Source organism: Colossoma macropomum, unplaced genomic scaffold (genome assembly GCF_904425465.1).
Source record: "Colossoma macropomum unplaced genomic scaffold, Colossoma_macropomum, whole genome shotgun sequence".
Taxonomy (NCBI): domain Eukaryota; kingdom Metazoa; phylum Chordata; class Actinopteri; order Characiformes; family Serrasalmidae; genus Colossoma; species Colossoma macropomum.
The window spans coordinates 11,364,120-11,600,081 of NW_023494810.1; the positions used below are offsets into that span (position 1 = coordinate 11,364,120).

Consider the following 235,962-nt stretch of genomic DNA (forward strand, 5'->3'; position numbering starts at 1 on the left):
AAACAACAGCTTGAAAAAAGCAAATAGTGTTATGTATGATGGGACGTCGGCTGATATAAAGTACTGGAAATGTGCTAATGTGTTTAACATGTCCATTTAAGCCACACAGTGTGAGCCTCTGGTTAAAAAAAGGCTAAAAAATGAAAAATAAAAATTCATGATCAGTACATTTCTTCCAAAAATAGTGATATTTTTATCACTGATATCAAGAAATTTCCATATAGTTCCCAGTGTTCATGTAGCGAAGGGCACACTCCAGTAGAAATGTGCTTTAATTTTTGAATTAATGCGTTATTTTTTGAAGTCATTATCAAGCCTATAAGACTCTTGAATTGCTGGGGTGGCAAAAAAACATCACAAATGTGCAGATTTGGGAACTGCCACTTGTTAACACTGCTGTGTCATCAGAATGGTTCTGTTCTTTCCTGGCATTGTTTAACCTAGATTTCCAGTGTAGCGCAATGTTTTTACATGATGAAAGCAAGAAACTGATAAAATATGACCAGCTGAAAAAAACAGAAGTTCATTTTAAGTTCACATTTCAGCAGTGATTGGCTGTCCTTTGCACAATGAACCAAAATGTATAGTTAAATTTCTTGCAATGTCAATATTAACAACCATTTTTATGTTTCACCCTTTTTATATAAAATGAGTATATTTATATGTAATGCAGTACTATGCAAAATTGTTAGACCCCCTTCATTTGTTTAATTTCCAGTTAAAACGGCCAGTTTTACAAAGAATCTTCTGGGATAATTTTCCACACCTCCACAGTTCAGTCTTAGAAGTTGGTTGGTCATTTTCTGAAGTAATCAAACACATTCAGTGATGTTGAGGTCTGGACTCTGGGGTGGTCAGTCCATTGTTCAGCTTCTTTGTTTGATGTGTCTGTCTCCTTTTCTCAGTGAGGTTCTTCTTGACAGCTACACATCCTTTCAGACCCATAGCGCTGAGTCGTCTTCTCACAGTGGAAGGATGGACAGAAACACCTGTGGATGTTTTCAGATCTGAAGCAGCTTGATTTTCTCCTCTCTCTCAAAGATGAAAGCTTTACACGCTGTTTGTCTCATGGGGACAGTTTTGGTGTCTACCAGGTCTTACACAGTTGTTAGGTGTCCCATTTCCTCTGGAGCTTTTAATTGTTTTTTTTTTAAACCTGTTTTTTCATTTATTTTCCTTTGACCTTCTCCTTCCTTATCTTCCTTATCTTATGTGTGAAAATATAAGATCTCTTCAGAAACATCTCCTGAAAAATGATAACCTTTATCTTAATGATGAAATAATCAAGGGTAGTCTGTACACAAAATACTAAACTGAGGTACAGCTGAACATCACTGTGTTCTGACCTTCCAACAGAGCACACTCTGTTTTCCCTGAAATAACAGGAAATGATGAGGTCAAACTAACAATGCCCAATGCTGGTCCCTCAAACATAACACAACATGCCACCAGTTTCCTATTACTCTAATATTCCTATTTTTCACATTTATACACTACATTCCAAGTTCAGAACAGCAGAAATGAAATGAAAATAAAACAAAATGAAATAAAACTGCAGCAGAGCAGAACTGGCACACAGAGAGCATGCTAACTGGTGTCAGTTGGCATTTTTCAACATTGAGGTTTGTCCTGGTGAACTTAAAAAGTAGGTTCTAATACTGCTGACTGTTCGTTGTGGGTTCCGAAAATTGCCCAAACAAAAAGGAGGTCAAGAAGTTTGTCTAAACTTGTCTGTAACACACTGTGTATCGCTGTTGTCGGATCAAAACCTCATATGTCCAAAGTGTAAAGAGCCTTAGGCATTTTCAAATGATGTCAAAAACTGAAAAACGACAAGTGGAGAGATGAGGTTTTTTCCCACAGCAGTGAAATGTTTCAGAATGCACATCTTGTTTTGTTCACCGTTAATTAAACATGACAGTAAAATTTAGAGTCAGAAATCTGGGTTTAACAGATCGAAAGATGTAAGCGTCTGAAAACTGTCAACTTTAATCTACAAAATGTTACGCTGCTCTTTAAAATCACATGCACATTTAGATTTAGCAACCATACAGCTGTATGCTAAAGTTTGTGCACCCCAGGTGATGGGGTGCACAATGACATGTTTGGTTGATTTTCTAAGTGAAAATAAGTGAACACATCGTCTACAGAGAATATGCTTAAATATGGCTTTTCCTGCAAATTTTAGTGCATAATTTCTATTTATTTGCTGTTTGCTGATTTTAACACAGTGGGAAAAACACAATATAAAATATAAAATGTGCCATAACTTCTGCACAGGCCACATTTTATGTTGTATTTTTTCTCCAATATGTTAAATTCAGCAAATAAACAGTACATTAAAATGTGCATAAGTGTGTTCTCTGTAGAGGATGTAGTGACCTTATTTTCACATGTAATTTAACCAGGTGCGCCCAAACTTATTGCATACAGCTGTACATCGATTATCACTTTTTTGGTGTTTTATTTTTGTTTGGAAGATGCAAACATACAAGCCAACAGTTTGATGTTCTCTAATTATATGTTTCCACTACTGTCAAAAAGTTTTGAATCTCTTAATAATACTTATTTAATTCAATAATAACTTTTACAGTGGAGACTGAAACACTGTTAGCTTGAAACCATAATTTATTGTCAGAGATTTATGAACATTAATCTTTGATTTATGGTCAGCATTCTGAGTGTTAATGTTATTAAAACTTCATTCTCAATTTTCTACAGGTTTCGCAGTTATTTTAGAATCATCTATCAGTTCTAGCTTTTCTTCTTTTTTATAATTTCCTTTAAATTAGTTTAAAAATTCATTTTTTTTAAAACTCCCAGGTCAAATTGTTGATTTTCTAAGTGAAAATAAGTTAAAACATCCTCTACAGCGACTTTAAAACATCCTCTACAGCCCTTTTTTCTGCAAATTCTTGTGCACAATTTGTATTTATTTGTTGAGTTTAACATATTGGGAAAAAAAAAACAAAACACAAAAAAGTGCCTTAATTTTTGCAAAAGTCACTTTTTTTATTTTTTTCAAGTTTTTTATTTTTCCCTAATATGTAAAATTCAGCAAATAAACATGATATACATATGTTTAATACATAATCATGTATTAAAATGTGCAGAACGTGTTCATTGTAGAGGATGTGTTCACTTATTTACAGCTTGTCATAAAGTGTATTTTATATATCAGTCCTCAACAAGTAGGTACTGTGTCACTGAAAACAGAGATCCCAAACTTTTGACTGGAAGTGTAGGAAAACAAACACTGTTTTGACCACTGTGTTATAGATTACTCTGAACTGATCAGCTGTAATACAAAATAAGAGACTCTGAGATCCAATAAAGGTCGTTTTTGCATTAACCATGTTTATTCATAAAAATTCGAAAGTGCATGTTCAGTTCTTAATTTCCACGGTGAAATAATCTCGAAGTGTTGAGCCGACGTACATCGAGCCGCAACATTCTGTAAACGTTTGTAGGGTGGTTTTCCATTTGTGTTCATGTGCAACCTTGAGATCTAAAACTCAAAATAGGTTCTAAAAGGCCAAAACACTTGAAAACATATGTGTCAGGCTCCAGTCCTCCCAGGGAAAAACACTGCAGACTTCAGCACATTGCCTCATTAAACACACCTGATTCAGCTCATCAGCTCATTAGCAAGGCAATGAACTGAATTCAGAGCGTTAGATGAGGGTAAACGCTCCACAGCACTTTGGCCCAGAAGTTCCCCAGTTTGACACGCCTGCTTTAAAACATAAAAAGAAAAATAAAATCAGCTAGGAAAACCTTTTGTCCAAAAATGGATACATTTCCTTAATTACGATTAAAATACAATAATACTGTTCGAAAATGTAAAATAACACACAGAGTTCACACAGGTCTCATCAGTCATTTACATGTTGGAGATTGTGCACAGCAGCAGATAAATAAGACGAAAGCAGCGAGGAAAGACAAGCGTAGTTCGAAGCCTGATATAAAAGAAAATATTACACTCATGTGGACTCTATTCACAGTTCCCAGGATGCATTGTGTCGAGACAAATAGAAAAAAAAAAAATAGGATGTGACTTTATGTATATCGTCCTTGCGGTAACAAAACTGAAGTGGCAACTTTACAGGAGAAGGAAAAACGTTCTTAGCTGTGATGTACGTTAATGTAACGAGGTTTTATTCCAGGTCAGTTCTGTCAGTCCATTCAGAAGAGAACTGATGTGACAGCAACAGTATGTATTTGTGCATGTAAAAGGGGAGGAGAATTTCCCTGTTCTCTGTCTTTGTACTGCATGGTGGGAAAAAAAACAAATCTCCACGCTTCAACCAGTGAGCTCCACTGGAAGCTCCCGACTGCAGAGTGCCTCCCACTGGCGAGCCAGAAGTGAAATCAGCCTCTCTCTGCTCTCAGCACTGGGCACGAAGATGCACCACTGGACCTCACTTTCAGCCCCACTGTTTCCCTGCATCCTCTCGCCCCTCTCCTGCTCATCTGCAAAGTGGTCCATGGTGAGATGGCACAACAGATCTGGACCTGGAACGTCATCAAAGACCAGAGTGAGTGCCTGAGGGTAAGTCTGGTAGCCCATGAGCACTCGGTCCAGATCGCGTATCCGGCGGGCGTCCGTGAGGCAGTACTTGTCTCTCTGTGGCGGCTCCTTCGCAAACTCGGGCAGTGGGTAGCTGATATAGTCCTCGTCCAGCAGAAAGACGTCCGTGCTGGTGAGGATGAGGGTCTTCGGCTGCAGCTGATGCTGCTTCTCGGCCGAGTGACCCGAAATGCTCCGCACTTGGAACACCAGCACGTAGAAGAGGATGTTGAAGGAGTGGGAGGATCCCTGAGAACCCTTTCTCTCCGCCACGATGAAGGTGAGGTCACCGATCTCCTCCTCGCTCGGGTATACAAACTTCACCTTACTTGAGTGGACCAGTTCATAATTCTCCATTTTACCTGTTTCGGATGAAAGCAACACAGCATTAAAGTCTCACCTTATCTTAGTGATTCAATTTGAGTCTTTGTGTTTGTCCTCTTTAGCCACATAAACTTTGCTCCCAGAGTAGTTGGTAAGCATATGAGGAAGCATGTGGAACTGGAGCTTTCACTGTCAAGAATTTCTGTATTTTTAGAATATACTGTTTTCAAGCCAGTAAGATACTTGAAATGTGTTTTACAGTTTTCATACAGCATCACATGCTGAATGCATGGAAACCATTTACAGTACAGGCAGATTTTACTGTACTAAACAACTTATTTTATAGCTACGGCAATATTATTGCAACAATACTGTAATAATACATCAAAAAATATACCACATCATCAATGTCCCTGTAAAACTAGGCACCAAAAGTACTTTTGACGATCTGATCTTTTTCAGTCCCTGATTCTCAGGTTTTCAGTGTCAGCACTTAAGAAAAGAAAAAGAAAGTTGTATCTAAAAAGTTGATATTAGTTTTTCTGTGGTCCGCTATGCTTTGTAGTTATAAAAAAGGGGGCATTGGGGTGAAAAAGGTCAAGAACCCCTGGTCTACACGGTAAATAATTTTATTTTTCAGTTTTACATTATTTAAATGTTTAAAGAGATAGGGGAGCTACACTAATATCTGTAAACCAGTAAATACAAAAAGTGTATACTTGTGGTAAAGCTAGTAAACAGTAGCCTAGCTAGCTAATGCAAGCTACCTATCTAATAGCATGCCAGCTTGCCAAGTACAACCTGCACCACCATGAAAAAAAGCATGAGATATTCAAGTTCAAGTTTCTGAACATTTTATGTTTTTGTCGTATGTCATCACACTGCAAAATTTAATGTAGAAGTTTTAACTTTGAAAGTATCCATTTTCCATTACCTGATTACCATTGCACAGTAATGCTAATCCCAACTAGCTATGAGATTCAGTCTCTATGGGATTTGCAGTGTCACGTTAGTGCCAAGCTAACATTGGTGTACATTCACTTTTATACCATTTAGATTGCGCTTAAACAAAGACTTCTGGAGCTTGTAAGACATGCATGTAACATAGTTTTACCTTGTATACAGCAGCTTTTGGTGAATCCTTTCCTAAATACTTTAATCTAAAGCCTAACTGAGTATTAACAGATGAGCCTAACAGCCTGTTAACTTTTGAGAGAACAGCTGTTTGTATTTTTGAGAAACTAAAGTGAAGTAATTCGAATTTTTAGCTTTAGTTAAGATCTTTAAAATGTGGTTTATATTCATTTTAAAAAACCTTTTTACTGCTGTTCTCTAATGTGTGTGATACATAATATTCAGAAAAGAGGATATTGTTGATTACTGTAATGTACTGTCAATATGTAGTCTTGCTAAAATAGTTCTGTAGTGCATTTAAAAATAGTGTCATTACTGTAAACAAACATTACAGTATGCACAGTGTCAAAATTAATTATTGTAACTACCTAGCAACTCTGTTGCCAGTAAGTTACTGTAAATTTACAGTCATTTTTTAAAGTGTGTTAGCTACCATGTTTCCTATCACTGTGACAAAGAAGCTCCATTCACATTGCTATGGAAACACCTATTTTCGATTTAGTCAGTTTAATGATAAAAGGCACTTTGATAAAAGTTGTGTACATTCCTCTACATTAATTTGATTGCTCAAAATGGCAGCTGGTGACAAATTACTGCTAGGATTGTGGTCTTTAAGTATCAAAATAAATGCTATGACAGCATTTATATCGGTCACTTTTAGCCTCCGAGTTATAGGATTATACAGTTTATCTATACATATCCAGGATAGGTGACGTAGGTAGCAATGGAGGGCACAAACCTCTTTAGGCTGCCCGTGTTGGCCTTTCTTCTTTTAGACTGTTTAGACTGGTTAGGTGGCTTGTTTGCATATTGTAGCCTTCTGTGACATCAGTGTCACAAAGATCAGTGATTTTTGATGAAAGATAATGATTAACAAGCAATATATTGTGCAGCCTTTCAAGAAGCTGATGGTTTATTATACCTGTGCTCTTCTTCCCAAACTGAGTGTAAAAGTCTTGCTCGGAGGGCTCCGGCGAGGGCACTTTCTCCAGTAAAGACAGCACCGTCATCAGCTGCTGGAGAAAGTGATGTGTGCTGTAGCTGTCTCTCGTCAGGCAGGTGATGATGTGCTCAGCAGACGGCCCTTTGAACAGGAACAAAGAAAGCGCTGTCAGATTTCTGCCTTGTACACTCCTGTGCAGAAAAAATGGACCAAGCCCAAAATATGATGATTGTTACTGATGGTTTTGGGTTAGTCAGTGTCAAGATTTAAACCCTACAGAGAATATTTGGTCTGACGTTAAACACAAACAGGCTTGAACTGATTAAAGCCACCAATGCTCAGTGGAAAAATACTGGCTTTTTTTCCTGTCTAAAAGTTTACCCACAAGACTTCAACAGGGAAAAAGCATCCCATACCAAGTTGGTTAACAATTTGTTGTTAAGACCATTAAAAGCTTAATGTTTTGCAATTTGGGGTTGGCAAATTTCTCCTGCACAGGAATGCAGCTCCTAGCCATAGACTCTATTAACTGGTCTGTAGGGATGCAACAATTCTGAATTTTTATGGCTGATTTGGATCTCTTGACAGCTAAACTGTCTTTTTTTAACCATTGTTTAGCTGATGCACAAAACACATCATCACATTTCTAGCACTTTCTGTTAGCCAGAGTCACAATATAAGTAACATTATTTGCTCTTTAATGAGCCAGTGACATTTCAAATTCAGAATCAAAAAACTTTTTTTTTTTCAAATAACATGAAACAAATCTAAAAACATGAATCAAATAAAGTGCTACACTAAAAGCATGAGTCATGTGATATTATGAGCGCTCTTACCTGCCTTACATTATTTACCTTATTGAATTGCAACACAGATCTACCAAAATAAAAATAATATATTGATTGATTGCCACTTAGAGCAAAGATCTGCTGATTCCCATCTTGGCCAATTCCTATTGGCCTGTACAGTCATATGCAAAAGTCTGAACAGCCAAATTACTTGTTTTGTTGATTTTCTACGTGAAAACTAAGTACACACATCCTCTACAGTGAACACTTTAATGATTTTTCTGCAATTTTTACTGCACAATTTCTTTTTATTTACTCAGTACTGAAAAAAAACACCATAAAATATAACATGTGCCATAACTTTTGCACAGGCCACTTTTTATTCCTCCCCAAATATATGTTAAACTCAGCAAATTGTGCATTAAACTGTGCAGAAGTGTGTTCTCTGTAGAGGATGCGTTCATTTATCTTCTCTTAGAAAATCAACAAAACATGTCATTTGACCTGGGGTGCCAAAACTTCCATACAACTGTCTATTTTAGCAGTGACACAAGTGGATATTGTAATGTTTAAATGACTCTGATTACTACTGCAGTGAAATGTTGAGATTTTATTCATTTTACTATAATTGTAACCCAACAGACATAAATCTTGTATTTCTCTGTAATGCTAATGCAGGCCGATGTGTTCTACATTTCATAAATGTTATACTCTAAACGTATCAGCATTGGCAGACATATACATGAAAAGTACTAGACATCAGCCCTGGCACAGTATTTCACTTTAAAATTAGTTATGAAAGGTCTCACTGGGGAAATCAGTGTGGTCCCAGCTGTGTCGGTGTCTGAGATGTCATAAAAACTCAAACCACTAATGGAAAATACTCCAGGCAAAAACACTTTCTTTAAATTACACTGAGTGAGATGTTCAGTATAAAAGCATACTCAATGCAAAAGAATCAAATGACATGTAACATAAGTTGAATGACTGTATTTCAATGTGCTGTTTTAATTTAGTAATGACGTTTGCACTTGATATACTAAATATTCTTATTTCATTTACTCAGAGATTTGCTTATTAGTAGCTTTATTCAAATGAAAATGCAAACTGGGAATGAAACTAAAATGTACTTCTTATACAGCATTGATATGTTTCATGCAATTATGCAATAATGCGGTCAGAAAGATAAAGGAAATAAGTTGGAAATTAATTTGCAAAGAGGTTTCTGAATTCTTTGATAATGGTGAAACACCACGTGAGGCAGATGGCAATACTGAAACGTAAAAAAGAGAAACAGCGCCTCCTCTCTTTGCCATGACATATTCTCACCTTCTCATTAGGACTGATGCAGCTCTTCAGCATCAACTATGCTGACGCAGCAAGTACGTCAATTTGACAGTTAATCAACTGCCTTTAAGAGCCTGTACAGTCGTATACAAAAGTAAACACCGCTGGTCAAATAAAGTTTTGTTGATTTCCTAAGTGAAAATAAGTTAAGACGTCCTCTATAAAAAACACATTTAAATTCAGAATTTGCAGTTTCTGCAAATTTTAGCGTAAAATTTTAAATTGTATTTAACGTATCAGAAAAAATACATAACTTCTGCACGGGTCACATTTTATGGTTAATTTTTTAACCATATATTAATTTCAGCAAAAAAACAGCGTGCAGATGATGTGTTAATCACTGTTAATTGCTTAATGTGTAAATCGCTTCTTGCTAAAATAATAAAATCACCATGTTTAACCTATAGGCTGCTGTAGTTCATTATTTTTTATGAGGCTATTAGGCCGGGCTATATTAAAACTGTATTTTTTGTATTTATAAACTACAACTTCAAAAATCATTTAAGCCTGCATTCATGTTTTGTAGGAGGAAGATATTATACTTGTGGAAGGCTTCAGCATTGCTTTATCTGATTAGCAATTGGTGTCATCAAGATCCAACTTTTTAAATGAATTGTTGGAATTGAAGTCAAATTATTTGTTAGATAAAATCAAACGTAAGTGAACTCTGTACTGTTCTATAGCTCTTCTGAACATGATCATTTAGATCAGCTGATGCACTGATAAAATAATCTACTAACGAATCATTATCAGCCGCCCTGCTTCTGATATTCATGCTTTGGGAAACAGATTTTCATTTTTCACTTTAAATAAATCCACTCAGTATGGACGAGCTTGGCAAATGCCATTAATTTTATTGTGTATATGAGCAGGAATTTAAATTCAAATATAGGAAAAAGTTTTACAAACTACATTTACATTTGAATTTTGAATCTGATAGGCTTCCAGTGTCCTGTAATGTATTACAATAAACTGAGACACAATTCTCCTTATTCTGAACTGCTTCATTACTACACATCCTCTACTCACCGACCACTCTGAAGTACTGGTCAAACAGCCCCACGTTCACGCTCTGCAGCTCATTCAGTTTCATTGCAAAGCAGAATGAGATGAGGAAATCTGTGTCCTTGTGCTCTGATGGGTGCCAGTTCCACATCACTGCAGTAAGAAATGTTTTAGTTGTAATTTCTTTTATAGAGAGTCACAGTTTACAATCTGTTTATGGATTAGGACTGGAAGTTATGGATTACAGAAATGAACAGATATAATAATTGGTATTAAGAGTTCACATAAAGATGTAAACAAAAAGTATAAAAAAAGATTAATATAAATTAATTTGCCAAAATGAAAAAATAAAAATATCACTAAATTTTCACTACATCTGTTGTAGTGTTGTACATGCCACATGCCTCTTACAGTGGTACTAATTTAAAGACTAGAAAAAATACCTTCTGATGATGTACACTGAACATGTGAGGGAATATATTATTGCAGTAGCTTAAATACAGTGACTCCCTTCAAATTATCCATAGAGTGAAGAGAATGGATTACTTAGGCCCAATCCCATTTCTACCCCTAACCCCTTTGAAAGGTGGTTGGAATCTGTGGTTGAAATCTGTGGTTGAAATCTTCCTCTATGAAATGGGACCCTCAAATAAAAAATTACTTCATTAACAGGCTACTAGCGCTGCTCTGTAGGCGACCCTGCCAGTCTGCAGTGATAGCAGAGGAGGGTAAAGTTCAGCAACCTCACTGCTGGGCTTTAGTTACATTTAGGGCATCATATGCCTTCAAAGAGGGGGAACACAATAATTATTCATTATCACCCACCCCTAATTCTTCAGTAATATGAAGATGAAGTGAGCTATTTGCCAGCTTCCGGTTCAAATTTTTTGTTCCACCTTAAATGGAGCAGGAGTTACATTCTAGTGCTTCAGGCGTCAGAACCGCTGCATCATTTAAGGTGGAACAGGAAATTTAGCTAGTTAGCAACCAAGACATCAGCTTACTACTCGCAACTTTTTTATGCTGGTTATGAAGAAAAGGACCATAATACATTGAAACGACATTAAACTAAGATAATACAGTGGTTATCGTAATTTTTTTAACAGAGAAAATACTCATTTGTGGGTTTCTTTGGTCACTTGCGCAGCCATCTTGCCGTTTTTTTTTTTCCTCATAACACTCTGTTTGGAGTGACCCTCTGAAAAACCTCTGTTTGGAGGACCATGTAGCCCTAACACTTCACCCTACCCCTCTATCTCAACAAAAACTGGTACACCCTACCCCTAGGCGTGACCACGCAAAGCAGATGGATAAAGGCTAAGCGGTAGGGGTAAGGGGAGAAATGAGGTCGGGCCTTAATTAACAGTCAGGAATAATCAGATGAGGAGGTAATCAAGAAAAACGCAGTTAGTAAGTAAAAACTTGTGGTGTCGACTTTGTTTTCTTTATGATTTTGTTCAAAAACTGAAGTAAGAGGAACACTAATGTTAGCTTGACTGTATGTATTAACTTATAGATGAGTGGCTAGGCTAGAAGTCATGATTGGTTGACACTACAAAAATTTCCATCGGTTGTATGATGTATCCGTAATGCATGCTGGGTATTGTGGTGAGTCAACACTCATAACCTTAAAAATGAAAATGTATGATGAGGCTGAGGTACAAAATACTGCATAACACATCAAATAACATATTAAACTCTAGCTTTAAGAAGGCCCCTTTAATGCTGTTTACTTTTATGCTCCTAAAACACATGTGACAAAGAGATCACTCACTAGCTTGATCACTGAGGGAGGATGCAGCATCGTCCAGGATGAAGTACACAGCTTTGGTAGACAACATAATGCAGGCAGTCATCTCCAATTCAGGGGATTTATAGAAGAGCACAGATGTCCATAGCATATGTTTTAACTCTTCGTTCTCCACCTGGATATAAGAGCATGAGCATGCTGAGACTTACTTAAACCTCTGATCTAAATGATATTTTATACTAGAAATGGCAATAGGGAAAAATAAACTTTTCATAATGAACCTGGTGGAATGTGTTAATGCCTTCATATTGGAAAAGTCATGTGCAGTAGGTGTGAGTTCATGCACTTTTTTTCACACCATTACAGCACTGTACACAAACCATGTCCAGTTTTACTCCAAATCCATCAGCAGGAAACCCTCTAATAACAAAATACTAGGTGTATGAAGCAGTTTGCTGACGATTAGAAATCAGTTCAACTTAAAGTCTCACATTTCATCATAATCCTCATAGAACAAATAAAAAAAATATGACCAATTTTAGTTTTCTATTTATTTGCTAAGTTTGGCACATAAACAGTAACTGTGTATTTAAAGAAGTGTGTTCTCTGCAAGTTAAGCACCTTTATTGTCGATATACACTTGCACAGTACAATGAAATTAGTTTCTTTGGATATTTCAGGTTAGAAAGCTGGGGTCAGAGTGCAGGGTCAGCACACAGGGTTAAACACCTTGTTCAAGGACCCAAAGTGGCAACTTAGCAGACGCAGGTATTGAACCCACAACCCTGCTATCTATTGTCCAGAGCCCCAGTTTTTGGCCAAAAATAAGTGCATACTTTGTATATGCTTTATATACAGGGTGATTCAAAAAGATTCATCCGATTTCAAAATGATTTGTTACACTTGTAAATCATTACAGAACAATGCAGTAAACTGTAAATGGTTTAAATGAGCATAAAGTTTATTATATAGTTTTACAAGTGCTTAATATGAACCTCCTTCAGCTGTACGGACAACTTCAACACCATAGTCAAATTCATCCCATACTTGATTAAGCATGTCAGGTGTCTCTGTGCTCACGGCTCTTTCAATGAGATTTCAGAGATCATCCAGTGTTGTGGAACCAACAACGAATGCTCTGAGCTGTTGGAGGTTCACTGCCGACGTAAATCACATTGCACAGTTATGACGGATTCACTCTTATTGAAGTGGAGAACACAAAACGCTTTCTGCTCAGGAGTCACCATCTCCTCGCAGACTGAAGAGAGTCATCTTCCAGTAACAGTCAGAAACTCTATGACCCCCTCTTTCAGTTGGTATGTGATTGGTTCCTAGGCGCCTCATAGTTGTAAAAATATGGCGCTTTGAAATCGGATTAATCTTTCTGAATCACCCTGAACTTTAAATACTGTTACGGTAAATGGCAATGATTGCACTAATATCACAGTAATTTTACTACTCCTCTCCCCCAAACGCAAGCTAGTACTACTAAGCGATTAAATTCATACCACCAGAAAAAGAACTACCAAAGCTAACTCCAAGGAACAAAATTCACTTACCTCAGCAATGTTGTCATGGAAGAAGGTGACGAGGTCCTCACCCCGCAGTGAGGAAAGGTAACGCAAGGAGGAAGAGAGAGAGAGGTGGCTGGGACACTGGTTTTCATCTGAAAGCTGCTGGATGAGCGCCTCACCAGGGTACAGCAGAGACAGTGTTAAATGGGGCTTCTCCAGATCCTGAGAAACACTTAGAAGAGAATAAAAAGATTTAAAACCCCATTGTTATAATTAGACTCTTGAAAATGCAGAAAAGAGGCATTTTCTAAAAATTGTTATTACATAACTTTCACTCGAGACCCAAATCTTACATAAAAGTTGCCCGACAGAGTTCTGTCCAGCAGATGGTACTACTGAGCAAATGCTGTTCACAGTAAACGGGCATTATTTTTAAAGCTCTGCTAAAACCCCATCATCAAGCCACTGAATGTGCCAGCTAAGGAAGGGTGATAATGAAAAAATATATACTTTAACATTTTCATGATAGACAATGTTTCACAACATTTAGCTTTTGTGGGGTTTGTGAACAAGTTGAAACAGACAAAAAGCAACAACAGAACAGTAGCACCACATTCAAAATATATATATGACAAATGGAGTACAATTTTTCATTTAAATTTTCAAGAAATATATTACTTGAGAAGAACCAAGTCAGAAAAACATCAAATGGATAAAAATGAATGAATAAAATAAGATTATTTACATTCAATAAGCTAACTGTAATTATGCCGTTTGTGCAGTGACTACAGACTGGTTGTTACTGTTTACAGGCTCTCTATAACTGAACAAAGTCTGTCTTTGTAACGATCCCTGCAGTTGTTCTGTGTTCTAGAGGTACTGACAATACATAATATATACTCAGAAAAGCATATTGTGGCACAATTTATCATAAAAATGGTCATATGATCATACTGCCCACTCATTTAATGGAGTCAGAAAAGTACATTTCCTAAAGAAAATGCAGAGTGATTGCCTGTGTTAAGCGGTTCCCAGGTGGTTGCTAGACTTTTGCCAAAAGGTTACTATGGCAACCCCACCCCTAGTGCAGGCACTTGTTTTTCTCCTTGACTCGGTTTACAGCAAACAAAATGAGAAGCATTCACGAAGGGTGTAGGCAAGACAGACATTCCTCTACCTCTTTTTCTGCATTCTTTGGGTTGTTTTGCTGGGTGTCGCAGAGCTCACTCTTAAGTGACATTTACTGGTCTGCAGAAGAGCGATGGTCTTGATGTCCCTGAGGCTGGCACGAAACTGGCTGAACTGCCTCAAGAACAAGAACTTGTCATGAGGCAGAGCGAAAACAACAGCTAGGTAGTCATGCCCTGCCATCAGCTCTAGGACATGACTGTTACAAAAGCGATGGGCAATGGTGTTGCTTCCGTCAGTGCAACCTTGTTTGGGGTTGAGCAAGGTAGAAGCCAAAGGAATACGGGTCAACTTAGCACAAGAGCACAAGCGATTTCCTTCAGTCAAGTCTTTTGATGTCAGGGCCATGAAGTCTATCTTCAGTATGCAGAGATGTCGCATTGTGAGAAACAGAACTAAAGGAATGGAGCTGTGACCTTCATGGAGTGTAGACAAAATATCTGATGGTATGGAACTCTGCCGTGGCTTGTTTGTGTCCTCCTGACTGGGGGTGAACAAAGAGGCGTGGTCCAGGATGTGAGCTAGCAGTCCACTTTTCACTCCACTGTCATTCTCCTCGATTTCCCAGGAATTTAGGAACTGCTGAATGAATTGCTGGATGGAGGATTCATTCAAAAGGTCATCAGGAGCTCTACTCACAAGCAAGTCCACATGGGTATGAATCTCTTTCAAATTTTGGCCATCTGAGAAGAAGAACCATTGTTTGTCGCTGGACCTCACCTTTAAAGAGAGGCAGGTGTCTGGAATTTCAAACTGAAACGCTTCGACGTCTGCATACGGCACCATCAACCCTATCTCAAGGCTCTCCATTAGCGCCTGCACGCTACTTGGCAGATCTTTGGACCGCGCCTGGAAAATGACCAGCAAGCTGTCTGTCGCTGCCAAGCAAGAAGTCCTCTGATTCAGACGTACATCTTGGGCTACGGTGATGCAGTGACACCACATGACCAATCTGACATTTGCTCTTTCCACATCCTCTGATTCCTTGTCCTGAACTGTGGAAGAGGAGGAGCAGCCCATGATCTCCTCGCTGTTATCTAGGCCCATCTCAAAGTACCCGCCACCTGAATCAGGGCTGCCCTGATGTGTCACCTCCAGAGAGGTAGTCCTGCATTGCCTTGAGGCCGTCCTCTCTCTGTCCGCTTGGCAAATCAAAGCAGAGAGCTGGGCTTTGAAATCCAAGTTAGTGTTGGTGTAGGACAAATAACAGAAGGGAAGCACTGGTGTGGAGAGCTTGCTGGTCCAGGGTTCCTGGTTGTCTTTGCAGTACAAGCAGCTGAAGAATAGAAAATGAAAAGTGAATACAATGTAAAAAGCTGTAAATGAAGATAGAAAAGTGAGCCTAATTAACATAATTAGAGTATCTATGATTATGCAAATTTTTATCCAAGTATGGTGGACAAAACAAAGAAGGTTTTGAGTTCACACCTCCTGCAGTTTCCCACCAATTCAACAAGAAACTGTAAAACTGGGTGATATGGCAAAAGCATAATAATAAAATATATTTACTATTCACCATACATACCACAACACTTGTTTTTTTTCTAAGATTTGATAAGCTGGAAGAAACTAAATGCACCAGTAGTGCCATATTTTAAATATGCTGTCGAAAACTGTAGTATAAAATTCTTGTTTCACATGTTTCAGGGCACTAAATCCAATTAAACAGGACTAATTATCGTCAGTACCTCAAAAATATGCAGTTTTTGAAGTACTGATATCTACAGTATGCTCAGAAAAGTATACTGTGGCATAATTTATCATAATAAAGATAATATATCAGAATATTGCTCAGCCCTATGTACAATTAGGTACAATATAAACTGCAAACCTACAATTTAATGTATTAATCAATAAAATATATTGCGAATATATATTGTGAATTTGCCACAAAGCAGTGGTCAATCATGTCAAACATTTCCAGAGGTCACATAGAGTGAAATATCAAAAATAACAGTGTAACAATTATGCTGCATTTGACTGGAGCCTGTAACTCACAATTTGCTACCTCAGACGAGGAAAAATAAAAAAAAGCTCAGAGTTCTGTGATGCTGTCAAATCAACATGGCTATTCTCACTGTCAACAGTAGTGATACGCTGCTTCTCTCATTTTCAAAGAGAACTGATTTAGATCAATCCACATACAGACACAGTACTTGGTTAAATCTGCAGTGATGATAAAGTTCACTGTTTTGAAGTTAACTGTTCACTGAGCTGTCCATGTTTTGTCCCCCACTTTATAGTTCAGAGGTCGAAAATAACGGTAAACATAATTCTGAACTCTGAATTCCCACTTCAGAGTTAAGCCAAACACAGCAGTAATGTCATTTTAATTCAACATAAGAAACCTAGTGTGCTGGGCCATTAGTCAGATGTGTGAATTCCACCTTTTCATATTAATACTAGTGCTAACTGTAATGTGATTTGATCACTGTGAAAAAGAAAAGAACTGCAGAAGAACCAACCTGGCGCTTTCATACTTCATCGGCTCACAAGGGATCTCTGGAGATGAACAGGTTTCAATTTCAGTTTTAACCTGCAATATACCAAACATGGACAGATTTAGCCATGATTATATGGAAAAACTGATCAGCTCCTTTATGAGCTCAGTCTTGAATTAAGTCCTTGAATTCAAAATCACTGAAAGGAGTTTAAATTGAGTAAATTCACTTGCATTGAGTTTGAAATCATTTACGTGAGTAAATATCAAGCACTGAGAAGTATCAATCAAAAGTTAGGCAAATGTTAGTTGTGGTGGTTTGTGATTTATAGCTTGCATTTTTTGCTTTAGATCTCAGTTGGAAAATGCATGTGTATGAAAATAGCAGATAAATTAATAGTGGTGATTCACTATATTACTTTTAGGGTCCCTCCACAATCTGTAGAGGATGAAGTGACTCACAATGTAGAATCTGTCATTTAGAATGCATGAATAATTTTACTTCCAAATCCATTGTAACTGCTGACTAAAAACACATTGTGTTATTCTCAAATTATTTTTATAAATCAGATGCAGCTAAAAATAAAAAATTCTTACATTTTTTTTGTCACAGATTTACCACAGCTTTGGTAAAACCCTTTCTGAGAGATCTTATCTGAGTAAAAAACCTAACTGATGATTTTGCTGCTTTAAATGAGAATTTGAGTAAATTTTTCTAATAACTACATAAATTGCAAAATGAATTGAAACAACGTTTTATAATATCACCAAATCAATTTACTAAGGAGTTGAAATTCATACCAACATACATAATTCATAAACAAAGGCAAATTATTTTATGTTGTACTTTGACAGTTATCCTTTAAATCTCAGTAATTCTCTATTTTTCTTCAGAGCACTGGTCAAAGAGTTTTACTCTGAAAATGAGCTTTAAATCTGATAACCCTCCAAGATATTAGGCTGCATTAATTATTTTAGAGCAAAACAAGCCAGATTCAAACAGGATTCAATTTTCTTTGGGTTCTGGGGTAATTTCCTCTTTTACAGGTGATACTCTGATTGTATTTCCATCCAGTTTGGCCAGGTCAGCGTTTTCCCCTCCTCCCCTGAGAAAAATACCCACAGTTTTTCACTGAACTCAGCTGTGTGCTGAACATTTTAGTCCTGCCTGGACACACGACTCTCAATTTTCCAGGCAGATGTCGCCTCGCATTTAGGAAAGAAGGGTTTTCGAGCTGCTGCTCGTCATATTTTATCCATCTTAAACTGCGTGTATCTGCATTTAACACTTTCCAACCCATGAAATGATAAATGGTTTGGAGGATTCTCTAAACCATTTACTGGATCTGGTGGAAGAACTTCATGTCCTTTCTCTCTAAACTGGGAGAACATTAGCAGGAGAAAGAAAATTAAAGTAAATTTAGAAAAGCAAGCTCCTCAAGACTGATTAAAGGGCTGATTATAATGGCAGCTACAGGTAGAAAGCATTACTTATATTCACATATGCGTATCATCACCTTTAGTTTCCTCTGAACTTATGACCACGTGCTACAATCCAAATAAAATACAATCCACTAGAAACTTGCTCTTTAGATCAGGGATGTGCATTCTGAGTAGTTTTAATATTACAGTATGTGTAAGAGTTTGGATCCGGTTATCTACTTAAAAGGACAAAAACAATGCCAAAAAGAGAAAACACAGATTTCCCTTGAAATTACTGCAGATCAGTCTTACCCTTTTAACTAACCACACCTTTTTAGTGGTGCTGCACAAATATGTATTATCACGCAGAGGAATACATTTCAAAACATGTTTTTTAATGTTCACAATTAACTGAAAGAAATATTCTAGACCTAACATCAGCCCAGCCTAGCCTTCTCAGTCACGTCCTGAACAACATCCCCAGTTCAACACTCTGGAGTATAACATACTCACTCGCAAACATTTCACATTCTACAGTTCTGTTAAAACACTCAGTGTTTCACTGAATTGTTAGCCTGTATATTTTTTCTGTCCTCCCATGATGAAAGACAACAAATGCCCGAAGAGTGATTTTATCTCTAGCTTGGATGCGAGAGTTTTAAACACTGAGAAGACGAGTGAAAATGTTCTTACTAACGTCCCCTGATAAACAAATCCAATCCAAATAAAGTTTTAGTTTGAGGTGTGAATTAGGACTGTAGAGCCGAACTACATGGCTCCAGTTTGCTGCACGACGTTCTATACAGATTACCTTCTGCTAAGTCCCAATCCCATGTCACCCCTCGCCCCTACCACTTAGCCCTCAGAACTCCGTTTTGTGTGTTCACGCCTACGGGAAGGGTGTCCCGATTATTGTTGAGATAGACGATAGGGCGAAGCGATAGGGCTACTCATCCCTTTTTTCAGAAAAAAAGCAAAGGCAAGATGGCTGCACAAGTGAACAAACAAACCCACAAATGTGAGAATTTTCTCAGTTAAAAAAATTACGACAACCATTGTATTGTCTTAGTTTAATGTCTTTTCAATGTATTATGGTCCTTTTCTTTATAACAAGCATAAAAAATCATTAGTAGTATGCTGATGTCTCTCTAGCTAGCTAAAATTCCCGTTTCTCCTTAAATAATCCAGCAGTTCTGATGCCTGAAGCGTCAGAATGTAACAGCTGCTCCATTTAAGGTGGAACAGGAAATTTCAAGGGTATGATGCCCTAAATGTAACCAAAGCCCAGCTTTGAGGTTGCTGAACTTTACCCTCCTCTGCTATCACTGCAGACTGGCAGGGTCGCCTACAGAGTGCCGCTAGTAACCTGCTAATGAAGTAATGTTCTTTTTTATTTGAGGGTCCCATTTCGTAGGAAAGACTTCAACTGCTACCCCTTGTAACTACGATCCGGTGGGGTGAAGCCTGGCACTCAAAAACAAGAAGTAGGGGTAAAAATAAGAAATGGGATTGGGCCTTTGTGTTTGGCTCTGTATTTAATTTGTAACTGCCACAAAATCTTAACCTGCACCGTATTCAAGCACTTCCATTCCCTTTGAGCATTTGAGCACAGTTAATGAAAACCTGCATCCCTACAATCAGACGGAAAAACAAAGCAAGATGTGTTTGATTGGCTGTGCATGACTGGAGGGTATAAATATTGCCACTATCCAGCAGGGGCTGGAAGAACTGTTTGCTTGAGCTAGACTTAAATTACATACAAATGTCACTGTAAGACAAACTATGATTTGAAGAGTTTTGGACAAAGGCGGAGGTTAGCAAAGGGTGAAAATAGACAAATAATCGCATTTTATATAATGTAAAAAAAGTGACAGATCTTATAACGTTCTTACCTGAGGTGTTACCTCACATGATGTATTATATTTATTACAGCATCGCTGGGTAAGTGTAGAATCCACATGAGTCAATATCTCTTTGGTAACAAAGGCTTCATCTTTACAGGCTATTTCTGAAAAAAGCACAAAAGAGACATTGTGAAGCAACAGAGCCAAACAGCAGAGACAGAAATGAAATAAATAGAGCAGTAAACACATTAAATGCTAGTATTATAAAAATGCTAATATGTATACATCAATATTAGGAGGCAACAGTAGGCAAAAACATCTTTTCAGACAAATATGATGCCAAAGTAAAGAAGGTAATCTTGCTTTAATTTGGCATTGCTGGTCATATATTTCAGTATTTTAGAATTACAGTTTATCATTACATGTCAAATCACCTGAGTACAGGTTTTGACACTACCCATCACACGTCTTGGAGTCACTCCAAAAAATGTACAAAGCAAGGTCAAACGCGGCATTTCTTGTGAAAATATTACTTGGTAAAGAAAAATGTGATATAACAGCAGAAGTCATTTTGTGTTCAGAAGTACCTTTTAACTCAGTGTTTTTCCAGTCTTTTGTTCTAGCAAGTCCAGAGTAACAACAAAATCTCAAATTTCTTCAGAACTATCAGAAGGTTCGTGGTAAACACAGATGGTTGTATGTTCCTATCAAAAGAACGTCATCTTCATGTTTTCAGTTTACCATAACAGTTGTGATACCAAGCAGAACTGTGTGTACAAGTTGCCAAGTTGTCAAAGAAAACCTCTGAATACAAAATGATAAACTTTAGCTGCTACAAATATACAAAAATACTTTTTTCTTTGTGTTCATTTAAAACATGTTAAAAAAGAGCCTTTGACATCATATTCTATCCTCTAGTGTAATGGCTCTAACATCTGTGAAGGACTGTGTGAAGCTCCAGCCAAACACAATACAAAAATTCATTTTCAATGTTCAATGTTCCACTGATTGTTCACATTTCTGCATAATTCAATAGTTGAGATGTAAGCAAACTCACTCAGAGTGGTTGGATACGAAATGGCTCATTGTACAGGAACTCACTGACTCATTTCTTTACAGTGGTGGTGATGGGAACCAGGGGTCACAATGTCTACAACACAAATACAGCCATTTTGTTTACTATCCAAAACCACAAGTGAACCTACATGAGTTTTTACATGTAATGTTGATGATAATAATACATTTTTTGGGGACTAGTTTGCCTTACAACAGCCTGCATGTACCTTTCCACCATGAATAAAAATAAATACATGATAGGTTTTAGGTCAAAACTTTGTCTCAGACCTATTGTAAAATAATGTCTCAGGCCTCAGGCAGCATATTCATGACTGTTTTATGTAACAGCTTTTTAGATGCATGGAAATCTTCAGAAGTCTGGTTCCTATTAACACCACTGTGTGTAATCTATGGACAGTTGCTCCAGAACAGGACATTTCACATCAAATCACTGTGAATGACTGTTTACATTTTAACAATTTAATAAGAGATTTTCTGATTAAATCAGTGGAATTCACCTTTAAGCTACAATACTGAGCAATCTGGAAAAAATAGGTATTTATAAAACAGGACTTTATAGCGATTGAAGCTTCAAGCAACGACACTGTGCATAAGCAGCATAAGTCATCCTATAACAACCCTCCTGTCATCAGTAATGGCAATAATGCACTGATAATTAGCATTGTTTTGGTTGCAGCATTGCCAGGGTGGGTAGCTCCAGAAAAAAAATGTGACATATCGTGTATCGTGCGCATGTTTTATTTGCCATATTAAATGACATAATTATATTTGCCATATTAAATGATATAATTATGTAATTTAATAGGAAGATATTTCAAGTTTTAATTATTAGTATATCATTAATGGTCAGAAAGTCTGAAATAGGTTTAACCCTTGTGTGGTGTTGATGTGTTTGTGACTCAGTGGTCTGGTGGACCCACCACATTATTGTTTTTTTTAAATCAGTACAGCCATAATAATTTATGTAAAAATATCAGATGTTTAAAATATCACAAGTGGCCAGCGTAGAGTTCTACTTTAGCAGCTGTAGCCAGGCGGCAGCCTGTCCATGTTTTCCACCCTCACACACACACACACACACACACACACACTAACAGCAGGCCATGAGGAGAACTAAGTGAAGGGACACAGCACCTCCACTCTTTTATTATAAATGTGTGAGGAGTGAACAGTGTGAAGGCACTGAAAATGTGTTATTTTATATGTTCTTTACAAAAAATGAATTTGGCATTTGGAATTTACAAATTTGGCAAATACTGAAAATGGATCCCACAGACCCCAACACCACACAAGGGTTAATGTAACTAAAAATAGCAATGTGCCATGACAGTTTGCCACAATCAGTTCAAACCAACAAGTGCTTCAAAGGGCCCATATCATGGAATCATTGGAATCATTTTCCAATTAAACCAACTTTAATAAAAGAGTGATGTGGTATGTACCGTTCACTCTCCTGTCCACAAAAACAGCCCATTTTCATTTCGCTGTTTTTGTGATGTCATACATCTGCCTATTAGGCCTACAGCAGTTTAGCCCTGTCCATTCACAGTGAACTTACAAAGAGTGCTTCAGTCTGGACTGTTTTCTGAATGTGGCACAATATAGGGCAACCAAACAGATCTTTTGCGTTTACATGTCAGTCTTAAAGACAAAGTTTAATCACAACGAATAAACACTGGTTAGAAAATGAATTTGGACTGTTTTTGGTACATAAAACCACACAAATGTCACAAGCTGACCAATAAATAAACAAACTACAAAAAAGTAGGACATATATGGGTAGGATATTTAAGGTTTCTGTGGTTGTAATCTCAGAATGTTATGACGCACTAGTGATGGGGCTTTACTATGAAACACAGGCCTCCAAGACAGTTAAGTCCCTTCATGCACCTGACAGAACCCTATCTGTGAGCACCTCCACCCAGCAGCCTGATACATACATGATTACCTTGGCTGGAGCTGGCAGAGTGCGACAGAGGGGGAGAGGAAGATGGCGGCGCAGCGAGAGAGCAAGAAGATGAGGAGGACTTTGACCCACCCTCAGCATGTTTGGGGACATCACTGATCTGACAAGGACAACAGCAAGCATTGCTTTTAGGCACAAATAAACTACACCTGAAAAATATATTGTTTGTTAATAATTGCTTAAATATCATTATCGATAACTTAAATACAGGTGATCCAGATGAGCTTCTGCAGGTGTTTGGACACATAAAAACATGTAAATATAAATATAATATTTATCTTTTCATAAAATTAATGCAGGCTGATGTTTAATCATATCAAAAAGTACTCAATGTATTTTTATTATGCTGAAAGGCAATGCAATCACAATACGTAGCGATACAATCGCAATAGGGTGCTTGATCCAAAATGTGCAGCCCTACAATAAACCCACCTTATTTGACAGTAACAGCTCTAGGAGTGAAATGATGCAAAGTAATAAAGCTCTAAATCTATCTAAATCATGGAATATAAAGGCTTAAATGCAAGATAAAACTGAACTGGCGTTTAAGAATTTACCTGTATTTCATAAACTGATTTCACCTGCTTAAGCTTAAAACACTTAGATGTACTTTTCCTATATTTATTAAAATGACTCAACATACACACTTTATGATGCTGAATCACATCATATTGACACAAATTGCAGAGTACTATTTGGATGGGATTACTGTTCCATGGGGAGGTGGGGTAACGTCATTTTCAGAACATTTGTAATGCACAGAATAAGAAATCTCAGTATAAATAACAGAGATAGGAGGGAATACACGATTTGTGCACTGGTGTCACTCAGAAAATAATACCATTTATACATTCAGCTGCTTACAAATATCTAAACATTCAATTTAATCTTAATTTACTTGATTGTCTACCTAGCTGTCTTGAGTGAATGCAGGGTTTCATTAGCATTGTAATTAGCTCAGGAATTTACAGCAAACAACATCACTGCATAAAATCAAACTTTTGTCTGTCATTTTATGTGTTTCAATATATTAATGTTCACAGTTATACAATTCACATAGGACAGTACAAATCGTCTTGATTTGGGCCACAGAGAATACAAATGCTTCTTTTCTTTTTAAGAAAAAACGGAAAAACCTTTTCTCCACGGGACATGCATAAGATTTACTGATGTAGCGATACAGATGGGATTAATATAACCTGAGGTTGTTTCCACAGCTTGTTTTGTAGCACAAGAACAATAAAACCTACGGTTATTTCTATGGTTTGGTTTGACACATGGGATTAATATAACCTGGGTTTATTTCTACGATTTGTTTAATAGCATGAAATTGACATAACCTTGGATTATTTATATTGTTTAATAAACACAGGATTAATATAATCTGGGATTATTTCTACAGTTTGTTTAATAGCATAGGATTAATGTAACCTGGGGTTATTAGATCAGCTTGTTAAGCACAGGATTAATGATTTGTTTTATAGTTATAGTTTTACATGTAAAAGCTGTCAGAATCTTCATCTTCACTGACGCTGAGCAGAGTCTGAACAATAACTGACATGATGGTTTCAAACAAGACTAAAATCAAGATTTTATCCCTCCTTCTAAAATCTAACCCCATTTCGATAGGGCTCCTGACAGTCGTGATGTCCTCTAGATATTTTACATCTGTATAGGCCGACACAATAAACTCGCTGAAAAAGGTTTTTTGGCTGTAAATGTCTTACAACCTTGATAACACACAGAATGAAGTTCATGATCACATCCAGCTTACTTAAATGGATTTTTCATTGTATATAATGACAAACTCTAATATCTTTAAATGTTTTGATCTTAAATACTATTAAATACTGCATCTTGATCTGAAAATACTGAGATACAATGTTCCCTATGTCATACAGCCCTTTAGCCTGACTGTATGGAGAAGTTGCCTTTGTGGTTGTGAATAATCATTAGAGATCCGGAAGAGGAACAAAAGCCTTGACTTTCGGGACCTAAAGAGAGCAAGGCCAACCAACACATTTCTCTCTGTTTAATAGAACAAACATAAATAAATACATTTTCTGTTATAGCCCAGAGGAAAAAAAAGATATTATACCACACCATACAGTGGCAGGAATATCTCTCACCTTTTTTTCATTGTTTGCCATTCTGTCTTTCACTTCTTTGGCTTTCTGAATGGCTTTCAGCACTTCCACAGTGTCTAGCTCTTTCTCAGTGGTTACAGTGCCATCTAAACAAACCTTCACACAAAAAGATATTCAACTAACTAGTCAGTAAAATGTCTGAAACAGGGAATACTGAATTAAAAACTACTCTGATGTTATTATATGTTTTTCTACACACTTAATAAAGATGAATCTTCAAGGGTTCCTCAGTGAAGAAAATGGTTCTATATAGAACCACAAACACTCAAAGGATCCTTTGCATGATTAAAGGGTACAAGCTTTACTCCATAACAATAGAAGAACCCTTTTGGGTGCTATATATAACCATTTTTGAAAAAGTTCTATGTAGAACCATCTACAGCACATTCTCCATCAATCTGAAGAATCATTTTATGCTGCAAAGAACGCTTTGTATGATGAAAGCGATCTTAGCATTATGAAAGAATTCTGCAGATTGATGGAGAATGTGCTGTAGATGGTTCTATAAAGAACCTTATTGAAAAGGGTCCTATAAAGCACCAAAAAGGGTTCTTCTTTTGTAACAAGCTTGACATCACAACAATAAAAAAAACATTTTCAGTGCTATACAGAACCCTTTTGAAATAGGTTCTATAGAGCCATATTCAGCACATTCTCCATCTATCTGAAGAACCCTTTCGTGATCCGACGAACACTTTAACCATGTGAAGGGTTCTTTAAGTGTTCATGATTCTATATAGAACCCTTAAAGAAATATCTTTTTTGAGTGTAGGCAAGCTGTATGTGTACAGTCGTACTGTGTATAGTCGTATGCAAAAGGTTGAAAATCCCTAGACAAATGACGTTTAACGAAAACGTTATTATTTATCATTATTTATTTGAGTTGAATACGTTGGAATAAACATAAGATGCAATAACTTTTGCAGAAACCATATTTTACTTTTTAGTTTTTTCCCCAAATATGTTAAATTCAGCAGAACAGTAACTGTGTATCACAATGAGCAGAAGTGTGTTACGTATTTTCACTTAGAAAATCAACAAAAGGTAATTTGATCAGAAGCGACTGAAAGGCTGATTTTTGCTTTTTGTAATAAAATTATACGACAGAACTGTACATAAGCTTTGCTCAAGTGTTTAACACATAACAGATTTCAAGAACCAACCTAGTTTCAGGAAGGAAATGAGACTTGAACTACAAAAAAAGCCCAACAACAACAAACACTAATAAAAAAGTGAGTAAGATTTACCTCCGAGGCCCTGTCCCAGAACTGCGCCAGGACTTTAGTTCTGTAGTCTGGAATGATGCACATAGGATTGTTGGCGAGGGAGAGTTTTTCCAAACAGGGGAGTGTTCCAATGTGCTTTATTTCATCCAGCTGGAAAAAAAACAACATAAATATTAAAGACACTGCTTTCAACGGCTTAATACTAACCAGGGCCCATATTCACAAAGCTTCTTAAAGTGGAAGCGTTGGTTTAGGATCAGATTAATGTCTTATTTGTACAGATCTTGCTGATAGGAACAGATCCTAGGTTTAGCTCTCCTAATCTGAAGTTTCGTGAATGCAGGTCCAGATCAGTCAAATCCAAGCCTTTTGTGGAAAGCAATGAACTTCAACTTAAAGAAAGTAAAAGCAGTACCTGTGCTAATCTGTTACTGCTCAAGTCCAGGTTCACAAGAGAGTAAAGTTTACTGAGACCAGAGAGGGTTTCCAGCTGATTGCCGGCCAAATTCAGAGTCTTGATGTTTCCCAGCTTTGTGTGAACGCCCTCTAGAACCGTTAGCTTGTTGAAGGACAAATCCAAGTGAACCAGATTGTACAGATGCTAAAAATGCATTGAAAAAAAACATCAGTTAGACAGTGGCAAATCTGGCTCAAATACAGGAACAGAAAAGAAGTTTTTTGTCACATATTCAAACGCTGAAACGGGTGTTTACATCTACAGGCATTGTTAAACAACCTACCTGGAGATTCTCCACCAAAGACAGCTCATTGTGACTAAGATCTAGGAATTCAACTTCAGGAATCAGTTTCTAAAAATACAAAGACAAAATGTTTAGAGGCGAGGTACTTACTCAGAATTATAGATAGCCACAACATAAAGAGGAATTCCAAAAATTACAGCACAACTTGACCAATGTGGTTTGAAATGACATGGTTCATCACAAAGAAATGTACTGATTCAGGTTTACAGAGGTGGTGATAGGAGCCAGGGGTTGTGATGTCTACAACACAAATATAGCCACTTTATTTACTCTTCTAAATAGAAGTGGGCAATATCACAACATGCTATCGTTCCAAAGTTAAATTTTGTTATTGTGATAAACAACATGCTTTTGTGAGCATATTGTGGAGATCAACTGCACGTTTCATTAAAAAGAGACCATAATTAGTCCTGTTTAACTGAACTTAAAACGTTTGTGTGTATATATATATATATTCTGAAAAGTTTCTCTACAACAGCACATTTCACACCAAACTACTCTGAATGACAGCATCTCGACCATTTAATTCTGCAGGAATTTTGAAAAATCATTGGAGTTTCCATTTTAACAATAAAAGCCCAATAGGAACACTGAAAACATAGCTAAACACAATGTTAAACCTACCACAGACTCATCGATGCTGCTGATGTAATTGCGGCTCATGTCGAGAGTGGTCAACATCTTCCATGTTGGAATGATGGCAGTCACTGGGCAGTCAATGTCCACACCTTCTGGTTCCCACTGGGCAAACTCAGCAGATTCTGGAACTAAAATTTCCTACTCAACAAAAAGACAGTAAGATAATATTATTTTGCAGTTCGACATTAGTAAAAAAAACAATATCTTTCTGTTACGAGTAACAAAATCATTGCCATTTTAGTAGGTATTGTACCTTCATGGATGCCGTCGAGAGGTGAATGCTGAGAGTAGCCAGGGTGGGCTTCAATGAGGGGAGTCCCTTTATCTGTGCTGAACTGCAGTCGGTGATCTGAGTAAAAATAAAGAGATTCAGCAACAGCATCATGACCCACTTCACTTGACACAAAAGAAAAACAACGTACACTTTTGACCAAAGTCTTACCTCAATTTGGAGTAGTGACTTAAAGAAAGAGAGGTCAAATGGCAGACTGTGTTCCTCAATATTGCTAGTGCCCACAACGCCTTTCGTTCCAGGGATCTGTGAATAAACAACCCCCCAAAATGTTAGCAAATGCTGCATGGCTTGGCATGATAAACAATGCAAGGAGCCTAAATGGAGCATTCAGATATAAAACTACCAAATCTCTTTCGAATTTTATCTTTATTTCTTAAGGCAGGGAAATTGCTGTCTGTGGTAACTGACCCTAAGATACAGATACAGCACACATGAAATTAAATAAAAAAAATATATTTCAGTCACGCTATGTAGCACTCTCTAGCACAGTATTGTATCCGTCAGTATTATTGTTTTGACAGAATTCACGATTTAATATCATTCTCATGGTTTCATCCATCAGCGTTCATCACAGCACCCATCATGCATGACAAAAATATATCATAAAAACACTGGAAATCCCTACTGTGCTCAAACTGGAGGTCTATAAGACAGGCTGGAGAGCTGAACTGCTGATATCTACTACTGGTGTAATATACACATTCTCTGGTTTGAAATGATTTCCAATTGTAAGGTCAAGATTCAATTCAAACTATGATATTTTTATGAAGTCTGTAAGACCAGAGTTCACTGAGATACGATGTGAATAAGTAATCCCCCTTTTTTTCTGACAAGGTTTTTTTTTCATTTATTTATTTTTTACCCTCAGGCATCTTCTCAGGTTTTAATGTGTACAGTTATTTGTTTTTGTTTTAAGAATTTTAAGAAGAGGGGGAAAAATTGACTTTGTAAGAAGGAGAGATATAATGTATAATATATTTGAAAGAATATATATATTGGAAATTAACATGTGTATGGAATTGTATGTTGTTATTGCATGGTTTTGAATGTCTCCCCTTGAAAAAATGCAAAAAGAATTATGATACTTTCTATACAAAAGTCTAGACTGGACAGAACTCTGATTATATCTGATTATTTAATAACTGCCTTGCCAGCACATGAACCTCAGAAAATCACAGCCCCTAGGATTAATAAGCAAGAGTTCCTCCCACTTTATTCTAAAATGAAACACAGAGACATTTTGGTCATTGACAGAGCTCAGACCTAAACATCACAGACTATGTTTGGGATTACTTGGATTGTGAAAAGCAGAAAAAGCAACCAACTTCTAAGACTGAACTTGAGGTGTGGAGAAATATTCCTGCTGAATATGTAATGAAAGCAAAGTGTGGATGCACTCAATGCTGAAAAAATGACTTTATTATATTTAATTGGTGAAGCTTCTGTGAATTGTCCTGCTATTTTTCCTGATGCTGAGAAATAAATAACTTAATGGCCATTTTTACTGGAATTTAAATGAATCCATGCTAATCCATGCTCTTTGTTGCAATGTAATAATAAGCCATGATCTTGATTGTAGTAATGCACCAATCAATAAAGTTATAATCAATAAAATATTCATCTACCTTTCAATAACATTAGCCATATGGTTTCCTTTTAAGTTAGTCCAAAGACACTATCTAATGAGCCAGCTAGGAAAAATTTTTCAAACAGCCTACCCTCTAGTATCTGTCCTTCAACATTCAAACTACATTATCAGAAAGTGGTTCTGATAACAATCAATACAAGACATCTTGCTCTAGACACTACTGCATCACCAATGTAAGAGGCAAGCAGGCATGTTTTCAAAAAATGTATAGATGGCTGCAAGTTTCTGGAACATCCCTGTAAGATCAACAATAATCTCATGAATAGTAAAACAAAACTGAAACCTTGAGATATTTGAGCCGGCAGGCGAAGTCCAGTATGTGTCCCAGATCTGCCTTGGCATCTCCATTGGCGCAGGTTGGCTTGGCAAGCTTGAGCTGCTGGGTAATCGCATAGAGCTGCAGCGGCCTTAAGAGAAACACTTCACCAGCAACTAACAACTGCTCACCTGCAAGATGAATAAATGTTAGTGTGCGGCCAAATTTACATCGAATACAGCTAAAAAAATGTAATAATTGTTATATTCTTCTGAAAATGCAGTTTATGACCAAAAAATGGAAAATATAGATGTATCAGCAAAGAACAACCTTGACCTTGCAGGAGAACTGCACTGACATCTCAAAATTTCTGTATAACCGAGTCGTTAAGATGTCAACAAATTCAGATCATTCAGAGTAGTCTGATATGAAAGGCTTCACGGTAGAGAAATGTACTGACTCAGATTTCGTTACAGTGGTGGTGATAAGAACCAGGGGTTGTGATATCTACAGTGTAAAGCCCAATCCCATTTCACCCCTCGCCCCAACCACTCAGCCCTTAGCCCTCTATTTTGCACATTCACGCCTAGGGGTAGGGTGTTCTGATTGTTGTTGAGATGGAGGAGTAATATGAAGTGTTAGGGCTACATGACCCTCCAAACAGAGGTTTTTCAGAGGAACACTCCAAACAGTGTTATGAGAAAAAAAGAAGAACCAAGATGGCTGCACAAGCGACCAAAGAAACCCACAAATGTAGCTAAATATTTTCTCTGTTAAAAAAATCACAATAACCATTGTATTATCTTAGTTTAATGTAATTTAAATGTATTATGATCCCTTTCTTCATAACAAGCATATTGTTATATTCAAATGTTTTTATTGATTTTTCAATATTTATGCACAAACACTTCCAGACAACTTCTAGACAAATTCTCCTGGCCCCTAAACCCCCCAGCAGCAATCCTTGCATACACATATTCTAAGACCTAGCGAAAGTCAAGAAAGAAAGGGGAGAAAAACAAAAGAGGGGAAAATAAGAAGGGGGAAAAATTAATAATAATAATATATTACAGGATCTTTATGATATGCTTAATGAGTGAGAATGCTCAGTCTCAAAATGTGTCAAAAATGGTTGCCAGCATTTATAAAACCTCCTGGTTGAACCTCTGGTAATATGCTTCAAGTGTTCAAGTTTAAGAGGTGCTATAACCTCTTTGATCCAGTTTTTATGGGGTGGTGACTCGGCCCTCTTCCACATACGGAGGATCATACGCCTAGCCAGTAACGTGGAAAAGGCTATGACTTCTGACTGTTCTGAAGTTGCTTGGATATCTTCTGGAACTACCCCAAACAAAGCCGTAAGGGCATTAGGTTCGAAATGTGTGTTCCAAATATGTGAAAAAGTATTAAAGATACCTAGCCATTCTGCCCAGCAATTCTGGGCTTGTCCAAAACATATGGCTTAAGGTGCCTGGGTCCCGCTTACACCTAAGTTGGGTCTCTATTTGGATTTATTCTTGTCAATTTATTTCTGGATAGATGTAATCTATGTAGCAATTTAAACTGTAGTAGTCCATGTCTTATGCATATTGATGATGAATGTACTAACTTCACAGCCAATTGCCAAGCTTCCTCTGGAATCTCCTCTCCCAATTCTTCTTCCCACTGCACCTTCATACCAGTCAAACTGGGGGAAGCAACTCTTTGGATAGTTTCATATAGTACAGATACCACCCCTCTGCCTAAAGGGTTTATGTTTAAGCATTCATCTACCCAGTTTCTCTCAAGAGTTGTCAAAGATGGTGAAACATATTTTTTGATGAAACTGCGCACCTCAAGATATCTGAAGAAATTAGACTGTGGGATACCGAGGTCTGATTTAAGCTGTTCAAATGAAACAAATATGTTGTTTTTAAACAGGTCTTTTACGCATCCCACACCTCTCCTGGCCCATATTTGAAATGCAGAGTCAATAAGCGATGGAGGAAACAGGGCATTTGCCATGATACGAGCAGAGGGAGAGAGCCTGTCTGTTATTGAAATGCACCCTAAACTGAGATCTTCAGCGATCCAGCGACCCTGCATGTACCCCCCCCCCATGAACGTAACAAAACCTAGTCAAAACTATGCGAACACAGTGTCTCACACATCATGCAATGCATTTCTAACAATTTTCTGTTCATATCATTCTGTGAGGTAGATTTTAGAGTCATTAAACTCTTTGCACGTCTGGCTTCAATCACCACCAATGTGAACTTAAGTTTCTCTAGGATGGAGCATTTCACATCAAACCACATCTTAATGATATAATTAACAGGATATTTTGAAAAACTGGTGGAATTTCACTTTAAAAAAATAAATGTTATGCAACAATAACAATGTAATAGTAATGTAATAACTTACTAATGAGATGAAATTAGGATAAAGGACATACCTCTATGGAACAGATCTTCTGCCAATGTAGCAGCAATGCCATTGATTTCCTGGCAACAAGGACACATTACTGCATATTATTTCTGGTTATTATTATTATTTAATTTTCACAGACCTAAAAAATGGCATATTTGTGTGCTTTGCTTATCTCGCTGATTTAATACACAATTAGTCTTTCATGCTTTCAAGCCCTGAAACATTTCATGTGGAAAGCACGTTGCTTCCGCTCATGTTCTGATCTCAATCTCACCCCTTTCTCCATAGAAACAGCATACAAATGCAAAGTTAAGTGCCTCTAAAAAAGGTGTTAAGCCTCAAACACTTCACATGCTGTTGCGTCAGACTCTAAATTAAAAATTTCATTAATCATTGACAAAACAGACAGAGGCTGTTTTAAGCTTGACTGCAGATTCATCATTCGGCATTCTTATCAGTGATAACTAACTATCATTTTAGCTTTTGGTTTAACGGTTGGTTTGGTCTATGTGGCCGTTCAAACATGAAACATTTACTCATTCTGGCAGACCAGTTGCACAATGTGAAAAACACTTCCTCTCTATGAAAAGCCTTCACAGCAGCATTCACATGCTTTTTCAACTAAAGCCACTGGAAACCTATCAATAGAACCACTGTCTATGAGGAAAAACTGCTAATGGTCTGATGACAAGCTGCATGGACACCATTCAAAAACCACTTTTTAATGTAGGGCTGTACTTAAGGGTTGGCGATATGACAATACTCAATGTGGTAAAATGACTTAACAACATGCTTTTCTGAGTATATTATGGAAATCGTCAGCACTTACAAATCAGCTTTCTTACAAAGAGAGCATAACTAGTCCTGTTTAAGGGAAAAGTTCATTGAAAAATCTGATTACACCAATTTTCCACTTAACCCTGATGTAGTCGATCAGCCTAAACACATTTTGGGTCTGAATTTTGCTTCTTTAGTTTAGAACTGGAACTACGAGGCTAACGTGGCTAACAAACACTAGAACTCAGTAGTCAGCTATACAGCCTAAATCATTTCTGTAAAATACATCACCAAAATGTCTCACTCAAACTACTTTTAGGTCATCATTAATGTCGTGTAGCACTACTGGATCTTTTTGTTCATTCTGCCGTATCAAACCTCAGATTAAACGAAATGTGATGCATACTGTGCATCATTAAAATGTCTCGAAGTATCGTGATACTGATACTATATTGTTACCATATGGTTCTTCAAGGGTTCTTTAGTAAAGAAAATGCTTGTATATAGAATCATGAACACTCAAAGAAGCACTTGCATGCTTAAATGCTTCTTTGCATCATGAAAGCGTTCTTCAGATTGGTGGAGAATGTGCTGTAAATGGTTCTACATAGAACCTTTTAGAAGCCAGTTCTATATAGTACCAAAAAGGTTCTGCTATTGTGACGATACAAGCTTGTAACAACAGCAGAACCCTTATGGTGACTTATAGAACCCTTTTGAAAAAGGTTCTATATAGAACCATCTACAGCATCTGAAGAACCCTTTCAAAAGGCAAAGAACCCTTTAATCATGCAGAGAGTTCTTTGAGTGTTCATGGCTCTATATGGAATCATTTTCTGTACTAAAAACCCTTGAAGTGTGTATGTTGACTTTTAGCAGCAGATCTCAGAAACAGAGGCTTCACCACATGATCATTCTGGAATACTAAAGTTATGTTCACACTACCAGGCTGAGGTGGCACTAATCCGATTTTTTTGCCTTTATGTGACACAGATTTGAATTTTTCAAAGCTGTGTGAACACATAAATCTAATCTTTTCAGATCTGAGCCACATAGGCTTTGTTTACACAGCAGGTAAAAGTGGCCCAAATCCAATCTTTTTCTTCATATGTGAAACAGATGTGTGTTCTGTGTGGCAGTGTGAACAGCAAAAAAACACACGGAATCTGACATTTTCAGTTCCGATTTGAGACACATATGTGGTACTGAAATCCGATACGTATCCAATATGCAGCAATGTGACTCAGTCTGAACAGCCAGGTCGGAATTTATGCGACTTTTATGTCAATCCAACTTGACATTCATCATCATTTCGCGCTGCTGAGACCTCATAAACATTTCGGCTTGTGTTTCTGTACAAAAATGACACAACTGCTCCTTGTTCAAAGAGATTTTTAACAGAAATGGCCGAATGAGGCAGTATGAGAACGAGGCTGCAGCGTAAAGGAAAAGTAAAGAATCTGAGGACGAAGAAGTGACTGTGGCCAAATAGCACGCCCTTTTTACAGTGAGTTCGAACATATTCTGGTTGATAAGCCAAGCTGTCAGCCATCGGAACTTTATGATCGCTCCTGCAATGCTGGCGAAGATAAAACTAAACCTTCGGGAGCGACTGCCGTTCGTTGGCAGTTACCTCTGGATGAACCACATGAAGCATTGTTCTTTTGCACATGTGGGTCAGTTTAGGCGCGTGATCTGTTCAGACTAATGTCACATACAGGTCACAGTGCAAAGATAATGTGAACAGCCAAAAAAATCAGATTTGGTGAGAAAATCAGATTTGGGCCACTTTTACCTGCTGTGTGAACGTAGCCATACATGTGTGCTTCTAGACTGGATACATATCTGACCAGATTCGTTGCCATGAGATCTTGAGAATGGTCAGACCAGAATTCAAGCATTCTGTTTTTTTTCTATTGTTAAAATTCATTTAATTAATAGTGACTACCTTGACTAAAATAAGCAAGATGGTCCCATGACTGAAGCATTTAAGCCTAAAGTAAGGTATCTAAAATGTAAACCAACAAACGAAAACAAACTCTGTGCACATATTTAGCAATCTATCTTTGCCTCGCACTCTGTTACTAAGTTACAGAGTGAAGCTTGTGGCATCTGCAGCTGTAGAAATGCTGAGTAAGAAGAAATGCTGGCAACCCACAGAGGCTGTCAGTGTTTACGAGTCAGGAGTGTTAAAACGGCTAAAGCTGTCAGTGACACTGTTAAACTCTGCAGTAGACTGCATTGCTTTTCATTGCTTGAAAACAGATGCTCAGCACTTTAAATTTTCTGTACAATGTTAAACACAAAAACTCTTCAGAGAACATTAAGTTCTCTGTTTTTATAAAGTTTTATAATGTAGTCTTGGGTGAAAATGACTTAAGAGAGGAAACATTCACATTTTTCATCATAAAATACCTAAAATGACTCAGGACTTAAAGACATATTTCACTTTTAAAGATAATCTTAAGAATGATAAATGAAAATAGTTCTCTAAAACTAATCTAATATCTGGTTTAAGGGCTCATATCTTACAATTCTCTGCATTTTTTGCAATTTATTTCCTTTCCTGGGGCCCCCTATAAAGTCTGTGTGGTTTTATGTACCAAAAACATTCACAATTCATTTCACATGGACATATTCAAACATCTTTTTTATCCCTTATAATTAAACCGGCTGTACCTTTAAGACACCTAAGAGTTATATATGTAAATGACTTCTGCTCTGAATGGCTGTCCTGTATTGTGCCTCCTTCAAAAAGTAGTTCAGGCTGAAACACTCTTTATAACTTCAGTGTGAGTGGGCCGAGCTAAACAGCTGTAGGCTTAATAGGTGGATATGCAAATATCCTGGCTTTCATGACATCAGTGAAACATTCAATTCAATACAGGCTCTTTTTGCAGCTTAATGTCCTTGGGCCTTTTAAAGAATATTACTCAAATTGCTTCCTCCACAAGCTGATCAATATCTACGCAAAGTCCACACTGAGGTGAACATGAGATAACATCAGTCTACACAAGCACAAATGGAGAGACTTACATAGAAATGGAAATGCAGAAATATGGACAAGACTTTAGGCGCAGCCACTGGGAATCTGCTGAGCAAAGTCTGAAGATACACTTCCAGCTCCTTCTGTCTCTTCTCTACGAGGCTTTTAGAGTTTTTACCAATAATCTTTTTAGGTGGCAACAGGTGTTTGTCGATCTTCTTCTCAGAAGTAAGCTGAAAGACATATTACAGAAGTCGTACAGTGTCTGTAAAGCATCATGAATCAGGAAGTGAACCTTTCTGCTTCCGGAGGGATCAAATGTACAAAAAGATTAAATGTAAATCAACTCACCTTTTCGTGCAAGTCGTGGAAGTCACTGTAGCGATGCTTAATAGTCCATCTGTGGTCTCCAACCTTCACCTCAATTATGTAAACCTAAACAGGATGAACATGTGGTACAAACTTTAACAATTCTAAAAAGTCCTGTAACAAATGGAAATTCTGATGCGCTCATTTAGAATTATTTACAAGTCTTATTGATTCAAGTCATTCAAAGTGGTTTGGTGTGAAATGCTCTGTTCTAGAGACACTTACCAAATCAGAATTGTTCAGAGTGGTGGTGATAGGAACCAGAAATCTACAGCATTTAATGCTTTTAAAAACTACATCACAAGAAACTAGTACATCAAGTGGTTACACATACACTGCCTGATGCCTGAGACATAGTTTTGTGATAAAGTTTTGGCCTAAAATATATTTTAATCAATGTATTTTTTAACCATGCATGGTGGAAGCATACATGAAGGGCAAATGAAATGAAATCTGAGTCTGTCAGTTTCTCTACAACGAACAATTTCACATCAAACCATCCCTAATGACTCTATTTACATCTCAAGGACTGAATTCTTCAGAAATTTTGAAAAATCGGTGGAATTCCCCTTTAAATGCACTTCTGTCAGATTGTGCTAGCTCGCTTTTAACGTTAAAATAGGAGTTAGCTTAGCTTCTTAGCCGGCTAACTGACCTGCTCTCTGTGTAATCTACATTTTCAATACAAAATAGCTAACACTAATAAATATTCATACTTTTATTGTCCTCACTGTCTTTAGAGTCAGTAAGCTGTCGAACTGTCACACTAACGGTAACGGTTAGCTGGCTAACACGGCCATGTATTTCTCAATGTACTGGCGAGCTTAACGTTAGCTGCTCTCAAATAACAACTTACAGTGTAGTTTTCCACAAGCTCCGATCCAACAATGCAGACATTCCTTTCAACGGGTTGGTCGTGAAACGCTGTACAATCCATTTCACTAAAATAACTAAATCTAAACCATTACGAAACCTGGAGGGTGATTTGAGCGTCTAACGGGCATCTCTCCGTTGACGTTTGCAGCGAAAACGCTCAGCAACCTCCATCTTTGTTGTGAATCCGACAGCCGTTGTTTTTTCCCCACCCGTTTTCCGACCAGTCCCGCCTCCTGCGCGCTAGGATTGGCCAGTAGGAAGCTGGAATCTGCGCTCGGATTGGCTTATATTTCATACTTACGAACAGAATGAGAGCTACTAGCCAATAGAAGACCAGGAAGGCGGCATTTGTCGAAATACAGGTGGGGAAAAAATACATTACGTTTTCCTTCTTATGTAGTTCAATGTCTGACAGTCTAAAGTGGTGAATTACTGTGTATACTGCCGCCTGCTGTAGTGGTGTGCACGTCTGCTCATCCACTAAAGCACAAATTTTGGGATTTCCGTAACTATGTGCATTTCTGCCTAACACTTTTAAAAAATGGTTCTATATAGAACCATGAACACTCAAAGAACCATTATCAATCAGCTTAAGTGGTTCTTTGCATGGTGAAATTGTTCTTTAGATTGATGGAGAATGTGTGGTATGTGGTTCTCTATAGCACCAAAAAGGATTCTACTATTGTTAGGATGTCAAGAACCCTTTTTGGTGCTATATACAACCATTTTCAGAAAGGTTCTATATAGAACCATATAACACACATTCTTCAAGAACAATGTCACCATGAAAAGAACCATTTAAGCATGCTAATGGTTCTTTGAATGTTCATGGTTCTATATAGAGACATTTTCTTTACTAAAGAACCCTTGAAGAGCCATCTCTTTTAAGAGCGTATATTGTTTGTCATTGTGTGTAATGTTCTGTAGAGCAGCAATGCATCTCTCAGCATCATAGGTTTGACAGAATTCACAATTTCGTATCCCTTTCTGATTTCTTCACTCACTACAACACCCAGCATACTTTATGCAAATATGTCACACAGCAGTTGTCACAAATCCTCCTCCTAGATATCTATCTTCACCTCCAGCCCACCTGTAATACACTATTACAGCTAATTAAGGCTATTTAAGACCCCTGAACACAACAATGAGATGGATCAGGTGGGGTTGATCAGGGCTGGAGCTAAAGTCTGCAGAAAGGTAGATCTCCAGAACTACTTCAATTAAAAATCCAGACTGCTAGCATAGCCACAGATATAGATCCTGATAAATACAAACATGATGTTTGCCTTTTTATTGGTTATATTAGCTGGTTTCTGTGTGCATTTGCCAGACCTCTCCACCCTCCCCAAAGCAGTTGTAGCTCCTTCCACCTTCGAAATACATCATCAGAAGGCATGTTCTGGCCTTAAAACCAGAAAATCGTGCTCTACAGACTGTTGTGACGACACTGAATGAGGCCAGAAGGCATGTTTGCACCAGATAAAGCAGTGATAAAATTTTTCATTTGGGCCAAAGTGTCCCTTTAATGCATTTTTAAAATGACACAGTGGAGCAACCTTGCACGTCAGCATTTAAAGGAAATTCCACTGATTGTTTTGAAATTTGTGTATAATCAATTAATCAATCAACCTTTATTTTGGAGTACATTGAGGAAGACACTCATTTATGTAGTCGAGCCAATACAGAGATAAAGGATTGAGAAGTTGAATAGAACATAACAAATGCTAAAATGTAATAATAATCATAGTTGTAAATAAATAAAAAATGAAATCAATAAACTATTAAAATGACAACAATACAGTAACTTAATAAATAAGATAAAATAAGGATAAATAAAAAATTAAAGTAATGAAATAAAGAAATAAAAGATGTAAAACAGTAGCTAATATTAGAATAAACCAGAACAGAATAATAAAAATGAAACAATAGCTAATCATGTATGAAAAATCATATTAAAAGATAACTAACATCAGGTAAAACAGTTGCAGGCTGATTGGAGGTGGTTAAAGACTAAAAGTTTAAAATGTTCATATGACACCAGCGAGCAAAGCTTTAGTGGTTCCTGTTATAATTCCAACTCTCTGGTGCTCTTCAGCCAAAAGCTGATTTTCCCAGTTCAGCAAAAGCTCTTGGCACCTGAAGGGTTGTCTATTCACTGGAACTAGTCTGGTAAGATCCTGTGATGTACAGTGACATATGGCCAGTAAGTGCTTCATACATAAAAAGAAGCCAATATGTCTCCCGACACACAGACAGAGATGATCAGCCAACTATGACTAAATGGTTAAGATGTAAATAAAGTCATTTAGAGTGATTTGATTTGAAATGCTTCGTTCTATAGAAACTTGCAGTGAGAACTGTTCACAGTGGTGATGATGGGAACCAGACATCCACCTCTAAAAGCTCCCTCACAGAAAGTTATTACATTACATGGTTATATATACGAATATGCTGCCTGAGCTCTGAGACATTGTGTTACTAAAGTTTTGAGGTAAAGATTTGGCCTGAAATATATATTTTTTACATTTTTTTAATTCATGGTGCAGGGGTACATGTAGGGCACTGTGAGGCAAAATAGTCCCCAAAGAAAAGTTATTTTTCCAGATTTATCACTATTTTTCATCATCAATATCACATATAAAAAAATCAGAAGATGTGTAGGTTCACTGGTGGTTTTGGATAGTAAGTAAAATGGCTGTGTTGTAGACATGGTGACCCCTGGTTCCCATCACCACCACTGTAAAGAAAATGTCTGTCAGTGAACCATTTCACACCAAACCACTCTCAATGACTGTTTACATCTCTATGACTGAATTACACAGAAATTTTGAAAAATGGGTGGAATTCTCCTTTAACCAAAGCAAAGCTGTACATATAGGACAAAGTCTAAAGCCAGCACAGAAATGCAGATGAGCTATTAAATCCAGCCAAACTGTGCATGCAGTGTGTAATTTTACTACAGGAGGGGGCGCAATGTGCATCTGATTTGTGGCAGCATGTAGTCTATAATTTTCCCTAAAATGTTGTTTCTCTCTGTGTGTATGTATGTTAACAAGCCCTGCAACTGTACTGGCTCAAAATATAACCCACCGGTGGAGGATGTGTGTAACGTTTGTGGTGATGAAGGACAAAAAAAACTAACATTATATTGAGGACAGAAATTTTTGATATTTTGTTTTATTACAAAGACTGCAATAAGGATACTTGCTATTTAATTAATTTAATTAATTAATTTTGTTCATTTCTCATGGTAAATATTGTATCATAAATGGAAATTACGAATAGAATCCCAAATAACTACGTCACCTCAATTCAATACATGCATTTTAATAAAACATCTAAACTGATGAACATATTGACAAAATTGTCATATTTTTTGAAGATGTACTTATCTCATGCAAAATGTATTTGGGGATGTTACAGGGGAACTTAACCATTTTTTCAAAATTTCTGCATATTACAGTGATTGAGATATAAACAATACATTCAGAGTGATTTGGTGTGAAATGGTTGATTGTAAAGACTCAGATTTCTTTACAGTGGTGGTGATAGGAACCAGGGGTCACCAGGTCTACAACACACATATAGCCATTTTATTTGCTATCCAAAACCACCAGTGAACCTTCTAAGTTTTTAATGTTGATGATGGTAAAATAGTGGAAAATCTGAGACAAAAGTTTTCTTTGGGGACTATTTTGCCTTATAACACCATTCGTGTGTCCATCCACCGTGAATGCATGAAAATAAATCGATTAAAATACGTTTTTATTATAAAACTGCCGTGAAACAGTGTCTCATACATCAGGCAGTGTATTCATAACCATTTCCTGTACTAACTTTCTGTGAGGGAGCTTTTAGAGGTGGACGTCTGGTTCCTATCACCACCACTGTGAACAATTCTGACTCTGTAAGTTTCTCTAGAACAGAGCATTTCACACCAAACCACTCTGATTTCGTTGACTTTAACCGTTTAATTATGCAGAAATTCTGCAAAATCGGTTCCCCTTTAACGCGCATTTACAGACATGATAGGAAGCATGAAAAAGTGGACTGTAGTGACAACAAAAAATAAATATATCTTTTATTAGATTATATTATTTGACAAGGCAAAGAAAAAATGAGCAAAAAAGGCAGAACCTGCAGAGGGCGATGGAATTTAACGATCAGGAAAGATAGGAATACATAACTGGTGTGTTTTGTGTGTGTGCGTGAACTGCACGTCTGTAACGCAGCATATTAGGCTAATAACAGTTTTGTTTAAGACAGCGTTATAACCCAGCTGTCACCAACCCAGGTTTAACATCACTGCTATGAAAGTTGGAATTAAGCGCAATCGGTTAACTGCATGTAAACAAACAGCCAGATCTCTGTGAAACAGGCTCCGTGCGTGCTTGCGAAATACTGCGCAGCTTATTTACAGAGTCGCTGTGCATTCACAAAACGAACCTAAAGTTCCTCCGTGCATTGAGCTGCTTTGTTATGTTCCGTCCCACCGCACGTACACGGCGTGAATCACGTTTGGCCAAACCCATTGTGCTGTCCGAATGTGGTGGCTGATCTGGGGTCTGCTAGGCTTTTTCTCCTCTAACAGCAGCTGCGCGATTTGGAGCGGCAGTTGCTGCTTCTAGAACGGCCGTTACAACAACAAGCAGGAAGAAACCATCCGCTTGAATTCGTGGGGGTGCTAACTTTCTTTGTCAGCCCCTGTGAGCGAAGAATACGCTTCGCTTGTTTGATTATTTGATCAAAGTGTATCTACTTTTTGTTCTTTTGTTGTATTGTCATCCGTATTTACCTATTTTGGTTTAGTTTTTTGTGCAAGCCCGTCTCGAGTAACCCAACACTCCTAAACTCGAGCACTTCCAACGAGCCCAACGGCTGTATAAAAGGCAATGCAGTCCGTTAGAGGGAGGAGTTGACAACTGTCACTAAGAGGAAAGTTCTCTCGTTTTGGGGAGGGCAAAGTAGTTTGTTTGTGCACAAACAAAACGTGGAACAAACTACAAGCACCATCCCCACATTCCGAAACCTCATAACTACGAACTAGACGAGGAAAGAGACCGAAGGGACCGCAAAAAGGGGGGCGTGACCGCAAAGCTGCCTACAGTGGAGGCACCGCGTCAGGCGCGTCAGGCTATGTGCTGTCTAAAGCCAGCCACAAAGAAAAAATCGGAGAAGATTGTAAAAAGGTAGACTGTTTCTGGGGCTGGTCGTGAAGAACGACGAGAAGCGAGAACCTTAAGTCACTACACCTCCCTGGGAAGCAGCAAGCGGGCTCGTTCTTTTGTTTCTCAGACGCTGAGGAGCAGATTATGTGAGAGAGAGGGGCTTTAATGCTGTGGGAAGAGAGAATGTGTGGGAAGGGCATGATGGGCCAGTGGGGGACCTGCAGCAGCAGCAGATTCTCCATCAAAGACGAGCTGAAGGAGGAGTCGAGAAAGAGTGGAGAGCCAGCGCAGCTGGCACAAGTGTGCCAAGAGACACGGGCATCATCGCTGGAGGCGAGGCCACCAGCCTCATCCTGGCTGGTTCCAGCGAAGACATCATCAGCCCAGACCTCGCCTCGGCGCCGTGTCCCTGCGGCCGGCCAACGTCAAAGGCAACCGTGCGCCTGGCATGAGAGCCCCGAGGAACACCAACCAGTTCCTCATGCACGAGAAGTACCAGCTGATGCACATGCGATCGGACTCGGTGGGCACGGACAGTGGCTCGGACTGCGAGCTGGACTTTGCGGACATGGACGCCTACCTCGGCGTGCTGGAGAACGCTAGGGGCGCCCTTCTGGACAGCCCCGACCCGCCCTCGCCCCCTACAGCCCGCCTCGGCGCACGGCAGCAGCTGGGCGAGTGTCGAGCGTTCACCTTCTTCAGCTTCGCAGAGCTGGGGCAGCAGCAGGAAGAGAGCATGCAGTACTTTCCATCCGAGGACGATGTCATGCAAAGCGAGGACTTCATGAGGAAAGACTTTAACGCGTTCTGTGACGCGGTGGCACCTTGTATATAGACCTGCCACAGGTAAAAAAAAACAAACAAAAAATGCCATTTGTATGTACATCCGGACCGACAAGTATTTATTACACTGTTGTAAGCCATTTTTGCTGTTGTCATGCCATTTCACGAGCTGTCTGTATGTTTTTTTTGTTTTGTTTTTGTAAGTGGTGGAAGGTTCGATTCAGTCTTGCGAACCGATTCTTTACAACTGTGCTTTTTAAACACCCGAACGTTCAATTAAACTATTCATTGATTCATTGAAGTCAAGTCTGCTTTATTGTTCTCTCTTACATATACAGTGACTGATTACAGTGAGGGAGTCTGATTACTTTTATTCACTGGTGGATGTCAGACAAACTAAAAAGTTGGTTTCACCGTGCAGTTTTGTCAGAGGTTAAAACGTGAATGATCATCATTAGGATGTCATTGGAAGTCCTCAGGCTGTAACCCGGGACGTAAACAATTAGATAGATGCACTAAATGAAGTTCGATTTAATTGGCGACCAGATTTGTCCAAAAGAGCCGATTCGCTCACGAGTCGGACATCACTCTTGCCATTGTTTTGTTATGAAAGCGAGGCACTGAAGTAGGAGTGACACTAAGGAGCCAATCAGATTCGAGATCGCTCCCCGCAGCCTGGCTCTGGTTCTCTTGGGCTAAATCTCAAACGGCTCACTGATCCCTACGAAGTGCACTTAAAATGAGGGCTCATGCACCCAAATATGTCTAAAAAGAACCATTTGGGACTAAGCCACTTATATAGTTCGATACTTGGACATATAGTGCACTAACTGGGTTGAGAAGAAAAACAAATTTTGTTTAAAGCACGGAGTGCACTATATAGGGAATAGGGAGCCATTTGAGATGCAGCCTTACTGTCCAGCGACGCCATGTAAACGTTTCAGAGAAATAAAACGTTGTTTTATTAAGTTTTTTCTTTTGTATATGAAATGGGGTTGAGAAGAAGGCATGCTTATTCATTTCTGAGTATGGTTTTATTGCTAAAGCTGTCAGTGAGGGTTCAGTATTTTACCGTTTAGCCGTCTGACTTAGCCGTCTGAATCCTGACTAACATGCTAGAAATGTAAACACAGCAAATTATTCAAGGCTTTACTTCACAAAATGAGAAAGTAAAGGGGAATTCCACTGTTTTTTTTTCACAATTCTGCATAACTCAGTTGCTGAGGTGCAAACAATAGTCATTCAAAGTGGTTTGATGTGAAATGGTTCATTGTAGAGAAACTTACAGACCCAGATTTCTTTACAGTGGTGGTCATAGGAACCAGGGGTCACAGTGTCTACAACACAAACATAACCGTTTTTATTTACTGTCTAAAATCACCAGTGAACCTACATGTGTCTTCTGAAGTTTTCTATGTAATGCTGATTATGGTGGAAGCATGGCAAAGTTGAAAAAACATGTATTTTTTAAAACTTTGCCTAATACATGTGTCCCTCTGCCATGGATGGATTTCCAAAAATACTTTTTAGGTCAAAACCTTTTGTCAGAACTATTGTACATCAATGTCTTAGACATTAGACAGCATATTCTTAACCATTTCAAGTAATAACTTTCTCTGACTTTATACAGAAAGTTTGAAATATTGGTAAAAATCCCCTTTGAAGTCTTATATTTGTTAAGCATACGTCTATAATACATCCACATAATGAACAATGGACTACTTCACCAGTTTAAACTACTGAAATCTCTGTATAGGTCAGCAGGGTAATCAAAGCACAGGCTGAAATGTGATGCCTGTGTAACCAGCTAAATACTGCAGGCCGCCTCCACACCCACTCCTGCCTGTGCTGTTGCCAGATGGATTAGTCTTGGGCTACAGAGACATGTCACAACAGCAGAGCTTATTTTCATGAAAAGTGAAGGTGTGGGTTCTCTTACAAAGCCTCTCTACAAGAAGAGACTGCTGTAGTTGGAGAAAGCACTCCATATGAGCTCTTTCTGAGTGACTGAGCTGCATACATAATGGCCTTTTCAATGCAAAAGCACACAAAGAAAGACTGTGATGTGGAATAAAGAAGCTGAGAGATATCATTAATAGTCCGATGTCGTGGTAGACATGACAGGAAAATGTAAAGATCTTTTAAAGAGCAATTCCATTTTTTTTTCAAAATGTCTGCTTGATTAAACTGGTGAGAGGTAAAGACATTCAGAGTGCTTTGATGTGAAATAGTTTACTGTAAAAACTTACCAAGATTTCTTTACAGTGGTGATGATAGGAACCAGAGGTCACAATGTCTACAACTTGAATATAGCCATTTTATTTACTGTATAAAGTGACCAGTAAACCTACATGTCTTCTGAGTTTTTTATATGTAATGTTGATAGTGGTATATCTGACCAAAAAGTTTTCTTTGGGAACTATTTTGCCTTAAAACACCTTGCATGCAGGGGACATTTAGAGGTGGACGTCTGGTTCCTATCACCACCACTGTGAACAATTCTGACTCAGCAAGTTTCTTTAGAACAAAGCATTTCACACCAAACCACTCTGAATGACTTTGTTTTGTAACTTTTAATTTTTGCAGAAATTAAAAAAAAAATGAAAGTTTTGTAACATTTCTGTCATTTTATATGTGAAAAACGGTCACACTTCATTTTTACATGACCACTTTCTAACCTATCCTTATCCCTTTGAATTTAACAGGTTATTTTTGTTACTGTGCCTTGTATGTGTAAATGAGCTTTATTCTGATTCGCTGTCCTGTGTTGTACCTCATTCAGAAAGCACTCAGAGCTGAAACACTACCTATAACTTAAGTGTGAACGGGCAGGGCTAAATGGCTGTAGACTGAATAGGTGGATATGTAAATGAGTTGAGAACATTTCACACTAAACCACTCTGAATGACTTTCTTCTGTCTCAAAAAATCTATGTGAATTTCCTTAATGAATACTGATTACTCCTTTCTACACAGCCAGCTAACTTTAGTTAATAGTGTGTTTTTTTAGCAGCTCATCAACATTTAACATCTGTCAGCATAGGAAGTGAAAACTGTTGGGTGCTGTTCTTCTCTTTTTGATCCTCTCTTTCTAAACTAAAATGCTAAAGTGAGAGAACTGTGATGTAAATATGAACAGCTAAAGTGGAACTGGAGTAAATACAAATATACTCGCATACAAGTAAAAGCATTATCATAACAGAACAAACCCTGCTGTTAAATCAATCTCAGATCAGCTTTGGTTGGTAGCTGGTTTCAGATGGCCTGAACTGGTTTTTGATGGACCCTAGCTAGATTCCTGCTGTCTAAGATAGCAAGGTGGCAATACACCTTATGCTGTTTGGCTAGTTAAAGGGGAAATCCACCAATTTTAAAAAATTTCTGTCTTTCAGAGTGGTTTGGTGTGAAATGCTCTGTTCTAGAGAAACTTCTAAAGTCAGAATTTTGGTGATAGGAACCAGATGTCATCAAACATTAAAGAACATCATGACATGCCTGATGACTGCCGGGTGTCTGAGTGTCTGAGACATTGTTTTATGATAGTTTTAATACACAGTTTTCACCTGTTTTTTTAATCCATACATGGCGGAGGGGCACCTGCAGGGTGTTATGAGGCAAAATAGTCCCCAAAGAAAACTTTTTTTTCCTTGGTATAGCTGGCATATGCATTTTTTTTTCAAAAGGGAATTCATCAGAGGTTTAATGAAATACATGTAATTGGGAGAATTAAAGTAGCTCCTATCAATCCATCAGATTGCTAACAATGATGTACAACAGTTCCATGTGTTTACTGTTTGTGTGAAGCTGTAATCCTCTATTAGCAAAGAGTGAGGTTTTGTGGCATAGCTTCAAACAAATTTCAGCGATAGTTGCTCAAGATAAAACGTTTCAGGGTTTGTATCTTCCTTCCACCTCATCCACATGACATATCACACCATTAATAGCAAGGTCGCATCTGTACTGGCAAATATAGGACTATTATGACAGCGTATCAGGAATAGCGCAGTGATGCGGCCATGCTGAGTGTTAGTTATGCTGTAACATTATTATTAGCTTTGAGACAGTAGATGTAGTGTAATGGTACAGCACTATCTTCATTTAACCTGCTCATATGTTTCGGTATTTTCCAGAAAAGGGAGCTGTTATTTCATGTGAGCTCAAAAATATTGACATAACACACTGCAGACGTTTCTGTGGAACGGAAAAGAATCTGAAGCATATTTTCATCATTTGAAAGGGAAGGCAAAAAAGAGGAAGTTAGAGTAGCAAACACACAGTTCAGGATAGATCTGTGCTGATCTTGGATTGCAAAAAAAGATCTTATTGTCTCTAAAGAACCTTTCAGTTTAAAGAACCGTTTTTGTAAATGAGATGTGTAAGCGCAAAGAACCATTCTAAAGTTTTAAAAAACCTCCAGATAATGTACAGGTTCTAGGAAGAACAATAAATTAGTAAAGGATCTTTACGTCATGTGAGGGTTCTGTAAACGTTTAAAGGGCCCATACCATGGAAAACCAAATTTCCCTCAGTTTTTTAAATAAATAAGTTTGAAGTTGTAAGTGAAAAAAAAGTAAAAGTAAAAACTGTTAAAGTTTCAAAACGGAGTGCTCACTGCCCGCTCCATAGTCCATATATGGAAAATATGCTGCATTTTATAGTCATTGTTTCTGTGATGTCACAAGAACCAACTCATTTACATATATCCACCTATTTAGCCTATAGCTCTTTAGCCCTGCACACTCAACACTGACGTTATAAGGAGTGTTTCAGCACTGAGTACTTTTTGAATCAAGCACAATACAGGACAGCCAATCATAATAAAGCTCAATTACATATGAGTCTTAAACACAGTACAAAAAATTACAAAAAAATTTAATTGTAATAGAAAAAGAGGCTAGAAAGTGACAATGTAAAAGTGAATTGCATTTTTCATATATGAAACAACACATGTTAAGTTTCAGATTTTTAAAAATATCAGCATGATTACGTAATTTAGCCACTCGGGTTGGTTTGATGTTCAATATGAAGAGTTTATTGCGTCTAAATGCTCCCTCACAGAAAGCCATTAAAATTGTTTATGAGTGCTCTGCCTGATGAGACATTGTTTTATGGTAGTTTAAGAAGTTTTGGCCTAAAACATATTTCTTTAATTCATGGTGGAGAACTACATGCAAGGCATTACAAGGCAAATTTCCATAATGGAAACATTTTTTTCATGTTTATCACTATTACGTACACTATGTGTCCAAAAGTTTGTGGACACCCCTTCTTATTAGTGAATTCAGCTGCATTAAGGTGCACTCACTGCCAACACAGGAGTTCAAATGCACACACAGCTTGTGTAATCTCCATAGAAAAGCTTCTACAATAGAATAGGATGCTCTGGAGCAGCCACACATTAGCCTAAGGTTAACATGTCCAATGCTAAACGTAGACTAGAGGGGTATGAAGCCCCCCAGCCAATCCACCTCATCCCAACAAATACCTTTTTAAAACTCTTTTGGAAGAAACACTGGATGAGCAGTTGTCTGGACACTTTTGGCCACATAGTGTAAAAAGCTCAAAAGACACATGTAGGTTCACTGGTGGTTTTGGTTAGTAAATAAAAAGGCTATATTTGTCTTGTAGACATGGTGACCCCAGGCTCCTATCACCACCACCACTGTAAATCTGAGCTGTCAAATTTCTCTAAAACGGAGCATTTCACACCAGACCACTCTGAACAACTTTGTTCAATCGCAACCAGTGAATTATGCAGCAATTTTGAAAACTTGGTGGAATTCCCCTTTCAATGGTCCTTCACACTCACACATTTTATTTTCAAACATGGTTCTTTAGGGAACTAAAGTGGTTCTTCTTTAAAGAAACCTTTGTGGCACCTTCTTTTTACGAGTGTATGTTACACTGTCTGCCTTTCGGTCAAGGTCCTCTTATCTCTGTTCGGAAAATGAGCTCTAAAAAGACGTTAATCTAAGGTAAACACACCGTCTACGTCGGCCCAGCAGTGAGAAAAAGCCTTTTTGATAACTATTTGGATTAAATTAGATCAAATGCACATTTTATAGACTCTAAACATTTATTGTGTGGTTTATATGTGCAGGAGGAAGTGAAGAGTCCGTGTGAATATCAGCACATCATGAGAGTTTATTTAAAAGGAAAGTTTGCACACTTTCTATGCAAACTGAGTGAGTTCGTCACCTTTAAGAGCTTTGCTGTCTCTCAAGACTACAGTTGACACAGAAAGAGGGCGGGCTGGAGCGAGCTGGTGGGGGATGGGCTTTGCTCAGAGGTCTTAGCACACTGCAAAGTTTTTGGCAGAAAGCACATCGTCCTGCTCTGACACTCCTGCAGTGACATGTCATGTAGCTTCATGGCTTGTGTCACGTTAACATGGGTTGCTTCATACGCTGCAGTGACTGTTAATGAGTGTAAATCCCTGACTGCACAATTCTTCATGAAACAATTCAGTGAGTCATGAAAGCTCACATTTATATTGTGCTTAAAAGGAAATTCCTCCGATCCGCCAAAAAGTCTGCATAATTTAATGGTTCAGACATAAACAGAGTCATTCAGAGTGGTTTGGTGTGAAATGTTCTGTTCTAGGGAAACTTCACGAGTTAGAATTGTTCACAGTGGTTGTGATAGGAACCAGACGTCTGAAGAGTTTGATGTCTCTTAAAGCTCTCTCACAAAAGAGACAAAAAAGGTTGTGAATACTCGAGACATTGTTTTATGATAGTTTTGAGAAGATTTTGGCCTTTTTAAAAATCTGTTGATGGTGGAGACGTACCTGAAGGGTGTCATATGGCAAAATCCCCAAAGAAAACAATTCTTTTTTCAGATTTATTACTATTTTACCATTGTCAACATTGCATATAAAAACACAGACAACACATGTAGGTTCACTGGTCCTTTCGAATCGCAAGCAAAATGGCTACAGCTGTGTGCAAAAGTTTTAGCACCCCTGGTCAAATGACATGTATTTGATAATGTTCTAAGTGAAAATAAGTGAACACATCCTCTACAGTGAACACACTTATGCACATTTTAATGCACAATTACTGTTTATTTGCTGAATTTACCACATATAGGGGAAATAATACAACATAAAATGTGGCCTGTGCGAAAGCTGTGACTTCTTCTATATTTTATGTTTTATTTTTTCCTCCAATATGTTATAAAGCCACTAAAGAAATAGAAATTGTGCACTCAAATTAGCAGAAAAATGCCATTGTTAAGTGTGTTCTCTGTAGAGAATGCATTCACTTACTTTCACTTAGCAATTTGACCACGTGTGTTCAAACGTTCACGTGCGACAGTATAAATACTGCGTCAGCTGACGTTTTTGAACAGAGCAGATGGATGAAATGCAGGATTGAAGCAAAACCAACCGATGGACGAATATAACAGATAAGGTTCGGGATTAGCTCAGGGCCTAGCAGCTAGCTGTGGAGAATGTGGGCCTCTTCCCCTCCCCCTCGTTGGCCGCTTAAAGAAGCTCCAAGCAGGATTATTTGCCGCGATAATGATGTAAAGGGAACACTCAATCCCAACTGACTCTCTCTCCCTCTCTCTAACCCCCCCTCTCTCGCTCTTAATCGCTCTCAATAGGGTTTCCATGCTTTCCATTCTCTCTCCCTCCAGCTAGCTCTCCTGTGGACATGCTAACAATGCGATTCCTCCTACAGTGAACAAAACAGCCAATCATGAGCTTAGAATCTTCCTCTTTTGTGATGCTGACTCTTTCTTTGCTGGTCTTAGTCAGGCCAGGTTATGTGATGTCTTTCACAGAGCTGATGTGATTCTTAAGAAGAATTCTGATTTTGGCTTTTACCCTGATGTATTAACTCATGTTATGTAGTAGCCATATTATGAAAGTGGTAGTTCTGTTTCAGAAGTCTGATTGGCTGAGCTGCTCTGAAATATTTAGTATGCACACGTATGACCACATTCAACAACTGAATTCTGCATTAATACATATTAAACATTATTACACACTTCTATAACTTAAAAAAAGCCCAGCCAGTTTGCATTGAGGTTCCTGTAGTTACTCAATGATAAGCCTTAGTATGTAATAAGACTGTGATTTTAAGGGGTTCAGTCAGCTGATAGATACCTTGCACTGAGTAATGGTAAAAGAGGGAGCTCTCTTGGACTCCCACTTATGTATGGCTGTGGCATCACCAGGGGCTGAACTCGCACTTTCATTATTATAGGGCTAGTGACTAGTGACGTAACTACTGGGGGACAGAGTGGGCAATTGCATGTGATCAGGCCCACTAAAATCCTTATTACATGTTGAAAGTAATTTTCTTAAGGTGGCCCATTAACCTTTTCATTAACTTCTTTGGAGCCCATAAGATCCTAGTTATGTCAGTGGGGCCAGTGCTTAGACAGTTGAGACATTCATGGTCATTGTTTTATGAGGGCAATAACCCACTTGATGCTGTACGTCACCATGATTTTACCACAGTTACAGTGGTTTAAGTACAATAACTGAAACGCACAGCCTCAAGTTGTTTATTGCTTTATTTGCCAATTCAGAAATGATGCAATCACAGAGAACCAGTGTCCAGATATATAACCAGTGTGTCTGTAATATCAGCATAATGCTACACTCTTAAAAAAAAGATGGTTCTTCAAGGGTTATTTAGTAAGGAAGATGGTTCTATATATAACAATGAAAACTCAAAGAACCCTCTACATGATTAAAGGGTTCTTTGCATCATAAAATAGTTCTTAAGATTGGTGGAGAATGTGCTGTAGATGGTTCTACACAGAACTTTTTTGAAAAGGGTTCTTTTATTGTTACAAGCTTGACGTCATAACAGTAGTAGAACCCTTTTGGGTGCTATATAGAACCTTTTTCAGAAGTGTTCTGAATTAGAACCATCTACAGCACATTTTCAAGAACCTTCAATGATGCAAAGAATCCTTTAATCATGAAAAGAGTTCTCTGATAGTTCTCATAGTTCTATACAGAACCATTTTGTTTACTAAAGAACCCTTGAAGAGCCACCCTTAAAGGTTTGGAGTTAATATTTATGATTTTGCTAGACTTTTGATTTACATACTTATTTAAATATAACTACTAAATATAATTGCATAAATAGTTGTTAGTTATGTAATCGATCACAATTACGTTTGATTTACATTCTATATTGACAGGTTTGAGTCTGCAGTTCTGATATTTTTCATTTCTTTTAATGTAAAAAAAATGACAAAAATGACAAAAATGTAAAAGAGGCAAAACAAGACTGTATAAACAATTCCATCTAATTCAGATCATAATAAAAGTTCTCCTCTTCTACTCACAAACACACAAAAAGTTTTGAATCTGCACTCTCTCTAAGTCTTTGAGCTCTGAATGAAAAAATAACATATAAAATGACACCATGTTTTTGTTGTCTAATGCACTAATAGTAACTTCCAAGGGTTAATTTCACTGATTTTGGATGAACGTCAATTTTTAGGACACGACACACTTGAGTAAACAAAGGAAGGAGATAAGCATGGAAGTTATTGTTTGGTCACCGGTATTTTCTACAAAGTGCTTCTGTTGATCATTGTTGTTTCTAATGATCTGTTGGATCTGTGAACTGTACATGCAGTTGTTTTTGTAGGCAGAAGTGAATTAGATGTTTAACTACGCTGTTTAAAAAAATGGTTCTTCAAGGGATCCTTAGTAAAGCAAATGGTTCTACATAGAACCATGAACACTCAAATAATTAATTAAAAGGTTGAATGATGAAAGGGTTCTGTGCATCATGAAAGCATTCTTCAGATTGATGGAGAGAGTGTGTTATATGGATGTAAATAGATTTTTTTGAAAAGGGTCCCATAAAGCACCAAAAAGTGTTCTTCTATTATTACAGGCTTGACATTGTGAGAATAGAACAAAGCTTTTCGGTGCTATATAGAACCCTTTTCAAAAAGGTTCTACAAAGAACTATCTACAACACATTCTCCGTCAATCTAAGGAACCCTTAAATGCACAAATGAACCTTTAATCATGCAAAAGGTTCATGGCTCTATATTTTGCTTTACTAAAGAATTCAAATGAATCTTATTTGCCTCTCAGGCAATAATTTGATTCAATCAGCAGAAGGTGTTAAGTCTCATAGTGAGGATCCTTAATGCTTCTATGAACAAGTCTTAAAGTAGAAAACAAGTCATTCCTGTTTGAACTGAGTCAGTTAGGCCGCACAAAGCAAAGTAAAACAAAACAGCACTACAAAATTTGTTGACTTTTTACTCTGTAGCACGACTAGCTTTAACATGTCCTTGCTTTAATGCTGTTATCTTAGCCTCAGAGCACTAATGGTTTGTTGTTATTACAGTCAGACACTGGATTTCAGTTATTCGGTCAGTGCAGACAAAATACAACCCCATTTCCAAAAAAGTTGGGACTGTGTAAAAAATGTAAATAAAAACAAAATGCAATAATGGGCAAATCATTTAAACCCTTTATTTCAATGACCTTACTTCAAAGACAACATATCAAGTGTTAAAATGTTATTGTTTTTTGAAAAATATATGCCCATTTTGAATTTGATGCCAGCAACACATTCCAAAAAAAGTTGGGACAGGGGCAACAAAAGGCTGGTAAAGTTGTGTAATACTTCAAAAAACACCTGGTTGATTGGCAACAGGTCAGTAACATGATTGGGTATAAAATGAGCATCTCAGAGTCTTTCAGAACTAAAGATGAAATGAGAGATCAAATAATGCAACAATCAAATACAATCAAATAGTGCAACAATTCAAGAATAACGTCTCAACATAAAATAGCAAAGAAATTTTGCTTTTCATCATCTACGGTACATAATATCATTAAAAGATTCAGAGAATCTGGAAGAATCTCTGTACGCAAGGGACAGGCAAAAAACAATATTTGCTGGCCATGACCTTTGGTCCTCAGGTGGCACTGCATTAAAAACAGACATGATTCTTTAGTGGAAATCACTACATGAGCTCAGAAACACTTCTGAAAACCACTGTCTGTGAAATCAGTTTGTTGCTGCATCCACAAATGCTAATTAAAACTCTTAACCGCAAAGAAGAAACCATATATAAACAGGATCCAGAAACGCTGCCACCTTCTCTGGGCCCGAGCACATTTAAAATGGACTTAGGGGAAGTGGAAAAGTGTCCTGTGGTCCGACAAATCAACATTTGAAATTCTTTACATAAATCATGGACACTGTGTCCTCTGGGCTAAAGACCATTCAGCTTGTTATCAGTGCACAGTTCAAAAGCCAGTCTTCATGATGGTATAGGGATGCATTAGTGCACATGGCATGGGTGACTGGCACATTTGTGAAGGTACCATTAATGCTGAATGATATATACATGTTTTGGCAGCATATGGTGCCATCCATACAACATATTTTTCAGGGAAGGCCTTGATTATTTCAGCAAGACAATATCAAACCACGTTCTGCATGTATTACAACAGCATTGCTCCATATTAAAAGAGTCTGGGCGCTAAAATGACCTGTCTGCAGTCCAGACCTGTCACCACTGAAAACATTTGGCACATTATGAAATGAAAAATATGGCAAAGGAGATCCTAAACTGTTGAGCAGCTGAAATCCTATGGTAGGCAAAAATGGGAAAACATATCACTTTTAAAACTACAGGAGTGTCTCCTCAGTTACCAAACACTTACAGAGTGTTGTTAAAAGAAGAGGTGATGAAATACAGTGGTAAACATGCCCCTGTCTCAACTTTTTTGGAATGTGTTGTTGACATTAATTTCAAAATAGGCATATATCTTTAAAAATACAATAAAATTTCAATTACATCAACATATTTATTTCTATTTTTATAACCTATTTTACTTAAAGCAAAGAAAATTCAGTTTTCCATATCATGGGCCCTTTAATACCCTTGATTTCAGAAGAAAAGCTGGATGAACAGGTGTCTACAAACTTTTGGTCATGTAATGTACCAATGCTAGACATTTCACTGTCTTGGATAAAAAGCTTCACAGACATACTGTCAATCTTTTACGTCTGTACTGTGCCACCAACACATAACTACTGTTTATCTTATTGTTTAAAACATTGTTTATTCCTTTACTGGGCTATGACTGTGATTTTGGCAGGAAAACTACTTGTTACACCAGTTTTCATGTCTCCCTTGTGCCTACGGTCAAAAGGCACATGACAAATCTAAACCATGACCACACTTAGTTCAACTGGTTACACCCATCCAGTGCAACACCCCCTTTAGCTAACTGTTAAAGCATTCAGGCTGAAGAGAGACTCGGCCTGCAGCCAACAGTCTGACGTGCATGTCCAAAAGTTTGTAGACACCTGCTCATCCAGTGTTTCTTCTGAAATGAAGAGTATTAATAGTGAGTTTGTCCCCCTTTGCTGCAGTAACAGCCTCTACTCTTTTGGGAAGACTTTACTTTGGATGTTGAAACATTGCTGTGAGGATTTGATTGAGCATTAGTGAGGTTAGGTACTGTTGTTGGATGGTCAGTTCTGGACACTCCAACTCATCACAAAGGTATTGGATGGAGCTCCATCACTCTAGCAGTTCCACTGCTCTACAGCTCAGTGCTGGGGGGGCTTTATACCCCTTTTAGCCCACGCTTGGCATTGAGCATGGTGACCTTAAGCTTATTTGTGGCTGCTCCAGAGTGCCCTATACTATTAGTCACTTCCGTTGTGTAATTAAGATTGCACAAGCTGTCGAACATGTGTCAGCAATTGCTACACCTTAATAAGCGCATTTCATGGAACAACATTTTCACCATGTTTTTTAAATAAAAGAGTTTAATAGTAGTATGTTAACAAAGTTCAAACTGTACTGTTCACTCCCAGTCCGTACAGTGCACCAGGAATGGGCATTTTAATAAAATTTGGCATTTAAAATTGGTAAGCAGTATTTAAAAAACAATCAAACAATACTCCCCCTATTTTTCCACTGTATTGTATTAAGCCCAGACGGCAAATCTATAGCGCATAACGTGTGGTTTGAAATTTTCAACCAAAAAAAAGCATCATTCTAAAGGCCACCGCATACCAGATGCATCGTCTGCTCAGTGTCGTGTAGCATCACGTAGCAGATACAGATGTGTCTCAGTGAGAGCGCTGATAAAGGTCAAGTTCTTTTAACACTCTATCAATGAAACCTTCAGCATAATTTATCATGCTTGGCCTCAGTTTACTACCTCGTCACAAACTCGCTGTTTACACTTTACTGATCTTCTACCTGGTGTCAGAGACCCTTTGGCAGCGTGACGCAGAGCTATATGATAAAAGCCAGCATGTGTTAGTCTTTAGCAGGCTACAGTAGTGTAAAGTCTGAATAGGAAAGTCTGTTCACTTGGCAACCATCTTTGCACCACGCCAGACAATTTCCAGCTGTACAAGACCAGGCTTCTCTCCCTTTGAATGAGGTGAGACCGAAATACTCAAAACTGAAGGTCAAATTAATGTTTCAAACACATATTTGAAATCAACTGTAAGATCTGACAAAAACCTCATGAATAGTTTGTAACATCTGACTCAATTAAGCATTTTTCAGGCTGTTCTGGCTACTGCGCTTGCGTAGATCTCCACAGTGAGGGGGGGCGTTTCTCGCTAGCACCACAATATCGACCCTTCTCTGCAGCGTAACCAGCAAAGCTAATCAGCTCTTCTTAAATGAAGGGCAGAACTTTCTCTGCATACAAATTCTATGTTGGCTGTTATGAACTTTCTCATGCATATTTTAACCAGCGACGGCCTCCTCCTTTATAACATCTCTGAGTAATCTTTCCTGCTTTGGACTAAACAGATAAGAAGCTCGGTCCAAAACATAAGATACAGGCTCTGCACTGCCGTCTGGTAGCGCCTTGAGTTCAGACGTCTCACGATTCTTCAATATGAAAATGTATGTGGTTAGAGGTTTTGCATATCACAAAAAAAGAATTTACTATATCATTTACTGCAGTCCATATATGTAAACTAAGCTGCGCGATCTGAATGAATGGTTTAGCTTACAGCAGTTTAGCTCCGCCCATTCACACTACAGTTGTAAGGAGGGTTTGGGCCTGGTCTGCTTTTTGAATGGTGGTCAGAACAGAGCTCGTTTACATACATCAGTCTCGAATGCACAGTAACAAAAACAGCCTGTTTAATTTCAAGGGATACAGAGAGGTTGGAAAATGGTCATGAAAAGAAAAAAATAGGATATGGGCCCTTTGAAGTTGCTGAATTGGCTAATCTACGGGGTGTCTGTATACATTTGGACATTGCGTAGTAAATGTTCTCAAAGAAAGACTGGATGTTGGGAGTGGATCAGATGAGCCGCTTAGCCAAAGCAAACGCATTTAGAGCAGAAGGACAAAGTTTATGCACACTTCCTCACAGCGGGACAGCCAAACACAAGCACACATCAACGTGAAGGCCCGAGGCCACGCCCACGGGACTCGGGGCGACCAATCAGGGAGGAAAACGCCTTCTCAATGTCTGGCGCTGGAGGTGCTTGTGTTTGTATTACCCTATCATGCTGACACCCCTGTTATCTGAGCCTTTAACTCGAATATGAACTCGCTTATGGTCACTGATCCAAACAAGCGTTAAGGATTCAGGATTGGGCGGGGAGGGGCTTGAAGAGGGGGAGTGCAGGACCTTCACGTGTGGAAAAGTACAGCGGTCTAATTTTTTTAAGGGTAGAGTAACACAGGAGGAGCATTGTAAGCCCAACTGAAGTCTTGCGCAACACCTGATAACTACAACAGCAGATGTCAACGCGTTATAGCTTCTGTTACAGACAGCTGGTTTGCTTTGATTCACAAGGATTCATAAAATCTCAAATGTGGCTTCCAGTTCGTCACCTTCTTTTTCGAATGTCCCGTTCCACCTTAAATGGTGCAGCAGTTACAGTTACTGCTGCACCATTTAAGGTGAAAAAAGGTGGCGAATAAGAACATAGTTCAGCTTTATTGAAGTCTGTGTGTTTTGCTTCATTCTTTTGAATCGGCTCTTTTTTAAAGAATCGTTTATCGTTTGCCATTCTTTTGAATCGATTCTTTTTTTTAAAGAATCGGATTCGTAGCTTCTGAATCAAACTTCATTTCATGCTTAAATGTTTCTTTGCATGGTAAAATGGTTCTTCAGAATGACAGAGAGTGTGTTCCCTGCTGAAAAATGAGCAAAGACCTGCATGCATTTTATGCTGGTCTGAGCTGGTTTGTGCCGGTATGGTGCTGGTTTAGCTGGTCACTCCAGCATGATCCTGCTGATTGACCAGCATACCAACGTTAAAACATATGCTGGTTTTGGTGGTGATCAGCTTATCAACTTCTATTGCTGCTGACCAGCATTTACCAGCATCCAAAACACAACATATGCTGGTTTTGCTGGTCTATGCTGGTTTGTCTTGCAGGGTAGTATAAAGTTCTACCTATAACCTCTTTGAAAATGGTAAACACTGAGGCTAAAAGAAGGCCTCAGGTGCCAGAATGTAACCACTGCACCAGTTAAGCTGGAACTGGAAATTCGAGAACCATACTCTAAGATTTGCTATAATAGTCATAGAGAACTGGACAATTCTATAATTTACTACAAGATACTGCACAGTTAGAATGGATAGCTGTTATACAGCGCTATATAAATCTTTTTCTGATTCTGACTCTATTAGTGAGCAGAAAAATTACTTGCTGAATCGAATCATTGTATACAGAGATGAGAATGGCTAAACACTTACAAAAGGTGATTATTCAAGGCTCTTTTAGTGAAGACAATGGTTCTATATAGAACCATGAACACGCAAAGAACCATTTGCATGATTAAAGGGTTCTTTTCATGATGAAACGTTCTGTATACAGTTGAACATAGAACATTTTTGAAAATGGCTTTATATATCACCAAAAAGGTCTCTGCTATTGCTATGTTGTCAAGCTTGTAACAATAGTACAACCCTTTTTACTACACATAGAACCATTTTCAAAAAGGTCCCTGCTAAAAAAAAAAAACGGTTTCTGTTGGTTCCTGGTGGTTTTGTAATGTGTTTTGGGTTTTCTAATGGGTTGATATCATAATGTTAAAGATACTAATGGTTTGACAGGTGACCAATGGCTGATTCTAAATGCATTTGATGGTTTTCTAATGGTGTTCTATAGACTACCCTGCAAAAAAACAGCTTAGACCAGCTTAAAGCAGCATGATGCTGAACTATTTTACTAAAGAACCTTTACTAAAGAACCCTTGAAGAACCATCCTTTTAAGAGTGGGCGCCTATAACCTCCTGCTACCACCATTAGCAATGCTTTTTTTGAGTAGTTTTGGACGCAGCTAATGACTCGACTCGTGAATCAGCGAATCGTTGAATCAGACGTTCGATTGACTGAAGCGGGCAGCTCGAAAGAATCGGTTCGTTAAACTGAATCGAGCGATGACTACTTTGTGTGTCTGTATGTCAGTGGGGGATGGGGGTTTGTTATTCTGCTAGGCTGCATGCCTGCCCATGACAGTCACGTGGCTCTCCCTCTCCAGCCCCGTCCCTGCTAACAGGTAATCACTGTGTATATTCTAGCTGGGAAAGGAATTTACGAAGTGCTGGTGAATCTTTTAAACCAACTCTCAGCTCGCAGGTCCTCCCCTCCCAAAACACATTCCAGCGGTTCGTAAAATCAACGGCCTCAATAGAAGGGCTATCGTTTCTTTTGTGGGGAGCAGAGAAAGTGGAGAAATAAAGGAAAGAGTGGGCTGTGCTACGAAAAAGTCCCCAACTAATAAAAGCGAAAAGGGACTCATGAAAAGAGGAACACGATGGCGATGCCTTCACTCGCGTTGTTAGAAATAGAAGCGCAGCACAAAATTAAACGGCACATATAAAAGAATCTTTGTAAATGAGATGTGTGAGCATGAAAACCATGTGAAAGGTTAAAGAACCTCCGGATAATGTACAGGTTTTAGGAAGAACCTAAAACTGGTAAAGAATCTTTACGTCATGTGAGGGTTCTTTATACCTTTAAAGGGCCCATACCATGGAAAACCAAGTTTTCCTCACTTTTTTGAAATAAACGAGTTTAAAGGAGTATGTAAACACTGTTAAAGTTTCCAAACAGAGCGCTCACTGCCTACTCCATCGTCCATATAAGAAAAAAGTGCTGCATTTTAAAGTCCTTGTTTTTGTGATGTCACAAAAAAACAACTAATTTATATAAATCCACCTCTTCAGCCTCCAGCAGTTTAGCCCGCCCATTCATGCTGAAGTCATAAGGAGTGTTTCAGCCTGGACTGCTCTTCCAATGAGGCACAGAGGTCATTTACACATATCAGTTTTAAAGGCACAGTAACCAAAAACAGCCTATTCATTCTAAGGCATAAAATGGTCAAATGTAGGATGGGCTCTTTAAGTGATACAAGTACAAGCCAGACAGAGGAGTCATTCCACCAGATCAATGCCAAATGGACATGCTAGACATGCTAGACTATCCAAAAGTATCTATACACCCTTTCTAGTTAGTTTAAGAGCCCATATAATAAAAAAAAATCCTTTTGGTTTTTGAAATCATCATAGAGGTAACCATCACCCCTAGACCAAAAAAGCCCATTTTGAATGTTTTGTTTTTTGTGATGTCACAAAAAACAGCACATTTACAGATATCCATCTATTCAGCCTACAACTGTTTAGCCCCGCCCACTCACTCTCAAGTTAGGAGTGACTGCTTTTTAAGTGAAATATAGAACCAGGCAGCCAATCAGACCAGAGTTCATTCACTTATATCTGTCACAGTCACAAAAATAGCCTGTTTAGTTCTAAAACTGGGCTTACACCACACGATCACAAGTGGTTGATGGAGCGGATGAGCTGGTCGTGTGAAAGGAGGAAGAGTCAGTCTTTAGCTCCTCCAATCGAGCTTGATATTGATATTGATATTTTAAACATGCTTGATTTTTACGACCCGTGTTCACGAGTCCTGCACTGTGAGATGAACTGTGATGTAATTAAATGAGAGATTCAGAATGAGTGAACAAGATCTGGGATTTGAGTGCTTTTTGTAGCTGAAATCTGTGTGCTGTACCCTCTTGTTTCCTTTTAGGCTAGTACAGGGGTGCACAACTGTGGTCCTGCAAACACTAAATAGCTGCAAAGCTGAAGTCAGCTTCTCGCTCACCAGCTTCTTGTTGGAATTTTTCTGTTCCACCTTAAACGGTGCAGCAGTTACATTCTAGTGCCTCAGACATCATTTAAGGTGGAACGGAAAATTTCCAAAAAGAAGCTGGTGAGCGAGAAGCTGACTTCAGCCTCGTAAGAAGTCAAACATTGAGAGACATTTTACAAGAAACTATTCTACTTTTGCAGAAATGTTTCCTGCTGGAGATGTGGGAAGAGCGGCTATAGTTGAGCTAAAGCTTAAATCAAAGTCTGTGTTTTCATTTATATTATATTGTTATATTATAGTGTTATAGCCTACACTAGTACATCAGCCCATACTGAGACATATTTACAGCCAAGATGGTAAAATGGACATACAATATTGTGGCTCCCAAGGTGGACAAAAACTTCTTAACATTTGGGTTACCGCTTTCTGTTTTCAAATTAATCTGTTAGTATTTTAAAAGTCGTCGAGTGTAGGCCCAGGTTAAGGGATTAAGAGAGGTAGTAAAATGATTTTTTGGTATATAAACCTACACAAAAAGTAATAAAAAGGCAAAATAAAGTGTAGCATATGGGCCCTTTAATTCACTACTTTAAGGGAATTCCCTTGATTTTTTTCAATATTACTGCATGATCAAATCTCTCAGCTCTAGAAAAACCTATAAAGTCAGAACTGTTCACAGTGGTGGTGATAGGAAGCAGATGTCTGAAGAGCTGAATGCCTCTTAAAGTTCCATCACAGAGAGTTTGTACATGAATTGGTTCACGATGATGAGCTCTTAATTAGTATATTCAAGCTTGAAAAACACTCATTAGCAAGTATTTGTTTTTTATCCATGGCACTGAATGTTGTGGACTCAAATGGCACTCTTTTCATGGACTGCCTCAGAAAGTTAATGGATGAGGAAAAAGTTTCAGAAACACTAAAAAAACACATTTGAGAATATTTGCATTTAGAAGGTCTGAATGACTGTTGTATCTGGTGCACACTGCTTGTAATTCACTGAGGAACACGATACGAGTCACTCGCTGCTATTTTCACTCTGCTAACACAAAATGGCAGCTGAGCCTTTAGTGGAGCGTTATGTCACTGCAGAGGGACTTCAGTCTCCTCCTCCTCCTCTTCCACAGGCTCAGACACGGCTGTGACGTCAGTGAAATAGGAAACCTCAGCGTCCTGTTTATACTGAGAGGGTGGGGGGGGGAGGAAGGGGGCTGGTTAGAACACTGTGTATATGCTTTAACACGTTATGCTCACATACCCTGCACTGAATGCTGAAGTTAAACAGTGCTGTGACCCCATAAAAGGCACTGAAGGATAGACAGTGTTTCAGAATCCAGTTCAATAGAGGGGCAGATATTTAACATATAGAGGGGCAGATAACAACATATAAACTAATTAAAATGAATGGTGGTATGTTAGAGTTGGTTTAGTTTGACTCTAGACACTCCTGTTGTATGAGCCTTGGAATGCAGTAGTAAAGAAAATGGTTCTATCTAGAACCATGGACACTCAAATAACCCTTTGCATGATTTAAGGGTTCTTTGCAACATAAAAGGTTCATCAGATTGATGGAGAATGTGTTGTATATGGTTCTATATAATAGAACCTTTCTGAAAATGGTTCTATATGGTACCCAAAAGGGTTATTCTATTGTTACATTGTATCAATAAAAGACCCCTTTGGAGTACCATATAGAACCATATACAACACATTCTCCATCAGTCTGAAGAACGCCTTCATGATGCAAAGAACCGTTTAGTCATGCAAAGGGTTCTTTGAGTGTTCATGCTACACACACACACACACACACACACACACGTACACACACAAACACACACACACACACACGAAATAATCCAAATGAGCCTTTAAGTGCAAGTTATTGTTATTTTTAGTATCAGTAAAAATAGAATACACAAATACATGAACATTTTATGTGAATTTTATGTGTCCACAATTTGCCTATATTCCAGTTTTTTGCTTTTAGTTCGTCTATGAAATCTGCAGGGATATTTTTCCACACCTCCAAAGTTCACTCTTAGAAGTTTTGCATTTTCTGCTTTTTACCAAATAATCCCAAACACATTCAGTGATGTTGAGGTCTGGACTCTAGCATGCACTCTTGGCAAGTGAAAATATCTTTAATCTAATCAATATATCTAATATTTCTCATTTTGATATGGTTGTAGGAATATATTAAGATTAAAATTGCTTCTAGTCTTCTATGAAGTGAATCTATCTGACTATATTAATTCAATTTTGCTTATTTTAAGAAACAGCTTTGAAACAAGCAAATTATATTCCTACAAACATCTCACAAAGAAATATCAGATATATTGACTAGACTTAAGATAATTTCAAGGATAATTCCAGTGTGGTTAGTCTGTTGTTCTGAAAACACCAGCAGTTTGATTGATTTGCACTTTTTCTTCTTTTGTCTCCTTTACTCAGTGAGGCTTCTTAACAGCAACACATCCTTTCAGACTTGAGCATTGAGTTGTCAGTGAACGGAAGGACAGAGCTCCAGTTTTTTTATTTATTTATAAGTTGTACTATATAAGGACAGCATTATAACTTCCTCATAAAAGTGACAATAGGGAGTTCTGCAGTACTGGTTAGCAGATATAACTAAAAAATGACATAACACTGATCAGGGAACCATCCAACTGCTACTGATAAGTCTTATTTGAACTAACATTTGAACTTTGACAAAGTCAACAAAGCTAGCTGAAGAAAGGCCCTTGAACAGGTGAATGGAAATTGACATTGTTTGCTGATAAAAAAGTGCTGGCACCCTGATAGCAAACAATAAATGGTGTTACATATTCACACACAGAGTCAGACAGCTTGTGGTAAGTAGGGCAAGGCCTGGGCTTCTCTCAGTCCAGTCTAAGAGCTCAGTTACACAAATAGTTTTTCACTGGCACAGTGCTGGCACAGCATTTCCAACTGTCCAGCTCCTCGCACGTACGGTGACACATGAAGAATCTGCACTAGGCCTGAGCTAAGCTTACCCAGCTTGGAGACATGAATGACAACTGAATGGATACTATTAAAGTCACTGCATTTGTGCTGACCTTGAAGCAAAAATGTAATTTACAGTTCCCCTCACCCATTACCCCTACAGGTCAATCGGCCAAGACATCTTTGGTGTTCGAAATGTCCTTTAGTTCTGAACTGGAGCTACAAGGCTAATGGCGCTAACCAGTAATGGAAGCTAACAGCTACAGCGTCAACATGCCAAAATCATCACAAATGTACCTCATACAGCATGGAGTTGGAGTCTTATCTCAAATAGACTTACTTATGTGACATTGTATGACATGCTATTATCTAAAGTTGCAGGCTTCAAGATGGCTGCTACTGTTTTTATCTATAGCTGCTGTTACTTGTTGGCTACATTAGCTTTGTGGCTCCAGTGCAAAACTAAAACAGCAACATCAAACTTGTCTTTTCCACATGGAAATCTGGTATATGGGCATATATGAACATAAAGGGTCAGGCATATATTTCAAAATATATGTATATGTTGTGTACCCTGCTGAAAAAAAGTCTAAGCTGGTCTATGCTGGTTTAGCTGGTTACCCCAGCACGGTCCTGTTAGTTGACCAGCATACCAGCATCCAAAACACAACATATCGCTGCTGTCGTAACAAAACCTAGTATCTCCATTTTGTTTTTCAATTTTTGGCATAATTTGAAAATGCCCTTTACATTGTGTCTGAATTTCATGATGAACAGAGCAAAAGAAACAGCCCAAAATGATTTGGAAACAAGTCTTGTTCCATTGACTTGCATTAAAAGTGAAGTATGTTTTTCCCTTCTCCTGTAAAGTTACCATTTTGGAGATACGAGGTTTTGATATGACAACAGCGATATGTTGGTTTTGCTGTTAACCAGCGCTGCTAGCTGGTTTTTTCCTAGTACGGTACATATATTTAAGTATCTAATACTGAACATATATACATAATAAATGGATCATACATATATGTCTGATATATAGTTTCAATTATTACTATGTCTGTTTGCTTCTACATATTAAGTTATTTAAATGTGTCAGGAAACAATATTTACATTTATATCATGTTTCAATGCTTTTATTGCATAGCATATAATGTGTATGTATTTAGTTTAGTTATGAAGTTGGTATACAAATGTTCACATCATTAGGAAGTGGAAGAAATAATGAAGATGCATAAACCTTATATAACATGTAGCTAGCATATATGAGTAATTTATGCCTTCCATATGAGTTTTCTATCATGTATTGTTAAATTTATGTTTCAAACATGTATGTTTGTATATGTCGATGTGTGGCTGAAATATATGCCCCATATCTGAAAATGGCCAAAGTTGGCATATATGTCACACATATGTCCATATATGACAAATATAAGTTGGATATAGGGGAAATCCATATATATGCTAATGTATGTAACATATTTTAAACTCCTATATATATGAGAATTCTGTATGGGTTGGCTGATCAGCTTAAGGTGAAAACTGTGGAAAGAAATTAGATTTTTTTTTGGCCAAACCATCACTTTAAAGTAGAAAGACTCGAACACAAAACCTTGTCAGCAGTACTGTGCTTAATTAATAGGCCTCTACAGGGCTGTTTTGTTTTTTTGGGAGTCAGAGGTGAACACTGCTGAGAAAAAAAGAAAGTTTAATGGAGGAAACCAAGGGGATATTGACCGTACTGGCTGTGTACAAATGCTGCAGTAACTCTGACATCTAGTGGTGAACATTTTGTTTATTTACACAGGAAAGACTGATAGTGATTCATAAATATGAACATTCTGAGCACATTCTGATATTAAAGTACCGTTCTGATATTACGTCAGAATCAATGGCAAAGTCCCTTAATGTAGGAAATTAAGGCTCATTCTAATCGGCACGTGGTTCAGTTTTTCATCGTTGACTTTTGCCGTCTTTTTGCGTCCTTGTGCTTCTTCCGGTACTCCTGTTAAAATAAACAAGAGAAAGGGAGTTTATTTATAGTGCACTACTTCTGTGCAACGTACACTCTTAAAATTTATAGTTCTTTTAGGGTTCTTTAATAAAGAAAATGGTTCTATATAGAACCATGAGCGCACAAAGAACCCTTTGCATAATCTTGCATAAAAGACTTCACATTGACTGAGAATGTGTTGGATATTGTTCTATATAGAACCTTTTTGAAAAGGGCTCTATATAGCACCAAAAAGTTCTTCTATTGTTATGTTATGATGTCAAGTCTTTTTGGGTGCTATATAGAACCATCTACAGCACATTATCAATTAATCTGAAGCACCATTTAATTTAAAAGGGTTTTGATCATGCAAAAGGATCTTTGAGTGTTTATGGCTCTACGTAAAATCATTTACTTTACTAAAGAACCCTTAAAGAACCATTGTTTTTAAGAGTGTAGTTTTACACTCTGTTGAATATTTTTATGAATTATTAAGACCACACAAGAATTTGATTATGTTTCTTTGGTTTATGACTCAGTACATCATGAAATCTTTAGGTTAGAATATGTATTATTTATTTATTTATTTATTTATATAATAGGGTTTAGAAATATGTTGAAAAATATATTGAATACTCATATGCTACAATAAGAACTATTTACACGCTAGTGCAATATAGAGAATAAAAACAATACACTAAGCTTTTTTTGGATTTTTACGTTTAAAAAGATCACTTGAGAATCTTGTTTTAGCCAAAAATACACTCACACTTTATTGAATATTATTATAAACAATTGGAGAGTTCCATCTGTATCCATTTGTAACAATTTGGATACAGGTTTTTGAAAAGAACTCATGTATGACTGCTGTATAATGAAACACGTTTTTATTTTGCTAATAAAAGTTATGTTAATCGTAGTAGAGCACTGAGATTTCATTTTTGTGTAAAGCAAAGTCTCAACAATGTATATCGAAAATTTCTCTGAAGTGCTTTATAATGTGTTTTGCAACAAAAGTCAATTTTAAAATTGTAACGAGTAAAATTAATGCAGAGGAATCGCCACTTTCAGCATTTTTACTTATTAACTATACTTATTATCCCACCTCTCTGAGTTGTGCCCTCTTCTCCTCCCATGCTTCTCTCTGGTCCTCAAGTTTCTGACTTCTCCAGAACATTCTAGGTCCCTCTGGGATGAGAAATTGATTTAATTGATTGTATTATAGCCAAACTTGAAAAGAAGAACAAATGAAATGCATAATACAATAAAGAAATAAACCCATATCTTACCCTTTAACCTTATGTCGTCTTCAAAGAAAAAGAAAAACGTTGTTGTGGGGGCCGGCTCTCTGTAATAAAAAAATAAAAAAATAAAAATACAGTACACTCTAAAAAAGATGCTTCTTTAAGGTTCTCTAGTAAAGACAATGGTTCTATATAGAACCATGAACACTCAAAGAAGCAACTGCATGACTAAATGGTTCTTTTATGGTGAAAAGAGTCTTCAGATTGATGGAGAATGTGCTGTGCTGTGATGGTTCTATGTAGGACCTTTTTGAAAACAGTTCTTATATAGCACCAAAAAGGGTTTTTCTATTGTTACGATGTCAAGTTTGCAACAATAGAAGAACACTTTTTGGTGCTATGTAGAACTCATAGACATATCTGAGGAACCCTTTTATGATGCAAAGAACTCTTTAAACAAAGATTTCTTTGAGTGTTCATAGTTCTATATACAACCATTTTTTTTTACTAAACAACCCTTTAAGAGTGTAGGTAACTGATGAATTTAACGGATTCATTAACTGTATCAAGCATAGAAAGCAGATATAAAGCAATGATTTGGTCAAAAATCTAAATCCATATTTGTCTAAATGTAATGGATCTATGTTTGGTGTCTGAAGTTTGCTTCTTTACACTGGAGCTATGAGGTTAATGCAACTCAGCAATAAAAGCTTGTAGCCACCAGGTTAGCATTGTGCTAACTGCATGCCTAAATAACCACACAATTTACACACGTTGAGTTGTTCAGTATCTGAAACAGTACTTGCTTATGTGGTTTCTGACACTCTATGACAGCATTATCTATTCTGAACCTCTGTACTTTTGTCTATTGTCACAGATAACATTGTGTCACACAGTATCAGAAACCACACATTTGATTATTTAGGCATGCAATTCACACAACGTTCACTCAGTGGCTATAAGCAGCTACATTAACCTTGTAGCTCCAGTGTAAAACTCAAAAAGAAAACTGCAGACACTAAACCTGCTTGAACCGTCGCTTTAAAATCAGCTTTTAAACTGAAAAAAGGAACTTCCAAATCAAGTATAAAACCAGCTGCTGATTCACAGACAAATGATTAAAACTGCTGGTAACAGATCAGAAGGTGCTGATCCACACTTAAGCTTACTCAGTGGTGACGGTGGTGGAGGCTGACTGGTCTTTATGTTCCTCATCCTCCTCTACATCATCCTCATCTGAACTGCTGTCCTGGAAACGAGGATCCACTTGCCAAGACACTTTGGGCCCTTTCAGGGTCTCAATTTTGTATTCATCTGAACAAGCAAAATGGAACATGTTTGAATGCCAGCTTATTGGGTTGTCACTGGAGATGGCACTGATCTGACACCTAGTGTTGGTATCACTCTGAATACCAGCAGAAAATGCTTGATGAAATATCAGTGAAAAATCAGTAAATTTAGTCTGAAATATCACAGACCTGCTTGTAGTGCAACATAAAGTACTGTGTAAATACAAGAGGAGCAGCATGTAGCTTAACATTAACACACGTGTCTTATCATTATACTACTATAATATCACCATACTACATTACCTTACAATATTATCATTATCTAATTCTGCTCAGTTGTTTTTTTGTACAAGTGCTTAACTGTATTAAAAAAGCCTTATATAGGTTGTGTTTTATTCCTCTAGTGTACTACAGTATTTGAGCATGTTTTAGATAGCTGTCCTCTATGTTAAAATTACCTCTTTTTGATGCATAGTACTTTTAATGAGAAAAAATATTGAATTATCATCATTTAAGGTTTCAGATATCGAAAAAGTGATATTGTGCCATCTCTGGTAGTAAAGATGGTATCAGCTATTTCAATGGTGAAGCAAAGGACATGTTTGAAAACATGAAAAAAATGATGTATTTAGCAGGGGCGTCACTAGAAAGTTACTGATGGGGGGGCTAAACAGTTATGAAGGGGGCGTGGGGGCATGCTCCTCCAGGAGAAATGGAAAAAAATTGTCCCAAAATAGCAATATGCAAAAAATCCATTGAAAAAAAGTTTGTTTGCTTAAACTGGCACACATTACATCTGTCTCTTCTTAAGGACCTAATATGACAGTATATGACGTAAACCTAAAGGTAGCTAACCAACAAGCTAGTAAGCTTGATAGTTACACTATATGGCTATGCGGACACCTGAACATCACGCCTATATGGGCTTGTTGGATGGCCCTTCTCTGAGTTTGCGTGGTCGACTGCTTCGTGGCTAAGCTGTTGATCCACCTAGATGCTCCCATTTAACATTCATAGCACTTACAGTTGTCTGGGGTAGATCTAGCAGGACAGAAATGGTGGCATCGTATGACGTTGCCACGTTTAAAGTCTGAGCTCAGGATGACCCATTCTACTGCTAGTGTTTGTCTATGGAGATTGCACGGCTATGTGCTTGATTTTAGCAATGGGTGAGGCTGGAACACCTGAACACAATAATTAGGAGGGTCCACATACTTTTGGCCATACATTGTAGCTGTATTGACCATAATTTGCCACAAGTTCATATTATAGCTAGACATCTTCAGTTTGTAATCACTTACTATTTAACTCTTACTACTCTACTCTTAACACTTACTATTCGTCTTAGTTAGCTTTTAGCCGACATCCTGCAGTCACAATTTCAGTGGTAGCTGACTGAAAGCAGTGCTGGATTACAGCAGCATCAGCCTACCCGTAGGTCATAGTGCCCTAGTTTCAAATTTGGAGATGTGGTGGCCTGGCTAAAAAAATAAAAATAAATAAGGAAAAACTACTGATGATTAACTAGTAATATTCATTCATTTGGGGTTGTTAAAGCCTTTGTGAAACTGGCCTAGTGTCACCCCTGCTATTCAGCTAGATGGACAGAACCCTCTGATAACAATTATTTACCTGTCTTTGTGGTGGTATCTGCTGTATCATCTCCAAAGAAAGAGAATTTGAAAGCACTTGATGCGTCTTTTTCAGTTTCTACACTAGATGAGAGAGACCACATGTGCACGTCTTGCCCTGTTGCTTCATCTTCATTCTCATCTTCCTCTTTGTCCCATGAAAGTTCCTCCTTCTTTTCATTCTGGCTGTGTGTTGATGTCCCAAAAACCTCTTTCAGGTCCACAGCCACATCATAATAGATCTCCTTAGAAACCTCTGGAAGTTTCTCTGCCTCTTCACGTTTCTTTCGCCTCGCGGCTTTGCTGCGTAGAGATGAACGGGTGGAGAGATTAGAAGACCTTTCATGCCAGGTAAGGTAAAAAATCCCAAAAATCAATAATGATAAACACACCTTTCGTTCTTTGGTGCTTCCGTCTTGGCTTCAAAAGCAGAATGCGCATCACTGGTGGGATCGTAATGCAAAGCTGACATGTCCCTGAAGTTTAAGAGACATTTAAGATTAAAGAATATATTCATTAAAGGAAAAGAAACAGCAAATATAGAATTCATATGAAAGACATTTCATCTAAACCAGTGGTCACCAACCCTGGTTCTGGAGATCTGTTTTCCAGCAGAGTGTAGTTCCAACCACAATCTGCCACACCTGCTCCAGCTTATTAACTTCTTCAGAAGTCTTTGATTGACTGGATCAGATACATTAGTGTCAGGTAAAGAGGAGGCAGTGTTTTAGAGGCAGATTGGAACTAAACTCTGCAGGAAAATAGAGGAAATGTAAACCTGGATCCAGTCAGCCACCATGAAATAACTAGTAAACATGCGCTCTTAAAAAGATGGTTTGTTAAGGGTTTATTAGTAAACGCTTGAACCACGAACACTCAAAAGAACCCTTTTCATGATTAAAGGGTTCGTTGCATGGTGAAACGGTTCTTCAGATTGATGGAGAATGTGCGTGTGTAGTTCTATATAGAACCTTTTTGAAAAGGGTTTTTCTATTGTAACAAGGTTGATATCGTAACAATGGAAGAGTTCTTTTAAAAAAGGTTCTATATAAAACCTTCTACAGCACATTCTTCATCAATCTGAAGAGCTCTCCCGAGATGCGAACAACACTTTAATGATGCAAAGGGTTCTTTGAGTGTTTATGATTCTATATAGAACCATTTTCTTTACTAAAGAAACTTTGTTTACATCTCAATCACTGAATTATGCGGTAAATTGATTTCTCCTTTAATAAAGTTAGAGTTAATGAGCTCCATTAATGAGTGCTGCTGCTCTGCGTCTTTTACACCTGATGGCAACACTTTACTTGAATTCTGCTGCATAACATTGACATTACCATGCCATAAACATCTTATGGGAAACGTCACGTTCTCTCATGATTTTTGTTCAGCAATACAACAGTGTCATGTCACTGTTACTGGTGACTGTCCTGATGGTTGTTTGATGTTGTGACAGCTAAGTAGAGTACACAGCAAAAGTTAGCATGTCAAATTAGCTGGCATGACAGCAAACATTATGATATCTGCTTTGACATGTTTATGTCATGGTTACGTCAATGTTATGCAACAGAGTTCAACTGAAGTTACCAACCCAGGATTGTTTTGGACTATTTAGTTTTCTTCTCCTTATACAGTAAATGCTACTCTGGTAGCAGATTTCCCAGAAAGGAAACTTACTATGTATAATTTTTATGCATTTTTAACTGTCTGATGTATTTTACATTTAAGGGGCTCCTAGATTCAGACATAATCATGCAACTTGTACCTGAAGGTCTTGGCTTTAGCTGACTTTGTAGTTGTGTCACTGGGCTCAATGCTGACATTAACAACACTTTGTAGAATAGCCAAGTTCTTCTTTTTCTCCTCGATAAGCTCCTGCTCTGCTGGCACTTGGGATCCTGCATCTGAAACAAACATTTATACACCATGTGAAACTAGAAAAGAAAAAAAATTAATTACAAGTAATTATACTCAAAGATTACTCCTCTTTACTTTCAGCAATCATAGGATTTCAACTGCACAATGGTTTTCTCCACACTCAACCTCCCCCAAAATTGAGCTTAAATGCAGCATCTTAGCCACAACAACAATGCGGGTGCTCAAACACTGTCATTCATACTGAATCACTGTAGGAAAGAATTTGGGGGAAAAAAGTCCCAAGAGATACTAAACAATTCTTCATCACAATCTCTGCACTTCAAAAGTGCTTCTGAATTCACTACTCAATGAGAAATCAATGTATGTTTACTATGGAACAACATTATACAAGTTATACACATTGAAACCACCCAAAAAAACAAACAAACAAAAAAAAGACCGCCAAATATATCTGCGAAGAATGCAAAAAAAGTGAGGATAAAAACTCCCATGCAAATTTTCTTTGTAAAAGTTTGTCCTGCTACATCCAAGACTAAATCCATATGTCTCTAATAGTTTGTGTCAGGATTGAGGCTGTGTCAAAAGACATTATTCAATAAAGTCAACTATAACTGGAAATGTACTTATATAATATATTATAGGTCCAAAGGTTTAAAGTCACCAGCGTTTCTTCTGAAACGAAGGGTATTACTGGGGAGTTTGTCTCTCTTTGCTGCAGTAACAGCCTCTACACTCTTAAAAAAGATGAAAATGGTTCTATACAGATATGGTTCTATACATAAAAAATAAAGAAAATAGTTCTATTTAGACCAGGGGTCAGCAACATGCATCTCTTTTACTGTACTGTTGTGGCTCCACAGCAGAATTAGCTTTTTAGGTAAAAATAAAATAATCCTCCTTTGCAGTAAAACATCAGATCATTCAAACACAGTTTAACAATAAATGGTCTTAAATGCTGGAGTTAATGTAGAACTGCTAATTCACCCTTTACCATGAAGGTTGGTGCGCAGACTGCTGGTCACCACAGCAATACAAACAACAATCTCACCTAGCTAGTATCTAATGAAAAGGCAAAGAGAAAGATTTAAGATGGACATAGATAATTTGGAGATTAATGGACTTATTTGCGTTTATAATCACTCCAGCTGGTTTCCTAATACGTTTAATCTGCAACAAGAAACTGTCAAACACTAAAAAGTCACGAAGCTGAAGTCAGTTTCTCATTCGCCAGCTTCTCGTTCAAATTTTCCCGTTCCACCATAAATGGAGCAGCAGTTACATTCTGGCGTCTCAGGCACCATTTATGGTGGAACGGGACAATTTGAACAAGAAGCTGGTGAACGAGAAGCTGACTTCAGTCTCATAAAGTTGAACATTGAGAGACATTTTCCACTTTTCCTGCTGGAGATGCGAGAAAAGCGACTATAGCTGAGCTAAACCTTGAAGCTGAGCAAAGCAAGTCTGTGTTTTCGCTTATATTGTATTTTTAGTCTACACTAGTACATCAGCACATACTGAGACATATTTACAGCCAAGGGGGTAAAATGGACATCAAATGTTGTGTCTCTCAAAGTGGTTTGATTTTTGTTGAAAGGACAAAATGGCTTTTCTTAATGTTAAATGGTTCTTTGCATCATTAAATGGTTCTTCAGACTGATGGAGAATATGGTGTAGATGGTGCTATATACAGTCTTTTTGAAAATGGTTCTATATAGCACCAAAAAGCGTTCTTCTATTGATACAAGCTTAACAGTCACAATAGCAGAAGCCATTTTGGTGCTATATATTTTCAAAAGATTCTATATACAGAACATTTTCCATCAAGCTGAAGAACCATTTCACGATGCAAAGAACCATTTAATCATGCAAAGCGTTCTTTGAATGTTAATGGTTCTTTATAGCACCATTTTCTTTACTAAAGAACACTTGAAAAACCATCTTTTTTTAAGAGTGCACTCTTCTGGGAAGGCTTTACACTGGATGTTGGAACATTGCTGTGAGGATCTGATTGTGGATAAGTGAAATCAGGTACTGATGTTGGGTGATCAGTTCTGGACACTCCAGCTCATCCCAAAGATATTGGATGGAGCTCCATTACTCCAGAGAACACAGTTCCACTGCTCCACAGCCCAGTGCTGGGGGGCTTTAAACCCCTCCAGCTGAGGCTTGGCATTGATCTTGGTGACCTCAGGCTCACGTGTGGTTGCAGCAGAGCTCCATTCTATTGGTCAGTGCTTTTCTATGGAGATTTTCAAGTTGCGTGTGCAAATGAACGCCTGCGACAGCAATAGGTGCAGCTAAAAGTAGCTAAATTCACTAATTGGAAGGGCTCTCTGGACATTTTGGACATATAGTGTATGTATGGAGGAATATATTGGGTGTGGTCATCTGTAAAATGAAAGGTATGTAAATAAGACCTTTCACTGTAATATTACTGTATTACTGGCACCATAAGGAAAGGAGACAGTCAAAACAGGGTTAGCTGACCTTCTTCCTCTTCTTCCTCATCGTTTTCAAGAAACTTTGCATCCATCTGAAATCTCGGATCTGTTCCAAATCTGGATTGCAATTCCATGAGCTGAAAAAGTAATACTCACATAAAGAAGAGTATAGCACAGGAAATGCCACGGTTTATATTACTTTTAATCTGGTGTCAAAGATATGGTTGTATGCAAAAGTTGGAACACCCTTGGTCAGATTTTATGTTTTCAATATTTTCTAATTAAAAAAAGATGAATAAATCCTCTACAGAGGACACACTTAACTATGTCATTTTTAAGCAACTTTAGTGCACAATTTAAATTTTTTTGCTGAATCGAACATATTGGGAAAAGTTAAAAATAAAATAATACCATGTGCATTAATTTTCACACAGGCCACATAATATACATATATATATGTATACAACATATAACCATTTATAATATGTATAGAGTTTTCCCAATATGTTCAATTCAGCAAAAAAACGGTAACCGTGCATTAAAATATGCAGAAGTGTGTTGTCTGTTAATTTACGCTATATGGCCAAAGTATGTGGACACCTGACCATCACACCTATATGAGCTTGTTGAACATCCCATTTCAAAACCATGGCCATTAATATTTGATGATGTTAGACAAGAAGGCCTGGCTGACAATCGTCATTTCAATTAATCCCAGAGGTGTTCAGTGGGGTTGAGGTCAGGGCTCTGTGCAGGCCACTAGAGTTCTTCCACACTAAACTCATCAAACCATGTCTTCACGGAGCTCAACTTGTGCACAGGTGCAGTTATACTGGAACAGGAAAGGTTCTTTCCCAAACTGCTGCCACAAAGTTAGAAGCATATAATTGTCTAAAATGTCTATGTGTGCTGCAGCATTAACATCACCTTTCACTGGAACTAAGGGGCCCAAACCCTGAAAAACAGCCCCTGCTCATTATCCCTCCTCCACCGAACTTCACAGTTGGCACTATGCATTCCAGACATGGTCAAACTCAGATTCACCCATCAGGCTGCCAGATAGTGAAGCGTGATTCATCACTCCACACGTTTCCAAAGTCCAGTGGCGGCATGTTTTACACCCATCCAGCCGTTGCCTGGCACTGTGCGTAGTAATCTTTGGCTTGTTTGCAGCTGCCATGGAAACCTATTTCATGAAGCTCCTGGTGCACAGTTCTTGTGCTAATGTTGTTTCCAGAGGCACTGTGGAACTCTGTAGTGAGTGATGCATGAGTTTGTGTGGTCTACCACTTTGTGACTGAGATGCTAATGCTTCTAGTTGCTTCTATTTCACAATGAAAGCACTTACAGTTGACTGGGGCAGATCTAGCGGGGCAGAAATCTCACAAACTGACTTATGGCAAAGGTAGCATCCTGTAACAGGATAACATTTAAAAATCACCAAGCTCTTCAGTAAGACCCATTTTATAATGCTTGTTTATGGAGATTGCGTAAATATGTTCTTCAGTTTATACACCTCTGAGCGATGGGTGTGGCTGAAACACCCGAAGTCAATAATTAGTGTCCACATACTTTTGACCATATAGTATAGGTTCATTTAGAAAACAAACAACAAAAACGTAACGTAGCAACTGTCCTGTCATGTGAGCAAGAACAGAAACCATTAAAATGTATATTCATATTTACCTTCTGTCCAGCTTTGCCCTCAAACTGTGGTTTTATCTGGAAACGGTTTTCCTCATCATCTTCATCCTCACTGCTATCAAACAGTTTACTACCACCTGCCTTCTTGCATTCCTACAGAACAGGAATAGGAATGATTGGCACGAGAAGAGTAACAGCTAAGAGGAATTCCACAGAAAAAAATGTAAGGAAGTACTGTTACTGTTTCTGTTCTTCTACCTTTTCTTTGAGGTGTTGTGTTTCCACAGCTCCTGATCCGTCTTCTTCATCAGAATCTGTGGCCTCCTCAAAGAGGGTCTTCTTCTGGGGTGCAGGGGTTTCATCATCTTCATCATCGGAATCAAACACAATATGCTTTCCTTTGTTTGCATTTGGGACATCCTTAAAGAAAAATAATAAATAATACGCTTATCAATATACATCAGAAGCTTGTAATCAGTTGTCATTATTTCTATTTTTTTTAATTGTGCAATTTATTTCAATAATTGACACAAAATAGATTTATTATTGTTCCTAAAACTAAAAGGTATTTTTAAATGCTCCATACAACAGTAAAAAGAGGAAGTAAATGATAACACCTTGTATTTTTTTTCATTTGTTGTACTAAATGTATTCATTACTATATATTAAAGTAGCACTGTGTACAAGTTTTTGGTTAAAAGTGAAAGAAATATCGCTAACACTTTACTGTAGGGTGCTGTTCATAAAGCTTCATGACACTTACATAAGCTTGTCATTACAACTGACATAACCATACATAACTGTTTATAAATGCTTATTACAACAGGCGTCATCTGTCATAAAGTCTAGTTTAGCTGACTGATCAAAATTGACACATGAAACCTTTATAGCGAATGACGATTACTGGAACAAGCATTTATAAACAGTTATGTAGGGTTATGTCAGTTGTCATGAGAACCTTATGTAGGTGTCATGTTGCCTTATGAACAGCACCCTACAGTAAAGTGAAAATAATAATTTAATTGTCATTAAGTCAGAGGCATGGGGTCGGGGGGTTTTCCAATCTTGTCATACGTCTTTACGAATTAATGTCACACACTGCCTCGATCACTAGGTCTCAAATGCAAAATCAACATCATAATAGTCCTGTAGACTAGAGTTCTGTTTGAGTTCTCTGAGTTAAACGCTCTCGCAAAAGTCAGATTTATCCGCCTGTGGGAGTCTGAAACACAATCCACATTACAAAATGTTCTTCAGCCCTTTACATGCAATTACACATTTCCACCAGAGAGGTCTCCAAATCCCCAAATTCTGCATAGTGCTCAAATTGTCAAATCGTCATAGTTGCTTTAATCGTTGTCATGTTTACTGCTGTCACAAATATTACAAAATCGTCTAATATAACTTTAACAACTTTGTTGTTGTAAAGTATCAGAATCATTTTGTACATTTACCTGCAATGATTTTATAATAATTAACAAGTGATTTCAAACTGTCGAACATTGCTGTCATGACAAAACCTTGCATCTCAGCAATGCTAACTTATATTATTAGAGATAAATAAAAGCTATGAGTGCAATGATTTTTACCTAATGAATGTCACGCCCACCCCGGTGCAAATCCATCAAAATCTTACTTCAGCACATGTAACTGCCTTTTATACATAAAAAAGCCAACAGTCTCATTACTCACCAATTTAGAAAGAGCTCCTTGAATCAGCTTTTTCTGTTGCTCCGCCTCTTTCTTCCTCTGCTCTAAAGCAGCAAGACGCTTCTGATTGTCCTGCTGCTGCTTGACTGTATCTGAAACAGACTGCTGAAGCGGTTTGGGATGTGATGCTGCATTGCTGTTAGTCCGTATAGAACTTGCCACACTTGAATGCTTCTGGACTGCTTCTGTGTTGTTGCCTTTCTCCTCCTCTTCATCACTCGACTCTGATTCCTCAGTGGATGTGGAGCTATTTGATGAATCAGTGGCAGAGGCAGGCGTGGCACGTTCATTAGCTAATTTAGCCTGTGCGTTTGAGGCTTCTGTGATGTCTTTTTGGGGGGGAACCTGTGGTCATTGTCTGGTTTTTGGGTACAGAATGTGTTCTGGAATTCACTTTAACGGTTTCTGGTCTGTCATCTTCACTACTTTCCATCTCATCACTAGATGAAGAACATTCAGATGAGGAACTAGTATGAGGAAGTGGTGCACTGTTCACTTTTGGCTGTGGGTCCACAGATGCTGACAGATGTGAGGATTCTGACAGTTGATCTTCCAAGCTACTTTTCTTTGGCACCGTAAGTTGGTCTTCCTTGGGTCTTTTGGGCTCCTCTCTAGATTCGTGGTCTGTCTTCTCTGCTGGTCTTTTGAGACATGAGCCTGAGGGCGAGGAACCGAAAAGGTCCTTAGTTCCAACAAAAGCAGGAAGAGATGATTTTAATGCTGGCTCCTCGTTCTCCATGTCAGGTTCGAAGAGAGAAGCTAAGATATCCTCTGGGTTGTTGCCACTCTTTTTTGATGGCGCTCTTGGGGGACTTGTTTTGGGAAGCTCGCTTGGCCCAGCGTGCGGCTCACTTACCGCACCATCGCTTTCCTCATCATCTGAAAGTTCTTCTGCATTTTTGACCAGATTCTCCAAATCTGCTAGCGACAGATCCAGCCTGTAACAGTTACCCATCATAGCTTCGTAATCCGAATCTACGCTTTCGCTTGATGATTCGTCACTACTGTCAGACTCTGCTTGAGGCTTTGGAGCATCTCTAGCTTTCTTCTTCACCTTCTTAACATCACCTTTACTGGTTTTGTCAACAGAATTCTCACCAAGGTCCTCAACGTCTGGCTCCTCAGCCTTGCCTGGCATTTTCTTCTGAGTCAGAATTTCATCCGTGTCAGCCGAGTCATACTCCTCATCACTCTTTGAAGATTTTGATGCCAGTAGAGCTCTCACGCCATTTTCTCCACCCCAGAACATGTTAGATTTCACAACAAAATCATCTCCAACCACCTCCAAGTTATCATCCTCCTCCTCTACGGATGCTGCTTTTTGGATTTGTGAACGTTCATGAGCAACCAGCATCCTTATTTCATCCTCTGAGTCTGCATCGCTGTCTAAAACATGCACAGGCTTTACAGGAGGGTTCTGCTTTACTTGTCTTGCTGAAAGATCTCCTCCTCTGCTCTGTGCTGAAGTCCTTTTCTCACTAGCGGTCAGTACTGTAGTTCCATGTGGAGCAGCGCTAACAGACAAATCTGTTCTGGTCTTCTTAAGACATTTTTTCTGAGGTGGGAACTCTCCTCTTCTCTTCTTGCTGATTTCGTCATATCCGCCATCCAACTCCCACGTCAGCTTGGACACTGGAGTGATGTCTTCCACAGCGTCCAGTTTCTTGATGTTGTGGCAGTGCTTGGATGGGTCATATTTGAAGACTTGAACATGGGTTAAGTCAAATATTAAGCTTATGTTAAATATCAAATTACTAAACTGATCAAATGCCTGGGCATGCATCGCATCATTATATATATATATATATATATATATATATATATATATATGTGTGTATAAATATATGTGTGTGTGTATAAATATATATATATTTTTTTTTACACATACATACATATATATATATACACACACACACACACGTTACATATTATATATGTGTATATATATATATATATATATATATATAAATATATATATATATATATATTTTTTTTTTCCCCACACATATATATATATATATATATATCTCCTTATATCCTTTTAAAACACATTTTAATGTAAGTAATCTGTAAGTTGTCTTCATGTAATCATTAATCATCATCAGCAAGCTCAATCGAGTAAATATAGGAAAGGATATCTTGTTTTTTCCTTGACATTTAAGTTGAAGGACAGGAAGGACTCTTCCAAATTTGCTCACAACCCAATTCTAGAGAAAAGATAAAGACAGGACATCACTAACCGCAAAAATATTTAAAAAATATATTCTACTGTCAAACTAATCATAGGAAGGTGTGAAGAACCTTATGTCCAGGTATTTCAGTTCCTGGAACAGCTGCTTTCATGTGGAAGTTCTCAACACCAGCTGCCTTGAAAGACTCCACTATTTTCTTTTGGGGGTCTGTCCTCGGCGTTTGAGCCTTCTCAGCTGCTTTCTGACGCTCTTCAGCAAGCCTGGGAGAGATGTGATAATAGCCAATAAAGGTGGGTGATATGGCAAAAACATAACATCATGATACCTGAAGACATTTCCACGATACACACTTGCACTTATTCACATAAGCTATGTAGGGTTGAAAAGTACGCGCTTGCAAATTTCACTAAACAGCCATGCTATTCATCAATTTCATCTTTCACAAGTATTTAAAAAATGCATGATTTGCATGTAACTAATCAAAATTTTCAATAACATCAATAACATGAGTAATAACTGTAAAAACAAAAAATAATGTTAATACTAATAACTGTCTTGCACTAATTCTTGTAATAGTGGATGCACTCCTTTATTATGTGCACAGATATAAACAGAAGCTGTGAGTAAACGTTCAATACATTTAAGACTTGCTTTAACTGTACGCCTGCCTAAAATACTAAACACAGCTTACCTAGTACAGTAGAAGATCATACACAGCACATTACAACTCAAGCGACCAGTGTTTTATGCAAATAGTTTCATTACACATTTACATAAAAACTATCTGAAATAAAGGCTACAGTTTGTTCATTTCTAATTTTATTCTTTTTCAATAGTTGTAATTTTAACACAAAAAAGGGTCTCACTTTATTTGGATAGCCCACTATAGTCTCCTATAGATTATCTACAGATGTTCAAATTGTTAACAAACTATCTGTTGCAACTCAGCTGATTCTAAACGGTGGGATCAGGGTTATGATTCAGACCAGGGTGAGGGTTTGGTTTAGGTTTTGGGTTGAGGTTAAGGTTAGGAATAGTGCCAGATTTAGTGTTAAAGAAAGTTATGGTCAATTTACAGTGGACTATCCAAATAAGTGTTACCCAAAAAAGATATGCAAGCTCTGACCAGTAGGGGGAGCAGTACACCCCAAACTTCTCCTAGGAGAACAACCATTGGCTCATGAGCTGCTGAATACTTTTGTTTTATTAGCTCACATCTGAATGGATTGGGGAGCGCATCATGTTAATTATATGTATATCAGCACCAATGCCACTTTTTCACTCTGATAGCAATAATGATACTGATTTTTTATTTTTCACAATTTTCTCCTTAATTTAGACATTTCCAATTCTACCCACTAGTTAAGACCCCCCCCCACAATTACACAATACCACCAGCGCTATTAGGGCGAAAACTAGTGAAGACTTCCTCCGAGACCTGTGAAGTGCCACTGCATCTTTTTGAACTGCCGCTAACACAACGTCATTGGACAACGAGTTTGGAGGAAAGCGCCAACTGGCAGTTCTGTTACATCAGATGTCTGCACTGGCTAACATTGCGCTGAGTGATGGGGGAGACGGGGTGGGCCATCCTACGCACCCAGACAGAGTGAGGCCAGTTGTGCTCTCTTGGACTTCACGGATGGCTGTAGCATCACCAGGGATCAAACTTGCGACCTCCTGATCACGGGGCCAACGCTTAGATGGTTGCACCACTCAAGAAACCCAGTGAAGTTGTTCTCAAACCAGTCCTCAGGGCCCCCATTTCTGATCTATCGCTATGCTTTGCGAGGTAGTTTGGAGCAAAAATATGGACCATCTGGGGGGTCTTGAGGACTCGTTTCAGAACCACTAATAAGGAAGAGATTGACAAAATAACATAATAAAATAATGGTGTACTGGCTGAAATCCAATTCGCTACTCATTACTATACTATTCATTTGTCTTTTTTAGTGATGCGTGCAGCTGGTCAAATACTTAAGAATTAAAAATTACCAAAAACATTATGATTACAGAAATTACCGGTGTAAAAAGCTTTCCTTTGCCAGTTCAATTTGTATTGTGCCACCTTTCCATTTGGATTTGTTCAAGACAGTCAAACCTACACAAAAGAAAGAAAGAAACAAAGAAAGAAAGAAAAGGTCACAACTTCTGCACTACATTAGCTTTTCAATTTAAGATGGTATCAATTACACTTGCATACATACATTTTTTGTAGTCAGAATCTGAAATGCTGATATTGATATAACCAAAAGTCTTCAGTGGAGACCCTGTAAAAAAAGACCAAGAGGTTCATTGATGCTTATTTGGAAAGTGTACCTCTTTATGTGTTGAACAAATAAAGCTCATTAATCTCTATTAAATCTCTTACCATGTTCATCCTTCCGTGTTATTATCTCCGCATCAGAAACCTCGCCAAACTTTCCAAATCGATCTCTGAGGTCTTTTTCAGATACAGTGTGGCTCAGGCCACCAATATACAGACGCTTCATTCTTCAAACGTACATCTGCTGTGGACAGTAAAGACAAAAGCTACTTATTCCAAAAGGCAATAAATCAATAAAAGTGCAGGGCTGCACAATATGTTTTAATTGCTAAAGCAACATTGGCCTTTCCTATACACATATAATTTAAGGATGCGATATGCAAATGAGCCGTTTAACCAATCAATAACATTTTCTTATTGTGTTCTGGAATATTTTGACCAACCTTAGACTTAGTCACATCAAATCTTCAGCAATCTCAATACATTGCAAGGCAAATGGCACTCACAATACACAGCAATGTGATTATTACGGCTATTTTTTTCATACTAAATATTACAAACACTCTCATGAAACACTCTCATGTAAGGGGAATTCTACCAACTTTTTAAACTCTCTGTATAATTAAATACCAGAGTCATTCTGAGTGGTTTGATATGAAATGCTGAGTTATAGAGAAACTTAAAGAGCATGTATTGTATTGAAGAGTTCAATGCCACTAAAAGACCCCTCACAGTTATTATATGAAATGGTTATTAATCGCTGTGAGGAAAAATAGTCCTCCAAGAAAACATCATTTTTAAAGATCTATTATTTATTTACATTATTTTTTTATTTGACATGGACAATACAGATAAACATTGCCTAGAACGTAACACATGTAGTGAATATGGGGCATCTAGCTTAAGCTAATTTACAGCCCCTGCTACTATTATACCATTATCAATATTCCATATAAAACTCAGAAGTCACGTGTCGGTTCACTGGTGGTTTTGGATAGTAAATAAAATGGCTAAATTTGTGTTGTAGTGATGGTGCCCCCTGCAACAAACCACCTGCATTACTTTGTTTACGTCACAATGATTGAATATTGCAGACAACTGGATCTAATTTGATATGATCATGTAATGAATATCAGCGTTTTGATTGCCTATTTCATGAAACTTGTTTAATGAAGCTGAGTTGCTTGCAGCTGAGTATCAAGTAAGTTGTAGGATGCTTTGCAATTATCCAACTCAAGTGAAATTTATGTTCATGTTGCTTGAAAGCAATTAAAGTTGCATGTAAGTTTCGCTGTGACACAGTACAGGGCAGCCAATGAAACAGGTCATTTGTTTATATCAGTCCTAAAGACACGGTCACGAAAACAGTCTGTTAAATTTAAAGGGGAATTCCACCAGCTTCTTGAAAATTTCTGCATAATTCAGCCCCTGAGATGAAAACGGAGTTATTTGTGCTGGTATGATGTGAAATGGTTCATTGCAGAGAAATTTACAGACACTGATTTCTTTACAGTGGTGGTGATGGGAACCAGGGGTCGCCATGTCTACAACACAAATATAGCCATTTTATTTACAACCCAAAACCACCAGTGAACCTACACGTCTTCTGGGTTTTTATCCGTAATGATGATGATGATGATGATGGCAGTCATAGACTGTGAAAAGTGAAGCCTTCTTTGGGGACTATTTTGCCTTACAATGTCCTGCATGTACCCCTCCACCACGAATGGATTAAAATAAATTGATTAAAATACACTTCAAGCCAAAGTTTTATTACAAAACTGTCAAAGGACAATGTGTCAGGCATCAGGCAGCGTATTCATAGACATTTAATGTAAAGCTTTCTGTGAGGGAGCTTTTAGAGGTGGACGTCTGGTTCCTATCAGCAACATTGTGGACATAGCATTTCACACCAAACCACTCTGAATGACTTTGTTTACATACGAACCATTTAAATATGCAGAATTTTTGAAAAATAGACAGAATTCCTCTTTAAGAGATAAAGGGAGGTTGAGAAGTGGTAGTGTAAAATTAATATACGTTTTTTTTGGTAGATAAAACTTTGGTAGATAAACGTTAAGTGGACCTCAGGAGAACAAATAAAATACACGGAAAATGTACAATATGACATTTTAATGAATTTTACCGTAACACAACTACTAAAAAGTGTGTCTTACAGCAGTAATCGGGAAAGGTAGACGTATCGAGCAAATCCCAGTTAAGACAACGACACGCTTTACAAATAGCCACACGTATGATACGAGCTGGACAGTTAAACAGCCAGAACACAGAAGAAAAAGAGAGAAATTGAGTAAAATGTGTCTTACATTTATGAGCAACTTCTCACATGGAACCCACTGTACGGTGTTGCACGAAAACGATTCCTCGGTAGCAGCAAAACTCTCTTTAGTTCCTACATTTAATGTTCCTCGTTCAATAAAACATTTGCAAGAGTACCGCGTTACCGTTTGGGCGTCGTAATATTCTTTCTGAACTAAACACTCTTTTGCTGTATTTATAAGCATATAGAGGCTCAGAAAGAAATAAAAGCTCAGTATTCTTACTTTTATTTACAAACGAGACTCACCCGGAGCCGGTTTAAGGGGAGACTGACCGCAACCTTTCTCTCCCGTTACAAGTAAACATGACTGCACAACGGTAGAGGGCGACCGCGAGCGAGTCCTAAATGAATGGGGTGAATGGAGCTAAACGGCTAAAAACGAAAGGTAAAACAGTTTCTAACCACTTATGAAAGACCTTCCTTTTGTTTTTAGAAAGTAAAAGAATGGATTTCATTAAAAAATCAAAGAAACTATATCTGTATTTTCTACAGCAAACAGATTTTAGCAATAGAGCATTACTGTTACTGAGTGCTGATTGGTTGACATTACTGCTACTGAGTGGTGATTGGTTGGTCAGGTGACCAGTTCAGTGTAGTTGTTCACTCTCACTAACGTCATGAACGTAACCTACATGAGGTGGCATTTAAAATCCTATAGCTGGAGTTCAGAAGCGCTTAAAAATATAAAATATAATTAAAAATATAACAGAATTAAAATGTTTTAGGATTTCTGTGTTCAGGAAGTGAACGCATTTTCTACATAAAACAGGCTGAAGGATTTACAAACTGTGATTTTGCTGAAATGCTCCATAATAACCCATTCATTTTAGACTAGCTCAGGAGCGCCCTCTAGCGTTTGACAAACCCAGAACACATTACTGAGTGGCGAGTCTCCTCTCTACACGCTCTCTGGCTCCGCTTGGATTTGGCGCGGAATTTGTCACAAACAAACCGACAGGATTTGGAGTCGAGGTGGCGATATTAGTAAGTTGTCAGTGAACAGTTAAGAAAAATGAGCGAGTTTTCATGAGAAAACAGACAGTAGGTTAACTGTTAAGCGACCACATAGTTTAAATATTAGACGCTGTTTATCATATTTTAGTGAATCTTGCAGCTTTTTGCTCTGCCTGTGCCAAAGCTTCTCCGCACCCAGTTAGTTAACCTAGCTAACCTGGTCAGCTAGTCGAGGCTTAACTCAAACAGAGAACAGTTTCGGTTAAAACTGGGTTAATCTTTATTTTTGTCTACTTCGTCCAGTCTAAGTTAGTCAAGTAGTAAGTCGAGTTTATTGGACTGGATAATCTTGGATACGTGTCTCCATAGTTGGGAGTTAGCTAGGTTAGGTTACTACTTGAAGGGGAACTCCATCGATTTTTCAAAATTTGTGCATAATTAAACGATTAAGATGTAAAGTCATTCAGAGTGGTTTGGTGTGAAATGCTGCGTTCTAAAGGAACAACTTACCCTGTCAAGTTTGTTTACAGTGGTGATGATAGGAACCAGACGTCCACCTCTGAAAGCTCCCTCACAGAAACATATGAAATTGTCATGAATACACAGCCTGATATCTGAGATACTGTGTTATGTAGTGCTGAGGTAATGATTTGACATAAAACATCATTTCTGAAGCCATTCATGGCGGAGAGATACATGCAGGGTGTTGTGAGGCAAAATAGCCCCCTGACAAAAAGTTATTTTTTCAGATTTTCCACCATTTTACCATCATTAACATTACATATAAAGACTCAGAGGATACGTGTGGGTTTACTGGTGGTTTTGGATAGTAAATAGAATGTCTATATTTGTGTTGTAGACATGGAGACCCCTGGTTCCCATCACCACCACTGTAAAGATGTTAGCAGTATTCTCTACAATTTATAATTTCTCATCAAACCACTCAGTTACTTTGTTTCCATCTTAATCATTGAAACATGAATAATTCACACATTGATATGTAAAGTCATATAGTGTGGGTTGATGTGAAAAGGTACGTTGCAAAAAACGTAACTGGCTGTTTTTCTGTGCAGTAGTGTGAATGTTTGTCAACCCTGGAGTCCCACCGCCCTGTACTGTCTAGTGTTTTCCTGGCTCCCGACTAGAGATGAAATGAAATCAAAATTTCATATCACGATATCATGACCAAAATTATCACGACTATCAGTATTATTGCGATATTGTTCAAATGTGTTGAAAAGTAAAATAAATAAAAAAATAAATACTGATACACAAACTGAAACTCGTTTCACCAACTTTTATATTAACACAAATAGAATTGGCAGCAATATGCACTTTTTATTTGCATAAACATTAAAAAATAAGGTCAGTACAATTTTAGTATTATTTTTGAATTACTTACAATACTTGTAATACTCTGTAAACAAAAGAATAGCAAATGTATTATTATTACTGTTGTTATTATTATTACTGTTATTATTATTATCACTGTTATTATTATTATTATTATTATTATTATTATTATAATAATTACAACTAGGGATTTCCCTGCATAGAGAATTAAATCTGGATCAACTCTGAGGTGGGTCTTAATGGAAAATGACTACTTCTAAGAAGTGCTGCACTCGGGGGTTTCTGTCCGAACTGCAACTGCAGCATTATTGTGCCGTTGTGGCGCTGAACCCCTAATCAACACAGTGCACCAGGAAAAACAGCCAAAATCACAGAGGAATTGCGTGACCGCGCTGTGAGCTGCAGACAGTGTAGAACTCACACAGTGTGTCTTCAGCTGTGGGGATTTCCTTCTTCGTTCTTATAAAACCCAAAATATGACCAAACGTCAGACTTGGTCTTCTTAGAAGGCTGAAATATCTCCGAATCTCAGAGTTTTCACACCGCGGTAATCGACCGCGGTTTTAACGATACTTTAAAGTTCAAAGTTCAAACGGTACTACTAACCGTCATTAATTTTACCGCAGTTTACCGTGAAACCGGTAACCGCTTCATCTCTACTCCCAACACACCTGATACAACTAATCAGCTCATTAACAGCCCTTCATTGAGTTAAAGTGGTTGTGTTAAAGCAGGAAAACCACTAAAATGTGCAGGGCAGTGGGCGTCCAGGACCCGGGCTGAGGAAAAACTGGTCTACAACACAAAAAAAGCCTCTTTAAAAAAAAGCCTTCTGTCCGAAATGAGTGTTGAACCTACATATGTCTTCAGAGCTTTTATATATAATGTTGATAGTGATAAAATTCACAGAACTATCATGAAATAAGGGCTTGATTTCTTGGGGATTAATCTTAGTCCTAGATTACATTTTTCTATCAATGGAGAATCTCCATTTAGCATGTTCACTTGTCTAAGACTAGGCTAAATCCCTGTAACCTACCTGGTGTCTTAGGCAACAGGTGAAGATATTCATAATCATTTCGATGTGATAACTTTGTGCCTTTAGAGCTTTTAAAGACTTCAGATGTCTGGTTCCTATCACCACCACTGTAAATTATTCTACCTTGATAATCTTCTCTAGAACCAAGTGTTTTACATCAAACCACTCAGAATGACTTTGTTTACATCTGAATCAGTTAATTATGCAGATATTGTGAGAAATTGCTGGACTTTCCCTAGAAAATAGAAAATTCAGTGCACATGTACGACTTAAAACTAGGAATGCAGCGATATGGATGTTCCAGGTCGATGCCAACATCTGATATTTTTCACAAACATATATGTCAATGACAAAACACACTTTTATGAAATGTAGCAATTGGGCTTGATCCACCTGGATTTGAATAACAGAACAAACAAATAACGTAAAATAAATAAAATATTTTAGCATAGTGGCTCATTGTCACCTCAATGTTGTGCTCTTCTAAAATAATAATACTAATGCATAATTTACTATTGTTTTGAATTAGACAAATGTAAGTATCGGTTTGAGGCTAATAATTGTTTTAAAACAAACATTCAAATCTGCCAATAATGATATGATTCCTGTATCATCATGCATCCCTGCACTCAAAGCAAAAAGCTCTATATGGTACTAAAAAGAACCCTTTTGGTGCTGTACAGAACTGTTTTTAAACGCTTCGTAGGCATAAGCTGTTGTTTTTTTCTAACTTAAAGCTTTCAGCGTTAACCCTATATCTGTGCTTTCTCCTGTAGGACATGGAAACCATGGAGCAAAAATTAGAAGAGGAATTGAAACTACTGCAGCGAGAGATCGAGGCGTGTGAAGCTGAGCAGGATTCCTGTGTGCGAGCTATTTCCCTTCAACATGGAGAAGCCCTGCAAAGTGTTCTGTAAGTAGTGAAAGAAGACCTGAAAACACATTTGAATAGACACAGTAAAGGTTAAAGGGCCCATATCCTTCATTTTTGTGTTTTTGATCTCAGGTCCACTTATAACGTTTATGTGGTTTTATAGATAGATACAGATTGATAGATCACTCTATTAATCACGGAGGGAATGTTGTTAATTACAGTGGCACAAAGTACAGTAAAGAGCAAAACAAGAGCAGAAGTATTGCCATGCGCTATTATACGGATGCATAAATAGAAGAAGTAAAGATATATTAATTTTTTTTTAAATTTAAGTATAAAATGTAATGTGCAGTGCGAGAATAAGTAAAATCGCATAAATATTATGCAGGTGACAGTGCAGTGGTGCATGTCACATCCAGTTGGTGAACTGAGTGACTAAACACTAAACGATAACATGTTAATAGTTGTGCAATACGCCTGGGTGTATAAACAAGTGGCAGTGCAATATGCAACATGTATGGATGTGTAAACAAAGTGTCACTGTATATTAAAGAGTAGAGACACACAATCTCCAGTTGGCGCTTAGTGAGTCTGTCCTGTCAGTAGTTCGGTATACAGTAATGTCCCGGCACAGTGACGAAGTCTACAGTGTGATTGCTGTCGGTACAAACGATCTCCTGTACCGTTCCTCACTACAGTGGAGCTGAATGAGTCTGTTGCTGAAGGTACTCCGCTGTCTGACCTGTAGGTCATGGAGGGGGTGTGATAGGTTGTCCAGGATAGCAGTGAGTTTATTAAGTGACTTGGTTCTTATCATCATCATCTCCATCATCATCCATGACCGTTTAAATCATCTCTTTAATTCCTCAAGAATATAAAAAAGCTGTTGTTGTTATTGTGCATTCATGATTGACATATGTAAATGTTCTGATTGGCTGTCCTGTCTGGGCTGAGTGGGTGGGGCTAAACTGCTGTAGGCTGAATAGGCAGATGTGTGTAATTTTTGTTTTTTTGTGACATCACAACAACAACGAATTCAAAGTAGGCTGTTTTGCAGCTCTTGGCGCTCTTCGAGCAGCCGTGCGGCCCAGAACTATTTCAAATCTGTGATCTCGCTGTTTGTATTCATTTTCACCTCCGCGTGAGCCGTACGTGAGTACCAGTTCTGAATTTGGTTGGCTTTTCGAGGTATTGAGTGTGTCGAACAGCAACATGTGGGTGGACTTAATAATGGTGTAAACCACTGACTGGTCAAACCCAACTGTTACAGCATCGTCACACGGTTGAGTGGAACCAGAAGACTGTTATTAAAAACATTAGTGAGTCAGAATTGCTGTCTGTCACTCGCAAAAACCAAATTTATTAAAAGATAAATCAGAATTTGAAGCTCTTCCATTGTTGCCACTGTTGTGTTTCTTGTAGACGCTGAATTCTTGTGAAAAATCATGTGACTGCACAGGTTAAGGAGAACCGTGCCTACTTTTATGGTTCTGTTGTGGGATTGAAAATGGACACTGCTACTTGACCAGGGTGTGGAATGTTCTGGGTTTGGATTTGTAACCATACTGTCCGAATTGCCTACTGGAAAAATGCCTTCTGTTACTATATATGGACTAAACAGGCTGGAGAGTGAACCGCACGTTTTGAAACTTTACATTAAACTCTTTTCTAAAATTGAGAAAAATTTGATTTTCTGTGATGGGGCCCTGAGATGCATATATGCAGAGCATGTATAGCCTAAATTTACCTTTCAGTATAAACATTGTGTTTTGGTGGCTTTTCTTTCTTTTCCAGACAGACTCTGTACAACAAGAAGGAGAAGGGAGATGGGACACTCAAGAAAGATGTTTCGAAGCTCATAGCAGAAATTACTGATACTGAGAAGGACCTTGGAAGACAGACAAAGATCAGTGGAATAACCCTCACAGAGTGCTGCGTGAAGACACTGGAGAAAAGTAAGATCTTATATATATATATATATAGATCAGAGAATGCTGGGGGGGGGCTTTATACCCCTCTAGCCCATGTTTAGTATTAGGCACGGTGACCTCACGCTCCTGTATGGCTGCTCCAGAGCTCCATGCTGTTGGTCAGTGTTTTCTTATGTGGATTATACAAGCTGTATGCACACTTAAACACGTGTCAGCAGGTGAGGCACCTTAAAGTAGCTGAATGCACTCATTAGACCGGTTTCCTGGATACTTTTAGACATGTAGAGTATGTGATGAGGGGTCTGTCCTAAATTGACCTTCGTTTAGTTTTTGTAGGAAACCTAAAAGTGACATTTGTCTGCAAATAGTGGTGTACAATTTTTATTTTTCGGAGTTTGACATATTCGTGGGCAAAAAAATATGCCATAACTTTTGCACAGGCCACATTTTATGTTTTTTTTTCTAGCAGCGTGTATTTGTTAGGAAGGGCAGCGAAAAATAATTTTTTAAATTAGAAAACATTTTACTAATTACTTTTAGATCTTCATCTACATTTCTAAAGCTAATGATTTTTTAAGTTTATTATTGATGTATTCTTTCAGAATGTATTGATTCATAGGTTCAACGTATATTGTTTCCCTGTGATTTTCTTTATCCTTCAGATGAGAGGAAAACCATTCAACAATACAGACTGACTGGTCACTGCTGCTTTCTTTCATTCCAAGTTGAATTTGCTCTGGTTGACATTCAGGTAAAAAAAAATCTTAATGTTTACAACTGACACACCTTGTTTACTCACCTCTAAATGTCATTTTGATATTCAAACATGAAGGCATGAAAATCAAGCATTATGCAACATTTTTGCAGATTCTGTTTTAAAATATTTCAGTATACGAGACTGATCATAAAGTATCAAAGCAGTGTTTAAGAAAATTGACTTTCTTCTCATATGCCTACATTAACTGATGAGATAATGTACCAGTTTCTTTTGATAAAAACACTGGAAATGGAAGTTATTTGCAAAAGTTGTTCAGAGTAGTTTGATGGGGGGGGGGGCACAAATATAGCCATTTTATTAGCACCAAAAAGGGTTCTGATGTTATAATACTTGCTTGTAACACATTCTGCATCAGTCTGAAGAACCATTTCAAGATGCAAAGAACCCTTTAATCATGCAGAGGGTTCTTTGAGTGTTCATGCTGCTATATAGAACCATTTTCATTAGTAAAGAACCCTTGAAGAACCATCTTTTTAAAGTGTATGTAATGTTGATGAAGATAAAATAGTGGTAGGTTTAGGGTCTTCTTTGGGTTCTGTTTTTCATATGCAAAAGTTTAGGCACCCCTGGTCAAATTACATGTTTTTTTGTTTTTCTAAGTGAAAATAAGTTAATGCATCCTCTACAGAGAGCACACTTCAGTTTTCAGCACATTTTAATGTCACATTTCGTTTTATTTTTTCGAATATGTTATATCCAGCAAATAAACAGTAACTGTACGTTAAAATGTGAAGTGTGTTCTCTGGCGAGGATGGATACCTAATAGTTTCACTTAGAAAAGCAACAAAACATGATTCAAGCAGAGGTGCCCAAACTTTTGCATACATGTGTATCTGCATGAACCTCTACACCATGAATATATTTTAAAAATATGTCGTAGGCCAAAATCTTCTAACTGTCATAAAAAAGAATCAGGCGGTGTATTCATACCCATTTCATATAATATCTTTCTGTGAGGGAGCTCTTAGAGGTGGACGTCTGGTTCCTATCACCACCACTGTGAACAATTCTGGCTAAGTTTCTCTAGAACAGAGCATTTCACACCAAACCACTCTGAATGACTTTCTTTACATCTTGGCCATTAAATTATGCAGAAATTGTGAGAAATTGATTTTTTTTTTTAAATTGAAATGAGCGTGACTTAAAACTAGAATTGCAGCAATATGGAAATTCTAGGCCGATGCCAACATCTAATATTGTATCATCATGTCACGTCTAGAACTTAGTCAGCAAGTGACTGTGAGTGTTACTCACTGTGAACCAGTGGTGGCAGCACAATATCAACCTCAGCCCCAATTCAAATATCTGTACTCAGCACTAGAGGGCACTGAGGCACCACTGTCTAAAGTTAAGTGCTGTCACTTTGGCATCAGCCTTTAAAGCTGCACAGTTTACTCCCATGCTACCAGAAGATGGTTTTAACAGGTCATCTTTGTTCTCTCTGATTTCATAGCAAACGGTCTGGAAATTAAATATACTTGCTCCGCATTAAGTGTCTTCATTAAGCTGTCTAAACAATCTTTCTACTTATGTCAGGGCTAAGAACACGTTTTGTATGGCGCTCTGGAGAAGTGTCTGCTGAAGGAGAAATATAGAAATGTAAATACACTTAGCTGTCTCGTAAAGGTTTATAGTTCTTAATGATGATGATCCTTCATCTTATTACACTCATCGCCTGCTTTTAATCCCATCAGTTCTTCTGAGTGTGACTTTCTTTGTGCAGCCTTTCAGCATTGATGGCTGACTGCTTGCTTTGGTATGCACCACCCAGATCGACTAAGAAATGCAGAGAAAATTTAACAATGGTTAGGCAAACATCCTCGGCATGCTTTGATGAAATTCTAATAAAGCATTCACTCTGCAGTGTAATTCATTCTGTAGTGTGGTTGGGGAAAACCACACACAATAGAGAGTTTAGGCAAAAATAAAGAAAATCGTAATGCATGTTAGAGATGAACAAAGGTATCAGAATCATATCAATATCAGCAGATAATTGTTTAAAAATGTATCTGCATCAGAGCTATTTCACTGATAATCCATACTGAAATATATATCACTGCTGTCAGAACAAAACCTTGTAGCTCCAAAATGGTAACTTTACAGGAGAAGGAAAAACATACTGTGTAATATATATATATATATATATATATATATATATATATATATGTGTGTGTGTATGTATATATATGTATGTGTGTGTGTGTGTGTGTGTGTGTTTGCCCCCTTCCTGATTTCTTATTCTTTTGCATGTTTGTGACACTTGAATGTTTCAGATCACCAAACAAATTTAAATATTAGACAAAGATCCAAACCTACAGGGCCCGTGTGTGAAAAAGTGATTGCCCCCTAAACCTAAAAACTGGTTGGGTCACCCTTAGCGGCAACAACTTCAATCAAGCGTTTGTGATAACTGGCAGTGAGTCTTTTACAGCGCTGTGGAGGAATTTTGGCCACTCATCTTTGCAGAATTGTTGTAATTCAGCCACATTGGAGGGTTTCCGAGCATGAACCGCCTTTTTAAGGTCATGCCACAGCATTTCAATTGGATTCAGGTCGGGACTTTGACTAGGCCGCTCCAAAGTCTTAATTTTGTTTTTCTTAAGCCATTCAGAGGTGGACTTGCTGGTGTGTTTTGGATCATTGTCCTGCTGCAGAACCCAAGTGCGCTTCAGCTTGAGGTCACAAACAGATGGCCGGACATTCTCCTTCAGGATTTTTTGGTAGACAGCAGAATTCATAGTTCCATTTACCACAGCAAGTCTTCCAGGTCCTGAAGCAGCAAAACAGCCCCAGACCATCACACTACCACCACCATATTTTACTGCTGGTATGATGTTCCTTTTCTGAAATGCTGTGTTACTTCTACGCCAGATGTAATGGGACATACACCTTCCAAAAAGTTCAACTTTTGTCTCGTCAGTCCACAGAGTATTCTCCCAAAAGTCTTGGGGATCATCAAGATGTTTTCTGGCAAAACTGAGATGAGCCTTTATGTTCTTTTTGCTTAGCAGTGGTTTTCGACTCTGCCATGCAGGCCATTCATTGCCCAGTCTCTTTCTTATGGTGGAGTCATGAACACTGACCTTAACTGTGGCAAGTGAGGCCTGCAGTTCTTTGGATGTTGTTGTGGGGTCTTTTGTGACCTCTTGGATGAGTCGTCGCTGCGCTCTTGGGGTAATTTGGTCGGCCGGCCACTCCTGGGAAGGTTCACCACTGTTCCATGTTTTCATCATTTGTGGATAATGGCTCTCACTGTGGTTCGCTGGAGTCCCAAAGCTTTAGAAATAACTTTATAACTTTTTCCAGACTGATAGATCTCAATTACTTTGTTTCTCATTTGTTCCTGAATTTCTCTGGATCGCAGCAATGATGTCTAGCTTTTGAGGATCTTGATCTGGATTTGGTCTACTTCACTTTGTCAGGCAGGTCCTATTTAAGTGATTTCTTGATTGAGAACAGGTGTGGCAGTAATCAGGCCGGGGTGTGGCTAAGGAAATTGAACTCAGCTTTCCAAAGATGTGATAAACCACAGTGAATTTATGTTTTAATGTATATGTATGTATGTATAATATGTAGTATAATATGTAGTATGCTCAATTTGCCACTGTAAAAGACATACAAAAAGGAATACAACGCCCAAATATGCTTGTTTGGGAGAGGAAGAAAAGGTCCTTTGGCTCATTAGTCTTCTCACTAAACAATCATGGTCTCAATGTTAGACTTTTTCCAAGGCTGAAATCAGCTTCTCATTCACCAGCTTCTTGTTCCGTTTTTTCCAGTTCCACCTTAAATGGTGTCTGAGATGCCAGAATTCAACTGCTGCACCATTTAAGGTGGAATGAGAAGCTGACCTCAGCCTTGCGCCAGTATGTGCTAAAGTGCTAGTATAGACTAAAGAATCTGATATAAACTTTTCCAAAAGTAAAATAGTTTCTTGTGAAATGTCTCTTAACGTTTGCCTTTTTTGAGGCTGAAGTCAGCTTCTCATTCGCCAGCTTCTTTTTCGAATTTTTTCGTTCCACTTTAAATGGTGTCTGAGGCAACAGATTGTAACCGCTGCACCATTTAAGGTGGAACATGAAAATTCAAAGAGGCTGGCGAATGAGAATCTGACTTCAGCCTCTCGACTTTTTAGTGTTTGACCGTTTCTTGTTGCAGATTCAGTGTATCAGGAAACCAGCTGGAGTGATTATAAATGTAAATAAGTCTGTTGTCTCCAAATTATCGACGATCGTCCTAAATCTTTACCTTTGCCTTTTCATTAGCTACTAGCTAGGTGAAATGGTTGTCTGTGTTGCTATGGTGACCAACAGTCTGCGTGCCCACCTTCAGGGTCAAAGGTTGGTAATTTATCAGATATAGGCTACATTTACTCCAAGCAGAGCTTTATTTTACTGTAAAGGAGGATTATTTTATTTTTACCTAAAATTCTAATTCTGCTGTGGAGCCGCAACAGGGCAGTAAAAGAGACGCATGTTGCCGACCCCTGGTCTAGTGGCTACTTACAGAAAACATCATAAGTATTTATCATAAGTTGCATGCTTAAGGGATACATTTAAAGCTATAAAATTACATTTAAACTTTGCAGATTTTATTTAATTTAGATTCAGATTTTAACTTTAATTTAGGGTCTAAAACTCAATTTACAGTTATAGATTTTTTTCACTTCCCTCCTAAATATTTCAGTGAAGAGATTATATACAGCTCGCTTCAGTTAAAGGGGAAACTTTATGCCGGAATTCACTTAAGATGTTTTATGGATTTTTCTTCAGGCTTTAACGCAGTGTGCCAGAACGCCTGCTTACGAGCTCTGTGCAAGTAGGTTAAATTTCTCAACCTAAAGCATAATACAGCTGTGACTAATGTAGGATATAATTACAATTACAGTTCTTTTGATGTGAAAATTGCACTCTTTCAGCTCTTCTTCTGAACCTATACAAATAAATGATACATTTAATACTAAACTATGAGATTCATAGATAGTTTATGAAATGTTTATGTATGAGCATCTGCATTAAGATATCTACTTGGAAAGTATTGGATATCTGCACCAGCCCATATTGCTGTGGGTATTTATTTTATTAAAGCAATAGAGTCAAAACCACAAGATTCCCAAAATAAATAAGAAAATGTATTTTTATAGTAATTGTGCTGATGAGTATATCGCTGTTTGTTTTAAAGCAAAGCCTACCTTACATAAAAAGTGCTCAGATGAGTTACGAGGTCTTGGAGAGCGATGGTAGAGTCCGAGACACAGCAGCTTTAACCCTAAATATTTAAGTCTGACTTGGACCACAGTTGAGTTGACACATCAAATATAAACACTTTGCTAGTTTGACAAACGTTCCATGTCAACACCTTTATATTTCATTACTTTTCTTTGTTTTTGTTCTCATCTTGATGAGTTTCTGCTACAAACACATTGAAAAGAATGAATAAATGATTGAATCAAATTACACGCGCACAGCACGGGAGGTAATTAAGGAGTGATTTATGTGGTTAGTGCTCGGTATCAAAAATCAGTGTTTTTATGGTACAAAGTTGCTTCAGTACTACGGAGTATTGAAAAGTGAGTACCCTTGCCATTCAGTATCAAATTTCAGTACCCAAGTGGCCAATTGTGTCCATGAGCCAATAGACATGCATGTTTCAATCTGGACTGCTGGTTGGATCTCTGATTTGCATTGTATAAGCTTATTATTAACCCGCTTGATTAACCTGCAATCCGCTGTGATCAGTAAACACACCCACTTCAATCACCTCACTTTTTTAAGCCACACCTACTTTTGGTTTATAATTAAAAAGAAAGTATCCAAAAAAGTATGATTCAGGAACTGGTAATGAAATGAAGGTATTGGTATCGTTTGCTAAAATTTTGTAATGATACCCAGCCCTAGCAGTAATTATATTGGATGCGAGCTGGGAGTTAGGAGCAGTGCCTCACATTAGATCAGTGGAGTTCTTGCCTGAGTGAATAATCCAAGTCATGTCAGACAGCCTGTAATTTTACAATAGGTAAAAACAGATTTGCTTCAGGAGTCACCTGGAACTCGGCAAACCTAAAAAGTGGAGTTGTATTAGTCAGTCATTAAACCTTACTCTAGAGCCCATGTGTCAAACACAAGGCCCGCGGGCCAAGTCAGGCCTGTAACACAGTCCCATTCGGCCTGCAAAATGTTTCAATTTTCTATTCTTATTAGCCCGTTTCACCCTAAGATGTGCTACAGTCCCCAGCATGCACTGCAACATAGTGTAAAATCTGAACCCCTTCCTCCAGCAATGATCTATGGGCGGTTGCACAAAAAGAAAAGACCCCTGGTGTCTAGTTTAAGCAAACAGACAATTTAAAAAATGCTTAAAACAATTTATTTTTATTTAGAATTAGTTTTGAATAAGTATTCAGTGCCTATTTTGCTGTTGCAGTTTTGGCATATTTTGAATAAACAGTGGCCAATTCGGGTCATGACAAAATGTTAAGTAAAAAATGAACTGCTGGCCCACAGATTTGCTGAGATTTTTTTATTTAATCTAGAGCAAGATATTACCTCCAGTCCTGGAGGGCTGGTGATTTCCCCACTCTGACAAACCTAATAAACCTAGTAAATAATTGATGAGCTAAATTAAGTGTGTTTGAGTAGGACAGTAGCCACACTATGCAGGACACTGGCTCATTAGGAGGGTTCCACAAAGCAGAATATCTCAGTTTAGCTAGATAACTTAAGCCCAAAGTCAAGCCTGTCCAGTAGTAAAGGGGCTGAGGGACGTTCCCGTCGGACAGTCCTCATCATTGGCCTAAGTTATCTGGCTAATTGAGAAATCCAGCTTTGTGGAATACCCCCAGGACTAGAGTTCTAGTGTTCAGCTCTAGAGTACTAGACACTCCATACTGTTCTACTTAGTATTTCTAATGAACTCCATGTTTCTAATTGCAGGATAGTGACTGCTCCCTTCAGAAGATCACTGACCTCAACATCATACTGGATGGTGCTGAGTTTAAAGACTTGTGTGCGTTTGTGTCAAGGTGGGTTAAATCTCTTCACCACTTGCTCACTTCCAGTAAACTCTTTATTCATATTAGCTTAATATGTCACAGAATTAGATTCAACTGCACAAATGGGTAATGATAAGGTTGATTTTTGGGTATGATAATGCAGATACAGGTTAAATTGTTTGATGGCTAGTTCTGTGTTTTTGGCAAGAGATTGGAAGTGCTATTTGGAATTATGTTTGTTTCCATGGGTAAATCTTTATTTTGGGAAATTAATACCTGTGTAAAATATTATTGGTAGCAAGTAAAAAGACCATAACAAGAAAATTGAAAGCAGCAGGAGCCCCACAAAAAAAACAATGGATTGAAATTGTCCATGAAATTTACTCAGCGGAAAGATTTACATTATGTTACAACTGAGGATGAAATACTTTACAAAATATTGCGAGAAATAAAATACCCCATTAGGGCAACTAAAAGGATATGTAAAAGGTAATATGTTTGTATGTTTATATTTTCCTGTGTAACCCTTGATGTCTGCAAAATGGTCCTGTTAGCAATTGGACACAAGATTAGTTCCTGGACAGCCTTTGTTCTTTAGTTATGTTTGTTCGTGCTTGTATTAATCTGTCTTTTCTCCTGGATGTTATCCAGTGGTAATTGTAAAATGAGGGGAAAAAATGTTTGATGGCTGATTCTGATCAATGGAGTCAGCATAATTTTGTTGGAGAAAGTTTTATCTTTAGTTTCTTATTTGTAATGTGACCTGGACTGCACGTTAACTGATGACTTGTCCTTCTAGAGCTGTATTGTACAACTGCTGGTTATGCATGTTTTTTTTTTCTTTTGTTGTGCACGAAGGGTTGAACTGCTATGCTGGAATGTAGGAGTTAGCAAACTAACTTTGGGTTTAACTTGAGTTTAACTGTACAAAGTACAGTTTAACTGTTTCTTAAAGCTGATTAGATTAATGATTAGAACACTACAACATGCAAGGCAGTGATACTCCAGGACCAGGATTGAGAACCACTGAAATAGCAGGTCAATGACTAAACAGCATGCCGCACTTTCCACACATACACCCTTGGGATCCTTGAGAGGGCATGAAGCTGACTATTTTAACCCTGGGAAAGCTTATTGCATACTAAGGCTTATTATTCAGTGACTACAGGGACTTCAGTGCAAACTGGTTGAGCTGTTCTTAGGTTATAGAAGTGTGTAATAAACTTTGCCACTGGGCCCATGGCCATGTAAGGGGTTAATAGGGAATCAGTGCATATCTTCCATGTTCAGGACATAGTCTATGAAATCACTTGCAGTAAATTGCTGCTAATAACTGAGTTTTAACAGAACTTGAATGGAGGCGCTTGTGGCTTTTTCTGATGTGTGATAAAGGAGACCTGGTAAGCGAGACTGCATTTTTCTTTCACAGTTCACATATGCATTACTTGTCACTGTTTCCACCATCAGAGAAGCCATGAAAAATGAACTCTCTGTTGTTTTGGTGTATCCACGATTTTCCTTTGGCGCTATTAGAACCCCAGTAGCCAGAACAAGCCAAAAAAATTTGAGCCAAACGCTACAAACTATTATTCATGAGGTTTTCGTCACATTTTACTGGTGATTCCAAATGTTTTTGAAACTGTAATTTGACCTTCAGGTTTGAGTATTTTGGTCTCTCCCCTTTCAAGGAGCCTGGGTCAAAACGTCCTATCTCTTTGTCTTAAGTTAAGATCCAACAGGTCAAGATAAGATTTTTCACACATTTGTATTACAGAAGCAAATCTTATCTTGATTTGGTGAATCTTATCTTACAACATCTTATCTCAAGTTTGGAGATCTTAACCTGTTCGACAATCAACTGTCATGTCTGTTCTCCAGCAGACCAGACACACATTCAGCTCTATCGCCTCATTATTCACCAGCATCACCGTAACATTTTATCATCAGCATTAACACACAAAGGTAATAAGACGATGGAGATCGTGTCTGCAGCGTCTGAGATTTTTAAAATGCTGTTATAAAAAAAGTCAAAGCACCGTTTTCAGTGTCGATAAATGTGGAGTCATTATGTTAGTTACAGTGAACTGTGCTGCATAAAACGATAAACGGCCGGTTAAAACAGAAGTTAAGACAGCTCTGGGGTTCATCTTAAAGTTAGATTTAGTCTAGTTAGGATGTTTCTTTTATACTGTTTTCTTATGTGGAGTTAATGGATGAGATTGTGAGCTTAAGAACTGTTGTTCTGTAATAGCTTCTGTCCTAAATTCAGTCCTAACTGAAGTTGTCATGGTGACTAAGAAGATAAGAAAAGATTCCAGACTTAAGAAGTTTCTGGAATACGACCCCTGGTCTTGTATGACTGGAAATAAGTATCTGACGGCGTTGCAAAGATGGCCACCAATTGAACAGACTTCCCTATAAAGATTTTTGGTTACAAGCTTCCAGTGTCTGCAGTTAATGTAGAGCTGCTGTGAAATGCAAAGATTCACCATTGGCTTAATGCTAATGTAACAGGCAAATCCCCATTACCAGGCTAGCAGAATTCAGCGTTATATTAGCATGTGAACAAAAGCTACATTCAAAGCGAATTGCAAGGTTTCTGTATTGAACATAGCTGTATAATCACATGCTTTGCTGGGACATTCTCATGATTTTGTGATCATTTGTGGTCTCTGTACAGTGCTCTGCAGCAGGCATTGTGGAGCTCGCTGCAGCTGTGCAAAGCCACACCCCCTACTGCGCCTCCTCTACTGTGGCAGCCAATGAGAGCAGAGGTCATTAATATACAAAATCAACACTCAGAAAATGAGCTGTTCTTCCCAGAAGAGTAAATGAGCTGATAAAACACATACAAAGACTGAATTAATGTTATTTGTTTTATACTCTTCACAAGTGTCTTTCAGAGAGCACAGAAGACCATATTAAGTTGGAAGAACATAAAATGTGTTTGGCCTGGGTCATTTCACGACTTGTATTTTCACAGAGCCTACTGCACTGTTCCACTCGCTCAGACCTTGAGACGATTGTTTGTTATAAATGGTTCTGCAGTTTAAGAAAAGTGTTTCTCTCATGTCTGCTTTGTAGTGGATTTTACTGGCTGCTGCTTGGAGACGGCACTTGAAGAATTACTTGAAAACCAGATGTTAAACAGCGCACAGTCTTGTGGAATCAGTTCTTTTTATTTGAAGTTAGTTTTAGTACTAACTTTGTCTTTTCTAAAATGGGAAGGAAAATGATACATTAAAGGAGAACAACATGTCTGCATGATTAAATGGTAAAGATGTAAACAGAGTCATTCGGAGTGGTTTGGTGTGAAATGCTTTGTTCTAGAGAAACTTACTGAGTCAGAATTGTTCACAGTGGTGGTGATAGGAACCAGACATCTGAAGAGTTTAAACAGCAGTCTGAAGAGCCTCTCAAAGCTCCCTCACAGAAAATTATTCTGTGAAATTGTTATGAATATGGTGCTGGATGTCTGAAACATTGTTTTATGATAGTTTTGAGGTACAATTTTGGCCTAAACCAAATTTCTTGTGATATGGAGAGTTGGGGTGGGAATCTGTAGGCACCTCACGATTTGATTTGATGTGATTATAAAGACACTGATTTTGATTTCTAGAATTTTTTTCTTGTTTTTGTCATTGACAACCTGTTTTCTGTCCTATATTTAACTTTTATGCATTTTTAACTGATTTAATTGAGAATCACATGAAATGTTGAGCAACTCAACCTGTTTTGAAAATTATTTGTTTTATACTCTTCATAGTTGTCTTTCAGAGAGCACAGGAGCCTATATTTAATTGGAAAAAAAAATAAAAAATATGTCACCGTTAAAGGCAAATTGGTCTGGGTCAGTTCACTAGAGTATGCTTTTTTAAATAATTATTAAAATCTTTCATGAAAATCACATTAAATACTGAGTAACTCAACAGTTTTTGAAAACTACATCACCTCTCATTCTTTAAAGCTACACTACGTAATGTTGTACTTCAGGGGCCGTATTACAGATGGGTCAAGATAAGATTCTTCACAAATTCGTATTACAGAAGGAAATCTTATCCTGAGTTAGGAATCTTATCTTACAGCATCTTTTCTCAAGTTAGTAGATCTTAACTTACTCGATCGAAGTCAACAATCAACTGTCGTGTCTGTTACCTAGTAACCGACCATACACGCACAGCTGAAACGTAAACAAGTAATCAAAGTAATCAAGTTATTTAGCCAGACAGCTAACGTTAGTTATCATTACTGATGTAAAAAGATCAAACAAAGCTGAAATGCAATAAACTTGAAGTGAGGAATATTGAGACAGCGCTTTGTGCTGTTTATCAGAGCGTTGTCGCTCCCCAGTTTCAGTTTCCATTTCCCAAATGCTTTAGCCGAGCGTGCCGCTGTATCCTAATAAACCGACACACGTTCAGCTGTGTCTCCTCATTGTTCACCACCATCACTGTAATATTGTATCATCAACATTAACACACGAAGGTAATTAGAGGGGATGGTGGAGATCGTGTCTGCAGTGTCTGCAGTTTTAAAACGTGTTTGAAAAGAAAAACATCCCACAAGTCAAACCACCGTTTTCAGTGTATATTAATGTAACATTATTATGCAACTTATAGTGAACTGTGCTGCCTGTCACTGCAAAAAACAACATAAACAGATGGTTAAAACAGAAGTTAAGACAGCTCTGGGGTTGTCTTAAAGTTAGGACAGTAGTTAAGAGATTTAGTCTAGTTAAGATGTTTCTGTAAGACTGTTTTCTTATCTGGAGTTAATGATAAGGTTATGAGCTTAAGAACTGTTGTTCTGTAAATGCTTCTGTCTTAAATTCAGTCCTAACTGAAGTTGTCATGGTGACTAAACAGATAAGATTTCAGACTTTAAGAAGTTTCTGTAATATGGCCCCAGACTCCTTCCCTAAGTGAATGACTCTGATTGGCAGCTTGTTGTAAACTTGGCGAAGGACGTGTCTTCCGGGCGTGAATGAATTATCTACTATTGTCATCATATCTTCATCGGTATATCAGTATATGTTGATTTTGCATTTGAAACCTAAACATTGTGCCGGACCTTCTTTTTGAGGCTGTGTGTGTGATGTTAATACATAAAAACATGACGTGGTGTGATAAACTCCTGACCCGACGCCTATTTTAAATGATTATTTCAGGCTTTACAGGGCAACTCACAGCAGCGCACACCATATTTTAGCCTGTGTTTGTTCTTCTCACTCAGAACATTATACCATGATACGTCAAGGCATTTTCACAGTATAGTGAACCTGTGGTGCCACATATAAAAAGTGCTGTAATGCCTACAATGATTTTTAGTCAGTGTTTTACAAACTGCACTCTACTAAATTCAGTTAATCAGACCAATTATGTAGTTCCTCAGTGTTCTTTCAGTACTGACAGGATCCACGGTATGCTCAGAAAAGTGTATTGTGACATGATGCATCACGGTAACAATAAAATATCGTCCCCCCCAGGTGCAGCTTTAAATGATACACACAAGTGACTTGCTTATAGCTTCCCTCAGGCAACTTCATTTTCCAATTATATCACACCTGTATTTTAGTCGTAGAGCTGGGCGATATGGCCAAAAATGTTATCACAAACAAAAGAGAGAGACGTTTAGGGAGACGTTTAAAGAAGTTTAAATGTTTAAATTGTTTTTTACTTGCATTCACATTACGGGATCACACATAGCACTGTAGCAGATATCCACATACTTTTACTTTTACGCTTTGCAAGCAATGTGTAACACTGTTGTTATCCAATTTATGTTTTTCTCCTTTTTTATTTTCATACTTCCACTTTTTCGTCCGCTAACTCGTCCTGCAGTTTTCGAGATATCGACACTGTTCCAACTCTGTAATGTTCGGTCTGATCTGGAATGATGAGCTCGTATACAGCTTTTTAATCTGACGTATGGTTTTCCGTACGATCCTCCTTAAATTCCAAATTTTTTCCCCATAGGAATGAATGGGGTAAAAAACTGCACGTCAATTTACTGTAATTCTGCTTCTCGTTTCTCCCATAGACGCCAATTCATTTTTGCCACCCACACAAGTCCAGTTATTCTTAGCCTGACAGCCACCAAACTGCATGTACTCAGGGCAGGTCCCCAAGCTCTTAGTGACCCGCACTCCCCTGTGTGTCATTTTTTTCATCCGTCATTCCTCCCATATACTCACATTCATTTCTCAGAACAACTAGACACCATGTGACAACCCTTTAACAGCCAGTCAGTTCACACCCATTATGCTTTAGCAGCTGCCTAGAAAAACCTTGGCAACCACCTGGCAACAAGCCTCAGCTGCTCAGTCACTCTGTATTTTATTCAGGAAATGCACTATTCTAGTTGTTATTTTTGTGGTTTTTTTTTAATGAATGAATGAATGAAAAAAAATGAAAGGTGAAGCAAAGCAAGAGTTTCACCTGATTGTCAAACAGACTTATTTTGCTGCTTTAAGAATCACTTTATTATTAATTCTCTACAGTACGGCGTTTTATCGCTGTCAATTTTTTTTTTTGAATAAAATTGGAACATTTTGAGAATAAAGTTGTAATATTTAGATAAAGTCATAAAGTTATGAGAGTTAACTTGCGATATTTCGAGGATGAAGTGGGCTAATGTAGGGGGCTGCCATAACGTGTTGGGGCGTCGGTTGCTGTACTGGTGGCGACAAAGTTCCACTCATTCCTTCGGCGTCGATGATTTTGATTATCATTCTCGTTGTCTCCTGTGAAGCTAAATGCTTTCTTTGAATGGCACAGAGGTGTAACCACCGATAACCACTGCCTACGAGTCCTCCTTCAACAAAACAGACAATTTCCTCCGAGTCCGTCTGGTTCCTTATTCTAAATAAACAGTTTCTTGCACAGCTGTTTCCGTGTTCTTATACTAATAACACTCTGGTGCTGATGTGCCAGGAGACTGAGCATTTCTTTATTGGTGAAACCAATGCGAACATGTAACTCTACCAACTCCTCAACGCCCCTCATTTTAAAACGAGGAAGATGCTACATTCTATTTGCAAAGCCTTTGGCCACAATATTGTGACTTTTCGTGGTACTAATGCCACTTTAATGTCAGAATTATATGACTTTATTATCGAAATATTATGATTTTATTCTAAAAAATTGTTTCTCAAAAATATTATGACTTTATTCTCTAAATATGATGACTTTATTCTCGAAGTCTACTATTTTTAATTTTTTTTTAACAGTGGCTCTAAAATGCAGTTGTACTAAAGTAATGGGGGAGGGGTAACGAGCAAAATTACTGTCAGTTTTACCTACACGTGTTGGATTCAAGCTTTTGCTCTGACTTCAGCCATTTGTATAATTCTTCTGACAACATTGCATTCCAAGACAATACCATTCCCCGAAATGTGGAAATCTTGTTGTAATGCTCAGGCATTACAAATGGAACATGATACTGTTTTCATGAGCATTAGCATCAACTAAATTAAATTACATATTAGGAGTAGTTCAAAGCTGACATGGTCGAGGTTTTGTATTTGTTCAAGGCATTTTTTTGTAAACTGACACAGAATGCAGATAGATCCTGTCAGCTGAATTATCCCTCTGGGTCATAAATGTGTTGGCTGAAAACAAAAATTACAGTATTCTTCTCCCTTCATCTCTTATGTAAAACCAACTTCCTGGTCTTTGGACGCACATCTGGATTATATTGTCTGGTCTGAGATTCTGTCCTGGCACTGGGAGGTGGAAAAATACTGGAGATAATGATTCTCACACAAGTCTGAGTAGTCTGTGTATTTTTATGTCTCGAGAAAGGGTATTTTATAATAATTATGTTCCATGTAAAGTTGAATAGAAACAGTTTTGAAAACACTTGGGACTACAAACAGGAGTGATTTCAGTGCACGTGCTGGGACATTTTCAGAGGGGAGAAAACCTGGAATCCTCAGCTCAGTGCTTTCAGTATACCGCAACTATTTCAGTTATTTAAGTCATTTACATCTGAACATATGGTTTACAACATGTGTGCTTTCCATCTATTATCCAAAGAGTAATGTCTGACCAGCTGTTCTAAATTTACAAAAGTTTGTTATTTTTTAGGTAAGTTTTTTTTAGTTAATATCACTAATTAAATGTGTACAGTCCTGTGCAAAATTTGTGAAAAAAAAAATACTGTTTATTTGCTGAATTTAACATATTGGCAAAACAAGAATAAATAAATATAGCCTGTGCAAAAGTTACGGCACAATTTATATTTAGTTTTTCCTGATATGTTAAATCCAGCAAATAAATACATCAATTATGCACTAGAATTTTCAGAAAAGTGCCATATTTTGACATGTTCCCTATAGAAGATGTGCAAACTTATGTTCACTTAGAAAATCAACAAAAAAATGTATTTGACTGGGGGTGTTCAAACTATTATAAATAATAATGCAGTTTATTTCCAAGCATGGGTTGCATTTTAAACATAGAATTATTAGCAGTATAATGTTTAAGAAAGAAATCATAATACTTCTTTAATTGTTTGGTAATTATCAATAATACCTATGCAATCAATAATTACGATGTGTTGGATTTTCTATTTTGTATGCATGAGTGTTCTGTGCACTGATCCATTATTAGAAACTTCACTTCTGGTTTTACTTAATTTACATAAACAGTAGTGAGTTTGACACACAGTAAAACTTTAGAAGCAGAATTTTAGTCTTTATTATAGTTTAATGTTTAGTTGTTGTAAGATCTTTTTACACCTAGTAGTTTTGTTTTTTAACACAATGAATTATTTAACACCAAAGTATTACACACTGAAATCTTCACATCCAGTTTTCAAAAATGCATTTTGTTTTTATTTTGTTTTTTACTTGTGTGAAAAATCTAACTGTTCTATGCTCCTTTTAGCACAGGCTTGTCAAACTGGGGACCCTCCAGGTCAAAGTGCTGCGGATATTAGTGTTTACCCTCATCTAACGCCCTGAATTCAGTTCATGAAGGCCTTTTTGCTTAATTGATGAGCTGAATTAGATGTGTTTAATGAGGCAGAGTGAGAAGCCTGACACGTGTTCTAGCACCAAAAAAATTGTCCTGGATGTACAGTACTGTTCAAAATTCAGAGACCACCCTTATTTGTTAAACCCCTTAAAATCCCAGGCTTAATACATACGAAGTCGTATTATTCAGTAACTACCAGGACTTCAGTGCAAATTGGTTGAGCTATTTTTAGATTATGGAAGTGTGTAATAAAACTTTGGGCCTGCCGGTGGGCCCTGATCATTTAAGGGGATGTCTGAAAGTTAGGATGGTATTTAGAAAATTTTTCCAGTCAAAACAGCCATTAAGTACCAATTACTATTTTTTTCGAAGATATTTTTGAGGAGTTTAGATATTAGATAATCCACTTGCATGAGGAAAGAGAAAATCAAAGGAAAATAAGTGAAAATACAGGAGTTTCCAAAACTGAGTTCAAAAAAATGATTAAAAGCTCCAGAGAAAATGGGACACTTAACACCACCTGCAAGACCTGGTAGACCACCAACACTGTCCCCATCAGATAAACAGCACTTAAAGCTTTCATCTTTGAGAGAGAGGAGAAAATCAAACTGGTTCAGATCTGAAAACATCCACAGGTGTTTCTGTCCATCCTTCCACTGTGAGAAGACAAGATGAAAGAGTGTGTTGCTGCCGAGAACCCCTCGGTGAGAAAAGGAAATGCAACGCTGATTTCAAAGAAGTTGGGACGCTGTGTAAAATGTAAATAAACGTGAATAAAAACAGAATACAATGTTTTGCAAATTTCAAATTCTGGTATGCCACCAGACACATTGACACGGCTCAGCATCTCACTATCCTGGACTATATTAAACCCAGACCACAAATGCGTAGTAAGTGACTTGTATATGTGACTTGAAATTTACATTGAGAAGGGTCAGTCAAAAGTCTGTAACATACAAATGCTGATCGTTTTTCTTTTTCACCTCAACTGATGTCACAGTGTGACTTATTTCACTTTGTACCTTTTACCTGGAAAGCAGCAAAGTATGAGTCAGTCAGCTGATATCAATACCTGTATTTTATTCACAATTGAACATAGAACACATATCAGATGTTGAAAGTGAGACATTTTACCATTTCATGAAAAACATTAACTCCTTTAGAACTTGATGGCAGCAACGCATCTCGAAGAAGTTGGGGCGGGGGGCATGTTTACTACTGTATTTCATCAGCTCTTCTTTTAACAACACTCTGTAAGCGTTTGGGAACTGAGGAGACACTGCTGTAGTTTTGAAAGTGATATGTTTTTCCATTCTTGCTTAACGTAAGATTTTGCTCAACAGTTCGGGGTCTCCTTTGTTGTATTTTTCATTTCATAATGCGCCATATGTTTTCAGTGGGTGATTATGTATGGTTTCTTCTTTGAGTTTTAGAATTTTAACATGCATTTGTGGATGCAGCGACAGACTTTTCATAGACTAGTTTTCAGAAGTGTTTCTGAGCCCATGCAGTGATTTCCACTACAGAATCATTGCCACCTGAGGGCCGAAAGATCTTGGCTAGGCATTACTCGTTTTCAGCCTTGCCCCTTGCATACAGAGATTTCTCCAGATTCTCTGAATCTTTTAATGTTATTATGCACCGTAGATGATGAAAAGCAAAGGTTCTTTGCTATTTTATGTTGAGAAACATTCTTCTTGAATTGTTGCACTATTTGCCCTGCAGTCTTTTACAGAGTGGTGAACCCCTCCTCATCTTTACTTCTAAAAGACTCAGCCTCTCTGAGATGCTCTTTTTATACCCAATCATCTTATCTACCTGTCACCCATTAACCACCGGGTGTTTTTTAGTATTACACAACTTTACCAGACTTTTTTTGCCCCCGTCCCAACTTTTTTGAAACGTGTCGTTGGCATCAAATTCAAAATGGGCAAATATTTTTCAAAAACAATAAAATTTCTCAGTTTCAACATTTAATATGTTGTCTTTGTACTATTTCAATTAAATATAGGGTTTAAATGATTTGCACATCATTGCATTTTGTTTTTATTTACATTTTGCACAGCGTCCCAACATTTTTGGAAATGGGGTTGTAGATTAATCAAGCTGCTGGTGTTCTCAGATCAGTGGACTGACCACCCCAGAGTTCAGACTTCAGCATTACTGAATGTGAGGATTACGTGGATAGTGACAAGCAGAAAATGCTAAACCAACTTCTAAGACTGAACTTTAGAGGTGTGGAAAAATATTTCTGCAGATTTTTTTGAAGAACTGAAAGTGAGTCTCCTGAAAAGAATGGAAGCTGGAATAAAGGCAAGGAGTGGACACGCTTAATACCAAATACTTATACTATGTTTAGTTATTGAGATTTCTGTGTAGTTTCATGTTAAATGTGTTTTCTTGTACTTGTGCTTTATGGACATTTTGACTGGAAATGAAATGACTGCTGTAAATACACTATATGAGTTTATAACTGTAGTATACTCATGGTTTTAAATAATTTAAAAAAAATCTATATTTAGCAATAATTTTTGTCCTCATTTATTGATTTTTCAAAATTCCTTATTGTTGCAGCCCTAACAATAATTTGACACTATCACATTGTAATACGTTCTGTCTTGTCATTGGTAAAGAGAAACTTGAATAGAGGACATGTACAAGTAGGGCTGGGTGTTTTTTATACCAGTACCATATCTAGACTTTGATACCGATTCCTGAGCAGTACTATTTCTGAGGACCTACTTTAAATGACAATCCAGAAGTGGTTGTGGCTTAAATGTGAGGTGCAGACTGAAGACTATTAAACAGTACTGACATTAATAATATACACACAGAATATAAATTAGACGGCCAGTCAGCGGTCTAGATTATAAAACAAGCATGCTCGTTGGCTCAGTGATGCTATTAGGACTGACTGAGGTATTGAAATTTGGTAATGAATGACAGACTTTTTTAATACTTCGTGGTACTGAAGTAATTTGGCTAGAAACACAGATATTGAATTTCCTGCCTTATTCACGAGTGCTGAAAGGCTTTTTGTTTTGAGGAACACCAGGAAATATGATGAGCCAATTATAACAACAAAACTAACAGTCTTTTTTTAAACACACCAGCTTCTTCAGACTTTCCCGCTTTCTTCTTTCTTGCACCTTTTTGGCTCTGAGAAGCTCAGCGTGACTTGCATTCCTAGTCTCCAAAAACCTACTGTGTGTGAGAGAAGATAAATAGTGCAACATAAATTAGAAACAGGTGCAGCCCATTTCCCATTGGTTCTGCTTGCCTCCCTATCCTTCTTAGCTGACTCCTGACTATGTCCTCTCATGAGTGACACCTGAAATCAGCCAGTCATATAAATTGAAAGACTTGAAATACATAACAACAAAAAATGTTTTCATTTGGGTGTAAATCTTTATTTTTTTTGGGTGAATTAATGCTCAGCAATGAGCAGGCCTCACTCCTATAGTGAATCCTATAAGACAAGCTTGTGTACGTGGGAAAATACCTGGATCTGTTAGGAATGGGCATTTCAATCATATTTGGTATGCCACCAGACACATTGACACGGCTCAGCATCTCACTATCCTGGACTATATTAAACCCAGACCACAAATGCGTAGTAAGTGACTTGTATATGTGACTTGAAATTTACATTGAGAAGGGTCAGTCAAAAGTCTGTAACATACAAATGCTGATCGTTTTTCTTTTTCACCTCAACTGATGTCACAGTGTGACTTATTTCACTTTGTACCTTTTACCTGGAAAGCAGCAAAGTATGAGTCAGTCAGCTGATATCAAACCTGAAATTCACTCAATGATGCTGAAAGTTTTATATCATTAAAGAAATATCAGCTTCTTTTTTGTTGATGCTTCTAAGATCAGAAATCCTAATTTACTGTTAGGTTTTTTCATTTTCCTCACTGTTTGAATATTTGAAAGTTCTCAATTATCCTTAACATGTAGACCGACTGGCTTTAAATAGGTGTATCTTCCCCTCTGTCTCTTCAGTGTTTAGTGGGTGTATAATATATTTGAGGAAAAAACAAAAGGATGTGCACTTGGGATACATGTTACTTTACGTAAATAATCAAAAAGAAATCGCAAATTATGCACAAAATAACACGAAAGTACAATTACAGTACATGAATACATTTTCACGATATATGGGACACGGACTAAATTGGACTTTTCAAGGTTAGGGAGCCCTGTTTCCTTTTAGGTGGCAACAATGGAATAATTTTACTGTTGAATTTATGACTTTAGCCTGAGTCATTTATGGTCTCAGATATGAAGATTTCAGCTTTTCTTGTTTGCCAATTTGGCTTCAAAACCTCTTTTCAGTTCATCCTACCGTTGTTCAGTGTTTTAAAAGAATGTCCAGTATCCTCAATATATCTAGAAAAGCGCATCTTAACATACTCTATGTTTGTAGCCACCTGCTCGTCAAGCATTTTGTCTGAAATGAAGGGTATTAAAAGGGAGTTTGACCACCTTTGCTGCAGTAACAGCGTCTACTCTTCTGGGAAGGCTTTACACTAGATGTTGGAACATTGCTGTGAGGATTTGATTGAGCATTAGTGAGGTCAGGTACTGATGTTGGATGATCAGTTCTGGATCACTCCTGCTTATCCCAAAGGTATTGGATGGAGCTCCATCGCTCCAGAGAACACAGTTCCACTGCTCCACAGCCCAGGGCTAGGGGGCTTTATAGCTCTCCAGTCAATCTTGTATACTCCAGAGCGTACCATTCTGCTGGTCATTACTTTTCTGTGGAGATTGTACAGGCTGTGTGTGCACAATTGAAAGCCTGTGTCAACAATAGGTGCACCTTCAAGTACTGGAATTCACTAATTAACAGGGCTGTCTGGATACTTTTAGACATACATTGCAATAACAATATCATATCAGCCACCCCTCCTAATAAGACGTTTCATCACAAACATGGTGTTGATGGATATGTTTGATGTTAAAACACATCTTTTAATACTTGCTGACCTTTGTCCGCTTGACCAGGCTGATATTTAGTTTCATAAGGAGAGCATTAACAAACTTCACGTTGCCTGTGTCATTTAGATAAGCTGGAGAATGTTTGTCTAATCCTTGCCATTCAGCTGGTTTGTCTTTCTTTATCTTGGACTTCATTCATTATCCCAGAGGAACTAAGAATTTTCCATCAGTTCTTTATGGCATTTTCGCCTCACACAGACTGAAGTCTCCACGTTTGTGGAAAGTTCTGTCCTGTGCCACACAGCCCTGGGCCCAGTGCAAATCTATGAAAATCTCACCATGTCTCATGCATTGCCAACATGCGCTGTAGAGGGAATACAAGAACATTCACTGTCTAAGATGGCCTGTGCTTTGTTATGTATTAGCCAGTTTTACTGTACAGGAATAGATTTTTTTTTTTTAATGTTGAAGAACTAATCCCATTTCAGCTAAATCTCAGGAAATATCTTCTACAAATGTGTAGCATATGCGTAGAGAGGAGGGTCTACTTCACATATTTCACTGCACCCTTTCTTTTTTCAGAGTGGAGGAAACAAAGAGCCTTTTCCTGTTCTTTAGAACCCTGAGGTTGTTTTCAGAGAGATGTAAACAAAGAAGTCGCACATTCCAGTACTTCAAGGTAAGATATGCAATAATGTACACTACAAGTGGGCACATTTTATAATACAACTATGTAATAATTCATATGGTATTGTTCCAGTCAGAAATATTGGCCTTATATATAACCAAACAGGCCTATTTAGACCCTGTGTGGTGAGTTACAGCGTATCTGATTGGCTGAAATACATTAACAAGGTTCCACAATGAATCTTTAACAAAATACGTGTAGAGATTAGGATGATTGGGATTCTATCTGTATATTTTCCAAGTCTTAATTTCACTAAAGTCTTACAGGAAAACTATTTGTTTAAATAATGAAAATGAAATGAAAAAACATACAAATATGTGTGTCCAGTCTTTTAACACAGAAGTGGTGCTGGACTAACACCGAAGTGCTATTAGTGGCACCATATTTTTAGCTGGCTGCAGCTGTAATAGAAGAATAGTGTGCGTATTTTTAATGTACTTGACTCATAGATAAGTACAGGTGGTGGTGAGTGTGGAGAGAGGTAGTAAGGCAATAAAGTGCTCTTTCATTTTATTACTACCTTGATTAGGTAGCACAGTCATGGTACCAGACACTCTGGGGACGCCTGGTCACTAGAAAATTTTGCTGCAGCATCAAATATAGAGGTATCTGCTCAGTTGTTGAGGCTTGACAATAGTCATTTGACCATATCTTTTAATCCTTGCTTGCCTCCTGGCCGAAAGTCCGTATTATATGTCCTTATTGTAAGTCCTATTATAACTGCTCATCAAACACACATTAGAATTCACATTTTTTTCGTCCATGTCCTACGTAACTTTCAAAAAGCTGTCATTCCATGAATCCAGTTGCCAATAAAATGTATGATAAATTGCTGTGACGTGTTCTCTCAGGTAAGTTGTGTTTCTTGCTTGGCTTTTTTCTGTGCACCTGATTTACAGCTGCAGCATGTGTCATTCTTTATATTTACATTTTCAGATAACCTTAATTTTGCCTCTTGTAGCTGTAAACAAGAACTAAAGCATTTTATTATGATTAGGGCTGGTCTGAAGAATTTGAATGCTCAGGTATTTGTTTGTTACGTTGGTATTTGTTTCTTTGTTTAGTAGGGCTGCAATAAAATTTCGGCCGGACATTTTTAGAAAAAAATAAGCCTACAGCTACGTGTTAGAGTCGAAAACTTTACAAATAATTTTAATGGTAATGAAAATAAAAAATAGAACAAAGAATACAACAGAACTGCTTAAATTATTCAGCAGCAAAATTTGTGACAAGAGGCTGGCATACGATGATATAAAAGTTTGGTCTGTTATCTCAGATATGTAAGTATAGTGACATTTCTCCAAGTACCGCTTAATAGGTTGTATGTCTTACAGCGTGGCTGTATAAATATTGCATGTATCACCTATATACAATGTTTATATTTTTATATATTTTAATATGGATATGTTTTGAACTGAAGAAGCATAGTTAAAATTTTATTTAATTATAAAATATTGTTGTGTAATGCTTGACAAGAAAAACACCTGGTGGAACATCTCACAACTAATTAGGTTTATTGATAACAGGTTAGTAACATGATTGGGTATAAAAAGAGCATCCCAGAAAGGCTGAGTCCTTCAGAAGTAAAGATGACTTACATTAAAAGTAAAGTATGTTTTTTCCTTCTCCTATCAAGTTACCATTTTGGAGATACAAGGATTTGTTCTGACAGCAGCTTTATGAAGACTTCTAATATTCACATTTCTGTAAAGATAGTGAACATCTAAGATAAGTGGGATTTAAAAAAAAGACAAATGCTGAACGTTTAATAAATTTTATATCAAAATCACAATTTGAAAGAGTGCAGTTTTCAGATTGCAGGAGATGCAATTTCAATTATATCCAAAGTTTTAAGCAGGGAAATTTAACCAAATTGAGCTTTTAAACTGTGATTCTGACACAGTGTATTCTGCTTGCAAGCTTCAAGTCTGAATAACATGATGGGCTGGTCATCTTGGCAAAAAACCAGGCCTGGAGCTTAATTGATAGAAAATACTCATATTTATTTAGAAATATCACAATTAGATATTTTCCCTCAATTTGTTTAGCCGCAATAAAAAGTGTGTCAGGGTTTCTGGCTGGTCTGTTTGCAGAATTATTTTAGATGAATTCTGATGTTGATTCGTAAACCTTACTGTCCTGCAGCAGTGCAGTGAGTATACCAAAGCTGCCCTTGTTTGGTCTGGAAATGTGACTTAGCTTCTTTTTTGTCTTTGGAGACACAGAACAGAAACCAGAGTGAGCTGAAGACTGAAATGCTAACAAGCATTTTAGGAACAGTGCATGTTTTCATTCCTGCTTGGACTTTAGAGCTTTTTTATTAAAAGGGCAAACTATTGTGCTTTAAGTGCACCAGTATTTCCAGAACACATTAGTTTTCCTAAGCTAGCCCCACTTGTGTTCAGGAATTTTAAAGATGGTCCCTGGTGTGACTAATGCAAATAACAGGAGCTGCGTTTGTTCATGCGGCAAAGTACCTGGGGCCACTGGTGCAGACTGAGACCCCGGGGGTAGTCATTTGACCATATCTTTTAATCATAGATGGCTGAGCTTTTCCAGAGCACTACTCTGAGCTTTAGGGCCCTGCATTCTACAGCTGGGGGGGGAGAGTCGGAGACGTGAAGGAAACAACCAGTACAAAGGCCATTTATTAAACCTGAGGCGGTAGTGGCTTAGAGAAAGAGGAACCACACCAACAACCGGAAAATGTCCTTCCTCTGATCACCACTATTCTGCTGGGCAGGGCATTTAACAGCAGGTGGCTCAGATTAATCGAAGAGGTGAGCATAGGTGGGGTTGTTTTTTGGCCAGAGAAAAGAGATGCTTTTCAGGAGGTGGTATGTTGTTAACACACTCCAGTAACACCCAGTTAATCTGTAAGTCACATAATTATTACAGGACTAGAACCCCATGTCCTAACACATATTTTCACCTTTAAAAATATGTGATAGGATGTGAAGATGCACCGTTAATACATGCAGTTTCATCACCTTTTGGCTAAATTCGCCATTTTAAATGCTGAATATGCCATTCACATGAATTGTGTAGATTTGAGAGTCTTTAATTTCAGGAATGGGGGTTCATCTCGGGGCAGTGTCTTCTGCCAGCAGAGAATTCTGAGGGAGAATCCTTCCTCTCCCCTAAACACAGCACAGCCACAGTTCACGGTCATTCAGCCAACACACAAAAGTATTTCATTTTTGTTGGCCAGTCAGAACTAAGATATCAATGCTGAAACGTGAAGAGAGCCACACTTTGTGATCGGTTCAGTTGGTTTCATTCTCGCATGTTTAGATTTCTTACTTCAGTAGCTTTCGAGCAGTGTGTATAAAACTGTTAGTATGTGAAAATTATTGTTAGCAACCACGACGACCAGTTTTCATTTAGTTTGCGTCTGAAATTGATGTTGAACATATTGATTTCTGTGCACTGTAACTGCTATAAGAGCTGAACAGCTGTGTGCAAGTCCAAGCTCTGTAAGCCATTACAAAGCCAGTAGAATAGATCTGAATGGCAAAGTTTTTAGAATGGCCTCTCTTTATAATTATATTACTTCTATGGGGTCTCAAAAAGAGATCTGACTTTTTGCAGACATGGACCTTTGTGGACCTTAAACAACAGATTTTTAATAATAATAACAATATAACAGCAATAAAACAAATAAAACCTATGATCTCAGATGGTTCTTCAAGGTTCTTCAGTAAAGACAGTGGGTCTATACAGAACCATGAACACTCAACCATTTGCATGCTTGAAAGGTTCACTGCCTTGTGAAATGGTTCTTCATATTGATGTAGGATGCGTTCTATATGGTTCTATATTGCACTAAAAAGGATTCTTTTGCTGTTACAAGCTTGACATCGTAACAGTAGAAGAACCCGTTTGGTGCTATATAGAACCCTTTTCAAAAAGGTTCTATATAGAACCATACACAACATGTTGTCCGTCAATCTGATTAAACTTTTTACGATGCAAATAAGCTTTTAAGCATGAAAATGGTTCTGTTTATAAAACCATTGTTCTTACTAAAGAACCCTTAAATAACGATTAAATTTGTTAAGAGTACAGAAAACAGTACAGTATTTGGACATGACCTGTAGTTGCGTAGTTGTTGAGCTCAGTCAACTAAATAAGTTTAGTCTTAAAGTGCTCCAGAATTTCATATTAATCATTAAAATTGTCTCCTAGGATGATGATGCCAGACCCTTCATTGAGTTTTGACTAAAATGGGATTTGTTTGATGTCAATATCTGATATTTGACATAAAATATACTAGATATCCGTTTCATACTTCAGGATGTGGTTTTTCAAGTGTATTCTTTTTGCCCCCTCTGTTTTCACTGAGACATAAGTTAAATGGACTTTATTTAACATGTGAAACAAATTAGCCCCACTTTTTCTTGTGCCATAATTTGCATCCCAGAATACTCTGGCTTATTTTTCTACTTTTGAAGAGTCCTTGAAGTGATTGATTCAAATAGAAGTGATTCAAATAAACACAGAATTCTGTGTAGAATTACTTTGAAAATGTACCGGTCTGTGTTAAAGCAAAAAAAAGAAAAATCTAATTTACAATTTTCTCAGTTTTGTTCAGAGTTTGCTACACAGCTAGTGTAACTAAAAGATACTGGAAGTTTAGCCATAACCAAACCAGTTAGCTTTTTGCAAACTGCAAGGTGCAATCATCTTAAGTCATCTTAAACGAGACCTCCTCATGTGGTTTCTGACACTGTATGACCTACTGTTTTCTATAAGCATGGACAAAAGGACAGACAGACGTCAGCCTTCGAGGTGGATTCTACTATAGTCTGTAGTTTCATGTAGACTTTACACTAGGTGTTAAAACATGGCTGTGAGGATTTAGGCCCAATCCCATTTAACCCCCTGGCCCCTACCACTTAGCCCTACACCTTTGTTTTGCACGTTCACTCCTAGGGGGTAGGGTGTCCCCATTCTTGTTGGGAAAGAGTGAAGTGTTAGGGCTACTTGGCCCTCCAAACTGAGGTTTTTCAGAGGCACACTTCAAACAGAGTGTTATGAGAGATCAACACACATCAGTAAATTAAACACATTATGTGTGTAAAACAAATGCGTTCATCAAATGTTAACATTACACACACTAGCTAGCGTGTTGTGTAGCTAGGCTAACAACAAAAAATCTTGTTTGCCATCTATCCTACGTACCACAAACCAATCCACCAGCATTCCCAGACGTCTTCATTTTCGAACAATTCTCCGATTTGCTGCAGACAACTGAAGAAAGATGCTTGTTGGCATATTGGAAATGTCCAGCAAAACTTGTCACGTCTGTTTACCCAAAAGCCATCAACAACTAATGATGGTGTGTTGGGTCCTTGAAGGATTGGGTTGATCCTATTTCTTAGGGGAGAAATTCAACCACTATCCCTTGTAACTCAGTTTGAATGGTCAAAGTGACTCTCGAAAAGAAGGGGTAAAAATAAGAAATGGAATTGGGCCTTAATTGGATTAAACCACAAGTACATTAGTGAGTTGGCAGTGCTTTTCAGTGGAGATTATTCAAGCTGTGTGGTGATTTTCCTGATGTTTAAGGCCTAAATGTGAATAAGAGTAGTAAACCTCTCCATGGGTTTCCTGATTTCTAGACCTCCACAGTTGCCCATGTGTGTATTGCATACAAATGACACACTAGAGAAGGGACTTCTGAAAAAACATGAGTTTTAAAGTGAGGCAGATACTCATTTATTTAGTATTCTTACGCTTATGGTTCATCACTTTCACTCAGTTTTCATTGACATTAAAATATTTTTTTAGTTTTCAAATGTAAAACCTTGCTGTAGGCCTTTTTTAATCTTTTGGTGCATCCCTATGATTTTTATTGATTGTATGATTATCGGACACATGTTAGTTATTACAAACGACCCCATTGTTACTATACATTAATATAAATATGCAAATACAGTAAAACATAAGAATTTCTTGTGTTCACTAAAATTATTGATACGTTAGTTTTGAAAAATACAGTTCTGCACTCTGACCTTCACATGAATTTGTTCATCAGGAACACTTGATTTAATTTGATGAAAGATTGATTAAACTAGTATTCTGTGGTACCTGTAGATGCTGGAGATCTTGAGGAGAGCTATAGATAATTTCTCATGTGGCTCAAGGCTTTGCATAGCATTGTAAAGACTTCAGAATGACCCTCAGTGATCTGAAGTTATTTAGATGTGTGTGAAATATTTCTGAATGTATTTATAGATTCCTCCACAGTGCACAGGCCTCAGAGGTTTGGTAGGTCTGAATAAGATCCAGCAAAGATGAGTGATGATAATTTAAGAGGAGTACACGAAAAATTCTTCTGAAATATGGGGAACAGCTTAACATTAATCTTCCCTTTATGAGGCTTTCTTGTGCACTTTTTCTTTCTCCTGACAGTTTATCGTGTTGCTAATTCTTTAGCTCATAATAGCTACTTTGTGATGCCTTTGTGATGTTGAACGGGATTGCTCAGGATATGGTTTATGTCAAAATAGGAACAAATTCCATGACACGATGGCAATGAAAATTTGGACGTGAAGCTGCAGAAGCAATATGGAAACCATTCCATTATTTACTTGGAGCGTACAGCTGAGATGGTTGCCAATTTGGCCAGCAGAATGGAATAATATTAACCCACATTTTCCAGATCCCTTTGCGTGCACAACTGAAGAGTTTGCTTTGCAGTTTATGGAGATTTGTTTTTATGACTACTTAAAATGAGTTTTCTCTCTCTTAATGCAAAGCATTCTGGTAGTGATTTCATAACGCACCATGGCAAAAAAGGAATGGAGGCATAGGTTTAAAAAAAAAACCTTAAGATTTATTAAAATAACTACAGAAGACATAGCATAGGGATTTAATATAATGCATTACTGTACAGCCTACTTGATGATTCACACATAGGTAGTAATCACTATTGCATCACATAAATAGTTATCAGAAAATTCAAAGACAGTTATCAGGATAGACTGATAGATCCTCGTAGAAGCACATATAGGGTAAATGCTTCACTTTTCATTCTTACTTAACTTAGTAAGTTTCTTAATTTCAACCAGAGTAAGACTTCTCGAACAGTACAAATGAAAGTGATTCACATAATTCAGAGGAATGCTGGAAGTTTGAGTCCAGCTGGTATGGAAGCCATGAATGTACTATGCAGCAGCTTTCTTTGGAAGGGTTATATACACACTGGATATACTTTGTTTAACTTCCATTTACAACAGTAATAATAGAAAGCCAGGGAGCTCAAGAGACAGTTTTGACACTTACGTAATATGGTAATCAAGTTGTCGAAAAACGTTTCACGTACCCTGCTTTTGCTTCATTATGGCAAACTGGATATGAACCAACCTTCAGTCCATATTCGTAGGCATTTGAGGCATTTTCAGAGACTAATTTTTCAGAGACCATGTTTAATTTTAGTTTATGTCTGTATGACACATTTTCATTGGTACCGTCCAATTGGCAAAGACTGGAGACACGTGAAGCTGTTGGGGTACTGTGCAAGGACGACAGGGTTCCCATCCATCCTGATCTCATTCATGTTGGGGCGAATGTAGTAGGTGTCGTTGCTTTTGCAGAAGGTGTCGACAGTAACAGTTGAAATGTTGTTGTTCTGGACAAAAGAGAAGAGAATAGTTATTGCAGATATTCACATTTATGCTTTTTTAAACTCTCAAAAATAAAGGTTCCTAAAAGGTTCTTGGCTTTGAAGTACTGTTCTAGGAGAAATCTTTAATTGGTAAATGACCTGTGCAATAGGTGATAGATCGATTTTTGCCTTGGACGTACAGTTTTAGGAAAAACCTTGCATTGACATCTTTACATTGTGTTGAGGTTGTTTTAGAGTAAAACATTTAAACAGTCTTGGCTTATATGTGCTGTTCTAAGAAAAGGCTCCTGAATGGATCTTGGATGTACAGTATATGGAAAAATGGATTGGTAAAAAAAAATTATGCGAAGGTTCTTTTAAAGTATATGCTCCTAAATGGTTCTTGGACATGTAGTTTTAATAAAAAAACACTAAATTGGTAAAGAAAAACACAAAAAATAAATTATATTAAAAGATTCTTGGCTATGACTTTTTAATGTTGTAAGAAAAACATTTAATTGGTAGGGAACTCTTTTATGGAGATTATTTGAAAGAAAAGGTTCCTAAAAGGTTCTTGGCTTGGACATTCTGTTGTAGGAAAACAACTTCAGTTGATGTAGAACCTTTACATTATGTGGAGGTTGCTTCAAAGTAGCAATTCCTAAATGGATATTGGCTTAAATGTGCTGTTTTAGAAAAAGTTTCAATTGGTGTAGAACCTTTACATTTTTTGCAGTTAACATTTTTTTTAAATGGTCCTTGGATCGAATATACTGTTCTAGGAAAAAATAACTTTTATTGTTGTAGAACCTGTATATGGAGGTTCTTTTAGTTTGAAACTGTTCTTTAAAATCACATATTTACAAAAGTGGTTCTTTAATGAACTGTTCAAAAATTGGTTCTTCTGTGACGTCACTCCAAGGAACCTTCAATTTTTCAGAGTGTAATATTAATTTAGCACTCTAAAATGAAAGCACTGGCAACTCAAAACAATACATTTAGCATAAGAATGAACAATGAGGCAGGTATACGTTTGGTATTTGTGATTAATATAAATATGATTTAATCTATTATACAAGATTTTCCACACACAGCATTAGTCATTTACCTGAAGGTGAAGTATAGACACGCTCTCTGGAATCACTGGAACTGCCTCCAACTGATTGTGCGCGAGATAAAGATTTCTGAGTTTGGTCAGTTTCTGTAAAAGAACATTCAGCACAGATGACTGGTCAGACTTAGGATTTGAGGGATTTTGTACTTGGACATTAAACCAGGCCTGAAACTTCAAAATGTTCTTGGCTGCTCTTTCTCAACCCTGTTTGAGAGTAATAATGTATTTATAGCATAGAAACACAGAGTTGCCTGTTCAGCTTGTTGTTCTTTCCTTGACGTTCAAACAGATGTCTAATGTCTGCTTCATCGGGAGGGTGAAGTGGAACCATGTAAGGCATTACATAATTCATGGCACTGTACCTTGAAAGCATTCGCCTTGACTCCTTTGGTCTTGAGGAGGTTGTGATTGGCGTTGAAGGAGGTTAGCTTGGGTGGTAACATCGGGAGCCTCACCAGCTGATTCTCAGCAAGGGTGAGTTCCTCCAACAGCGTGAGCTTTGAGAAGGCCCCGTCCTCAATCTCAGAAATAAGGTTTCCAGTCAGGTCGATTCTTTTCAGAGTAACTGCAATAGACAAAGGAAAAAACAAGTAAAGCCTTATTCACAGTCGTTTAGGTCATCTGTGTTCCTTTTTATGAATGCAAATAATAATGTAGCCTTATTTAAACTAGCTGTCTGCAAGTGCTCCTTGAAGAAACAGCTAGTTTTTCCAAGTAGGGGTTGTTTTTTCTTCTGCAATGCTTCAGACAAAGTAGATAAACACATGTACTTGTTTTTCCTAACACACATCCTGCATCACATAGTGCAGTTTACAGATGGGATCATTTATTACAACTCGCAAGACGTCTGGAAATCTCTGAGGTATGGTCTGGTTCAGTGATATAGTGGGCTTTGTGAATTCCTTGTTTTAAATGCGTTTTTGTCAAACGCTGCTGTTTGTCTTCTTCTTTCCTGTTTATAGAAGTCTGAGGAGTTATTCTGTAGGGTAAACAGGCAGAAAGGCAGAGATCTCTTTTTCACAGACTAGGGCAGAACTTACCGATATCGCCAAAATCTTTTTGGGTTATCTTCTTTATCTTGTTGTAACGCGCATAAAGATAGGCTGTCTCTTTGGGAAGAGCTGGCACTGATATCATATCAGGATCAACTTCCTCACAGTACACTGATCCAGTCAAGCACACACACAGCAGGCAGGTAGGAAGGTCTGGAAGGTGATAAAACAAAGTTCTTGTTACGCTTTATTACTACAGTATTGCACTACGCCAGGGGTGCCCAGACTTTTAGTCTTGTGCAATGCAGTTGGTAGAGCAAAAAGACAAACAATATACATATAATGAAGATACGGTAGGTTAAAAAGTGTCATTTTAAAAGGAAAATAAGAATATGTTATATATACTTAAAATATGGGTCCTCTAATTAGCTTAAGGGGAGGAGTTAGAGTAGCTTTCTGGTGGGCCAAATCAAACGTCCTCTCTTTCGGCAGCCAAAATGTAGAACGACATAAAATAAACAGTTTTGATTTCCTGATGATTCTTGTCTGAAAAAGAGATTTGTGAGTGCGAGGAACTTTTCAAAGGTTTAAAGGCACTATACCAACTTTTCTAAAACCTTTACATTAATTAATTAAACCTTTACATTAAACTTTAAAAAGGTTCTTCACACTCACGTATCTGCTTTACAAAAGGGGGTTCTCTAAACAACTAAATGGTGAAAAGTTCTTCAGTGAAGCAAAAATGGTTCTTTTTTGACATTGTGCAAAAAAACCCTTTGTTGCGTCTTTATTTTCAAGAGTTTATACCAATTTAAGGGTTATTCCTGAACCTTATGTGGAGGTTCTTTAAAGTTGAAAAAAGGGTTCTTTTTTTTCTTTTAATTTTTACCCGATTTTCTCCCCAGTTTAGTCGTCTCCAATTCCACCCGCTAGTTAAGACTCCCCCAATCACACACAACGCTATCAACGCTAGGAGGGTGAAGGCTAACACGGGCTTCCTCCGAGACCTGTGAAGTCAGCTACCACTTCTTTTCAAACTGCCGCTCATGCAACGTCATTGGACAGCTGAACGCGCTCGGAGGAACGCGCCAACCGCCAGATCTGTTACGTCAGCTAACAGACGCCTGCGCTGACTAGCATCGCGCTGAGTGAGTGATGGGGAGAGAAAGGCAGCCATCCCACCCACCCAGAGAGAGCGAGGCCAATTGTGCTCTCTCGGACTCCCGGCTACGGATGGCTGTAGCATCACCAGGGATCGAACTCACGATCTCCTGATGATAGGGCCAACGCTTAGACGTTTGCGCCACTCGGGAGCCCTTGAAAAAACGATTCTTGACACTCGCATATCTCGATTGTAAAAGTAGTTCTTTAAAGAACTATCCATTGAAAGGTTTTTTTAATTAATCGAAAATGGTTCTTTTCTGACATACTGTTAGTATGCTAGCATATTTTTTCAGCTCACAGACTTGGCAGCCTCCAGGACTGTTAGGACACTTTTTGTAGAACCTGACTGATTATGTTTTAGCACCGATAGTGATTTTGAAGAGTTAAAAATTGTGATAACCGAGAATGTTGGCCGACATAATTTTATATGGTTGGTAAACAGACTATTGGTTTTATTTATTTAACTGTTTTACTCACTGCCTGTTTTTTACAAAGTCTTGAATATAAATATTCATAAATATGTTTATATATGGGTGGAGCTTCTTTGAATTTTTAGCGGTTTTGTTGGTTTCTGTTCATTAGCACTTCGTTCTCTTCACTTTTGCGAAGATGTCATTTTCATGCTAAAGGTTAGATTTGGCTGCATTTTGTGATGTTTCTCAACGACGATGGTGTTTCGAGTGATGTATTAGTTCATTTATTTGCTCCTGTTATTGACGTTAAATGCATGTTGTAGTTATTTGCACTTGGGCTGCAACTAACAAGCTAAATGTAAGCAGCTTATTTGTAAAGACTTTGCATTAGATCTTTAAAGTCATTGTAAATTAGCATTTACGGTGTTCTTTATCATATAAAACAAGTGCCCTGAAAACAATATCGGTGGGTTTTTACTAGTATTGATAAATAATACATTTTATCAGCCAACTAATATATTGGTCCGGCCCTACAGTGCACAGCAGTTGTAATCTGCTGCTTTTGGAGAGGTGATGAGTGCCATCACTGCCTTACCGGAAGCATCCCCCTCACCAGGGCTTGGCACAGAGTTTTCCGGGGTGTCGGCAGGCAAGACAGCACTGGCTTCATCATTTTCAGTAGTGAATTCTATCTGTCTCTGTAAGGCAAAAATGAAAGTGATCACATGAAGCATACAGTTGTCCTTCTGCAGCCTTTTTGCGTTTTTAGAGATGCAGGTCAGTGCTTTATATCTTTATATACCTCCTCATGTTTTTAAATAACAACTTTGCTTAAAGGTAAGATCCCTTTTCAAAAGTTACTTTCCAACTTCCTCAGGCTTTAGGGCTGGATTTTAGTGCCTGTCAGGACCTGTAAGACTCCAGGTGTCTATGAGAGTTTTCAGCACCCCTGGGTTAGGACGGAGCTGCTATGTGGGTGGGAGTGCTTTAGCCTGAGGAAACTCCTTTGGAGCTCAATAGCAGTGCTGAGTAATCAACTTGAGTCCGCACAGCACTTAGCCAACTGCTGGAACTGAGTTAGATTAGGACTTATCAATCTTCAGTGTTTATTTTAACAATGCGAAGTCTGGTTTGCAAAATGCTAATGAACTCGTCTGACTCATCAGTGTAAGAGAAAGTATGAAAATGCACAGATGGGCAGGCAGAATTGTAAACTTACCTTTAGTCTAAAACATTTAGATTGTTATAGTAGTAAAGTGCAAGCTCTTTGCAAATGTTTTCCCATGCTTTTTTTGTAAAACTTAATTTGCATTGTCTTAACTAATTGAATACGTTTTGTAAATACCATAAGCACATACAGGCATACATGCTTTTTAATGTAAAAAAGTGCTTTGTATATTAAGTATTCCAGATCTAAAACTTATGTTAATACTTACTTTAAATAGTTACCTTAAATAATAATGTGCTGTCCAATACATTAATGTTAAAAATGGCTTATTTACAGTAAATGTTCACAGCACAGACCTTTACTGCTTACAAAGTTCATACTGTAAAAAGTCAAAAGAGTGGTAGTATAAATACCTTTGACTTCTTTGTCTCCAAATGCACTTCTTCCATAGGTAGTAGATCCTCTTTTGTGAGCAGAGACTTTTGGTAGTAATGTGTCCCTGAGGCTAAGATCACCCATGATGCAAATATAAAAGTGTAAATAAGTGTTCTCAGTCTGGTACCCATCGTGTCTGAACGGTCCGGGATGTGTTCCCTGCTCTGTTAAAGCGTAAGACAGCAGCCCAAGCGGTGGTTGGCTATTTTCTTGGTGCCTGTGAGTAAAATGTGATCTGTCAAATCAGTATTTAAAGCTACATGAGTAGCTGCCAGGGGATTCTTAAGCAAGAGTTTATGGAACAGACCTTAACCCTTTGCATTCTGTCTGGTCAGATCAAATCACTGTGTCTCAGGCAGTGTCTGGCCATGTTTGTGGTTTGAAGAAAAATGTGTTCTGTTTAAACAGCCAGAGACCTGAAAGCAATAAAAAAGGCTAGTCACTTTTGTAGTGCTCTGGAGTGCTGGCTGATAATCTCATTTATTTAGCACAGTGGAATTTTTCATGGTGTCTTGGCTTTTCTAACAAGATGTCTTCATTAATCATTTATTGGCTCCACTACGGCACCTTTCGCTAACCTGGTTTTATTAGATTCACCAGAATTGACATTAAATGAATGTTACGGTAATGTTGCACCAAGGCTGAAACTTACAATTATTTCCTTAATCAATTAATCAACATTAAATTATTTAACACTATACACAGTTTTTTTTAATGAAAAGCATTATTTCTGCTATTGCTCTTTCAAAAATCAAACACCAACTCTGACTCCTAAAGTCTACAAAAATTAGCAATTTTCTCTCATGTTTCTGATAATGTTATTTTCGTCAATGAGTGTGTTTACATGCACTTAATAATCCGATAACTGCAGAAAATCAGATTTTGTCAGTATTTCGGTCAATGCGTTTTTTTTTTGAGTAATTAGATAATAAGGAAACTCCAGGTCTACATGAGTTGGGCAGTAATTGCTTTGCAGCCAGCCAATAAACTTGTGAAAATGATGTGACGAAACGTAATGCAAAACTCAAACTTCATGCTGCAGCTTTTTTAAAACTCTCGAGCCGTTTTACTTGACAATATGAACATACATCATCTAAAAGACGAAGAATATTTAAATCCTTAATTTTGTCAAGCATATAGTTGGTTTCAGCGTCGCTCCAGAAGTGTTTTGCTGCGTCTCGCGGCAGCACTGCTTGCTTACTTCTGGCTCCGCAGTCTGTTTTCGTACATGCACAGACTGAGAAATCCGAAAGAAATCAGAGTAAGAGTTTACATGCAGTGAGAAATCTGATTACTGAGCTAAAATCCAGCCTCTTTATCAGATTTCTTAATCAGATTTCTAGACCTTACTCCAATTTAAGAGTGTGCTGTTTACATAACCATTTGAATGATCGGATAACTGCAGAAATCTGATTACGATCGGATTATTGAGTGCATGTAAACGCACTCAGTGTGAAAAATGTGATTAGCAGCTATGTTAAACACAAACTGTCTTTTTAGATGATGCTAAAAAGATTCCATGTACGATTCTGTGCTGTATCTGTATTTTCTATTAATTATGCTATGTGACATTAGATGGGAAGTGTAAACATTTTCAGGCCAACTAATATAAGATTTGTTGCCAGCTGTTGTTTATTCCCGCTATAATCAGTGTTGTTGTCACAGCCCAAGTTTGCACTGTTCTGTGAGGTTTCAAGTTAGTCTTGACAAAATGTAGCAGCAGCCAGATTTCGTGTATAAAAAGCACTGTTCATCATTGCTGTCACACTTAACATAAACCTTGCTTCAGTGCAGTATTCTGTAGATTTAATAAGTGGTTTATTGTGACTTGCCTTCACCCATTTTACCCAACATATCTTTACACTAACTGCATAAAATAGAGAAAGGAGAGCAGACTGCTTTTAATAAAGACACAATTAAAACAAAACATGTTTAATGGAGAACACATGATTTGTATCCCCCTCTGCGTACCTCGGGACGAGATGAGAAGGGCCTCTAGAAATAAACATTCGAGGGATGGAAACAAGTGGACTGAAACTGAGGCCTGTTACAGGTGTGTTAGCAATTATAAGAACTTGTAAAAATTTACTATGCCGGGAAGAGTGCCAAGTACTGGAAAATGTTTTTACAGTGCTAATATTCTGTAGTACATTTTTCAGTCAGGGTGGCATAGTTTGGTTCTTCTCATCTCAGCACCAGTGGTTGGGGTAGTTTGTTCATTACAGATTCATATGTGATAACATGCACAAGAAAACTAGGCTCATTGATTGATTAGGTTGAACAAGACTCATAAGATGTGAAACTTTCATGATGTGCTTTATAGGTGGAGCACTTATCTTTATAAAACAGTGTGCATGAAGTGGCATCAGATTAATATTCGAATGTGAAGAGATTGTTGTAAATTGCTGCAAATTGATGCAGATTTTGTTACATTTGATGTTTGCTGCTTCCAAATGTTGTTATTTTCAATGACTATTCAAACAGAGGATCTTAATTAAAATTCAGATCCACTTATACACTTTTTTGTATATTATAAAACATCTGAAGGTTTTTATAAAGGTCTTTCAAGAACTCAGCAAACTAATCTTAATGTTATCATGCTTTATTTGGAGTCTCATAAGGATTATCTCCAGATGCTCAAACTGTAAGCAAAGCAGATAGACTGAGTTCAGGTCAAACTCAGCACTTTTAGGATTAGGGTCAACTTTATGATTGAATATAGGTTCTGGGGTGAAGTTGAGGCTAGGATTAGGTGTAGAATTTTGGTTGAAGAATAATATCAGGTTCAGTTGCATTCATGTCCAGTTACATTTTTTTGGTTTGACAGAATTTATGATTTTATATTGTTTTCATGTTTTCTTTATGCAGTGTCCTCTCACAATACTGCGTATACAGCTGTCGACGCATTTCTCGCAGGAAACTTTTAGACAGAAATAGAATAGCTTCTTGTAAAATGTCTCTCAACGTTGAACGTGAAGCTGACTTTAGCTTTGCGACTTTTTAGTGTTTGACAGTTTCTTGCTACAGATTAAATTTATCAGGAAACCAGCTGGAGTGATTATAAATGCAAATAAGTCAGATCGTCTTCAATTTATAGATGTTCATCTTAAATCTCTCTCTTTGTCTTTTCATTAGCTACTAGCTAGGTGAGACTGTTGTTCGTGTTGCTGTGGTGACCAACAGTCTGTAAGCCGATCTTCAGGGTTAAAGCGTGAATTAGCAGTTATACGTTAACTCCAGCGTTTAAGACCATTTATTGTTAAAACTGTATTAAAATAATGAGCAGAGCTTTATTTTACTGCAAAGGAAGATTATTTTATTTTTACCTAAAAATCTAATTCTGCTGTGGAGCCACAACAGGGCAGGAACAGACCGACATGTTGCTGACCCCTGGCCTAGCCACACATACAGCTGCAGTATAATATTCAGCATCATAACTGTAACTTCAGCTGTCTATCTTTCTGTATTTGCAACCCAGCAAAAGAAAAAAAAATCAAATCACCTCACTTCCCCCAAAATCCACCCCAAAGCAGTTGTAATTTTTTAACAGTTCCTCCTACCAAGATATATCATCAGCTTGAAACCATTTGAATGAAACTGAACTTGAGCTTTCCCAGAATAATATGCTTTGATTCCAATTTTTGTAGTGTAGAGTTGTTTATTCTTGCTTTTTTGACAAACAGCATATGTCGTAGTCTGAATAGAAAAGTGAATGCAGACCAATGCTAGACCAGTGGTTATTAAAATTGTCCAGGAGACCTCACTACCTGTAGAGTCACCCATATCTGACACGTAATCACATTAATCATGGTCTTCTGAGGAGACTGATTACTAGAATGAGGTGTAGCAGATAACAGTTTGAACTGAACTGAATATTAAGTTAGAACCTGACAGGAGAAGGGTTGATGTCGACTGTCCCAGACCAGAAATTCTCTTTCCCGCAAAAGACCCACAGTAACAGGGCTAGTTTTGTTTTAAAAATGCCATTTATTAAGAATTCAAACAACCTATGCATATGTTCCCATCGTTATTTGTTTGAAGGAATAAATGCAAAGACAGAATGCACTGGGAAAGATAGAGAGCCTCCCTCTACAGTTCAGTACAGAATGTGAGGAGTTTAGGTGCTTCTGCTGCCTCTGTTGTGACTTTTAAGTCATAGACACCAATGCAATCATTAAAATTCTTTATTTATTTCAGAAACATTTCAGAACCTGCGTTAGACTTAACAGTTGACTCATGCTCCCCTGCCTGACCTCCTCATGCTTACATGCAACAGCATGTATAGCAAGTGGGTGTTGAAATGTACACTCTTAAAAAAGATGGTGTTTTTAGTGTTTTTAGTAAAGACAGTGCTTTTATATAGAACCATGAACACTAAAAGAACCCTTTGTATGATTAAAGGGTCCTTTGCGTCATAAAAGGGTTCTTCAGATTGATGTGCTGTAGATGGTTCTACATAGAACTTTTTTGAAAATGGTTCTATATAGCACCCAAAAGTGATCTTCTATTGTTATGGTGTAAAGCTTGTAACCCTTTAATCATGCAAAGGTTGTGTTCATGGTTCTACATAGAACCATTTTCTTTCCTAAAGAACCCTTGAATCCTTTTTAAGAGTGTAGTATTGCATCACATTGGAAGGTCTTCAAAATATCTGAACTCAAAACTTAATCCAGACCAGATCAGATAATAGTTCCAGACTTTAACTGCAGGATGAAAGGTTAAGATACTTATCTTCGATGTAAATCCATTATTAAAAGATTATTTTGTCTACATATTTCACAGATTTAAATGAAATATTATTAGTATATAGCTGATGTCACAGGTGAGAGTGTATTTGATGAACTAACTTCCCACACTAGCATGAATAGTTGACATAGTTAACTTGGCTAGATAACGTGGCTAAGTCTACCATCATTTTGTAACATTACACTGTCGTTTATGACTATGAAACGTAGATGACGGGTCATATGACACCTTATGGCATGAGTGCAATGAGAAACATCAAAAAATAAAAATGGGGCATCCTTTGAAAACACTGTGGCATATCACACTCTGATGATTGTGTAAACAGATTCGTTGACCATAATGGGACCGTTCTGGTTTTGTCAATGTCACTCACTTCACTTGCTGTCAGGAGAAGGTATTAAGGCCTGTCTTTGAGTCCAGTTTCTAGCACCTTGTTGAATCTGTGCTTTGAAGAATTCAGGACACTCTAAAGGCAAAAGCAGGTCCCACCCTATCCCTAGCCACTGAGTGTATGTCGGAGCACTCTTGAAAAAAGAAAGTGCTATGAAAGGTTCTTTGAGTGATGCCATAGAACCACTTTTGGTCCTCTTAAAGCACTGGTTCTCAAACTGGTCCTCAGAGGCACCAGATGATTTTTGCTGGACCATCTGTGGCAAGGTGTTAAAAAGTCCAAAAGACCCCTTTTAAGCTGTTACAAACCTTCACATGTGTTCTTTCTAGAAACTTTGTTATGTGGAGGTTCTTTCAACTTTTAAAATGTCCTTTTCTTACTGATCGATTTTACGGAGCTACAAAATTCCGATAATATAAACCAACATATATTCACGCGAAGCCACATCCTCAAGCACAATTCTTAACTTGCATTTCCATTCCATTTTTTTTATAGTACCACGTAATATGGAAGTATTTCTGTGTAAATCCAAGGTAAATTAAATCATGCACATGCAAGAAGGGTTAAAGAGACAAATATTGAATGTTTACATGTTGGGTGACACTTTATTTTGAGTGGTCCTTTTTCGATTAAACACTCAAAAAACTCAGTAAAATGTGAAAAAAAAGGGATGGGGTTAGGACTAGGTTTTTGGGTTGAGGTTAAGGTTAGGATTAGGGCCAGGGTTAGGGTTAGGTTTTGTGTAATGAAAGTAAAATATTAACAGTACATCTACTCAATGTAAGTAATGTTTGAACAGAACATCCACAAGATATTTACTTCAATGTATTCAGATGCTTCACTACTGCTACTTCACTGATACGTTGTTGATGTGTTACTGATAATCTGAATTTATTTATCATCTACAAAGGACCATTCCAAATAAAGTGTTACCCAATACTGTTGTGTGTCTTAATCTGATATATCTATTTTATAATATGTTTCAGGAACATAACTTTATCATAAATCGTTTTTAAATAACATCATCAAGCTTGAATATGTTTGTTATTTTGAAGGTTCATCCTCATCGGGCTTCTGTTGTTCACCATAAAAAATCATTCTCATCCTTGGGAAGCAGCTGAAGGCATAGTAGTCCACAGATCCTCTAAGCTTATTGTTGTCAATGCGAATGTAGGTGAGCATATTAGGGTGGTCCTGGTTCACTGATGGGCACATTAGGGAAACATTCAGCTCTGTAATGAGAAGAGAAATAATAATTACATTAGTCATGTACTGTTTTGTCATCATTACTATATTAAACTCTGCACTTCAACCAAACTCTGCAAGTTCAACCAAAAAAAGCCTCCTTCAGCTTAAACCACATTTTGCACGGAGTCCTCACTGAAGGCTTCCTGAGGTCTACGATGAACACGATGCCTAGCATCATTCACATACAGGCAGAAACGAGATTCATCTGACCAGATAGCACGTTAACAGTTGTGAACAGTCCAGTTTTTGTGTCTCTTTGCCCACAGTAACCCAAAAGTGAGCAAAGGCCTCTTGCGTGCCACTCTGCTACATATGTTCATGGTATGCAATTCCCTGTAGAGTGTTCTTTCAGAAATTGTTGTTGTTGTTGTTGTTATTATTATTATTATTATTATTATTATTATTATTCAAATATTTTTATTGCCTTTTTGAATGTAAACAACGTACAACATGTATGATCATACAATCAACAAGACCGCACCTACACGAACACACACACACACACATAGACAAAAAAAGAAGTATTTTCTGTTACAGTGATTTTCCATGAATTAAAGCCTAAATACGTAGTTCTATTTACCGGTACCTCTAGCAGAAACAGTAAAAGTTGTCTAAAAATGGTTGCCAAACCTTATGGAATCTTTGGGTGGATCCTCTGGTTGTTTCTTGTAAAGGGTTGGTTGTAAAGGACCTACGTTCTGCGACTTCTAGAAGCAATTCCTGCCTAAAAGCGATACAATTTATATTCACAAGCTGTGAAACACGCAGACGGTCCCTGTTTGTCAGTTTCGTTATTTGGCCACAGTTCTGATGAGAATTTCCTGTAGACTGTGATTTTTGCCACTGCTGGTTGACTCATGTGACTGTACGCTTTGATACTCCTGAGAATTCAGCTACTTCCTTTACACTATAGGGCACACCCAATTGGCACACCCAAATGCAATTACTCCTTTTTGCCAATCACTAACGTCTGCTTTGCGACCTATTTTTCACACGTCAAACGGACTGCACTGTACCATCTGTGAATCCTGTCACACACCCTGCAGGTATTTATAGCTCGATCATCCTTGTGTAATGCCATCTGCAGGAGCCTGAAGTTACTACCACCTTAAACACACAAGGTGACTAATTTTTTGTCTGGGTTCATATAGAACAATTTTTTAGCAATACATGTTCAGTTTAATAATTCAGTAAGAATTCTAAAAATTCAGTGGAAGAATGAAGCTAGATTTTAGCTGCCAAAACTATTTATATACACTTTGCCTGCATAAACGCACAACATGTATCTACATTGAAATGTACAGTACCCTTCACTAATATTGGCACCCCGCATAAACATGAGCAAAACCGGCTGTAGAAAACATTCTTTATTGCTGATCTTTTTGTTCATTCATTCAAAATATTAACAAAAGTCTAAGCTTTATTTAAAGTACAATGGCTGACAGAAAAAAAAAAAACAATCTTATCATGAAAGAAATATTTTTCTCAAATCTTTGTGTTTCACAGTTGTTGGCACCCTTTAATTCAGTACTTGTGCTGCCTCCGTTTGCAAAGATAACACCTCTGAGCCTTTTCTTGTAAAGCTTAACGAGACTGGAGAACACATGGTAAGTGATCTGAGACCATCCAGAATCTCTCCAGGTCCTACCGCTTCTGAGGTTCACACTTGTGGACTCTCTTCTTCAGCTCTGCCCCCAGGTTTTCTATGGGTTTAGGTCGGGGGACTGGCATGGCCATGCCAAAATCTTAATTCTGTGGTCAGTGAATGATTTTTGATTTTGAGGTGTGCTGTGGATGATTGTTGTGCTGGAAGATCCAGCTACAGCCCAGTTTAAGCTTCCTGGCTGAGGCAAGTTTTGATTTAATATCTACTGGTTCTTGATGGATTCCATGATACTGAACAAGTTGTCCAGGGCCTCTTTATTATTTTTAGGTACTTTTCTGCATAGCTGTTTTTGTGTCTATACCAAACCCCTCTCTGGTATTTGTTGTCAAAAAGCCAAAAGCCTTTCTTCTGGCAGCCCTCCCAAACAACTTATGGTTGTGTAGGTGGCGTCTGATTGTAGTTTGAGAGACATTCTTATCCCAAGACCTAACTACTGTCTGTAATTCCACAGCTGTGATCCTTGGAGATTCTTTGGCTGCTCAAACCAAACCCGTTTATTACCCTGATAGTGGAAATGGGCATTTTCAGCTATTTTGTTATTTTCTTGTAGCCGGTCATTTTCTGATTTGTGCAGCTCAGTAACCTTTTGTCATACATCATTACTACATTCTCTTCTTTTTCTCATAGTGAGGGACTTTGCTATTTCAAAAACTGTCTACAGATGGTGCTGTTGTGACAACAGGGACTTCCCTTTCTGCTTCTGTTGTTTTGCTGTATCGAGGGAGATGTCATGGTATCAAATCTGTAATGTAGATGTTTCTGGGAGTTGTATCTTCTGTTTATACTTCGGATTAACAGAGATTATCACATCTAATGTCCCTTATAGAAACCGTGAAATAATTTTGCGTGGCCATGGTTTCTTTTTTCTTTCTTTGTTTCTCCTTCTATCCGTTTATCCGCTGCTTCTCAAACTGAACACATCTGTGCTGACCAGCAAAAAAAATTGTGTTTTTAATCACTGTTTCACAATTTCATTGTTATTTAAATGATTTGTAAGGTCTTACATTTTGACACTTCATTGTAATCATAATTTGTCTTTTTTGCCTTTGAAAAATTTGATTTTTTTGTAAAAAAAAATAAATAAATAAATAAATAAATCAGAAGAACATGAATCTTAAATAGATTTCATGCATTGTAATGTAACTTTGTTGCGAAATCCCTGTACTTGATGGAAGCTTGTTTTTGCATTTTAATTTTTTTTTTTTTTACTTTAGTCTTGTCTTCTGTAAGTGAAATGAGTGCTCAGGGGGTGAATGACTTGGACAGTCAAAAACAGTTTCACTTTTTGGCTCTGAACAACTTCATACTTGGTTTAGTCTGTTTCGAGTTATTCTCCTGCTGCGAGGTGGAATAATGACTGAGTTGTGAGGCACTAAATTGTATCTAAGTGGTTAAGATGCGTTTGTGTACTTCAGGATTCATCCTACTGCTTCAGTTGACAGACATATCACCAATAAGCACAAGGACTATCGTACATGCCTGTGTTTCAGAAATGAGATGATATAATTGACATGCTTCTTATCAGTAGCGCTAATATGTAATGTCTAGTTTATCTGACTTCTGTATTGATATTGACTGTTGTTAGCTGTTAGCTTCAGCTGTTTCTTAGAGCTAAAGTTAAACTAAAGCTTCGTTCTGCTTGAAAAGTAAAGATTATTTGCTCAGTGTAAGTGATTGAAGTGAACCTAAAATAAAAATGGTTAGTTCGTGTTCCTTGTAAATTCACCAGGCTATTAAAAAGGCACAATTCTGCTCAGTTTTGATTACGCCACAGTGCACCAGCGGGCGTGAAAAATAATCTTAGCCAACAATGGCGTGTCTTACTTCTTCCTTCTACAGCGCTCACCCATCAACAAGAGTGCAAAGTGAAAACGTGTTACCCCTCTTACATGGGTAAATAACAGCAGAGCAGTCTCGAATGTCAATGCAGTATTGGTAGCGTAAATGCCCGTAACAATATATATAAACGACGAGATGTTCTCCAATATATCAGTGAGCTGATTTGTTGGTCAGGATTTGTTAAAACTTATATGTCTGACCTTCTCCCTCACCACTTTACCAGTACTCTCAGGTCATTTCAGCTGAGCTGATAACCATTCCTTCATCCAGCCTTCATAGCTTTGGCAAAAAGCTTTGTCAAGATTTGTTTCTCATCTCCTTCCCAAGTCAGACAGTCTAACTCGCTTTCCATGTTTAAATCAAATCTCTTTTGCCTAACTTACAACCTACACCACACCTAATGTAACTTCACTATTATGTCTCATAAAGGTCGCGTACTACTGTCCTTGTTTGTATCCACATGTATCCTCTGGTGTTCTGTGTATTATAATTGAAGAGGTTGGTTTTAAAACGCATTATAAACCATTTTAGGGTCAGTGTCATATTATGATTAATACCACCTTTGTTACAGTGAAATAAAAATGTATTTTCTATTATACATCATCTGTTATGCATTTCAAAAACTCATTGTGTCCAGAATATTTATAAATAAAGGATTTGATAAATGATATGAAATAAATGGATATTTAGCATTTAGGAAAACTCTTCAGTTGTAAGCGTCTTTGTGTTCTTGATGAGTGCTATATGAAAACCATTATTATTGTAATTATTGTAAGAATAATAATAACTATTAATATTAATTAGGCTTGTGAAAGTTAAAGTATTTATTCATCTTCACTTCATGTTAAGTATGTTTATCATTATCATGTTTATCATTTAACATGTGCTTACTCAGAGCCACAACACAGCAACTCTGTGACCCTCTTTTTCATGCCAGCACAGTATTGGTAGATGTCCAGAGCTGCATCTTTGATGCGGCTAAATCTCGCAGATGTGGTTAAATGAATTCATACTGCTGCGCTTTCAAACAAGTATTGTCCTAACAGAAACTCATGATACTTTTAAGGCGATGAACAAATAAATTGCTAGCAGTTTCGCTTGCTATCTGATTGATGTAAGTGCAAATGCTGCTAATTATTACAATTAAAGTTTCATATAATCTTTTTAACATACCTTTGTAGTCATTGTGATTGAGATACAGATGTTCCAAGCTCTGGGGAACGAGGAAGGTTTTAGAGAGTTGGTTATGGCCCAGGTTAAGATCCATCAGTCTTGACAGGTTGAACACATTGTATGGAACTGCCTTTAGTTTGTTGCGCGTCACCCTGATGGACAGGATATTTGGTGTCTTCCTGAAGTAGCCCTCAGGTATTGAGCTGATGGAGTTGTTCTCCACTGACAGCTGCAGCAAGGATGCAGGGAGGTCAGGCGGCATAGACCTGAGTTTGTTGCTGCACATGTTGATTTGCAGGAGGTTCTTCATGCCAGAGAGGGCTCTTCCTCTAATGCCCGCATCTGTAAGTCTGTTGCTGCAAAGGTCGAGCACTGTCATGCTTGATAGTGCTCGAATAGTGTCACCTGTTATCTTTGAGATTTTGTTAAAGCCCAGGTGAAGTCTTTGAAGAGTTTTGGGCAAAGAGGGAGGGACTTCCTCTAAATTGTTGTGCTCAAGGTGAAGGTGAATGAGTTGTTGAAGTTTAGTGAAGGCCTCTCTTTCCACCAGAGAAGACTGCAGTTTATTGTGGCTGAGGTTGATGTCTCTGAGAGATGTAGCATTGGTGAAAGGTTTCGCGGTGATGGCTTCGATCTCGTTAAATTGAACGTAGAGGTGACGGACGTGTCCCGGAACATCTGGGATTGTTTTAAGCTTACGATGGTCACAGTACATTGCAAAGGGGTAAGAAGGAGGGCAGAAACACTCCTTAGCACACTCATATACGTCAAACGTGTAAGTGTACGTGTCTGGTAATGCCTCTTCTGCTGTGACATAGTCCTCATAATGATCTTGACATAGCACTCTTAATTCAGTGAGCAAAATTAGTAGAAGTACTGTCCATATGCTTGTAAAACCCATCGTTTTGATTGTGGTTTATTTTCCCTGTTTGGAACAGAGACACAAAAGAATGTTTTGAGGAGTAAGACACTGTAATCCCATTGGCCAGCACAAACACATTTAAACACATTTGTATCTCTGTTACAGTTCTTAGATACATGTTTTTCCCTGTATTTCTTGCTCATGACTCTAAATAATCTAATCGATCTGCCACAGTATCCAAAGGGCAGTGGGATGCACACACTTGTTTAACAGTAAAACTACTCTCACACAAAGCCTGATGTGCTGTTGCTGAAAGGTACATTTATGACCATCACGATTGGTTACATTATTAATTAAGTAATCTTTACTCAAAGTTACTATGTTAATGACGAACCAAGTGAACCATGTTGTCAAAAAGTAGACAAACAATAAAAATCAGAATCAAAATCTTAATCAGAGATGTTGTGAAGGAGGAGACGGGTCACTCATTGAAATATGAATGGAGAAGCCTACAGCGCTCAACATGGCATCTAACTAAAACAATTCAGTCAGGTTGCTGTTTAAGCTGCATGCGAGAAAATCTCCCCCTCATTTGAGTGCATTTGAGCCAAATGCTACTCTGTTTATGCTGTTTTTGTCCGATTTTATCCATAATTTCAAATATTCAATGTGACTTTAAGTTTCAGTTTTATAGACCTTTTCCTGTTCAAAGAGATAGGAGTCTGGCCTTTTATGACTGGAAATAACTGGGCCATTGCCAAGCTGGCTGCCAAGTGGCCAGACTTTCCTATAAGAACTTAAACCAATGATAAACCATGCATAGCCTTTCAGAGATTCCAAAATACGTTGTTGGAGAAAGATAAACTGGGAAGTCTTCCGAGTCAATGTGAAATGGAAATTGTAATGCATTTGTTACTGTGTTACTGTGACTGCCACTATGTAGTCCTGTCACTCAAAGGCAGTTTTTAAAAGGCAATTTCCATTTATGGCTGTCTTGATCAGTTATTTTCAGCTACTAGAAATGTTGTGAATCAGTTCATTCCGGAAGTATGTTGAGTTTGAAGTATCATTTACAAGCAAAACTGGCTCTGATCAATTATGGAGAAAATAATAAACAGTCTGTTTCTTACTATAAGAAAATTGGTATCTCATCAATGTTGATTCTTCATTAAATTTTTGTAAATGTAGGTTTTTTGGCTGCCTTAATCACTTTGTCACAATAGACAGCACTTCAATAATTTAAACTTGATGTAATAATGGAGATGAAACTTAAAATAGTAGTGCAGCCATGGCATATACAACCCCATTTCCAAAAAAGTTGGTGCAAAATGTCAATAAAAACAAAATGCAATCATATGCAAATCATTTAAACCCTGTTTTTCATTGAAAATAGTACAAAGAAAACAAATCAAATGTTGAAACTGAGAAATGTTATTGTTTTTCAAAAATATATGCACATTTTGAATTTGTTACCAGCAACACATTTCAAAAAAGTAGTGACGGGGGCAACAGAAGGCTGGTAAAGTTGTGTAATGCTTAAAAAAAAAAAACATCTGGTGGTTGATCGGCAACAGGTCAATAACATGAATTGGTATAAAAAGATCATACCAGAGAGGCTGAGTCTTTCAGAAATAAAGATGGGGAGGGGTTCACCACTCTGTGAAAAACTGCACAAGCAAATAGTGCAACAATTCAAGAATAACGTTTCTTAACATAAATTGGCAAAGAACTTTTGCTGTTCATCTTGTACAATACATACATATACATACATACATACATCATCTAAACCGCTTATCCTTCTGGGTCGCGGTGGGGTGCTGGAGCCTATCCCAGCTGTCATTGGGCGGAAGGCAGGATACACCCTGGACAGGTCGCCAGTCCATCGCAGGGCAGACAGACAGACATACACAGTCACACACTCACTCACACCTAGGGGCAATTTAGCACGTCCAGTTGGCCTGACTGCATGTTTTTGGACTGTGGGAGGAAACCGGAGTACCCGGAGGAAACCCACACAGACACGGGGAGAACATGCAAACTCCACACAGAAACGACCCTGGCCGCCCGGCCGGCAATCAAACCCAGGCCATTCTTGCTGTGGGGCGGCAGCTCTACCCACTGCGCCACCGTGCCGCCCATGTACAATACGTGATATAATTGAAAGATTCAAAGAATCCAGAGAAATCTCTGTATGTAAGGGACAAGGCTGAAAAATGGTATTTGTTGGCCGTGATCTTCGGGCCCTCAGGTGGCACTGCATTAAAAACAGACATGATTCTGTAGTGGAAATCACTGCATGGGCTCAGAAACACTTCTGAACACAGTTTGTCGCTGCATCCACAAATGCAGGTTAAAACTCTTAAACGCAAAGAGGAAACCATATATAAACAGCATCCAGAAACCCCACCGCCTTCTCTGGGCCCGGTCTCATTTAAGATGGACTGAGGTGAAGTGGAGAAGTGTCCTATGGTCCAACTAATCAACATTTGAAATTCTCTTTGGAAATCATGGACACTGTGTACTCCAGGCTAAAGACCACTCAGCTTGTTATCAGTGCACAGTTCAAAAGCCAGCATCCGTGAGATGTGAGGATGCATTAGTGCACATGGCATGGGTGACATGCACATCTGTCAAGGCACCATTAATGCTGAACAATACATACATGTTTTAGGAACATGTGCTGCCATCCAGATGACGTCTTTTTCAGGGAAGGCCTTTATTATTTCAGCAGGACAATGCACAACCACATTCTGTATGTATTACAGCAGCATGGCTCTGTATTAAAAGAGTCCAGGTGCTAAACTGACCTGCCTGCTGTCCGGAAGTGTCACTCACTGATAACATTTGGCACATTTATGAAATAAAAAATATGACAAAGGAGACCCTGAACTGTTGAGCAACTGAAATCCTATATCAAAGAAGAATGGGAAAACATTTCACTTTCAACACTACAGCAGTGTCTCCTCAGTTCCCAAACACTTACAGTGTTGTTAAAAGAAGAGGTGATGAAACAGTGGTAAACACGTCCCCGTCCTAACTTTTTTGGAACGTGTTGTTGGCATCAAATTCAAAATGAGCATATATTTTTCCAAAAGCAATAAAATTTCTCAGTTTCAACATTTGATATGTTGTTTTTTTCTCCTATTTTCCTTTAGAATATGGTTTACATGAGTTGCATATCATTGTGTTCTGTTTTTATTTACATTCTGCTCAGCGTCCCAACTTTTTTGGAATCGAGGTTGTAGATAAGTATTGTGTTTCACTTATGCAATTCATCATTTTGAAGTCATTTTGAATGTTGTTCCCTCTTGAGCATATGGACAGAGTTACTTCTTGAATCCCCTCCATGTCTTGGACCACTGATGGATTAGCTCTAGATTCCAGTCCAGGATATATTTATTATTGACAAATTTCTTTATGGCATTTCAGCATCAATGGTCCCTGTTAGTACTGGTATAAAGATTCAGCCCATGATTCAGTGCTTAATCTCCAAGATGCACATTCTCACATCTCTGAAACATGATGTCACCATGCATCGTCACCCTCACCTGTTTTATGTCCACTATGATTTTTGCACAAACTATTGGGCCGCTGATCTCTTTTTAGTGGATGTCACATTCACTGAATTTGGCAGAACTTTGAAAGTTATTTGACCGTTTTCCATCTTGGCTCCAAGAGGCAAACTGTGAGGCCAAGAGTTTATTGTGTAGAGGGCAGCATGAGTGACAGGAGGTCGGAGTGTTTAAAAAGTGGAATTTTGACCAGGTGATGCTTGAAGTGAGTGAGAGAAAACTACAGTTGGAAAGGCATGTTAGGGCACTGATTCTGGGGCCATAACTTATCAGCTTGTCAGGTTTTACAAGCATTGACTGTTGTTTAGTGAATGTGGCTTCATGCACAAGTACAATCAGCAAACAGAATGTAATCATATCCAAACATTTCAGGTATGAAAGCACAAAAGTGTTTTAGAATTGAGAACAGGCATCAGCCATGAGATCACCAAAAAGATGCTCCCTCTTGCACTTTACTGTATAAGCAATAGCGAACACTAACGTATAACAGGTGCCCAAAGGCTTTGATGCCTGGCTTCTCCCTAAGCAATACGATAACACAGGATACACAACTTAAAATGCTATTTTGCATGAATTGTTTATGTATGACACATTTATAAACTATCATTTGCAAAAGATTATAGTTATTCCTTCAAGAAAAAAAATCTTTCTTTGAAATTGCTTGCACTGCTTTGCAATTTGAAGATTGGAACAGCTAAAGAGCACTTGGAAGTGTCTGATGCGAAGCATTATGAAAAACAGTCGAGTAACTAAGTCAGCGTAATAACCTTATACAACATCCCACACCTATTCCTAGAAGAATTCTGCTTCTGCTAATGTCACGTTACATAATCCTGGAATTCATAATTAATAAAGTAGTCCGTCTTTTTTCAACAAGCCTATTGTGTTTTTTTCCACCAGTGAATTAACTCAAAGCACTTAGGCTGAGTGTTGTCCATATAGATATATACAAATAACCAACATAGATTGTTTACATGTTAATAAAAAATGGATTCCTCACTGATTAGTGTGTTACTAATTTCTCAAACATGGTCATGCATTTTGTTAACTCTCTTATGCAACTGAGCATAGGAAGTCATAATAGCATACCTGTATATGAGTTATTCTTCCTGGGCGGTAACAGTGTTGCAATTGAGTTCCTGCAGATGAAAGCCAGATACAGAAGCACTGGGGGATCCTCTCAGGTTGACTGATGTTGCTTTAGGCAAATAGAACTGTTTTTTCTCCTGAGATGAGGCTGAAATATGGCCTGGCTTTTTTTCCTCACAGCAGTCCTGTATGCATTAGAGAGAGATTGAGTTCTGCCTCTTTGCTGGGGAAATGATTCTGGAAGCCTTGGGTTCCATGTGCTCAGTGACCTCAGTCAAGTCTTGTGGTCTCATCTCCTTCTTTTTTTTCCTCCTTTGTTGAGTAGAGGTGAGGCTGCAGTTTCCAGACAAAGCATATGAAGCAGGAACTTCAATGTGCTTTTTCACATATGAACAATAAAACGTGTTATGAAGGAGGGCCACAGCTGTACAGGCACTGCTGTTCATGAGGGTTTTTAACCATTCTTATAGCTCTGATAATACTCAATGTTCATATCCTTTTATTAATAATGGGGAAATAGAATGTGACAAAATTGAGTTAGTGAATTGTTTTGTTCTAATGTTGAGACAGTGTGAAATGCAGATGAAGACAGAAAGCAGTTATTTGCAAATGAACTTTGACCTGTATTTAAATGAAAACAATACAAAGGCAAGATATGTTATGTTTTACTTTATCAGCCCCTTGTTTTTTTGTAAATATAGGCCCATTCTGAAATTGATGCCTCCAGCAAGTTCCAAAAAAAGTTGGGACAGGACAATTTAAAACTTGGAAGATTGTAAAATATTTAAGAAAAACCTGTTAAACAGTTGATGCAGTCATGCTTAGGTGTAAAAGGAGAGTGCAGGAAAGGCCTAGTCCTTTATGAGCAAGGATGGGTCGAGGCTCGCCACTGTGCCAAAAAAATCAGTCAATAAAATAAACACTTAAGAACAATGTTTCTTAATGATCAATTACAATGGTCTTTTACGCTGTATAGTGCATAACATTAAAATGTTCAAGGAACCCAGAGAAATATCTTAATAATATTTAGAGTTTGGCTGCTAGACTGGCTTGCCTGCAGTCCATAACCTACCTTCTAAACTAAGATAATACATTGAATATTGTGGTTTTGTGCCATCTCAAAAAGAATTTGCAAATCACTACTCTGCTTTTTTATTAGCATTTTACATACTGTTCCAACTTTTTTTGCAGTTGAGGTTTCTAAGAAGTTAAGAAACATTCACATGTATGAAACTGTCACCGGGACAGTACCCCTCATGTCGCTGGGGTGGTACCTTCAAGGGTACATCCTCAGTACCTTTGGTCAGGGAACATAATTGTACCATAGTGCATTGGAATTATATTTTCTTAGTCATGTTGACTCCACACACCCCGTCTCGTCTCCAGGCTTTTTATTTTAGGAAAAGGTACAAATATGTACTTTTCCACTGGGAAAAACTTAGGTAAGGTGCACAGTTGGACCTTAAAGCCACTGTTGTACCTTTGAGGGAACATTCATATTGTTTGTACCTTGATAAACGAGAAATGTACCGGCACAGAACCTTTATTTCTAACAGTGTAGTGGTAATGAGTGGTGTGGTACTTGTTACAGCAATTAGGCAAGAAATGTAGAACATCTGGGCCCGTATTTGTAAAGCTTCTCAGAGTATGGGTGCTAAACTAGGCTCAGATTGCTCTCTTGTTTAGGATGACTGCTAACAGAAACCGTTCTTAGATCAGCACTTCTACTCTGAGAAAACACAATAAATAGGAGTGTGAAAGTGAATTGTGACTCAGTACATCGCAATGCAGAAATGTGTAACGATATCAGCTGCATTCTGTTAATCAGGCTGTCTGATGCAGTTGCATTGTTTGAGCATTAAAGGCTGTAGTTAGCTTGTTTTCAGTCGACACCCTCCCTGAGAATGCGCAGTTCATACTGTAAGTGATCTGTCAGAATGAGCTCACATTTCCCTTACGTGCATCACAATCATGTTACACTACTAATGTAGTATTGCAGACTGTACCAATTTCTGTTCATCACGAGTATTTAGCAACTTGTCTGGTCACAACACACGTTACTTAACTACATACAATTTATTAATTCTCTGGTTAATAACTCATTTTGTAAACATAGTTTTCAAGTGAAATAAATGCCATCTGCTTGTCCTGGAAAGCTACAGAACTCGTCTAGTGAGCTAACTCATTCATTCGTGAAATCGGTTAAATGATGCTGTAGCCTGCAGAGCTATAACGTTAATCTGCATATTTATATCACTTATTTTTAGCAATTGCTTATTACTCATTTTAGCTCAAAATAATGGGCTTAAACAAAAACCACATGTTGTTTCTGTGGTGGTATTTTAGCTCTTGGTGAACAAAACCTCAGTTTATCAGAACATCGCCAGACATTTTACACTTTACATTTGCCACAACATTCTGTTGTTCTGTACTGCTCTTCACATTTGAAGGCCACATTTAAGCCAATAATCCATTATTTGGTGTTTAATTCACATCAGTAATTGACTGTCAAAATATTTGTTCTTGCACAGTCCATTGACGTGAACACACATGAATGACAGTGATAATGAAAACTCGTCTGTTAGCGTATTACTGTTTGTAGATGCTGTGAAAGAATATTCTTTAGAAAAAAAACTTACAGCCCACTTATTACAGGCCTCGACAATATACCCACTTTTTCCAGTGTGTGTAATGATTCAGAGTGGATCCTGTGTCTTTTATGACTTTTTTTTCGGTTTGGCTAGACACCGCTCTCAGTAATGACTGTGTCAACAGCAAGGTTTATTCTGCTGTCTGTACAGCAGTTTCTAATGACTTTACAGAACCATCAGTGTTTAGTGTCCAAAAAGTTTTTTAGGGATGTGAAGGACTTAAGAAGGTGTTAAAAAAAGTCTCTCTGGCAGCGATCACTGCTCTTTTTAAATGCAGAACACCTCCTGATCCTACCACCTTTTCAAAAGTTTACAAGCCTTTTTCTAGTGAAGTGGTGGATTTAAAAAAAATGCTAATTTTTAACCCCATCGGTCAGGAAATTGACCAAATATTTTCTCCTCCCCATATTAATTTTGAGCGTTTCTTAATCTCTCGTTTGCTGCTGTGGTTTCAAGTTATAAAAGACTGTCGATACACATTTATTAAAGTCAGTTATTAACTATTTCTATTATATTTGCTTTCTTTTCTGCACTGTTGTTTGTAAACTAAAAACATGATCTCAGTGTAACCCTGCTTTCATCAACTTAACTAGGCTTTCACCAGTAGTGCCACTAGGCTACTGGTTCAATTCATAATGTTTCTAGGAGGGTATAACAGTAAGCGCTTTGCCTGAACATGGTGATGGAGTTTTTGTAACTATTTGTGTTGCTGTAGTGATCACTAGTATGACGCTACAAGGAACGGTAGATTTTTGCTTGTAGTGTATCTAGCTGGCTCTTTCTAACATAGTAAGCTGTCTGACTAGCAAAGTTATGACAATCATTAACCACTGAACTGTAGGCAGTTATGGAGAAATAGAATGAGTTACCCAAGTAAAACCCAAGTAGTACTCTCCTTTAGGCCTGGGAATATCGATGATGGAATCAGATATCTGCACTACTTGACAAGGAACTCTGTGCCAGTGCTTCAAAGATGACAACTGCTATACTGAGAAAGAGAACTGATTAAGAATTAGAGACTTATTTCACTTTAAACAACTTGCTAAATAATATTAAATGATATGTACATGCAGTGTTTTATTACCTTTTACTGTTGAAACAATAGACTATAAGCCATTTGGCTACAATAGAACAAATATCCCACTGTCTCTGCTGTGAGTGTGACACACCGTTTGAGAAAAGCTCCAGTGTTCAGATAGTTTGGAGGAGAATTGTGAAAATACAGTACCTGAATGAATCTATAGCTGAAGAAAACATTTAAAAAATGCTCCCAGATTTATATATATATATAACATCACGCCGTTTCAGCACTCTGAAGTTTCTCCATAAGGGGGAGCTATTAGCACACCAGCTGCTTTTGTGTGTGTCATTTAAAGAGAAGAAACAACCTTGAACCCTCACCAGCAGGAACTCATAAATGCGCTTCAGAAGGAGAGGTGAAATAGTTTAGCATCAAAAAACAGTTACTCAGTATTATATTATTTAAAATGTTCACTATATAATCGATAATCCTCAATCTTTAACAACAAAATATTATAGAAACTATTTTAAGAGATTGTTCAGGCCTACTCCCCTAAGATATTTGCTTTCCCACAGAGGAATGCAGCCTGAGAATCTAAGTTTCTAAGTCATCTGGCTAGATATTACAAAAAGGAAAACTATTTTACTAACTACACACACATACGCGCCCACATTTTGCTTGGATTTGCAGTTCTTAGATAACTTCCAAGCTTCTGTCGTAGTCACTAGAAAAATAGTTAAATGCATAAACTGTTGGAATGTCAGAGCGTCTCATGTTTCTTGTACAGGAATCTGTTTTTTGAGAGGCAGCTGTATGGATTTTAGCAGAAGCTCAGTCAAATGGATCCGTCTCACCCGGAAATCTTATGAAAACATACTTACTCAAATTCAACACAAGTCAAAATACGATGTAAACCAATATGTGAGTGCAGCAAAGTTTTAGCTGTGCAGCTGAGTTAGGCCAGAGCCAACCTCCTTTAAGTTCAGAATCACTTTTCCAAATGCTGATCACAGTTCAGTTTTCTTTAAGAGGATCGCAGTTGCTGGAACTGGTGGTGTTCTAAGGGAATCAGGTCATATGTTTTTCTCAGTAGTCACATGCTGGATAGTCACAGGATGAAAAAAACTGGGAGGCAAATATTGATGTCCCAGTTGCAGAAGCTCAGTAAAGTTGCTGCTAGAGGTGGGTAGCTGTATGTGGAAAATGAAGCATCAACCGACAGGTCAAGATTTTAAGAATCAGTGGAAATATTCTGTAAAATGACTTTCCAAACTGTCATTTGTGTCTTTGGTTCTATCATACGAGCTCTGCGTAACACATGAAAGATGATGCATCTGTTCAAGATGCAGTAAGTATCCATTAATATTCGTACAGTGTTAACGTATTGATAATTGTACAAAACTACTCGTTTATTGCATCATGATCTGTTTCTTCCAAATGGAAACAACGTGACAGCAGAAAGAGGTTTGACGAGAAATGGATTTGGTAACAAATGCTACAGATCTTATAGCAGATGTTTGCTGAACCATGCGATACTTATAAATTCAAGAGCACGTCTAAACGCCTCACTGCCTAACGGACAATATATTAGTATATTCCATATTGTGTCGAAAGAATGCACAAGAGAGGAGAAGTCTAATGGCAAACAAAAGGGTTAATCAGAACAAGGTGGAGAGTTGTTTTTCTGTGTTTAAGCAACCCACAGCTTTCCCTGTAGAAAAATGCCACTTTGGGAAGCTTAAAAACAAACATGTTGGTTACTCTGACATGGATTAAGCAAAAGTTTTGGGGTAAAATGTAAAGCCAGTGGTGTTTCACCTTTAAAAATCCTATTTAGACCAGGCTTCGGCTTAAAGTGTAGCTGATTGCGTGCGATTTGTTCATTTATTTACATTAACACTTATTCCATACACATTACTGTTGCTAAATGCAGTAGTTTTCACATTTCTTCTGGTGTTTATATCGATCATCTGCGTATAAAACAAAGCCCCACACATTTTGTAGATGTGAGAGGTAAAAAGTAACTGCTTATAATGTCATTATATGAGATTTACTTTGGCATGAAGGAAGACTACTGGGTTACTGTTAAAATGTGGTGACTTTGAAGAATTTATTTACATACAACTCCCCCAGGTGTTTGCCTGGCTGAGAGAGCTTAAATGGTCCAAACCTGTTGTGAGTTTTTTGGAGACACCGGTATGTGAGACGTGGCAGCAGCAGCCCAGGCCAACCTGCAGATTTGTTCCATATGTTTCCTGAGCGAAGTTTCTCTCGCTGTTCCCTCAGTGTCCAACCCTCCTCCACCCCCTCCCCTCTCCCCACCCCCTTTATGTCTGTCTGCACTCCCCAGACTGGCCAAATTGTGATGAAGAGAAGAAAATTGATGCATTGGAAAGCTTTTTCTCAAACAATCAAAGTGCACATTCCATAATGTTGGAAAAAGGGGCTCCCAGTTCTGGAACTTAGATGATCAGCTGTCAGCAGGCGTACATCTATTTGTAGTATTATTCAGGATTGTTATTTTGCAATATAATATCTAAAATGTTGTTCTATTTCAGTAAGGAATATTTTTAAACGGGCAAGAAAAACCTTTGTGCAAGTCTCACCAGCAGGAACGAATTGTTTGTGCAAGATAAAATAACAGTGCTTCCCTTAGATGGCTTTGTTCATGGTTTTAAAAGGTAGGAAAGCATAACAGAACAGTGGAAGTCACATCTCAGACAACGTTTTGAATGTTAAAATTATAAATAATTAAATTAAGAAGTATTTCTTTGTTTAAACAGACATCAGAATTAGAATACATACAATTAAATAAATAAACAGTTCATCAGATTTTCTTTGTGTGTGTTCACAATTTTCACAGTTCTCCCCAAGGACGTCCAGTATTTACAGTTACCATCCAGTACCTAGTTTAGATATCTTGTTACATTAAATTAAGTGCTGCTGATGGAAGTTAACAAATCCTGTTTAAGTCAGAAACCAAACCTGTGGTCGTCTGACCAACTTTTTCACAAACCAGAATTGTTTTACTGCATGCATACTTATTTGTGTTTGTTCTAATGTCATTTAGTGTTTTACTGGAATTAAACACTGCTGAGATAAATAGATTTAGCAATAGTTTTGTGCAGTTTTCATGGCTGCCTAAGCCTTTTGCAGCCTCAGTGCTGTATCTTCCAAGCTGAGCTGTAATTCTGGGATTCATTATCAAATAACAGCTGTGTCTGCATGGTCACCTATGGGAGCAGTGTGGTTTCCCCTCCTCTGAATGTATTGAGGTGCACAACAGTGCTGCAGTGGCAATAGTTCTCAAAAAATGTAATAGGTTTGATGAAAATTTGGAGATTGTGGCATTAATTTAAAAGTGTGCGTAGTACATGCATGCATATCAGGAGCTGGCTATTATGACAAATGCTAAATTAGTTTTCTTTAATAATTAATGAAACACTTGGTTACTCACAGTGCTTCTAAACTTCACAAGCATTTGCTAATATGAGCCCTACTGAATGAATTGTCCCAGATGCAAACTATTTGTTTAAATCCAGATTGAACATTCATTATGGCTGACCTAAAGCTAAATTGCTAAATATAACCAAATATTTATTCCAGTAGTAGATTGATTATGAACAAAATACCTCTGGCAATTGCTTTGTTTGTTAGCATGTTCTAGAAGTAGGAAATTGGGTCATCGTTTCAAAAAGTTTCATTACCAGTGGATGCAAGATTTGATCTGATGTAGACATTTGCTAAAGTTAACAATTGATATTTCAGCAATTCAGTGGTTGATTTAGGAGCAGTTTAGTTATTAATTCTGTTCAGTTTTGTAAAGCGTAATCTGAATAAGTTTCTCCTGCCAGCATTAATCATATTTCTGTTTATACTATGGTTGTAGTACATGTTGGCTTTATTAACCACAAAAACTACATCTGTAGATTATTACTATTGCATTGAATTATGCAGGGAGACCTACAAGACCAATGTCAAAACCTAAACCAGGAGCTCCATCTGCTGGACTGTCTGTTGACCTCCAAAAAGAAATCCAGTGCTATACAAAACTCACCCTTCAATAATTTGATTTCTGTTCAAAATGGCCATTAAGTACAGGTTTGTTTTTCAGTGTCAGGAAAAAAGCAACAACTACTAAATACAGTTTCAAAATTTTCAGTATTTAGCGTGTCTATATTTACCTTTATTACAGTTTCCATTTTTTTCAGGAGACCTGCTTTTTCATATTTCTTCACACCCCCAAAGTTCAGTTTTAGAAGTAACCCCTGTTACAAATTTAGATTCATCACTCCATAAAACCTCACTCTACATCTCAGAAGTCCTGTTTTGTTCTTCTAGTTTAAATTTCCTTTTAATTTACATTTCCTTTTCCTCTGTAAAAGCTTCTTGACAGCTACACAGCTTTTCAGACCCATAGCGCTGAGTTGTCTTCTCACAGTGGGAGGATGGACAGAAACACCTGTAGATGTTTTCAGATCTGAACCAGTTTGATTTTCTCCTCTCTCTCAAAGATGAAAGCTTTAAGTGCTGTTTATCTGATGGGAACAGTTTGGATGTTTACCAGATCTTTCACAGATGTTAAGAGTCCCATTTTCTCTGTCTCGTCACATCACTCCTGTTTTGGAAACTTCTGTTTTATTTTCCTATGACTTTGTCCTTTCTTATGTGACTGAATTACCTAATCTCCTAAGAAATACTTCCTAAAAAATGAATAATGACTTAATGACTTAAGTACTTAATGACTGTTTTGACTGGACATTAAATAAATGAAAAGGGGGTCTGATTTTTACGCAGTACCGTACATTACTTACAAGCATTTGTTGAAAATGTTTACAGTTTAGTTTAAACCAGCGCTTCACATTATTAATCAAAGAAATGTTTACAGTTAAACAAATATATGTATATATTTAGTGATTACTAAATTTAGTGACTATTCCTGCCATAACACTCCCTCCTGGTGTGCCACGATGGTGATGTGTTGCAGAAGAAAATGAATGTAACAAATAGCCACATCCAGAAAGAGCTGAGATCTGTAACTTATGAATTAAAATAATCACACAAACAAACCAACCAGGTATGATTTATTTTAGAAGATCTGATTTCAGGTTTGACAACATACTTTTGATAAGATATTGTAATTCCTCTGATGTTATGAAATTAGTCGGCAACATCCATGTTGTGTAAGAGATACTGTTTGAAAATGCACCAGATCTCAATGAACATAAACAGTAATTTTTAAAACATATACAATGCTTAAACGAAATGTGGCTACTCTATTGTCTATTCTAAACATTTAATTTGATTCCAGCACAAATCCCTGCTGGGTATCTTGTTATATATTTCCTCACTGTTTTCACAATACATTTGTTCAAGTAAACTGCCAGTTCAACAGCAGATATGATGCACTGGATGTGCAGTGCAGCCTGGCAGACTGAGGGAATAGGATCCCTATATAATTACAAGTTAGGACATAGGTTGAAATGCTGCCCTCCAGAGGAAGGATATTCTGACACAGTCAGAAATGCTCACTTTCTTCTGAAATTGCCCAACTGCACAGCTCTGTGGCCGGACACACAGCGGAAAGTGGGTGGTTGAATCTCCCAGTATTTCACTGGATTGGCAAAAAGGCTGATTCCTGTGTAGAGAGTCTTCTTGGCCTTGGTTTTGGTTGAACAAAAGTCATTCACTCCCACATGGTTAATGCTGTTAGCATGGAGGTACACCACCTAATGGCAGAATAGCGATGTTGCATTAGAGACATGACCATATGATGTGATATACACTACCATTTAAAAGCTCACTATTTTCAATAATATAAAAATAGTTTTGCTGCAGATACATGTGCGGTTCTTTTAACCCTTGTGTGGTGTTCATGTTTTTGTTACTCAGTGATCTGGTGGGCCCACCACATTATTGCTTTTTTTAATTTAACACAGCCATAACAATTTATCTAAAATACCAGATGTTCAAAATATCACAAGTGTCCAGTGTAGGGTTCTTCTTTAGCAGCTGTAGCCAGTCAGCAGCCTGTCCATGTTGTCCACATTTGCACACACACACACACACACTAACAGCAGGCCATGTAGAAGGAGAACAGAGTGAAAGGACACAGCATCTCCACACTTTTATTCCCCGTGGGTTCACCACAACACCACATGTGTAATATAAGTGTGTGGGGGGTGAACAGAGTGAAGTCACTGAAAATGTGTTATTTTGTATGTTCTTCACAGAAAATGAGCAACGGCCAAGGAATCTGAGGTTGAATTAATTATAAATCACAATTTTTTTTCTTTTGGCAAACTTTGAAAATGGGTCCCACAGACCCCAACACCACACAAGGGTTAAGATGATACTACTTTAGAACTGATTTAGTTTCAAAAAATTACAGTTGTGTTCAAAAGTTTGAACACCTCAGATTAAATTGAATGATTTGTTGATTTTCTGAGTGAAAATATGTTAACAAATCCTCTACAGGGAACAAACTGCAATTTTTAGTGCACAGTTTCTATTTATTTGCTCAGTTTAACACATTGAGGGGAAAAAAATAAAACACAAAAATATACAATCTGCCATTTTGCAGTCTTTTTTCCTCAAATATGTTAAATTAAGTATAGACATTCATTTTGGGCAGTCATGGGCTGGAGGTTAGGGAACCAGCTCAGTTCGATCCCCTGAGCTGACAGGACGTGACTGAGGTGCCCTTGAGGCACCTAACCCCCAACTGCTCCCCAGGCGCCGTGGATAGGGCTGCATATCGCTCCGGGCAGGTGTTCTCACTGACCCCTAGTGTGTGTGCATTCACTAGTGTGTATGTGGGTGTTTCACTGCACAGGTGGGTTAAATGTGGAGGTGAATTTCCTCGTTGTGGGATTAATAAAGAGTAACTTATTTGTTACTTATTATTTATGTATTAAAATATTCAGAAGTATGTTCTCTGTAGAGGACGTGTGAACTCTTTTTCACTTAGAACATCAACAAAACTTGTGTAATTAGACCAGGATTCCCAAACTTTTGCATACAGCAGTGTAGGAAACTGTCAAAATGAAATGTTAGATGTGTCTATAACTTTAAACAGAGCTGTAGATCATTCCACAATGACCAAGAAAGCTGTAGAACACTGAGAATAAAATTACACCAAAATGAACATCCAGAATGCCTCATATTTGAAAAGCATTGATCAAATCTTAAAGCAAATAATGTTTCAAGGAGTTTCCCTCTGTTAGTAAATAGATATTTACAGTATATTATTTATCATTTAATAACTTCTTGTTCCCAAAAAAGTTGAATAAAACGTCTTAAAATATCCCAGTCTAGTTCACAGTAGTTCAGCCTACATTGTTCACTATAGTATAAAATAACAGTAATGATGAATATGACATGATTCCAAACTTTTGAATGGTGATGTACTGGCTTAACTTACCCGTAAATACTTAAGTGTGTTCAGACCTGGTGGGATTTTCTTCAGTTTGTTGTTGTCCAAATGGATTTCTCTGATTTTGGGAATACTTGCTAAGGTCCCGTTCTCCACAAACTTGATCTGGTTGAAGCCCAAACCCAATCTGTGATTGATGCAGAGAACAATGTTAATATGTGTCCCTTTATGTCCAGGGAGATGCCATGGCTGCACTAGGGTTGGGCCACATGGAAAAATCTCAAATATCATCATATACAACATTCTTGTACGTATGTGACATGCATTACTGTATTTTCTGAGGTTTGATAACTTGGTACAGTCAGAAAAGCCATAGTAGTGCCACACAAAATCCGGTAGAAGAGGTTTAATTATGTGATACATGAATTATATAATGAAACGTGCAGTTAGTCAGTGTTTTTTCAGTACTGCTGATATCCACGATACATAGAAGAGCATTACGTTAACTGTAAGTATCATGTTGCCCATCCCTAGACTGCACTGTAGTGCAGTGTGTTTACCTCAGTAGATTTTTGTATCGGATAAAGTCTTCTACTTCAACTTTACCAATTTTATTATAATCCAGGTGAAGTTCAGTGAGAGAAGAGGGAAGATCTGTGAAGACATGATGTGACAAGTGTCTCAAGTTAACATTTCTTCAGAAAGGACCCTTAAAAAATAACTGCAGTTTGAGAGCATTTAGTTTGAGCTCAGTCAGAATCTGTTCTATTCATGGCCAGCTGCAAGTAATTATCTCAGTCAATAAATATACAAAGTTGTGAGTAGTTAAAACCTTGCAGCTTTGCTCTTGTTATTTTAGAGAAGTTACCTTTTGGCACTGCTGTGAGCTTTGCCTCCGCAATTCTCAAGTAAAGGGTTGCCATGTCATCAAAAGCTCCAAGCTCAATCCCACTGTTGGCAATTGGATTTGCACTTATTTCTGGTGAGAGAGATTAATTGCGATTAATGATTGTGGGTACGGTCACTGAGAATCTACCTTTCTGCAGAATTTACTGTGGCTTTCTTCTTGTAGTAAAGACCTTTAAAGAGCTAAGAGTAAAGATAAATCTGGAATTGCACCACTGAAGTATTAGTCATTCAGTTTGTGTGATGCCTAAATTCCAGGTAGTTGTATTCATCTTTGCTTCTGTGCTTTGTCTTTAGACAAAGTAAGTCTTTCTTCATAATTAGGTGTCTTAAACTTGACATGTTGCACTTTTCTTAAGCCAAGTGTAAACTCCATGAACCTATCAAAAATGTACAGCCTTTCACACCAGAGGTGACCAAACCTTCTGTCTTGGTGGGCCAAACTATGTTTGTGTTGGATTGAGGGCCAAAAAAGCAGAATATTATACAAATAAAGAATGTTGGTAGGTTTCAGATCAAATTTTAAAAAATATACTTTATAAAAAACCCTACATGTACTACTAAAATACTTTAGTAAATAAGTTATATACAGTGTAAAATACTGTACTGGTGATGCTACAGCCATCCTTAGCCGGGAGTCCAAGAGAGCACAATTGGCCTTGCTCTCTGGATGGGTAGGATGGCCCGTCCTTCTCCCCCATCACTTAACGTGACGCTAGTCAGCGCAGGCGTCTGTTAGTCGACGTAACAGATCTGGCGGTTGGCGCTTTCCTCCGAGCGCGTTCGGCTGTCCAATGACGTTGGGTGTGCGGCAGTTCGAAAAGAAGCGGTGACGATTCACAGGTCTCAGAGGAAGCCTGTGTTAGCCTTCACCCTCCTAGCGTTGATAGTATCGTGTGATTGGGGTGATTGACTCGTAACTAGCGGGTGGAATTGGAGACGACTAAACTGGGGAGATAATTGGGTAGAAAAAAAAAATACCTTTGGGTAACTTTCAGGCGGGCCAAATCAATCTACATGAGCCAACTTTGGCCCACGGACCACTCTTTGGGCAGCTCTGAATTAGACGATTAGGGGGGGTGTTGCGCAGGTTTCGGCCACCAATAAGCACTCTAAAGCCCAGATTTAGCTGTTATTGTGACGCACCCAAAGCTAAAACTGGACTGGACTTGTGAACTTTTCGAGTTGTAAAAATCAAACATGTTTGAAAATATCTGAAGGCGTCTGATTATTGGGGAAATGATCAGAAGAAGGTCTGAATGACTTGGGGAAGATATACAATTGTAATTTCTTCAGATCAGTAATGCAACTGCGACTTTTTTTTTCTTTTCTTTTCATTTTCTATAAACTGAGCTCCTGGCCTGGAGAGGGTCAAGAACAACAGTCCACTTTTCCTGGCTTCAGACTTGAATGCTGAACTCCAGACAGCCAGTTAGTTGTAATTGTCGTGTGGGCATCATGTTGGGCGTTTTCTTGCTCATTTGCAGGCAGTTCATAAGCTTCATGTTATTAGGTTAGAAATCCTGCTGTTCTTGTGATTTAAAAATGGCAGATTTACAATTACAAATTGGGATTTTGATTAAAATAATAATAATAATAATAATAAAGACTAAAAATTGACTCATAGTTGATTGTCTTTGTAGGGTTAGTGAATGTTCTTTTTAGTTCTTCACTCATGTTCACTTGTGTCACTTGGTTTTTCATGTCAAGACTATAACTCAATGATTAAAACTGGTAAATATTTGAATAGTTGGAATTGGTTGGATCTTTCAGTACTTCTTTTTTCAAAGTCATACCTAGAACATGTAGTGACTGCATGCCTTTGAAAGCCTCCTTTTGGATTCTGCTTATCTTGTTGTCATGGATCCTCAGCTCTAGAATGTTCCTTGGCAGATTTTCAGGTATTTGTGTCAGAAGGTTATATGACAAGTAGAGAAGCTGGAGTTTCTCCATGTGTTGGAAAGCCTTTGGATGAATCTTTGATATCCGGTTATTGACAAGAAACAGGGCCTGTAGTAACAAATTAGAAAAAGAAAGCAATTACCTTGTACATATGATGTTTGGTAAATATGTATCACATATTTGACAGATAACTGTCAAATATGTGATGCATATTTACCAAACATAAGTAGTTGAAATTGAAAAAATGGTATTCAAAGTGAAATGATTTATTGTAGAGAACCATAGATTTAGATTTCTTTACAGTGGCGTTGATGGGAGTATAAGATATCTACAGCACAAGAATAGCCCTTTTTGTGCACCATCCAAAACAATCAGTGAACCTACATGTGTCTGCTGAGGTGCCATATATTTAATTCTGATGGCTGTGAAATGGTGGTGAAACCAAACCAGTAAGGGTACTGTGTGTATCTCTCTGTCAAGAATAACTTCATCTCATTTTGAACTATTGTAAAACATTAGACAAGCTTTGCGAGACGTGAAACTCTTCAGACGTCTGGTTCCATCACTGCCACTGTAAGGGCGTACTCACATCATGCCCGGTTGCCTTGTATCGTGCCCACTTACATCATAATGATGAGTTGAAGAAAAGTGCTCTCACACAGCACAGTGTAGTTCATTGTACTTACTTTGTGGCTTAATTGGAGTCGTTTTGGGTGCGCTGACACATGACCCTCTCACATGCCTTATAGATCTATTGATTATGCAATGCAGCGATTTTTGGTTAATCATGCTGTACGTACGGAGGCAGCTGACGCTAAGGGAGGAATTTTGCAGTTTTAGTTGCCGACTACAATTCACTTTCTTTAATAAGGTGATAACCAGACATGCTGTTAACCCGAATATTCTCAAATAAATTCAAAAGTGGGACAGTTGCAACGTTGATGTCGTGTTTGATTTCCATGCTTGGGCTACTAGATATGTACTGTGCCCAAGCTTATCTCTTCAACGGTTAAGCACAACGTGCCCAGGCACGGAAAGGAGCGATCACACTGGTCAAACAAACTGGACCTTGGGGGTCAAACATACTCGAGCACAGTACAGATTGCCTAGTGTGAGTACACCCTAAGTTTCTTAGAACGGAAAATTTCACATGAAACCACTCTGAATGACTTTTTCTCCATCTTGATGACTCAATTTGCAGAAATTTTGAAAAAAATGGCAGATTTCCTGTTTAAAGAGAGATCGTATTTCTGGTATGTTCTCTTCTTTTGATATTCTTTCTTGGCTCCACACAAGTAAATATGTGGCATTGGTTATTAGAAAAACATTTACTTTGAGGAACATAATACATCCATTCATCAAGGATGTGCCTCAAACCACAAACACATGAAAATTTATTACATTTCTACTCTGCAATTATACATAAATTATAAGATGTTTTTGTACTTGTTTGAACAATATGTCCTGCCAAATAATTAGGAAAACTGACTTGAAAAAAACTGAATGTTACGTTATTACATATTTAACACAAGCTGCAGCATTTGTTAATGGTGTATTAGGCTTACGTATAGATTAGTCAGTCCTTTGAAATCGTTCTCCTTAATTTCAGTGATATCGTTGTTTTGGAGATCGATCATTAACGTGTCTGCTGGAATATCTCGTGGAACTGATGTCAAACCTGAAAAAAAAGTGTGATCACAAATGTTAAAACCTGGACATGCCGGCCACCAAGACAGTGAGAAGTTGACTAGGTGTGCTTACACCCAGATTTTATAGAGATCTTATGGTTCAGAAAGGTAGGACAAGAAATATCTTCTACCTAGATCTGAACACTGAACTACTCTTCTGGAGCACGTGCAGCCAAAGGGGCAGTCTGATATAAAGTTGTCTTCAAAATTGTCATAATCGTCGCCGTCATTGTCATCACGATCATCATTGTCATCGTCATCATCCCTGTCATCCTGTTGCATGATGTCATGGATCTTCATCAGCTCCATGATCTTGATTGGCTTGTATGGTTTTGCATGACACAGCAACAATAGGGTGAAAAGCAGAAGGACTCTCATTGTGGAAGTTACGTCTGGGTTTCAACTCTGGCAAGACCTGGGAATGGAAATAGTCCACTTATTAAGGCAGATTATTTAGGCACCTACTTTACGACACATTGTTTCTTTCGTACTTCTGGCAGAATATAAGCTTTGTAAGCTAGAAAAGTTTTTGTTTGTATGATGTTTTACCACCTTGGTTCTTTGGACAAATTTCTGAGAAAGACCAAACTGAATTCTGTATTACAGTCAGTGATTAGGTTGATTTGTAAATAACACAACAGATCTTTAAATAACTTGCTATAGACTGTTTCTTACTAAGGGTGTAGCGATTTTAGTACAGATTGAGAACTGTACCACTGATATGCCTCTGAGCATCTCTTGTGTACTGTCTAGTGTGGAAACCATGATCAGTCATCAACACTAGGCAACGAGTTTCTCTATTTCTGTCTATTTTTGTATCGTTTATGGCTGAGTTGCACTGTTTTATACAATCACTATTTTGCCCAATGACATGGTACTATATAGACAAGTGTTTAATGATTCTAATATGAGAGTCCTGTTCAAATTCACATTTTTCAAACCATTGGTAGAAAACTGTGAAGCTGTAAACAAAGATGAAGAGATATTAGCTGTGTGCAGAGCTGTGGAAGGTTCTAAAATGACTGAGAAAGCTATAAACAGTCAAGAATAAGTTTAGAATAAAAATAATATGCAAAATTATTTTAAATAGGCCTGAAAGATTAAACTTGTTTATATCGAAATTGCAATTTGAGTGCAATTTTCAGACTGCAAGGGCTGCAATTTTTTTAATTTAAGCCTGCCGTATCAAAAACGTTGTCTTGCATTTTAAGAGTGGAAATCGACCTAATAACACAGAGCTTGTGAACTGCCTGCAGATAAGTTAGACCAGTCAGAGTCATCCAAATCCCCATGTTTTGTGACATCACAGCCACAACTTACTAGCAGCTTGGCACGCTACATTTAGAGTTCAAGCCGCAGGCCAAAAAGGAACGGCTTGGCCAAAAAAAGGCCTAAAACGTGTACAATAATTATATAATAATCACAATTTAAATTGCAGTTGCAGTATCAGTCAGAAAAATCGCAGTTAGATAGTTTCCAATCTTGAGTCCCAACCAAATCCTAATTGTAAAAGGGCTGAACGATTTGGTTGGGACTCAAATTGTTTGGTTTGGTGAGTAAAACATGTAGATAGATAATTTCACTCATCTATCATTTAATAACTTATTGTTCACAGAATTCTTGAAATATTTAATAAGGCAAAAAAAATCTACAAATATCATTTGCCGAATGGTTCATAATATTAAAATCAACATTGTGTCAGTTATTATAGCATGTATAATTAATAACAAAACTAAAATTGTTAACATGGCAAGTGATTCCAAACTTTTGAATGTTAGTATGTGATTATAAACGATAAATTATTATTATTCTGATTGAAAGTTATGATGACATAGCTTAACAAGTTTTATCTGCAGTGAGAATATCTTTTCATGATTTAACAGCGCAACATCTACCTAAAAATAATAGGCGGTTACACAGTTGTTTCAGGGAAGACTGTTACTTAACTGTAACTTATAAGGTTCATAACATGAAAAACCGAATATCCCTCGCCTTTTTAAATAAAGTTTAAAGGAGTTCGACATAATATGTAAACATTGTTAAATGTTCAGATATGGAGATAAAGCTGCTGAAACAACTTGTTCAGAATTAATTACTTTTGTTATGTCATGAGAATCAACTCATTTACTTATATCTGCTTACTCAGCCTACAGCAGTTTAGCCCCGCCCACTCACACTGCTGAAGTTCTAAGGACTGTTTCAGCTCTGAGAGCTTCTTGAATGCGGCGCAAACAAGGCAGCCAATCAGAAAAGAGCTCATATACATATCTCAGTCTCAAAGACAGAATAACTAAAACAGCCTGTTGAACTCTAAGGGATAAAGAGAGGTTGTAAAATGGTCTTGTAAAAATGAATTATGACCCTTTTTGTTACATAAAACCGCACAAATATCATGTATGGCTCCCAAGGGAAACATAAAATACAAGATAAATGTCGGACGCGGGATGTAAGTTTTACTCATCAACCTCTCTGTTGTTAAATAACATCTGCCTAAGGTTGTGCAAGAATTTACTACTAGTTACTCTAACTTCTTAACTCCCTGCCATGTTGTTTAAGCTTTATTCCTTATTCTGCTTTCACTAACTAAGGACACTGCTGTTCATATCACTGGAATTATGGTAGTGTATCTTTAACCCTGTGAGGCTTAATGAGGCTTAATTTTGTTCTTGTCTTACTTCTGTTTTCTCCTACTATTTAAGTTTCCTGCCAACATTCATAATTCTTCAGCACAAAGTAAGCTGAGACTTTTTCTTTGCTCCACTGCGATGATTGACTAAATGGGTTTGAAACTAAAGCTTGTGGCTGTTCTCATATGATGCTGACTAGCCGAGGCTTTGGTTGCAGTTGGTTGAGGTTTTTAAATCAGATGATGTGAGTGGGAAAAAATCCTGCAACAGGCTGTTGAGGAGCGTCTGTGTCCACTCCTACCAAGTTGTATCCAACAGTGGTGGTGGGCAGGAATCTCTTTGCAAGATCCCACAAGATTACTGTAGCATACCATTTTGGTGGAAGGCGCCTCTTCTGCTATGTGACTGAGTTCAAGCTATCACAAAATTGTAGGTTGCCTTTGCGAAAACGTCAAATCACAATCAGTTGTAATTTTTCTTTTGTTTAACCCTCCTTCCAGGACCACCAGCTCAATCTGAAGGTATTGTTTGAGGCACTGAGTGGGCAGTTCTACTCTGTTGCCACACCTTTTGTCCTGTCAGAGATGGTTGTGAGGGGTCTCTCATTTGAAGTCCTGTTTGATTGTCAACCAAATCAGTGTGGAAGCAGAAGTACATTGGGTACTTACAGTAGGTGCCACCTTGGAAAATGTTATTTAAACTTGTTTGTCTTAGTGTTTGGAAAAAACTCTTAACTTAAACATTAAATTAAATTAAATACAACCATTTCAAAAACTCTCCTCAAGGAAGACCATTACTTACAGTTACCATTCAAATCTGCACTCTCTAGAAAAAGGAGGTTCTTTGAGCGATGTCAAATAAGAACCACTTTTAGTTCCCTAAAGAACTATATTTGAAAACAGGATTTTGAATTTGAAGAACCTTTTAATGGTTTAAAGGACCATGACTGTAACAACTCTAAATTGGTCAGTTCTCCACCAATTTAAGGGGTCTCACTGCATGTCAAGGTCCTTAAATTGATTGGTTCCTCACAGAACCTCTACATTATGTGGAGGTTCTTTAAAAAGGTTCTTCACACACACATCTTATTTTCAGAATAGATCTTTAAATAACTAGTGATTGAACGGTTCTTTAGGGAACCAGAAATGATTCTTCTATGGTTTCACACAAATAACCTTTTTAGGCACGTTTATTTTTAAAGAGTGTAGCTAATCAGTCCTTATTATGTTAAATTTGACAGCAAAACATTATATTCTTCTTAGCCAAGAGTTACATAATTTGCATAAGGTCGGAAATACTGAGAGTAATTATGTTAATTGACATCAAATTAACTTATTCTGCCGAGAGTGAAGATCCATAGACCTTCAAAACGAGTTTGTGCTTTTCTGCAGTGTTATACACTTATGTGACTCTATCACACAGTTCTACCTCTAGCCTTGACTTCTCTAATCCAATCAGTTGTTTGCATAAAAGTTTGGTTTATGTACTTCCTTTTCTCCTCGCCTGAACATATATATATATATATGTATCTCAAAACTATCCTAAAAACAATGTCTCAGACATCAGGCAGTGTATTCATAACCATTTCATGTACTAACTTTCTGTGAGGGAGCTTTTAGAGGTGGACGTCTGGTTCCTATCACCGCCACTGTGAAAAATTCTGACTCTGTAACTTTCTCTAGAGTGGAAAATTTCACACCAAACCACTCTGAATTACTTTGTTTACTTCTTAAGCATTTAATCATGCAGAAATTTTGAAAATTTAGTGGCGTTCCACTTTAAATGCCCCCCTAGGAGTTGGAAGTGAATATTGTGAGAACACATGAATGTTTGGTACAGAAGGTTTTTACAACAAAAGATCATGCAAAGTTGGTTAAAAATTATGTGTCAGTAAGAGAAGAAAGTGATGCACTGCTGTGTTCTTTGCTGCAACCCAACTTTGCCCATGTGTTGTTAGTTAGAGCAGTTAAGTGTGACTGCTTATTAAAGTGTGGTACAGTTTATGAGGGGAAACAGGAAAAATATCAGAATTAGGAAAAACTGTTTTAATCAGCTAGAGTTACTGTCTAATTACATTTGCAGTAATATAACAGTGCAAGCATTTCTACTGCAAAATGCATTTGAGTTCTAGATAAAGTACAGTGGGTTGATACTTTCTAATAGGGTTAGTCAGCATTTTCAGCTTCTTGATTAGTGCATTTTTACTAACCACAGTGTTTTAAGCTCTTGGCTGGTTGTGTTGTTACTAATTGCTATATGTTTATGGATAGAAACCGTTGATGTACAGAATAGTGAATGATTGCTCATTAGAATGCTTCCCCTCTTTAAAACCTACACGTGATGTATATTAATACAGGCTGTCCAAACTTTTTGACATGCAGCAGTTCAGAACAATTACAGCCTCTTTTGCAAATCTTCAGCTCAAACTGTAAGAGCAGAAAATTGAATAACTCATTTAATTCATTTAATAAATGTACTCTGTAAAAGATGCCATACCTCAGTAATGTGCGTAATCCTTCTTCAGCTCCAGAAAGCCTCTAGGGATGACATGAATACAAGTTGTCAGAACTGCAGATCCTAAATTATTGCACAAATTCTCAGGAGGAAAAATAGGAGTTGTTCTTCAAAGATTGAAATCCCTGAACAGACATGAGAAGATGCTGTCAGTATGAGGAGCTATGTGTGAAACAAAGACCTCACACTGATCACAGCTTCACTGAATTCTTGACTACTGCTGAACACGCTTTGTTAGCACTCATATGTTTCTCATCACTACTTGAAACCTGGCCAAAATTGTAAGCTTATATGTTCAATGGCTCGTCCTTATAAAGGTTCTTCGGGTAGGTCCTCACGTTCCTGCACACCGTGAGTGGGTGGCTGCTTGCCATTGTATTATTTCACATGTATTGGAATACTTTGGGGCTTGAGGAAACATAATATTGCCTAATTTGTGACTTTTTTTAAAGTACTCATCTAAATCCATGTTTTTTTATGTTTTGGTTTTTGGATTCTTTGCTCACAGTTAACTGAAAAATAGCCATTACATGAAGGCATTAGACAGAAAATAATACATAAAATATACATAACAACCTGATCCTTTCATAATGTCACTGTCAGAACAAAATCTCTAAAAATGATAACTTTAGAGGAGAAAGATGAAAACATTCTTAGCTTATAATGGAAGTTCATGTAAAATATTTTTTTTTTCCAGTTAATTTTGGACCATCTTTACTGGTCCATTCATCGTGAAATATTAATACAGTGTAAAAGGTGTTTAAATTATGTAAAAATATTAAAAAACAACAAATATGAACGCACAAGGTTTTGTTCCAACTGCAACCATATGCAAATAAATTAATTTATTAGGGCAAAATATGTTCGAAGAATTAATTCAAATCAAGTAATCAGTGAAAAAGTAGGTGTAACACTTAAATGTCAGCTGGAATGAGCGTCAGTATCTAATATACCTAAACTCTTGCGTGTTTCTGAATGTTGTATAACCGTTTTCCAGGGCATAACATGACAATGTGCTTGCAACAGCACAAAATCTTCCTAGGGTTGTATTTATGGCATGCTAAGTGGTGCCAAATATGTGTAGGTTTGGCAAGGAACTTGTAAATGATGGAAGTCCTCCTCTATTAAAGTTTTAGAGCATTTTCCCCCAGCCTCAAGAGCCATCACTTTTTCCGAAATGGTAACAGTTCTCAAACTGGTGGACCACTTAATGTATGTACAGCAGTTCCTGCTGGTAGTAATTACTATTCGTCTATGACTTCCAAAACTGACAAGCTGCTAATGCACAAACATCAGTTGTAGGAAATGTGTAATCTAATACCCAACAATGGTAGACAGCAATGGACAACTGTAATAGACACTTATTCCCTCCCTGCCTCCTCTCATTGGCAGTCTTTTTCTTTCTTCATGTAATATGTATGAATGTCAGAACATTTTCAGAGTATTTCTGAAGGCATATATTCAGTATATAAGTGCATTACTGAGAGACATTGCTAGTTTATTACATTATAATATAGAAAAATGCTACCCAACTTCATCATTACTCACAGTTCATACTTCTTTTCTGAGAACAGCCGTCAGCAGTGACTCATTTTTGGCTACCTTTAAACATTAAAGTGTGGCAGAGAATCTGGAGCTTAAGGGGTCATTCCTGTGATCCCATGGTTGTTCCAGGGTTATTTTATACGAGTAGCATTAGGCTAAAATGTCAGCTAAATGACAACATTCTGAGGTGTTTGGAAAAATCTGTGACCTAAGAACTGCAGTTGACCCGTACATGACTCTGTGCGAATACTTACAGTATATTATTTCTAGTCAAAATGACTTTAATTACAAGTTAGTAATGTCAAGAAATTTTTCTAAAGATTTCAAGGTAGTCCACTAGGAAAAGGAAAGAAAAAAAGGAGTTTCCAAAACTGGATTTTAAAAATGAATAAAAGCTGCAGAGAAAATGGGACTCCTAACAACCATGTGAGACCTGGTAGACACTAAAACTGCCCCATCAGATAAAACAGCACTTAAAGCTTTCATCTTTGAGAGAGAGGAGAAAATCAAGCTCCACCCGTGTTTCTGTCCATCCGCCATGGGGCAGTTTTGGTGGTCTAAGACACATCAAACAAAGAAGCTGCTGGTGTTCTTAGAACAATAGACTCACCACCTCAGAGTCCAGACCTCAACATCACTGAATGTGTTTGGGATGGTGAGAAGCACACCCAGCTTTTAAGACTGAACTTTGGAAGTGTAGAAAAATATCGCTGCAGATTTCTTTGAAAACCTGAAAGCAAGTCTCCAGAAAAGAATGGAAGTTTTAAGTAGGGCAAAACGTAGACGCACTAAATACTGGACAAAATTATATTCAGTTGTTGAGACTTTGTAATTTTCTGCTTTTTTCCTGACTCTGAAAAATGAATAACTTGTACTAAATGGCCAGTTTGACTGGAAATTAAATAAATGAAGGGTGATCTTTTTCCTACTGTACTGTAGATACTGTTAGGTCAGCTATAATAGAGGCTGATTATGTCTAAATATGTATTTTATTCTTTGTTTTTAGTCATCATTGCAAATAGACATTCAAAACTGGGGAAAAAGTCAAGAAAATGCTTGTCCAATTAATATTAAGTGCGGTCAAATAGGTTCCGACTCCTGGTGACCATATGAGTAGTGTTTTTCCAGAATATCCTCATGTCTGTTTTGGGCCCTAATGGCTTGTTCATAGTTACTCTGATTGTCTCCATCCATCTTCCCCTTTTACCTTCAGCTGTTCCAAGCATAATAGCTTTACCTAATGTATTGGTTCTTCTCTCTTGACCAAAATAAGAGCTTCAGTTTGGTTGTCTGGACTTTCAGTGAGAGGTGAAACTTGATTTGATCAATAATACGCTTTTTTCTTTGTCGTCAAAGGTGATCTCAAAAGACTGCAAGAAGTCATCAGTATCGTTCCTGTCTCTCTCTTTTATTGTGCAGCTTTCACATCCATAAAGAACCACAAAAAACATGGCCTGACAGTTCTGATAATCTTTGTTAGTAGAGACAAATCATTACATATGGATTCCCAAGAGCCTTTAGTTAGAAAGTGAATAAGATTTAGAGAATCTCCAATGCAGCTGTGTTACCTTGAGTTGCTTGGAAACAGGAGGACAGTACATACATGAACCATATGGACTCATTATTCTTGACAAATCTAGCCATAGAGTGCATTTGTACTTAAAAACATTCCATGTTTTTAAATATATTGACTAAATTGCAGCTGATGTTTATCACAGTACTTTTGCATCTACTGTTTCACATAATCCTGAAATCGGAACATGCAGACATCCAAAATGATGAATGTATGTCCAGTAGCAGTTATTTAAAGATGAATTTCAGTGATTTTTCATTGTTTTTGTGTAATTAAATGGTTAAGATGTACAACAAAGTTATTTTCAGTTTTGGTTTAGTGTGAAATTCCATTCTCTGTGTTCAGATTTGTTCACAGTGGTGATGATAGGAACCAGACATCTGAAGAGTTTAATGCTTCTGAAAGTTACATCACAGTAAACTATAACATAAGATACTCATGAATTCACTGCCTGATGTCTGAGACTGTGTTGATAGTTAGGAGATGGTTTTGGCTCATAACATATTTTGAAAATACATTTGTTCATTGTGAGGCAAAACAGAATACATTTTTTGTTTACGTTTATTTTTCCACTATTTTATATTTTGACACAAAACTCCCATAGGTTCACGGTTGGTTAGTAAATATAATGACCATGTTTGTGTTGTAGACATCATGACCCCTGGTTCCTATCACCACCACTGTTGTCTGCAGTGAACCATTTCACATCAAACCACTCTGAATGACTTTACATCTCAGCCACTGAATTATGCAGCAGTTTTGAAAAATTTGTGAAATTCCACTTTAATCAAGTGTAAAAATGAAAGATGCTTAGAGGGTTGTTTTATGCATTTTATTAAACACCATATTAAATATGAATATTCCACTTAATTCTGAGCCAGCCAAGTGTAGTGGTCAGTAGAAATCAGTGACTTTGTTAAAAATCAAACATTTGCTTTTGAAATAAGTGCCCCTGTAGTGTGGAGCTATTTTATGAATACTGTGAAAATAAATCAACATATAAAAATTTTAAGTCAGTAGTAACCATCTGTTGGCCTTTTTAGTGGAGTTATGTAAAACACATTCATGGTAGAACGATTGTATAAGCTATTACATAGTTAATTTTTGAGAAGCCACACTTTCTTTTATAGTAGCTGCAATATGACAAATTCAACCTGAAACAGAATACTGATGTGTACAGAATCATATCCCAACATGCACTAAAGGCCTGGGTTTTTCTGTTCTGTCATTTTTCCCTGACTGGCGCATTGGAAAGTTAAACGTGTCCCTTTAGGACGCACAGAAAGACAGTTTAAATAGGTGCCAACAACCGCAGACATCTGCTGACTGTTCCACCGACCAGTAAGCAACTGACTCATTTCTCAGAGCCAGTGAATAAAGTCTTCTGTCATAATGCGATTAGTACATTTGACAGTGATCTCAATGCAGAATATTATACATTATGAAACGTTTGGAAGAAGTTAAATGACTGAGAGTAAAATGAGCATACTTAATAGGCTGTTATTTAATCCTTTGAGGCTTCAAAACGACACTGGAATAAGACCTAACACAAGAGAACGCTGCTGGAGGGATTTTCCGTGGGTCGAGGAGGTTGTTCTCGAGGCGCAGGGCTACAATGTGCGAATCCTCCTCATTCAGTGGGTCGCAGATATCGTCCTCTCCGATGTGCCTGTTGGGTGAAACATTTGAAATGCTCATAATCTTTCAGCAGATCTTTTTGCAGAGCAGAAAGGTAGTTCATTCATTCAGTTTGCTTGATTAATGGAATAAGGAAAACAATATTTATTTGCTGCAGTTGTAATAGATCCCGGTTACACTGTAGGCAAGGTTGTCTTGGGTGGGCCAGACCTGCAGCATGTGAACCCATGTAGGGTTCATCTGATGTGATTCCATTCTAGATTTAACTTTTAGCTAGCATATTTAGGCACTAGCATGTCATCACTGTTCAAAGAAAACCGTGTATCTCCATTTTTGTCGATTTTTTTTCTACGTTATTTTTAACACACCAGCTGTCCATTATGGTGTGCGAAAATTTCATGATGATGGGACAAATTGAAATGCTCCAAAATCACTTGGAATAAAACCTCTTTACATTAACTTACATTAAAAGGTAAGAGCCTTTTTGGCCTCTCCTGTAAACTTTTTATTTTGGAGATGCTTGTTTGTCTTGTTTGTGAGAACTATTCTGTTTTAGACATTGAGTGTTTACATGCCTCATAAAGGGATTTCTGCAGTTATCTGATTATTCAAATGGTCATGTAAACAGCTTACTCCGATTTCTTAGATCAGAGTAAGGTCTAGAAATCCGATATAGAGAGCTGTATTTTAGCTCAGTAATCAGATTTCTCAGTGCATGTAAACTCTTACTCTGATTTCTTTCTGATTTTTCAGTCTGAGCATGTGCGAAAGCAGACCACGATACCGGAAATAAGCGAGCAGTTTTGACGTGAGATGGCAGCAAAACACTTTTGGAGCGATGCTAAAACCAACTGCATGATTGATGAAATGAAGGATTTAAATATTCTTCATCTTCTAGATGATGTATGTTCATATTTTCAGGTAAAGTGGCGCGATGCTTAAAAAAAAGCAGCGGCATGAAGTTTTGAGTTTTACATTGCGCTCATGTCACATGAGTTTATTGGCTGGTTGCAATGCAGAAATCTGATTACTGCCTGACTCATGTAGAGCCGGAGTTTCCCGTTATCTGATTATTCAAGTGCATGTAAACGCATTGATCGGATTACTGGAATCTGATTTTCTGTAGTTATCGGATTATTAAGTGCATGTAAACGCATTCATTGTTCAACTGCCTCACACTATCCTGAGTTCTTCACATGTCATGATGGGCGTCTAATGGTAGTCAATTGCTGAAGACGGAGACCAACTTATTAAACAATTGGAATCAGGTGAGCACCAGCTTGTTCGACATGAAAACCTGCAGTCACACTGGCCCTTTGCGGAAAAGATTGGACACCCCTAATCTAAAGCAATTAATTTCTTGATTTTTCAGGCATACTTTGTTTTTGTCTGATACCCCTAATACAAACCGTGAAATAGTTCCACACGGAACTGTTGCTCTGCTGCTGCTTGAACTTTTTAAACCCGACTGCACTGATTAGCGCAGGAAAGCAAAGAAAAAAAACAGCATTTATAATCACTATTTTTCATTTAATTTTTTACATTTTCGTTTTCTCTTTTGGTGGCGACAACTTTGGTACTTTTTTTTGTATTTTAAAAATAGTGTTCAAATTAATTTCTCCTCTCGCCACGGAATCCTGTGAAGCGTGGTGCCTTGGGCGGTCAGACCAGTTGCCCTCACCCGGCTGTAGGCATGTGGCTAGTATGATAGTATAGATGTGTTACGTTCAGAACAAGGTTCGGCAACCCAAATGTTAAGAAGAGCCGTTTTGTCCTTTCAACAAAAATCAAACCACTTTGGGAGACACAACATTTTATGTCTGTTTTACCATCTTGGCTATAAATATGTAACTGCTGCTCCATTTAAGGTGGAACTGGATAATTTGAACGAGAAGCTGACTTCAGCTTTGTGACTTTTTAGTGTTCGACAGTTTCTTGTTGCAGATTAAATGTATCAGGAAAACAGCTGGAGTGATTAGAAATGCAAGTCCATTCATCTTCAAATCATCGACGTTCATCTTAAATCTTTCTCTTTGCCATTTCATTAGCTGCTAGCTAGGTGAGACTGTTGTCTGCATTGCTATGTGATCAGCAGTCTTTGCACCAACCTTCAGGGTTAAAGGGTGAATTAGCAGTTCTACATTAACTCCAGCGTTTAAGACTATTGTTAAAACTGTGTTTGAACGCAGAGCTTTATTTTACCGCAAAGGAGGATTATTTTATTTTTTACCCAAAAAAATCTAATTCTGCTGTGGAGTCGTAACAGGGCAGTAAAGGGCCATGTGTTGCCGACCCCTGGTTTAAGATGATGTAAAATACTTTGCCGATTTATTTTGGCAATGCACGCTAATAATCATAGTACAGTTATAGTTGGCCCATGAACTATAACTTTAGTGTGCCTTGTTATGGAAGAAATGACAAAAATGAATCATACCTTATGTTGTTGTTGTTTAGTCTGAGGAAATGTATTGATGTCATCTCACTAACACCAGAAGGGACACTGGTCAGTTGGTTGTGGTCTAGACAAAGCTCTGTCATGGTTTTCAGCGTTCCAAAGAAAGACTCTGGTTCCACACCATCACCATCGAGCTTGTTGTACGATAGGTACAGGTACTCCAGACCAGGCTCCAAATGTGCAAATACGTATCCTGGGATGCGTTCAATCTGATTGCCAACCAATCCCAGGTGAACCAAAGACTTTGGCAGGAACGATGGGACCAAGTGGAGTTTGTTGTATGACAGATCAATCGATTCCAGGTTCCTTTTAGGACATTTGCAAAAAAGAAGGTGTTGTTTATTCATGTTGTATACAAGAAGTTAGAATATATTTTTTCCCAGAAAAAAACATAAGGAATTAGGATATTTCAAGAGCACATACCTGTGATCAATCCAGGCTAAAGGGGCAATGCGTGATTCATCTATTTTATTGTCTCTCAGCACAACGACATTTAGGTTTTTAGTTTCATTGAAAGCTCCTTCAGATATTTCCTCAATTAGATTGTGTTCAAGGTGTAACTCCTGAAAAACAAAGTGTAGAATAATCTGTAAAGTGTCTTTTGTGGAATAATAACACCGAACATCTTGAGGACTTGACAAGGCAGTTACATTAGTCTTGGTAGTTCCCAAGGCTAGTGATGTATCCAGTAATTGTGCTAAGGTTATGACTTAGGTTAACCATAAATTACTGTGTTGGTTTTAAACCATTTTTTCACAGGTGAACCAGTGCTGGTTTATAAAGGATATTTTAAGCATATGTTTAAGGTCAAAAATTCATTGTTTCTTATTTATCTTTATATATTCTATATATATGTAAGATATAACTTTGCTCAGTTGGCTCTGACTTTGTGGATAATCTGTCTTCATGACAAAAATACCTGCAAATATGGTGGTAGACCTTGAGGAATAGTGCGGAAGAAGTTTCTGCCCATCCGTAGATAGGTGAGCTCTTTCGTTGGCCTGAAGGCTTGAGGATTTACATTTTCTTCGTTCAGTGAATTTGCTTCCATTTCCAAGGTAACCAAACTGTTCAGACCTGCCAAGAATTGTGCCAGTATGTTTTAAAAAGTGTTTTTGTAACTCAGTACACTATGGACTATAGAACAGTACTGTGCAAAAGTCAGAGACCACCCTTAGTTTAGTTATTTCCAGTCAAAAATGACAAAATATAAATTATTCATTTTTCACGAGAATATTTCTAAGGATATTAGATGCAAGATAATCCACTTGTGTAAGGAAGAGGAAAGTCAAATGAAAATAAGTGTAAAAAGCAATAGTTTCCAAACCTGGAGTTAAAAAAACTGATTAAAAGCTACAGAGAAGATGGGACTCCTAACAACCACCTGGAAGACCTAGTAGACACTAAAACTGCCCCATCAGATAAACAGCACTTAAAGCTTTCATCTTTGAGAGAGGAGAGAAAATCAAGCTGCTTCAGATCTGAAAACATCCACAGGTGTTTCTGTCCATCCTTCCACTGTGAGAAGACAACTCAGCGCTGTGGGGCTGAAAGGATGTGTAGCTGTCAAGAAGACTCACTGAGAAAAGGAGACAGACACATCAAACAAAGAAGCTGAACAATGGACTGACCACCCCAGAGTCCAGACCTCAACATCACTGAACGGATTACTTGGATCGAGAGAAGCAGAAAATGCAAAACCAGCTTCTAAGACTGAACTTTGGAGGTGTGGAAAAATATTCCTGCAGATTTCCTTGATTTCCTTTTCATGTAAAAAGGGTGAAAGTTAAAAATGTTTATGCTAATATTGACATTGCAAGAAATGTAACTAAAAATCATTATTCATTATGCAAAGGACAGCCAATCATTGTGCTAAAACGTGAATTTTTGTTTTTCAGCTGGTCATATTTATCTGTTTCTTGCTTTCATCATGTAAAAACATGGAGCTACATTGGAAATCTAGGTTAAACAATGCCAGGAATGAACAGAATCATGATGACACAGCAGTGTTAACAAGTGGCAGTTCCCAACGCTGTGGGTCTGAGAGGATGTATAGCTGTCAAAAAGAAATTGACAAAAAAGTAAAAAAAAAAAAGTAATTATAATAACAATAAATCTGTATAAATAAATGAAGGATGGTGTCTGACTTTTGCTCAGTAATCTATCCAATAGTCTTGTGAAAAGCACTTTTTGTTTTAGCACTGGTAAACCCCTTTTGTTTGTGTTTTTCTCCACTGAGAAACCTGATCCAGCTCACGGAAAGTTTGGCAGATCATTTGATTCAGTCAGTATTAAACTGCAGTATCATATTTCCTCAGGACTGCATGTTTGGTACAGATAACTTACCTTCAAAGCTGTTTTCATCAATCCCTTGTAGGTTGTTTTCATTGATCTTCAGTTCTTGCAGAGTAGGTGGAAGCCCTCGAGGAATTTCTTCCAGCAAATTTCCGTCCAGGTATAGCCGGGTTAGGAATTTAAGGCTCTGTAAACAAAAATAGAAGTTCATACTTTAACATCTTTAAATCTTTTACTACAATTTAACCGTTTACACACCACCCTTGGTCATAATAAACGTATTATATCATAGTATTAAAACAGCTATTATAGTCAGGCCCAGTCTTTTATGATGATAAATTTTATTAGTTTTATCAGAACCACCCAGCGCTAATTTATTTTGCAGACTACAGAGCACAAGTGAAGGTAAAGAAGGAGCTGAACATCTTGGCGTCTCTAATATTTCTCTTGATGGTGTGCCATGGAATTCTGTTTTCATTTGAAATGGCTGTGAAAGGCCTCAGCCCTTATGTAAACTGTTGTCAGTACTGATCTGTCTCAAGTCATGCACAAGGAAATATGTTTTGATGGGTTTGGAAATGTGGTGGTGTCATTTGTGATTGTGGCCATATTCATGTTTTTATTAATAGGCCTAATGTGTGTATGTACTGTACTGCACTTTTAAAATGGTCCTTACTTTGAATGCTTGAGGGTCAATGCCTGATGACAAGATCTTATTTTTTCCCAAATCTATCCATTCCAAATTTGGTACGCCATTGAACGCACCACCTGGAATGGTAGTGATCGCATTACCTGTGGATTTACAAAATAAAAGCACTTGTTAAATACTGCAAATGCATTGATATAGATGTGGAATTACAATCTCTGGTGTACAGTCTTTGTGTGTCATGCTGAAGATTGCAGTGTCTTTAAAGCTCTGGTGCTGCTAATCTTTTCTCTAGTTAGTTAATAGAATAGTTCTGTAGGTTATTATGAAAGCACAATTATTATGTCGATCTTATTCCATTTTTTTTTTCATTTTAAATGATGCTGTCTACTTAAATTGTTGTTACGATGTTTTAGGGGTTGGTGATATGGCAAAAATATAGATTATTCCCTACAATATATTGTTATTCCCAACAATAACGTGAAGCATTAGGCAGTTACACCATTTGGTGATCTCTTTTAATCTTTTTTAATATATACATACAGTTTTAAAATGATTTTTTTTTATTTATTGTAGTAGTGCATTGATTTGGGAATTGTGAAACGATGCCAATATAATATTTTTCATGTATATATCTGTCAATGCATGAACATTTATAAAATGTAGAAATTAGGACTTCATCTACCTGGATTAGCATTACAGAGTAGTGCAACATATATATTTTTATGTGGATACACATACTGAAAAATGAATGACATGCATAGATTTTAGCACAATGACCCAGCATCGTCCAAACTTTCTGCTCTTTCGGAGTACAATAAATAAAGCATTAAATATCAGTTGGAAATATCAGCCAAATCAAAACTTTTTATTAATTTATTTTCAAGCAATATCTGTTGATATGATTTCGATACCACTGTGTGTCCCTTATTTGTTGTATATTATCTTGTTTATTTATTTTGCTTGCAATTTAAAAGCCTAACCAGGCACAATTTAGCTTTGAATAGAAACATATTTATGCAAAAGTTTGAACACCCATGGTCACATTACACGTTTTGTTGGAGTGAAAATAAATATAAAAAAGTGAAATTTTCAACTCCTTGGGACCACCTGTGGTTCCAAAACGCACTTCGTCATATTCTTGATAACTTTCATATTTCAAAAGCCACATTCAAAAGGTGGGTGTAACTGTCTTCTTTCCTGTCAAATAAAAGGGAAATGTAATTTTAAACCCTTATAATAAAAGAAGCTGAACTCAGTCGACCCATTTTTTCACAAATCTGGGCTATGAACTATAAACAGATGGTGTCTCTTCAGTGATCTGCTCTGTAAAAATTATTTTTATAAAAAAATACGAAGAGCGTCTAAGATTTTTGGCTTTCAACAGTAAATTGTAAGCATATAGCGATATGTGTATGATCATAACACATTTTCTGTCAATTTGAGGGGAGCTTTTACAAAAAATAAATAAAATAAAAATTTACAGTTATTTCGTGCAGTTATTTACTTACGATTTGGTCATGTAAATTCAGATGGAAAAACCAAAATATACCCTGGTCAATAAGAGGTTAACACACCCACAGGCATTATTCTGCAGTTCTTAGTGCACAATTTCTATTTATTTGCTGAGTTTAACTGGGAAAAATTAAAACACAAAATATAAAATATGCCATAGCTTTTGCACAGGCCACATTTTATGTTTTATTTTTTCTTATTCATATATATATATATATATCGATCAAGCATAACAGTCAGACCACCTCCTTGTTTCTACACTCATTGTCCATTTTATCAGCTCCACTTCTGTCTTGATTGGGTGCCACTGCTCGCCGTGCAAACCTCACCCTCACAACCTGATGCTGCTGCTGCTGCTGCCGCTGCTGCTGCATAAACTAAACTAATCAAATTAATCATTTGCTCCACCTGTTTTCCCTGTTTTTGTACTATAATACTTTATACTAACAATGTTTTACTATCCGGTGTCGACCAGAGGAGGATGGGTTCCCCTTCTGAGTCTTGGTTCCTCTCAAGTTTTCTTCCTGTTTCTCTTAGGGAGTTTTTCCTTGCCACTGTCGCCTCTGGCTTGCTCTTGGGGGCTTGGACCCGGATTTCTTTCTGTAATGCTGATTTCCTTGTAAAGCTGCTTTGTGACAACACCTGTTGTAAAAAGCGCTATATAAATAAACTTTGCTTGCTTGCTACTTACTATATAGGTGCACTTTGTAGTTACAATTTACAATTACAGACTGTAGTCCATCTGTTTCTCTGCATACTTTATTAGCCCCTTTTTACCCTGTTCTTCAGTGGTCAGGACCCCCATGGACCCTCACAGAGCAGGCAGGTACTATTTGGGTGGTGGATCATTCTCAGCACTGCAGTAACACTGATGTGGTGGTGGTGTGTTAGTGTGTGTTGTGCTGGTACGAGTGGATCAGACACAGCAGTGCTGCTGGAGTTTTTAAACACTGTGTCCACTTACTGTCCACTTTATTAGACACTCCTACCTTATCAGTCCACCTTGTAGATGTAAAGTCAGAGACGATAGCTCATCTGCTGCTGCACAGTTTGTGTTGGTCATCCTCTAGTCCTTCATCAGTGGCCACAGGATGCTGTTGGCTGGATATTTTTGTTTGGTGGACTATTCTCAGTCCAGCAGTGACACCAAGGTGTTTAAAACTCCAGCAGCACTGCTGTGTCTGATCCACTCAGACCAGCACAACACACACTAACACACCACCACCACATCAGTGTTACTGCAGTGCTGAGAATGATCCCCCACCCAAATAGTACCTGCTCTGTGAGGGTCCATGGGGGTCCTGACCACTGAAGAACAGGGTAAAAGGGGGCTAACAAAGTATGCAGAGAAACAGATGAACTACAGTCTGTAACTGTAGAACTACAAAGTGCACCTATATAGTAAGTGGAACTGATTAAATGGACAGTGAGTGTAGAAACAAGGAGGTGGTCATAATGTTATACCTGACCTGTGTGTGTGTGTGTGTGTGTGTATGTATGTATATATATATATATATATATATATATATATATATATATATATATATATATACACACACACACACACACACACACATATATATGTATATACATATATGTATCGCTGTTGTCGGAAGAAAACCTCCATTTTTGTTGTTTTTCAGTTTTTGCCTGTTGTCCTTTACATTGTATATAAATTTCATGATGAATGGACCAAAAGAAATGACCCAAAATGACTTGGAAAAATTCTGGTTCCATTGACTTACATTAAAAGTAAAGTAGGTTTTGTCCTTCTCCTGTAAAGTTACCATTTTGGAGATACAAGGTTTTGTTCCGACAACAGCAGAATATGAATATATATATATATATATATATATATATATATATATATATATATATATATATATATATATATATATATTACGATGTTACCCTCCTGAGCTCCAGAGAGATGACACGGTGATGTAATATATTATGATAATGATATTGTATCATCATTATGTGACAGTTATTTACTGTCAGGCATTTCAATGACTTGGTTTGTCCTGTGTTCGGTTATGTTGGCTTTCTTACCCTCCAGACTGAGAGACTTGAGCTCAGGGATGGAAAGAGCAGGAATGCTGGTAAGTTTGGCATTCTCACAGGAGACAATGACATCAGAGATTGTGCAGCCTTTAGGGAGTGAGTAGGTAATCCTCCGAGACTCTTCATCCTTCTCCTTCTCCCCCTTCTTTCCTTCCCCCTCTTCTTCCTCATCCTCCTCCTCCTCATCCTCCTGACTGGTCTCAGGAGGTGGGGCTGACAGTGGTGGAAGGCTTTCAGGGGTTGGCTCATGCGATGGCATTTGGAAAACATCACCTCTCAACCAGATCTCTTCTTCCTCTTCGTCACCGTCATTCTCCACTTTCATTCCATGCTGGACTCTCTCTGCCGCTTCCTCAAAAACCCTCAGCATCTCCTTCTGTTCCATCTCCAGCTTCCTTATCCTCTCCTCCTCAAACCGTCGGTGTTCCTCCATCCTCCTTTTCTTCTCCTCTGCTGCAGCCTTCTCCTCCTTTGCCTGCTCTTCTTCCTCCAGCTGTTTTCTCAGTCTTTCCTCTTCTTTCTTTTGCTTCTTTCTCCTTTTGCGTTCTGTGTCTTTCTTACGATGGCGCTCCTCTTCTTCCTTGTACTTATCCCCTCTTGGACCTTCGTCAGTGTGTGCGTGGACTTGTGGAACTGTACCGTAACTCGGATCGTTAGGAACGGGAGAATCACCAGAGTTTTCAGAAACGTCTTGAACTGCGATTGTGGCAGAAGCACATGTAGAGTGATCAGAGGAAGGTATAATAAAAGAGGAGAACATTAGAAGCAAATCTATAACTGAACAGTAGCTCTGTAGTAGATGTTAACATGAAAATCATGAATCGTGTAAAACAGTCAGTCACATTTTGTCCTGTCGATCGGTTTGATGCAATTGCTCTAAAAGTGTTTAGATGGAACTTCAGTGCAGACAATGCATTTTAAATACCTGGGTCAATGCATACTGGACAGCACTCCCCAATAGGTTTAAATTTGAGTTGGCAGTGTAGCAGAGGGCATTGCATTTCATCACACACCACTTCTCCACTGGAGCATAGGCAGGTGACGCAGGGCTTTGGTGACCACACAGTTTTATCGAACATAGTGATGCCCCGAAACACACACTGTCCTGTGTTCCCTGAAAAATACAGTTGTTGGTTTAGCAAGTTTCAAATAGCTCAGATAAGCACACAAAAACCAACCTGAATTTCTACCTGAAACCTGAAAGTTGTATGTGAAATGGAAATAATATCAAAAAGTCGTAATGTGAAAATCCACTTCGAACTGTAAATAAACCAATAGTACAATAACAAGATGAATGTTTTTAAAGTTTTCCAGTTCACCGTTTTTTTTGTAAATATATGCTTATTCTTAAATTAATGCCTGCAACAAGTTCCAAAAAAAGTTATTTGGGACAGGGACAAGTGAAGACCAGGAACATTGGAAAATGTCCAAAAACATCTGAAAAACATGATGATGCTTGGGTGGAGAATTCAGGACCTACACCTTTATGAGCGAGGTGGGTCAAGGCTTCCACCAGTGAATCATTTAATGGTTAAGAACATTGGGCCTCATTGAATTTGTTCTTGAGAAAGGTCCTAAGAAATCTGACCACATCAGATTCATGACGTGTTCTTAAACCACAGAATTGTTCACACCTTGGTGCTCTTGAGTGTACATAGATTTTGTTCTTACCTACAAACAAATGGGTTATTGTAAGTTTTCTGTGTTTCACCGTCTTTAGAACACAATATCATTAAAAGACTCAGGGAATCCAGAGAAATCTTTGTGTTGAAAGGGCAAGACTGAAAAACACAACTGGATGCCTGACCTTTATTCCCTCAGACAGCTCTGTATTAAAACTAACATGTTTCTGTGATGAATATCACCACATAGGCTCAAATACTTTGTCGATAAATACATGCTTGTTGCTGCAACCATAAAAAGTAAGACCACCGATGCGCAGTATAAACATGTATTGTGGTCTGATGAGTCTCTGTTCTGTTTGTAAACGTGCACCTCTCCTAATTTTCTTGGAACGTGTTACTGGTATCAAATTTGGAATGAGTGTATGAAGAATAAAGGTTTGCAAAATAAAAGACCAAATTTCAGTTTAATAAGTAATTAACCGTTGACTGATTTCTGTTTGTATTAGCATTTCACATACTGTCCTGACTTTTTCTAAATTGAGATTTGTATTAACTTACATATTAACTTGCATACTTCATACTTACAAAGAATATTGTGAGACCACCCATTTCATATTGTGGTGTGATGTTGGTATGACCAGAATTGCAGTGTCACACTCTGGCTGCCCAACTTAGACATGTAGCCAATAATCATGTGGCCAGTGAGACTTACCACCATGGGCAGTATGGTCATGTAAACCAATAGATGGTTTCAGAAAGTTTGCTTTAAGGAAACACCACAAGTCCTTAAGAGTGGGAAGTATAACCAGAGTCTAACCCTGAGAAAGTTGGAAGCAAATTAGGTTTTTGTGCAGGTCTTAAAACATTGTGAAATTCATCTTTGTAAACTAGACCTGTTGTTCCATTCACATACAGTACTGTGCAAAAGTCTTAGGTGCCTAGGCGCATTGTTTAAAACTGTATCCAGCACACCTGATTTAATTTAATGAAGTATTGATTAGCAAAGACAGATATTGGATGATGATTATAAATAATGGCAGCCTGCCACAAGAAAAGGTTTTGAAGTGGTTAAATGAACACATTATGTGACATACATAAAATTGCTCCCTTGTGTATCAAAATTATTTGTTACTTATTCTAATATTAGTGTTTTCTGAGCAAACACAATGCTTACTTCCCAATAAAAAGGCTTTTTTCAGAGGGTCAGCACCACTTTGTTCACTTCTGTATGAGAAGACTTCCATTATCTATTATTCTATATTCCTTATGCCACAGCCATATGATCATGTCTCTTGTAATATAATTATAAATATAATATCAAGCACAATTGTTTTATTAAATCAGTTATACCTTGGTGAATTTCTTCACCTGTAATGCTATATATAATAAGTTATAATCATTGTTGACTGATCTCAGCAGAACATTTCAGTGACTTCCTCACTGCACTGATTTGCTTTTAAGTTTCAGTTAAAAAGAAAATTGTTCATTTAAAAAACGTACATTTTTTTCTGTTTGTATGAAACATCTTGTACGCTTTTCCCATCACAAGTTCTCTGTAAATATAAATATTGTCACACAGTTTTGAGACCTGTGATGGTACTCTTAAATATGCACTCACCTGGAATAACATTGTAGTTAGGCTTTGGCTCCTGCACACTTTTATAAGACTCAATGAAAAGCGATGCTCCATTATATCCACTGTGTATTGGCGCCTTGCCTTGGCGCACCACTTTCTTCCCCCTCCTTCTTCTTCCTCGAGCCAGGGGACGGTTCTGGTCTTTGGCAACACTGAAGCTTAGGCAGCAGAAAAACGACACAACGAGTAGAAGCCATAGTCTCATGGCGGAAGTCTGTAGAATAAAACAAAGAGGTATCTTAGCCTTCATTGTGCCTAATATACCCCTTTTAATACATAGTTTCCATGCGCGTTTCCATAATAACAAGTCTAACAGCAAATGGCAAGTTTCAGCTTTGCTGTGGTCTTTCTTTACCAATTCAGACTCCAGCTTCTGGACAGTCACTGGAGTCAGACTGAATGACTATAGTACCCCTCATCAGCTCATAGTAAAATGGTAAAGTTAGAGTAAAGCTATTATTTAGATGAGTTGTAGGTACCAATTACTACTTTTTTAAGTATTGTGTTCAGTGTTAACAGTCACAACACAAAGTTTTTTACCCTGATAATCCCTAAAAAGCTCATAATTGAAAGTTTTGACAGTATTAATTTTCCAGTTTGGCTGTGCATGTATTATTTTGTGTCTGTTTCAGTGCAAAGTTAAAGTCGGTCTCGTCGTTCCAGAGATGTGTTGAGTGAGGAGCAAAATACACTTCCTTCATGACACAGTGCTACATTTAACACAGGACAGCTGCAGACAACAGTAAATATAGACAGTAAACTGAAAGAGCAGATTAGAATAGATGTGTGTATATTGATCACCGAACAATGCAAAATGCCATGTTGAGGTATTTACTCAAATGTAATCTATAACAAATTGCTAAGAACTTTCCTCAAACTGTAATGGGATTACTTATTACTAACTAGAAAAATTAGTTTCAGTACTCATTACTTCTGTGTCACTATAAAACTCAAACAAATAGAAAGTACAAGAAAAAAATCCAATAGTCCCTTCAGTACTTTATTTAGAAAGAAATAGCCAATCACAGTAAACCTCATTTAAAAGGTCTGTCCCTGCCTTTACTCTGAACACGACCTCTTATGCTGATAAAAAGGAATGGCTGATGCTGTTTGAAAAAGGAGAAACTAGTCAGTAGAAGCAGTTCAAAAACAGCTGCCTTGAATCTTTAGAAAGAAAAAGAAAGAAAGAAAAGAACAAAAATCTTTAAGAATATAATGTTCCTGAATGTAGATCGAGCCTAGTCTGTTTATGTGAGGTTGGGGAATGCTCTTCTTCGGTGCGGCGACCTTCATCCATCAGCTTTATTAGCTTGATTAGCTATCATGCTAATGATAGTTATGTTGTGCTGCTCATATTCACAATTGATTACAAGAATTAAGAATTTAACTGCAATGCATGGCTACCTCATTACAGGAAGGAGAATTACTTACATTCCTGTAATGTATGACTTTGTACTGCATTACCCCCAAACATGTTAGATATTTTTAATAATTCTCCAAAGAAGTTGTGAGTCTTCATCACGTGCAACACAGAAATGAGGAAATATCAACTTTTGTAGTTTGCCTGCCTTTATTGTTTCTTTTTGCGTGAAAACACTTTTTGTACCAAAACAAATAAGATCTTGAAGCCAAGCACGAAAAGAATGTTGAATTACGAAGGTCTTGCAGAAAGCAGGACATCAGCACATCAAACTTTTCTCCAAATATTAAAACCGCAAGTGCTAACTGCAAAAATGACCCCTAAATTAATAACAAAACCTATTTTGGTTGTGAGAACGATGAAAAGCAGCAAGGAGGCACGGTTGACTTGCGCTGGGGGCAGGAAGTGCAAACATGCATGGGGATGTGTCAGCACAGTGGACTCAAGCCTCAGGCAGAGCGTCATGTGGTGAGCATTAAATCAGAGTTTGGGTCTGTGGCTAAGGAAAAGAAGAAAACAGAAAAATGGGGAGGCAAAAAATGGGGGAAACCAAGGAAAGCATTTTAATTAACAAGCTCGGTAGGATGACAGGGCTCAGATGGAAAGAATCCCCGAATGAGCTAAGAGGGAGCAGAGTAAAAATATCCAGCCATGAGTGAAGACATCCTGATGTGGACGTTCAATTCTACTCAGTAATGCAGTAATGAAACCCGTCTACAATACAACAAGGTTTTGCATTTCTACGACTCTGCGGAAAATAAATCTGTGTTATCAGATGCCTCAGTGAGCGCCCAGAAAAAAAAACATTGCGGCTTCCTAAAGAGCTGAAACTAAACTTGGTCTCAGTCCAAAAGCTAAGCGTTAACTGCTGTTTGTTACCACGTAGACAGTTGAAGCACACAGCCTTTTTATTTACATTTTAGAAGACCAAGTGTGCCTCGAAACACCCATGCTGTTGAAAGAACATGCACATTGTGAAGTAAGAAAAAAGTGCAGTTTCTTTAGAAAGTGAAGTCTTTTACAGCACAGTGAAGGGCGAGAGCTTAGAGAGAGCAGAAATGAGTAAGAGTCATTTACATTACCAGTGGTTTGCAGTCAGTTTTGTGAGGCCAAATATTTCCGCACTTTTCCCAGGCCACGAGGGGTTTGCCAGAAGCGCTAGGACAGTGCTGCGCCTACTCAGCTCTGAACTGATAAATGTTTAAAACAGACAGGGCTGCGCTCGCAGGAGAAGCCAGGGCTTGCTTAGGCAACAGCTTCTTCAGTTCAGTATCTCAGCATTACAGTCAGAGGATCAGGACCAAAATATCTCCCCTTTTTTTTGTTTTTTGTTTTTTTTTCTTTTGGAGAGAGGTTGGTGATTTTCTCTGCTGTAATTACTAGGCAATGGAGGTGTGCTTGACAAAAGAGGTGCTGTAAGGCTTGTCATTAACCTGTATGTTAAAACATCCTTTTAGTGCATGTAAAATGTACAGGTTCAGCATTTGTTCAGGCCCAGAGGCAGTGTATAAGCTGAATGGATAAATCTGTTTGTGAATTTTTGGTCTGCAACTAAAGAACCTTCTTGCCCAATGATGCTTTTGGCCGGCCCCATCTCTCGTTTCATTGGTGGGAGCAAGCAAAAGCAGGCAGTCCCCAGTTTCGAAAGGGCAGTGGGGTCATGTCTGGTCCATAAATGCTACTTCGTGTCATTGCCGTAGATAACTTGTGCAACTTGTACAGAATTTAAAAGTTTTTCACCTTTATATTACATTCCCATAAAGACCTACTCACTGTAATGTGTTCCTCCAAAACTACATAAGTTGTATCATTCCTTTTCATTCTTTTATATAATGGCCTGTTTAAATGCTTGAAAAGTCTTTATTTGAGGGCGACCTACATAGGGACTTCATAACAAATGTAAAAGTATTGAATAACATTTATAAAGCAGTACTCGAGTATTAATGAACAGCTTACACCAGTAATAGCAAGATCGGAAGAAGTGGACTGCTATAAAGCATTATCTTCAGATCTTCCAATAGTTGGAATAGGCCAAGTTAAGAGCTCCACATGTCAGTTCTCCTTAAAAGAAATTGTACTTTTGTGCTTTAACTCTAGTAAAAATACATAGAACTGACACATGGTGTTATTTACTAGGCCTGTAGTTAATAGCTAAGCACTATTACTTGGGAATGAAGCTTCATAACAGTGTTCAAAGTGTCCTTCGCTTTAGTTTAAGGCTCCTTGTTTCAACACTATCATTTACTTTATGAAGCGTCTTACGATTATTGGCATAAGCTGTTAATAAATATTAAAGTGTCTCTTTCTTTTTTATTCAGTGTTTATGCAGGTCCGATGAAGTCCCCATATCAGTAGCCTACAAATAAGGTTTTACAAAATGCTTTCAAAACCGTGAGTAAAAAATGTCCCAGTGCATTAAGGTTCCTACATATTTGTAAAGTCGTGAAACACCCTATCTAAGTCGTGAAACACCCTGATCTAAGAATAAAATCTGAACGCCTGACCCTCACTAACCACAAAGGGTGTAAAGATCAAGGGGTTGGTGCTCTTGAGACGTGTAATTTCAGTGATGACAGAGATTCTGTTTGTCTCTTTCACAAACAAAAAGATGGTGCCTTTGATATGGGCAGATGTGCCGCCTTCATGTTGAGGTTTATGGTTGTCTTTCGCAGACCGCCTCTATACTAATTTACACAGTAAAACTGTGTCCGTAAACTGTTTTCATGGTCAACACTGTAATGAAGCACATTCAGCATTACATTTCTTAAAGATACTGGAACAGAACTGAAAGTCTACGGGAGCTACTTGGGCTTTACATTTGTTTGTTCATGTATTGTTGGCAGGAAATTTCGTCCAGACAACAGCATGTAGCAGAGAACAGTTTTCAGGGATTAGATGATACATTTGTCATGACTTTTTCATGATTTGTTGTGAAAAAAAGAGAATCACAAACTGAAAAATAAATTCAGACCTTTTATTTTCATTTTTTACATGTCATTCTTTGAAGAGTTTGAAGGTGATCAGTTAGGCTTAGAGGCAATCTTGGACAGATGACAGCAAACTGGATGTTCCATTTTCGGAATTTCACAAGTTTAATTTTCTCATCTTTTGCTGTCAACCGCAGTGGAACAAACTGAATGTACATTTTTTTTTCCACAAACATGGGCACTGAATACTCCTACTTGTCCAGGCTCGCCCGTTCATATACTTTATTTCTATAGAATGAACCAACTGCTTAGAAACTCTGAGCTACTTTGTGCAGCAACGCAATGTCCTCGAGCGTTTGTGCTATTAATTCCATTTTGGTGTCAAACAGATGTAAAATCAGTTGGGATTGTTTTACTGCTCCACACCTGTTGAATAATGGCTAGTCGTGCATTTCGTTGCTTTCCAATGAAGTTGAGTTAATATGTAAAAGGAGAATTATGCTAACGTTTTTGATGAAAGTTGATTATAGTGATTTAATAATTTGCACAGTATTTCCATACATGCCAACTCTCACCTGTGGTCATGAGCTTTGGGTACTGACCGAAAGAATGAGATTGCGGATACAAGTGATGGGAATGAGCTTTATTTGCAGGGTAGTGGGCTACACTCTACTTGACAGGGAGCTCAGTCATCCAGGAGGAGCTCTGGAGTGTTCCTCTCTTAACTATTCTCTGTTTTTCAAAAAAAGCTTGTCAGTAAAATCAGGTGTTATGTGGGCTTCATATAAGTGTAGATTTGTGTGATACGAGCAGTATGGGCGCAGTTTTATCTTGGCCTTGAATATTACCCATGAAAATAATAGATGAGCAATGATTTGATAATTCAGTGAATATTATAAAGTAGTACTTTGTAATTCACATAATAATCTAACAGTAGTTCAGGGTGATTCAAAAAGATTAATCCGATTTCAAAGCACCATATTTTTACAACCGTGAGGCACCTAGGAACCAATCACATACCAATTGAAAGAGGGGGTCATAGAGTTTCTGACTGTCACCGGAAGATGGCTCCCTTCAGTCTGCGAGGAGATGGTGACTCCTGAGCAGAAAGCGTTCTGCGCTCTCCACTTCAATAAGAGTGAATCCGTCATAACTGTGCAACGTGATTTACGTCGGCAGTGAACCTCCAACAGCTCAGAGCGTTCGTCGTTGGTTCCACAACATTGGATGATCTCCAAGTCGCATTGAAAGAGCCGTGAGTACAGTGACACCCGACATGCTCAATCAAGTATGGGATAAATTCGACTATCGCGTTGACGTTGTCCATACAGCTGGAGGAGGTTTATACTGAGCACTTGTAAAATTACACAATAAACTTCATGCTCGCTTAAACCATTTACAACTTACTGCATTGTTGTGCAATGATTTACAAGTGAAATAAATCATTTTAAAATCGGATGAATCTATTTGAATCACCCTTTGTATGATATTGTATAGTTATTGTGCATGTGGTTGTTTGGACCTTTGTAAACTTGAAACTAGACGCAGTTCAGTTTTAAACATTTCTCTAGGTGAAGGTGTTAAGTAGGGATTGAAAAAGAATCTGAGATTCTTCTAAGGCAAAAGAAAGACCAGAGAACATTTAAAAACCCATCAGGTTTTAAAATGTTAGGACAGTGAGATCAAAACTCAAGCTCCAAGTTTGACTGCTGATACGTATCTTTAGATATGGAGAGACAGTGTTCTATTTTCAGGTAAAGGGTGAAAACCTGTGACTCACCTAACTGGAATGCGCAGCTGCTGCAGTCCTGAGTACTGTACAGTGGATGTGTCATCATCAGAGGAACTCATGTTTTTGCTGTCTCGTCTGTTTGTCTTTTCATTATGTGGGTAGGGGTCGTACAGATTTTTTTAAAGACCTCACTGACCATGTGAACTCTCTCTCTCTCTATGTAAGTATATAAAATATACTTTTTATTATTTTTTTTTTTCTCCACCGGAGTTCTTAGTCTGTTGTGAAAAACATTGTCTCTTTCCACACAGAAATTCCTTTGTTTACCATGGTCTGGATAACGCCGCAAACCACATAAAGCCGAAACCCTGAGATCCTTCTGAAAGCAGTCATAACACTGAAAGTCAGATTTAAGTCTTTTTCCACTGTGGTAGTGTTGGGGTGGTATCAGCACTGGTTTCCTCTATTCCCTTATGGATTTTTTTCCTTAACGTTATGGAAGATTTAACATTATGCCAGAAAGCTGAAGTACTCTGCTGTGGCATGTCTGGAGTCAGCGGATTTAAAGAAAGGAGCTGTATTTCTTTCCTTAAATTCATCGGGGTACCTCAGGGCATGTGTCATTTAAAGCGTTCACTAAGGATTTAAAGGAACATGCTTTAGTTTTACAGGTCCAGTCTAGCACGCGATACTGTTAATCTTGTTGTGCAGGACTGTGGACATATGCAGTGATTAGGACCAATCACAGTCAGGGGGAGGTCTCAGAACAATCTTACCCTGTTTCACAGCAAAAAACATGGTTGCAGTTTGGTCAAAGTTAACACATTAATAACACAATGAATTATTAACGTCACTAATATTTTTAACATTGTTGCCTAATTTGACCCCTCAAACCATCCATAGTAGTGCAGGCTGAAGCCCAGCTGCCACATGCTGTTTGTTGCTCTGACAGAATCTGTGATTGTAGCTCTCTCTTTTATATACAGCCTTTAAAAGGCTTTTAAAGCGATACATTCAGCACCTTCAGCAGACTACACTGGCCAGAGCTCGCGGGAGAACTGTGGATAAATCAGTCCGCAGCCAACTGACAAAATCAACAGCAAAATGGAGCTCCAGTTCCCCTCGAGAGCCTCCACTCTAACCAGAATGCAGTAGCTGTATGAACGAGAGTGAGTGGCTACAATCACAGAGGAGCTGAACCGCTGACTGTGTATACGATGTTATAATATATACACTCATTGGTTGGAACGTGCAGACACTGTTGCTCTCACTGGATGTCGGTGTTGAAAATTGGAAACTGTGTGGACATCACATGATTTTCTAGCGAAGGTTCTACATTCACACAATGAAAATAATGTTACTGAATTATTGAGAGTAAAAATACATTCTGATGAGGGTTTTTATGTCCAATCATATAACTATAACAAAATGTACTGCTTTGTAAATCCCTCTTTATGGTCAAATTAGACTCTAAAATTAGATTAGCTACACAACTTTATTGTTTGAGCTGTTTGCCGGTCTTACTAAACTGTAAAGGATGTTTTTTCTGTGAAATAAGACTACACAACAATAACTCTCTACCAAATGCAAATCATAATAAAATATCTCCTCTTCCATTTATAAACACTAAGGTGTGGACTGAAAGTTTAGAATCTGTGCTTTTGAACAGAATTTCTCAGCTGAAGTTGAAGCAGCTATGAGTGAGTAATAACAAATATAAAATCACAGCCTTTTTTCCAGTGATAAAGGAGACGTTTAAGGATTACTTTAGGTTTTATGTAATAAAGTACGTGTGAGAAAGACAGTGTTGTATTTCAGGCAGGCCTGATTGTGGTCCCTGTTTCTGACACCTTGATAACTGATGACAGGAATCCTCTGAGGGCATAACATGTCTTTCCAGGATTAGTGAGTAATGGTCAGGTAGTGCTGAGGATTCTAAATGAATGGCTAAGTTGGGAAGTGTTTGAAAACAGGAGCTCAGACCGGTATTAGTAGTATTGTCAGTTCAGAATGAAAGGCTACAATTGGTACACCATTTTTTAATGTTTGAAGAGCAATTGTAGTTAAGATAATTGAAGATAAAAGGTCATTCTTGCGCAATATAATAATAATAACAATGATAAGCTTTATTTATGTCGCTTTTTCTTCAAAGTTTCACAAAGCGCTTTACAAAAGACAGAAATAAATTAAAATTGCAAATATAAACAAATAAAAAACAGAAAAAAAATTTAAAAGTGTCAATGGAAACAAAAGTAAAACAGAATAAAATGGAAACATTTTAAAAGTGCAAGTGCAAGCAGTAAAATGAATAAAATCTTAATTAAAAGCTAATCTAAACAAGTGGGTCTTAACCTTCCTCTTAAATATGCCAAAATCTTCCAGAGCCCTCAGGCCATCAGGAAGGGAGTTCCAAAGACTAGGACCAACTTTAGACTTTAGAAGACTGTTCTTTTAAACATTACACTGTAAAAAAAAAAATAGCTGTCAGTTGTCAACCTGCAAAAATATCATGAGGCAACAAGCATTTGCACTGGTTTTATTCAACTTAATTCAGATAAATACTGATTACTCACTAGCTAATAATTAGTAATGTCTTTTTTTATCATTTCAAACCTTAAAAACAGTTTAAAGGAAAATTCCAATGTAAAGTTTCTGATTTTTCAGAATTAAATGGTTAAGATGTGAACAAAGTCATTAAAAGTGGTTTAAGGTGAAATGCTGGGAAACTTACTGAGGTGTTCACAGTGGTGATGATAGGAAGCAGATGTCTGAGTAGCTTAATCCTCTGAAAGCTCCCTCTGTCTAGTACCTGGGACATTGTTTTCTGTTTTAAGATAAGCTTTGGGGCTAAAATGCATTTTTTCAAATTTATTTATGAAGGAGTACATGCAGGGTTTGATGAGGCAAAATAGTCCCCAAAGAAAAAGTTGCAGATTTGCCACCTTTTCACCATCATCAACATTCCATATAAAACTCAGACACGTGTAGGTTCACTGCTGGTTTTGGATGGTAAATGAAATGGCTATATTTGTGTTGTAGTCATGGTGACCGCTGGTTCCTATCACCACCACTGTAAAGAAATCTGAGACTGTAAGTTCCTCTACAAAACCACTTTGATTAACTGTTTCCATCTTCCATTTCCATATTAAACTGCTCTGAAAGTTTGAAAAATCAGTTTTACAGTGCAGTAAAATAACTTGGTCTGCATGTGCCATTGACAGACAATAGTCATACCTGGAAACTAAAGCCTCCCAGACACTGGAGTGACTCAAACCAGTCTGGTTATACAAGGCTACGGTGCAGACAAGCCTCTACTGTGTAAGAGAAACAAAGGCTGGTTTTCCACCCCAAGAGGAAATGGAGACCCCACGTTTTTATAAGGCAGGCAGGTCTGACGAACAGTGAGACATTTCTGCTCTTGGAAAATCTTTTTAAGATTAGAGGTCTGCTGAAGAAGTCTGGGGAATAGATCATCTGTGGTGGGTTTGCATTGTCACGTAATAAATGGAAAGACAGATTGTTTTTATGTATTTACTTAGTACGTTTTAAACGGGTTGCCAGGTTTTTTGTTTTTGGTCCCGAAGTAAATGGTGTTAATGTCTTTAAGAACACGCTGAAGCACTCAACTGTTTTACTACTCACTTTTTTTTTTTGAGTAAGAGTGTGATGTATGGAAACATAAACACTGTTCACTTCCCAGACCAGAGTCCATATATGAAAAAACAGCTGCCAAAACAGCTCGTTTTGAATTGTTTTTGTGATGTTATGAAAATGTATACATATATCTGCCCATTCAGCCTGCACAGGGCAACCTCACCCATTCCTATTGAAGTTATAAGGAGTGTTTCAGCCCAGACTGCTTTTTGAATGAGGCCAGCTGATCAGAGCAGATTAACACAGAGGTTAACCCTTGTGTGGTGTTGGGGTCTGTGGGACCCATTTTCAGTGTTTACCAATAGAAAAATGATGTGATTTATTATTATTTCAACCTCGGATTCCTTGGCCGTTGCTCATTTTCTGTGAAGAACATATAAAATAACACATTTTCAGTGACTTCGCTCTGTTCACCCCCCACACATTTATATTACACATGTGGTGTTGTGGTGAACCCTCAGGGAGTAAAAGTCTGGAGGTGCTGTGTCCCTTCACTCTGTTCTCCTCCTACATGACCTGCTGTTAGTGTGTGTGTGTGTTTGTATATGTGTGTGTGAGGGTGGAAAACATGGACAGGCTGCTGACTGGCTACAGCTGCTAAAGGAGAACCCTACACTGGCCACTTGTGGTATTTTAAACATCTGGTTTAAATGTTTTTGCATATATTGTTATGGCTATATTGGTTTAAAAAACAATGTGGTGGGTCCACCAGACCACTGAGTAACAATAACATCAGCACCACACAAGGGTTAAGTATTGATCATGTAAAAATGAAGTATGATTCATTGGGGGGAAACAAGCAAGACAAATTTAAGATTTTAAAGCTGTAGTTTGGTGAAAAATCAAATATATAACCTACAGTTTAATTCATGCTAGAACGTCAAAGCTGACCTCAGAATTAACACATTTATCTTCAGGTTGATAACAATCTGGCCTCAGTTATTGCTTTATTTGAAGCTAAATTCAGCTCTGACACTTTTACTGTATGACAGATTATTATTCTCTGTAAAACCAATTCGGTCTCATTCAATAAGCTGCTGACCTAAGAATAAGGACACATTACATTCACTGCACTTTAAAGTTGTTGCAGCAGATTAAGCATAAAAGTAGGGCTAAACAATTTGGGTGAAATATCTAATTGCGATTGTTCTGTGATTATTTTTTTAATAAATTAAGGCACAGGCCTGTGTCCTTTTCAAAGAAGACAAGAATATCTGCTTTTTCTGGCATGAGGCTTGAACGCTTAATGTAGTGTGCCAGACTAACAGATGTGGTCGTGATTTCACAGCACATGGGCGTTTGGTTGCTTCTGAATGGTCTGATTTAGCTGCAGGCAGTTCACAAGCTCAGTGTTATTAGCTTCAGTTCTCCCACTTAAAACTAAAGACAATGTTGGTAACAATATGCAGCTCTTGCCATCTAAAAAATTGCACTCAAAACTGCAATTTTTATGTAAAACTCTTTCAGCCCTACATCAGAGATCTTTAAATGTTGTTAAGTTGTATTCAGTCATAAAGGCTCAGTGTGCTGTGATCTGACATTGTTCTGAGTCCAGGATTTTTTCCTCTCCCCCTCTTTTCATCTTGAAAGTCAGTATGAAACGCTGCTGTTTCTCCCATTCTCTTTTCTGCGCTGCTGAAAACCCCAGTAATTATGTCTCCATTTCCAACCCCGACTATTAAATGCAATTTAGAATAAAAAAATGACCAAAACGTATAATACAAGGTTATAAACCATGACTGCGACGTGGAAAACCGCACTCCGAGACTCTCTGTAGTAACGTAATAGATATTTTGTTACAGACATGTTGAATCCTTTATTGGAAAGATGACTGACTGGGTGTTTAAACAGTGAGTGGACAGTAATGGGTATGGAGCACTATGACCGTGGCCAGATTTATTTAGTTATTTATTTATTTTTATGCAGCAAATAATGTCAAGTAAAAATATGTTAATACATTCTCTACAGACAACTCACTACTGCACATTTTAATATACAATTACTGTTTATTAACATTTGGGAAAAAAACACTATAAATAATGGTATTTTCTAAGTTCTAGCACATTCTAGCACAAAAGTTATAGCACATTTTGTATTTTAGTAATATTTATTTTTTTTGTAACATGTTAAACTCAGCAAATACAACAAATGTGCACTCAGATTTGCAGAGGAAGTATTAACTTTTCACTTAGAAAAACAAACTTTTGCATATGACTGTGTATTCATCCATATATCTAGAACTTTGTCTTCCTTTTTAATTTTTCCACATGTCCCAGTTCCTCAGTGTACATCTCTCTTACTTTATTTGCCATGAAAGTGAACTGTTTATGGCTGGACCCCTAAACACATCAAGGTTTTAAACTCACTCTCTCCTTTTTTGCAGGAGAAATATCCAGACATGGTTCGTCTTCCAGAGGGCTGCAGGTCAGAGGTCCTGATGATCCAGAGTCCTAAACTTCCTGGGTAAACTCTAAACTTCGGTGGAATTGAAATGAACATAGAATTATACTATTTTGTTGCTGTCAGGACGAAACCTTGAATATCAGTTTTGTTACTTTTCCTTTTTTTAACATAGAGTTTAAAATGGCAGGTGCCCTTTACATTGTGTTAAAACTTCCATGATGAATGGACCAATAGAAATGCTCCAAAATTACTAAAACTCTCGTTCCAACTTAAATTTAAGGAGGGTTCTTCCTCATCCTTCCTTTGAAGTTTCTGGAGATACAAGGTTTTGTTGTGACAGCATTAAAATATACCCTCACTGCTCACTTTATTAGGTATACCTATGTTGTATTTACGCGTATTGTCCATTTTATCAGCTCCACTGACCATATAGGAGCACTTTGTAGTTCTACAGTTACAGACTGTAGTCCATCTGTTTCTCTGCATACTATGTTACCCTGTTCTTCAGTGGTCAGGACCCCCACAGGACCACCACAGAGCAGGTATTATTCAGGTAGTGGATCATTCTCAGCACTGCAGTGACACTGAAGTGGTGGTGGTGTGTTAGTATGTGTTGCGCTGGTGGATCAGACACAGCAGTGCGGCTGGAGTTTTAAACACTGTGTCCACTCACTGTCCACTCTATTAGACCTTGTTGGTCCACTTTGAAAATGTAAAAACAGAGACAATAGCTCATCTGTTGTGTTGGTCATCCTCTAGTCCTTCATCAATGGTCACAGAACGCTGTTAGATATTTTTGGTTGGTGGACTATTCTCAGTCCAGCAGCGACACTGAGGTGTTTGAAAACTCTTGTAGAATTGTAGAACTACAGAGTGCACCTGTGTGGTACATGAGCAGTACTCGGTGCAGAGAAAACCAAAACCTGTGTTTTTCTAAGTGTATTCTTTTAACCAATATATCAGTAACATTTGATAAATCAGTTCTTTTTATTTATGTTTATTTGTATTGATTCAGATGTTACATTGTGTTTTACTGGCATACTTATTGCCCAAACAGATTTCAGTTTTCATGTTTGAGTAAAACTTTTGCACAGTACTGTATGAATATCTGCATTTTTTTCCAACATCAGGCATCCTTTACACTCATGATGAATGGATGAAAAATCATTTGAAATAAATTTTGTTACATTAACTTGCATCATGGTTAAGATTATTTTTGTCATCTTGGCTATGAAGTAACCACTGTGGTAATTTTGGAGGTTTTATGACGACCACTGAAATCTACAGATATTTATTTTGCATTTATGAAACAGACTCTAAATTGGTATTAACATTGTTTTTCATGTGTCTTCAGGTGCACAATGAGTGTTTTCTGGAACATTAGTGTGAGCAAAGAAGGAGTCGTCCAACCAAAGCTTGAGCTGCTGATGAAGATGCCTGAGCAAGGTAAGAACACTTTCAGTGTGGCGTAACACAGGTGACAGATTAAGACAGAGTGAATGCAGCTCCTGTGGTTACTGCTGAACCATGTACAACCATTTATATTCATCTTAATGCACTGATCACCTCGGTAGAATAAATTACCCAGGTTTCCATCCAGCTGTCAAATTAAAATGCCAGTAATGCTGAGTTCTGTCAGTTCTGCACAGCAGAATAAAATTAATATATTAAAAAATGCCACTAAGTAAGTACTTAGTACGACAATAATAATCAGTTCTGTACGACAATAATAATCAGTCCTGTACAACAGAAGTTTAAGGACAGGTTTTGTTGAGCAGCCTTTTCTTACCATTGTATTACATTTTTTAGCTGTATTTTACATCTTAAGACAAACGTGTGTGGTAAATTTAATGGCTCTACAGCAGGCACCATAGGCCTGTTTACCGTCTAATCATAGATGTATACAGATTTATATATACATTATAATATATGCATATGTACTATCCAGAGTTAAACCCCACAGGGCTTTCTAGGAATTGTTTGTATCTGGGTAGAAAAGCAAAGCGAGCTCTCCTATTGATTAAGACTTCAGGAGCTGAAAAAAAGTCCTAACACTTCAGATTAACCATTAGCATAATTATGAATTGATCGAGGAATCAATCACAGTTTGATTTCCAGTAGACGGGGCCAGTTTTGTGCAGAAAAAAATGTCACTCTAACCCTGGAAGTTCTAGATACATCTGTGAACATAAGCAGCAGCCTAAATCAATGAGTTGTTAGAAACGGAAAACAGCAGCAGCAGCTCAATACCAGAACTCAGTACTGAAACAGTTACTGTGAGACTTCCACAAGGTAAAATATATGTTTATATTTCTGTCACAAGCTTCAAGTAAAATGTTTGGAATGTCTCTTAGAAGCTTCAAATGACTGTTTAATCGAGAACATCTAAAAAATGCTATTAGATTAGTGCTAACAAAATACTAGAATCCCATAGGGACACTAGCTGAAATCAGCATAATCATAGACATGGGTTTTTTCTTCATGTTTTGACAGTCTCTGCTGATCTCACAGTTATGTTACTTGATAAGATAAAAATGTATTCTTTATATACGTTTTTACATTAGTAAACTGGTATCTTGCTGCTTTCTGTCATGTTTTATACCTACGACACCTGATCTGACATATGACTAATTACCATTTATTTATTCAGCGAATGTGTTTCCATCTTAATTTTTTACTTGCAAAAAAAAGTCTACCCAACCAAGCATACAAACTTGGGTGGGGTTTGATGATTTTTTAGTATTTGCTGTTTCCATCATTTCATTATTTGATATGACGCAATTCACATAAAAATATGTGGATGGAATTCTTGATATTGGCATTATCTAGTTTATTGATATACAATATTACCTAGTGATAGATATTATCTAGTTCTTTTTTTTCCCCTAACAGCCCAAAAGATGGATGCCAATAACGTGATGGAGACGGCACCCGAAGGCTTTCGAAGTCTTCTGAAGATCTTTGGAGTGGAAGCCTCAATTGAAAGTTTAATCAAATCTGTATGTTTCTGAACATTCACACAAACCAGGGTGATGAACAAAAACACTGAGCAGAGCGTTTGTATCTGATCATTTCATTAATTTTATTCAGTATAAACACCACTGTATAGTCACCCTTTAAGAAATTTATTAATGCCATCTGTACACATTCCATCATCACATGTATATGTATGCACATACTGTATGTAAATATACATCATTAGACAATAGCTAGAAAAATAAATAATTTAAATACAAAATGCGACAGTAAAATCCACTTTGTATTTCTGAAATAGTTTAACATTTTAGTCCTTACTTCATCTGCATCACAGTGATTGTGATTTCTTTAGAGGATTAAAATGATTTAGAGGGTTTCTACGTAAAGTTCGTGAGTTAAGCAATTACACATCCTTCAGTTCCTTGTTGTGAAAGCACCATCCTGTCTTGCGCCCTACAAGCAGAGCATGAGTCAATGAAAGTGGATTAATGGAACAGTTCAACTAAATATGCGTAAACTGCTAATGATAAAGGGAGCCCACCAGTTGGCACAACGTTATCAGCCCAAATGCTAACTAGTGGCTACTGGGGCTGGCCCGAAGAAATGTTTAAGTGTGTCCGCTACATAGATCCTCTGTTCTCTATTTAGTTTCTGATGTTTTGTCCTAAATTATTTTAGCATACAGTACATTTAATCCACAAAGGCCTTCAGTTGGTCTTCATTATGCAGCATGTTAAAATAACAGCTGTCGACTGCAACAAACTGCCCCACTTTGCATGTGACCACTGAAGCTAAAAGAGCAAAAAATGTATTGGAAAGAAATCACGTGAGGAAGCAATTAAAATAATTGGACGATATGCCAGAGACGTTAAAAAGCAGGAGACTGGTCACTGGTTCAAAGAACCAGGGGCAGTCATGGGCTTGAGGTAAGGGAACCAGCCTTGTGACTGGAACATCACTGGTTCGATCATGACGTGACTGAAGTGCCCTTGAGCAAGGCAACGAACACCCAACTGCTCCCCGGGCGCCGTGGATAGGGCTGCCCACCACTCCAGGCAAGTGTGCTCACTGCCCCCTAGTGTGTATGTGGTGTTTCACTGCACGGCTGGGTTAGATTTCAGAGGTGAAATTTCCCTGTTGTGGGACGAATAAGGGTCACACAATTTGACCTTCAGTCTCGTCTTGTATGGCTGGAAGTAACTGCCCAGCGGCGTAGCAAAGACTGAACAGACTTTCCTTTAAGGTCTTTGAAAGTGTTCACTGCAGAATTTGCGATAAGATGCTAGAAAACCAATGGAGGCTTGATCTATCCTCCCAAATATATAAGCATAGTAATACTTATGAGTAGCACTTGGTAGACTTGCAACATGGCTGATTTCAGTTCATTCTTCCATCACTGATGCACACTATGAACACATTGTTGCCACCTACTGGATATTTTTTTGAACTGCAGTAATACTTAATATACTTATTTATAAAATAATCATTATTGTTTCTAAGACTGATTTCTGAGAACAAGTATTTGTCTACTCATAACTACCAACGAATGCTTTCCAGGCCAGCCCTGGAGCCTCTACCTCTGCACTGTTGGCAACATGAGCATCTTGGATTGAACTGCTCCTTTATTAAACCACCTTCATTACACTTAAGCTCAAAAAGGTCAACTTAATCATCAGTAGTCACAGTTTAAAATGACTGCTTAATGGAATTGTTTAGTCTGGCACAAGTTATTTCTCTTTCAAAGAGAGTGACACCTGTATTCTATACTGATTATTTTAATTTAAATTAATGAACTCTTACGCATGTAAGGACTACATTCTCTCCCTAAATATCAGTCTGCATCACAAACATAAAAGACACAGAGGTACATGGAAGAGGAACAAAACCTTCTGGCAGATACTGAAGACTCTTAAATCTGCCAACATCTTAACTGCTGAGTGAAGAAACCGTAAGGCCTCAAGAACAGACACACGTAAACACACAAAAAAAGTCATGGAACCGTACAGTTGTGGGAAAGGAAACTAAAAAAGGGGGTAAACAGAACTCAAACTTCAGTGGTTTAACGGCAGACACAGCGATCAGTCAAGCGCAGAATCATCTGCAGAGAATTACTTAAATCACACTGGTGAAGGTAATGAAGCAGTACAAGTTCTAAATGAGCAAGACGGTTGTGGCTAAACAGAGTGGCTTTTTTTGCCACTAGTCAAACCTGAGGCAACCTGCGAGAAAGACACTGACTTTGATCAGCAGATATAGACACTGATTATCAGCACTTTTCAGTCTGTATCCCTAACAATGTCAGCTGAATATGAAACACAGTCCTTGAATGTACTTTATAGTGTTAAACCGTTCAGTAGGGCTGTTAGATTCCAGAAAGTCTGAGTTCACTTCAATTCTGATTACAAGCGATGGGAATCTGAGTCCATTCCATGCAGTAAATTTCTCAAAAATCCAAACTTAACCTTCTTTTCACAGATGCACTTTTAGATGTTCAGGTTTCACAAGTGAAAATCACCACCAGTGTGTACTGCAAGCAGGCCTGTCACAGGTATTGTATAACTGCCTGAATTATTTATAAAATTTTGCGTTTATGGATGTGAACTGGGTGAGCTTTTATCAGTTGAGTAGAGGCAAATGTTTATGAATAAAAAAAGCAGAAAATGTTTACTGCACCAAGTCATGGGTCTTACGAAAACAAAAGTTCTAATTTCTTGGTGCTATAACACCTTTAGAGGGCGGCGGTGAGTAATGTTTGTTTATTTGACGTTTGTTAATGACTCCTTTAGAGGCCGACAGTGGGTAATGTTTGTGAGCTCAAGCAGTTTGTCATCAGTTCTGAGTATCAACAGAAGGAAGATGGCTAAATCAGCAAATTTGGCCACTTAAGGCTAATACGTTAATAGCTGCATACAAAGCCAAAATGTAGTTAAAATTATTTAAGTAACTGCTAAAATGTCATGATGTGACAGGCCTGCGCAGACACTGTGCATCACTGTGCGGAATCAAGCCCAAAGCTCTGGAGTTGACTCAATTCCCAGGATCGATTCCCAACCCTACTGTTCACATATGAGACGTTTGGAAGGTTTTAGTTGGCCACTGTGAGAAGTGTGCTTTGTGTTTTAATGAATGGCCTGTATCCAGGTACCAGCACAGGGCTGCAGGCAACTTGTTAAACCAACTGTAATAAAACCAACAAGACTAACAACTTTTTCAGGTTTTACAACTCAAAAAATAAAAAAAAAGCTCAGCTTATTATACTGTACATGTAATCTGTGTTGGTGAAAATGGAGTTTGTTGAACGACTTTGGTCCTCATGTAAAATCACTGCATAACTGTGGTTTAACTGGTTTCAATTAACCAACCACTTAAGAAATTAAAAGTGTAGGTTCTTGGCCAAACGTGCCTCTCATTTCGGGTCATTTCGGTTTCAGCGTCTTCAGCTGAGCCGGATTTTATCAGCACTTAACAGCAGACTTCGGCAAGTTCAGCCTTTTTCAACCTAATCTCTATCTGCTGCAGCATCATCAGTTTCTGCCATTGATGAACTTTTTTCTCTACTTAGAACAGAAAATCCATTGACTCAAAACTCAGTACAAGCCAATGTGCAGCTGCTTCCATGGTTAAAAAAGCTGAAGTTTGTATATCCTACACCTTGACGTAGCTGCTGCATGGGGGTTTTTGTTTTCTTTTTTTGTTTGTGTGGGGGGAAAAAGCTGGAAATGTAAAGATAGATCAAGACTTCTCAAACAAAGGAGTTTTGAGGAAGTATACTTTCAACAAAATACTAATTTTAGTCACAATAATACAGTACTTTGATAGAGACATTAGTTCCAATCCCAATAGTTAAATAGAAGTGTTCAGAAAAATATTTCAGCATCATTAAGTCGTGAACATTAATTCAGAGCAGTTTGAAGTGTAATATTCCATTCTGGAGAAACTTCAGAATTCTTCACAGTGGTGGTGATAGGAACCAGACGTCTGAAGATGCTAAAACTCCCTCACAGAAGGTTGTTACATGAAATGGCTATGATTACACTGCCTGAGATACAGTTTTGAGAGGGTTTTGGCCTAAAATGTATTTTTAAAAGTATGCTAAGGCAGAGTAGCAAACAAAGAAGACATCTGTTCAGATTCCTCACTATTACAATTATTAATATTAAATATTACATTTGGACAGAAACAAAATGGCTATATTTGAGTTGTACACATGGCGATCCCTGGTTTCCATCACCACAACTGGAAAGAAATGCAAATTAGCAAGTTACTCTACAGTGAACCATTTCACATCAAACCAGTCCGAATGACTAATACAAGATGTACAAGTCGCACGCAGCTTCCATCAGTACAGTATCGCTGATAGAAACTCGTAAATGGTAAGTGGTCATAGGCCTAAAGATGTCAAACAGAGCAGTAGTCTCACTTTACCTCAAGTAACCATCTTCATTTTAACTTAACTGTTATTCTAGTCTCCTAACAGAGACACTGACTCTCTCCACTCGCAGACATACTCTCTGCTCACTTCCTGCAAACAGTAACTGCAACTTCATTCTACCATAAAACTAAAGTAATTTGTCAAGGAAACAACCACAAAGCCACTTTTGGCACTTCTTTACCACCAGAGCGTGGCTGTGTGCTGCACGACCATCTGTTCACACCACTCTGCCCTTTGGCTCCCTCTACTTGACCCAGGCACTGTGCTTGAGGAGGCCAGCCCCAGTTAGAATGTGCCCCACAGGACGAGACCAGCTGGCCAACACCAAAAGGACTGATACCAACTTAGAGCCACTGCTGACAGCCCCACCCACCTTCACATTTAAATTAAAAAGAAGAAGAGATGGCACACATGGTAAAATGGGGAGGACTGAAAGAAATATATATAGCGATGCGCTTCAATCTTCAGTTTTTGCATGTTTTCCCATTGTTCACATCAAAAGCAGCACTCTGGAGTAGTGAAGAGAGGAGAGAGGTTTTCATACGGCATGAAAGAGCAGCGTGCAGTCCTGCCGGTCCTTGTACAGGTTTGAGGTAGGCAGGTCCTGCGCGCTGTTTGTGCTCCGCAGGTAGTAGTTGACTATTTTGGAGTCCAGCTTGTACTGGTGCGGGATACTGTCGTAAGGTTTGGGGTCCAAATCCAGGATGGAGACGGAGTACGTGAAGCGGGGCTTCGGAGGCTGAATCTCCAAATTAGGTTGTAGTCTGTAAGCAATCATCAGTACGGTTACTTAAATCTTCAACAGCTACAGGGCTCAAAAGGGGGACACTCCTGGTCACTCTGAAAACAGCTGTTTACTTCTTACTTTTTAAGCCAAAGTTTTCTTTTATGCTTTAGAAAAGTTAACTTGTGTTTTCTCTTAATTCTTAAGAAAAAAAAGTTATGAAAGATGTTATTTGAGTAACTTTTCAAAAATTCTTAACTGTTTTCCTAAGAAAGTTCTAAGAACAAGTGGTATTCTTGAAAATGTTTTCTTAACCTTACGACAGCTTCACACTGGTCTAAATCTGTCTACTATCTAAATTTATCTACTCCTGCCTATACTCATCTTGCTTTTTGCCATCACCCCACAACTACTGTATTTTCCAAGGAGGATTTTTTTTTGGCTGTTTCTTCCACCATCACCTCTAGTTCTTGTTTGCTAAAATTCTTTTGAACGTTTGGTTTGATGTTTTTCCTCCACTGTGCTCCTCCATGTGGATGAAACTAAACAAAACAGTTAACACAAATTCAAGATGTATCTTGCGTTTTTCATGATACGTGGTAAAATGCAACACAGCATGTAGAAAACTGAGGATTTTCTGTAGAAAATCTTAAGGAACTAAGATCTTACGTATACTCGAGTAATCTTGCATTTTTTTTTGAGAATTTCACTTCAGAACATTTTAATAAACTTCTTAGTGTTTGTATTTGTATTAAGAACCTTCGCAAGTTTTTTCTTAAAGTTGTCAGGAATCTGGGCCCAGGTTTACTAAGAATCTCTAAATGATGTTGGTAATTAACTGAACACTTCAGGCATGAACTGCATGAGCCTGTACAACTGTTGATCAGTCAGGCTTGTTTGATGCTCACTTTTAAAAGAAACTTCATCTCTCTTGATTTCAGCACATTATCACACTTTATTTAGGAATGTTACTTGTATCTGTAGTGATGGTTGCATTTGCTCAGATGTTCCAGATGGTGGCTTTCTTCCCAGGGGGGAGCATTTGGGATCTCTGGTTTGACATGCTTTTTTTTTGGGGGTAAAATTGGGGTGACAGACCCCAAGTGGGACCGTCGCAATATGGCCAAAACACTATTGCAATATTGCAGCTGTACAGTAGGCCTTGCAATACACTACAAAGGCACTGATGATCCAACCTTGTGATATGGATACAGATTTGCCTGATTATTTTGACCAGAATTTACTTTAGTTGGATTACATGAACACCTTGACCAAGGACACCCACAGAAACTCATCTAGGACTGTGAATAGTCAGGATGCTCACAGAACACAGTAAAACAGTTTCAAAATACAACCGTCACATCAGGACTGTCAAGTCCAATATCGAGAAAATTAACTGAGGATATACTGCACTGCCTTAATTTAAAAGTTAAGACAATACTTACTTTTCGTCTTCGCCACACGGCGCAAACGTGATCATGATTGAGCAGTCCTTGGCAGTCATTGCCACTCTGTACTGGAGAACCTGGAGTTCCAGAGGATAAAGTCAGTAAAAGGCTGCATTTTTCTGCCTATCAATCCTTGTTCCTGTGTTTCACAGTCTTACCTTTCCAACTGCATATTCTATAGATCCATCATCTTCAGAGGGACAAGTCTTCACCTTTTCCAGGAAACTTTCATCATAAGGGCCGTCTATTTGTAGTCTGTTCCTGAAGCACAGATTGTTTAATACGTTAAGATCAGAGTCCTAATTATAATTAATAAGCCTCATTATTAAAATTTGGTCTGACTGAGGAAAGATGAAGTTACCATGTACACCTCACCACCCACAGGACATCGTGACTCATAACATCACAAAACTTGCATACTTCATCTTGTGCATTTGCACCACCTAGTGTTTATAAAACTCCATTACAGTCTAAGAGCAGGAGAGTGGGGAAGTTTTCAGAAGTGGCTTTATCAGAAGATTAGACAAGCAATTAAAAAGCTCAGAATAGAAATGCTATGAAACTTGGGGCCAAGTTTGTAGAAAAAAATTTCCTGTAGATCTAAATAAGTAAAAGATTATTTTAGGATGACAACAAAGGTGTGTTTGGATGCGCATTAATGTCAACACACTACAGTGTGAGACTCACATTTTTTCCGTATTTTATCTTAAGTTACTATATTGTAATTTTATCTTGTAATTTCATTTTTTTAAATGGTTTATTGATTTTTTTTTATTTACCACTATGATTATTATTACTTTTTAGCATTTGTTGTTTAACTTCTCAATCCCTGATTTCTGTACTGGCTTGGCTACACTGTAAATGAGGGTCTCCCTCAATGTAGTTTAAATAAAAGGTTGGTTGGTTGATTGAAATAATGAAATAATCATCACCTCTCTTTAGGGAACTCCTCCAGATACTGCTCCACTCTCTTGTACAACGGGTAGACACCTTCAATGTCCAGATTGTCCAACGTCTGAACCTGAAGGATTTTTGCAAGGACACAGTCTTTGGGGAGACCATGACTGCCTGCAAATACAGAGTAAAGAGCACATCATGATTACAGGAAAACAGGGATAAACTATAGGCTACACTGTAATCTCCAAATTCAGTTGTTGTCTGCAGCACAAAACAGATGATACAGTTACTGAGCTTCAGTCTCAAAAGATACATTCAAAAAACATTTCCAAGCAGGACTATAGAGACAAAATACCAAATGTACTGCTACACAGCGCGATTATGACACTGAATGTCCTCTAACAAACTGCTGAAACCTTGATCTGATATGGTTACAGACTGATGGTCCACAGTATTTTTTTTATTTTACCAAAATGAGTTACATTTGATCTTGAGATCAAAGCTTAATTATTACAAACACCTGCAGTAACTCATCTGGATCACCTTAGGCTAATTAGGATGTTCATAGTTTTTAAAAGTTTTTTTGCATATTGCTGCCTCCATTTAAGTTAATGATTATCAAACAATATATAATTCAGATGTACTGAAAAAAAAATGTATATGCAAAGACAACAAGCTTGCCTTACTTTGCCACCAGTATTAAGTTTAATTTTTTAAACTTAATACTGGTTGTATTATAGTTATAATATGTAGTTATAATTTTTTTTTTTTTTACATTTTTTAACTCCCCAAAACTTCCCTGATGTAGTGGAAACAGAAACTGTCAGCCATATTTATTTTTTTTATAGAGGTCAACCAAACATTTTTCCTTGTTTTCTGCTCAACTTTTGCAGATGAATTGTTTGTTGATAACCTGAAGTGATGCAAAAACCTACATTGTTTTTGGGAAAAACAACATTCATGCTTAAATTTAGTGTCATGTGACTGGTTTCCCCTCATGTGACTTTTGCAACAAATCCAAACCACATGGACTGAAGAGGAAACCAGAGCACTTTTAGAAGGAATGCTTCCACTTTTCAGCTCTTACAGAAAGACTGAGCACACAAACACCATATTTTAGCACGTTTGTTCTGACTTTTAATTCAGCTTCAAGAACAAAACAGGATACGGCTGAATATTTACCAACACACCAGTTCACCCAGGACTGATAACCTGGGCTTATTTCTACAGTTCATTTTATAGTAGGTAAAAGCGGCGGAGATCTTTACAGACGGAGAAGTGTGAAGTCTTTGGTACCAGATTCTTGGGCAAATACCATCAAAATGGTACAACTAATTCCATCCAAATGTGACATTAATGATTAACACCCACTGGACCTGCTCTCTCACCGTTACGTAGTAGTTCTCTGTGGAGTGGACTGGCTTCACACAGCGGTCTGCTCTCGGCAAGCTGCACCTTCCTAGGTTCCCCCGAGCGATTGGAGTCTCCGCTGCTGAGCAGGGCGCTGCAGATCACCTGGATGAACTCATTGAAGACCGCTTTACTGGACTGGTGGCCGTTGTAGAGGCCGTTGCTATGGTGAAAGTAGGGCCACAGGTGCTGTACTAGGTCATTCAGGTCTGGCTGTTGCTTAGCATCATCTTTACAGCAGTATATCAATTCTCCACCCTGTAAAAGAGACGAGAGAGGCGTAGAACCCAAATCACAGAGGCAGGTTAAGTTCCGGTTTTACTGATTTCTACTTCTCTATATCCACCCCATACATACACTTATTTCCCGTTTTCCATCATTCTGACTTCAATAAAATATGTACAGCAAAATACAACAATACAAGCACTCAAACATATCCAGACAGTAATGACTTCTAATTAGTGAAGTCAGCTACTTTAAAGTGCACCTCGTTACTTCTGTGGTATGAGGAACAAGCTTTAATATTGCAGGGAACCAAACGGGCAGATTCTCACATGATGACAGCAGTGTGGATTGTGACTCCTCTGCAGAAATGTGACTCAGAGTTCCAGCCTTAATTCAACTCAGCTGATCGAAGTGCCCAGAGACATGTGAACGTTTGTGGTAGGAATCTTATGTCACTGCCAGAACTAAACTTTGAAGGAGGGTCTATCTGGAGGAGCAGGACTGAGTCCGGCTCTAATGCATCAGGCTTTACTGCTTAGCCTTAATTTGTAAGTAGAGCCAGTTCAGAGGGAGCCGGGCCACTTCCTTTTCATCCCTTTATAGCAGAACACTAGAGGGCACATGTGAGTAAGACCTCAATGAATGGGAGTGAACGGAGCTGAATTGTTAAAAAAAATTAATAAATAATGTTGTCTTTCAAGTGGGAACTTAATTTGGGAACATCTTTCCTTTTGACTTTTTTACCTGTATTTTTTCTACAGCAAATAAGATCGGGGTAGTAGAAGGTCAGCATTACTCCTACTGAGTGCTGACTGGTTGCTGATAAACTCCTATATTTGAAATTGAAAGTTTAAATATAAGCATTGAAACACTGGATGTGTGTTAAGAAAATGAGTGCATGTGTCTGATTAACCATTTACAAATTAAAATTCCCATTTTGGCATTTGGTGCGCCCTCTAGTGTCCAAACAACCCAGAACAACTTACTGAGCAGCAGTTATTCTTACTCTAAAGGTTCTGAGAGGCACTTAAACAAGTTAAGCAACAGCAATGCATTTAAATGGGAAATTTCACAGATAGTAAAAATGTGATCATTAAAATAAGGCATTCAGAGTGGTTTGGTGTGAAATGCTCTGTTCTACAGAAACTTACAGGGTCAGAATTGTTCACAGTGGAGGTGACAGGAATCAGACATCCACCTCAAAAAGCTCCCTCACAGAAAAGTTATAACATTAAAATAGTTGTTAATACGCTGCCTGAGACACTCATGACAGTTCACATTTTAAAAATTACAATTTAAATAAAATGTCAAATTTAAATGAATTTATGGTGGAGGGGTACATGCAGGGTGGTTATAAGACAAAACAGTCACCACAAAAAAAGCTTTTTTCCCCCCCCAGATTTTCCAATATTTTACTATCAACGAGCATTTCACTCATCAAACTACTCAGAGTTTGTGTACTGAGAAAGACTGAATTATGCAGATCAGTGGAATTCCCCTTAGATTTCTTTAATCAGCAGAATTCCCTTCATGCTTCAAACGTATGTGAGGATAGCTGGAACGTGTCGAGCTCATTCACTATCAAAACATTCAGTAGTCACATTTATATGGCTGGTCTGAGAGACTTTATACTCACCTTAAAAATTTTCAAGTTGTTTTGTGGTTCTTCTAGTAAGTGCTTGATTGCGACATACATTCGTTGTTTGCTCCTAACAAAGAAAGAATTAATCCCATGAATAAATGATCTGTTAATCATTTAAGTGTATTGTTCCAGCTTCATGTACAAAAAGCTGTTTCTCTGCTTTACACCAGCACATAAAATGATACTGAATAAATAATATTAGGCTTTAAAGAAACAGAGCCAATGATTCATCTCTATTGTAATTTCATTTTGGGGTCATGGGTTTATTATTAAGCCAAAACACGCCTGCTGCCGCTGTCTGCTGAGCGATGCGATTATTATGGCTGAATAAAAGCAGCCAGTCCAAAGTCCATTCATTGACTATGAGAGCTGGAGTAATTCATCATAAAACGGTGTGAAGAAATGAGTCAGATGATTTCAGAACTAAGCAGCTTTGCCAGTGCTGGGAACAAAGTGTGATTAAAGCAGGTGGAAGCTGGGATGTAATAAATTACAACTCAATCAGTTCCTAATCTATATTTACATTTCCACAACACACTGTTTTAATGCTGATGTCTGTCAAAAATGGTTGGACATCTCAGCCTCAACGTGGGAAAAAAAAAAATCTGTGTAATTCTGTTCACAAAAAGAAGATCTGTTGTGCATTTTTACATGCATAGGAAAATAAAATACTGTACAAATAATATATAAAAATCAAATTTATAAGCTTTGAATTTATAATCTCACACAGATACAGACAACGCAGGTGGAGGTAATAAATGAAAATACAACAGAAGCAAGTTCAACAGTCTAGTAGTATCCAGCTACATGTTGTATGCACTCGCATGTGTACACATTACATCAGAAAAAGATTACAGGACAGATGGCAACTATACATGACCAGTCAGAAGTCTGGACACATCTACACGTAGAAAGGTTCACCTCATCTTTTACTATTTTGCACATTTTTGAATAATAATGAAATCAATAAACCATGAAATTACACATGTACAATTAGACAAAGACCAAACAAAATGGATAAATAAACCAAACTCCTATTTTAGACTCTTTCAGAAATACGCCCTCCTTTGCCTTGATGCGGTTTTGCTCGTTCTTGCCGTCCTTCAAGCAGCTTCGTGAGGAACCACTGGAGATGTTTTTCTAATTCTTAAGTTTAAATTGAAAATAATTTACCTACAAATCATTTAAATCATGACAGGCCTTTAGATCAGAAGGTCTTTAAGGCTGTTTTCACACCCAGTTCGTTTGCTGAAGTCCAAACCAGAGTTTAGGTTTGTGTCTATATAGTAACAAGTAACAAACTGTAAACCTTGTTAAATAATTATGTAATTAACACGGTTTATTACTAGTTTGTTAATTCTCTTGTTACTTCTTCAATGCCTTGCTATCCCTTTAAACTGAATTTCTCCATTGTGGGACTAATAAAGGATTATCTTCTCATCATCATTTGATTTGGTTGGCCTCTCACTGCCTGTGCTTACAGGCAAAGACTTTTGCCAGTCCGACTGAATACACTCCGATTATAGATTAAGACTGAGGTGTTTTTATGCTCACTCTACAACAATCTGATAATTCTCAGTTTACATGCACACAACAAGTAATCTGATCCAAAATTATGTGCATGCGTAGAGAACCACTTTGTGTAGATGTCACCATGAAAACGAGCATCGCGTGAGTCCAGTCGGAGTGAGATGAGCAGCAGTGAGCAGTGCTTGTGTTTTTAGTTACTTTAAAATGATGTCAGACTCAGGAAAACGTCCCACCGCCGTCTTTTAAAGCTCAAAGCATAAACTTTGTCTCCTGTGCAAACCAGTTTCCGCTCCGCCATGTTGAACGTTATAAACCTTCACTATGATGCGACGCACATGCGCAGACCGTACTTAAACTTTCCGATTGGGAATGTAATCAGATACAGGCGTTTATATGACTATTATTCTTCTATTTAACAGATTATTTACAGGATTACCCACCTCATTTGGTCGGATAGAAACTGTATTCCGAATGGCCTCAGACTAGTCTATTCCGACTGAGGTGTTTACATGGACGCATTTTATTCTGATTGAGCTATTAATCGGATTATTCACGGATTATTAGGCTGCATGTAAACGTGGCTACTGATAATGTGGGGAAAATAATAGTAATTCATAATTTGTTTCACCTCCCTCTTTCATCATGGAGAGAAAACACAGAGACCCTCCCCAGCACTGCGTTTCGCTCACAAACTTACAGCCTGAACTGTCTGCTGAATATCTGAGAGCACTTACCCTGAGAAGAGATCCAAGGGGCAATACCTGCTCAGTCTGTTCCACTTCCCATTGGCTAACTACACAGGAAAAAGAAGTGAAAACATGATAACTTGTTTATCCACAACTGATTTGCAGTCCACCTTGTTTTCATTTAAATTCTGGTGCCTGTAGCACCACTTCAACAGAACTGGCCCACCCATGTGAATCACAGGTCAGTTATTTTTAATAAATTAAATTATCATAAAGTTGTGACTTCTCCCTTTGAGCAAGCTGCATGTGACTAATTCTTCTTCTCAAAAACTACTGTGGAACTCATTAAAGTAGGAATCGTCCAGACTTATTTGCACTCATTCAGCTGTTCACAAGTACAGAACTGATGTAAACTGAAGCAGAGGTGGAACTTCACGTTAACAGTTGCTACATGAACAAACAGTTCTCTGTGACAGTCACACAGACTGGGACTCACCTTAAATTGCTGATGCATACAAAATCTGCACACTTTTCGCTTGCACTCCTTGGTAACATGTCTTGAAAAGGGTAGAAAACCACATTTTGGCTGCCAGAAAGAGAAAGAGTGTGTAAAATTTAAGTTTAGACTGATGACCACAAACAAAATGTCCATAAGCAGGCTGCACAGGGCTGTACATACGCTTTTGTGCATGTAGCACTGGTGCTAGAAAAGCTTCAAGTGTTGTAGCACAAATTAAAAGTATTGAAATGAAAAAAAAAATCTTCTAGAAATGCAAAGAATTAATTTTCTCCTCAACAATTCAGATTTCCCACAAGGGGGATCTGCTCTTTGAGTACCCACACAGCATTTTTGTGCATTATAAAAAAACAAAACCCAGAAATGAACCCACACCAGCAGCATTTTACATATTGTTGCTGTCACAGATTTTAAACTGGGAAGCACAGTAGTTTACCCCAAAGCAAGGCTTAATGTTGTTTTATATGCAAGTTTTAACTTAATCAATTAATTCTAAAAAAGGGATACAGGCTTAAGATAGTAAAGTTGGCAAGTGTAGCAAGGAGAAGTTGTTTGGTAGACTTTTCAGCAGGCAAACTGTAAAAATCACAAACTGTCTTTACATTTGACATTACAAAACAACTTCTGGGTATTATGTAATTAACAAGACTATTTGTTTACAAACATCTGGATTCCAGTGTTTGAACTAATGGACTTCAACTAGTATAATGCTAAACTAACCTGTGTGGTCATAACTATGCTAAGATGACTTGGGCATTGGGGAACTGTTTGATATCGCACACACCATGCAGGAGGCATAGGTCAGAAATTACACAAGTGACTACAATTCGACAAGCACTAGGACTGAATATTTTAATGGATACACAGTATATATTCCTTATATGTAATTTTTTTGTATATCCTGTAAAGTTTGTGCGCCCCTGGTCAAATTACATTTTACTACAGAGAACAAATTTTGGCACATTTTAACACACAATTACTGGGTTTTTTTTACTGAATTTCACATATTGATAAAATATGTGAAAAAATATATAAAATATCTGCACTAAAATATGCAGAAAATGCCAAGTTTTTCAAATGGGGGGGGGGATAAGTAAATAAAATAAAATTTCAACAAAACATAACTGGATTGGGTATTTAAACTTTTGCACGTGCAGCAATATTATTGCATTGTACATCCCTGCTCCTGGGTGCAGTGCAGTTACTACAGGTTTTAGCAGACATCACATCTGAGATTATGCAACATTGTGCTCTGCTTGGCAGCCCAAGTTCACCATCAACTGAAAAATGCTACAACCTTTCTAGTCATTCAACAAAATGCTTGAAAGGCGTGAGCCATTGTGCCAGCGAGTGTAGTTCGGTTGTGCAATCTGCTGCTGTGACATGGTTGAAAAGGTTCAACGCGTTCTATGAAGCTGGTGTCGTTTTACCTTAATTTCCACACACAGAGGAGGTCGGTGGTCTCCAAAGTGGCAGGGCGAGAGGTGGGTGAGGTTGGGAAGGCACAGGCCACATCCGCTGAAAGTGTCCATCACTTTGTCACACCGCAGTTCTGTATAAGAAAGTTGACTTTTAAAACAAAAGTGCTCTAAAAACAGTTTTACCAAAGTTATTCACATTGGTAACTGAGTTACCAAGTACCAGTCACACGGCATCACTGAACAGATGCTGACAACACCTGACCTGACTGTAGTGCTGGACTGACAGACAGTAGTAAAGTTAATGAGCCCATGCTTCCTGTGTGCGGCTAATCTGTGCTAATTGAATGTCCTACAAACCTCTTTAGATAGGCTCACTTTCTTCTTTTACAATGATGCCCAGGGTAACAATGTATTACTACCAGTGTTTGAATATGGACATAGATAAAATTACCATGGATATAATGTTCATTATAAAACAACACTACAACTAAAAATCAATAATGGAACAAATGTGAAGTTGCTTTTCAGTTTTGATTGTATTATCAGTGGCATATTTCCTGGATAAGGACCATTATTGTCCAACCATGACCATTTTGTTCTGATGTGCTTGCATTAACATTACACGATGGGGAACTTTACCAATAAAATAGCTGCGTCTCTGCCGACAAGTAATTTGTTTTTCTAGTTTTTATAATTCCAATACTGTGCATTTCACTCATGGTATCCAGGACCTGACAGTTAACTACAATACATGTAATATGCTGGTTGTTTCAGATTGTTTTAAAAAGAACAATTTAAAATTATTAAATCTAATATAGCACTTTTTCTTTAGGAAATCTGGTTTCTGTTGAAATTTGTGGAACATAAGCATAGAGTAGCAGCACTCAGGAAGCATTAACTTCATTCTAGCTTAAGTATCACCTGACATGAAGACACTGCAACAGATGATATCATAGAGAGCCTGGTACACTGCTTGGTTTAACACTTTCACTTTTTGGTGGTTAACTGGATTCAGTGGATCGGATGTGTAACGGTACGTGCCCACATGCGCCTTTTCTTGCTGCATTCTGCATGTCAATCGTATCTGGGGCAGTTTCTTATTTGTATTAATGTAACACAGAAGCCTGCAATGAAAATCAGCAAGTAACTTAGGAGCAAACACTGAAAACTATCCAGTCAAACACCCTCCTTTCAAATCTTTCTTCTCTACAGTTCTATAAATAACTAGATTTTTCATTATTAAATAAAAAAGAAGAGAAAAAGGAGTGGTTTCCCCTCCCTACTTTCAAAGTAAGCTTTGTTTTGTTTGCCGTTTGTGACAAGACCAGTTTACTTTTCATTTAAGCTCTAAGACTTTCACTTTATTCTTACTGCACTTTGTTTTTAGCAGTGCACCTCTACAATTTGCTCATTCATGTCTATAATTTCCTTATATTGTTGTATTCTGCATTCATGTACTTTCTTTAATTATTAGTTTTATCATTTTAAAGGTCTAAAAAGTGCAGTAGTTTATTTTTCCTTTTAAATGTTCTTGCTTTTGTTTATGTAAAACACACTGACCTTTGTGTATGAAATGTGCCATTTAAATAAAGTGCCTTGTCTTACTCTTGCCGTGCAGTGCAACAGCATTCATTGCATCAAGTTGAAATATGCCGAAGTTTTTTTCTCATGCAGCTGGGCAGATTTCACCACACCACAAACCACTGCACTGCAGAATGCGGCACAGTTCTGCTTTAAAATGAACAGGTATGTGGAAAGGTACCATGACAACTGAGAGAATGCCAGAATATGCAGAGCAATTACACTCTAGGAACAGAGTAGGGAACCACTGGCTCACATCAATGAGAGAGGAACACGGACACACTTCCCACAAAAGAGCACATCCTCTTTACTCAACGTCTGATGTAAAAACGTTAACAGCCTGCATTACTCTTGACCAAAGCTGTTTATGTTTGTTGGACTGGTCAGGATGTTCACAGCACAAAAAACATTCAGTGACTGGTTAGAGGCTTTTTAACATACTGCAAATAACCGACTTCTTCAATATCAGTAGATATTGTAGTAAAAATCGTAGATGTTTTTGGATTTTTTCCCCCCAATTTTCTCCCTAGTTTGGTCGTTTCCAATTTCACCCACTAGTTAGGACTGATACCTCACATAATCACGACACCACAAGCGCTATGAGGGCGAAGACTAGCACAGGCTTCCTCCAAGACCTGTGAAGCGCCACCACATCTTTTCCAACTGGCGCTCACGCAACATCATTGGACAGCTAAACGAGCTCGGAGGAAAGCACTAACCGCCAGATCAGACGACATCACACTGAGTGACGGGGGGAGAAGGGGGTCATAGATGTTTTTAATTGCCCAATATTTCAAACCAGTATTTGAGGTATGCAAAAGTTAACACCCCCAGCCAAATGACACTTTTTTGATGTTAAAATAAGTTAACAGTCTACAGAGAACTACATTCTGCAAATTTTTGTACAATTTTTCTCCCTATATTTTGGGGGACTTTCCACATTTTAAGTTTTATTTTTTTATTCCCTCCACCAAAGTGTTAAAATTCAGCAAATGAACAGTAATTGTGTATTAAACTGTGCAGAACAGTGTGCTCTGTAGAGGACTGCTGATTTTGTAAAAAGTAAACACCACATGTAATTTGACTGAGGGCACACAAACATTTGCATACATGCTGTATTTGCAATTTTGTATTTACTGAACTCCAGAGGAGCTGAATGCTTAGGCAACACTGGGTTACTATGCTAAAACGTCCATATTTTTGTTTTGCTGCATTTTTGATTAAAAAAACATAAGCTGTAGTACCACATTTAAAAAATGTGCTATTGTAAGAATAACAATAATAAACTACGATACTTTTTATTCAACGTTGTACAAACTGTGCTTCACTACATCTAAACAGCCCTTAATACGCTCACTTTGTAATGAAACGTAGTGAGACTCCTAAGTACTGGCGATATTTATAATACGCTCAGAAAAAGTGTGCTGTGACACAGTTTATCAAGATTACAATAAAACGTCATATCGTCCAGTTGAGCTCTCAGTTTAAACAAATTACTTAATTAATAAATAAGGCGTGGCGGAATCGCAGTCAGTTTGCATTTGCAACATCAGTTACTTGAACTGAATTAAACCGCGGTACGGGAGCATAGCTAGTGATTGACAGTAGCATTTGGTGCAGCCCTCATCATGGACAAATCACGACTTTAGCTTCACTGTTATCAATAAAACAATTTACATTTGCGACAAATCATACTAGATTTTTATGGCTTCCAAATGACACTTTCACCAAAGTATAAAAATGCCACAAACTCTACAGACAGCCTGATCACGAGGTCATCAGGGCTATCGAGCTGGCTAAAACCTGCACATGCAAAACATTAAACTTGTATAATAAACACCCTAAAAGGAAATGACCCTTTACTGCAGGAGGAAGTGGCATCACTTCATTTCTGCACTCGTGTTGTGCGTCATGTCTGATTTTGCTTACCAAACTGACAAGATCAAACAGACGTACATGTTAAGGAAATGCAGTTCAGAGTTTAAAAGAATTCCCCAGCTGTTTTCAACCTAACCTCTATTCATAGCTTACTGCTGATTACCACAAACAATAACCTCCCTGAACTTAGAAAAGAACAGAAAACCTGTTGAATAAGTACACTTATAATAGAAACCAGTGTAGGGGCATTTCTATTTTAAGTGTGTTTAGGCAACAAGTTGTCTGTTCTTCTACTAAATACAGGGAAACAAAAATCCTTTACGTGGCAGAGATAAGGTTGAAACACTGGAGGATTTCTTTACTACTGAGCCCCATAAGAGACAGGGTGAAGTAAACGACTGGAATCTCAAATCTTACCTGGCCGTTCTTGCTGGACTTTTAAGGACAGCTGCCTCACAAAGTCCAGTGGGAGTTTGACAACTTCCTGTGGACATTCAAAGCAACAATATTCAGCCCACTCACCAGGTCACTCCCTATGAACAAACCCTGCAGCAATGATGATCAAAAGTTTGGATGGAAAAAAAGAGTCACTTTTCAACAATATAAAACTCAGTTTGTTGACTCAAACAGTTATATGCCAAGTTTGAACAGCTCTGTTTAAATTACATGTGACTGTAAAGTTAACACATCCTCAGAGAACAGAGAACATGCTTCTCCACATTTTAATGCACATTTAAAGAACTGTTTATTTGCTTTTACCAATATTTTAAATTCAGCAAATTGAAACGTCATTGTGCAGAAGTGTAGTTTTCTGTAGAGGATGTGTAAACTTACTTTCACCCAGACAATCAACAAAACATGTGGCATCCAAACATTTCAATCAACCGAACTCATTGAGGGTTCCCTTCATTTGTAATGTAGCCAAGCATTACACAAAATTACTCACCATCACCTTCGAAGTGTTAATAACAAACATTAAATAAAAACACTGTTCACCACTGCCTTTAAAAGTCATTCATAACAACTTGTTTGTCTTTGTATTTGCATGTATTTGCCTCAAACCTACTGATGAAAACGAACCCAGTTCACATTCTGTTTGTTGACAACTGTGAAAAATACTAAACAATTAGCTAAAATAATTGTGTTCAAGTGATTATGTAATAATTGTAACAGGTCTAATTAGTAATCTCCAAACTTCTGAACGGTAGCATCTTTAAAAAAGAAAGCCAGAGAAAATAAGTGTCCACTCACTCCACTGTGTACGTATTTCTCCCCCAGCAAGGGCTTCATGACGTTTCTGTTATAATCCACTATGTTCAGTATGTGCTGGAAAGCTTGTTCTGTTGTCTGTTAATTAAAAAAATAAATAAATAAATAAATAAATAAAAAAAGAGAGAACAAATGTAGGACATTCTGTTAAGGTTTATGACTCAAATTCCCTTAAAAAGCATGAGCTGGTTCACATGATCAACAGCAACGCTCACAACACCACATTTAAAGGAAATGCAGATTACACAAGCCTAAATATTTTGTTTACCACTAAGCAGAGATTAGATGTGGGCCTCAAACTTTACCTGATGCGCATTTTCTGCGTCTTCAGACGGATACTTCAAGAGACGAAGGACTCTGGAGTGCTTTAAAAGCAAACAAAAAGCAAATGTTAGTGAAGAAGCTCTTTTCACAAACTTGAATTAAAGGCCACAGTACTGGGCCCACATGCTGCTTGTTTTGACCATCATTCAATGTAGTACATGGGACCAACCTCTTCGCTTCATGTGCATTTTAGTCATATTAAAGCGATGGTTCAGTGTAGGGGTGGGAATCTCTAGGCACCTCACGATTCGATTACGATTCAGAGGGCTGCGATGCGATTATAAAACGATTATCGATGCATCTCGACGCATCTTTTTTCTCTATACAGAATTTCTATTTTCCTACTGTCTGAGGACTTGGTAGTTTTAAAGCAAAGTATTTGTAATGATCCAGAATGTAAATGCAGTATTTTCGAGACTGGACACTGAATCTCGGCTCCAAAGTGTGCAGCATAGCGCGAAAGCCCTGGTTCTCAACGACTGAGAACAGACAGCAGACAGCAGGTCACAAAGCACCGAGGTCTGGCCTCGCCAGTAGCGAACGAAAAAACAGATTAAGACGAACATTTGGAGGACTATTCGCATTTATAAGCAGCGTGGTTGGTTAAATCTGCAATGAGAGACTGTCTTTCTCTAAAAAGTTGCAAAAATGAACTCTTTCGAATTTTCCCGTTCCACCTTAAATGGTGCAGCAGTTACATTCGGCGCCTAAGGCAGAATTTAAGGTGGAACGGGAAATTAGAACGACAAGCTGGCGAATGAGAAGCGACTACAGCCTCGTAAAACAGCCGGATGCTGAGACATTTTACAAGAAACTTCTAGTTTTGAAGAAAGGTTTTCTGGTGGAGATGGGAGGAAAGCAGCTGTAGCTAAAGCTTAAAGCAGAGCGAAGTAAATCTGCGCTCTCGTTTATATTTTTAGCCCATACTACGACGACAATAACACATACTGGACATTAAATGTTGTGGCTCCCAAGGTGGTTTGACTTTGTTGAAAGGACAAAATGGCTCTTCTGAACATTTGGGTTGTGACTCCTGACCTGACCTGCAGAGGGAGCCGGTCGGATTTCTCGCTCATCCACTTGTGTTTTTGTTATGTGCCGCCACAGACTGTCCGGGCGCTGCACTTAGCCTCTGCCAAGTTCCGCCTTTTGCGTTCCGACAACATTATGTTATAAATTAAATATTTAGAAAATCGATTTTTGACATTTGTGAATCGATTCAGAATCGTTCATGTCCGCATCGCGATGCATCTAAGAATCGAGTTTTTCCCGCACCCTTAGTTCAGTGATGAACTGCTCTGTGAATAAAGCATTAAAGTTACATGTAATCCAAAAATTCATACATGTACTGTTCTGTGTTCTTTTATGGTAAAACTACACAACTATTCATCCCGTTAGACCAAGCAGAATAAGTTCTATGACATTTTTCTTTATCATGACAGTGGCCCTGTATTGGGGTCAGTCTGAATATGGTGGTACACTGTGTCCCAGGTGATGCTGAGGTGTAAAAAAAGGATTTTAATACAAAATATGCCCTCAATGTGCTTAAATGCACAAAAAAATCCATTAGAGAGAGCTGGATTTCAGCTCAGTAATCAGGTTTTTCAGCGCAGGCATAACCTCATTCTGATTTCTTTAGCCTTTCTCAGTCTCTGCATGTGTGCAAACAGAGTAGAGCTGTCCCCGAATCAGCATTAAACACCACACCCACGAAATGACAATAAGACACTTTAGGAGTGAAGCTGGAAGCAACTACACACTTGACAAAAGATGAAATTGAATTTGCCTCCTGTTCTGGATGATGTCAATTCATATTCGACAGTAAAAATAACATTAAGCTTAAAAGTCTGTGATCTTATCAGCCGTTTTCACAGCAGAACTCCAGTTACTGCCCAACTCATGTAGACCTCATTATCTGATTATTCAAGTGCATGTAAACACGAAGGAATTACTAAATACAAAATGTGATTTTCTGCAGTTATTAGTTTAATAAGTACTTTGAAACGCAGTCTTTGTTTTCATCTATATTGAAATAAAGGTGCATACATAAATGCATTACTCAAGTGAAACATGTGCTTTTCAAAATGTGTTTTCATATCTAGTCCAAGTATGCATTATAGGCTGTCCCACAACCAATTAAGTTATAGAAGTATTTTTAAAGAAGAACAAAAACAATCACTGTTAAACATTTTAAAACGCTGGATCTGTTATATTGCCTTTTAAATATAGGGTGATGCAAAAAGGTTCATCCAATTTCAAAGCGGCGCATTTTTACAACCGTGAGGCGCCTAGGAACCAATCACATACCAATTGAAAGAGGGGGTCACAGAATTTCTGACTGTCACCGGAAGATGACTCTCTTCAGTCTGAGGGGAGATGGAGACCCCTGAGCAGAAAGCGTTTCACATTCCCCACTTCAATAAGAGTGAATCCATCATAACTGTGCAGTGTGATTTTTGTCGGCAGTGAACCTCCAACAGCTCAGAGCATTCGTCGTTGGTTCCACAACACTGGATGATCTCTGAAATCGCACTGAAAGAGCCGCGAGTACAGAGACCCCCGACATGCTCAATCAAGTATGGGATGAATTTGACTATGGTGTTGATGTTGGCCGCACAGCTGGAGGAGGTTCATATTAAGCACTTGTAAATTTACATAACAAAAAGTAAGTAAAGTAAAGTAAAATAAGTCATTTTGAAATCGGATTAATCTTTTTGAATCACCCTGTAGTTCAAATCAAGATTTTTAAACTAACTATTTTTAAAACTAAATACACCCTCCCCCACCACATTTACATATTGCTGTTGTCAGAACAAAACCAAATTCAGAACAAAACTGTACAGGAGAAGGAAAAAACCTACTTTATTTTCAATGGAAGTCAATGGAACCAGACTTTTTCCCCCCACCCAAGTCATTTTGGGCCATTTTTTTTGGTCCATCCATCATGAAGTTTACACACAATGTAAAGTGCAATAGACATTTTCAAATTCTCAGAAACTGAAAAGCAACAAAAATGGAATTGAAAGGTTTTGTTCCGACAGCAGCGATTTATAAAACATAGATAAAGTCCATCCATCTACATCACACAGCCAAAAAGAGCAAAAGTTTGAACTCTGTCTATGTTCATAGGTAACAGCATGGCATACAGCATCAGAAACCACAGTAATCTCAGATAAACTTGCTTAATAATTTCACACAGTTTGAGGGAAGTGTGATTGTGATATGGAGGTACAAACTTCCATTACGTGTTAGACACATTAGCCTCACAGCACCAGTGTAAAACTAAAGAGCAAAACCCAACAACCACACTGAGGTAAGGAGAAAGATTTTTTTTGCAAAACAATTGCTTTAATCTAAATCTATAAGTTAGTAGGAGCAGCAAACAATGCAGCAGTCTTATAGAAAAACTCCAGATCTAAGCTCCATCAGTAAACTCTGCACTTCATTCAACAATAAACAAGCTTCAGTACTGAAAAAGAAAATTTTACAACCCCAGTATTTTCAGCTGTGCCTGGAACGCTAAGATAAACAGACAATACTGATCACAATCATTCAGACAGAGGGGCTCCTTACTGACTTTTCTTTTGCATTTAGGTTTATAAAAACCAACAAGCTCACAATTAGACTAAATCTAAACTCTGTTGTGACTGATATCCATCTGCAAACTGGTTCAAGAACATTACGTTTCGTACTCTTCCAATTGTATAATCCCCCACCAGAGAGGGGGTCCTTTCAAGCACAGTCATTTTGTTTGTTTGTTTGTTCTCCAACATCACAGCGACTTGTGAAAGAATCTATTTGTCTCAGCATGACTCAATAGAAATGACTCGTCAGTAGATGTCTGGAAGGGAATGTCCAAATAGCTGTTTCCTTAAACGAAAGGCTGTAAAGTGGGGCAAAATGTGAAAAACTAAACGAGAGCAGAGCTGGGCAGTACTGAAAATTCAATATCACAATATTTTCCACATATCTGATGATACTAGATGATATTTAATAAAACCCAGGCTTAATACATTCTACGGCTGATTATTCAGTAACGGACCATGACACAATCTGGCTGAGTTATTCTTAAGTAAGAGTTGTGATAAAAGTTAAATGAACCTATTCTTCCCAAGTGCGACGACTCGATCCTAAAGAATCTTACAAAACTGCCATAGCGTGTTTTGAGCGGGATGTTTTGAGCGGGATGTTTTGTTCCGCTTCAGTTAAGAAAAAGCAGCATTTTAAATGTTAACTAAACAAAGCACATTTCAAAAGGCAGAACACTTATTTGTATACATTGTGAACGGCTTAAAACAGTCTGAAGCATCCAGCAAACGTCACCGGTCAGGTCCTGGATACTATAAGCTCAGCACAAGACAGAATAAAAAAAAAGAACTAAAAACAAAGCGCTTGGCAACAGAGACGTCACTACTTTATTGAACAGAAAAGTTATTTATGATGGTCATCTGTCAATATTGGTAGTGCGACACTAGTACAAATACAGATGACGTACCATCCCACACTAAATTAGAGCCAGCTTATCTAAACATGATTATCTTTGTCTATGGGTGTAATTTGGGCTGGTTAAATATACCTAATGCTGCACTATGTAAGTTTGTTGGCGACCTCTCTGGTGGAAATGTGTAATTGCATGCAGTGTGCAGAAGAACATTTAACTCTGGTTGTGCTTCGGAGCCCTTCCTTGAGCGGATGAACCTGACCATTGAAAGAGAATTCAAAGAGAACTCAGCCACAACTTAAAGGATGTGTCTTCGAGGATGTGAGTGAATTATCTATTATTGTCATGATTTCTTTATCAGTATGATGTTGATTTAGCAATTGAGACCTAAACATCGAGCTGGACCTACTTTTTTGAACATGGACATGTGACGTTAATTCATAAAGACACATGACGTGGCCCGAAAAACTCCCAACCCCAAAACTCCAACTTTTAAACAAGTATTTCAGGCTTAAAAAAAGGCAACTCCCAGCTGCACATGCACACAATATTTTAGCCTGCTTCTTCCTCCTGACTCAACTAAAACATTTTAGTGCAGCTTTGAATTACAAACTAGAAGTTCTATAGAGTTCTAATTATTATTATTACTACAATCTAAAACTGACACTGTTTCAAATATTAACTGCAATTTTTCAATACTGTACAGAAGTTGTTACACATTATTTCAGTCTTAAAAAGGAACTACACAGATTTTTCAACATTTCTGTATAATTCAATGGCTGAGACTTTGGTGACTCAGAGTTTTGATGTGAAATTGTTCACTGTAGAGAAACTTAGAGTCAGAATTCTTTACAGTGGTGGTGATAGAAACCAGAGCTTTTGATGACCACAACACAAATATAGGCATTTTATTTACTACTCAAAACCATCAGTGGACCTTCACATGTCAGTTTTTATATGTAATCATAATAAATATTGAAAAAAAGCTTTAAATCTGACTAAAAGGTTTTGTTTGGGGACTATTCTGCCTCCTAAAGCCCTGCATGTATTAAAAACATCATAACCAGTTCATGTATTAACCTTCTGTGAGGGACCTTCGAGGCATTGAATGCTTCGGACATCTGGTTCCTATCACCATCACTGAACAATTGTGACTCGGCAAGTTTCTCCAGAACAGAGCACTTCACACTGAACCACTCTGAGTGACATGGACATTTTGCAATTCTCCATTAAATAACATTGAATAACTAACCAGAGCGAGGAAGAAAGCAGGCTGGACCCAGAAAGGCCCAAAGAATGTCAAAGTCAGTGAACATGTGACTAATGTAGGTTTGAGCACAATGGTGTGGGAGAGGGAGAGAATGTGTGTCAACAGCAAACAGAGGGACAAGCCCTTACAGGATTCAGACAGAACAAGGTGAAAGGCTGCGGGAAGGTGTACCGCAGTCCATATGTTCCACAGGGAAAAGCATACAGTAAGGAGGTTTTAAAAGTCCTTGTCGCAAACTTAGCCCACCAGTGACCCTTCATTCTTTATTCAGTAAACCAGATCAGGTCAATTCAGCTGAATGAGAGGGGTTATCTTTCCCCACACAGAAGTCAAACAGCTGAATAACTAGTTCACGTTACCAAAAACGCAGTTAGAGAAGAACTTCCAGATTAAATCATGACCTTTGCTTGAGTAGCTACTTACCTTTAACTTTCTTATCACTTCAGAATGGACTGCCAAGAAGTTTGTGCAACAGAAACAACCACAGGGATGTTTAAACGTCGTATACAGCTATACACTCTTATAAGGGACTGTTCTTCAAGGGTTCTTCAGTGGCTCTATACATAGCTCATTTTGGTGCTATACAGAGCCATCTCCTATACAAAATCTATATAAAACCATATACAACACATCCTCCATCAATCTGAAGAACCATTTAAGCATGAAATGGTTCTATATAGAACTCAAGGTTCTATACAGAACCACTCCCTTTACTAAAGGTCCCTTTGAGAAGCATCTTTAAGAGTATAGCAGAAGTTAAACTATTTGGTTAGCTAACCTAACTAACTGTTTTGCTAGCTAAGCACCCACGACGATATGTTGCTTTAAATGACACTGGCAGGTTCGAGCTTCATGTCAGGGTCCTTTAATGCTGTTAAGATTGAGCTGAATCTTAGAAAAGTCTTTCTAAAGCGATGATTGACTCCTCAAAACGCTAAGAGGCGCGGTCGACATGTAGAGATAAAACAGCTACGCAAGGCTAATGAGTGGAGATTGTAACGTTAGTTAGCCAGCTAACGCTAAGTTAGCTCGCCAACTGCAAACTACAAAAGCGTCGTTTTTAAAATGAAACGCTCGCTGAAGTTTGATGGCCACTTGCTGTTTTTGATGTCCGAGTTCTGTCCAGCCCAAATGGCCGGTTTTGGCCAACTAACGTTACTTGGCTTCTTCAAACCAACGTACGTACTCGCAAAGAGCCCCGGTGAATTAGCTCGCTAAGCTAAGCTAGCACGTCGCTGCCTGTCAGCCTTACCTGGACGTGAGAAACAACGATGCTCTTGTTTCCTTCTCCGTGGTATTTCCAGTCGTTTTCGTCCATTTTGTCCAGTTCCATAACACGACAAGAACTGCACGGTGATTTTTTCCTTCTGACCGGAGCCCGACTTTTCCAGAGTGCGCCGATTAGGCCGAGCTCAAACTTCCAGAGCAGCCAAAAGCGGAGCTCCGACAACACTGAGGAAACGCCGCGGCCGCCGCCGCTTTAGTAACCGCGACGCTCTTCTCTTTTCCTATTGGCTGCAGCGTTCTCGGCGCGGATTCTCATTGGCTCTTCGCTTAGTAAAGACTCAATGAGTTAACACCGAAGTGGGCGGGTCTTGTTTAGACGCTGTGACGTGAATATGATATAGGGTGCGTCTCAAATCGACCACGTGTTCCGTGAGTACCACACTATCTAGAGATGGAGCAATTTTCTAGGGCGTGCTAGTCAGAAGTTCTTATGGCAAGAATGCATGCTTGGCCCGTTTCCTTCAGTCATACAGCCTCCTGTCAACTACGCCTGAAACACAGCTTTAAAACATATTTGAAATTAGGGATGGGCGATATGCCAAAAATATTAAATCACAATACTTCATGGCATTTTCACGATACATGACATGCATCACGATATTTAGTTTTTCTGAAATTTAATAAGTTGGAACAGACAAAATAAAACCTGTAGTGCCACATACAGAGAATACTGTAATAATAGTAATAATAAACCTACAACTACATTGATTTTTATTCAATGTTTTACAAACTGCACTGCAAGAAATCCAAATTCCTGTCCAAAACCACCAGCGATCCTACACGTCTTCAGAGTTTTTATATGAAATGTTAATGATGGTAAAATGGTGGTAAATCTGAAAAAAGTTTTCTTTGGAGAGTTTTTGGCCTCACAACACCCTGCTTGTAACCCTCTGCCTTGAAAACATTTTAAATTAGGCCAAAATCTTCTCGAAATTATCATAAAACAATGCCTCAGACATCAATCAGTCTATTCATAACCATTTCATGTAACAAGTGATGGACGTCTGGTTCCTATCACCACCACTGTGAACAATTCTGAGTTTCTCTACAACAGAGCATTTCACACCAAACCACTCTGAATGACTCTGTTTACATCTTAAGGATTTAATAATGTACATAAAATTTGTGAGTAACAGCTTGAGGAACCATGCTGTAGTGCCCTCTTTCTTTTTGTTGTTGTTAGCTGTGTAGCCTTTAGCATGCTAACCAGCCAGTTAGCAGTGATGTGATGAAGTTGTATCAGCAGTGATGCTGTTTGATGATTTCCTGCTATAGTTTATAAACAGCTTTGTCTGTCATTATTTTCAGGCTTGAGAAGTGACATGCATCAGGTTGCAGTGCTTTCTGGGTAAGTTCTACAGCTGAAGTCTTATGCCCACTCGATCCCCCACCCCTCTGAGGCCTCACCTAATAAACTTCACCTGAGCTAATAAGAAGTAATGGAACGAGGCCAAGTGAAAAGGGGCTTGTTAAAATCAATCCAGTCTCAATCAGTCTAGAGAATCCCAGAATGCACTGCAAACTAACCAACAACAAAAACTAAATTTTAGTTCACGGCTGAATTTAACAGTCGTATTCATAACAGTCCTATCCTAACTGTTTCTTTACCTGTTGAAATCAGTCATGTTTTTAGTTGTCAGTTAGGATTTAGCTTAATGCAACATGATGAAAGTATCACACTAAATTCTCTCTCTACCGTTTGAGGCAGATGTGACAGACTCCTGTCCTCGCAGGCCAAAACACTGCAGACTTCAACACTCTGTGTCATTAAACATACCTGATTCAGCTCATCAGGTAATTAGCAAGGCCTTAATGAATTCAGAGCGTTAGATGAGGGCTAAACGCTTATCTCTGAAGTGCTTTGTCCTGGAAGGTCCCCTAAATGATATGCCTGGGTTACGGTGATAATAACACTAAGATGCTTTCGGTAAACTGGACCCAGGTCAGTACTTTTATTTTCTAGGTAGTAACAGTATTTGATTTGAGACATGTCCCATGTCATGTTTCCATTAAACAGTGATTTGAGAATCAACAATACCAGTGCAGTTGAAAGGGCTGGGCCATGTTTGAGAGCTACACAGATTTTACTAATATTATTCAACAACGCCCAACAGAGCTACTTCAAACCATCTGTAGTCTCATATATTTGTTTCCAATTCTGTTTCTGTGGACATTTTATTCCAAACTGACATGAAAATGTTTGTGGGTCAGTTTCCCAAACCCAGATTAAGCCTAAACCTAATCTAAGATGATTTATTTTTACTTATTTTATAATTAACATCTTATTTGCACACACAATCAGGTTTGCAGATACAGTTACCTTCGGACATACATACTTATGGTTAACAGTGGACATGATAAAGAAGGGAGGAAAGAAAAAAAAGGGAAGAATTGACTATTTAGGACCGTGCCTCAAGGTAAGACATTAACAACTGCCAAATTTGCCAGAACTTATACATTTTCTGATTTAAGTTGTAGATCAATTGCTCTAATGGAAGCACTGTTGTAACTTGGGACAACCAGAGATCAACAGATGGAACCTAAGGAGTTGACCACAAAAGTAAAATACATTTCTTGGCCAAAGATACTAATATAAAAAACAGGTGCTTTGTTTTATAGTCAAGTACAGGTACAAGCAGTAAGACTAGGCAAGGCTTCAATATTTTTTTCAAGCTCATGGTGAATCCCCTTCCAGTAAAATTGTATCTTGTCACATGACCAGAAACAGTGCATATATGTACCTCTTTCCTGTTTACATTTGAAGCAAAGATTTGAGCAACCTGAGGAGATCTTATGGAGGCAAACTGGCGTAAGATGTCTTATTGATAAACTTAAAATTAATTTCATGAAGAGATGTCAGGCATACTCTACGCTGGAAGCCTTCCCAAATCAATTTCCAATCATCATCACCACTTATGTTCATGCCCAGATCTCGCTCCCACATACCCCTCAGATAAGGTAGAAAGGATGCACATACACCAGACAGTAAGTTATATATTTTTGATACAAGTCCTTTCAGGCCACGGTGCCCATCCAGAAGCTCGTCTATCTCAGTCAGCTCTATTCTCAGTTTACCTGCATTTTATCTAAGAATTTTAAAGGTGATTGCCCACTGGCACTGCAACTTAGTCCAATAATAAGGCTTAAAAGAAGAACCACACAGATTTTTCCAAGGTTCTGCAAAACTCAGTTGCTGAGATCTAAACAATCACTCAGACTGGCTTGATGTGAAATGGTTCATTGTAGAGAAACTTACTTGCTCCAATTTATTTACAGTGGTGGTGATAGGAACCGGGGGTCAAAATGGGCCTCATTCACCAGTATCTTCTTAGTTTTTTTCTTAAATTTGTTCTTGGGAATTGTTTGCATATTTGTGCTCTTGAGTGTTTGTAGATTCTGTCCCAAATAAGAAAACATTGATATCAAATTCTTTGTGATTTGAAGTAGAATGCCCTGCATGTACCTCTTCACCATAAATGGTTTTTAAAAATAAGTTTTAGGCCAAAATCTTAGAAGCATTTTTTGTCACCATTTGATATAATAACTTTGTGATCTGAGATATTGTAGTCAATAAACTGGTTCCTATCACCACCACTGTGAACAGTAGTGAGTCAGAAAGTTCCTCTAGAACAGAGTATTTCACATCAAACCACTCTGAATGAAGTGGTTTACATTTTGCTCTAAAGCCCGTTTTCCCAGACCCAGATTAAGCCCAGGCTCAGTCTTTATGGGATTTTAAAATGGTGAAACACAATTAACATCGTAATTTAGTCCACAACTAAGGCCAACTCCTTGAAACCAGCCCTACATTTTTTAAAGAATGTAAGCATGCGAGTATGACTTGAAATAAGCACACATGTAAAAATATCATTCCTCTTTCATTTGTTTGCTTGGTCTACTCCCACAGGCCCAAGAGATGGGAACACATTCCACAAAGGAAGTAATTAAAGCTGATTGGACTGCCTAGAATTTCCCCCTAAAACGCACCAACATGCCAAGCAACAACACAACAAACAGGCTACAAAAAGGATTTTAGCAAATTCAAGAAATCTTTAATCAGAATTTATAAAACATTTACACAAATTTACAGGTGTTAAAAATGAAACAAAATATATCAATTTTCCTGAATCATTAAAACAAATCATCACTAATTAAAAAAAGACTTAATGCCCAAACGTGAAAAGTGAAAAAAGTAAAACAAAGACGACCCAGACAGCTCAGTGTGACATTAGCTCGAAACGGTCATCATGTTAAATGGCTTGGAGGGGCTCGACCGGCCAATTCTCAGTTCTTCTTTACAGCTGTCCGCAGAGCTCGGGTCCATCTTTGGCGGAGGTGTGGACTCATAGAGCACGCAAATGGAACCGTCTTCTCCTATCCGATAGGACACTTCATACGGGTCAACCCACATGGTCAGCTCGCTCGGTAACAGCGAGAACAGCTGTTCTCTGGTCAGTCCGATGGTGAGGGCGGCTTTACCTATCAAAGGGTCCATCTTGTGGTTGATCCTAATACACCTGTAACCTGAACCTCGGCACGGAGCATCTGGGAACCAGTGGTGTTGATAATGCTCTAAAATGAAAGACAACATTATTGTTAAATGGGAATTTTGTCAAATTTTTCCAGAAGGCAATTGTTCAGTTGTAAACAGAGTCATTCAGAGTGGTTTGGTGTGAAATGCTCCATTTTAGAGAAACTTACAGAGTCAGAATTGTTCACGGTGGTGGTGATAGGAACATCTAAAGCAAAGCTCCCTCAGAAAATTAGTACATGAAATGGTTATGAAGACACTGTCTGATGCCTGAGACATTATTACGATAGTTTTGAAAGAAGCTTTCGGGCTACAATCCATTTTTTAAAACCCACTTATGGCTGAGTGGTACACGCAGGACACTATGAGGCAAAATAGTCCCCAGAGAAAATTCATTATTCATCATTATTTTATCATCATTTTATATACAACTCAAGTTTTGGATAGTAAATAAAATGGCTATATTAAGTCAGCAAGTTTCTCTACAATGAAGTATCTCACATTAAACCACTCTGAATGACTCTGTTTACAACCCAGCGATGGTATTACGCATAAATTTTGAGCAATTGGTGGAATTCCCCACCAAGTTCTGTTCACCTTTCTCATCTCACACATTGACTTAAAGAGGCTGTTTTGTTTAATATAGTTAATTTGAGGTTCATTCTAAAAAATTATCACTGAAAATCAAATTTTCATTGATTTTACTAAATAAAACAGTTTATTGTAGCATGTAAACTGCACTATATACTTTAAAAAGTATAATGCAGGGCTAATTTTTTTTTCCTGCACAAAACTAAACCATCTCCACAAATGTGAAAAATAATCTACTTAAGACTGTAAAACAGACTGCAGCCTGTGTTGTTGGCTAAAAAAATTCATATGTTCTCTCGAGTTCACTCTAGTGGACCCATTCATTCAAGCACTAAATTTAGTACAAGGAAAACAGCCACAGAACCCATTCCAATTGGTCTGAAACTGCATAGTTAACCTTCACAAGAACGTCTAAGAGTAATCGCTTTTTACATTACATTTAATTGTATTGCTTTTTATCATAACAAAATTTGGGTTTTCTAGTGTTTTGTTGACAATCTCATCTCATTTGACCAAAAAATGGAATTAAAGGGGAATTCCACCAATTTTTCAAAGTTTCTTTCAATTAAACGGTTATGATGTAAACAAAGCCATTTAGAGCGTTTGGGCGTAAAATGAAACTTACCAAGACAAAATTGTTGACAGTGGTGATAGAAACCAGATAGTCACCTCTGAAAGCTTCCTCACAGAAAGTTACAACATTAAATCAATACTCAGCCTGACGTCCAAGACACCGTTTACAGTTTACAGTAGTTTTTTGGCCTAAAACATTTTATAATATAATAAATAATATTTTATTTTAATTAATTCATGGTGGAGGCGTGGCTCTGAGGCAAAATACCACTATTTTACCACCATCAACATTACATATAAAACTCAGAAGACTCGTGTAGGTTCACTGATGGTTTTGGATAGTAAATAAAATGGCTATATTTGTGTTATAGACATCACAACCCCTGGTTCTCATCACGACCACTGTACAGAAATCTGCGTCAGCTTCTCTACAAATGAACTATTTCACATCAAACCACTCTGAATGACTTTGAAAACATCTCAACCACTGAATTATGCAGACATTTTAAAAAATTGGTGGAATTCCCCTTTAATGAGATAAATTAAGTGAAAGTCACTTCATTTCTTGCCAGATTTGTGCTCAGGCAAGCTGGGAGAACACAGGCCAACATAACAGATGTGAACATTAAAGGATTAAGGAAAAAGCTAATGAAGATTGTTCACAGAAGCGTGAACAGTGAATGGTATCTAGTCTTCTCCTAACCTACTCACCTCCCAGAGCTTCTTCGAGTGAAAGGCTGAAGTGGTGCAGCTGCTCTTCTGAAAGGAGCCCAGTTCCTCTCAGTAATTTGGTAATGAAGTTCACAGCAGTGGACACCTCAGTTTTCATCGCGAAATATTTTCATGAGCTGTAAAAAAAAAGGAACAAAATGCCCATTTAAGCTGAATGAGAGATGAATTTAATCTAACAGTCAGTCAGTCTAACGACTTAGCTAGGTTCGGTTAGCAGAGTTGGCCTGTGCTGCTGCTGCCGTGTTGTAGGTTGGCAGATTTTTCCTTTGTTCAAAACAGAAAGACAAAACGACCCTGAAATACAACTGACCGATTCCAGTTCATCAAAACAGGTTGGCGGGGAGTTTCTGCGTCTTTATCGTCAACTATCCGTCCGTCACACCCACGAAAAGTGAAATTTTATCGACTTTTCTTCGACCACAAACTTCTCTTTTCCCTCCACAGGACCAACAGCGAAACTGGAGCTGCAGCTGAACGGTCAGCTGGTAAACACTCGCGAGCGCTACAGCACCAGCTCGACCAATCAGCTTCCACCCGGGCCATTACGTCACGCCCACTCTGTATGTACACACGGCGTGCTTTCATTCAATGAATTCTGATTTGACCTATATGTTTTTTCTCCAGCACATATTGATGATCATTTATTTTCTTTATTTGTATCACTAAATACTTCAATACAGAGGAACTACGTTAACCGAACTGCTTCTAAATTGAACATTTTTCTGGTAGAAATTAATTTTATATCTATAAGCTAGTACTTCTCAACCCTGGTCCTGCTCCTGGAGGCCCACTGTCCTGCACTTTTTAGTGTTTTCTCTGCTCCCAACAAATCTGATCCAACTAATCAGCTCATTAACAGCCCATTATTGAGTTAAAGTGTGGGGGTTACAGCAGGAAAAGCACTGCGCAGGACCATGGGCCTCCAGGACCAAGGTTGAGAAACACTGCCAAAACACTAAACACTATCAAAAGCACAAACATTGTGTCTGGATTAAAGTGTCTGTGCAGATAAAGTGAGTGGTTTATATTGAATACACTGTCCTAAATGTGATCAGTGAAGTATTACAGTACCATACATAAAAAATAACATTCAGAATACATTTGGAACACATATTGATAAAGCACATGAGAATTTTCATTTATGTAATTAAGTAATTTATTTAATTTTATTTCTGTAATTTTTATGTAATTTGCACTGCTCCTTGCTGTTATGGGTTTGCAGTTTTCTTCATATAATTCTTCTGTTATATGTTTCAAGGAAAATTAACTTATTTAAATGAAGTTATGAAATTCCCAATGTTTTTTTGTCTCCCATAATACCACTGCCATCTCATGAACTAAGCAAACAGTTAACCATATCCCAAATATATAGGCAAACTTGACCGTAAAATGGTTAGCTATGTGATTTTCAGATAATGGCAGGTGTGTAACTTGCCACAAAATGATGCATGAGCCCAGTACAACACCAATGCTAAGCTTATCACTACTGAAGATGTTAACTAATGAGGACACTGTGTAGTTCCATCATCCCTTGAAAGAGTTCAGTAACACTAAGATTGATAACTGATCTTAACATTGATTTATCAGTCTGCTCAGGCTTCAGCAGAGCTCAGCAACACTGAGATTAATAACTGATCATCCCATTGATTTATCAGTCCACTCAGGCTTTAGCAGAGCTCAGTAACACTGAGATTAATAACAGATCATCCCATTGATTTATCAGTCCACTCAGACTTTAGTGTTTCAGTGTTTGTAAAGGAGCATTTCTTTTTTTAGTTCTTCTATTAGAGTATACCTTTAAACACTATGCACTGATATGAAATCAGTTCATAAATAAGCATTCATGGTGTTTCTTTTAAAGACAGTATATCAAGTGTGTATATTTAGTGGAAAATTATTTTACATTTTTTTCTCCTAAAAATGTAAAAAGTAACTGTATTCTCAATACTGCCTTTACAACATGTAGCCTTGATTGAATACAGATACTTAATGTGTGTATTCTGAGTACGTATTCCCAATATTTGTGTTCCATTATATCCCAAATCTGGTGAAGTATAATATTTCACATGCAAAGTGACTCTGTGCAGCAGATTTAGTACAACAGATAGGGCTGAGGTAGCAGTTCTGTCCTGATGCCTAAAGCCTTGTATACCATTCGATGGAAATTTTCTTGATAGTTGTAAAACTTGACCCAGTGACTGATGACCAGTCTTCACCTCCCACTGCAGTGCTTTCCTGTCTGAGATCACTGTCTGGGCCTCTGACTGACGTGGGCCTTGTGGGGGCCTCCAGACCACAAGGCTCGAGGTGGGACAGTCCACTGCAAAAACATTAGATGAACAAACAGCCTGTGAATGTGTACAAATGAACAAATAAGTGAAAGAAATGAAGAACTGTTATCTGTTCTCAGGTCCATTATCTGTTTTCGGTTCTAATTGACTTATTTGTGAGATATTGTTGTTGCCATTGAAATGGGATGTTAGGCTCAATCCTATTTCTTATTTTTACCTCTGCCCCTTGTTTTCCCTTTGGAACTGAATTTTCCCCTATGAAATGGGACCCTCAAATAAAAAGAGCATTACTTCATTAACAGGCTACTAGGGGTGCTCTGTAGGCGACCCTGCCAGTCTGCAGTGATAGCAGAGGAGGGTAAAGTTCAACAACCTCGCTGCTGGGCTTTAGTTACATTTAGGGAATTATATGCAGTCAAAGAGGGGGGAGGTGACAATTATTCAGTGCCCACCCCTAATTCTTCAGTGATATGAAGCTGAAGTCAGCTATTCAATAGCTTCTTGCTTAAATTTTGTTGTTCCACCTTAAATGGAGCAGCATTTACATTCTGGCGCTTCAGGTGTCAGAACTGCTGGAGTATTTAAGGTGGAATGAGAAATTTAGCTAGCTAGATACCAAGACATTAGCATACTATTAGTGATTTTTTAAGCTTGTTATGAAGAAAAGGACCATAATACAGTAAAAAGACATTAAACTTTTATAATATACAATGATTACTGTAATTTTTGAACAGAGAAAATTCTCACATTTCTGTTTTTTTTTAATCATTTGCATATCAATCTTGTCGGTTTTTCTTTTTTTCTCATGACACTGCGTTTGGAGTGTGCCTCTAAAAAACCTCAGTTTAGAGGTCCATGTAGTCCTAACACTTCACCCCACCCCTCTATCTCAACATAAACCAGCACACCAGGCTAAGTGGTAGGGGCAAGGCGTGAAATGGGATTGGGCTACTTCTGCTTTTGCATTATGATTCAATTTGGCTTTTCACTTTAATGAGGCTGATTTTGTATTTTTTTTTTTTGTATGGTTGAAAATTGTAAAATAAACATATTAGCTTTCACAGCCTCAGCCTTGCTCAAAATGGACATAAACATGTTGTTTAATTTCACTTTCAGGTTTTGTCATTTTATTTTATTTTAAACGTTATTGCACAGCTGGAGAGTAGGGGACTTCCAAGTGCCTGGGAGCCCTGCAAGAATGTCCACCAGTTTCAGTACCGGTTTTAACAAGCCCTCGTCCACTTGGCCTCGCAACTTCCCCTCGGGGGAATCTCTGATGCTAACTTAAGGCTTCTTCTATCACTCCACCAGTCCAAATTAAGTCTGTTAGAAGAGCCCTTGGAAAAGCAAGGGGCCAAGTTATTGCGACTTTTGGCTTCAGCACCAGAGTTTAGCCTGTAATCATTGTGACTCAAAACTCGAAAATTACTCGACAAGTCCATAAGCCATAGAAGCAAACTGCTTTAACATGCTTTATTATTCAAAAAACACAACATTCTACTTGCTGGGCTTTAGTTACAAACTACTCCATCTACTGACACAACTTCATCATTTTAATATGCGATCTGGCCGACAGCAACAAAAAAACAGTTCTTCACTGCAATTCTACACCTTTATAACCAGATAAAGCATTTAATCATAAATAGTCTCCTTGGGAAATAAAGGCAGTGCCTTCTTCACTAAGGAAGAGGCGTTTAGGAAGCAGATGAGGTTATCATGATTTATAATCTCAGAAACTTCAAGCTGTGCACTGCTTCCTCTGTCATACTGCAGAGGTGCAGAGGGGTGTGAGGCACTGCAACCTTATGAAGACCACAATCACCTCTTTTGTTTTGCTAACATTCAGAGAGAGGGCGTTGTTCTCACAGCAGACTTCCAGCTCCCTCCCCTCCCCTCATGTTGTTTAGCCCTACAACTTTAGTGTCACCAGCAAACTTGGCGACTGTTCATTGTGTGATGTCTGCAGTTGTGGCTGATCAGGGTGCGCAGAAGAGGCCTCGGTTTACAGCTGTGGGGGCTGCAGTGTTTAGGGTCATGAAAGGTATGAAGTGTAAAATGTCATGATACATTATATCATATTCATATTGGATCCAAAATCTACATCAGCCAGTCCAAAGTCAAAAGCCAAAACACAGGTCAAACCAGAAAGTACAACAATACTTCACCATTAAGCTAAGCTGAAATTCAGACTTATACTCTAACGCAACAAGCACATGGAACAAGGAACAGTTGTGGATAAACAGTAGTCAGGCGAGGCAGACCGTTGTAGGGTCATGTGAGGGAGATTAGAGGTCATGTGATCCGGAGTGGGGTTCTGGATAATGGAGTCTGGGGGTTGGGAGGTAGAGATGGCAGGAACAGAGGGAAGCATGATAAGTAGTTATGAATCAGAAAATGAGTTTCTTTTATTTTGCTGGGGACAAGAATCTTATGAGAAGCAATCCACATAAGGCTAATATTTAAATGTGGGTGTGACAAACTCCACTTGCAGCACCCTCTGGGGTCCAGTGCTGTCTGGCTGCTAACTCACTTGCCATAGTGGTGCTGATGCTTCAGTGGCAGCTAAATGTTTGGTTTATCAATTTATTTTATGGAAATGCTCTTCCTAGTTTGGTAATGTGGTCTTTCCCATGTTAATAGTTGTCTTATACATCTTCCCTTTTGTTTTCGGTTTGAGAAATGAGTAACAGTTCCACAGTTTCAACAATTTCCACCAGTCTCTTGGGAAATTGGGCAAAGTTTCAGATTTACAAATAGGCTATGTCATTAAGATTTTCAGAGATATCCTGGTCATAGCAACAGCTGCTGGGCTATGAACGACCAACTAGCTGAACTAATTTGCTATGGCGCCACCCTGAGGCAGACCACCCTGCTGAAAAAACCCATAGATACCATCAAGTGTTTCTGTTGGTTCCTGATGATTTTGTAATGTGTTTTGACTTTTTTAATGGGTTGATATCACAGTGCAAAGGATCCTAATGGTTTAACAGGTGACCAAAGGCTGATTAAACGCATTTGATGGTTTACTACAGGAAACTCATGGTGTCTATTGGAAAGCATTAAGCCAACTCCCTTTAGAAAGCAAAACCATTAGGTTTTAATCCAGATGGTTTCAAATGGTCCTTTTTTAGCAGGGCAGTGCTGCATCTCTAGTCAGTAAAGAAAACTAAAGACAGAATCTCACTGATTGTGATTGAAGCAGATTAAACAATGGCTTTTCCCTGAATTTGTATTTGAGTGTCTATTTTTGTTGAACAGACAGCACTGTGTCATAATAAATCATAATAAGTATATTTTCAGGGACCCACCAGAATTTTGTTTTTTAGACATTTGAGGGGTCTGAATGTCTAAAAAATTGTCTAAAGATATTATTTAGGGGACCCTGAACCCCTAAGGACCTGTGTTTTGCACGGCACTGTACATGTCTGTTGTGTTCTTTGCTTTCCTTTACACTCTGCTTCTTGTTTTATTTTCTTTGTGCCACTGTGTTTCATTATTGGCTGTTTTTCTGGCCTGTTTTGGAGGTAAAGTGACCTTGAGTTTTGGAAAGGCGCTATATAAATAAAACACTATTATTATTCATTTTAATAATGTTATTACCTGACAGTAAAGAGCTCTGAAAGGGAAGAGGTTGGTCAGCGTTCTATATTCTTGGGAAAATCATGTTAAATTTTTTTTTAATATTTAAAATTGTCTTAGAGCTGTCTTGCTCTCACAGAGGGTAGTTTTATAAGGAGGGAGGTGTGTATTTTTTGTAAAGGGGCTTCAGAATCCATTAAGCACTTATTTTTCTGTTGTGTATGTTCTTACTCGTTCTGGGTTGATCTCGTTTTAGACTTGAAAAGCAAAAATGGTAAAGAAATTCCTCTCAAAAGCCACATTACTTTTCGATGACCCTCTATGTAAACCTGATGAGAGCTTTATAATAAACGTGATCATAAAACATAAAAATAGCTAAATTTTACATATATAAGACGTAATTTGCCAGAAAAATACCTTCACACGTGACCTTTGTATGCACAAATCTATGTAATTAGTGAATTTGTGCCAGCAGCAAAATAAGAAATGTTGTAAATCCATTGCTGTGTTAAAGCTTTTCAGTTG

At 37.9% G+C, this 235,962-nt stretch overlaps 10 protein-coding genes across 14 annotated transcripts; 2 read left to right on the forward strand and 8 right to left on the reverse strand.

The window, feature by feature from the left end:
- Positions 1-3,336: 3,336 nt before the first annotated feature.
- On the reverse strand, positions 3,337-37,892 carry nisch (nischarin). Of its 5 annotated transcripts, XM_036559301.1 has the most exons (21): positions 37,682-37,892; positions 36,808-36,891; positions 36,507-36,689; positions 32,719-32,767; positions 30,312-30,475; positions 28,528-28,623; positions 28,339-28,434; positions 28,071-28,223; positions 27,426-27,494; positions 27,101-27,286; positions 26,707-26,835; positions 25,442-25,555; positions 23,295-23,412; positions 20,318-20,433; positions 17,029-17,099; positions 14,553-15,839; positions 13,421-13,607; positions 11,886-12,036; positions 10,136-10,264; positions 6,951-7,112; positions 3,337-4,932 (listed from the first exon to the last, which is right to left on the reverse strand). In XM_036559301.1, the coding sequence occupies exons 1-21, from the start codon at positions 37,760-37,762 to the stop codon at positions 4,304-4,306; spliced, it is 4,254 nt and encodes a 1,417-aa protein (XP_036415194.1). In that variant the 5' UTR covers positions 37,763-37,892; the 3' UTR covers positions 3,337-4,303. The 5 variants fall into 5 exon arrangements, 4 of the variants coding, with proteins under 4 accessions (XP_036415194.1, XP_036415195.1, XP_036415198.1 ...); XR_005006114.1 differs by lacking the exons at positions 3,337-4,932; positions 6,951-7,112; positions 10,136-10,264; ... (1 more) ...; positions 13,421-13,607; positions 14,553-15,839 and having other exon boundaries at positions 23,287-23,412; XM_036559302.1 differs by lacking the exons at positions 3,337-4,932; positions 6,951-7,112; positions 10,136-10,264; ... (2 more) ...; positions 14,553-15,839; positions 17,029-17,099 and adding an exon at positions 21,327-21,419 and having other exon boundaries at positions 20,327-20,433.
- A 2,008-nt stretch (positions 37,893-39,900) lies between these two features.
- wu:fb55g09 lies at positions 39,901-43,956 on the forward strand. The gene is made up of 3 exons (XM_036560143.1): positions 39,901-39,907; positions 42,752-42,893; positions 43,131-43,956. The coding sequence occupies exons 1-3, from the start codon at positions 39,901-39,903 to the stop codon at positions 43,705-43,707; spliced, it is 726 nt and encodes a 241-aa protein (XP_036416036.1). The 3' UTR covers positions 43,708-43,956.
- Positions 43,957-66,212: 22,256 nt separating this feature from the next.
- On the reverse strand, positions 66,213-85,422 carry nol8 (nucleolar protein 8). Its single transcript, XM_036559591.1, is given in 18 exon segments — positions 66,213-66,732; positions 67,826-67,908; positions 68,010-68,068; positions 69,134-69,278; positions 70,886-71,187; positions 71,277-71,360; positions 72,650-72,788; positions 75,250-75,340; positions 76,890-77,000; positions 77,106-77,267; positions 78,540-78,866; positions 78,868-80,262; positions 80,696-80,764; positions 80,859-81,009; positions 82,772-82,850; positions 82,957-83,019; positions 83,121-83,259; positions 85,343-85,422. Coding segments are annotated over 17 exon segments (3,441 nt in total). The 5' UTR covers positions 83,242-83,259; positions 85,343-85,422; the 3' UTR covers positions 66,213-66,672.
- Positions 85,423-86,280: 858 nt separating this feature from the next.
- On the forward strand, positions 86,281-196,923 carry LOC118799623 (centromere protein P). The gene is made up of 9 exons (XM_036559590.1): positions 86,281-86,340; positions 89,479-89,615; positions 91,371-91,531; positions 92,170-92,258; positions 99,218-99,306; positions 113,781-113,877; positions 193,163-193,242; positions 194,537-194,628; positions 196,075-196,923. The coding sequence occupies exons 2-9, from the start codon at positions 89,482-89,484 to the stop codon at positions 196,191-196,193; spliced, it is 861 nt and encodes a 286-aa protein (XP_036415483.1). The 5' UTR covers positions 86,281-86,340; positions 89,479-89,481; the 3' UTR covers positions 196,194-196,923.
- Positions 120,714-126,998, reverse strand: ogna (osteoglycin, paralog a). The gene is made up of 6 exons (XM_036559589.1): positions 126,763-126,998; positions 125,777-125,879; positions 123,653-123,817; positions 122,975-123,177; positions 122,607-122,699; positions 120,714-121,522 (listed from the first exon to the last, which is right to left on the reverse strand). The coding sequence occupies exons 1-6, from the start codon at positions 126,913-126,915 to the stop codon at positions 121,352-121,354; spliced, it is 888 nt and encodes a 295-aa protein (XP_036415482.1). The 5' UTR covers positions 126,916-126,998; the 3' UTR covers positions 120,714-121,351.
- omd (osteomodulin) lies at positions 130,752-143,727 on the reverse strand. The gene is made up of 3 exons (XM_036559588.1): positions 143,371-143,727; positions 137,848-138,772; positions 130,752-133,153 (listed from the first exon to the last, which is right to left on the reverse strand). Exons 2-3 carry the CDS (start codon positions 138,746-138,748, stop codon positions 132,966-132,968), a joined length of 1,089 nt encoding a protein of 362 aa, XP_036415481.1. The 5' UTR covers positions 138,749-138,772; positions 143,371-143,727; the 3' UTR covers positions 130,752-132,965.
- On the reverse strand, positions 152,110-164,392 carry aspn (asporin (LRR class 1)). The gene is made up of 8 exons (XM_036559587.1): positions 164,037-164,392; positions 159,045-159,328; positions 158,791-158,903; positions 157,120-157,333; positions 155,286-155,396; positions 154,978-155,071; positions 154,466-154,604; positions 152,110-152,771 (listed from the first exon to the last, which is right to left on the reverse strand). The coding sequence occupies exons 2-8, from the start codon at positions 159,289-159,291 to the stop codon at positions 152,571-152,573; spliced, it is 1,119 nt and encodes a 372-aa protein (XP_036415480.1). The 5' UTR covers positions 159,292-159,328; positions 164,037-164,392; the 3' UTR covers positions 152,110-152,570.
- Positions 166,987-183,784, reverse strand: ecm2 (extracellular matrix protein 2, female organ and adipocyte specific). The gene is made up of 10 exons (XM_036559585.1): positions 183,549-183,784; positions 181,029-181,260; positions 178,711-178,899; positions 177,774-178,481; positions 174,237-174,352; positions 173,612-173,747; positions 172,185-172,342; positions 171,689-171,828; positions 171,245-171,571; positions 166,987-168,841 (listed from the first exon to the last, which is right to left on the reverse strand). Exons 2-10 carry the CDS (start codon positions 181,249-181,251, stop codon positions 168,673-168,675), a joined length of 2,166 nt encoding a protein of 721 aa, XP_036415478.1. The 5' UTR covers positions 181,252-181,260; positions 183,549-183,784; the 3' UTR covers positions 166,987-168,672.
- A 4,070-nt stretch (positions 196,924-200,993) lies between the features above and the next one.
- ippk (inositol 1,3,4,5,6-pentakisphosphate 2-kinase) lies at positions 200,994-223,277 on the reverse strand. Its single transcript, XM_036559586.1, has 13 exons — positions 223,106-223,277; positions 216,124-216,183; positions 215,801-215,896; positions 214,967-215,033; positions 211,100-211,221; positions 209,649-209,738; positions 209,201-209,259; positions 206,931-207,003; positions 205,048-205,327; positions 203,695-203,830; positions 202,921-203,023; positions 202,760-202,839; positions 200,994-201,354 (listed from the first exon to the last, which is right to left on the reverse strand). Exons 1-13 carry the CDS (start codon positions 223,184-223,186, stop codon positions 201,129-201,131), a joined length of 1,473 nt encoding a protein of 490 aa, XP_036415479.1. The 5' UTR covers positions 223,187-223,277; the 3' UTR covers positions 200,994-201,128.
- A 3,900-nt stretch (positions 223,278-227,177) lies between these two features.
- On the reverse strand, positions 227,178-230,053 carry si:dkey-42i9.4 (uncharacterized protein LOC492503 homolog). The gene is made up of 3 exons (XM_036559501.1): positions 229,878-230,053; positions 229,547-229,683; positions 227,178-227,712 (listed from the first exon to the last, which is right to left on the reverse strand). Exons 2-3 carry the CDS (start codon positions 229,662-229,664, stop codon positions 227,369-227,371), a joined length of 462 nt encoding a protein of 153 aa, XP_036415394.1. The 5' UTR covers positions 229,665-229,683; positions 229,878-230,053; the 3' UTR covers positions 227,178-227,368.
- Positions 230,054-235,962: the final 5,909 nt, after the last annotated feature.

Excerpts from the sequence above, each read along its gene's own strand:
- nisch (XM_036559301.1), bottom strand. The coding sequence starts at position 37,762 with ATGGATTGTACAGCGTTTCACGACCAACCCGTTGAAAGGAATGTCTGC. Across the intron at positions 28,435-28,527 it reads AGTCACTACTCCAAATTGAG|ATCACCGACTGCAGTTCAGC; the intron begins GTAAGACTTTGG and ends ATTTTTACTCAG. Across the intron at positions 23,413-25,441 it reads TGGCAAACAATGAAAAAAAG|ATCAGTGATGTCCCCAAACA; the intron begins GTGAGAGATATT and ends TGTCCTTGTCAG.
- wu:fb55g09 (XM_036560143.1), top strand. Across the intron at positions 42,894-43,130 it reads TCGGAGAAGATTGTAAAAAG|GAGGAGTCGAGAAAGAGTGG; the intron begins GTAGACTGTTTC and ends GACGAGCTGAAG.
- LOC118799623 (XM_036559590.1), top strand. The coding sequence starts at position 89,482 with ATGGAAACCATGGAGCAAAAATTAGAAGAGGAATTGAAACTACTGCAG. Across the intron at positions 89,616-91,370 it reads GAAGCCCTGCAAAGTGTTCT|ACAGACTCTGTACAACAAGA; the intron begins GTAAGTAGTGAA and ends TTTCTTTTCCAG. Across the intron at positions 194,629-196,074 it reads GATGAAGATGCCTGAGCAAG|CCCAAAAGATGGATGCCAAT; the intron begins GTAAGAACACTT and ends TTCCCCTAACAG.
- ogna (XM_036559589.1), bottom strand. The coding sequence starts at position 126,915 with ATGGGTACCAGACTGAGAACACTTATTTACACTTTTATATTTGCATCA. Across the intron at positions 123,818-125,776 it reads TGGTGAGGGGGATGCTTCCG|ACCTTCCTACCTGCCTGCTG; the intron begins GTAAGGCAGTGA and ends ATCACCTTCCAG. Across the intron at positions 122,700-122,974 it reads TCAAGGCGAATGCTTTCAAG|AAACTGACCAAACTCAGAAA; the intron begins GTACAGTGCCAT and ends GTTCTTTTACAG.
- omd (XM_036559588.1), bottom strand. The coding sequence starts at position 138,748 with ATGGGTTTTACAAGCATATGGACAGTACTTCTACTAATTTTGCTCACT. Across the intron at positions 133,154-137,847 it reads CAATCACAATGACTACAAAG|AGCTGAATGTTTCCCTAATG; the intron begins GTATGTTAAAAA and ends TTCTCATTACAG.
- aspn (XM_036559587.1), bottom strand. The coding sequence starts at position 159,291 with ATGAGAGTCCTTCTGCTTTTCACCCTATTGTTGCTGTGTCATGCAAAA. Across the intron at positions 158,904-159,044 it reads AGTTCAGTGTTCAGATCTAG|GTTTGACATCAGTTCCACGA; the intron begins GTAGAAGATATT and ends CTTTTTTTTCAG. Across the intron at positions 155,072-155,285 it reads GCTCACAGCAGTGCCAAAAG|ATCTTCCCTCTTCTCTCACT; the intron begins GTAACTTCTCTA and ends ATGTCTTCACAG.
- ecm2 (XM_036559585.1), bottom strand. The coding sequence starts at position 181,251 with ATGAGACTATGGCTTCTACTCGTTGTGTCGTTTTTCTGCTGCCTAAGC. Across the intron at positions 172,343-173,611 it reads TGATGAAAACAGCTTTGAAG|GTCTGAACAGTTTGGTTACC; the intron begins GTAAGTTATCTG and ends AATTCTTGGCAG. Across the intron at positions 168,842-171,244 it reads CTAAACAACAACAACATAAG|GCACATCGGAGAGGACGATA; the intron begins GTATGATTCATT and ends TTCACCCAACAG.
- ippk (XM_036559586.1), bottom strand. The coding sequence starts at position 223,186 with ATGGAACTGGACAAAATGGACGAAAACGACTGGAAATACCACGGAGAA. Across the intron at positions 205,328-206,930 it reads ACAACTTGAAAATTTTTAAG|GGTGGAGAATTGATATACTG; the intron begins GTGAGTATAAAG and ends TCTCTTTTACAG. Across the intron at positions 203,024-203,694 it reads GAGGAGTTCCCTAAAGAGAG|GAACAGACTACAAATAGACG; the intron begins GTGATGATTATT and ends TCTGTGCTTCAG.
- si:dkey-42i9.4 (XM_036559501.1), bottom strand. The coding sequence starts at position 229,664 with ATGAAAACTGAGGTGTCCACTGCTGTGAACTTCATTACCAAATTACTG. Across the intron at positions 227,713-229,546 it reads ACTCGAAGAAGCTCTGGGAG|AGCATTATCAACACCACTGG; the intron begins GTGAGTAGGTTA and ends CTTTCATTTTAG.